The sequence below is a fragment of the Trichosurus vulpecula genome, chromosome 7 (assembly GCF_011100635.1).
Source record: "Trichosurus vulpecula isolate mTriVul1 chromosome 7, mTriVul1.pri, whole genome shotgun sequence".
Taxonomy (NCBI): Eukaryota; Metazoa; Chordata; class Mammalia; order Diprotodontia; family Phalangeridae; genus Trichosurus; species Trichosurus vulpecula.
Window position 1 is genome coordinate 270,506,559 of NC_050579.1, and position 286,923 is coordinate 270,793,481.

At 45.2% G+C, this 286,923-nt stretch overlaps 5 protein-coding genes across 7 annotated transcripts; 2 read left to right on the forward strand and 3 right to left on the reverse strand.

Moving 5' to 3' along the window:
- Positions 1-14,029: 14,029 nt before the first annotated feature.
- On the reverse strand, positions 14,030-23,912 carry BAK1 (BCL2 antagonist/killer 1). Its single transcript, XM_036767663.1, has 6 exons — positions 23,809-23,912; positions 19,466-19,535; positions 18,439-18,574; positions 16,924-17,067; positions 14,689-14,869; positions 14,030-14,473 (listed from the first exon to the last, which is right to left on the reverse strand). The coding sequence occupies exons 2-6, from the start codon at positions 19,512-19,514 to the stop codon at positions 14,369-14,371; spliced, it is 615 nt and encodes a 204-aa protein (XP_036623558.1). The 5' UTR covers positions 19,515-19,535; positions 23,809-23,912; the 3' UTR covers positions 14,030-14,368.
- A 5,620-nt stretch (positions 23,913-29,532) lies between these two features.
- LOC118856087 (gametogenetin-binding protein 1-like) lies at positions 29,533-49,069 on the forward strand. 3 transcript variants are annotated; one of them, XM_036766164.1, is made up of 7 exons: positions 29,533-30,072; positions 30,736-30,854; positions 31,312-31,406; positions 31,761-31,917; positions 45,557-45,696; positions 46,531-46,594; positions 48,729-49,069. In XM_036766164.1, the coding sequence occupies exons 1-6, from the start codon at positions 29,624-29,626 to the stop codon at positions 46,561-46,563; spliced, it is 993 nt and encodes a 330-aa protein (XP_036622059.1). In that variant the 5' UTR covers positions 29,533-29,623; the 3' UTR covers positions 46,564-46,594; positions 48,729-49,069. The 3 variants fall into 3 exon arrangements, with proteins under 3 accessions (XP_036622059.1, XP_036622058.1, XP_036622057.1); XM_036766163.1 differs by lacking the exon at positions 46,531-46,594 and having other exon boundaries at positions 29,539-30,072; positions 48,729-49,066; XM_036766162.1 differs by lacking the exon at positions 46,531-46,594 and having other exon boundaries at positions 29,547-30,072; positions 31,749-31,917; positions 48,729-49,065.
- A 36,327-nt stretch (positions 49,070-85,396) lies between these two features.
- ITPR3 (inositol 1,4,5-trisphosphate receptor type 3) lies at positions 85,397-208,458 on the forward strand. Its single transcript, XM_036767319.1, has 58 exons — positions 85,397-85,485; positions 107,311-107,381; positions 119,693-119,814; positions 127,311-127,397; positions 129,666-129,824; positions 130,317-130,415; positions 130,839-130,922; positions 139,299-139,445; positions 140,111-140,206; positions 141,179-141,229; positions 141,514-141,656; positions 142,319-142,418; positions 142,574-142,734; positions 145,253-145,394; positions 146,882-147,043; positions 147,960-148,132; positions 150,385-150,504; positions 151,605-151,787; positions 153,906-154,157; positions 154,359-154,503; positions 157,803-157,947; positions 160,896-161,092; positions 162,773-162,902; positions 164,612-164,669; positions 165,667-165,832; positions 167,304-167,465; positions 167,610-167,684; positions 168,696-168,821; positions 170,197-170,319; positions 171,446-171,646; positions 173,018-173,269; positions 174,391-174,516; positions 175,038-175,163; positions 176,642-176,762; positions 177,727-177,911; positions 179,629-179,777; positions 180,342-180,450; positions 182,946-183,036; positions 183,759-183,928; positions 185,870-186,044; positions 186,174-186,358; positions 187,703-187,903; positions 188,041-188,151; positions 191,028-191,123; positions 191,368-191,469; positions 191,597-191,683; positions 192,301-192,411; positions 193,019-193,211; positions 194,265-194,390; positions 195,220-195,392; positions 198,093-198,257; positions 198,892-199,084; positions 200,211-200,315; positions 200,965-201,092; positions 203,940-204,105; positions 204,529-204,689; positions 205,982-206,143; positions 207,212-208,458. The coding sequence occupies exons 1-58, from the start codon at positions 85,397-85,399 to the stop codon at positions 207,278-207,280; spliced, it is 8,007 nt and encodes a 2,668-aa protein (XP_036623214.1). The 3' UTR covers positions 207,281-208,458.
- A 793-nt stretch (positions 208,459-209,251) lies between these two features.
- LOC118855950 (ubiquinol-cytochrome-c reductase complex assembly factor 2) lies at positions 209,252-236,543 on the reverse strand. The gene is made up of 4 exons (XM_036765995.1): positions 236,320-236,543; positions 211,698-211,772; positions 210,943-211,012; positions 209,252-209,432 (listed from the first exon to the last, which is right to left on the reverse strand). Exons 1-4 carry the CDS (start codon positions 236,455-236,457, stop codon positions 209,335-209,337), a joined length of 381 nt encoding a protein of 126 aa, XP_036621890.1. The 5' UTR covers positions 236,458-236,543; the 3' UTR covers positions 209,252-209,334.
- A 15,860-nt stretch (positions 236,544-252,403) lies between these two features.
- IP6K3 (inositol hexakisphosphate kinase 3) lies at positions 252,404-285,488 on the reverse strand. The gene is made up of 6 exons (XM_036766149.1): positions 285,350-285,488; positions 273,116-273,383; positions 263,081-263,291; positions 259,399-259,565; positions 257,327-257,502; positions 252,404-254,209 (listed from the first exon to the last, which is right to left on the reverse strand). The coding sequence occupies exons 2-6, from the start codon at positions 273,312-273,314 to the stop codon at positions 253,745-253,747; spliced, it is 1,218 nt and encodes a 405-aa protein (XP_036622044.1). The 5' UTR covers positions 273,315-273,383; positions 285,350-285,488; the 3' UTR covers positions 252,404-253,744.
- Positions 285,489-286,923: the final 1,435 nt, after the last annotated feature.

Sequence of the window (286,923 nt, forward strand, 5' to 3'; positions counted from 1 at the left end):
ATATTTATCCAATGTGTTAAGAAGATGCTAGAGGTGAGAAACTAGGGAAATCCCCAGCATTTCCCTCCTCAAGCCTCTGGGAAGCTGTCCAGAGCTGGTAACTGACCCAGGCCTGACTTTGAATAACAAGCTAGCCCCTCCTATCTTCAAGAAAAAGGAAAGGCAGAAGTCTTGAAAAGAGCACAAATCCGAGCCAACAGTCAGAGCATGACAGAGCACCAGACCAGGTGGTACCCCGGGAAGCAGCCCCAATAAGCATCGGACCAGAAAGGAATGAGAAGGTAGAAACCATGAAAGTGGGAGGGGAGTTGCTACCACGAGGTCACCAGCACCAGATTCCAGGGACCAGAAGGAATATCTCTGCTTCGACTTCACCTGGAGGGCCAGACCCAGCGCTGATGATTTCTCATTCCCCACCTCCTTCTTCCCCTACCTCCCCCTTCTCAGAAGAACTTGGGTCTGTTTCCAAAATTAGTTCTATTTCCATAATATTTCCGTTTCTGCTCACCTTGCCTTTACCTGTGATTTTCTAAGATGAATGTAGTTAACTATTGCCTTCCTGATCTATGTTTTTCATTACCCAAATGCAGGAGAGAAAAAAGTAATGGAAGAGAGATGGTGACAGAGACAAAGAGAGAGTGTGATTGTACAGTTTCGATAAGATTCACCATGGCTGTCCCCTGGCTGGGGCTGAGAACTATGAAAAGAATTTATGATTCAATTTTACAGTTCTCCAGAATAAAGAGAAAAACCTAGTCCAAGAGCTTTCTAGGTAATGAGTCAGCAACTTCAGTTGAGTGAAGTTGTGATGAACTGGGACTGGTATGAGAACTAGGCCTTGGGGATTGCAGAAAAACCTGAAAAGACTTACATGAATTGATGCTGAGTGAAATGAGCAGAACCAGGAGAACATTGTACACAGTAACAGTAACACTGTGTGTTGGTCAACTACGATGAACTTAACTCTTCTCAGCAATGCAATGATCCAAGACAATTCCAAGGGACTCATGATGGAAAATGGTGACCACATCCAGAGAAAGAACTATTGAGTCTGAATGCAGATCTGAGCATACTATTTTCACTTTTGTTTTTGTTTTTTTTCTGTCTCGATTTTTCCCTTTTGTTCTGAGTCTTCTTTTATAACATGACTAAGGTGGAAATATGTTTACCATGATTGTACATGTTTCACTTATAGCAGATTGCTTGCTGTTTTGGGGAGGGGTAAGGGAGGGAGGGAGGAAGGGAGAAAAATTTGGAGCTCAAAATCTTGCAAAGTTGAATGTTAAAAACTATCTTTACATGTAATTGGAAAAAAAATAAAATACTATAAAGAAAAAAAAGAACTAGGCCTTGGTCACTTTCTCTTCCATCTTTATGAAGCTGGTTTGAAAGTGTGTGAGGTAGTGAGAAAATAAAATGTGAAGACTTCACAGGGAATATATGTGTATAAACATATATCTATATCTATTCATATCTATACTTAGAAATGTTTAAAAATCAAGAAATAGGGAAATAGGGAAGTGTAAAATTCAGCTGAGGTTGTGAGAGTCTGATTGCTCAGCCTTTGGGAAAGTTTACCCTGAAATTTTTTGTTCTTTCTTCTGGTTCTGGTTTAAAGATTTTCTCAGTAAGTATAGGGCCTCTGTGACCTGCTTTCCTTTACTGTAAAAGTACTATAGAAGAATGGAGAGGGTCTCCCCCTCCCCTTAGCCTATTCTCCTTCAGATTTATAGATATTACCTCAGTTGTAATCATTAACTAAGGGAATGGGAATTGGAGTTTCTGTGCCTTGATTTCCTGGTTCTTTGTCTAGTTTTTTTGTGCTCAGATTGTAAGCCTGCCTCCCAGACAATGGTGAGAAGGGTCAGAGGTGGGTGGGAATTCTCTTGCATTAGGTATAATTATTGATGCTTTGCCTCTTGTATGAGGCCTCCCTTGCTAGATCTGTCCTGGCAGAGGATGCCCTATTCTCACGAGAACTGAATAAAATTTTATTTCTGTCCCCACCTTGAGATGGCTCCTTATTAAAAATTAACTTTTTTTAATTGGTGAGGGTTTTTCATACCACACTGTTTGGGGGGCTCGTCCGGGATCTGCCCACTTTGTAAGAGAGACTCCTGCTTGGTTCCGAGACTGATGCGAACTCCAAGATTTCTCTGATAGTCTCTGGACCTGTTTGGGTGTTTTTGCTTTGGCTGGGCAAAGTCCTGAAGAAGGAGAGACTCAGGGGAACAGAAACCAAAGAGCTCTGATTCCAAAATTAAAATTCCCCAACTGAAATTCCAGCCACCTGGTGGAGAGAGAGCAATCACGTAAGATATACGTGTATAGCCCAGGGAAGGCAAAACTTGGGGGCCCTAGGGTCTTAATTAGAGAGTCATTTACTTGGAGGCTCTGGCAATGGAGCTCATCTAAATTATGGGCTGACCCTGATTGGGGTGCTGCCAAGTAGCCCTCGGGTGACTGGGAGAAGCAGGGTGACCCGTTTCTGTGGTTTTGAGAGTCATTGACTTGGAGGTTTTGTACATGGACCTCTTCTAAGTTGGAATGGGGAAAAATCAATCAAAGCCTGTTATTTTGGAGCGAAGATTTCCAGGTATACCAATAGATAGTCTTTTAGGGAAAAAGCTTTTGAATTTCTGTATCTACTTGTCTGTGTTTTTGTGTGTCTGTGTGAATGAGTGAGTGTAGCCTGTCAGAAGAAGCAGCAGTGGCAATGGTGGCAGAACAGTCAGTAAACTCCCCCTTGTCCCTCCCTATCCTACTGGCATTCCTGAGGACACAGGTTGGAGCAGCAGCAGAGGGAAAGAGTGGGGGAGGGTGGAGCAGAGCAGGCAATTCAGTTTTGTTTTGTGTGTTGTAGTCTGGCTAAAGTTTACCATTGTAAGGAGAAACACCTACAAGTTATTGTCAGTGAAAGCCCAGTTGTGGGGGTTGAGATTGATTTATGTTGAAAAGGGGGATCTTTTCCCTCAGATTAAAGGGAGGCAGGCTAGACAAGCATTTTAACCCTTTTCCTGCCAACCTGAAAGAGAAAAAGTTTTTGTGTAATGGGACCCAATCAGAAAGAAATTGAATTTATTGTAGTTATATTTAGAAATGTGAAAAGGGAAGATATGGCACTCTTAATTTAATGCTTAAGATAAATTAGAGTTCATTTTACTATTTGGCACTAAAGTTTATGGGAAAAGGCAAGGAGAGACTGTGATAAAAGTGGAAGATTAATAAATTAAAATCTTGAGTAGGCAGCTTAGAGTAAAAGGCTTGATAACCTGAGTTAAAAACTAATAGAAGAAGTTATGGAGAGATGGAAGGAATTATGTCCACTCACCTTTCGGGCTAGATCTGTGGGTGGGTTCTATTAAATTTAATATGAATATTGGTCCAGTATATCACTTTAAACTGACCTGGTTATAACAGGTGGTTCAAAATTGTTTGTAAAACTTTCACAAGAAAATATGGACATGAATGGGGAACTGAAAAAATTTAAGGAAATATATGAAATTGTGGATAATAATTTTTTTAAGGGGCAGGAGTATTAGAACATATTACTATTTGGCAATGAAAAATTTATTAATTACGTGGCCCCAAGAAAGTTAATTCACCATTCAGTGAGGGGATGAGGGTGGAATTCACTCCTAGAAATAATATGGGAATCACAGATTTGCAAAAGTATTTGGCATAATGATTGGCAAAAACAAACATTTAAGTTAAATATAATTGCTTCATATGTGGATTTTCTTAGGTGTGAAGTTTATGTCAATGGTGATGAGATGAAGGTGGAAACACATCCAGCCCAGATTGGTAATTAAGTGACTTTGGTTTTAAAAAGTTTAAATATATGACAACTGTTTATGGCATTGTTATATTTCTAAAAAATTTTTGTAATATTGTTTGATGAACAACTGTATCATCTGTGTTGTTAGAGAGGCAATTTCTCTACGTGTTGTTAGGTTGACAATTGTATTGTTAAAATAATGAAGGGACTAGGAAACTGCTAAGTCATTTTATTTGACCATGTCTTTTAAAGAAGTTTAATTTGAGAAATTATAAACTTCCAAGTTTTGTAGCAGCAATTACTGGGATCCCTATTTGTACAATAAGTTGGGAAAGCCTGGAAGTTTTACTGAAAGAGAGAGAACAGTGGGGTCAGAAACTAGCTGACCTTTGAACCTGGCTTTTAAAGTCAGTAGGATTAATTTTTAGTAATTGGCTTTTAGGAAGGATACGAATGTCATGCTGAATTATTATTTTATAGATTAAGGCTGGGATTTAACGTTACATTGTGTCTGTGCAGGATAAAGTTTAAATGTTTTAAAGTGATATAAGAGCCATTAGGTATTACTACAAATGGTAATTGATTACGAGTAATTATTTACCAGAACTAAATCAGAGACATTTTTAGTTTAGGGAAAAAAATTTTTAATGTAAGTCTCTTTAAGAGAGATAAGTTGTAGAATATTTTTGCTTTGGTGGGAAAAGCTAAATATGGCTGTTTGAATTGAATTATAGTTAGAGTAGGCTAGAATGTGAAGTGTACCCAACAAAATTGAAGTGTACCAAATTGGTAAATTTTTCTATATGGAGTTACCAAGGGAGGAACTTGATTAGCTGTGACTAGTGAGGCAAGCTGTTTAAGGCAAAAGGCATTCGGGACCATAACTAATTTTTTTTTTAATTTAAATTTGGGCACAGTTGTCTGCATTAAATCAGTATCTGAGAGAAATGCCACAAGCTACTTGGAGGGAATATGATCCTGTATTGTTAACAGGTGGAGGTCGCATTTAGGAAAAAGCTGAGGGGACAATTTTAGCCTCAATCTAGGATGGGATCCTCTTGGCTTAGTTCTTCCCCCTTGTGTTTCTTTGGGAAGGAATATTTTCCCACCTGACTATTCCTGAGTTCAGTTATGGGAACAGATACTGCATAATTGAAGAATCTAACTATATCTGAATTTGAACAAAGCCAAGGATGTTTCATTCTGTCATATGTGGCATGTCACATGAACCTGCTTTTTTTCCTTCTATAGTAAGTTTCTGTGATCAGAGCAAGTAGTTAGTAAAAGATACGAGCTCTTTTGTGTTATCTTATTGGGCAGTCTAATATTATATTTATCTAGAACTAGAACATGTGTAGAAATTAATGCAAACTGTTTAAGATTCACCCTAAGATGTTTCCTTTTGTTTAAAAGGATTCTAAGAGCAGAAGTATTTTTTTTAATATCATAGGCCTGGGACTAATATTCCTGTGTGTGGCCCTGTATAAGTGAGGCTAGTTTATATTTTTGGTAGTGGTATGGAGACAATTATTAGATCAAGGGATTGTGAGAATATTATTTTGTTATTTGATTAATATCAAGTTTGTCTAAGGTTTTATTACAAATAATAATATTAAAAGAACAATGGCTTGTGGCTTATTTTGTAATGCCATCAAAGAAGCATGGCATGACTAAAAGGTTAAGATTTATATGTACTATGTTAAAAATTGGCTATTTAATGTATTTATGTATGTACTGGAGTCTCATCCTCCTGGTGGGGAAATTAATAATGAGTCAATGTAAAGTATGAGAAGTTGGGTTCTGATGTAAATTTCTTAAACATGGCAATTGGCCAAGGTTTCAATTTTGAATTTGTAAAAATGATCAGGGTATAATTATCAGAAATGGTAACTCCAAATTGTGCTAAGGTAACTTTTGTAGGAGGATGGACAGAAAGCTAGTTCCTACGAGAAGAAGAAGCTGTGGAAGTGGCTGAAACAACCAAGGACCAGGAGACTTCATTGATGCTCTCTGCCAGACATCTGTATGGGAAGGGACCTTTGAAATTTAAAGGGATAATTGTATTATCATTTTCTTTTGGGTCTCTGTATTTGTACTTATAAAGGGGACTGCCCCCTTTGATTTGTCAATATGTTGATCAATCCTTCCCATATTTATTAAAAAGGGTAATGGGGATACTAGTATGATGGGAAAGAAAATGTGGTATAAAAGTGTGATGAATGAAGAAGATAGGTGGGTGAATAATTCATATCAGCAATGATGTGTGAAGTCTTCAAAATAGTGTCAAGGTAGAGGGGGATTGTGTGAGGTAGTGAGAAAATAAAATGTGAAGACTTCACAGGGAATATATATGTATAAATGTATATCTATGTCTATTCATATCCATACTTAGAAATGTTTAAAAATCAAGAAATAGGGAAATAGGGAAGTGGAAAATTCAGCTGAGGCTGTGAGAGTCTGATTGCTCAGCCTCTGGGAAAGTTTACCCCGAAATTTTTTGTTTTTTCTTCTGGTTCTGGTTTAAAGATTTTCTCAGTAAGAATAGGACCTCTGTGACCTGCTTTCCTTTACTGTAAAAGTACTATAGAAGAATGGAGAGGGTCTCCCCCCTCCCCTTATCCTATTCTCCTTCTTCAGATTTATAGATGTCACCTCAGTTGTAATCATTAACTAAGGGAATGGGAATTGGAGTTTCTGTGCCTTGATTTCCTGGTTCTTTGTCTAGTTTTTTCATGCTCAGATTGTAAGCCTGCCTCCCAGACAATGGTGAGAAGGGTCAGAGGTGGGTGGGAATTCTCTTGCATTAGGTATAATTGTTGATGCTTTGCCTCTTGTATGAGGCCTCCCTTGCTAGATCTGTCCTGGCAGAGGATGCCCTATTCTCACGAGAACTGAATAAAATTTTATTTCTGTTCCCACCCTGAGATGGCTCCTTATTAAAAATTAACCTTTTTTAATTGGTGAGGGTTTTTCATACTACACAAAAGGAAAACCATTCCTCCAGAGTTGAGGAGCTGAGGGAGTAGCTAGAAGAAACAGTCACCACCAACGGGAGGAGTTAATGGGGTAACTGGGAAAGAGTTGGTTTGACTGCACACAAGCAATAGTGACCAGTGAAAAGGAATGACAACTCTGCTCACCATCAGACTATAGCATCGCATTACCATTGCCACTGTTAAAAAGAAATGAGTCATTTTCTTCCTCTTTTCCTCTTGCAACAACAAATAGAATATCCTGTTACTGTCAGGCTCATATCTCCAAAGCAGATTTATTCATTATGGTCCTCATTCACAGTAATTCTGCCCTTGGGAATGCAGTTATGAAATGGTTCCCATTTTGATCCCCATACCCCATTCTTTTACATGTCAAAATTCTCTAATAGGCTTAAGAAAGATCTGTCTTTCTTAGACTTGTATGAACTGATTCAAAGTGACATGAGCAGAACCAGAAAAACATTGTACACAGTAATTACAACATTGTGTGATGACCAACTATGAATGACTTAGCTCTTCTCAGCAATACAATGATCCAACACAACTACAAAGGACTCCTGATGGAGAGAAAGAACAGATGAAGCCTGAATGCAGATCAAAGCATACTACTTTCATTTTATTTTTTCAGGTTTTTTTTCTTTTGGTCTGTTTCTTCTTTCATGACAGTGACTAATATGGAAATCTCTTTTACATGATGGCACATGTATAACCTATATCAAATTGCGGGGAGGGGAGGAAGGGAGAAAAATTTGGAACTCAAAATGAATGCTAAAAACTTATCTTTACATATAATTGGAAAAAATACAATTAAAAAAATCTGTCTTTCTTGTGTGGCTCCTATTGTACCCTTATGCCACAACTTCATGCTCCTCTCCTTTGACCCGATTGAGTTCCCACAGTCACAAACCCTCAAGTTTGTCTATTTAAAAGTCATCTCTCATGATCTTGGAGAAGGGAACTACAGATGGGACAAATAGTGGCTGCTGCCATGGGCTGATTCCATCTCTCCCGTCACCTCTCCTGTGGTAGCTCTTAAGTGAACAGTCACTGCCTTCCTCTTAGAGGGCTGATCTCACATTAGTTTTCTCTTTTTACTCTCTTTACTAGGAAGAACTGCAGGTCTCAGGGGGTTTGGCCACCCAACCCCTTCCTAGAGGCACTTGTACAAATAATTAATTGTAGAGCTAGAAGGCATACCATATATTCTCCTATTGATATTGTAAGCTCCAATGAGGACTGCCTTCTCTTTGTATCTCCCCAGCACCTAGCATAGATCTCTGAATACAGTAGATGCTTAACGAATGATTGCTGAATTGAAGCCAATTGAAAAAGACAGTGTGGTATAATGGAAAAAGTACTGGATTTAGAGTCGGGAGACCTGAGTTTGAATGCTGATTCTGACATTTACTAGCACTGTGAAATTGAACAAATCACTCCCCAGATTGAGCATCACTTAACCAACTTCTGAGTATCTTATAACTCCAATTCTTATGTGTTGGGCGTCAAAAAGAGGCAAAGTAAGGTGCTATGTGTGATCTAAAGGTATATCATTGATGAATGGAGGAGGTAGCATTTGAACTGGTCTTTGAAGGGAAGGGATTCAGGCACAGGAAAAACCTGGCAAAGACCCAGAGGTGCAGAGAACACAAGTCATATGTGGGGAACAGAATTTTTTTCTTTCAAGGCGAGGAAGGCCATTGGTGGCTGCTACCTCTACCACTTATTTCCCCCTGTCTTCTTGTGATCTCTCTCTCTGTCTCTAGGCACTAAAGAAGGATCTTTGGCTTCCTTCAAGTCTTAGCTAAAATCCCATCTTCTGTATCAAGCCTGACCCCAGCAGAATGACCCTGGGCAAATTGCTTAATTTTGATTGGCTTCTGAAGCATTCAAAAAGGGCTGTCGACACCAGATGCTCCTCTCACCCTTGAGGGGATCGAAGTGTGGTGAAGGGAGTACAGCTGCACAAGCCAATGCCTTTGAAAGGTCTGAAGGGGCTTCCAGAGTTCCAGTGCTCTGGCACCTGATGTTCCAGGCTGAGGCTTACGGCCAGCTCAGTAGTGATTCTCTGAGGATCGGAGGATGACTTTTTGGGCCCTGGCCAGTGGAAGCTGAGATAAGGATCCACCGGGCAGTAGCATCTAGATATGAACTTGGTGAGACCAGTGCTATGTAGGAACTGAACAAAGTTTGGTAGCAGTCCTGGCTCCCAGAGCATATACACATGCAATGCTCATATCTCCAGCCTTAGTCATTGGGACTTTGTGCCAGAGCCAGGCTCCGTTTCTTCCCCAACTCTTAGAGGGAGTGGGCAGGCTCTGCCTGCTCTTGTCAACTCTGAACTCTCCATACTCTTACTGCTGCTCTGCCACAATCTCTGACTTCTTCCTCCATCTCCTTTTGACCAGTACAGGTGCTGATCTCCCCCTGTCTCTGTCTCCTTTTCCTTGTGCAATCAGTCATCAACCAGGACTTGCCTCTGTCTCCTGCTGAGGCCCTGTCAGGCCTCACTTGGATATGAGATCGCACAGTTTTCAGGCCTCTTGAGAAGGGTCCAGGGTACCACCCTGCCTTGTCTGCTGGATCCCCAGGTGTAATGGCAAGCAGGGTGGGACTTTTTGTTGTTTTTTCTTTTGGAATGCTTCTCAGCACTAAGGCAATCAAGTGTCTTTGAATCTTGCCTTGGTTTCAGTCAAGAGTCTTTGATTGAATCAGGAGTCTTTGATGACCTTTTTAAGTCACGGGAAGGCCTAGGTCACATGGATTTGAGTCGCATGATTGTGATGCCCTCTGACCCTGAAGAAGTGTATATATACTCTGAGGTTAGCATTTTGCTTGGGGCTCACTCATTGGAAGAGTATTGGTGTGGAGACTCAGACTCTGGGTAGCCGTTAAGGAGCCCCCTGGTTTTGAAAACCCAGATGTTGGTGCTTCTCTCTCTGGTAACTATGTATGTATTGCTATGGTCAGATAGAAGCCTGCCTGTTGATTTGTGTTATCTGCTCTGTTTATATAATTTCTGCTTGTAATTTCTGTTTGTGTTTTCTCTGAAGTTCAGGGTGCTGACTTTCCCCCCTGAACTAAGTGAATGATATATGTATGTTTGATTAAAGTGAGATTGTAAACCCCTTAAGGTTACTTTCCTTAGGAAAGCAGATCAAAAAACCTGTGCTAGCAGCCCTCCTGTGTGCTGGAGTTATGGGCCTTACACAGCCACAGTAGCTGCAAGTAGCATTGTTGTTACACCAGGTGAAGCCAATGAATACTGGAATGCCATCCCAGGCCCTGTTGCCCTGGCACTAAACTTTTCCATTTCCTTGGGCACTTCCTTCCTAGGGGACTGGCTCTCTTTGAGGGCCCCAAGGCATGCACACATTGGCTAGGTTTAAGCTCTGTACAAGTCACCATGCATGCAAGTCTGCTTACGTAGTGACAATGGGAGCTCACTGGGGCCTTGGACAGTCAGAGGTGGAGCCTGCTAGCTTCAGGTTCAAAACACCTCAGAAGTGTTTACAGGTTTCTGGCAGTCTCCTTGTGCAATCCTGGACTGAACAGAGGAGCTTACTGGTGTTTTCCTTTGGTGTTACCTGACACTTCATCTCCACTTTACATCTGCTGCTCTGCCTGGTTTCAACTCCCCGGAACAAGATGCTCCTCCCAGGGGAGGCTTCACTTCTAAGCTTACTTCGGTGCTGCTGACTCAAGCTTTGACACCACCTCCTTCAGCCTCCTCTCCCCTCAGACTGGAGGGCTGGAAAGCAGAGTACCAAACTCCTCCCAATGCCTTCCTTTATTGTCATCGTTCTTTATTGTTCAATCCTGTCAGACTCTTCATGACCTCGTTTGGGTATTTTTGGCAAAGATACTGGAGCATTTAGTGCCTTTTCCTTCTCTAACTCATTTTACAGATAAGGAAACTGAGGCAAACAGGACTAAGTGACTTGCCCAGGGTCACACAGCTAGTAAGTGTCTGAGGCCAGATTTAAATGCAGGAAGATGAGTCTTCCTGACTTTAGGCCCAGCACTTTATCCACCAAACCACCTACCTTTATATAGGGCAGAAATTGGACTTGGCTTACATGGATCTGCTGCCCTACCTGGTTTCAGCTCCGTGGAACAAGATGTTTCTGTGCTGAGTCTCCCCTGGTCTCCCCTGGTTCCCCCCCACCCACTTTCCTGATTCCTTTTGTGTATAGTTTCCCCCTTTAGATTGTAAGCTCCCTGAGAGCAAGGATTGTCTTTATTATTATTATTAATTGTATCCCCAAATTTTAGCAAAGTTCCTGACACATATTAGGCACTTAATGTTTGTTTGATTGGATTTATTGGATTGAAATCCATTTAAGAATTTGTTCAGGAGTTTGGCATGGTTAAGATCTTTCACATCACCTTCTTAAAACAGAAGTCAACTACATGGTCAGGGACACATGTCCTTCAAAGAGAATGAGGACTCCAGGTAATTGTTTCTCTTTAAGTCACTCACTTCTACTTCCTCTTCTGAAAATGGGAACCATAATTGCAGTGTTTGCCTCTCACAGGTTGTTAGCAAAGTGTTATTGTAAATCTTGATGTGGATGCATAGCGGAATTACTGGGATAGAGCTGTCTGATCATTAGATGGTCATTGCTGAAGGGACAAGGCTAGGCTCTGTGAGGCAGCTGTTCTTGCAGTATGCTGTGTGCATCATGCCCTCTAGGGATCTGTGGCTTAACTTTCAGTGTTAGCTTTTCTTTGGGTTTGAATAATTGTGGTTCTGTCATGGTTGACTTTTCTCAAACCCATTTGGGGTTTTCTTGGTGAAGATACAGGAGTGGTTTGCCATTTCTTTCTCCTGCTCATTTTACAGATGAGAAAATAGGCAAACAGGGTGAAGTGACTTGCCCAGGGTCACACAGTGCCTGAGGCCAGATTTGAGCTCAGGAAGATCAGTCTTTCTGACTTCATACTTAGGACTCTATCCACTGTGCCACCCAGCTGCCCCACAAGAAGAATTAGTAGTGAGATAGAACAAAAAGAACCTTGAGCTGGGAGCCTGGACAATTGAGGTCCAGCCCTGGCCCTTAACCTGCCACCTTTTGTAAAATGAGTGGGTTGAGCTCGATGAGCTCTAAGGTCCCCCTCCTAGTTGAATTTCCTATGAGATGTGAGAGACCCTCCTGGTTTTTCATTTAGAGTAGGGCCATTCATTCAGATAAAAGGTAGTAGGCCGAATTGGTGGTCTAAGTCTTCCTAGTCTTGTTGAAATGAACAATTTGTGTGATTTCGTGTAAAAAGCCCTAGATTTGTAATCAGGATTTTTAGAATGAGAAAGAAACTTAGAGATCACATGGTCCACTCCCCTTATTTTACAGAGGTAAGAGCTGAGGGTCATACTGTGCCTCAGTTTCCCCCTCCATGAAAAGGTTTCACAGGTCCCAAGTGCAGAAATAAGATCTGGACCCAGGTCTTTCTTCTGACTATAAATCCTGGGCTCTTGCAGTTACATTACACTGCCCATCGCAAGACTTGAATTTGAATTTCACACCTGTTCCTTATGGTCTCCATGCTCCCAGACAAATCCTCTTTGGGTCTCATTTCTCTCTGTCAAATAGACTAGGGGATCTCTAATGCCCTCTTGAGCTCAAATACTTGTGTAATTGTGGTCAGAAGAGCTGTAGCCTCATCAACCTAGGGACATCCGCTCTTGGATCTTTGCCAGGAGGTCTTGATGGGGTGGTGGTGGTGGTGGTGAAGGGCAGTACAGGACCTGCGGGGGTGCTCAAATAGGTGTATAAAAATGGCAAGGCAGGGGCAGCTAGGTGGCGCAGGAAATAGAGCACCAGCCCTGGAGTCAGAAGGACCTGGGTTCAAATCTGGCCTCAGACACTTGACACTTACTAGCTGTGTGTCCTTGGGGCAGTCACTTAACCCTGATTGCCTTGCCTCCCCCACCCCAATAAAAAATGGCAAGGCAGGGGTTGTGGGATTGCACATTTATTATCAAAAACCATTAAGGTGCACCTCAAGGCTGTCCATATGGTAGGCAGCTCTGAAGCACCAGGGCTGAGTTTTCAGTATCCCCTATCCCCACCCCAGGTATTACACTGTGCCCTGGGCCAATCTGGCTCATCTCAGGGTTTAAGAGTACCCCACAAATTGCATATTAGTGTACAGTCCCCCTTCCCCAGGTATGTAGAGACAGGTTCAGGGCTGAGCTCCCTCCCCGTTCTTAGTCTTTGGCCTAAGTGGTTATTGTGGCCAGGATGGGGTTGGGGTTGGAAGGGAAGGACTGGGCAATCTAATGGATTACCATAGTAGGGTTTGGGTCAAAGTCAGCATTGGGGGATAGGGTAGAAAACATGCTGAGTAGAGGGCTGGAGCAAGCTAGGTGAAGGGTTAGCAAGTAAGCAAGCTGGACCCTGGGGGTCTCCTTTTTGGGAGGTAAGGAGAGGTAGAGTCCCCACAGGCCCAAGAAACCTGAGAGAATGGCTGGTTACAAGAGCAGCCTGATTGGAGCTGGGGGAAGCAGGTAAGGAGTATCTTCAGGTCTCCTTTCTCAACCTGAGTAAAATGAAGGGATTACACTAGATGGTCTCTAAGTCCTCGGCTCTGCTCCTTTGAGTCTATGGATCTAATCCTAGCTTGGACACTAAATGGACTATGGGAGTCAGTTACTTCCCTTCTCCTCCTCTGTAAAATGAGGTTGGGTTAAACTGACTCCCAGGTACCTTCCAATCTTAACGAGTCTATAAATCTAATCTGAGTGCTGCCACTAACTCTCTATGAGACTGTGACTAAATCAATTTCCTTCTCTGAGGCTCAGTTTCCCCACTTTTAAAAATGAGTGGCCTGGACTAGATGGCCATGAAGCTCCCTTCCAGCTCTAATGTCCTAATCTTGCTTTTCAGCCTTTGGTGGGAGGGGTATTTCCAATTTGTATCTGTCCTTGATAACTATTGGCTAACATGATGCCCCCACCATCAAGAGCCGTCTAGGTCTTGGGGAGGTGGAAAGGGAGGGGGAAAGAAAGGGAAGATAAGCAACCTAAGCAATTATAAAAAAACTAAAATATTAAAAAAAAACCTCTTTTCAGAAATGAGTAGTTTTAACCTGCCTACCTCCAGATGGATGAAGAAACTAAAAGCCCTATTTTGGAGGCTTCCCAGAGATCCATGTATATATATATATATATATATATATATATATATATATATATATATATATATATATATATATATATATATATGTGTGTGTGTGTGTGTGTGCGTGTGTGTGCATGTGTGTATGTGTGTGTGCGTGTGTGTGTGTGTGTGTGTGTGTGTGTGTGTGTGTGTGTCTGTTTTGGGAAGGGAATGGAGGCTGCACTCACACAACTGTGGCCCCCTCTCTGACCCAGTGAGATGGATCCCAAACACAAGGGCCTATAAGCACCATGAAGGGGTAGAGCAGGGTACGCAGTACCCCCTGGCTCCCAGGTAGGAAAGATGCCTGGCGTGACCATCCTCCTCCTGGCTGATCTGTCATGGTAGCACAGGGCTGTTCTTTTTGTCCGGGAGGAGGAAGGGGATGATGGGAGAGACTTAGGCCTCGTGTCTTCACGAAAGGCCTCCACCACCTGGAGTCAGGGTTGGAAGAATCTTCGGATAACGAATCTCCCCAAGAGCACCATAGCCAAGACTGTCATCACGTACAAAATGGAGTTGTTAGGGACGTCCAGGAACGCCACCTAGGGATGAGATGGGCATCACAGAGGATACTAGTGGAAGGATGGAGGGAGAATTCACCAGGCCCCCACCCCGGGCCTACCTCCTGAGTTCTACCCTGATTTCTGAAACACTTCATCCTGCCTAATCCCTTTCCCTCTTTCCCCCATTACTATGGTATATCCCCCCCCCCCCCCCCCCCCCCCGTGGCCTCCCTACCCCCAGGGCCCCTGCTCACCCAGCCCCCATTCTGGGCAATCCAGCGAGCAATGCAGTGTTGGAGCATGAAGTCGGCCACAAATCGAGCCACACGTCCCAGGAAGCCCGTCAGGCCCCTCTGATAAACATGTAGGGCCAACCGGTAGCCAAAGCCCAGCAATGCCACCACTCGGCCCCAGTTGATGCCGCTCTCAAATAGGCTGTTGGGGGTAAAAAGCCTCAAGTTAGTGACTTCTTTTTTCACCCCTTTCCCACTAGTCCTACCCCCTGACCCTGTGGGACTAGGAAGGAGGCCCAGGTGTATGCCGCAGCAGCCTGAAGGAAGGAGGTAGGGAACATACCTTTAACCACCCAGGCTTCTCCCTGGGGTTGGGGAGAGACTATTTGTCAATCCCTGGGGAGACTGCAAGCAGCGCACAGTGTGGTTCCCCAAAAGAATGCTATCTCAGTGCAGCAGCCCTTTACCATTTGGGAGTGCAGCCAGAGGTATCCCAGATCCCCCATTCATCCAAGCCCACTTAGTCTCAGGAAGAGTCCAACGCCTCAATGAAGCATTTATTAATCGCCCGTTATTCACCAGGCACCCTGGATTCAAATGCAAGGAAAGAGACAACGCTGCCTCTCAAGGAATTTACAGTTTCATTGAGAAAAACCCTGGGCCTGGATCTCCTGGAGGGATACCATCCGGGCTTGGTCCCCAAAGGGGCCAACAGCTGGGCACAGCTGGACCACCTCCCAGGCTGCTTGTCAGAGACAGTCTCTCCCCTCCACCCACTGTTCAACCTGTGTGTCATTTCCACTGCCACCACTCCTCCCAGCACACAGTGTCCGACAGAGAGAGCGAGAGAAAGGAGGAAGGGGAGCCTGAGGCATGGAGGGGGAAGGGGATTTACCTGCGAGAGGAGGAACCACTGCTAGCCTGACATCCGGCAGGGACAGCAGGGAGGAAGAGGACAGAAGAGGAGGTTAGGTCCTGGGAAGCTCAGGGGGGAGGGAGGGGGGACGCCTTGGGGAGTGGCTCACACTCAGTCCCCTGACCCTCACCTCCCTTGCCCACCCCTGGAGTCTAGACCAACACACATCTTCTGTTCCTAACATTCACCGCAAACTGAACCCTAATAGAAGAGCGAGGCAACCTTTTTGTTCCTGTTTGGCATTTCACCTGTGTCCAGCTCTTCGTTCACTCCATTTGGGTTTTTTTGGCAAAAATACTGGAATGGTTTGCTGTTTGACAGATGAGGAAACCAAGGCAACAAAGTGAAGTGACTTTCCCAGGGTCAATAATTGGTGAGTATCTGAGGCCAGATTTGAACTCGGGAAGATGAGCCTGGCCCTAACTCTAACTGTAAAGCTAACCCTGACCCAAGCGTCCGGCGTAACAGAAGCTCTCATGCCACATTCCTATTTCCAGGGAATTGAGGGGTTTTGGGGCCAGCTGCCTTTAGAGCTTAAACTCCCTTGCTGCTGTACTTCCAGTACATGCTGGGGAACAAGGGAGCCTGGGCTAAGAGCAATCCCTCCTACCCCACCCCTAGCCCACAAGTCCTGGAAAGAATTCTGTTCAGAGGATCATGGGATTTAGAGCCGAACGAATCCGATCATCCCACTGGAATCATCCAGTCCAGGGCTGTCCAAGGTGCGGCCAGCCCCCAGTGCCATTTTCTGCGGCCCACCCGTGTTTACTGTGGGCGTGGAAATTGACACGAATGCTTTAGCTAAAGCATTTCTGTGGGTTCAACCTTCTAATCTTACAAAGGAAGAAAGAAATGACTTCCCCAGTCACACAATTAGTCAGTGGCAGAGTCAGAATGAAAACTGAGGTCTCCTGCCATCAAACACTGTACTTTCTTTTGCACTACCCTGCTTTTCAGGGAAAACAGAAAACAAAAGCCACCCACAGGAAGTGACCACCTACCCTTCCCCTCCTAACAGTCCCTGCTCACATTCCTATAGGGCTTTTAAGGCTTACAAAAAGCTTTCCTCACCACAGTTCTATGAGGTTCAGATCTGCATTTCTTTATAGCCTCTCAGGAACACAGCCCTTCATATTCCCAGGTGAAAGGTGTACATTGGTATTCACAGCCTCGCCATCAGAAGACTGGGACTACAGAGAGGGGGTTGCTACACAGCAACAGAAGAGCACAGAAGCAACACAGGGAGCCAAGTTGCCACTGTCACTTGGACAGGGCACAGAAAGGGAAGGAAGGAGAGGTAACTTGAAAGTGACCTCGGAGCAATTGGGGGAGGTGGGTACCTGGAGGCGATCATGGTGAAGTACTCATAGGCAGTCTCTGAGGTGGGCTGCAAAGTCTGCAGCATGGCCTTGAATTCTGAGTCATACCTACGGCTGATGTCATCCCCAATGATGGCTAGCTGTCGGCCAACCTGTTCCGTGGTGCTGGGGCAGTGACAAAAAAAACAGGAGGGAAGAGGTCAGGATTGCCGCAAGAAGAGTCCTTACCTTGTTCCCCCATCTTTGGGGGATAATGCTACACCCAAACTGGAGGACTCGAATTTACAAATAAATATTTTGGAAGTTCAAACTCTGAGAACAAGGTTGTGGAGATTGGCAGTGGAGGGGACGGAGGTTGAAGGCAGAGCTGCTACAGTTTTGCATAGATGAGGAGGGCTAGAATGGAAAAGGGACAAGAGACGGAGAGGAATTCAAAGACGGGGTGCGTGTATATGTGACTGAATGTGTGCAAAGAAATATGTCAGACATGACCTGCAAAAGCCTTCCCGGTAGAGCCCTGGTCACCAGGGCTAAGGTTCTCCTCACCTTCTGATAGCCTAGCATTTCTACTTTACCTGAGCTAGTGGGCCTCAGAAACACCCCCCATTCTCCTCTATGGTTGCCACCAAGTCTGGGCAGTCTCTTCTTGATAAAAGGCCTTCTTCCCCCAGTTCTTAAAATCATAGTATTCAGGGGCAGCTGGGTGGTGCAGTGAGTGGAGCACCAGCCCTGGAGTCAGGAGGCCCTGACTTCGAATCCAGTTTCAGACACTTAACATACTTACTAGCTGTGTGACCTTGGGCAAGTCACTTAACCCCAATTGCCCTGCCTTTCCCCCTCCAAAAAAAAAAAATCACAGTATTCAGAGCCTTCAGAAAAAGGGATCTTAGGGATAGCCTGGGACCAGCTGCCATGATCCCTGGAGATGGCCATTCTTGGGACCACTTGTCTGCATGTATCCCAAATGAACTCCCTCCCTTTTCTGGCTGCACAGTTCATCTTCTCTATGCCACCCTACTCCCGCTCTGTACCTAGCTGGTGACTCTGGTCCCTGACTCAGCAGTTGGGACCAGGCAACGTTTATGCCTTTCCCAGTCTGTTCACCCTCAATCCCCCTTACGGATGAATAATGTTATTGAGTCATTTCGGTCGTGCCTGACTCTTCGTGACCCTTTCGGGGTTTTCTTGGCAATGATACTGCAGCGCTTTGCCATTTCCTTCTCTAGCTCGTTTTACAGATGAGGAAACTGAGGCAAAGAGTGATTTGCTCACAGAGCTAGTGTTTGAAATTGAATTTGAACTCAAGTATTCCTGACTCCAGGCCTGGTGCCACTATCCACTGTGCTACCTAGCTGACCTATACAATTTAATAATACATACCACAATTCCTTTTCATACAGTAAAAATTAACAATTAGGGAAGGGCCATTTCATCACTGAATGGGTGCGTGTGTATGTGTGTGCGTATGTGTATGCATGTATACGTATGTATGGAAGTATGTGTGGAAGCACTTTTCTGCGTTTCTCCTTCCCTCACCTGCTGAGCTCTTGGGGCAAGGTGTCCATCTCAGGGTCCTCGGGGGCAGCTGCTCCCTCTGTTTCCTGTTCTTGTTGATGGCGGTAGTAGACATAGCTCCGGAAAACATCTTCAGTCTGTCGGGCCACCTGTTCCTCTGTGAACCAAACCGTCAGTGTTAGGGCCAGATGGGAGGTGGGAGAGGGGGCATCCTCTCCCCCATGCCACCCTTCTTCTCTAGCCTACCTTTCTTCCACAAAGGTTAAAGCCGTCCCTTTATCTTTTAGAGTACGAGTCTGAAAATACAGACACAAAATGTCTGAGCGCCTGGCGCAAGCCTCTCACCATGCAGACAAGAAAAGCTCCGAGAGGGCAAGGAAGGGATTTGTCCAAGGTCACATAGGCAGCAAGTGGTGGAGCTGGGATTGAACTCTAAATCTTGAGAGAATTCTCACTGCATCTTGCTGCCTCTCAGTTCCTTGTTTCTTTGTCAGTTTGTTCTGTCTCATCTTCAGCCAGTCAATTCCTCTCTAGGGAAGTCAGACTGAAGAGGCAGGGTTACCTCCCTTTGACCCAGAACCAGCTCCATTGATTGTCCCCCCTTCCCACAGACCACAGAATGGCATGAGATAAGTGAAAGCACAGCAGCATGGTGTTTCCCCACAAAGAAGGGGCAAAAAGATAAACTGTGTAACAGTGCCACCTTCCCAACCCCACAACCCCAGCACAGGAGGGTAAGCTGAAGCTAAGGAATTAGCACTCAAAGCAGGTTAAAAAAAAGGCAAAAGTCAGCTTCCACCCCACCCCCCAATTTCTGTCTCAGTTCTCTTCCTGGGGCATGGAGGTAGCACGGCGAGCAGAGCACTGGCCCTGGAGTCAGGAGGACCTGAGTTCAAATTCAGTCTCAGACACCTGACACGAACTAGCTGTGTGGCCTTGGGCAAATCACTTAACCTCAATTGTCTGGCCCTCCCTCCTCAAAAAAAAATTCTCTTCCTTCCCAGAAGGTATCCCTTAGACCTAGAAGATGGGAGGGGAATACTCTTACCTGCAGTAGATGAGGGGGCTCGAACCCGGCTCACCTGCCTAGAAGCCATACTATGAATGATGGTGCCAGCCTGAGAAAGGGGGAGAGTGATATTGGGAGAGAAAAAAAATTAAGATGAGAGTGAGCAAGGGTGTCTGTCCCTAGTTCAGGGGTTTATGACTGTTTGCTGTCTGCAGCCTCTCTGTGCCCCATGGCAACACACTAAGTAAAGTGTTAGATGAGGCAGACATATCTGTGGCTCCTACACCCCCAGGCCTACTGGGGCTTGGCTCCTCTGTCTGAACCTCCTGATCAAGACCACCAGGAGTGGGGAGGGGGTGGCGATGCTAGCTGGGGGAAAAGCAGAGGATCAAAGCATCTGGGACTGAAAGGGACCACCTTAAGGGGTCGGCTAGTCCAAGCCCTGAAGCCCAGAGAAGTTAACTTCTTGGGACTTGCCCAAGGTCATGTGGGTGAAAAGTAGCAGAACCTGAATTTGAACTCAGTTCCTCTGATTCTAATTCCAGCCCTCGAGCTGTCCATGGCTTTGATCACACTCCAGCCCAGGTGAAATCTGGTAAACATTAAGTGTAGTGGGGAAGGAGGGGAGGCACAGAAGGAAGGGGGAAGAGAAGCTGCTGTCCCTTAATTGGGGTGGGAGAGGGGCGTGGCACTCGCCCACTGATAACCATGTACTAGTTGTGTGGTATTGCATTGTTGTGGCCTTCTCCACATCCTGCCTTAGGTCATGGGGAAGTTCCACCCTTCTCTCGGACCCCCTCCCCCAGGTTGGGGACCACTGTGAAAATCTATTGTCTCTCCCAGCACTTTCTCTCTCTGTGCTTTTTATTGACAGCTGGCAGCTTTAGAGTTTGCTAAAGAGCTTTCCGAACATCATCCCATTTTATCCCGCAATAACCCTGGGAGGCACGTCCCATCATCACTACTATTGTCAGTATTACTAATATTATATTTACTACCAGGTTTTATTTATAGTATGTAAATTTATAAGTTATTTACTGTATTGTGTTTAATACCACAGTTGTAAATATAATACTAATATTAATATAATTATTTTACAGATGGGGAAACTGAGGCAGACAGGGGTTAAGCCACTTGCTGGCATCCTGAGGCAGGATTTGAACTCAGCTTCGTGCTACTTAGCGGTCCTCATTAGCGCATAAATCTTTTATCCAATCATGTCGAACCGATTACAGGTTCCTTGAGAGCAGGGCCTCGGTCCTACCTATCTTTGTTACCAGCGGGGTAGCCAGTAGCAAGTACTGTTGTTACGTGTTTGCCAAATTACTGAATGAATGATGCTCCACGGATACAAAGACAGCCATACTTGTGGGTTGTGGTTGGGCCCTACCAAGGATGACTGTTTCAGGCCCTGATCTACTCGTATCAGGCCCCCTAAAAGCCGGCACCCTCAGAGCTGGAGATCTCATACCTAACCGGTTTATGGGACATTGGTTGGTGGATTGGGGAAATTGCAACCCCAACCCCAACCTCCTGCATATATCAATAACGAAGCCCTCTACATACAATACTTCCCTAGGTTCTCCCCAAAATTTGGTGAAGTGGACAGGGCAGATACTGTGATCTCCAATTTAAGGATGAAAAGCCCGAGGCCAGGAGAGGAGGATCACGTAGCTTGCTCAAGACCACAGAGCCAACAAGTAGACGGGAGGCTTCTTTCCTATAAAATCACCCAGAGATATCTTTGTAGTACTTCCCTGTAGGGGCCTGGATAGAGGATCCCAGGGTAAAGGTGAGGTGGAAAACAGATGCACACTTAGGGCAAAATGCACCCTATCACCTCCATCTGTATGCTCGGGACCAGCAGACTTACTCAGGTTCACGTTTTTATCCCATGTTTGTAATCAAAAAGGTTAATTATGAATAAGCAATAAATGATAGCTCATCTTTGGACTATAGGATCTATAAGGAACCTCAGAGACCATCTCTCCTCCATTTTGCAGCTAGGCGGTGCAGCGGGCACAGTGCCAGGCCCGGAGTCAGGAAGACCTGAGTTCAAATCTGACCTCAGACATTTGCTAGCTGTGTGATCCTGGGCAAGTCACTTAACCCTGTTTGCCTCAGTTTCCTCATCTGTAAAATGGACTGGAGAAGGAAATGGCAAACCACTCCAGTATCTTTGCCAAGAAAACCCCAAATGGAGTCACAAAGAGTCAGACACGACTGAAATGACTGAACAACAACAAACTGAGACCTGCAAAGGGCAAGTGACTTGTCCAAAGACACCTGTAGTAAATAGCAAGGCAGGATTTGAAGCCATTTCTGTTCTCCTGACTCCAAATTTAGTGATCTTCCCAGTCGGTCACTCTGCCTCATCTATGTCACTTTATGGTTCACAAATGCCTGTTTCCACAAACAACTCACGCGATAAGCAGAGCAAATGTTATAATCACCCATTTTTGGGTGAGGAAATCGGTCTCTGAGAGATGCCCTGGGTCACATGAGTACTAAGTGTCCTAACCAGACAGAGCTAGAAGCCAGGCCCTCTGATTCTAAGTTCAGTCATTTCCTTTAGGCTTAAGGACATAAGAAAAGCCACCTAGGGTAGGAGATCCTTGGGGTCTTAGCTTTAGCTAGCCCTCAGAGAATGCTCAGGGCACCTCTGCCAGGCCTAAATATCACCCCCACAAGCCTGGGTCACTTTGCCAGCCTGCTAATGAGTGGTTCGGGGTTTCTGCTCTACAGAGCAGCCCGTGGAGCCAGATCAGAGAACTTTTCTCTAGAGCCAGGAAGCCTTAGGTGGGGTAGAGGGAAGAACCCCTCTAAAATGCTTCTCTGTGCTGCCCCACCCTGCCTGGCCTGCTGGTGTCACCCACCATGCACCTGTGCTACCACCTTGTCAACTTCCTGCTTGCTATCTCCCGACTCATCCTGTGTTTCCTCTTCCCCCTCCCCCTGACTTTTAGCACCCTACTCTCTGGACCCCAAAGGGGGAAGGGACAGAATTTCCTGAAGTTGAGACAGTTTACTTTCAGTTTAGGTGTCTTCGTCTGTTCCTTGCTCTAAGCCCCAGCTTGTTCTATCCGTCCACAGCCTCCATCACCCCAAAGCTTCACCTCTCCCCTCCTCCTTGTGTAACCTCAGGGGCAAATCTACAGAGGGAAGCCCAGGCCCCATCCCAACAAAGTCCTAATTTGTGAAGGTCCTTATTTTATAGGATCTTAGATCCAGAGCTGGTTTTTTATTTATTCGTTTTCCAGACGAGGAAACCAAGGTCCACAGAATCTAAGGGATTTGTCCAAGGTCACCCAGGTAGTCATAGACTTGGGAACTGGATCCTGGTCCTCTCGCTCCATACCCAGGGCTCTGCTACTGCCTATGTTAGCCTCCTTCAGGCCAAGGGCCATTTTAGGAGCATATTTTACCCCATTAGCTACCCTAATTTAAGGGACCAGGAGCCTAGGGGTCTCAGTTCTCTCCCCTTCCAACGACCACTTTCCTCACCTACCCAAATCAAACATACACTTTATTTGTGAAGTACGTTGAGATCAGAGGAGTTATATCAGAGCCAGGCCTCATTAAAAGAGACCTTTGCCTGGCACGCCCGCCCCTATTCTGCTCCAAAGAAGTTTGTAACACTGTCTGCTCTCTCCTTCTCCCCAATACACTGGCCTCCAAATCTGACACCCCATGAGGAGCAGATCCTCTCCCCAGGATTCTGTGACATGCTTTCATTCCCAAGGCCCTAGGACTCAGGCCTCCATCAATGGGGCTGATTGGAAAGGAGCATTTTCAGATTCAGTGGCTGCCTAGAAATACCTCCCTTTTCCGTACTAGAGGCCTAGCTCTGATTTTTAAGTGTGTTTTGGGGGCCAGGGGAGGTCTTGGCCCCAGGGTCTCGGAATGTCCCTACTTAACAACAACCCTTCTTTTCCCTTGGATTCAGAGCAGCTTAGGAAGAAACAATAGGGGAGGGATGCCCGGCCAGGGGTACTCAGCCCTCAGTAACCTGGACTTTCTGTGGGTTCTGTGGAAAACTACCTCAAGTTTCTCCCCCTCCTTTTTCTTGGCTCCCCCATCTAACAGACCCAAGAGGCCTCAACTCTGAGAGTCCCACAAGTTTGAACCCAGAGGGTGTGAAAGTCAGGCAGATTGCCCAAAGAAAACCCCACTCAGCCCACAGCCCGGGCAGAGGATAGCTGGTGCGGGGCCCTAAAGGCACAACCGTGGGGTCAGCTGCACTGGCCCATCCTGGGCCCGGGAGGGGTGATCCCTATGTCCTGTGAAGGTCTTCCACTCCACCTCTCATGGGCAAGCGGATCTCCTGGACAGCGCCCAGATCCCGGGTCCCAAAGGATCGGAGGTGGTGGGATGGGACTCACCCTGGGCCCGCTGCCCCTGTGTCCCCAGGAACAGAAAGCCTAAGGCCCTGGCTTCCAGGAACCGGCAGCGGCAGCAGCGAGCGGTAGCGGCTCAGGCCATCCCCCTGCTCCCCGACGCTTCTCTTTCCTGCTCACCTCGGTCCAATCGTATAGAGTGGAGGCGGGGCTGAGCGGGAAGGGGCTGGGGAGCTCCCTCAATAGGCTCCTTTTGGGAGAGCATCTGGGCCCTGACGGCCATTGGCTCGCTTCCCCGTCGTAGGAGGGCCCCAGGACAGACTGCAGGCCCACCCGATCTCTATGAAACAGCATCCCTCCCTAGCCCAGGGCTGCAGGGCTGCTCAGAGGAAGAGGCGGGGGGAGTGCGTCATTCTCACTGACTTGGCCTTCTCACCCTGCCCTTTCTCCCAGTCCCGGCTTCAGTCCATCTCGAAGCCTGCCCACCCTCCAAGTCAACAGACCCAGGAGTATGTGGGGAGCTTCCTCCACGGGCAGGGGCTGTGCCCCACCTGTACAGGGACCAGGCCTGAGGCCTTGCCTCCCTCCTTGGGAGGGAAAATGAGCGTTTAAAAAAATGAGAGCTAACACATACGTTGCTTTAAGGTTCGTTTGAGACATACACGAAATGAATGAAACGTGACCTCATTATGCCTTATATAATGTGTGGTAGCATTTTGGAGGGGGAAATAAGAATAGAGCTTTATTTTATGTGTTTTACTTTAAGAGAGGCAGTGGGAGCAGCTAGGTGGCAAGGTGGATAGGGCACAGGCCCTGGAGTCAGGAGGACCTGAGTTCAAATCCAGCCTCCAGATGCTTACTAGCTGTGTGATCCTGTAACTTAACTCCAACTGCCTCTTTAAAAAGAGAGAGAGGGGCAGCCAGGTGGCACAGTGAATAGAGCACCGGCCTGGAAGTCAGGAGGACCTGAGTTCAAATCCAGCCTCAGACACTTGACACACTTACTAGCTGTGTGACCTTGGGCAAGTCACTTAACCCCCATTGCCCTGCCTTCCCCTCTCCAAAAAAAAAATAAATAAATAAAGAGAGAGAGAGAGGGAGAGAGAGAGACATTGAGAGAGTAGAGGTAACTAGATTGGAGAGCTGACCTCAAACCCATGAGGGACCTGGGTTTAAATTAAGTCCTATTTCCCACACATACTGACTGTATAACCCTGGTAACTACCACAGTAATAGCCTTCCTGAAGCTGAGGGGACCTTAGAGAACTCATCTTGTTCTTCTGCTTTCCTCTTGGTATCACTTTGCAAATGAGGAAAATGGGGAGAATTTTAAATGCTTTGCCCAAGATCATACGGATAATGTAAGGAGAAAGGGCCCCACATGTGTAGCAGGGCCCACCTGTGGTGAGGCCCATGACCTTGTGTGGCTCAGAAGGAGGAAGAAGAGCTTTCATTCCTGCCAGGAGAGAAAGCAGGAGGCTGGGGCCCAAGGCTACCACTCTGCTTTCCTCAGAGAAAGGGGGTACCAGGCTAGACACATCATCTGCTCCCTTAAATATTATTCATCTAGGAGATATAGTCAGGTCTGATATAACTTTTAATCACTTTGTCCTTTTTTGAGGAAAGGGAACCCCAAGTTCTATATCCAAGCCTTGACTTCTATTTCCACAATGAACTCATGTAGCAAATAGCAAACAAAAAAACCCCAAAACCCCAAAACCCATTTATCCAAATCATAGCAAAACAGAAATCAGAGAAGGTGTATTTAAGAGAATATATACCAGCTGATACAGAGTGAAGGCGCTCTTCCATTGGGAGAAGGGTAATTCAGCTCAACCAAGAGAGACAGTCCTAGATCTAATCCAAGGGGAGGCTCCTTGAAGCCTCTAGAGTAGCAAGCTCCTCTCATGCCTGCTGCTGTCATGTCTTCCCAGAATCTTTTCCTTCAGCAGCTTGAAGTGGGGTTGACCTCTTCCATCTTCTCTCAGAGCTGGAAGCCAGAAGCAATGGAGGCAACTCAACACTTCCAGTCTTAAGGCTTGATGAGTCCCCAAAGGGGGACTCAAAGAGACTGGTGAAAGCTTGAGCACTCTCATCTCTCACCAACTCCACCCCGTTTGCTTCTTATTCTGGGCAGGGCCATCATCTTCACAAATAAGGAGAGAGCCCCATAACAATGGGCTTCAGGACAGACATTATATTCATAAAGTAGAAGAGGGTCTGGACTTAACTGGTCCAGACGTAAATGGTCCCTCTACCATTGTATGTTAGCACCTACTCTGGAACATGGAGTCTTGGTGAGCTGCCTCAAGGCACTGAGAGTTTAATGAGTCATCCTTGGTCACACAGCCAGTATGTGTCAGAGACTGGACTCGAACTCAAATTTTCCTCAATTGGAGCCCAGCTCTCTCTGCACTACTCCACACTTTCTCTTTAGTTCAGTACATACCTGATCACCCTTTTCAGTACCAACTGAACGAACATTCATTCATGCTCCACATCCCCCCAACAACTGGCTGTGGTTGGAGAGTTGGGAAACTCCTTGCTCCTCACTGCCAATTCCGGACTCTTTCTCTACCACCACCGTCACTCAGTAACCTCTCCTTCTTTGACGTTTATTCAATCCAAATTTATCACCCATTGAAGATTCTGATAGCTGCTACCTACTCTCTCCCGGGACACTGGTTTAGCGTTCCCAGGACACTGGTTTAGTCTTTCTCTCTAGCCCAACTCCTGCCCTCATGTTAGGGGACTTCATCATAATATTCCCTCAAATACCCAACTTCCTATTTTCTCGTTTTACCCAATCCCCATTCCCATTCCACCTCCATGCCACACAGAGACTATCCCGTATCCTTGAACTTGCTTCAGATTCGTCCTCTTCCTTCAGTGCCTTTGACACTGCTGATCGTCCTCTTTTCTTCCTAGACTGATTTTCATGGCACAGCTCTCTCCTGACTCCTCTCCTCCAACCAGGTCATCCCCCAAGGCTCTGCTGTGTGATCTCTTCTTTCCTCCCTCAACTATCTCACTTGGTGGTCTCATCAGCTTCCATGGGCTCAGTGATCACCTCAGCTCTATGACTCTCACCTCTCTATATACAGCCTTAGCTTTTCTCTGAAGCTCCAATCTCGCACTGCTTATTACCTCCTCGACATCTAGAGTTAGATGTCCCATAGATATTTCAAACAAAATATGTACAAAATAGAACTCATCGTATTTCCCCCCAAGCCCTTCCTTTCTTCTTAACTTCCCTATTTTTGTTGAAAACAGCACCATTTTCCCAGTCATTCAACCATATGATCTTTGAGTTGCCCTCAACTCCTCGCACTCATGCCTCATACCCAATTTGTGGCCAAGCCTTGTTTCTACCTCCACTATATCTCCTGTATGTGTCCTCTTCTTTCCACTCACACAGCTGCCACCATGGTGCAGGCTTTGTCACCTCAATTCTGGATGCCCTCCCTGCTTCATGTCTCTTTTTACTCTAATCCAGGGGTGGGGGACCTGCAGCCTCAAGATCGCATGGGGCCCTCTAGGTTCTCAAGGGTGGCCTTTTGACTGAATCCAAACTTCACAAAACAAATCTCTTTAGTAAAAGCATCTGTTCTGTAAAAGTTGGACTCAGTCAAAAAGGCTGCAACCAAGGACCTAGAAGGCCACATGTTCCCCACCATTCCTTGATTCTATCCCCTACTCTTCTGCCAAAGTGACTTTCCTAAAGTACAGATCTGATGATGTCACCTCTCCTGCTCAATAAACTCCAGTGGCTACCCATTACCTTCAGTATCAAATACAAAGTTCTCTTGTTTGACTTTTAAAGAAAGCCCTTCACACACTAGCCCCCTTTGACCTTTCCAGTCTTCTTACACTTTACTGCCATCTCTATATTCTATGGGCGTATTCAGTGGCACAGTGGACCAGGCCTGTGGTCAGGAAGGCTCATCTTCCTGAGTTCAAATCCGGCTTCACATACTTAGTAGCTGTGTGACCCTGGGCAAGTTACTTAACCCTGTTGGCCTCAGTTTCCTCATCTGTAAAATGCCCTGGAGAAGGAGTGACCCATGGGGGTCACAAAGAGTCAGATACAACTGAAACGACTGAACAGTTGGAAGCACTTAGCAGGATGCCTGGTCCGTGGTAAGCATTTAAATGCTGGTTTCCTTTCCTACTCAGCGTATGTCTCGTATGTACAATTCTACACACGCGTCCGCCTCATTACAATGTGAGCTCTTTGAGGGCAGGGACTGTACTTTTGCTTCTTTGTTCTTAAAGTTTCTTAACCTCATCATGTAGCACAGTGACCGACGAATAGGAGGCACTTTGTAAATGCTCATTGACTGACTGGGAAGTAGGACAGGTGGCTTCAACCTTGAGTCCTCCAACTTCAAAGCCAGCATTTGTTTCTTGGATGGTGCTTTCTGTCCTCCATACTGCAAATGTTTTTCCTCCCCGTTTTATATATAAGGAACAAAGTTCTGAGGAGTCTGTGCTATAGCTAAAATCCTATGGCTAGATGGACAGACGGATCGATCCATTGATCAATAGATGATGGACAGAGTCATGTGGTGGAAAGAACACTGGATCTGGAATCAGGAGACCTAGATTGGAATCCTGTCTCCAATCCCTAATGACCTTGGAGAAAATCACCTTAAGTTTTCCTGTCTGTTAAATGGGAGGTATAGTAGAAACAAGACTATACATTTTTAAAAATCAAAATTAAAAAGTCAAAAATAAGTTCTAAAAAGAAAGAAGACTGAATTTGGAGTCAAAAGAATCTGAATTAAAATCCAGGCAATTACTTAGTGCCCATAGCATTTGGAAAAGTCACTCTTCTCTGGGTTTCAGTTTTCTCATGTGTAAAATAAGGAGATTGGACTAGATAATCTCTGAGTCCTTTCTAGCTCTAAATCTATGACCCTGTGAAAACTTTGTACTCATAACACCTATGTGATGCACTTAGTACTAACATTATAGTGGTACCTCCCACTTAACAGATAGGAAAACTGAGGTGCAAGGAAATGAAGTGATTTTATCCAAGACTACCAGGGATTGGGGACAGGATTCAAACCCAGGTCTCCCATTCCCAAATGCACTGTTCTCTCCATTAAGTGGCTCTGTCTGTCATCTATTGATCAACGGATCAGTCCCTCTATCTACCTATCAATCTATCATCTATCCATCCTTCCATCATCTTTCTGTCTGCATCCATCCCTCCATCTCTCCATCCATCATCTATCTGTCCCTCTACTCCTCTAATTATCATTTTTCTGTCTCTCTCTCCCTTCATCCTTCCAATCTCCTATCTATCTATCTATCTATATCTATCTACCTAACTCTCTCTATCTCTCTATCTATTGACATCTATCTATCTATATCTATCTATCTATATCTATCTACCTATCTCTATCTCTCTGTCTATTGACATCTATCTATATCTATCTATCTGTCTATATCTATCTATCTACATATCTCTCTATCTCTCTCTCTATTGACATCTATCTGTCTATATCTATCTCTATTAACATCTATCTCTATCTATCTATCTACCTACCTATCTCTGTCTATTGACATTTATCTATCTCTGTCTATCTATCTATCTATCCATCCATCCAAAACTCAGATGCTTCCCTAAATTTCAATTACTTTCCTCATGCTCCTCTGGCCTATCCTTAACCTCTGATCCCTCCCTGCTCCCTCCCATGCCCTGGAACTTCTAGAATCTCTGGAAGGTTCCAGTTAGAGGTTTAAATTTGAAAAATCCCTCCTGTTCTTAAGCAGTTGGATCTGTGTGGCAGCAGTCAGCCATCTCTCAGCTCCTTCTCTTTGATTTAGCCACTATCTCATCTTCCCACTAGGGATGGAGCTCCCAGCCCCAGCGACTCCCAGCTCCAGCCGCTCCTCAGTGCTCCGTTTCTTCCGGAGCCTAGTGGGAGGTAAAAGCAGTCACCAGGACCCTGACCAAGCCGTAGTCTTGGGCAGGGACCGGGAACAGGATGTCATCCCACTAATGGGCACAGACAATGCCTCAGGGCCTGGCAAAGAAGAGCTGGTCTGTCAGGCCAAGATGTCTCATGCCCTTCACCTGCCAGGACCCAAGGGATCTCATCACCAGATGGACATAGCAGGGCTGGGGATGGGGGACTCTGGCGTCCATGCCCCAGCTGAGCTCCAAGAGGATGGGGTCCAGGGCCCTGAGGGGAAGCTGGCACTGGCAGTTGCAGGACAGGACCTACCCACTGACCAATTGGAGAAAGAGGAAGAGGAAGAAGCTGGAGAAGCCTCAGGAGATATGAGGACTGTGGGCAGGTAAGGAAGGATGGAATATTTGGGGAATCTGAAGGAATCTGAGTGGTCTGAGAGGAGCAAAAGAGATATGAAGATCAGGGGGACTTGGGCAACTGGTTAACGATGGGATACCAGTATCTGACACTTAGCCTAAACCTCTCTATTTTCCTACCAGTTTCTCTTTGTTTCCTGAGTCTGCTGAAGCTTATCCAACTCTAACCCTCACAGTCCAGTTTCCCTGGCTTGTCATTGACAGTTTCTGAGGAGCCAAGGGTCCATCTTGGGTCTGGCTTGACTTAAACAACCATCCCTAATTTTCTTGACTGTTTCTTGGAGTGTAGCACTCTTTTCAGCAACCTGCTTACTGCCCCACCTCCGCGTCCTCCCCAAAAGACCAAAGAGACCTTTGAAGCAGATGTGGACAAAGTGGGAATCTGGATGTGGCCAGACTGTGTGGTTATGGACCTCACCAGGAGAATTTAAGCTTCTTTTGATCCCTGTACCAAAGGGTCCACAGACAGGAGGAGGACAACTGTGGGAGAAAGGAATGTTTTTTTAGAGGTTTCAGTGAACACAGTCTATGCCTTCTCTGCTCCCTCCTCTCAATCCATTCCACTCTGTCTTTTCATTACAATCCTCCATTCCCACTTACATCCCAGCTTGCTAATTGTGCTTTGGGATCAGGGGGCATTTTGCCCAGGCCATGTGTGGAGAAGATGAAAGCCTCCCCATGGCCATGGGGTCCTTGGAGATCAGCCCAGAAGCCTTCACAGCAGCAGAGGAGAAGGAGTGCCTACTCCAGAGTGAGTACGGGTAGTTGGTGGGGGAGGGGGGGAAGGGGAGAGATGAGAAGGGCTAGAGTTGTCTGCTTTGTCTTTTTTTCCATTTTTTTGGGAAGGGGTCATGGCTGTCCGCCTATTCCTAAGGAGGGGGTGAGATTTAATGCCAAATGGCAAAAGATGCCGAAACCCAGCAGTGGGGCAAATTATAGAAATAAATCTCCATTCGCATTTGCTAAGACTGCAAATAATAGGACTCCTGTCCTTTCAGGAGACTAGGGGAAGAGCACAGCTTGTGCAGAAAAACGAGGGGTAACTAAATGATTTTTAAAAAAGACAGGTAGTAGCTGAGTTTAAAGGACCCCTTCCTTTCCCAAGTAGGACTTAGAATAGGACTTCTGGTCCCCTATCCTCCCTGTCCCCTACTCCCTCCTTCAGCCCCTGGCTCGGGGGCTGGCCAGCTGGGCACTTCTCTCCACAGAAGACCTTAGGCTGGGCTCAGAAAAAGCTGAGGGAACCCCATGGAATCGACTCCTCAGCATGTACAAGCACCTTCGGAAGCCAGCGACAGCTAAGGTCTGAGGGGCCGCGGAAAGGCACAAGAGGGGAATGGTGATGACTGGGTCTCAAGCCCCCTTTATGACATCTCTTCCCCTCTGCTCACTCACACAGTTGGCTTGACCCCCTATACTGGCTTTGAGTCATAGGTCAAAGGTCACTTTCCCCGACACCTCAGGTTTTGACAGTCAAGTCAATGAGCATTTCTTAAACTCCTACTGCAAGCCTGGCACTTTCATTCCTTCCTGCATGTATGGGGACGTGCCCTATAAGCTGTCATATTTACTTGATGACTTCCCATCCTAGTACCTGACTTCTCCCACCTCTAGCTTAGGGCTCCTGGAACCCTATACCCCTCAGTTCCCCCCACAGGAAAGCCTGACCCATCAGGAAAACGAGGAAGATGTAGAAGTGGAGGAGGAAGAAGAAGGAGAGAAAGAAGAGGACAGTTCTTTCAGCCTCAGCGTCCACGGTTTTGCTACTGTTCAGTCTCCATTACACAGGACTTTCAAATCTACTGACACAGTGGGTAAGTATCCTCATCCTTTCCTGTCCCCTCAGAGATTCCCTCGTCCTACCAGCAGTGGTGCAGAGGGCAATCTCACCCTGGACTCTCCAGCCCGCCTCTTGATTTCCCACATTTTTGGTGATTCCCTCATCCTACTAGCAGTGACGCAGAGGGCAGTCCCACCCTGGACTCTCCAGCCCGCCTCTCAATTTCCCACTTTTCTGGCATGTCGTAACAGTATGACACGGTATGATGTGGCAGGACAGGATTGGGAGTCAAAGGACCTGGGTCAAATTCTGGCTTTGCCAGAATTTGTGACCTGTAGACTGCACAGCATACCACCAACCTTAAAACACTGTACAAATGCCAACCGCTCCTGTCACTTTCCCTGTCTGAGCCCCAGTTTCTTCATAGCTTAAACTTTGAGATTGGCCCAAGATCATAAACCGTCAGACCTGCAATGGCCACTCCTTTGCTTTATAGATAAGGAACCTGAGATCCAGGGAGCAGGTGGTGGAGCTGAGATTAGAGCCCAGGTCCTCTGATTCTAAATCCAATATTCTTTCCATTGTTCCTTTCTTGTTTCTGGAGGGGGGAAGGCAGGGCAATTGGGGTTAAGTGACTTACCCAAGGTCACACAGCTAGCAGGTGTCAAGCATCTGAGGCTAGATTTGAATTTAGGTCCTCCTGACTCCAGGGCCGGTGCTCTATTCACTTTGCCACCTAGCTGCTCCCCAATGCTCCTTGATACTTTATCTACCTTATTTCTTCAACTCTGGTGATGCCTGAAGAACAATCTAATTCTTCCCCAATTTCCTTCCTGACTTGTTGACTCTTTATGACCCCACTTGGGGTTTTCCTTAGTAAAGATACTAGAGTGGTTTGCCATTTCTTTAATCCAGCTTATTTTACAGATGAGGAAACTGAGGCAAACAGGGTTCAGCGACTTGCCCAGGGTCATACAGCTACTGAGTGTCCGAGGCCAGATTAGAATTTAGGAAAATGAATCTTCCTGACTCCAAGTCTGGTGCCCTTTCCACCTTGCTGCCTAGCCGGCCCTATTCGTGCCTCTCCCTCACCACCAGGATACTTACTCACAACTCCCCTCATTGGTGTCTTCCAGTCTGCTATCCCTTCCCTGTCTTAGGCACAGATAAGGAAAATCACAGACTTGGTGAGCTCCCTTTTAGCACTAGGCCTTTTTATATAGTGAGCATTTCCCCTCTCTTTGGATGAATGATGTTCAAGGGAACGTGTGCCTAACAAACCGGAGAATGCCCAGTTTCCTTCCATCTTACCCCATGTACTGCCCCATGCCTCTTCACCTTGGGTCATAGGTAGCAAGTGACAAGGTCCTCAACACTCCCCCCACAGTATTTAGCCATGCCCTCCAAACATTCCTGGGCTGTGAGTGCTGGGGTGGGGTGGTGGTGTTTCCATTCCTAACCTTTGCATCCCATCCAGTCCAGGCCCTCTGAGGGTCTCTGGCAAATGCCAGGCAGGGTTCAGATTTCTCTGGGGCAACACTGTGTAGAAATGACAACTTCCTCCTGGATCTTCAGAAGGCAGTTTTGATGCCTGTATCTATGACTCATGTGCCCATATTTCTGGAAGCCTGACCCCTCCAGAGGTCAAGAGGGAACTCTTTCATTGTAACGGCTTTGCAGATTTGATGAAGCTTGCCAGTCCTTGAGGAAGTGAGTCTCTCCAATTAATCCACCAACCAACCAAACAGTCAAGTATTTGCTGGGTGTTTACCATGAGCCAGACAACCAGGCTGTGTCCTGGCAATGCAAAAAAAAAAAGTCCTTGCTCTCTGGGAGCTCACATTCTAAATAAGTACAAAAGAGAGAAATACAAGATAGATGGAATGATGTTTCTTCAATTGAAATCTTATACCTGTCTGGCATGAATGTGACTGTAAGTCAAGACATTATGAAAGACAGGACAAGAAACTGCTAGGATTAGTGTAAAACCCAAGAACTTCAAGTCTTGAGACAAGGATTTTTGCAATCATTTTCCTTGGCTCCTCTTCCCCCCCAACCCCCATACCCCCCAAATTTGGAAGGCTCGAGAGCAGGGCTTCTGAATCTGTGTGTCATAGACCCCTTTGGCAATCTTGTGAAGCTTCTATGGACTCCTCAGAATTATGTTTTTTTCTCTTTTTTTTGAGGGGGGAAGGTGGGGCAATTGGGGTTAAGTGACTCGCCCAAGGTCACACAGCTAGTAGTGTCAAGCATCTGAGGCTGAATTTGAACTCAGGTCCTCTTGACTCCAGGGCTGGTGCTCTACTCACTGTGCCACCTAGCTGCCCTGGAATTACATTTTCAAATGCATAAAATAGAAGGATTACAAAGGAAAATGATTATATTGGAATACAATTATCAAAATATATTTTTAAAAAGTTTACAGACCCCACCTCCCAGACTAAGAATCTCTGTTCTAGCCTCAGAAGACTCCCAACAGGAGCACATTTGCATTCACCTCCCTCCTCAGCAGCACAGGATATACATCTTCCCAGGGGGTCTTGTTCAGTAGTGCCAACATGGTACAGTGGGGGAAAACACACGCTTGCGCGTGCGCGCGCACACACACACACTGGTTCTGCAGTCCTGAGGACCCTCTTTTCTAAGACTACCTGTGTGACTTTGGGCAAGTTATTTCACAGATCTTGGCCTCAGTTCCCTCATCCTTAAAATGAAGGCCTCTGAGGGCCGTTCCGGATCTAGGATCCTTTCAGCTCAGTACGGGCATCCTTCAAACCAGTGGCACTTTGTAAACATACACCTTCCAGTTCGCTTACAATGATGAAGCCGTTTCTGTAGCCGAACTTTATACACGATGTGTAACAGCATTAGGTTCAGAATTAGTTTTGAGACATTCCTTATTTCTCTGTCTTGGGAAGAAAAACCTGGAAAAATGCATGCGCGACCCCCCAACATACTGCACCTCACTTCCCTTTTTTGAATACGCAGTTCACAATAAAAGAAATTACTACGTAACCTTTGAGAAGTAAAAAAGGAGCCATTCTTTTTCTAAGATCTAAAGTCATTCCCAGTCACTCACAGGAAGCTCCTTCCTGGGGTACCTCACTCGTCCAAGGAATCCAAGAATGGTTTCCCGAAGTTCCGTGATGTTTCCAGCAGGCTTCTGCAAAAGAAGAAGGCAGGGAGTGGAGAGTGGGAAGGAAGCATCAGGCTCCTCCTGTCAACTGTTCTGCAAAACATGCCAAGGCTTATTCTGCTGTAGTTCCTCTCTTCCACCAGCACAGGCAGCATCAGGCTACTTGCTTACATTTCTAGAACCCTATTCATCTGTTTCTTGGCCGGGTGAAGGTAAGACCTGCAAAACCAGGAGTCAATATTTCTCAGGCTTTAGGTGCACAGGGGTAAAAACTCCAAAGTTTTACTCGTCTGGGGAGACACAGTTCTCTCCAGTGTCATCCCAGCTTCTATTTCCTGACAACCTCTGGCAGCACAGAAGTTTTTCCAAGTAATAGAAAAACCTCTAATTTCCCAGGAGACCTTATCAGAGGCACAGATATAGTGCCTTCAAATCTTGATGGCTTTTCTCCCATCACACCTCTCCTCCTGAGGGAACTTGTTGGAGAATTGAAAAACACCTTCTAATTTCTGCTCAATTATCTTTATTATAGAGGCATGGTGAATAGAGATCTAACCCAGAAGACCTGAGTTTGAATCTTGCCCTTGACACAGGGTAGCTATGTGACCCTGGGCAAGTCACTTAACTTCTCAGTGATCTAGGTAGTTTTCTTAAGGCTAAAGGTGCAGTAAAGGGGCCAACCTCCATTAGTGGAGGGGCTTTCCTCATGGCGGGGCATCCCCTATATCAATGCAATCCTAAGGCTCTCCCTTACCTTTCTTAAGCACATGGGTAGGATTATTCAAATCACCTAAGGCTTTCACCAATCCCCACCCAAAGTGGGTGGTAAACAAGAAACTGCACTTTATTTGTTAAAATTCTATTTTATTTTATGTCTGCATTCTCTCCTTCCCTCCTCCCCCCTGCCCCAAAATTCAGAAAGCAAGGGGAAAAAAAAAACCAACCCTGTTATGAACATAGTCAAGCAAATACAAAATCTTGAATTGGCCATTCCCCCCAAAATTTCCACCTGCACTCTTGAGTCTTTTGATTCTCTATCAAGAGTATAGTTTGACCTGTTTGATCATCAGTCCTTGGGAATCATGCTTGGTCACTATGTTGATCAGAGTTCTTAAATCTTTCAAAATTGTTTGTCTTTCTGAATCATTTCAAACAAGTAGGAAGCTATACTTTCCAAATTTTCTGGTATGTCTTCCTTTGGGGAATAGCATTTACCCTTGGAAGAGTGGGGAGATTCTCCAGAACCAAGCAAGCTAAGATACTGTTTTCCAGTTCATTTAATTCTATTCTTTGGCTGTTTGAGAGCAGAACAGGGGCAGGCAATACTGACCATTACCACAAGGTGTCACCAGATGACAAGATGAGGTGTGACATTTGTAGATGTGTGCCTTTCGGAGGTGGATTGGGGATGGAATCCAGGGAGAATCTTTAATAAGTAGCTGTGTTGGCTAGGGTTAGGTTAGACATGTGGTTTGGGGCTATTCCCCATCTAATCTTAACCCAGCCCTCTCTAGTTGAGGAGACAGGAGGTGGTCAGATGGGTATGAATTGTTGAGGTGAGAAAGTGCCGTTTTCCTTCTTCTGTAATAATGCCCCCTCCTTTAGCCCAACATATGATCTGCCAGGGAAAGGATGACACAGGGCTCTATATCATCCACTATGTATTGGACCCCATCCTCTGGTTTTCCTGCATGCTTTGCAGGCATCTAGGGAAACCTTGAGAACGATTGAGTTTGCTGGCTTATTCCTGGAGGGGTCGAAGGTCACAGACCAGGCAAGAACAACAGCTTTGTGTTCATGACAAGGTAATGCAGTCATAAGCCAGACCTGGAGGGCACAGTATGGCCCGAATGTCTGGGCCAAGATCCTAGAACGACAGTGTTTGCCTGGGGACCCTGGGTAGAACAACTTATTTGATGCCAAATTCCTGAGGCTCCTGGAGCACTTTGGTAGAGTGAAGCAGGATAGAGCATGGGAACAGAGTGTGTGCGTGTGTGCGCGTGTGTGAGGGGGGTGTCAGTTGCATGCACCCTGACTTTCCAGAGAGGGGAGAATGCTGCTGTCTGCATGCTTGTACAGCCTCTCAAGCTTCCTCGGTGGGTGTGGTCAATAGAAGACACAGGACCTTAGTTGGACATCTCAGTCCACCCTTTTTACAGTTGAGGAGACAGCCTCAGAGAAGGGAAGTGATAGACCTGAGTTCACAAAATGACTTTCCTTCTCTGATGACCACACAATGCACTCATAAATATTTGTGGATTGATTGAAGGGGGGAGGGGGGGCAGCAATGAGACCTTTAAGGAGATGTCGTTAGGGACTTGGGCAAGCTTACATAGCTTGGTGGCTTGTTCTAGGAGAAGTCAAAGGTCATGGGCAAGAACCGTGGCTCCATACCAGGGCTAGGCAGGAAGGGAGGAAGCGCTTGGCTGTCAATGGCATGGAGACAAATGGCCCAAACCCCTTGTGAAGAAAATCCCAGACTGCTTTGCCTTTCACTTTTATCCTATTCCTCCTCAGTTCTAGTCTTTTGTGACTAGAGGAAGCTCCCCTAGGACAGTTTGAATACAGAGTGGTATAAAAGCGGGGAGACCAGAGAGGGGTATTCAAGAGTGCTAGCTCTGTGGCTGGCTTGAAGAGAAGGGGTGAATGTGTCTTAATCTCAGGGTCATCACCGACTCTAGCTGCATTATCTCCCTCCAGCTCCAGGCTTCTAGGGGTAGAAGACCAAGGGATCTTGTGGGAGGAGTACCTGAGCCAGAGGAAGGCATCCCTGAACCCTGAGGGAGAGACTTAGGAGGGTGGGGGTGCCTGTCTGATCGTCTCTACCTTTTCTCTCCGTTGTTTTCCCTCTGTCTTTGTTGAGTCCCGGTCCCTCATACCCCATCCCCTTCCTACCAGCATCGTATAATGGAAAAAAAAGGTACAATCTGCCGTCTGGAAACCTGGGTTTGAACTCCAGTTCAAGCACCATCATTACTGAGGGTACATCATATCTTCTAAGTCTCAGATTCTCTAATCTATAAAATGGAGATGATATTTACACAATTTGTCTTAGGTAGTTGTTGTGAGGAAAGCACGAGAAATAGAAGTTTCTATGATTACTACTATTATGGTAGTCCCATCTTTCTCAATGGGATTCGGATAGAAATGATCTTGGTCATTCTGTCACTCTGATTATTAAATGTGTGTGCTTGTGTGTGTGTGTCTGTGTGTCTGTATCTATTTCTATGGACTACTGAATAGGTAGATAAATTAACTCCTTTTAGTAGCTGAACAAAACTGTGAGGATGTAAGCTGACTGTCAGGCTCTCACTGAAAGCATCCTTGATATGGTTCTATCAGCAGGCAGGATAACAGGGAAGATACGTGTACCCATCCTATTTACACATTATTTGGATTTCTTCTACAGCTCCCATACTTTGAAAAGTTTTCTTCCCACATAGCATGGAAATTAGGAGTCTTGGGGATGGTAACATCTATTTAAAACCTTTTTTGGGGGGGCAGGGCAATTGGGGTTCAGTGACTTGCCCAAGGTCACACAGCTAGTACATGTGTCAAGTGTCCGAGGCCGCATTTGAACTCAGGTCCTCTTGACTCTAGGGCCAGTGCTCTACTCACTGCACCACCTAGCTGCCCTTAAAACCTTCTTAAGCTTTTATGGAGCAAGGCTCAATCCAAGTGATTGCAGGAAGAAAAGTCAGTCTGTGATAATGGTCAAGTTCTGGTCTGTTTTATTGGTTGAGAACTACAGGTCATTTTGAGATTTGTATTTCTAACACAGGAATTTGTCGTGTTCCATGAAATACAGTGAACTTTTGAAGTATAACTCTAGCCACCAGGACATTTCTTGCTAGGGATTTGGCAGGTGTTAACCTTTTACAGCCTGCAGTGATATGTTGTGCAATCTCCACTGTTTCCTTCCTGTATTGTGTGCATTGATTGTAAAGTCTGGGCTCCTTAAAATAACCACTTTGTAGTTTCTGGTGGCAGTGACTGAGTCCTGAGTTGCCATTATACACTTCTCCTTTGCCATAATTAAATCCACCAAATGACTCAGTCATTTTTTCAATGCTTCTTTGTTAAAATATTGTTGGCCGAGTTCATGCCAATGTCATTGAAGGGGTCCTTTTGGATTCCACTCTTAGATCTTTTGCCATTTTGTTGGCTTCATCACTTCAAAGGTGAATCCCTTTTGATTACATTCAGCATGGCATTTTAATGGCATGGTTTTTGACCTGTAATCGCTATCAATCTTCTTCCTTCTTTTTAAAATTATTATCTCACTTTTCCCATCTTTCTCATCGGTGTTCTGGTAGAAACAGTTCTGATACAAGCAGCTAACTTACTCATTATTCTTTCAAATCCTTTATCCTACAGAAAGAACAATCCATTGTCCTTTCAAATGGAAAAATACACCATTTTGGTAGAGGTAGGATGGAGGATGGAGGGGACCTAAGAATCCACAGAAACATAGGCAGAATAATTGTGAAAGCTCAAGTTTAAAAAAAAAGCAGCCATTTTGCACAAGTGGGTAAAACAGCTGCTTTTTCTAGTTGCATAAAAGTATTAGACTAAATTCATTCTCTGTAGGCTCATTGAAAGAATCCTTGGTCTAGCTCCGCCAGCAGACAGGACAACAGGAATGATATGTAACGTCCTCCTGCTCCCATGTGATTTTGATCTCCTTGGCCAGGTGTCTGTGTATTAAGGGCTATTTGTTCTATGCAGCTTGGAATTTCTGAGCATGAGTTTGGTGATATCTATTATAAATGTTTTGCGAATCAATGTTATGTCCAAGTAATTGTGGGCAGGTCTGTAATAATAATCTGGTTTCAGTATAGTGAAGTTGGCCAAATTGGCCAAGATATCTTGATAACAGTATGTTGGGGTTTGTCCTTCATTTTTGAAGAGGACCAATGACATCATGGGGTTGGATTTAAGTGGGACAGTGTTGCACAAAGTCTTTCAGCCTCACTATCTCTTCCAAGAGTCATGTAAGTCCAGTGAACTGTATAACAAGCTTGTGATATATAATTCCAGCCACCAAGTCAAGTTTTGCTATGTATCTGGGAAGAGCTAGACATTTATAGTCCAAAAGGATGTGTTTCTCAGTCCCCACTGTTTCTTTGAATACTGTACATTGATTACTAAGTCTAGACTCCTGAAGGATGACCTTTTGTAGGTTCACATGGTAATGATCTGGTCCTGAATTGCCATCATGAAACCCTTGATTTCCAAAAGCCATTCAGCGTCATTATCTCCTTTATATTCCTTTGTTGACATATTGTTGACTGAGTTCATGTGCATATCACCCATGTAGGGCCTTTTGATTCCACCCTTAGATCTTAGCTGTTTCATGAACTCTATTTGACAAATCCAATGGCACATTCATATTATCAGCTTTTACTATTATGTGGTGAAGTGATATCCATATTTCTGTACGTTTTCGATCCATTCATTATGTACTAAGAATATCTATCGAGTTTATTTTTTGGCCTGAAAGTGCTAACTTTTCCAGCTGCCTTAGGGTGATGGGACCAATATTTCATCAATATCATATGGCTTTTTAAAAGGATGTTATTATTTTTATTTTTAAAATTGTTATTCTGAATTTAAACACCAAAAAAAGAAACATACATGAGAACACAGAAGATTCTACAGAAAACTATAAATCTCTTTCACGTATTTTAAAAAAGTATATAAAAGAAATTCTACACATTATTTTTTGAACTCTGTACTTTCTGAACTTCCTCCTATTTTTTCCTTTGAGTTAAAAAAAAAACTTACAATGGCTTTTTTTTTTGGCATAGCTACTGCTGATCTCCCTTCTCCCTCTGACCCTCCACCTTAATTAACTGAGACTAAGAAAGGAATGAAATAAACCTTTGTGACAAATAAGTATAGTCAAGTATAACAAATCTATACATCGCCATATCCAAAAATGTTTGGACACATTGTGCACATTGCATCCATCACCCCTCAGTCAGGAGGTAGGTATCATGCTGCTTCCCAGGTCCTTTGGAGACGTGCTCACTGCATTTAAGAGTTCTGGTCTCTACAAGCTGTTTTTCTTCACAGTGTGGTTTATCTCATATAAATAGTTCTGACTCTGTTCACTCTGCTCTGGGTCAATTCGCATCACCCAGGATTCTTATGGCACAATAATATTTCATTACATTCACATACAATTTGTTCAACCATTTCCTAACTGTTTAACTAGCGATGTAAGCTGCTTGCTTCGATTCTTTATTTTTTTTTAAATTTATTTAACATATTTAGTTTTCAGCATTGATTTTCACAAGAGTTTGGATTACAAATTTTCTCCCCATTTCTACCCTCCCCCCCACTCCAAGATGACGTATATTCTGGTTGCCCTGTTCCCCAGTCAGCCCTCCCCTCTGTCACCCCACTCCCCTCCCATCCGCTTTTCCCTTCCTTTCTTGTAGGGCAAGATAAATTTTTACGCCCCATTGCCTGTGTATCTTATTTTCTTGTTGCATGCAAAAACATTTTTGTTTGTTTTTGAACATCTGTTTTTAAAACTTTGAGTTCCAAATTCTCTCCCCTCTTCCCTTCCCACCCACCCTCCCTAAGAAGTCAAGCAATTCAACATAGGCCACATGTGTATCATTATGTATAACCCTTCCACAATACTCATGTTGTGAAAGACTAACTATATTTTGCTCCTTCCCAACCCATCCCCCTTTATTGAATTTTCTCCCTTGACCCTGTCCCCTTTCCAAAGTGTTTGTTTTGATTACCTCCACCCCCATCTGCCCTCCCCTCCATCATCCCCCCCCCTTTTATTTTTTTTTTATCTTCTTCCCTCCTCTTTCCTGTGGGGTAAGATTCCCAATCGGGTATGTATGGTATTCCCTCCTTTGGCCAAATCTGATGAGAGCAATGTTCACTCATTCCCCCCTCACCTGTCCTCTCCCCTCCTCCCACAGAACTGCTTCCTCTTGCCACTTTTATGGGAGATAATCCATCCCATTCTATCTCTCCTTATCTCCCTCTCTCAGTATGTTCCTCTCTCATCCCTTAATTTGATTTTATTTCTTTTAGATATCTTCCCTTCATCTTCAACTCACCCTGTGTCCGCTCTCTCCCTCTCTCCCTCTCCCTCTCTCCCTCTCTCTCTCTCTCTCTCTCTCTCTCTCTCTCTCTGTCTCTCTCTCTCTCTCTCTCTCTATATATATATATATATATATATATATATATATACACACATACACACATAGATATATACATACATACACATTCACCCATATATATACATAAACATATATGTATGCATATTCCCTTCAGCTACCCTAATACTGACGTCTCATGAATCATACACGACATCTTTCCATGTAGGAATGTCAACAAAACAGTTCACCTTTAGTAAGTCCCTTGCAATTTCTTTTTCTTGATTACCTTTTCATGCTTCTCTTGATTCTTGTGTTTGAAAGTCAAATTTTCTATTCAGTTCTGGTCTTTTCACTGAGAAAGCTTGAAAGTCCTCTATTTTATTGAAAATCCATATTTTGCCTTGGAGCATGATACTCAGTTTTGCTGGGTAGGTGATTCTAGGTTTTAATCCTAGCTCCATTGACCTCCGGAATATCGTATTCCAAGCCCTTCGATCTCTTAAGGTAGAGGCTGCCAGATCTTGGGTTATTCTGATTGGGTTGCTTGCTTCGATTCTAGTTCTTTTCCTTTTTTCTTTTTAATTCTTCAGAATTAGTAAATTTGATTTGCTTGCAGCTATTCCCTCTTGTGTATTGTCCGTCTTAATCATTCTCCCATCACTGCTTGTTTATGTGTTGGTTGGACGTATTTTTACATTCCTTTACCAGATCATTAGTGTGCATATCCAATTCTCCTTTGTTTCAGATAAGAATGAATGCTCCTTCCTCCATGATTACATACTCCTCTTCTCACATACCCCAAGAATCCAGTGCACAGTAGTTTTTATTCTTCCTTCTCTTTCCTCTCTTAAGCGCTCAGAATAGAATCAATCAATGTTCTCTCCCCAACCAGGACCTCTATTTTTCTTATTTATCTCCCTCTCTATCTTTTGGAGATATTAAAGCTCTAGATGGGACATTTATTTCTTCTCCTCTTATTAGAATGTTAGTATTATATTATCTTACAGCTTCTTTCTGTTGACCAAATACATCTATCATTCCAGGTTTTTCTGGATTCTTATGTCTGTATTTCAAAGTTTCTATTCAGCTCTGATCTTTTCATCAGAAATTCATGAACGTTCTCAATTCTATTAAAGATCCATTTTTGGTTTTGCCCCCTGTAGGATTATACTCAGCTTTGTAGGGCCAGCTATTTTTTGTTGTACAACTATCTCTTTTGACTTTTGAAATATTCTATATCAAGATCTCCTCTGGTGTTTGGTAGATGCTTTCAGGTTTTGTGTGATCTAGATCATGGTGCCTTGGTTCTTGAAGTGTTTCTTTCTGAATGCTTGCAGTACTTTTTTTTTCTTTGATGTGGGAGATCTGGATTTTGGCTATTATGTTCCTAAAAGTTTTCCTTTGGGTTTCCTTTCAGAAAGTGATTGGTGGATTCTGTCTTTATTTCACCCTCTGTCTCTAATAGATCTGGGCAGTTTTTATTTATGATTTCTTGAAATGTAGTATCCAAGCTTTTTTTTTAATCATAATTTTCAGGGGACCTAATTCTTAAATAAGCTCTCCTTGACCTATCTACTATAAAGCAATGGATTGAGTGCTGGGCCTGGATTCAGAAAGACTCATCTTCCTAAGTTCAAATCCAGCCTCAGACACTTACTAACTGCATGACCCTGGGTAAGTCACTTGACTTCTATTTGCCTTAGTTTCTTCAACTGTAAAAAGGGAGTTTCAACATGCAGGATTATTGTGAGGCTCAAATGAGATAATATTTGTAAAATGCTTATTAGCACAGTGCCTGGCACTTAGTAGATGGTATGTAAATGTTTATTTCCTCTCTTGTTTTCTAGGTCAGTTTTTTTGATAGCAAATATTTTACATTTTCTTCTGTTTCTCAGTCTTTTGATGTTGTCCTAAGACTTCTTGCTTGCTCATGGAGTCAATGATTTCTATCTGCTCCACCTAATTTTCAAGGAGTCCATTTCTTAGGTAAAATTAACTGTTTTTTCTTCTAAGTTATTTATTCTCCTTCCCGTTTTTTCCTTTAGAGCTTTTATTTAATTTATTTCATTTCCTGCTTCATTTCTTTTAGTTATTCAAGTAGTCTTTGTAGAAAATCCACTTTTTCCTTTGAATCGCTGCTTGCAGTTGGATTTGAAATAATTTTTGATACTGAATGATTTTTTTTTAATTTTTTATTCCTCTCTCCTGCTTTAGTTCCTAGAAGAGGATCAGGTTCCATCTGTTGCTACAGTCTTGGATATTGTGATCTGCCCTGCTTGGTCTTCCTGGATCCCTTGTATCTTTCTCTAACCTCTACCTACTCAGGGTTATATTGCCCAGATCTTTCTGGTTCAGAGTGATGGATCTCCTGGTTTCTCAGGACAGAGCATTAGGGAGCTCAGACCCTCTGGACCCATGCTGTCCATGTCTGAGTACGATGGCACTACACTTGTCAAGATAACATAGTACTGGTTCTGGCTGCTTCCTGTTGCAGTTCCCCTAGGGCTTTCAAGGTACTCATTCGGGGCTTTCTGGCCACCCAGTGATCATTCAGTGGGTGGAACACTGGGCCTGGAGTCAGGAAGAACCGAGTTCAAATTTGACCTCAGACACTTACTAGCTATGTGGGCAAGTAAGTTGCTTAAACCTGTCTGCCTCAGTTTCTTCAACTGTAAATGGGGGGAAATGATAGCACCTACCTCCCAGGGATGTTGTGACAATCAAATGAGATATTCATAAAGCAGTTAGAACAGTGTTTGTGCTTGGTACATAGTAGATACTTTGTTGTTGTTGTAGAACTGTTTCTGTCGTGTCCCACTCTTCATGAGAAGAGTCTTTGTAACTCCATTTGGGCTTTTCTTGGCAAAGATATTGGAGTGGTTTGCCACATCCTTCTCCAGCTCACTTTACAGATGAGAAACTGAGGCAAACAGGGTTAGATGACTTGCCCAGGATCATACAGCTAATAAGTACCTGAAGCCAGATTTGAACTTGTGAAGATGAGTCTTTCTGATTCCAAGCCCAGCGCTCTAACCACTGCACCATTTAGCTGCACTAGTAGATGCATCACAAATGCTTATTCCATCTATCTACCTTATGTACTGCAAGCTGCCATCTCTTCGGGAGGATTCCCTCCCCCCGTCTCCATTAGGTTAGCTCTGTGTGTTAACTCGTGCATTAGTGTGGGGCTGACTTTTTGGGGCCTTCTAATGTAAAGGGTAGTGTCTTAATGGATTTCTCGATCATTATTCCGTTTGGTATGAACTTTAAGGTTTTGCTGGAGTGGGTATGTGGAACATGATTGAACTGCCTTCTGTTGGCGTGACCATCCTGGCTAGAAATCCAAGATGATGTTGATGGTGGTGATGATGGTGGTGGTAATGACCATGATAGTTTTCCTCTAGGCTTTGTGGAGAATGAGCTGAAGAAACTGCTGGCAGTTCAGAGAGATTCTCGGCTCTGGAAGACAGGCGGTCAGGAGGGTCGAGAGCTTTTGATCCAGCCTGAGGTCACCTTGGAAGAGGCAGGCATTGTGGATGGGCAGGTATGGTCTTGTCCAATGAGCCTACAATATTAGAGCTGAAAGGAACCTTGGTGATCCTCTGGTTCAGCCTGATGATGTTCTAGCCAAGGCAGGGAAGATCCTTACCAAGAACCCATCCCAGCTCTCCCAGCCTAGCCCTTCCTACCTGAGGTCCATTCTCTCTCTGTTAGCCACTGGGACGAGAATTCTCTTTTTTGGCAGCAGCTGTTCTATCTCCAAAGGGCCCTACTCTAGCATGCGTTTGCATCATCTTATATCCTTGCCACCGCATTAAACACTTTACCATATAACCTGACAGCCCCTTTCCTTCCACCAGGGTTTGTGGAGACCAAGTTGTGGGTGGCCACAGATCTGTAGAGGGGCGGAGTACTGACTCCTTGAGCTGAGGGTGACCAAATTCACTTCACCTTATTACTGTTGAAGTCAGTAAGTCAATAAGTATTTATTAAGTGCCTACTATGTGCCAGGCACTGTGCTAAGCCCTGTGCCTTAGCAAACTCCCCACCTTCATGTATTCCCACACAAGAAACGTAGAAGCTGCCATGAGTTGGACTTGTCCCAAGGGAGTGGCTGTGGAAAAGCTTGGTTGTCCCCCCTGATATCAACCTTAAGGATTAGGTGGAGTCCAGTTTCTCTTAAAAGGTTATTTATAGTTTAAACTCATACATACACACGCACGTGTGTGTGTGGGTGTGTGTGTGTGTGTGTGTGTGTGTATATCTGTGTGTGTGTGTGTGTGTGTGTGTGTGTGTGTGTGTGTGTAGGATCATAGGATCCTATTTAGATGTGAAAGATACTTTAAAGGCCATGATGTCCAACCCCTTCATTTTACAGTTGAAGAAACCGAGACACAGAGCCATTCAGTGACTTGCTCAGGTTTATACAGTAAGCTTCTGAGGTAGGATTTTAACTCAGGTCTTGCTGACATTGACCAACCTACTGTGCCTTGCTGTTCAAACCTTTTTCAAGCTCATTAATACTGCGTTCAACAAACATCCATCCATCTATCCATCCATCCATCCATCCATCCATCCATCCATCCAACCATCCATCCATCGATCCAACAACGATCTATTTCTGTCTATAAACCCTTGACATAATTTAATAACAGATGTGTGAAGTGAAGGAGAATCTTCTTTCATTTGTCTTAAAATTACCTCTCCAAAATGTCAAAAGGGCCCTCCCCTTCCAGACCCCATTCACCTTGTTCACAATGTTGACGAGTTTTTAGATTTCAATCAGGCTGTCTCTGGAAGGCAGCTGCACTGTAATGGAAAGAGCTCTGGACTGAGAGACAGGGCCCAGGGTCTTCATCAGGCTTTTACTAGCTATGTGACTTTGGTAACACTCCTTTCTTCCCAGAGGCCTCAGTTTACTCATTTGTAAAATGTGTGGGTTGGACAAAATGAGGTTTTTTTTTCTACTAGGAGAAAGTTTTATGACTCTATTGTTTTCTAATAACAATTGACATTGAGTAGCAATAAGACTCTCTTTCACACATATTTACCTTGCACAAAAATTTCAAAATCACACACACACACACACACACACACACACACACACACACACACACGAGACTCTCATATTTACTCACAAAACATAAATCTCTCTACCTCCAAATGCCATTATCATTCATGGTGCTGGATTATGATTCAGAACTGAAACCAGGGGTAGGTAACAAAGGCTTTGTCTCCAGGTAGCAAAGTCTAAAGGGTGCAAAGTATGGTTATTATAATGCTAATTCACCCGCAACTGAATTTGTCTTAATTTTATTTTTGCTTTAAAAATTAATTACACAGTTGATTGACACTTTTTCCCCAGGGCCAAACATTTCTAGTTATGGCTCTGTTGTGGATCTTCCTCTGCGTGTCAATTCTCTTCTCAATTTTGGCCGTTACACTTTCAAAAATCATTCTTCCTCTTATTTATCTGAAGAAGAATCTGACTAGAGTCCTAAGGAGTTAGTACTTTCCTCTAACATTTTGGTACTGGCCAAGTGCATGTATTTGGGCAAATTGAGTCATTATGAGTGCCTCTCCCCCAACTCCCACCAGTTTAAGTATCAGTGATGTGGTCCAATGAATCATACTAAGCCTATGGGAGGTCAGGCTAAGGGTACTAGATGAATATAGAGGAAAAACCCAACTTCACATAGATACAGTAGTGGCTTTGGGTGATTGGGCCACCTCAGGGGCATCTTGGGAGGCCTTTTAGCCTTAGAGATACCAGGCAGTGGGGTGGGTAGGGTGGTCCTTAGCTTCAGGAACATACTGGGGACCTTGGACAGGAACTGGCTTCCCTTTGATTCCCTTTTAAAGGCAGGAAAAGCATTCTGGGTGTCAAGGGCAGGATAAACCTGCCCTCACTGTGCTTACTTTGGCTCCCCACCCCTAGTAATGAGGTAAGGATGAGAGTTAGGGCAATTAAGGTGGAGATATGGGGCATGGAGGAGGTAAGGAGTCAGCCACATGGTACCTCATATCCCATTGGCTATCTGCTGTGTGCTAGAGAATTCCGGGCTTGGAGTGGGGAATCTGATCCAGTATCTCTGATATTTACAAGTTATATTACCTTGAGTGAGTCACTTAATCTGGCAGATTAAGTTTTTTCATCTGTAAAAGGGCTAATGATAACTTAAGTATTTAGTTGTTTCTGTTTCTAACCTTAATTCTATTTCTAACCCTAACCCTAACTGAAATGAGAGCATGCATAAAGTGCTTTGCCAACTGTAAATTGACATATAAATGTCAGTTTTTATTATTACTATTCAGATTTCTACACAACTGGGAGAGGAGCCATTTCTCTCCATAAAATTGGGAGGTTTGGAATCAAAAGGCAGCAGGAAAATAGGGAGGTTGGGCTGGTAGTTAGGGTTGGGAGGGAGGAGAGTTGGGGAGACATAGCTTGGGGTGGACTAAGTTGGAAGAAGCAAGAAAGGGGAAGTGAGGAGTTGGTAGGAGGGGCACGTGGGAAGTGGGTAATGGGGAAGGTGAGAGTTTTGAATCTACCTGCCTCTTTCTCTCTGCCACCAGCACCTGCTCCTGGAAGAGATGGATGAAATGGGAAATTGGCCCCCAGACTGAGACCTGGTCATGGTTCCACTGAGTCTGCTCTCTCCCTCTGCAGACACCTCAGATGGGAGAGGAATGGAAAGGTGGAGAGGGTGTCCCTCTCCCCATCTAGCACTTCCATGAAGATGGTGTCGTGGGTTGGGCTGTTTCCCTATGTCCACGTGATGGGCTTGGGTGGCATGGTCCGTTTGTCTTCCCGTCTGGGGCACATGACTGATATATGCTAGTCCTCATGCCCAGAAGGTGCCCCTTACCAAGCAGACTCAGTCACTATTATTAAAAATCCAGATTGACTTTCCATATCATCTCCTCTCAATTTCTATCTTCTTCTCTTATTCTTGTCTCCTGAAACAGGACTGGGCCATGGGGAAATTCTTGCTTAGTTTATTGAGCTTGTCCCCTAATCTTGCCCTTAAGGGAGTAATCAAGTCTTCCAAATGCCTACAGAGCCTAGGTTGGGAATGTGAGAACTCAGGGAAGAAGCAGGAGATTTGGGGACTATGAGCAGGCATATGGGGGTAAGGGGGCCAAGAAGGCTGGGTATAATGGAAAGACTTAGATTCATATCCCAGCTTTACAATTTACTAGAGAAATGAGGTGGCTGCCATAGATGACCTCTGAGGGCCCTGCCAACTCCAGAATTTCATGATTCTGAGAATAAACAATGCCAAGTCAGGTGGCCCCCACCCACCATCCAAGGAGTGTGCCCTGGGAAGCCTGTCCCTAAGGTGTTGTGTCCCAGACCCTCCACAGGGGCCTCTGTTACAGTCCCAGCTTCTTCTGGTTGCAGTAGACAGGTGGGGCCAGGAGGATCCGGGAATTCTCCAGCAGGAAGTTCCTGCCCAGGCAGAGCTGAGACAAAGCCAGGAAAACCGCCCTGGGCCCCCGGAGACTAGGCTGGGGCTATTTTTCAGGACCCCTGCCCACTGTGAGGGGTTCCAAGTGGGGAGATTGAGAGGCCCCTGGATTACTGGGGTTGCAAGGGGAGGATGTGTCCCTGCAGGGTGGAAGTGGAGGCCTTTGCCTGATGTAGTGCTGGTCTGCTGAAGGTCCTGGCTACCACACCATGGATTGTCTCTCTCCAACCCATGTGAATGTGAATGGGACATCTAAGCCAGTGGCAAGGAGGAGGACCAGAGGGCCTCAGCCCCTTGGCCTCTCCTGGGATCTTTGTGGTAAGGAACCTGGTTGGCTGCTATGTGATTTCCCTGAACTCCAGTTTCTTCAAAAGAGAGGGATCTTCACCCTAAGCCAGGTAGGGGAAAGGTGAGAAGTCACTCCAGGGATTAGTAGATTCATAGAAATCAATGATAACCCCCTTGCTATACAGACAAGTAAATGAAGGCACAGAGGGGTTAAGTAAGTGTTTTAACCGGGATCTTGCCAAGTGCCTGAGATGGGGAAGGTGATGAACGTTTTATTTATTAAGAGCCTATTGTGTGCCAAGAACTATGCACTTGGCAAATACTTGATAAATATCTGAACCTAGGTCTTCCTCATTTCAAGTCCAGCTCCTTGTCTGGAGATGTTACGTCCAGCTTCCTTCTGTGAGTGATCCCAGGATGGGCAGCATTTCTTCTCCACAGCATTCCCACTCTGGACACCAGGAGTGTTGCAGTTTGTTCAATGAGTGACAATGATGCTACGAGGCTGGTTTGCTCCAGTCTGGACCACCTCTGAATACCAGCTCTTCCGCCATTTCCCTGACCTAGAATCCTAAGTCCCACTGAGACCTGACAGATTCATCGGTCCCCTGTTTTGGGGAGAGACTGTCCACTGAGCCAACAGAGATGGGACAAATGGGTTGATTAGGGCTTGGGGAGAGAGATTCTTAGTGGGAGAGTAGAATAGTCACACCCCTCTTTCCCACCCTCTTCCAACCCCACTTTCAAGAGCCCGGATGGTTTTTTTTTCCTGTTGGATGAGAACGGAAGAGGTTTGACAAGCTATGCCAACAACGTCTACCTGTAATGGTTCCCAGTTGTTCATACCTGCCAATGGAGAGGGCTGTATGACTGCATTGGAATGGATCTCCATTAGTCAATAAGACTACTCCCCTCCCTGCCCTACCCTAGCCAGCCTGGGATCTCTCAGCCCGTGACCAGATGACTCAGAGCTGCACCCTAATTGCCTGGCTGGCTAATTATTATTCTGTCTAACCTTGTTGGAAAGAGAAAGCTGGAGGTGGGGATAGTAAGAGCCTGGTAGAGGGGGATATAGGGATATAGGGACTCCTAAGGTTAGACTTTCCAGTCTCCCTTTTCCCACCCACTCTGCCTCATTTTCTACCCATGCCCCCAGAGGAAAGGAATTTCCCTATTGTCCTGGCTCAGTTCTGGCTTCGGGCTTCTCGTGCCTAGGCTGGTGCAGGGATTAGGTGGGGAAATACCCATGTCCAGAACCCTTGTCAGAATAGCTGGAAGATGGGTGGAATTGTGGTAAGGTCAGCTCTGCTGCTATCGCTCAGTTTCCTGGGCTTTCCTTTAGTACAAGACTGGCTCACGGCAGTGCCATTAAGGAAGGGCTGGGCCCTGGGCTGAGATAGCAAAGTCCTGGGGTGCCAGTGGTGCAGTGGATAGAGCACTGGGCCTAGAGTCAAGGAAACGAGTTCAAATCCAGCCTCAGATACTTAGTAGCTGCGTGACTCTAGGCAAGTCATTTAAACTCTGTTTGCCTCAATTTGCTCATCGGTAAAATGGAGATAATCTGAATGGTCTAATAAAATAATTATAAAGTACTTAGCACGGTGCCTGGCACATAGTAAGCACTACATAAGTATTAGCTATTATTATCATGGGGACGCCAGGCCTCACCTTGAGGCAAACAGTAAATTAGGTGGTTTCTCTGGGCTTTGCTTTCCCCCACCCACAATAAAGAGGGAACAAGAAGACAGAAGGAGACCTCCCAGGTGGAACTGGAACGGGTCAGGATGGGGCAGCGGGACCAGGACCGGCCTGGAAATCAGGATATTTAGGCTCTTGTCCTGATCCTGCCAGTGGCTAGCTGGGGGACTTAGGGAAAACTGCTTTCCCTCTCAGGGCCTAACTTCCCTCACCAACCAAATGACTGACAATGTTAATAACACCTGTCCTGCCTGCCTGACCAGATCAAGGTGAGGTAATGGAGATGAAAGTACTTTGGAAAACAGAAAATGTTGGTAGTGACGAAATGGAATAGAATACGCATAGTTTGCAGGAGCAGCTCTGGGGTCCTTTGGCTCTGTCCCCTCTTTGGGGCTGCCCAGGCCTGCTTTCTATAAGCTCTTTATATGGCTTTTTATATTCCTCCCTTTATTGTTTAAAGTCAGTTTTTAGTGATATCTTTTGTTTACATTGCCCAGATTTCCCTCATCTCTCTCTCTCTATATATATATATGCCCTTCCCTTTCTTCCTTCAAGAGAGCTGTCCCATATAATAAAGAATAATTTTTAAGGAAAAAAAAAGCAAAAGAGGTAGAATACAAAAAAATTCAGTCAAATCTATCCATCTATCTATCTGTATGTGTGAATGTACATATGCATGTATATATACATACATGTGCATATCCACATATACATACACACATAAATATAAAACTGTTGTTGTACAGTTGTGTCCAACTCTTCATGACTCCATGGACACCAATGTTATACATGGGGTTGGTGTCCATGGGATTTTCTTGGCAAAGATATTGGAGTGGCTTGTCATTTCTTTTTCCAACTGATTTTACTGATTAGGAAACTGAGGCAAAGAAGGTTAAATGACTTTCTTGGGGTCACACAGCTTAGTAAGTGTCTGAGGCCACATTTGAACTCAAGCTTTCCTGACTCCAGGCCCAGCACTCTATACACTGAGCCTCATATATTCCTGTATCCATATCTATATATCTGACATTATATACAATGCTCCACACCCATAGGCCTTTGACATCTAGCAGGGTCACTTTTACATAAAATGGAATAGACTTTGAAAGCTACCACCACCTCTCCCCACCCCCAACTAAAAATTATCTATCCATCTATCTATCTATCTGTCTGTCTGTCTATCTATCTATCTACCCATCCATCTATCCATCTATCCATCTATCTATCTATCTATCTATCTATCTATCTATCTATCTATCTATCTATCTACCTATCTATCTATCTTTCTATCCATCCATCTATCTTTGTAAACAGGTATTACCTTGGAGAGTTTAGCCAGTAAACCATTAGCAAGGATTAGTGTATCAGATTATCTTCTGGCACCTCAAAAGGATTTTGATTTCCAAGGGCTTTCTTTCCTCTGATTATTGAAAGGCACAGTGACCGCCCAGATAGAGCCGCCCCAAGGTGCTTCAACAGGGCAACGAATTCAATATCACCATTTGGTTTGGAGGGGAGGATATCTTTGTCTTTCATGAGAAGCTGGATAGCTCTTTGTTGGGGCAGGGGGTGTTTCCTGTTCAGGTACCGTGTAGATTAGTTGACTTCTGAGATCCCTTCCATTTCTGAGATCCATAAAATTCTATAATCCCTGAAGGAAGCTTCCTGTGAAAGGCAGCCTTTCCAAGGGCCAAACCAGGCAGTGGTCTTAAAGGAGCTGGGTGGAAGGCAGAGTGTCAACATGAAGGCCTTGGCCCCAAATGAAAGAGATTCAACTCCCCCTTTTTTTTTTTTGAGGGGAGAAGGCAGGGCAATTGGGGTTAAGTGACTTGCCCAAGGTCACACAACTAGTAAGTGTGTCTAGTGTCTGAGGCCGGATTTGAACTCAGGTCCTCCTGACTCCAGGGCCGGTGCTGTACTCACTGCGCCACCTAGCTGCCCCAACTCAACTCCTTTCTTCCCAGCTTCATATAGGTTTTGAGACCTGCCCTGTGGTTGTACACACTTGTACCCAGGTCTTATCACTACATGGCAGATGTTCTGTTAATATTGGTGTCATTCGGAATAAAAGGAGCAGTGGAGTTCCTTCTAGCCTAAGGGCTAGGATGAATTTATCACCTTGGAAGGTGCAGAGAGCCTGACCCTGATGGGCTGAGATATAGGACACGGACAATTTAGAAGGGCGAGTAGAACATTGTAGTGCCAGGCTCTGGGCCTGAAGGAAGACATTGGACTAAGGGAACAGTTAGGGTTGGTACCATACAAGACTGGCTGCCTGTAACATGAGAAGGTGATGAAGACATATTTCTCTGGCTTCACAATTTTATCTAGGGCTAGGTTGCCCCTCCAACTTCCTGTCTCCCTTCCCTGCCCTGAAGGCAATCGGAGTTAGGTGACTTGTCCTGGGTCACGCAGCAAATAAGTGTCTGAGGCCAGATTTAAACTCAGATTCTCTTGACTCCAGGGGCCGGTGTTCAATCCGCTGCCCCACCTAGCTGCCCCTCCATTATCTCTTACAAGGCACTACCTGACCTCCTAGATTTTTCCCTCTTTCTTCTTAGGGACATTAGAGGAGGCTCCATGCTTTTCCCAAGACAAACAGAACACCAAGTAACTAGGAAAAGCATCAGGATTTGTGGCTGGGAGAGACAGGGATCACTGAGGATGGGCATATCCCAGTTATCCAGTGCCTTACCCAGACTCCAACCATTTCGAGACCCTTTATATTTTATAGAAGCACCTCTCTGGCTCCCTGCTATTAATTTCTCTTGCCCTTCATTCCCATCTGCCCAAGGCCAGGATGATGGTGCTGTCTGCACTGGAACCTCTGGCTTGCCAACCATAGGCAGCACGCCCAGCTTACGTCCTGTTCATTTCCTCTGATAAAATGCTTGCTGCCTCCTCTTAAAGGCATGTGGGGCAGGATGTACTTGGTTAGGCTTAGGAACCATCGGTAGAGCTGGACAGGGCACTTCAAGGCAGGCAGAGGGTTAGGCGTTTGTATTCTTGGCAACAACCAAGTAGAAAGGAGAAGCTGAAACTTAACAAGGAAGGGACAGAGACCAGGCCCAAGCCTTGCCCACTCCTGCCAAACGTGCACACACACACACACACACGCACAAACACACACACACACACACACACACACACACACACACACACACACAATAATACATGATGTCCCACACCCCTCCCTCGCCCCAACCATTTGAGGAAATGAAAAGTCGGGTTTTGGGACATTTTCAATATATTGATCAGTTGTGTTGATTTTCTCTCCTCTCTTAAAAATGCTGTTTGTTATGTGGAGTGACTTTCTGGGAGGGCAGCTAGGTAGCCCAGTGGATAGAGTATGGGGCTTGATTCAGGAAGATTCATCTTCCTGAGCTCAAGTCTGGCCTCAGACACTTACTAGCTGTGTGACCCTGGGCAAGTCACTTAAACTTGTTTACCCCGGTATCTTCATCTGTAAAACGAGCTGGAGAAAGCAATGGCAAACCAGTCCAGTATCTTTGCCAAGAAAATCCCAAATGGGATCATGAAGGGCCACACAACAACAAATTCTGGAAGTTGGGGGGAAGGATACTTGGGATAACTATGAGGATATGACAGAAAATATCAATAAAAGCTATTTAAAGCAAATATATATGAATATATGCAGAAATATGTATATATGCACTATACCTATGTACTGGCACCGAAGTCATAAGGTAGCTTAAATCTGCCCTAAGACTTTTGGGTCACACTGCATCCTCATCTCCTCTGACGTTAGAGGATCTGGTGGGTGGGACACTGGGTTATCAATCAGGCTGGTCTTTGCCAATCTCTGAGTCACCACTAAGTCATTCCCTTTGGTTCCTGGGGAAGAGCCAGATCTGCTTTTTCTGTCTACATGGTGGCTGCTGCCAAGAGGGAAAGGCATTGACTTCTGGATCTTGGGGCCGCCCAGTCTTCCAGGCTCTTCCCCTTTTCTCCTGTGTCTTGCAAGGACAATACCATCTTACGTGACTATTGGAAAGATCCCTGAATCTAGAGTAGGAAGGATCCTGCCTCAGATCCTGGCTGTGCTAGTTGTGGGACTTTAGATTACTTTGCTTCTCTGATGCTGAGTTTTCTCCTCTGTAAATGGGTAGGGTTGAATTAGATGTCCTCTGAGGCAGAGGTATCAAACGTCACTCCCAAGTGAGGCTTGTGGGAAATATTCTGAAAAATAAATAAAAATACAATTGAACATAGATAATGTTAATATGTGGTTTTCTAAGTCAGAATTACAGTGGCTGGCAGGAATCCTTACGTACCCAGCCCCATTTCCATTTGAGTTTGATATCATTGCTCTAAGACCTCTTCCAATGTTAGGCCCTGCTATCTGTTTATAAACCCATGAAATCATGGGAAAATCAGAGTATGGGAGGGTAAAAGCACCAAGAGCTGCTCTTCCAGATATGGATTTAGAGCTAAGATTGATATTGTGTACTTCAGGGCTGAGCCCATAGGAAAGCAGAGGAGAGAAGTCTCCATGAATAAAGCCCACAGAACTTACCTCTATGACATCCTCCAAATCTGCCCCCACCTCCCAGCCATTCTGTAGAGCAATTTGGAACTATGCCAAAAGGACAATAAAACTGTGTATAACACCACTAGGTTCTGTATCCCACAGAGATTTAAGAAAAGGGAAAAGAACCTACTTATACAAAAGTATTTAGAGCAGCTCTTTGTGGTGGCAAAGACTTGGAAATTGAGGAGATGTCCCTCAATTAGGGAATGGCTGAACACATTGTGGCATATGATTGTGATGGAATATTATTGTACCATAAGAAATGATGAGCAGGATTCTTTTAAAAAAATCTGAGAAGATTTATATGAACTGATGCAAAGTGAAGTGAGAAGAACCACGAGAACATTGTACGTTATACAATGATCAACTGTGGATGACTTAGCTATTCTAATAAATACAATGATCTAAGACAATTCCAAAGGACTTAAGATGAAAAATGCTGTCCACCTCTAGAGAAAGTCCTGATGGAGTCTGAATGCAGATTAAAACATACTTTCAAAACTTTATTTTTCTTGGCTTTTTTTGGGGAGGGGGGAGTCTGTGTTTTCTTTTGCAATCTGGCTAATGTAGAAATGTATTTGCATGATTTTACTGGTATAATCTATGCCAAATTGCTTGCCTCCTCAAGGAGGAGGAAAGGAAGGAGAGTGGGACAAAATTTGGAAGTTGAAATTTTTAAAAAATGAATGTTAAAAATGTTTTACATGTAATTGAGAAAAAATAAAATTAAGTAAAAAAAATGTACCCCCTTCTGTTCACACTTGCACAGGCACCACCCTAGCTCAGGTTCTTATCACCTCTCACCTGGACTACTGAAATAGCCTCCTAATTGATCCAGCGCTTAGCACAGAACCTGGCACATAGCAGACATTTAATAAATGTTTAATGATTGACTCACTGATTGGTCTCTTAGCCTCAAATCTCTCCCCTTTCCAAACCACCTCCACACTTATTCCAAAATAATATTCCTAAAGTACAGGACTAACCATGTCTCATAGCTCACTAAAAGCGAGAGCTTGAAAAGGCCTTAGCCTTAAAGGGCCAGGGTCTCAAATTGCATCCTGGGCCATCTCCAGTCGTCCTGATGAATATCAGGCCACTGGATCCAGATGGCTGTGAAGGAGAAAGTGAGGCCGGTGACCTTACACAGCCCTCCCTCACTCAAATCAAAGTCAACTGCAAGTTGTGTCATCATTTTCCTGACATCATGGTCTTCTTTGAGAACGAAGGATGAACACAACCTGTGAGTAGTCCAAGCTGCCCGAATGGGGACCCAGCCAGCTGGGTAACTCAGCTTGACCTGCCTTTCTCCTTCTCCTCTCCAAAGGGAGGTAAATTTTGACTAACTGTGTCTCTACTCTTCTCAATGAACTAGTAGCCATTTAATAAATGCTTGTGGATTGATTCGAATTCCCAGTTTCCTCAAACCTCTGATCAAGCACTGCTTGATTGGCCCAACTGCTAGTGCCTTCCCCAGGCTCAATTACCTCTTTTCAAAGGTTTTTTTTCAATCAGCAAAAATCCACCTTCTTTCCCTCCCACCACCCTCAACTGAGAAAAAAAACTGAAAGAAAACCAAAAGCCCATGCTACAGACATCTATAGCGTTGGGGGATTATTTAACCCAGCAATCCTGAGAGCCTCCTGGAGAATAACTGCTGATATCTAGGTCCCCTAGACTGGAAGTCAAAAAATCAGAAAGCAGGGTTAGAAGATAGAAAATTTAATTTAATTTAACAATTAAATTATTTTATTAGTATTAAATTTTAAAATTAAACACATTTAATTAATTAATTTAATAAGAAAATTAATTGATGGGCAGGTGGCTATAGCCACTTCACAGAGCAGAGGGAGGGTTTGACATAGCTTTAGGGTAGGCAGCAAAGGGAGTCTATCAGGTGAGGCTGCTCAGCCTCAGGTGATTTGGAGGGTAGGGATGGGAGAAGGTCTTCACTTTGGAGTAACCTTGGCGCTCCCCAAATCAGATCACTTCCATAGGGATGTTTCCCCTGTCGTTCATCTCATCAGATCATCTTGGTGGGGTTGGAGGTCTCTTGTTGATTTAGAATGCCTACTTGGGACCTAAGTGGAGGCCTGCATCTGAGAAGGGATCAGCACCACTCTGCAGGCTTCATTTCTTTGACCTCTAAGGCTACTCTTTCTGGGGAGATGGACCCCAAACTCAAAGCACATGGGTTTTATCCATTTCCTTCACAATAGTCAAGCAAACCAGATTTCTGCATGTCCCTCCAAAAAATGTTTCAATATTCACTCACTTCTCTGGAGAGAATAGGTAGCATGTATTGATCCTCTGAAATCAATGCTGCTCAGAATTCCCAGGGCTTTCATTGTCTGTATTTACTACACTGTTGTCATTGTATAGGTTGTGCCCTGGTTCCTCTCACTTCACTCTACATCCATTCAAATAAGTCTTCCCGGTTTGCTTTTTGGGAACTGTCTCCTTCAGCATTTCTTATAGACCAACAGTATTCCATCACATCTATAAATCATAACTTCTTTAGCCATCCCCCAATTGATGGGCACCTTCCCAGTTTCTAATTCTTTGTCATTGCAAGAAGAGTTATAAATATTTTTATACATTCTTTGAATAAGTTTTGCTTAATCCTCTCAATCTCCCCTCCTTTCAATTCTCCCTGCTCCCCTTTCCCTCCTATTTCCTGGTTCAAGGAAATATATTTCTTTCTCTCCTTCTCCCTCTCCCTCTCCCTCTCCATTCCTCCTTCTCTCTCTCTCTCTCTCTCTCTCTCTCTCTCTCTCTCTCTCTCTCTCTCTTTCTCTCTCTGTCTCTCTCTGTCTCTCTCTCTCTCTCTCTCTCTCTCTCTCTCTCTCTCTCTCTCTCTCTCTCTCTCTCTCTCTCTCTCTCTCCCTCCCTCCTCTTCTCCTCTGACCAGTTAAGATCCTCCCCAAACTGCATCTTCCTTATCTTCCTTGTTTATATAGACTTCTACTTGTGCACCTTATGTTAAATAATTTCCCCTGGCCTTCCTCTCTCTTTCCTCCCCTAGTATATTCTTCTTCCCCTTCCTTTCCATTCTTCTTTTAAGATCATCAGGACATAACAGAACCACTCCTAGACCTTCTGTCTAATTAGATTCCCTCTGTGATTCTTAATGATGATAGGATTCAGAAGGGATACATGTAAGTGACTTATCCTTGTTTAGACCCTTCATGTTGATCCCTCAAATCACCTTTTATTAATTTTGTACGTTTGGGACAGCTTGGCTTAGTGATTCAAATTGATTCAAATTCGAATTCAAACCTGGATTCAAATCCTGCCTCTAACACAAACTGGCCATGTGACACTGGACAAATACCTTAACCTCTCAGTGCCTGAGGCAACTCTCTTCAGATTATAAATTGTAGAGGGGGTGCTGCTTTGGTGAAGGGAATTTCCTCTTTGGCAGCTTCCTATTATGATAAAATCACAGGTCTGGTAATTACACACACACACACACACACACACACACACACACACACACACACACAACATCATACTGAGAGGTAGAAGGGACCTTACAAGTCATCAAGTCCAACCACCTCTTTTCATAGACGAGGAAACTGAGGCTGGGACACACCACAGCTGTATAACTGAGGCAGGATCAATCCATCCATCCATCAGTAAACACTTATTAAGAGCCGGCTATATGCTAGGCACCATACTAAGTGTTGGGGATACAAAAAGAGCTCTCAGGGAGCTCACAATCTAATGGATTCAAACCCAGATCTATTTGACTTCACATCCAGTACTTCATCTACTACAGCATGGTGTCTCTCTATAGAGCAGGGGTTCTCAACCTCAAGTCCATGAACTTATTTTTAAAAAGCACTTTGGTAACTATATTTTAATAGAATTTGTTTCATTTTAAAACATTCTGAGGAGTCCGTAGGCTTTAGCAGATTGCCAAAGGGATCTGGCTATAGACAGGGAGGCATGTTATTTCCCCCTGTAGAATGTAAACTTTTGGAGGTCAGGCCTATTTCATTTTTGTCTCTGTATGTCCAGTGCCTAGCACAATGCCTGGCACCCAGTAGGTACTTGTTAGTAGATCGACTGTAGTCATCTAAGCTTGGGCCTCCTTCCAGGCTTTAACTCCCCTGAAGAGTTAAAGGACCAATAATACCAAGGCATTAGCAGTGCTTTCCACTGCCGAAGAGTGTGGCATGGGCCTGGTGTTCAGCTGAAGCCCTTCAGTCCCCTCTCCCTCCCCTTTCCCTCAGTATTGACCCTGTGACCTTGGCCCTCCACCCCAGCTGCTCCACACAGCTCCCAATTGTTCCTTTCTTCCTTAGCACACACTTGATCTCAGCTCCCTGCTCCTGTATTCTTTCCTCTTGACTCAATAGCTTGGCTTCCCCTGGGGGTGGGAGCTGGTGGCAGGCAAGTGATTCAGAACTGGATGGGCTCTTTCTAATTCACTGTTATAACCCTTTCGGTGCCAGCATGGCATGCTCATGTTCCAAATCAGATATCCGTGCATGCCCACAAATACATTCAAGTGAGATAAGCTGTGTAAAGCATTTTACAGACTGTAAAGCCTAGAAAATTCTAGTTCTCATTCTCCTTTTTCTCCTCCTCCTCCTCCTCCTCCTTCTCCTTCTTCTACATCTTCTTCTCCTCCTCCTCCTCCTCCTTCTATGCCTCCTCCTCCTCCTGCTCCTCTTCTTCTTGCTCTTCTCTTTCTTTTTCTCTGCCTCTTCCTCCTCCCCACCCCCACACACGTAGTCTCATCAACAAATTTAGTAAGCACCTCTTAGGTGTAAACCATGAGAGGTGAGACCTACTGGTAGCAAGGTGTATGGGCATGAATGTATCTGTAGTCAAAAGGCCTCCGTTCAAAGCCCAGCTTTACCACTCACTCTGGGGCTTTGGGCAAGTTACTTAACTTTTCTAGGCCTCTATTTTTCCATCCTAGAGAAGGTTGATCTATATGGGGGAAGGCAAAGAAAGAGCATTTATATAGGACCTACTATGCGCCAGGCACTGTGCTAAGTGCTTTACAAATATTATCTCATTTGATTCTCACAACAACCCTTTGAGGTAGGTGCTGATATTATCTTCATTTTACAGTTGAGGAGACTGAGGCAACCAGAGGTTAAGTGACTTGCCCAGGGTCAAATAGCCAGTAAGTGGCGGAGGCTGGATTTGAACTCAGGTCTTCCTGACTCTCAGCCTCTAAAGTCTATGCTCCGGTACCTTATATTTCTTCAGTGCATTAAGAATAGCAGAGAACAGTCTCACAGCAACCCTGTAAGTGTTCTCTTTTCTTCATTTAAAAAAACCTGTGAAATGACTCGCCTTGGTCATGTGTCTGGGAAATGTGTTCATTGCAACTAAAATCTCACCTTCTATAGGACGCCTTCCTTAATTCCTCTTAACACTAGAGCCTTCCTTCTGTTGATCATTCCCTATTTATCCTGCATATAGCCAGTTTGTACGCTGTTGATCGAATGGCAGCTCTCCATCAGATTGTGATCTCTTTGAGGGCAGGGACTGTCTTTTGCCTTTCTTGGCATGCCCCGTATGTACCACAGTGCCTGGCACATAGTAAGCACTTAATACTACATACTGATTGACAGCTGGGGCTCGAACTCAGCAAAGTCTCTTGACTCCAAGTTCCCTGTGCTCTTCCTACCATCCCGCACCCACCACGAAGATAGAGAGGATAGTCTCTCTTGTCAAAGACACCCCTAGGGGAGCAAAAGATGCATATACAAATAGGTATGATTCCAGGGAGAGGAAGATAACGACAAAGGAGAGAAAAAAGTATTAGGAGAAATCTGAGGAAGAAGAAATCACTTTCAACGGGAGGATCTAGGGAAGGTTCCGTGGGTGGGTATATCCGAGAAGGGCTTTAACAGACAGAGATGGGTTTGTGAGGAGATCATGGACGGAAGGGGCTGGAAAAGAGGGATGGGAAATCTAGACAACTTTGGTCAAGATGAAGAGGATTGTGGGGAGAGGGGAAGGAGAGGAAAACATCCTGGTCTTGGCATCAGGACACGCAGACTCAAATCCATGCTCTGATGCACTTATTAATTTTGTGTTCACAAAGGCGAGTCACTGCACCTCTCTGAGATTCCCTTTGTTTGTCTCAGGCAGTGAGCAAGCATTGTGAATCATTGTGGTTCAGTCATTTTCAGTCATATCCGACTCTTCGTGACTCCATCTGGGATTTTCTTGGCAAAGACACTGGGGTGGTTTGCCGTTTCCTTCTCCAGCTCATTTTACAGATGAGGAAACTGAGGCAAACAGGGTGAAGTGACTTGCCCAGGGTTACACAGCTAGTAAGTGTCTGAGGCCAGATTTGAACTGGGGAAGATGAATCTTCCTGCTTCCAGGCCCAGCACTGTGCTAAGTGACAGGGAAGCAAAGAAAGGCAAATGCCTGGGTCCCTGTCCTCAGGAAGCTCACATTCAAAGGAGGGAGGCAACAGGCAAACCACCCTGTTTGCCTAAGATATGTACAGAATAGATGAAAGGTGATCTCAGAAGTCCCTTGCAGTGAAGAGAGTAGGAAAGGACTCTTGCAGAAGGGGAAATTTGAGCTGAGTCTTGAAGGAAGCCAGAGAGGCCAGCAGGTGGAGGTGAGGAGAACTGTTCCGGATACGGGGTGCAGCATGAAAATGGGAGTGTGGGGGGAACCATTCTACATCTCTCAAAAATGCTCTGTGCTTTCCAACCTTCCTCTGCCTGAGTTGCCCTCCCTCCCCTTCTCTGCATGTTCTAAAGCCCAGCTCAAAGGCCACCATCTCCATGAAGCCTTCCCTGATCCCTGTTATTAGTAACAATCTCTGGCCCACACCCCGAATACCGCTCTCAGCACTTTGCTTTGTCTTTCTGTAACTCACTTATAATGGAATATTGTTTATTCCCCCTCCCCGACTCCCCTCAACTCCAGGAAGGGAGAAGCCTTGATTTATTTAAACTTTTTTATCAGTTCCCAGACTTGGCATTGCATTTTGAATACAGTAGGAAATTAATAAATGTTGGGTGAACTGAGCTGAACTGCACACTTGGCTCTCACCCCCTCCTGAAGGCTCAGCCTGTGGCTCCAGATTCTCCCACCAGTCCTCCAAATGGAACAGCTGGCTAGGCCCGGCCCTATGCCCTAGAGTGAACCTTAGAGGCCAGCCCATCAGGCAGAAAGAAACTCCTTCAAGTCTGTTTTCTCTCCTTCCCCTGTTTCTGGGGCAGATGTTTGCACTGAGGCCCAGGCCCAGCCTCTCCTCCCTTTGAGGCCTCCCATGGAAATGAAGAATTTCAGAACTCAGACGGATCTCAGAAGTCATCTCATCCAAACTGTACTGGATCAAAAATTCCTTCTACAACATAACTGATTGACAAGCAATCGTCCGGCACCTGCTTGAATAACGCCTCCTTCCCTCCTCCGTCTGAGAGGTTCAGGAATTGTCTTATCCAGCAGGTTCTAAACCATTTGTACAGGAGACAATTGGGGATTAAGGAATCCAGACGGGAAGAGAGGAGGGGGCTCTGAGCAGTGAGTGATAGCTTGTTTCTTCCATCTGCTGATATCTACTGAAGGACCCTCCTACCTTCCCTTCCCTTCCCTTTCCTCCTCCTTCCCCTCTCACTGGCCTCTCCAAAGTCATGGAACACTGCAGGGTCAAAGACAGGCTTCAATATTTGTTGAGTACCCATGAGGGCAGCTAGGTGGCACAGTGAATAGAGCAAAGAGCCTGGAATCAGGAGAACCTGGGTTCAAATCTGGCCTCAGATACTAGCTGTGTGACTTAATCTTTAACAAGTCATTTAACCCTGTTTGCCTCAGTTTCCTCATCGGTAAAATGAGCTGGAGAAGGAAATGGCAAACCACTCCAGTATCTTTGCCAAGAAAACCCCAGATGGGCCATGAAGAGTTGGACACAACTGAACAACAAAAATGGCAGAAATACAAGCAAAAAGAAAAACAGTCCCCAATCAAGAAGGAAGGAAGACAATTCCTGAAGGTGGGGAGGGGAAGAAAAGGTATTGGCTAGGGGCATGGTACAAAGTCCAGAGAGTCGAAGCACAGCTGGGGAGGGAATGGAGCATGCCGATCTGGACCCATTTCCCAGAATGGAGGGTCCCCTCCCCTGGGAGGGAACTCACCAATGAGAGAAAGGGGCCAGAGGGTGGAGAAAAGTTCCAGGGTGAGCATGGGTGCTAAAGTCTGGAAAGTCAGAAGCACAGGCAAGAGAGAAGCATGGCTGATTATCAAGCCCCTGTCATAGGCCAGCCACTGTGCTATAGGCTAAGGATACAGAGACAGAAATGAAAGCGTTCCTGCCCTCAAGGAGCATACATTCTAGCAGGTGTGAAAAGAGGTACACATATAAGAAGATGTGAGGATTCATCTCTAAGGAGGGAGCTCACTCTGTAAACTGGGAGACTAGACGTACACAAAAGAAAGGATAAGGGACTTATCAGGGGAGGCATCATGGAGGAGGTGGCACCTGCTGTGGGGTGGGGAGAACAGGTGAAAGGAGGCGAGGTCGTGAGTGTGGGCTACTGGGAAGGAAGAGAGTTTTCCAGTGTTTGGGAATCTGTCATTACAACCCCTTTGTTTTCTTCCCCAAGCCCTCATGCCGTGGACACTGAGTAACAGAAATGAGGTCAGAACCGGGCCTCCTGGGAACTTGGTGGACTGCTCAGCCATGATAATAGCATCGCTCACATTTATACAAAGCTCTGGGCTTTGCCAGAGCTCCGTACAGCCCAGGTTTCATCTGTTCATCTAAAAAATCTTATAAGAGAAGGCAAATACACTTACTTTACAGAGAGAGAAACTGAGGCTCAGAAGGGCAGTGACCTGCTAACTGGCTCACTAATAACTAAGTGGCAGTCACCTAAACTGGAACCTGGGTCTGCCAAGCTCTTTCCAAAGCATCACAGCTGTCTCTACACCCCAGAGCTCTCCTCCTTTAAAATAACTCCAAGCCCTCTGATGTTATCCCTCGCTCTCTGTCGGGTCCTTGGCAAGCTGAACTTTCTTCCCTTCCACTCCTCCTGCTGCATGCACCACACACAGCCCAAGATTCTGTTCAGCAGGCCCTTACTCAGTGCATGTGAAATGCAATGAAAAATGAATGAATTAGGGTTACCACAATTAGAGACCACTCTGGTATTCAGGGCAAGCACCCACAGGAGATGCATGAACAGATTCTCAGATCTGCCAATCAGATCCCTTCCCGGGGGAGGGGGAGGCAGGACAGGGCCCTATAATAGCTGCTTAGCAGCCAGACCCACCCTGTTTGGGTGGGAGGGGGACTGCTGAAAGGATGTCACCCCTAGCTCTCTCACCCTGAAAAAAAGGCTGATGGGGAGAGAGGGAAGAGGCTGGCGGCAGGGTGTGGGTTGAAGAGAAAGCCGGGTAGAATTCGGGGGAACATGAGGAGAGAAGGGAGGAGAGAGCGATGGGGCTTGAGGGAAGGAGAGAGACGAGGGAGGGCCAGGCCAGGGTGTGCTGGAATGAGGAGCTGGAGGAAAGATCATCACTGCAGTTGTGAGAATGGGTGGAGAGTAGAGACGGAGCCTGAAAAGGCCTCCAGAGAGACCCTGGCCCGTGTCAGGAGGGCCCGCCTCCCAGCTCTTTTAGTCTCTGATGGGCTCTCAGTTCATTCAAATTCACCCAGGTCGGAGAGGTATCCCAGGCTGCTTAGTGCCGTTTCTTATTCATTTTGGTCCCTGACTTCAAAGGCATAGTGACTTTTCCCCAAACCAATGAGGCACAACCTCAGGAGGGATCATATACCTCTCCCAGCCCATAGTGATTTCTCTCTCTTTTTAAAATAAGTTTTGTTTGTTTTTTGGAAGGGGGAAGGAAGGGAAATTGGGGTTGAGTGACTTGCCCAAGGTCACACAGCTAGTAAGTGTGTCAAGTGTCTGAGGCCAGATTTGAACTCAGGTCCTCCTGACTCCAGGGCCGGTGCTCTCCTCACTTCACCACCTAGCTGCCCCTTTCTGTTTGTTTGTTTGTTTTTGAGGCAATCAGGGTTAAGTGACTTCCCCAGGGTCACCTAACTAGTGTCTGAGGCTGAATTTGAACTCAGGTCCTCCTGATCTAGGGCCAGTGCTCTATTATGCCACTCAGCTGCTCCCCTCTCTCTTTTTCAACAGGAATGCATTAAATACGTCACCTCCTTACTAGAGGTACTTAGTACGTACTTAGTTATCTTTTCCTGTGTCTGTGTCTCCTGTTTCCTTGACAAAAAAGACCAGGTTCCCGATATCTTATGCTTTTTCCCACAGCACTTGGCCCCTAAACCAGGGCACATAGTAGGTGTGTAATGAGAAGCAGTGTGCTCCAGTGTAAGTGGCCTCAGGGTCAGGACACCTGAATGACTCTGTGACCTTGGGGTTAACAAATTAATTTAATCTCTGTTTCCTTGTCTGTAAAGTGGGCATGATTAAACCTGTACTGCTTGTCTTCTTCCAGGATTTTAAGCAAGGAAAGTACTCTTCAAACCTTAAAGTGCTAGAGACGTAAAAATGATCTTGGTGAATACTGACCAGTGAGTTCTGCCACCCATTTCTGTCACTCAATACCATTCTCCAAGACCCAAGGTGAGGAAATACCCAAATGAACTGCGAAGGATCTGTGAAGGAAGACATTATTTGCATCCAGAAAAAGAAATGATAAATAAAAGTCCATATAGAGTCATTTTACACACACACACACACATACACGCACACATACACGCACATGTATCTATATGCGTGTGTGTATTTGTGTCAAATGGTAGCCATCTCTAGGGATGGAAGAAAAAAAGGGAAAAGAGATATTTACATGACAGCTTTATCGTATATTTTAAAAGGAAGAGCAAGTTGTACATAAAAGATCTGCAGTTTTCATGGGCAATCTTTTTTTATTGTGTTATGTTATGGAAATACTTGTTTTATTTCATAAATTAAAAATAAAATATATTTTTAAAAAAAGGCTTAAGATAAGGGAAAAAAGGGTCTCCTAAATCTTTTGGGGTCATAGATAAAGTGCTGAAAAGGGCCTCAGAGGCCATCTAATTCAACCCTCTCATTTCACGTATGAGGAAGCTGAAGCCTAGTGAGGTAAAGGGCCTTGCTCTTCAAGGTCAGACAGGTAATGAGTTTCAGAAGCAGGATTTGAACCCAGGTCTTCTAATTCCACAGGCAGTGCTCTTTGCATGGTACCATGGTGCGCCAATCACTCTGGCTCCTTTTGGCAAGATTGGGAAGGAGGTGAAATCCTCGGTGTTTTGGTTTCCCATTTCTTTTCTCTCAGCGCCACCCCCCCCATTCCCTTCTCTCTACCTTCATCTTGTATCCCAGAAAGTCATCTGTAGTGTCTCTGAATCATTCAATGTCCAAGCCATGGGGGTCCTTAGATATCATTTAGTCACATCCTCTCTTTGAACAAAGAGAGAAACTGAGGCCCAGAGAAGGAAAGGGATTTGTTCAATACTTCAAAGTGAGGCTGGTGACCTAGCATAGCCCTGCCTCACTTAAATCCAATTCACTTAAGTGTCCTTAGATATCATTTAGTCACATCCTCTCTTTGAACAAAGAGAGAAACTGAGGCCCAGAGAAGGAAAGGGATTTGTTCAATACTTCAAAGTGAGGTTGGTGACCTAGCATAGCCCTGCCTCACTTAAATCCAATTCACTTAAGTGTCATGGGGTCACCTCCTTCATGTCATGGTCCTCTTCAAGAACAAAGGAGCAATAACCACCACCACCACACAGCTAGTGAGCAGTAGAGCTCAGATTTGAATTTGTTCTCTTATTACAACCCCTTCCTTCCATAGCAAAGGAAAATGAGGCCCACAGGAGAGATTTGCCCAAGGTCACCTACCCGCATCAGGATGAGTTGTTCCCTTTGACCACAGTGGCACTGGGAATGGTAGTGGTGCAGGGAACAGGGCAGATTTAGGGTGGTAGCTAGGTGGTGCCATAGTGCACAGAGCACCAGGCCGGGAGTCAGGAAGACTCATCTTCCTGAGTTCAAATTCAGCCTCAGACATCCACTAGCTGTGTGACCCTGGACAAGTCACTTACCCCTGTTTGCCTCAGTTTCCTCATCTGTAACATGAGCTGGACAAGGAAATGGCAAACCACTCCACTATCTTTGCCAAGAAAACCCCAATCAGGATCACAAAGAGTCAGACATGACTAAAAGAAGACTTAACAATAACCGCAACCACAGGGAGCCTTCATAAAAGAGCCTGAAAGGCCACTGGCCTCCTATAGAGGCTGGGAATTGTCTAAGCTAACCTCCTGAGGTCTGTTTCAGGAGGCTCTTGACCTTCCCCTCTGAGGTCCCGGGTCCTTGGCCTAGATGCAGGATCCCTGTCTAAGACAGCAAGAACTTGCTGGCTGTTGGAGACTCTGTGACTCTAGAACTGTTGATCCTGTTGGAGAACCCGCTGGGATGTTAATGAGTCAATGTGTTACCCCTTCCCGGAGTATTACAGACATAGTGTGAAAAGTCTCGATATCAAAAGACTTGAATTAAAGTGAGGCCTCCCATGATCACTAGCGGTTTGCCTCTAGGCAAATCTCTTAAACCTTCTGATTCTGAGTCTGTTTCCTCATTTGTAAAATGGGGTTAATGAGACATTATACATTATAGGATTGTTGTCTGAAAAGTATTTTTAAGTTTCAAAGTGGTATGTATGGGCAAGATATTATTATTAATTTAAAAGCAGGGGCAGCTGGAGAGGGTAATGTCCAACCCAAGGAACAAGTTGCTAATGGTGACATTTCAGGCAGCATCTGGGAAAATATTTGGGAGAGACCCTCCTAATGCTCTTCAAATCATTCAGACTATGGCCTACTCCATGGGGCCCTAACCAAGGCTCTCTCTACTTTCTCCTTTAATTCTTCTTCCTCTTTCCTTCTTCTCAAAAGCTCATCCTGCCATGCACCCACGATTCTATGACCTCTACCAGAAAATTATAATTTACAACTCTTCCTCTTGGCTAACTACACTCTGTCTTGGTCTCTCATCTCCTTCCTTTAGCTCCAGGTCAGGTCAGGAGAGAAACAAAGTTGAGGTGGGGAAACCCCCAGGCCATGTATTAACCACACAGTTTTTCTTAGTTAGAGAGCAAATGATTAATCTTTCTATCATACTATTCTCTTCTCCTACCTAGGAAGTTGGTGGAGAATATTGTGAGTCTTCCTTGGATTTCAGGGAAATCTTGAAAATTGTGGGAAAGTTCCACTTTTATCCTGATCCACGGTACCCTGGAAGAACAAATTAGTATTAAATTTCTTAGGGCTCAGGTCAGATTCAGGAAGTCCTGGGTCAGGGGAAACTGGAACGGTGAGGAAGAAGTAGGGGAATGACTGAGCCAAACTCTCAGTCCCACTGAACAATGTCCCCAAACCTACTTTTCCCCCTTCCCACTTAGATGAGTGCTTCCCATTCCTTCTTTTCCAGAGCCAGCTCAAATGGAATGTCTTCTATTAGGCTTTCCTATAATGATGAAACCAGGCCCCATCAAACATTTCTCTACCTTGAACCACTTCAACACTCCGGAACAATTCATATTTCTAGAGTGATTCGAGTTTTACAAGGTTTTTTTTTTTTTTTGCAATAACCCAGTGGGATTGATACTACAAGTATCTCCTTCCTCCTCCCTACCTTGACAAATGAGGAAACTGAGGATTAGGTAAGTAACTTGCCTAAGGTCATGAAAGTGTAGTACCACTGGGACTTGAATCCAAGACATCTGCAGGATAGGAAGAGAGACAGATAGGGGTCCCAGAAGTAACACCGGATTCCTACCAGAGGACCAGGCTTCAAATCCTTGCTCTAATTACTAACTCTTATTTTCACCAGTGACTCATCTGCCTTCTCACCCTGAAACTGCCCTCAGTGCTTTCTCACTTTGGAACCTCTCTCCACCATGCCCGTTCCCTTCTCCCATTGGCGGGTTCTCACCATGGCCTCCACTTTGGGGACAACCCCAGGCTGGCCACGCTTCTGCTTCCTCCTGACTCTGCTTCTGATTTTCCAGACTTCAATACCATTTTCCCTTAAGGGTCCTTCATGCCCTGCTCCCACTTTTCAGCTCCCCTTTGTGAGGTGTTTTCCCCATTAGACTGTAATCTCCTTAAGGACAGGGGCCCATAATAAGTATTTGATAAATCCTTTTAAGTTCTGGAGAGGCAGTTAAATGGCTCATGCATGGAGCACTGGGCCCGAGTCAGGAAGACTTATCTTTCTGAGTTCAAATCTGGCCTCAGATACTCACTAGCTATGTGACCTTGGGCAAATCACTTCACCTTCCTGTTGACCTCAGCTTTCTCATTTGCAGAATGGGTGTAATAGTAGCCCCTCCCTCCCAGGGGTTCTGTGAGGATCAGACGAAATCAGATTTGTAAAGAGCGCCTGACCCATTGTAGACACTCTACCAGTGCTAGCTATCACGATCTCAGCTGTGATTTCATTAGCTCAGGGAGCAGGAGCTAAGGAAGGAGCCCTGGTGATGAAGGGCCTCTGCAAGGCAGATCACCATCTGGTCCGAAACTGAGAATTGCTTAAGGGACCAAGAGGTTGTGCTCAGCACAGAGACCAGTGGATGTCGGAGAAGGCCTGGAACTGAAGTCTTCCTCACTCCCACACAGCTGCCTCTCTGGGGAGCACTGGCCAGTGTCCCATTACAACTGGGAATTATCCTTTTCTGTGTATCATGCGGTCCATAGTCCATAGGTGTGATCTGTAGCCAATGAAAAGAGTGTGGAGCTAAGGTGGGCACGGCAGAGAGGTAGGCTAAGCCAATGACAAAATTCAATGGATTAAGAAGTGGCTGAATTGACCATAACCAAAGAATGATGGGAAATGGAGGAACAACAACCTCCCCTGGAGGCAGGTCTCCTCTGGAAGGCCACAGGGCCCTCTTGTAGGCCCTGTACTAGTCAACATTTTTTTGCCAGTGATTTGGATAAAGGCCAAGATGGTTTGTTTATCAAATCTGGGGACAAGACTCCACTGTGAGGGAAGGTTAATCTGCTGAATGACAAACATGGAGGCCCAAAGTTATCTCCACAGACTGGAGTGATGAGCCAAATCTAATAAGAAGGGATTGAATAGAAATAAATGTAAAATGTTATATACAAGTTCCAAGATGTTCTTGTTAGGAATGTTGTAGAGAAGGTTCTTGCTCAGGTACAGGTTGGACTGGATGACTTCGTATGTCTTCTTGAGCTCTAAGATTCTCTGACATAAAGCTGGCAAAACTGAGGCAAGAAACAGTCATTAGTCACCTATTACATACCAGTCACTGCACTAAGTAAGGAAATTAAAAAAAAAAAAGGCAAAAAACACCCCTTACCCTCAAGGGGCTTACAGTCTAACTGGGAGACAACATCCAAACACGTTCAAACGAGATGATACAGGATAAATTGGAGACAATGTTGCTCATCCTTTGTTTCAAAGACGACCATCAATACCACAAGGTATTGTCTTGACTCATGCAGGAATTGAATTTAAGAGAGGCAGAGTCGCACAAAGCCGTCAGCCTCACTCTCTCTTCCAGCGTCCCCAAAGTCCAGTGGCAAGACAAGAGTCAGGACAACTGGCAATGGTCCAGGCTGCAGCGGACAACCTTGTCTTTGAAGTCTGATTAAGCTCTAAGCCCTCCACAGTGCCTGCTTTAGCCACTTTCGTGGCCCTTGGAACAAATCGTTCTCATCCACCCATTCTGCTGGAAAAGTCTTCACATGCTTGGGGTAGATCTCCCCTAAGTCACCAATGGGTTTGAGGCCTGTTGGTGACCCTCAATCTGGTTTAGGCCTTCTGCTGAGAAGGTTTACCCGAGTGTGGCTGCTGTGCATGCTACAGCTTATTGGAGGGACAATCAGTAGAGGGAGGACATTAAGGGGAATCAGGAAAGTGATCTTTGCAGAAGGTGGCATTTTTGTTGAAACTAGAAGGAAGGCAAGGAAACCAACCAGGAAGAGGAGATTTCAGGCGAAAGAACCCCTGTGATTTCCTGTAGGTCTCTCTCCAACCCAAGGAAAGGCTTCTTCCTTCCAAACCTTCTTCAGGAACCCCCCACCTGCTTCCAGAACTCCAACCCTAACCATGCCCGTTATCCCAGAACTCCAACCCTAATCATGCCCGCCATCCCAGAACTCCAACCCTAACCATGCCCGTTATCCCAGAACTCCAACCCTAATCATGCCCGCTATCCCAGAACTCCAACCCTAACCATGCCCGCTTATCCCAGAACTCCAACCCTAACCATGCCCGCTATCCCAGAACTCCAACCCTAACCATGCCCGTTATCCCAGAACTCCAACCCTAACCATGCCCGTTATCCCAGAACTCCAACCCTAACCATGCCCGTTATCCCAGAACTCCAACCCTAACCATGCCCGTATCCCAGAACTCCAACCCTAACCATGCCCGTTATCCCAGAACTCCAACCCTAACCATGCCCGCTATCCCAGAACTCCAACCCTAACCATGCCCGTTATCCCAGAACTCCAACCCTAATCATGCCCGCTATCCCAGAACTCCAACCCTAACCATGCCCGTTATCCCAGAACTCCAACCCTAATCATGCCCGCTATCCCAGAACTCCAACCCTAACCATGCCCGTTATCCCAGAACTCCAACCCTAATCATGCCCGTTATCCCAGAACTCCAACCTAACCATGCCCGCTTATCCCAGAACTCCAACCCTAACCATGCCCGTTATCCCAGAACTCCAACCCTAACCATGCCCGCTATCCCAGAACTCCAACCCTAACCATGCCCGTTATCCCAGAACTCCAACCCTAACCATGCCCGTTATCCCAGAACTCCAACCCTAACCATGCCCGTTATCCCAGAACTCCAACCCTAATCATGCCCGTTATCCCAGAACTCCAACCCTAACCATGCCCGTTATCCCAGAACTCCAACCCTAACCATGCCCGTTATCCCAGAACTCCAACCCTAATCATGCCCGTTATCCCAGAACTCCAACCCTAACCATGCCCGCTATCCCAGAACTCCAACCCTAACCATGCCCGTTATCCCAGAACTCCAACCCTAACCATGCCCGTTATCCCTCTACTATACTTTCAGTCAGCACTATGGGCCTTGGGAATTTATTTTTCGATTTCTTTGAAAATGTTCCCAAACTATTTCCTCTTCCCCCCTTTCCTTCATGTGTCTACAGCTTATCTCCCCCACCAGACTTGGAGCTGTCCCAGCCCAGGGCAGGCGCTGAACCTCCTCTCTCAGACCGGAATACTTGCTGGGGGTAAAGACTATGTCTCCTCTATCCGCCTACTGGGGGAGGGGGAGGGGAATTCCTCCGAGGCAGGGACTCTGTCTCCCTGTCATACAGAACAGCTTTCCCCTTGCTGAGAGCACCCTGGATCACTGTTTAATGACCCAAACCTCGCGGATTTGGGCCTTTGAAATGTAGCCTTCTACTCAGCCTTCGGGGACATTTTAGAGAATCATTGTGGATATACAGGTGAGGAATTTTCTTGGAGGGAAGGGGTACATGGGGAGAAGGAGTGGATCTGCTTAGGAACCCTTCCCCCTCTATCTAGAGCTGCTGCCTCCCCCTTATACTCTGCCCCAGGACAAGGGCCTCAGTGTCTCTTCTGATCCAAAGGGAACAGCAGCTCTTTCTCTCCTTCTCTGTCCCTGCAGAATTGCCTGTGCCCTGGCCAGCCTGCTGGGGGAGGGGTAGAGCCATGGTCTCCTAGGGCAGACACTGAGTCTGGCTCTTGGGGTAGCATCTCATATTCCTCCCCCTTCCACAACCCCCTCCCTTCACTTTGGAATAATGCAGGAAGAACAAGGTTGTGGGGGCCAGGGAGTAAGGGATTTTGCTTATTTCCTGCTAAATTATTCATAGATACCAGACTGACTTCAGTCCAGAAATCTCAGACCTGGGAGGTGAGATGGGTTTATTAGACCCCATCAAGCTCCCAGTTAACTCTTCAGAACAGACTGTGGAAGATGCGTGTGTGTGCGCACGTGCGTGTGCACATGAGCGTGCGCCAGATAATACAGACACAGACAGAGAGAGGGAGGATTAGGGCGCAGGCTAGAGGAAAAGCTTCAGCAATCTCATAATTTCGTTACTGTCGCCGGGACTTTGGAGCTCATCTAGTCCAACTCCCTTATTTTATGGATTAGGAAACCGAGGCCCAAAGAATGTTTGATGACGGCAGCCTCATCACTACTGTCAAACCAAGCATACGTCCTCTTTTCCTTTCCCCATTTCCACTGTGAACAAGTGCATGAATTTTTACCCTTAGATATTCATTCCTTTTCTATTTCACAGAGATGTTGTGAGGAAAGTACTGAGTATGCTTTAAAGTGGAATGTAAACCAGATATTATTACTACAGAAGGATTTTCCATATTCCTGGAAGAGAGAATACATATATACACACACACATATACATATACAAGTATATGTGTGTATGTGTGTCTATATGTGTATACATATGTATATCAGCTACCATTGATGGAGGAGAAATTCCGGTAATAAGCTGGCAGATAGTAAAGTTGGATGTGCTGAAGGGGAGGAAGGAAGGCAAAAGCTTTTACTAAGTGCCTACTATGTGCCAGACACTGTGTTAAGGGCTTTATGGACAGCTCATCTGATCCTCACAACAGTCCTGGGAGGTAGGTGCTATTATCACCCCTTTCCAGTTGAGGAAACAGAGGTTAAGTGACATGCCCAAGGTCACACAACTAGTAAGTGTCTGAGACTGGGCTTGTACTCAGATCTTCTTGACTCAAGGTCAGGTGCTCTATCTACTGTGTCTCATGAAGGGGAGGAAAAAAAAATTCCCCAGGCTTGGTTAGCTCTGGTTGGAGGAGTAGGCTGGTCCTTGGAAGCGCTAAAGGCATAGACCTCCAGCTGACGAAAGTATCTCGTTGGATTTAGAGCTGAAAGAGACTCTAATTCCAAGATCATGTGGTTCAGCTGCTTCATTTTACAGATGAGAAAATTAAGGCTCAGAGAGGAAGTGACTGTCTCAGTGTTATCCAAGTAATAAGCGGCAGAGCCAGGGATCTTTCCACAACACCGTACTGAGAAGAGGTGTCTATGGCCTTGGACATTTGCCTGCCTGCCTGCCAACTCTAGGTCTCTTATGGCATAAGGAAGGAATTCTCTGGGAGCCCAAGCCCAAGGTCTGGGCTGGAACCCCACCCACCAGCGCTGGCTGTTATTACACTGAGTCACTGGGGGCTCAGCCTGGACGATGCTGAGCCAGGGAAAGAGGGATGGAAAGCACTTATTAAGTGCCTACTATATGCCAGACACCGTGCTTTACAAATCTCTCACTTGGTCCTCCCAACAACCCCAGAAGGTGGGCGCTATTATTACCCCTCCTTTCCAGTTAAGGAAACTGAGGTAGGCAGAGGTTAAGTCACTTGCCCAGGATCAAACAGCTAGTAAGTGTCTGAGACTGGATTTGAACCCAGGTCTTTTTGACTCAAGATCCAGTGCTCTATCCACTGTGTCGTGAAGGGGAGGAAAAAGAGTTCTGCATCTATAGCTTGCCCCACGTAATGTCTGCTTCAAGCAACAGAAGTGCCTGGCTATTGGGGATAAAGGGAAGCGAGGCAGATCTAAGCCCACTAGCATCCCAAAGGGGAGTAGCAGGATAGCCCTGGGGTGGGGGGGAGGGGAGCAGAGGCAGCCTGGCCAATGAGGTGAAACTCAGAATGAGTTCGAGGAAGAATGCAGGCAGGATATGAGGAAGGAACGGGAAGATGACCACTTTTTCCCTTTGGTTGTGACTCTTCTTTCACAACATGACTCATGTGGAAATATGTTTAATATGATTGTGCACGTATGGCCTCTGGCAGATTGCTTGCTGTCTTGGGGAGGGGGGAAGAAAAAACTTGGAACTCCAAATCTTATCAAAGTGAATGTTGAAAACTATCTTTACATGTAACTGGAAAAAAATACTATTAAGTAGGAAAAAAAGAGAAGAGTACCACTTTAGAACTGCCACTTCCCACAACCCACTCTCCGCCCTCACAGCCTCCCCACACCAACGATGCTACCCACCTGAGCCACAGGCCGGGGACTGGCTTTCTAAGCCAGCCTTGCCTTCTCTTGGTGCTACGGGAACAGTGCTAGACTTGATGTCCACAAGATCTGGGTTCAGCTAGCTGGGTGATCCTGGATCTCCTTGCGCTTCAGTTCCTCCATCTGTAAAATGGGGTAATAATAACCTCAGCTACCTCATAGGATTATTTTGGGGATACTGAAATGGATCTTCAATCTCATCCGTTTGGGTGATTCCTCCAATGAGGAATCTGGTGGGGCTTTGGTTCATGTCCTCCCCTGAGCTGGCTATGGGGAGGGAGCTCACCCAACTGGGGTGGGGTGCTGGGGGCCACCATGAAGATGCCAGGGGAGCATTTTGGCTGGCCACTTTTCTCTCTTTCTTGCTATGCCACCCGCCCCTCTTTCGTCACCCATCCATTTCCTTTATGACATCTTTTGCTTATAAATTCCTTGTTTTCTATTGCTGCAACCTGCTCACACCATGCACCTTTTCACTGTCTAAATTAATTTTTAATGGCTTGGACACTGGTTCCTCCCTGGTCATTTGAACTTTCGCCTCTAAGGCTATCTTCCTTCTATTCTTTATATGCCTGTCTTCACTGTACCCATTTATTTATAGGTTTATTATTGCTAACTCATTGAGGCTGGAGGCTCTTCTTGCTTTTATTTTTTTTTTGTCATCCCCAGCACAGTGCCTGGCACACAGTAAGTGCTTAATAAGTGCTTATGAATCACTGTGTTCCATGACCTGCCACCACATACCTCACTAGTAGAACACTGGGATTAAAAAGAGCGGGCCTTAGGTTTTCAGTGAAGTTTGGGGTCATAAAAGGGACTTTGCAATTTCCTGAAGGTAACTGAACCTCCCAGTTCTCCAGTTATTTATTTTTATTTATTTGTTTTTTTTCTCTCTCCTCCAGTTATAATCACAGTACATTGCAAACTTTAAGGTCATTGTATTATCATTCCCTCAGGGAGTAGGCATAAAGCTACTTGTCTTCAGGACCTTTTGGTCTTCTGGGGAAGGGGGAGGAAGAAAATCATTATTTGTTATAAGTCCTTTAAAGATGAATCTGAAACATATGTAACTGAAGAAGGTGGTGAAGTTACATGCCAGAAAGGAAGGAAAGCCCACGGACAGGGAAGAGAATAAGGGAATAAGCATTTAGATAACATTATGTGCCAGACACAGTGCTAAGTTCTTTACAAATATTATTTCATTTGATCCTCACAACAACTCTGGGAGGTAGGGGCTATTATTATCTCCACCTCACACTTGAGGAAACTGAGGCAGACTGTGGTTAAGTGACTTGTCCAGGGTCACACAGCTCATAGGCGTCTAAAGCTAGATTTGAACTCAGGTCTTCCTGACTCTGAGTCTAGCATTCTTTCTACTACAGCATCTAGCTGACACTGACCCCATTAAGTGCTCCACTGGAGTCCATGTAATGTCAAGAGATGCAAAGGAGTGGGGCAGCTAGGTGGCGCAGTGAATAGAGCACTGGCCCTGGAGTCAGGAAGACCTGAGTTCAAATCCAGCCTCAGATGCTTGACATAGTTACTAGCTGTGTGACCTTGGGCAAGTCACTTAACCCCAATTGACTTGCCTTCCCCCCTCAAAAAAATAAAAAAGAAAAGAAAAAGTGATGCAAAGGATGGTCTCCAGCTTGTTGGGTAGGATTTCTTGGAGAGCATGGACCAGGGGATGAGTGCTGCAATCCCCCACATTTAATAGACACCATCTCATTTAATCTTCCCAATAATCCTGTGAATGATTTATATCATCTCCATTTGAGGAACTTGAAGGTCACTGAAGCCAAGCGGCTTGCTCAGTGTCACACAATCTTTCCTGTGGTGGGAATTCAAACCCGGCTCTTTCCTAAGCCCAAGTCCACAGTCTGGGCCAACACATGATATTTGGGGAGGCATTTGGATTTTCTGGATACCTCTATGAATTGCCCCCTCCAACCTCCCAGAGCGGCAAGGAGAACGATGAGTATGCAAAGTAAGTGACCCGAGGAAATGGGTGTAAGATGTTTGACACTGTGAACCTTGAAGGAGGAAGGGTTTCTGAATGAAAGCAGTAAGGAAGAAGTCTCGAAGAGTTCTCCAGATCCTGCCCCGTTTGCTTACTTCAGGTCAAGGGACAGTCCTGGATCCTGGTGTGGTCCCTTCCTCATGAGTGGGGAGTTAGGGCTGGTGAGCAGGGGTGCCCTCTAACTCAAAGAGTCACAGAGCCAAAAGAACTTCAGAGCTGATAGGGACCTCAGAGACCAACTGGTTCAACCCCTACCTTAGTAGGAATTCCCCCGACATTCCTAACAAGCATCTGTTTGGATATTTTCAGTGTTAGATTTTTCCTTGTAACCAGCTCCTGCTTCTGAGGGGAGGTAGAAGCTAGTCCTCTTACCCACCCTTCCAACTTAGAAACTCCTGAGTGACTAGACCACTAATCAACATGCGGTACATACCTGGTACGTAACTTTGTTTCCTTATGCTTGATCTACATTTCTCCATCCCTGCTATTTCTCCTTGTTACAATTTATATAAATAAGATTTTTTTTTTGGAGGGGGAAGGCAGGGCAATTGGGCTTAAGTGACTTGCCCAAGGTCATATAGCTAGTAAGTTTATCAGGTGTCTGAGGTTAGATTTGAACTCAGATCCTCTTGACTCCAGGGCCGGTGCTCTGCTCCCTGCGCCATCTAGCTGCCCCTAAATAAAATATTATTAAGTGGCAGCGATGTATGTTATACCATGTAGATGCTGGGGGAGATGCAAAGTTCAAAAGCGATATTATGTCTGCCCTCAAGTTCTTGTTGTTCAGTTGTGTCTGACTCTTTGTGACCCCGTTTGGGGTTTCCTTGGCAAAGACAGTGAGTGGTTTGCCATTTCTTTCTCCAGCTCATTTTATACATGAAGACACTGAAGTAAATAGGATTAAATGACTGGCCCAGGGTCACACAGTGTCTGAGGCCAGATTTGAATTCAGGAAGAGGAATCTTCCAGAATCCAGGTCCAGCATTCTATCCACGGTGCCACCTAGCTGCCCTCAAGTTGTTAAGTCCCAATCTGTAGATGAGATAGATCTGTGAATAGCTAAAACATAAGTTAGAATGGGATAAACAATCCTGACCTCCGACCTCCTGTTCTCTCCTCCCTCTCTTCCTTAAACTTACTGGTGTCCTACTGCAACCCTGCTCACCCCTTCCACCTCGACTGCAGGAATTCCCATTCCATCATGAACAAACTTCCCTTCATCCTAGTCCTCTTTCTCTTACTAACCTTCCACCTACTAGCCCTTACTGAGACCTGGCTGGCTCCTTTCCTGTCTCTCATGACACTATATTTCCATCTCTCCATCATCAGTTGTACCTTCACTCACAACCCCCAACACACTGGTCCTGGAGCAGGATCTGGAGAACTCTTTACTCCCCACAGCTTCTTGCAGACTTCCTCCTTACTGTTTTCACTCAGAAACCTGTCCTTCTTCGATGTTCACAGAAATGTCAAACATTTTTAATTTTTTTTTTGGAGGGGGAAGGCAGGGCAATTGGGGTTAAGTGACTTGCCCAAGGTCACACAGCTAGTAAGTGTGTCAAGTGTTTGAGACCAAATTTGAACTCAGGTCCTCCTGACTCCAGGGTCGGTGCTCTACTCACTGTGCCACCTAGCTGCCCCAGTGTCAAACATTTTACACCCAATTCGTGAGAGCCATTGTATATAAGCTCCCCCAGGTCAGTCTCCCTCCTTTCTCAAAGAGTTCATCTCCTGGCTCACCATCTTTCTCTCCTCCTCAACTCTAGCTTTTATACGAAGTGTCTTCAACAGCTATGTTGATGCTCCCTAAAATGCCCTTATCTCTCAATTCCAGATTGCAACTGTAATTATCCCCTCTCTAATCCTCACCGTTTCTCTGTCTACTGATTCTTTTCCTACTGTCTTCAAAAATGTCTTAAGTCTCCCTCATCCTAAAAACAACAAAAACCTTAACTAGACCCTGCTATTGTCCCATATCCTCCTCCCTTTCACAGTCAAAGTTCTAGAAAAGGCTGCTTCTACTCACAGCCTCCACTTCCTCTCCTCTCACTCACTTATCAAACCTTTGAAATCTGGCTTCCTACTTCATCACTTGACTGAAACTGCTCTCTCCCAAGTTACCAAGTCTCTCTTCATGTCAAATCAGGTTTGTTTGGTTTTTTTTTTTCCACTTCAGTCCTCATCCTTCTCAGTCTATCTAGTGTTTTTGACACTGTGGACCACCTTTTCCTCCTGGATACTCTCTCCTCTCTGGGCTTCTGTGACACTACTCTCTCCTGGTTTTCCTCTTACCTCGTTAACTGCTCCTTTTCAGTCCCTTTTGCTGGTTCATGGTCCATATCATGCCCTCTAACTATAAGTGTTCTTCAAAGCTCTATCTAAGCCTGCTTCTCTTCTCCTTCTATATCTCTCAGTAACCACATCTACTCTCTTAGGTGTAACTAACATCTCTGTGCTGCTGATGCCCAGATCTATATCTCTAGTCTCAGTCTATTCTGAACTTTAATTTGGCATCACCAACCGCCTATTGGATATTTGAAACTGGGTGTCTAGTGATCAACTGTGAAAGACATAGCTACTCTGATCACGATGATGCCCCAAGACAACTCCAGAGGACCCAGGCTGAAAAATTCTATCTACCTCCAGAGAAAAAACAGATGAACTCTGAGTGCAGATTGAAGCATACTTAAAAAAAAGTTCGTTTGTCTGTGTGTGTGTGTGTGTGTTTTCTTTTGCAACATGGCTAATATGGAAATATGTTTTGCACAAATTTGCATGCATAATCATTATCCTATTGCTTGCCTTCTCAAGGGGTGGGGAAGGATTTGGAATGCAACATTTTAAAAAATGAATGTTAATTTTTTTACATGTAGTCAGGAATATTTAATGAAGTAAATAAAAATATATTTAAAATAGCTTTAAAAAGAAACTGGATGTCCAGAAGACATCATGAACTCAACATGTCCAAAACAGAACTTGTTATCTTTTCCCCCAGTCACTCTTCTTACCAACTTCCCTATTTCTGTCAAAGGTGCCACCACCCTCGCAGTCTTCCAGGTTTGCAATCTTGGTGTGTTCCTTATCCCCATATATTCAGCCAGCTGCTAAATCTTGCAGTTCCTATCCTTACAGCATCCCTCACATCCAAACCCTTCTTTCTCCTCCTACAAATACGTTAGTTCAGGCCCTTATCATGTTATTACCTAAATTATTATAATGGCTTCCTAACTGGACTCCGTGCCTCGAATCTGTCCCCCATTCTAGTCTAACCTTCACACAAAGGCCAAAGTGATTTTCCTTCAGCACAGATATGACCATGTGTCCCCCCTACTCTCTGAATTCTGCTGGTTCTCTCTTGGTTCCAGGATGAAATACAAACTCCTCTGTTTAGCTTTTAATGTTCTTTACAACCTAGTTCCAAACTATCTTTCCAGCATCACTGTGCATTACTCTCCCTCCCACACTGCCATCCAGAAGAACTGGCCTTCTCTTTGTTCCTACTTCACACTGCAGCATCTTGTACTAGCTATGCCTAGAATGCACCCCTTCCTCACTTCTGCCTCATAGAATCTCTCTCTTCAAAGCTTTAAGGTGTAGCTTAAGCATCATCTTTTTTTTCTAATCTCCTAATGCTCTCCCTCCCTGTTTCAACAATCCGGCTAGCAGCTGCTGTGGGGGTGTAAAACCAACAACAATCAGCTCACAGAATGCTCAAGTTCTTTTGATCTGCTTTACTAAGGAAAGCAATGTTAAGGGGTTAACAATCTTACTTTAATCCAGCATACAAATATCATTCACTTAATTCAGGGGAAAATGCCAGCACCCTGAACTTCAGAGCAAATACAAACAAATTACAAACATACATTTATAAACAGCCAAATACAATTCACAATTACCAACATCTGAGTTCAGCCGGGAAATCGACAATGGCTGGCTCAGAGTCACGCTGCTGCAGCTCAGAGCTCTGAAAAAAGAAAGCCAACCCCTGGTTTTTTATATCTTGTTCAGGGTCAAAGGTGAGTCACACATGCGACTCACCCACGGGACCTAAAATTGTCACAAAAATGTGACTTAAACCCACGTGGTCTAAAAACCTCTGATATCGCAAACATTTCACTCAAACCCATGTAAACTAGGCTTTTCCTTGAGGCAAGGAGGCCATCAAAGACTCCTAATTTAATCAAGGAAACAAAGGCCAAACTCTTCAAGGGCACTTGGTTGAATAACTGCTAAGAGCCCACCTTGATTCCCAATACACTCCCAAACTACCTTGTATTGAATGACTTTGTATTTATTCTGCATAGTTATATATGTAGTTGTGGTTTACCCCATTAGAATATAAGCTTCTTTTGACTAGGGGTTGTTTTATTCTTTGTATTGACAAAGCCTAGTATGGGCCTGGCATATAGAAAGTTCTTAAGAAATACTTGTTGATCGATTGGAGGAGGATGATCGATTGGGGGAGGAAAGGAATTAATTCTAGCTGCAATGGTGGAGGGGGGAATCAGAAAAATTTTCATGGAGGAAGTGATTGTTTCAGGGTGATACAATTAGTGTCGGACCCAGGATTCAAGTTCAGATTTCCTGACTCCAACATCAACACTCTTTCTGGTCTATTACATTGCCTTAAAAAAAAAAAGCCAAAATGATTTTAAAATTTCTCCCACAAGGCTCTCGTTTCTCCCCCTTTCCCTCCCTACTCAACTACTTCTAGTGCCCAGAATCAAGAAGTCCTACCTATAGCCCCCCCCCCCCCTTTTAGGCCCCACCCAATCTGAGAAGTCACCTCCTGTGGCATTTCTACAGGATCTTGCTCTTAGGTTGGCTGCCAGACCTGAAGTTGTTCTCTTAAGGCTGACTGACATTTGGAAAGAGGATTCAGATACAATGACAACCTATGAGGGAGATATTTTTTGGAAGAGGCTTCCCAGTCTCTGATATAGCATCAGTTAAGGCCAAGTGGCCACATTACTGCCTACTTTAGTAAAGCTGAACCTGTGGGTACCCATACTCCCAAGTGCCGAGAATCTCAAATCTAGAACAAGAAGGCCCTGGGAGCAACTTGGCAGAGTGGAAAGACATTGAACTGGGAGCTGGGCTCTAGTCCCAATATCTCTGGGACCAAAGGCAATGGAAAATCATTTCTCACTTCTCAACCTCAGTTTCTCCATCTGTAAAATGAGGAGGTGGGACTAGATGGTATCTAAAGTCCCTTCCAGTATTGAGTCTTTGTCCAGCAGGGCACTCCTCTAAAGGCCTCCCTCCTCCAGTTCAGCCTCCTGCCTTCATCTTCTCTCCTTTGGAAGTGGGCTTCCCTCCAGGCTGTCCAGTAACTCTAGGGTGGCCCCTCTTGCTATCCTTGTCCTCTTGCAGAATCCTCTTCCTTCTGTGAGCCCCCTTTCTCTGTAGGTAAGCCTCCCCGAGGCCAGGAAGAGGTGAATTTGGAGAAAGTCGGCCCATCTAGCAGTTACCTCACCTCAGGAGGTCAAATGAGAGCGGAAAATAAACAATGAAGCACAGAAAACAAAGCAAAGTGCTAGTAAGCTCTCCCTACGGAGCGACGGGTACTCGTGCGTGGTGCACCAACTTGTGAGAGTGTGTGTGTGCGTATATGTTCGAGAATATGTGTGCTCTCTCTCGCACAGCAGCTCTGCCTCCTATCCCGGAGGGCAGGAACCGTGCAGTGCATGGGTTTGGTACAACACCCATTTCATTGTCTGCAGCACATCAATACAAAGTAGTTTTGTGAGAGAGAGAGAGAGAGAGAGAGAGAGAGAGAGAGAGAGAGAGAGAGAGAGAGTGTGTGTGTGTGTGTGTGTGTGTGTGTGTGTGTGTGTGTGTGTGTGAGTGGGGGCGGGGTGCAGGGGCGGAGGGAGGAGCTGGGGAATTCGGTGCGATCGAGAGTTTTCAGCCCGCTCCAAGGAGAGGGAGAAACTGAACAGATTCGCAAGTTGGGTCCTTTGGCTTTGTGCAGAGGAATCCGGAGCGGAAAACAAAACCCACCCTGTTGCTCTTCCCAAATCCCAAGTCGGGGACTTTCTATTTTGCAATGAAAGGCCTTTTCAGACTTTTACCCAATGAAGTGATTTACAGGGGGCCTGGCCAGCGCGCCCTACCCACCCGGGCGGTGCAGGACAGTGCTGGGTGCTGGGCTGGGAGCGGGAGAAGCAGTCCTGGGGCTGGCCTGAAATAGGAACATCCTGCATCCACTTGGGCGCGAGACACAAAATGAGAAGGAAAGAGTAGAAACTGGGAGGTGGGGTGTGCTGACTTCTTTCTGCCTCTGGAGTTCTGTGGCTCCCCCGGCCCGATACTAGGGCAAGAGAAAGTAAAGTGCCTCCTGCCCCCACCCCTGTTACTCAGTACAGCGCAATTCTTCCAACCTTCCACCCCCGCCGCGAGATTGTGGACTTAGGGAGTGGAACTGTGTCCTTCACAGCTGGAAATCTGAACCAGCGCTAGGGGTTGGGAGAAGGTTCGCACCAACAAAGCTGCGCAACCGGCTGGGTGCGCCCTGGGAAGGGGTCCTCGGGTGGATTCGGCATGGCTTCGGCTGCGCGTCCAGCCCAGGAATTCTCAGCTCCCTTCTACCCCTTCCCTCCCTCCCCCAGCACCTTGTCTGCAGCCCCCGGGCTGTGGTCTCGGATCTGGGCCAGAGGGAAGGACAGGGCCCCGGGGTAACTGGGAGCGGGAACGTGCCACGTCTCGGTCCCTTCCCCACTCGGGTGATTGGGAAGCCGGGTCTCCTGTCTCTCCACCTTCCTCCGCCTTGACTTGGGCGCAGCTTGGCGGGCCCCAGCCCGGGAGAGGGGGGTGTGGGGTGAGCCGGGGTGTGGCCTCCCCGCCTCCCGGGGCTGGATTTGCATGTGTGTGGCGGCCCCAGACTTCCTGCTCTCCCTCGTTCGCAGGTAGTACCCGGGCGGGCAGCAGCCGGGCTCGGCTGACGTGCGGGAGGGCGCGCGGAGACCTCGGGGAAGCCTTCCCAGCACAGACGCGACCCTCCCCGCCGCCCGCGCTGCTCTCTGGCAGAAGAGCCGGCCGAGCAGCTTCGAGGCTGGGGGCGCCCTCCTCCCCGCCCCCCGAAAGGCTCTTCCCTCCTCGCCCTCTCTGAGCGCGCCCCCTCGGGTGCCCGGGCTGCACACCCGTCTGCAGCCATGAACGAAATGTCCAGTTTCCTCCACATCGGGGACATCGTCTCCCTGTACGCCGAGGGCTCGGTCAATGGCTTCATCAGTACCCTAGGGTGAGTGAGAAGAGGGGGCCTGGGCTAACGAGCCCCCCTTGCCCTAGTTGTGGGCAGTGCCCCTCCTTCCCCACGCCCACCGACGGAGAGTCCTAGGCAGTTCCGAACTCGGAGACGGCTGCCCCGGGTTTGGTAGGAGGGGGTGGGGGGAGGTGGAAATACTTGCATATTTTTCTTTGAGAAAGGAAGTGAATGTTTGCTCAGGTAGTAGGCGAGGGCCTTGATGGGGCTGGCTGGTTGTCCCCCGCCCCTGTTACCGCTCCCCTCTTTTTGCTCCCCTGCGGAGTATCAGCTCTTCTTGGCTCTCCTTTCTCCTGCAGGAGGGAGTGAAGGAGAAGAGACTGAGCCCTTCTCCCTGAGCCCCACCTCCACTCCCTCTCCAGGTATGAAAGAAACGGAAGGCTTGAGCTGCAGCTGGGTGAAGGGAGGGTGGGTCGGGGGTCCCAGCGAAGAGGGTATTATGGTGGTAGATTGTAGTAAGGATGTGAGTAAGGGCTCCCTCAGTGGGTTCTTGAAACTCAGACCCTGTGGGCAGCTGCAGGGCAGCACAGACCAGCGTATCCACCACTCTCGGGATCTTTTTCCTCGAATTCCTTCCTTTTGGACCAAACGTTCTCTAAGGTACTTGCCAGCTGTGTAACCCTATTATTCTATGCCCGATAATGGGGCAACCGAGTGGGTGCAAAGTTTTAACCTTCCACTTCCACTTTCCTAGACTTTTTTTTTTAATACTGAGACTATGGTACACCTCCCCCCTCCCCTTTCCATTATTGAGAGCAAGCCAATCCTATTCCCTCTCTTCTCCCCAAAGCCCCTCCTCTCGGGCAGAGTCTGTCAACAAGTCTGGCACTCACCTGGCGCCTCAGGGTTCCCACCCCCTGGGTCTCCCTGAGCATTTTGCAAACATTAATTAATTCTATACTGCAATCCCCTAGGTATGGAGATGGGTAAACAGCTGTATCTGTTTATTATCTAGGAAGAGAGAGAAAGAGAGAGGGAGAACTGGAACCCAGAATTTAGAATTAAGGAGAGCTGGTTGCAGAGGCATTGCCGACTGGGCATAGGATGGGAGGCTTTTGAGGGAGCACAACTCCTTGGAATAGTGACAAAACTCATTGGATTTGCCGGCATCTGAGCTAGCTTTGAATCATGGCTCTGAAATTTTCTCACCCTGTAAATGTGGGCAAGTCACTGAACTTCTCTTCTATAAGAAAAGGAATTTGGACTAAATGGTCTCTACATCTCTTCTAGTGTGAAATCTTATTACCCCTTGTGTCCCCCCAACCCTCCCCTAGGAGCATGAGCCACAAATTCACACTTGCACAGAATCTCTGTGCAGTCCTATCTTATCTCATCTGCCAAATGAGGTGGTTGGACTAGATGACCTCTAAGGTCCTTTCCAGCTTTGAGCCTATGATGCTGTGAGCTGATACCCAGTCTCGTACCTACTCCTCCTGTTGGCGGTCCCCATTTCCCTTATCCAAATTCCATTTTCAATCCTTTCTGTAAGAGAAGCACTTTCCATTCAGAAACCTATCCCTTCGTATAAACACCTGCCTCGCTTCCCCTGTTCCCCCTCCCCCAAGACCAGGATTTGTTGGTATTGGAATCTCTCCTATGGTCTTATTTGTTAGGCAAAGACACTTCCTATCCTCCCCTCTCCCTGATTTACCTCTGTAGTTCCACCTGTACCCATAATGGAGAGAATAGAGAATGGTGGGGATTATTCAATCAAACAACAAACATTTATTAAGTGAAAGTTAAGTACCAGTCCCTGTGAGTTATTGACCCCTCTCTGCTTTCCTCCCCCACTCCTCCTCTTTGGAAAGTTCCTTTCTGAGGAATCTTTTAAACCCAACGAAACACCTGAAAGGAGGCCCTGGGGCAAATGTTGATCTGGAGAGAACAGGTGACCATCTGACTGCCCACTCGAACATGAGCATGAAAACAAGTGAGAGAGGGTGTATTCTAGGCTCAGGGTCACATCTAAGACCAATTGCTTTAGGGAGGTGGGCGGGTGGGGGCAGACAGTAGAAAAAACTGCTGGATTTGGAATCTGGGCATGGGTTCAAATCCCAACTCTACCATTTGTATGATCTCAGACAAGTCATTGAACTTCGTAAGTTCCTTGTTTCTACATCTGTAAGATGAGGGGGTTAGACTAGATTAGAAGATTAGATGTTTCAAACATGAGATCCTGGGATGAATGTAGCCCACGATACTCCCCAGTAATGCCTGAAACCAAATTAAAATGTTATTGGGAAATATTTAACAAATAAAATGCAATAAGACATCGATAGTGTTAGTATGTGGTTTTCTAAGTGAATATATGTAGCCCAAAAGGATCCTTATGATTGATTTAATGGCCAACTGTTTCTATTTGAGTTTGACACCAGCTGACTAAATGGCCTCCAAGGTCTTTCTAAGTCAAAATCTGTGATGCTAGGATCCTTGAGAGAGATCGTTTTCCCTAGCTTCACAGTCATATCTCATGTAGCTGCTGGGCCCTGGGCCTGTCCTAGAACAGTATTCATATTAGATGCTTAGTAAGTATTTATTGATGATAAGAGTTCACAGCAATATAACGGTTTATTTTAAAAAAATTTCAACTACTAGGCACTTCTCTTCTTTTTTTCTCACTTCCCTTGATTGGGAAAAAGCAAAAAGCAAAATCTGATAATGAATACGGATAGTCAAGCCAAAGCCTTCTCTTTAATATATCCCCGAATGTGTGTCTTACTCTGTGTCGTGAGTCCGTCTGTCAGCTGGGGGTGGGTGGCATGCTTCGCCTACGGTCCCCTCTGAATTGGGGCTGGCTATTGCGCCGACCAAAGTTCTTGTCTTCAAAGCTGTTTGTCTTTACAACGTCGTTACGAGAGTTTACAAGAGGCTTTTTTCCCCAACAGCTCTATGAGGTGAATAGTACAAGTATTTTTTACCCCCGTTTCATAGTTGAGGAAACTGAGTTCCAGAAAATTGATCTGCCTGAGGCCATGTGATGTCAGAGCAGACTCCAGGCTCGGGCTTCTGACCTTAAGATCAGAGCTTTTCCTACCAGACCAAGCATTCTTAATCTGTCTGCTCTGTGGGCCCCTTGGAGAGCCTGGTGAAGCCCTTCTCACAGTGTTGCTTTTAAACACAGCAGGATTGGGCAGCTAGGTGGCACAGCGAATAGAACACTGGTCCTGGAGTCAGGAGGACCCGAGTTCAGATGTGGCCTTGGATGCTGCTATGTGATACTGGGCGAGTCACTTAATCCTGACTGCCTAAAAAAAGTATTAGGAATACAAAGGAAACCAGTCATGTCAAAATAAAGGTGTAACTTTTTCACCATCCAGGGTCACTGGCCCCCTGGAACCTAGCTGTAGACCCTAAGTTAGGAACCTCTGCCACACAGACCATTGAGCCTCAGGAGGAAGAGGATGGGAAACCACGAATACCATACGAGGCAAGATGAAATGGAGACAGAGAGATGCAGAGGAGGAGAGAGGAGACACACAGTGACAGAAAGATATCAGGGCAAGGTGGGCGGGGAGAGAGAGAGTGGGGAAGGAGAGGGAGGGAGAGACAGAGACAGAGACAGAGAGAGAGAGAGAGAGATAGAGTGAGAAAGTGAGAGACAGAGAGAGAGTCCCTGAGAGAGAGAGTCAGAGAGAGTTAGCTATCCTATACCTCTGGGTAGAGGTAGGAGATGGTTTGTAAGTACCTGTCATTTTTATTACCCTGTGCCTAGCATTGTGCCAAGTAATTGAACATTTCAGCTGAGAATGAGCTGGAGGGCACCTTAGAGCTCACTGAGTCTGACCTCCTCCTTTTACAGATGAGACAGCCCAAGAGAGTAAGCTCTGGGAACAGGATTTGAACCCAGCTCCTGACTCCAAGTCCAGTGCCTTTTCCATTGTACTTGAGGTCATGGGTAGCACAGTGGGTTGGTCAGAAGTCTCTAAATAGACCCTGGAAACCTCCAGTGCTCTTTCTTAGCCAGGCCTTGTTTTCCTCCCACTTCCTCACCCCACCCCCCACCCCCCAACTGAAGGGGTCAGTTGGACTTCTTTGGTTAATTAGAGTACCCGTCAAAGATTGTACATTAACTCAGTGAAGGGCAGGGAGGGGAGGAGGGGGGGAGAATGGGGAGTCATGGGAGGGGGTGGACTAGGAGGAACAGGATCCTGCTGCTATGTAGCAGGGAGCTTCAGGGGAGGTAAGACTGCCTCCTCTTGGAAAGGGAGAGGTTAGAAGTTGGGTGGGGCGAAAGCACCTCCCCCCCACTCCCCCTTTGGGAGGCTAGAAAATGCAGTCCTGATCTTGGTAGCAACAGCAGACAAAAGCAGCCCTGGAGGTCGAAGCTATCAGAAAGATAGATCTGAGAGGGCTGCCTGTGCTGGCTAAGTGTAAGAAGGAATTCTGACCTCTGGGAGCGGGGGAAACTCTAACCCTGGAGGTCTGAAAGTCCAGAGGAGCAGCGCCTTGTCCCTGATTCCATGGAGGAAAGTGCGAGGGAGGCTGTCTTTGGAGGGAGGTAGCCTGGTACATAGAAAGAACACTAGATTTGAAGTCAGAGGACTTGGGTTCAAATCTTGGCTCTGTCACTCACTGTGTGAGTGACTCACTCACCTCAACCTCTCACCTCACCTCACAACTCAACCTCTCTGGGCTTCACTTTCCTCACCTGTAGAATGAAGGGGCTTGGAATAGATAACCATCTGTCTGTGGTCCCTTCCAACTCTAAATCTACGAACTATTATTTCTGGGTCCTAGAGAGGAGCTTCCTTTATAAGTTGGGCTTCAGGTCCCTTGTGCTGTTCTTCAAGCTTTCCATCACCTGTTCCTCTTCATCTCCTGGGTTGTTTTGGCCCTTTGGGCATGACACTGGCCCGTTTCACTGCCTCCTTATGCTGAGGAGCAATCGTTCTGTTTGACTGTCTTAGGGAATAGATTTAAAGGGGGCCCGTCCAGAAAGCCAGCCCTCGCCTGTCCCAGCTGGACTGGAGAAAGAGAGGAGAGCCAGAAATCTCTTCCTCTTGGCTCTGGACTCAGGGGCTCAGATTTCCACGGTCTGGCCTAGGCTGGTCCTACAGCTAGTGAACTGCATCTATAGGACTGGGCAAAGGAAAGGGGGTGGTGGGGCTGGGATCATGGCGGCGATGAGGGCAGGTGCCTCCAGAAGGGGTTGGCCACATGCGATGGCTGCACAAGAGGCAAACCGGCTGAGTCTTGCCATTGGATTTGAATGGATGGCAGCGACTGTTGACAGTTTAGACTTTAGGCAGAGAGGGCCCAAGGAAAGACCCTTTCTATCCTTCCTATGGAGAATGTATGCGCGAGGAGGATTCTTGCCTACCATGCCTACTGCCCCAGCAGCCTCATTCTAATGACTATACATGTCTCCATTAGATTGTAAGCAGAGACTGTCTTTTGCTTCTATTTGTATCCCCAGTGCCTGGCACAGTGTCTGCCACATAGTAGGACTGATTCCTTGCACCCTTAAGGAAATAAGGCCCGTTCTCGTGGGCCACTCCAGACTTAACTCTTCGTATCTATTGAGTACCTAATATGTGCTAAAGGCCTACAATAACACCTTCTTGTGGTGTGGTAGCTTCTCAAATACTTAGACCAGCAGAGGGCAAGTTCTGGTAGTTGTTACCAGGCCAGAAAGTCCTTAAGGAGAAATTCAGAGACAGCAAGGAACAACCTAGATAAATGTTCACTCCAGGAGTGCAAAGATGTGTTAGGTAACTCCACATTTATCAAATGCTTGCTATGTGTAAGTCACTGCGATACAAGCTGGGGATGGAATGACAAAAATGAAAAAGCAATCCCTGCCCTCGGGGTGTTTATATTCTATTGGGGCATATGACATACAGGTTGATAAGTAAACGAAAGAGAATTTGAGGAGGAGAGAACGCTTAGCAATTAGGAGGATCAGGAAAGATTTCTCATATGTGGTGGCAACAGAGCTGAGTCTTGAAGGAAAATTGGGATTCCAAGATGGGAAGGGAAATCATGGGAAGTAAATTTGGACAAGAAGGTTGGGCCTCACTGTAGAGGCCTCTAAATGGCAGGCTAACGAGTTTATTTAGCGAGAGGCAATAGGTTTTTCAGTAGGGGAAGACACAAGCAAACCTGTGCCTTAGGAAAGTTATTTTGATAGGCCTATGGAGAAAGGATTGGAGAGGGGGGCGGGGGGCCAAGGCTGGAAACAGAGGCCTTGTAAGAGAAAGGCAGGTGGTTATAGTCGATATCGCAGTGGATCTAGAGTCAGGAAGACCTGAGTTCAAATTCTGACTCAGACACTTAACATGGTAGCTGCATGTTCTGTCTAGCCTCAGTCTCCTCTGTAAAAGGAGAAGGCTGGACTTGACGGCTTCTCAGGCCCCTTTTAGCTCTGACTGTGATCCCGCGGTCTTAGGGGGCGAGGCTTGAGCCGTGGGGGGGGCTGTGGGAGGCAGACTCAAGTGTTAGTCTTGAAGTGTGATCAGTAAAGGAAGAGACAGTCGCTTCTGTTGTGGCAAATTCTGGGAGTGGCCGGACGCTGAAGTGTTGGGTATGCAGGGACAGAAGCTGAAGTGTGCTTGCCCTCCAGGCGGGCGCGCACGCGCACACACACGCACACGCGCACACACACGCGCACACACACACACCTGGGTGACGCCGTCAGGTGGTAAATACACATGGAGTATTCAGTAGGGGAGCTCAGATGAGAGAGAGATCATGGGTGGGGGTAGCCAAGGAAGGCTTCCTGGAGGTGGCAGACCTTGAAGGATTGATAGGATTAAGCCTCTATCCCCAGATGGGGCGCCATCTTTGCTCCCATTCATATCTCATCGGCTTAATCTGTGGTTGCCCCTTAACTTTGTGACTGTGGGCACATCCTCTCATCTCCTTGGGCCTCAGATCCCTTCTATCTCCGACAGTCTGTGAAGTTCTGTGAATCAGGAAGATGATTTTGGCAACAGTATGAAAGATGGGTTGGAAGAGGGGAGAGAGTGGAGGCAGGAAGGCCTGTGAGAAGGCTGTACTAGGCTGGTGGGAGTGGGAGCAGAGAGGAGGGAAGATGATGGCTAACTGATTGGATATGAGAGCTAAGGAAGGCCTCTCCAGGTCCAGCCAGTTTCTAGCGTTGTTCTTCCTTGGAGTTCCAGCTTGACTGTATGCCCACACCTACCGTTGGTGACACCTCTCATTGCCCTTAGTGTGAGACTAATTTTTAATTCTTTAGAGACAGTCGTATTCTATGTCTCACTGCTAGTATGGAAATAAATGTTTACAAATGAAGGACCAGTATATTAATGATAGCTTGCTTATGTTCCCTGGACCTGAGTCCATAGGTTTTTTGTGACCCCCTCTTCAGATGCTGGGAACCCTGTAGGGTTGGGGTAGCCTGGGCTGGCTCTCTCTGGGGAAGCCCCTAGGGTAGGCAGTGCTCTTGGAGAGGAGAATAAATGAGGGGAGGCAGACTTGGTTGTGTCTGTCCCAGCTCCCACTCTTCTTCTTTCTCTGCTCCCCTCCATTCCTATCCCCACTTCCCCTCCAGCTAGACTCCCTGGAAACTCCTAGAGTGAGTGTGGGACTGGGTTAGATCAGCCAAGGGCTTTGGGGGAATCTCCTCCAAATGCTCCTTGTGAATATCATCTCACCATCACCATTATTATTAATGACATTCCTATTGGTTTTTTAATTGTTTTATTTTCCCAAACAAGTCCCTAGGCTTCCTTTCTAACACATTTACAGTTTGACATTTTCCTTGCCACTGCTAAGAGGCCACAGTAGTGCATCAGAAAGACCACTAGATTTGGAGCCAGAACATATGGGTTCAAATCCTGACTCTGCTGCTTTCTGTCCCTGTGATCTTGGGTAACTCATTTAACCTGTCAGGACCTTGATTCTCTCAGCAGTAAAACAAGGGGTGATGGTGGGCTAAATGACCTCCATGGCCCCTTCCAGCTCTCAATCTATGACCGTTTGATCAGGGGAGAGGATGCGGGGTTCCTCCCTCCCTCCCACAGCTTCAAAAATTGTCTGTGGATTTCATTTCATGTGTAAATTGGGGGTAGGGGTATCCGCATTCTGTATGGAGAAGCAGCGACATTCTGTTGGGGTATTAAAGGAAAATGGAGGAAGTGCTAGGCCTCTGGAATGACTGCAGCACACTGAAGGTTAACTATCAGGTTGAGAAACACTGAATAGGGGTGGGGCAGGTGTGGAGGAGCCATTGGTAGAGATCAGGAAGAAGAAACCCTGTGGGGGGCTGCCCTCTGCGCCTTGGCTCCCAGGCTTGGTTCTTCTTGTAGCTGTTACAGTCTGAGCTGTCTGGAGCCCTTGACCTTGTCCTGGGTCCAGCTGCCTTCAGCAAAACTGAGTTGATGGATTTGCCCGGCCTGTGGATTTTAATTGGCAGTACCTAGTACCAAGTTTGCAGGCCAAACTTGTGGCTGGTTGAAATTTGGGCCCCCCTTCTCCTTTGCCTGGAATAAGGAATTCCAAGGGTCCTTCTTCCCAGACCCTTAGGGCCTCTTAGATAATGACTGACTGGCTGGGGGGGCAATTTTCATTTTCACTTCATCAAGCTTTGAGTCTCTACTGTACCCAACACTATGCTAGGCTTATTGGGAAGACAAGACTAATACTTGGGAACAATCAGAGAACGATTGTCTAATTAATAACTCACTTACAAAAGGCTTTTATGGGCAGCCGTGCTAAGAGCACCTGGGGTCAGGAAGACTCTCCTTCCTGAGTTCAAATCTGACCTCAGACACTTACTAGCTGTGTGTCACTTCATCCTGTTTGCCTCAGTTTCCTCATCTGTAAACTGAGCTGGAGAAGGAATGGCAAATCACTCCAGTATCTCTGCCAAGAAAACTCCAAGTGGGGTCATAGAGTCAGACCTGACTGAATAGCCACCCCCCCCCCCACCACAACATAGGACTTTAAAGTTTACAAAGGACTTTCGTCACAAACATCCTATAAAAAAGTTGATATAAGTCTTCTTACTCCCATTTTGCTGGTGATGTTCCGAGAGGCTGAGTCTGTGGTCACACAAAGAACAAGTGTAGGAGCTATGACTCATCTGGGTTTATTACTGCAAGTGTTCTTAAGCCAGACTGTTATGCAGTTCAGACTGTAGGTAAGGTCTGTAGGGCCATCAATTAAGAACTAGAATAATTAGGAAAGGCTTCATGGAGTAGATGGAGCTCTAGATGGACCATGGAGTCATGGGATTTAGAAGGACAGAAGGAAGGGAAAGGCTTCCCAGGCAGGATTTTTTTTTTTGAGTCAGATATCACAAACGAGGCAGGAGTGAGCATATCCTGGTTCATAAGGCAGACCAGGACCTGAGTGTATCCAATATGTATCATGCTGAGGCTAAGGTCACTCCCATAGCCAGAGGCACGGCTATGGAACCAAGGTCCTCTGATTCCAAACTTTGTGTTGCTGCGTCCTCTATGGAGTGGATGTTGGGGAGTAGTAGTTCTCCAGGTGGGGTTGTGTCAGATGGTGGACAGGCTTTGAAAGCCAGACAGAAGGGTGTAGTCCTGCGGTATTGGGCAGCAGAGAGTCACCAGAGGATTTCTGTGCTAGGGCGTGCTGCGTTGAAAGTAGTGTTTTAGGGAGATTAATGGTGTATAGGAGGCAGTCACCTGGGGCAAACAAATACAAACCAAGGGCCAAGTCAGCACAGCAGTTGTCTGCCCCTGACTACGGCATCCGCTTATTTGGTTAGCAAATTCCTTTCTCTAACCATTCATCCATTCTCCGTCTCTCCCCCAATCCATCCCTCTCTCCTCCGTGGAATGGGAGTCTAGAGTCAGAGCCTGCATTGAGAGAGCATAAAGGGACAAAGACGAGAGAAAATGCACAGTACCAGGGAGAGGGTAAAGACAAGCTCAGGACCCTGTGTCCATGTCCAAGAGGGGCAAATGGAATCTTCCGGGAGGAGTCCAAGCGCTGGCCTGAGGGGGATGGTCAAGGCTGCACTGATCTAAGCCTCTGGCCATGTTTCCTGCCTCTTTGGGCGTTGGGTTTCATATCTATAGAATGGAAACAGCAGTTAGGCCCTCATCCTAGGGTTATGGAGGAACTGGAAAGAGTGGAAGGCTTATGGGTAAAGTCAAGGTCAGAGTTGTTGTTAAGGTTAAGGTTAGGGTGGTGGGGCTCAAATTGAGGGGGACCGAGGTTGGGGTTAGGTTTAGGGGAAACAGAAAAAACAATAATCCTGTTCTCGAGGAAGAGAACAAGTATTTATGAAGCACCTACTGTGTGCTAGGAACTGTTATCTCATTTAATCTTCACAACAACCCTGGGAGGTAGGTACTATTAATTATCCTCATTTTACAGTTGCCAAAACTGAAGCAATCAGGGGTTAAGGGACTTGACCAGGGTCAAATTAGCAAGTGTCAGGCTGAATTTGAACTCAGGTCTTCCTGAATTCAGGGCTACCTAGCCACCTCCCTAATTGGGGGGAGTCATATGTATGTAGGTAGCTTTGATACAAGGTAGTATGTGTTAAGTCCATTAAATCCAAGAGAAGTCCACAGAAAGGCCTGGAAGGCATCGCGTGTCAGGAAAAGTTGCATAGAGGAGGTGGAACCTGAGCTGCGGCCTTGAAGGAAAAGAGGGATTTCTATAGGGTATGGAAATCTTACCTGGAGCTCATAGTGTGGCCAGTCTAACTACAATCATTTGGTCTGGCACAGCCTTAATAGGGTACCTGCTCCACCAGGTCTAGGGTTGGGGTGGTGGGGAGGGGGAGGGAAGGAAAAAAAAGAAAAAAAGAAATTTACACGATAACTTTATATATTTAAAAGGAATAGCAAGGTGTACGTGATAGAGTGATAGTTTCCCATGCAATCATTTTAAGATTACACTGTGTTATGAAATGCTTGTTTTATCCCATAAACTAAAAATTAAAAAAAAGGAAGAAATAAAGGGTACCTGCTCCTCTTCGTGCTGAAGATCATATTAGTACTAATACTTATGTGACAGTAATGACTTTCATTTATATAGAGTCTTAATGTTTATAAGATTTTGGCCTCCCTAAAGATCCCTGCCCCCACTAAATGCTTCTGGGCCTTGATTTTGCCGATACCCTCCTATGCTGCAATGCCAAGGCCGCCAGACCCAGAAGGCCTGCCCTCATTTGCAATCCGTTTCTGTGTCTAAGACAATCCCCTCAAGCCTTCTCCCTTGCCTGTTGCGAAGGCTGATTTTGCCTCGCCTTGTGCCTCAGTTTCATCTGTAAAAATAGGGGGTTTGAGTAGATGGTTTCTAGGTTTGCTTCCATCGAGTTTTTTTTTTTTTAATTTTAACCTGATCTACGTCTGATCTTTGCTAAGCCAAATGTTTGATTTCAGCTGCCTCCTGTATCCTTCAGAAAACCTCAGGAATGACTGTGTTTGGCTCCAACCACTGTTTCCTCCCATTCCCCTCAGTGCAGGCTGGCCTTTTTCCCCCTTTACTAAGACCCAAGCCCCTTTTGAGGACTTCCTCAAGACTGGGGGAATTTATAGTTCTTGTCATTTTTATCACTTCTTCCAATTTTTTTCCTTTCCTTAATTTCAAATTTTATTAATGATTTTTGTTTATGTGTCCCTCCTCGGGGGTCCTTTCTTTTAAAAAATAAAGGCGAAGAAATTGACATAGCCGTCACATCTGAAAATGTGCACAATATTCCGCATCCATAGTCTCCCTCATCTCTGAGGAAAGGAGGGAGGTTCGTTACCTAATCTCTTCTCCCAGACCGAGATTGCTGATTATGGTTATGCAATGCTTGGCTTACCTTTCTGGGTTCTTTTGGTTTACGTTATTGTAGTCAGTTTGCATATTGTAAGATCATAGATTGAATATCTGTCTGTGATCATACATCTGTGGTTTAGAGCGAGAAGGGACTTTAGTGGCCATCAAGTCTTTCTTCTTCCCTTTCATTTTGCAGATGGGAAAACTGAGGCCCAGAGAGCAGAAGCAATTAACTCAGGGTCGAAGACTGTGGGAGACAGCATTCCTTTTCAGTCCAAGTCCAGTGAACTATCCACTGGTCCACCCAATACTTCACTTATCTGCCAGCTTTCCATGTTCTTCACTCCATATTAATCCACTCACACGAGTCTTCCTGTGTTTCTCTGAATTCTTTGTTTTTTCATTGTTTTTCATGGCACAATAATGTTCCATTACAAATACCAAAATTTGTTTGGCTGTTTACCCATTTAAGTTTCCATTCTTTGCTACCACAACAAGTGGAGCTATGAGTATTTTGTCATATGGGGCCTTTCTTATGTCTTTCCCATATTTTCTACCTCTGTCACTAGACTCCTCAGTGAGTGGTTGGGGGTCCTTAGCATAAGAGCTTTAAAGACAGGAATCCCACAGCCTCCCTCTATATTGTTAAAAATTTAGCTTTATTTTTTTCAATTAACAAAAATCTATTTTCTCCCCTTCCCATGTTCTTCCTGTTGAAAAAAAAGAGAAAAGAAAAAGATGACTCTTGTAACAAATATGCATAGCTAAGCAAAACAAATTTCTTCATTGACTATGAGAAAAAAAAAATCTCATTTTGGACCCCTGAGTCCTTCACCTCCTTGTCAGGAAGTGGGTAGTTTGCTTTATCATCAATCATGTGGAATTGTGGTTGGTCATTACGTTGAAAAGAGTTCTTAAGGCTTTCAAAGTTGCTTTTCTCTATAATATTATTATATAAACTGCTCTCTTGGTTCTACTTACTTCACCCTGCATTAATTCATTCAGGTCTTCGCAGGTTTCTCAGGAGTAGTCTCTTAGTTGTTTTTTTTTTTGTTGTTGTTTTTGTTTTTACAGCACAATAGTATTCTCTTGCATTCATACACCATATTTTGTTCAACCATTTCTCAGATGATAGATATTCTCTTAGTTTCCAATTTCTCGCTGCCATTAAAAAAGGCATTATGAATATTTGTGTCCATATGGGTCCTTTTCTCCTTTCTTTGATTCTCCATTCCCATTTATATTGTCTTGATATCTCCTACAACCAAGAGTACTCTTCATTGTGTCTAGCCTACATCAATCCTTCCTATGGAAGCTATTCTGTTTCTGATGGAGATGAGGAAAACAATGAAGCCCCCAGTGCTGCCCCTTATGGGAATTCCCAGCCATGATTTTCAACATTCAGCCCCCAGAGTACTTCCTTTCTTGGGAATCTTTTTCCTTATCTAATCTCCCCACAGCCCAACCCTGACTTCTTTGCCTTGCTTAGGCTAAATCTCAAAGTCCAAGTTGGGCAGAGCAGGTCTAACTTCTTTGAGATGGTGATTGCTGGGAACCATTCAAGGATTTGGGAATATAAATGCTACCTTCTTTTTTTTCTCCCGAGTTGAGGTCTTGGGATCCCAGTATAGGACCCTTCCACAGGACAGAATAAGGCAAAAGCAGCTTTCACTGTTTAGCCCCACCTTATCCTATCTCTGACCACAGCTTCAACCCCTCTCAAGAGGGCTAGAATCAGGAAGAACTGAGTTCAAATCTAGGCACAGACATTTACTGGCTATGTGACCGTGGGCAAGTCACTTAAACTCTGTCTGCCTCAGTTTCCTCAACTGTAAATGGGGTTAATAATAGCACCTTCCTCCCAGAGTTGTTGCAAGGATCAAATGAGATTATATTTGTAAGGGGCTTAGCATAGTGCCTGGCACATAATAGAGGCTTAATAAATGATTGTTCCCTCCTTCACCTTCTGTCTTCCTGTCTGCCAATTCATCAAACATTTATTAAGAGCCTATTGTGTTCAGAGCACTCTGATAGGCATACAGGGATATTAAAAAAAGATTGGTCGAGAAAGAGACTTTGCCCTCCAGAGTCTCCTCCAGAGTCTTATAGTCTGGTAGGACATAAATAGCTGTAACATAACATAGAACACAAGTGTGTAAGTCACATACATGCAAGTCATGTGCTTTCTAAGGTCTGAGGAGCCATTTTCTGTTGGGGGAGAAGGGGATCAGGGAAGGCTTCATGGCAGAGGTAGCATTTGAGTCGGGTTTTGATTTCAGGAGCCCATGATAGAGGTGGAACATTCAGGGCATAGTGAGGCTGTGAGAGGTAGGAGACTTCAGGTGTGGTCTAGGGCACCATAAGTAGTCCAGTTTAGTGGAACATAGGTTCTGTAGGGGCTGCAGTGGGGGATAAGGCTGGACAGGGAGAGTGATTTCATGGCCTTGGGTGCCAGGTTGAAGATTCTGGAAGTGATGAAGAATCCCTGAAGCTAATATAAATGAAATAACAGTGGGTCTGGAGGCAGAAGACCCGTTTTCAAAGCCTGGCTCTGCTGTTACCTGAGACATATTGGGCAAAATTAACCTCTCTGGATCTCAGTTTCTTTCCCTATAAAATGGGTGAGATGAATTAGTCAATCTTCAAGGTGCTGTCCAGCTTCAAATCCTCTGATGCTGTGGCTCGGTACCATGGGAGATCAGAGGAGAGGAAGATTACTGTGGGCTAGAGCAGTCAGTGAAGAAGGAGAAAGGGCTTAAGCTGGATTTTGGGTGGGGGATAGAATTTAGAGAAGAGGGAAGAACAGGAGCCACAGTGAAGAACTGGAAATAAACCTTGTGTATGGACTGGACAGAAAAGAGACCAGGCCGGCTGGAGCAGAGGATTTGTCCAGGAGAGTTACGAGAGATGGAGAGGTAGGTTGGGGCCCCTTGTTATGAATAGTTGCATAAACCAAAGTGGGCAAGAAATAGGAGGAGTAGAAAGATCTATGCGTGATGTGGCATTGTGGGGAAAGCCCTGGATTTGGAATCAGAGGACCTGGATTCAAATGTTGACTCCACTGTGGTACCTTCTCTCTCGGTGATGTATCAGTCCTTTCCCCTAGGTTTAACCAGAGCCTACGGGGAGGGCCATTAGGTGGGCCGTGGTGTTGCCCTAAACTCTTATGAGGTTTACATGAGGAGATGCTGAATTTTTTTTAGGGGGTGGCCAGCATCAGTAGAGAATTCTGATCACAGGGCCAGGTGTGTGGACACTTATGGACACCTGCAGCCTATGTTAGTTTAATAAACACAGATGCTTTTCCTCTCTCTCCCAAGGGTGATGGCTGCGGTGAATTCCTACCAAAGACATAAATTCGGTATTTAGAAGGGTGGTGAAATTGCTTAGAGGAGGGGAGTAGAGACAACTCCTGTTAGTCCCCTAAAGTTCTATTATGATTTTAGGTGGGGCTGTGATTGTTAACTGTCTTCACTTGTTGAATACTTACGTATCTTTTAAAAACTAATTCAGATTCACTTCACCAAGGAGCCTAAGTTCCTTCGTGTTAGTAATGACCTTCCCCCTTGAACCTCACATAGCCCTTTATTTTGGCCTCTCTGAGATACTTGTCATATATCATTTTGCATTCTAATTTAATTGTGGGTATGTTTTGAAATTTAGAGTCCTTAAAGGTCATCTTGTCTGACCCCCTCATTTTACAGTAGAGGGAACTGAGACCCAGGGAGGCTAAGCTATCAGAGACTGGATTTGAACCCAGGTCCTCTGACTCCAGGTGGAGTAGTGGTGCAGTGTGTAGAGTGCTAGCCCTGGAGTCAGGAAGACCCCAGTTCAAATTTGGCCTCAGACAGTTACTAGCTGTGTGACCCTGGGCAAGTCACTTCACTCTGTTTGCCTCAGTTTCCTCATCTTTAAAATGATCTGGAGAAGGAAATGGCAAATCACTCCAGTATCTTTGCCAAGAGAATCCTCAAATGGGGTCACAAAGAGTCAGGCATGGCTTAAAAAACCCCTCTTCCTCCAGAGCCAGTGTGCTTTCCACATTACACCATGATGACAGTGGGGGAAAGTCTGTATTTTTGTTTAATTAGTTAATTCATCAGTGAGAGATTTGAGGCATTAAAGGAGTATAGAATCAAAACAGACCTCAGAAGCCATCAGACCCACTTGTTTCATTTTACAGGTGGGGATACTGAGGCCTAGAGCGATGTAGTCATTTGCTCAAAAGTAACACAGGTAGTAAGTGATGAAGTGGGGTTTTCCCACCATACCGCACTCCTCCCAAGGAGGAGACTTGTCTTGGGAATGACTTCTCCATCTTGGGTAGCCTTTAGGTCAAGAGGACTTTGCTGAGTCTGATAAACCTCTTTGTAGGAGAGGAGAGGGGGTGTATCATGGTGGTACTCAAAAGGAAAGGAGCTTGAGAAACATCTCGCTCCTTCTTCTACACTTGCCATCTGCCTCCAGGGCCTCTCTGGAACCCTGTATCTGTTCTGGAACTAGGAGGGACACCAAGATTGGCAGCTGGGCAGGCCAGGGCTATCTTTGCTTTCCTCCCTGGGCGGTGTAGCAGTATCATACCTGTGTGACCCTGAATGAGTCACTTAACCTTGTTTTCCTCAGTTTTCTCATGTTTCTCATTATTGGTATGGGGTCATGGGAGGATAGAGAAAGTTTGGTGATAAGTGGCTCTTGGGTGTGTGCATGTGGTGGTGATAGAGGGGAGGTGGGAGAATTTCTTGGGAGGATTTCATGACTGCTGCTACCTGGGGAGAAAAAGGACAATTTCTAAGACTTCTAGTCTGACCTCTCACTCCTGGGGCGTCCGGGGATCCCAAGCCATTCTTACTTTGTGCCTCTACTCCTTAGGATCTGACCTCTCCTCCCTCTTCTAGATTTACCGTCTTGTGTCCCATCCCCTCTGGGCCTGATCTGATGAAGTGATTTCTGATAAAGTAATTCCTGCTAATCTCTTAGTGACTGATAATGGTTTAATGGGTTACTCCTCCCTGATGGTAAATGTTGGGCTCTGGCCCCGAGAAAGGAGCCAGTATGTAGAAATTCCAGGAGCTATGGCTGGCTGGGTGTGAAGATATTTTTAGAAAAGGGGCATTTTCAGGGAAGCCTCTTAAATCATGCATGAAGATGGCTGTTATGGTCGGCTGACCTTGCCTACAGCTGCTGTAGATTATGTTTTTAAATCCAGATACAGCTTGGTCTTCAGGCGTCTGTTGGACCTCCTGCCCTCCTCTGTTCCCCCTCTCCCTCAATATTCGCCCTATATCTCATCGGTTCCTTTCCTCCCTTGTCCCTCACAGGCAGCTGCCTAGTCGATTTCTCTCATCCATTGTTCACAGTGGGAAGAATACTGGATATAAACTTAGAGGATTTGGGTTTGAATCCTGGCTCTTTTACTTACCAGCTCTGTGACCTTGGGCAAGTCATGGGCTCTCTCTGGGCCTTAGTTTCCTCATCCGTAAATTGGGAAGATTAGATTAGATCCGGAGTTCTTCACTTTTTGTTTGTGTCAGGGATCCCTCCCACAGTCTAGTCAAGCCTACCTTTGTTGTTGTTCAGTTATTTTCAGTTGTGTCCTGCTCTTTGTGACCCCATTTGGGGTTTTCTTGGCAAAGATACTGGAGCAGTTTGACATTTCCTTCTCCAGCTCATTTTACAGATGAAGAAACTGAGGCAAACAGGGTTAAGTGACTTGCCCAGGGTCACACAGCTAGTAAGTGTCTGAAAGCCAGATTTGAACTCAGGAAGATGAGTTTTCCTGACTCTAGGCCCAGCACTCTATCCACTGTGCCACCCAGCTGCCCCCCTGAAACCTTTTTAAACCCCTTCCCCTTTTTAAAGGCATAAAATAAAAAAGGAATCTAATTATGTTGAAATGCAAATTTGTGTGTGTGTGTGTGTGTGCGCGTGCGCGCCCGCACATGTGCATAAAGCTCATGAACCCTAGGTTAAAAACCCCTGGATTCAATGATCTTTAAAAATCTCTTCTGACTCTAGCTCCAGTGACCCCTCCCATCTTGGTCATTCTGTATCATCCTCTTTCTAAATCCCACTCGAAACTGGCCTTCCAGAGGCCTCCTCCTTCCTTGAGATAGCAGCCTGAGCCCATCTCCTCTCTTCTGCACATTACATCTTAAGGCTTGTAAGCCCTTTTCACATCTGTGTGTCTCCAAGTTGGGAGCAGGTAGGTCCCCCTGTCTCTTGGCTTAGACTGGGAACTCCTTAAAGATCCCAGCGCACAGGATATGCTCAAGACAAAGAGGTAACAACTTTACATCATTGTCTATCATTTCTTCTACTCTTTTATTTATCCTGTGTCACCTTGGGCAAACCACCTCTTTGTGTCACCTCAGTTTAGACTCTAAACACCTTTCAGTTCTAAATCTCTGATGCTGGAATCCTAACTGAGAGGCTCTGAGCCATCTAAATTTTACTTGGACAGCGGCACAGTGGGAAGGCTTAGCAAAACAGACTGGTTCTAGGGCTTCTGAACTGATGAGGTCTCCTTGGGGTCAACTTTAGGGACCAGGGGCTCTTCTAGGGCTTCTGGTACTACTTGGAGATATGAACAAAGGACAGCAGCAGGTCAAGATTCTTCCCACTCCTTTCCTATCTGTTCAGTGAACCCTGTGAGCCAGATAGTGGATGACTGTGGGATAATAGACTTCCCTCCTCTGCTTCTGCCCTTCTAAATCCTACCCATCTTTTAAGGTCTGGAAAGGTTAAGCCCCAACCCTTGCATGATGCCTTCTGTCCACAGTTCAATCCCTCTGAAACTGAAGATGTATGTTTTTATTTGGGGAGAAAGGAGAGAATGGAAGAAAGAAAAAAAAAGAGTAGAGAGAGCAGGTCTACTGCTTCTTATTTTCAATAATAACTGTGCTAAGCACTTACTGTCACATATTGGATTCAGAACCTGGAAAGAACCTTAGAGACCACCTAGTCCAGAGGTGGAGAATCTGCGACCTTGAGGCCACACATGGCCCTCTAGGTCCTCAAGTGTACCCCTTTGACTGAGTCCAAACTTCACAGAACAAATCTCCTTAATAAAAGGCTTTGTTCTGTAAAACTTGGACTCCGTTAAAAGGCTGCACCCAAGGACCTAGAAGGCCGCATGTGGCCACAAGTCACAGGTTCCTGTAGCAGCAAGCACCCTAGCACACCCGGGATGGCCAGCTAGCACAGGTTCTTTGATTTGCTTTACTAGGAAAGATAACTTTTGAAGGGGTCAACAATCTTCTTTAATTTCATTCACTAGTTCAGGGGAAAAGTCAGCTCCCTGAGTGTCAGAGAAAACACAAGCAGAGAAATTAGCAGGAAGACCAACAGACAGGGCTCTTCACTACCTGATCAAAGCAATATTGCTATACACTTTACATCCATCACTGGATCGAGAGAGCCTTTAAGTCTGAGCAGTCAGGGAGCTCTGAACATACTGCTCCTCAGAGCCTCGACCAGGAAATCAAAAGATCATTCTCATAAGTGAACCCCCAAAGCAAAACCTCACCTTAGAGTGTGTGTACACTTCTGGCTGATAGGCTCACGACCCTCCCTCATTAGCTGACTACCAGAAGGTGTGAAAACCTTCCTAGAGCAAGCTCCTCCTTAGGCAAGTCCCTCCTCCACCTGGCTCTGTGTGACCCAGGGTGTATCACGGCTGGGTACATAGGCCTATTAATGGGCGGGGAAGATCTTATACCCCATTAACCTGACAGTTTCCCATCCCTGATTCTAGTCCAACCTCGCTGTTTTAAAGATGCGGAAACTGAGGCCCAAAGGGTTTAAGCAACTTATCCAACATCATGCTGGTCAGTGACAGAGGTGTGATTTGAACCCAGATCCTCTTGGTCCAGAAGGCAATGACCTTCCCAGTGTACCACGGTGCTTTAGTAAGTGTTCATAAGACTATATAATGTCGGATCTGGAAGGGACTTTGGGAATCCTTCAGTCCAATCTCCTTATTCTGCAGGTGGAGGAGTGAGGTCCAGAGAGGAAGATCTTAGTTGTCTCTTGGGGGTTGTGAGACAGCCAGCCATACAACCAGACAGCTGGATGAACAGAAGGATAGGGAGACACTCAGACAGATCTTGATCCTGGACCCCTCCTCACTCTGTCCCCAGAACAGATACATCCATCAGTAGGTAGCCATTACCCCAGTCCCCCAAATAGCAATAGTCCCTCTTCCTGAGGGCTTCTTGTAGCCATGCCCAACCTGGGGGCAAAAATAAATTTATCATGCATATTTTATTTATGTATAATCCATCACGCATAGGTCTGGTATGTGCTGGGGCTCTTTCTTTCCAAGGGTCTCTCTGTCCTCCTCATGGATTGAGGAATCTTACCCTTTTCAGTGTTAGGAGCTATTCAGGAAGCCCATGAAGGCTTAGGGTTCAGGGCATGAATGCTGCTCTGAGTGTTAGAGGGAGTAATTCACTTCTGTGAAGTCACCCAAGGAAAACTGGATTTCCTCCATTTTGTTTTCACTTAGCACTCCAACCCCCCTGCCCCTGCCCTGTCCTGGACCCTAATCCTCAGTTTTAATTGTCTCCTGCTATAGTAGCTCCTTCTCTCTGGTTGGGAAATGACCTGATAAACTCAGTCCTGTGCATAGGTTCCCAAAGGGGGTAATACTTCCCCCTGGGGGGGGGTGCTGGAACAATGGGGGGGCAGTGGGGGGAAGGTGGGAGTGGGGGTGTGTGGTAGTACTTTGAAATGACACACATTTTTAAAAAAACCATTAAAGAGTTAAAGAAAGTAGATTTCCAGGGGGAGTGCTGAGCAATTTTTTTTGAAGGGGGTGGTAGGCCAAATAAGTTTGGGAACCTCTGCTAAGATATTAGGGACCTAAGAAGTGACTCTTCCCCTGGGGTATTTACATTTTAAAAGAAGAATCTGGAGAAAGCAGAACTTAACTGGAATTGACCAAAGCCTAATGGAGATAGATACTCCAGGCATCCTTCTGTGTTTGTGTCTGAGTATGTTGGGGGGAATTTTATGGTACCTCTCATGTACTACACCTACACTAAGGGTTGGAGCAGGTGGTCTATGGTGGGACAAGAAATGGTGGGGGCTTTCTCTTTGCTGACATAGGACCATAGATTTTGAGCTGGAAGGGGCCTTAAAAAGGCCATTTAAGTTGAACTTCTTCATTAATTTCTTAATGAGGCTTACTCAGTGCCATAGCCAGGACGCAGACCTATATCCTCAGTCTAAATCTATCTGTAATAATGGTGCTTCGTTCTTCATGAAGTCTTTCCTGATCTCTCTACCTCATCCTGAGCCAGAAGGAATTTGAAGACGTCTTGAGAAGTAGTGTAGTTGGAAATTGAGAAGGTGCTCATCAGCTGGCATGGCTGAATAAGTCATGGCGTATAATTGTGGTGGAATACGGCTATACTGTAAGAAATGATGAGCAGGTTGGTTTTAGAAAAACATAGAAAGACTCATGAAATAATGCAGAGTGAAATGAGCAGAACTAAGAGAAAGTTGTATACAGTGACAGCAATGTTGTTCAAAGAGTGACTGTGAATGACTAAGCTATTCTGAGTCATATGAATATTCAAATCAACTACAAAGGATTTAGGAAGGAAAATTCTAGCTCTCTCCAGAGAACGAATTGATATGTAGAAATATGTATTGTATGGTTACACACATTCACACACAAACACACACACACACAATGTTGGCCTTCTCTAATGCATGGCTGGGAGGAAGGGAGGGAGGGAAAGAGACCACTAGAATTCAAAAAGTAACAATAAAAGAAAAAAAGAAACTGTATAGTACAGTAGAAACTAGTGGTTTTGGAGTCAGAGAGCTCTGTATCTGACAGACTGCCTCTGTCACTGCCTATGTGACCTTGGGCAAGTCACAACCTCTCTGGGCTTCAGTTTTTTCATCTGTAAATGAAGGGGTCAGATCACACACAGTCTCTGAGGCCCCTTCCAACTCTCAATCTGTTCTGTGATCTCAGTCAAAGTTGAGCCCCACACAATGCCATGTACATACATCTGGAGGCACTCAGTAAAGCGTTAAGTGGGTTGATTTTGTCGTTGATGGGGCTGCTCTGTTTTACAGGCTGGTGGATGACCGCTGTGTGGTGGAGCCAGCGGCTGGTGATCTGGAAAACCCACCGAAGAAGTTCCGAGGTAAGCCTTTCAACCAGCCTGCCCTGAACAGCAAGCATTCAGATGAGCTGTAGGGAGAAGGGGTGGGGGCTCTGTGGGGCATCTGTCTCTTCTCTGCTTCCAGCTTACCATCATACAATCAAAGAAGCTTATCACTAGAGTTTCCTTCCCACCTCTTAGAAGTGGTGGTGGGTGGTGGAGGGGTGTCACATCCTTCCATTGGCCCAGACTGGGTTCCTGGTTAGGACTCTTCTTGAACCTTTCATTACTCTGAATCCGGAAGACTCATCTTCATGAGTTCAAATCTGGCCTCAGATACTTCCTACTTGTGTAAACCTGGGCAAGTTGCTTAACCCTGTTTGCCTCAGTTTCCTCATCTGTGAAATGAGCTTGAGAGGGAAGTAGAAAAGCATTCAGGTATCTTTGCCAAGAAAAGCCCCCATGGGATCTGGAAGAATTGGACACAAATGAAAATGACCGAACAACCACAACAGCAAGGGTGGGGAGGGGCTCTCTGTAATCTGGGAGAGGAGACAGTGGGGTGGCAGGGAGTGTAGCAGATCAGCCAGCCTTATAAATCAGGAGCCCTGGGTTTGTGTCATGACCCAGCCACAGTGTGGAGAAGATTCTCTCACCCTTTTCTAGTACAGTACGAAAGACCCTTTCTTAACATCAAAAAATTTCAGACCATTCCCCTCCCTCAGAATACCCAGGACTGTGGTTATACTGGAAGTGTCCTTTGGGAAAATGTGACTGCATATGGATCCCTTAATTATTAAGGGCTAGGGAGGCCACATGTGGGTCTAGGTCTAGGAGCTAGAGGGCCACATGTGGCCTTAAGGTGGCAGGTTCCCCCACTCCTGCCTTAATACTGAGACTCAAAAAGCCTATTTTCCTGATTGGGGAGCCCCAGGACCAGAACTTATCATGTAGGACCAGACTACGCTTACTTCACTCCCGACTTTTCTCCCTCTCCCAACCCTCCTTCCACTTCCTTCCCTGTAGCCTTGTCCTCTGAGCTGGAACCTCATCCCTCTGGGCCTCACTGCCCCCTCCAAAGCTTCTCTTTAGGTATTTGTTGTCTTCTCAGTTAGAATGTAAGCTCTTTGGGGCCATCTAGCTTGTTTATATTTGTATCTCCAGTGCCTAGCACTGTGCCTAGCACATAATAAGAGCTTACTATATGCAGTTCTTTTTTTCTGTATTCATCTCACTGTCTCTCTGTCTCTGTCTTTCTGTTTCTATCTCTGTCTCTGTCTCACTGTCTATCTCTGTCTCTATCTTTCTGTTTCTATTTGTCTCTGTCTCACTGTCTCTCTATCTCTGTCTTTCTGTTTCTATCTCTGTCTCTGTCTCATTGTCTCTCTGTCTCTGTCTTTCTGTTTCTATCTCTGTCTCTATCTTTCTGTTTCTATTTGTCTCTGTCTCACTGTCTCTCTATCTCTGTCTTTCTGTTTCTATCTCTGTCTCTGTCTCACTGCCTCTCTAGCAGCTAACATTTATATAGACTTAAAGGTTTTCAGGGCACTTTTACTCATCTTATCTCATTTGATCCCTTGAAGCAATTCCATAGCCCCTTCTGGCCCCCTCCCCCACCGCAGGGTCCTAATTTACTGTTGGGGAATTTCTGATTTAGAGTATGACCTCAGGCCTCATTTCCCCTCTCCGGGCCTCAGTTCTACCCTTAGTGAAGCCCTGCCCGGCTCACCTCACTGGGATGTTGTGACATGCAGAGAAGATCATGTGCCTGAAAATGCTTTACACGTTCAAGGTGTCATCCTTATTATTCTTTTCTGTGTCTGGGGATGGAACCGAGAGACAGACAGACAGATCCGTGGCGTGATGGGTGAGGCCATGTGGGGTGGGGTAGGGTGCAGGCAGGAACACGCCAGTCTTGCTTGCCACCATGCTATTCCTGCCCACGCTGGCTGCTCAGGGAGAGATTAGCCTAGAATTGTTCTCCCAAGGGATTCTGGGAGATATGCAGATTTGAAGGAAATCCTGATCCCATTCCCATCTATTTTTCCCCCCTGACAAGTTGGAAGGTAGGATATGGTATTAGCAGGGATAATGCCTCCTGGATTTTGCTGTCAAATGGCCTAGGACTCAAAGGGTCAGCAGGGAAAGAAAGATAGAGGTCCTCCCTTTCCTTACCCCACACCTGCTTCCTTGGTCCCTGTGCCTGCTCTCCCAGATGCTCCCCCCACTGCCATACAGTTATGGGGTGATGGAAGGAGCACTTAGGTGTATAGGCCTGACACCCTGGGTGTTTCCTCTGGGGACCTTATTCTGTTGAGAATTATTGTCTAGACAGCCTTTGTTGAGAAGGACCCAGAGAGGTGAGTGGCCCCAGTCCCCTCATGTCCTGGCTGGCAGGTCTAAATAACTCAACCTAGGAAAACTCTCTGTTAGGCTCAAAATTAAAGGGAATTTGTGTTCAGGCTTTACTGTGTTTGCAGATCCAATTGACCCTTCTGCCATGATGGACCCCAAAGGTACAAGAAGAGAAGAGACATAAAGATGCCTTTCCAGGACGTATTCTTGCCATGGCTTGGACCCCCAGATAGTTGGCAGATCTAAGGCTATGGGTTTCATTTAGAGCTAGAGGGAGTTAGGTTAGACAGTGCTAGCAAGGACTTGCAACAAAATTCCAGAAGAATGTCTTGGGATTTCCTTCCCTAGAGTTCTGGCAGGATCATGAGAAGGCCCTTCCTCTCTACAGGGAGGAGTCCCCTTGGGAATTTGGGATTCCTTCTAGGATTTTCCTCTCTGGGCCCTGCTGAGAGGGTGGAATATAGGAATTTTGAACTCTGTGTGTGTGTGTGTGTGTGTGTGTGTGTGAGAAAGAGAGAGAGACAGACAGACAGACAGACAGACAGACACAAAGCCAGAGAGAGACCCAGAAAGTGGGGTAGGAGGGAGACACATAGAGAGGAGATAGGTGAGGTGGGTGGTACAGAAAGACAGATAGAAAATGACTAAGAGAAAGAAAAAGACAATGAGTAAGAGTGAAGAGAGAAAGGATGAGTAAGTCAGAGAGAGGCATATGGAGACCCAGAGAGAGAGACAGACAAGGAGAGAGACTGAAAGAGAGAAAGGGGACAGGAGAAAGTAACAGTACAAATGAACATGTGAGGAGAGGAGAAGGAGGAAGAAAGAAAGGAAGAAAGAAAGAAAAGAAAGAAAGGAAAGAAAGAAAGAAAAGAAGAAAAGAAAGAAAGAAAAAGAAAGAAAGAAAGGAAGGAAAGAAAGAAAGGAAGGAAAGAAAGAAAGAAAGAAAGAGGAAGGAAGAAAGAAAGGAAAGAAAGAAAGAAAGAAAGAGGTATTTGTCTTTCTGGAGGAGGACTGTATTGCAGAAAGGGTCTATATGTCAGGAAGGTGGGTGTGGCAGAAGATTTGCCCGGGGGCTGGAGTTGAGAGAGTTTGAGGCCAATTTCCAACAACAAAAAAACTACTTTGCTGAACAAATGCTGCATTGACTCCCCCACTCTTCCCTCCCCCCTCCTCCCCATTTCCCCAAAGCTAGGGAGTGGCACCATCCAGATCTGAGGCCAGACTAAGGACTCTCCTGCTCCTTGCTTCCAATATGTCCATACCAGGGGCCTATGTGCCCCCATTCGAACTCTGAATAGTGCCAGCTTCTGCCTTCACCTTGGCAATAGCCTGCCCTACTATGCTTTGAGATGGTGGTGATGGGGAGGGAACTGACTTCCTACCCAGGGCCTATCTAGCCCTTGGGAGAAAGCGCCCTCCCTCCTCCTTAGTCTGGTCTCTACAGTTTCTGGTCCTGCCTGGGGTGGGGCTGCCAAAGCTAGAGGCAGTGCCAAGCAGAACTGGCATGGTAGGGCGGGCAGAGGTGTCTCTGGACTCCTCTTCAACCCTTATTTGGAGCCAGGGGAATTGTCCGCTTGGCACAAAAAGAAGCCATTGTTCCCTGGGTGAGGGGAAACTGCTTACCTGGCACCCTTGCCAGCCTGTGCCCACCTATCTCCTGGTTCTGACTGCTCAGCAGAGCTCTGCTCTTATTTAGGAGTGGGATAGAGAAAGGGGTGATAAATACCAGGAGAAATCACTGTATTTATTGGCTGGTCCTAGTTTAGGGACATCCCATCTGTTCCTAGGAATTGTTTAGCACCACCACAGGGGCCTTCCCAGAGGCCTGAGGCCTGAGTAAGGGCATGGTTGGACAATCAGGCAGATGGACAGTAGATGAATAATGTCTAAATACTGTTATACACATGCCAATTTAGCTCCTCTGGCGTTTTACTCCTCCTTCCCTCCCCCAGGGCCAACCCACAGAAGCTGGCTCCACTTTGCCATCGCCTGGCCATTGGCCATTGGTGTCTGGCTACCCCTGTGGCCAGTGGTGAAGTCATAGAGCACAGACTGTTGAAGTTGGGAGGAACCTTTGAGACCAGAGGATAACCCCATCATTATCTAGTTTCATATGAAATTGAGACCCAGAGCAAGTTCCACCTTGTAAATGAGATCTTTCCTGATCTTCTCAATTTCAAGTTCTGCTCTCCTCCCCCAAATTAGTTTATACTTACTGTGTCTTTTTGTACCTTCTTACATGTGTGCGTTTTCTCCCCTGTTCCCTGAGGACAGGAACTCTTTTATTTCTCTCTGTGTCCTTGTGCTTAGCACATAGTAGGAGCTTAATAAACGCTTGTTAAGTGAATTAGTGGTAGAGCCAGGCTCTTGGAGAGGAGGTTCTAACAGCTGCCAGGGTTAGGATGATCCCAGAGCACTAGAAGGCACATGGATTAGGGCCATGACCTTAATGTTCAGTAACCGGGATGACTCAAGCTTCAGGGAAACTGCCCACAGTGCTGGCAGTGCAACCCACCTTTCGATAGCATTTTTAAGACTTTCACAATGTGTTCACTTGCCAAGTAGTTAGCGGAAGGATTATTTATCCGTACTCTGCATGGGAGGAAACTGAGGGTTGGAGAAGAGGTGCATGTCCAAGATTACACAGCTAGTTAGGGTCAGGGCTGGGATTTGAATCCAGGTCTCCTGACTCTTTCCCTACATCAAATAAGTATCAAAGGGATGTGCTTAGGGATGGGTAGAGACCTGGGGTGGGGGGGGCACAGAAAAGAAGGAGGTGTTTTCTAGGCCTTCCATTTTGCCCAGTTCCATTTCACGATCTTTTCTCAGATGTTCTCTTCTCTTTCTCCCTTACTTCCCTCCCCCTTATCCTGGCCCAGAACTCTATCACACACACACACACACACACACACACACACACACACCCCTCTGGGTTTGTCAGGAGCTGTAATAAGTCCCATGTTGGATCTCCAAGCCTCAGGGGTTATTAGCTCCCGCTTGGCTCTCTTTCCCGTTACAACCTCCTCCAAGACCTAGCCCCAAGTCCTGACATGCTCAGAGAGTGGAGCTGAGATGCCAGAGCTCAGCGGGCCTCCAGAATCAGGGCAGACTGAGGTTCTGGCTTGCTTCCTTTGGTTATACATGGGTGGTATGTCTGTGCGCACATATGTGTGTGTGTGTTTGAGCGGGCAGTAAGATGTGCCCCGACTGGCTTCTTTACTCCATCATTTGCACTCTCTCCCTCCTTCTCCCTCATCTTAACACTCTTATATCCCTCCTTGTTTCAGGGTTTCTCGAGCCCTGATTCTTCAGGTATGGCTGCCCAGAGCTGCCCTGGTGTTGCAGAGCCCTCCCAAAGTGGTCCCCTTCTGGGGCCCTCCTTATGAGGGGACTACAGTGATTGGCACTCAAACTTAACCCTTTCCCTTGTTTCAGTAATCCAGCAAACATTTACCAAGCACTTACTATGAGCAAGGTATTGTGCAAAGGGCTGGGGACATAAAGACAGACGTGAACCAGTCTGCCACCCAGGAGCTGGGGGGCTAGAACCCCAACACAAGGAACTAAGTAGAAAGTCTACGTCAAGTCATACAAAATAATTTCCAAGAAGGAGAGCGTGCTAACAATAGTAGAGTGAGGAAAAGACTGCTGTACGCTAGAAGGTAGCACCCTGAACTGTGTTTTAAAGGAAGTTAGGGATTATATGAGGAAGAAATAAAGGATGAATGCATTTCAAAAATGTTGGGCAGCTCGGACAAAGACATGGAGGCAGGGGATGGTGCATTATGTACTGGAAACAGCTAGCAGGTCACTCTTAAGGCTATCACAAGGAGAATGATATGAAATGGGTCTTGAAGAGGAGCCATATGGTAGAGGGCTATAAATACCAGGTTGAGGCATTTTATCCTAGACACAACAGGGAGCTATTGAAGATTTTTGAGGGAGGTTCAGCATGACATGGTCATAAGTGTTTTTTAGGAATATCAGTTAGGACGAGAGGATGGATGGGAGAAGGGAAGGACTGGAGACATCAAGACCAATTAGGAGGCAATTGCGATAGTTTAGGCGAGGTGAAACAAAGGCCTGAATTAATTAGATGGTGGCTCTGTGAGTATAGGGAATAGGTCAGATGCAAGAAATGTTTTGCAGGTTGACAGAACATGGAAGCTGATTGGATATAGGGGGCGAGAGAGAAGAATCAAGGATGACTGCGATTGTAAACCTGAGGGTCTTCAAGAATGGTGGTGATTTTGATAGAAATCGGGAAGTTTGGAGGAGGATTCTTTTTAGGAAAATGCAGTGAGATCCCTTTTGGATATGTTGAGTTTGAGATGTTTGCAGACTATCCAGAGGAAGCTGCCCTGCACGTGGTTAGTAACGTGAGACTAAAGGTCAGTGGAAGGATTGGGAGTGGATGTGTAGATTTGGTTGTTAACCACATAGAGATGATGATTGAACCAATGAGAGCAGATGAGGGCACCCAGGGAGAGTGTATGTAGGAACTGTAGAAAAGAGGGCCTAGGACAGGGCCTTGGGGGTGTCCTCATTTAGTGGGTTGAAGGAAGAAGATCGACTAGCAAAGGAGACTGAAAATGACTAGCTAGACAGAAAGGTAGAAACAAGTTAAAGATGGCATTGTGACAGAAATTAAGGGAGGAGCAATCATCTGAGAGGAGGGGGTGATTCACTGTGTCAGAAGCTACAGAGGGTCAAACTGAGGACTGAGAAAAGGCCATTATATTTAGGACTTAGGAGAACATTATTTACCCTGGAGAAGCAATTTCAATTGAGTGGTATGACAGGAGCCAAACTACAAGGGACTGAGGAGAGGAATGGAAATATAGAAACAATGGTGTCCCTTTCTAGGAATTCATCTGTGCAAGGGAGAAGGAGTATAGGGTATAGCTCGAAGGAATGGTAAGGATGATTGAAGGTTTTTCAACATCAGGGAGACCTGGGCATGTGTGTAGCCCTTGGGAGAGGAGCCAATGTATAGGAGAGATTGAAGATGAGAGAAGGAGCCAAGTCTCTGGGAAGAATGGATGGGATTAAGAACACAAGAGATAGGGTTAGCTCTGACAGGGAGAAGGTTCATGTCGTCATCAGAAGCAAAGGCAGAGAGAATGGGGGATTTTGAGCAAGGTTTTCAGGTGTGGAGTCAAGGAGAATAGGGACCTCGTGATAGAGAGCAAAAGAGGAGAGAGTCTTCTGAGAGGAAGGGTAAAAGGAGTGGTGGAAGGGGTCTGAGGAGAGGGTTCAGAGAAGCCATTGTTGGAGAATATGATAGAGAAGAATAAAAGCATAGCTGTATGATAGTGAGGGCCCAATTAAGATTAGATGGTGTAAATTCCTGCTCAATACAGTTGCTGTTTAGTCTGTAGGACCATTCAGCAGATTGGGAGTAGGAGGATAGAAGGTGGGTGGTGAGATTCCCAAGGTTGGGATTTGTCTAGTGATAGGACAAGGAGATGAGGAATTAAAGGGTAGATGGGAGGGTATGATTGAACTGGCCAATCAAAGGGTCAAAATTTGAAGGAAGATAAATGAAGTTTGTAGAAGAAGTGATGGACTGTGGTACAAGAAAGAAGGAAGTGGGTGGGGGAGAGAGAGAGAGAGAGAGAGACAGAGAGAGAGAGAGAGAGAGAGAGAGAGAGAGAGAGAGAGAGAGAAAGAGGAGAGAGAGAAACAGAGGAGAGAGAGAGAAAGAGAAAGAGAGAGAGAGACAGAGAGACAGAGAGATACAGAGACAGAGAGAGACAGAGACAGAGAGAGAGAGAGGGAGAAAGAGAAACATTGAGAGATTGGAAGGTGGGGTTCTCTGAGAACCAAGACTTTGCCTCTTCTGTTAAACCTGATTGGTCTCCATTGGTCTTCTCTGGTTTCTGAAAGGCAGAGCTAATCTCCCACCGCATTTCATCATATTGGAAGTACTCTGAAGGCAGTCTCTGTCTTCCCCAAGAGATTGAAGTGTCCTGACTTCAGGGACTGTGTCCCACATCAGTGATACCTATCAGTTGTCTTCAGGATCGTGTAAGCCCTGGGAAAGGAAGTCCCAGGAAAATGAGAGTTTAGGTAACCCTGAAGACAACTGAGGCTCTCTGGAGCCTCCTGTCCTTCCAGGTGACCTTGGGGCTACCTTTGCTTGGGTTTTGCCCCTCCAAGAGCATTTTGGAACATTGTTGAAAGGCGGCATGGTATAACAGGGAGGACACTGGACCTGGAGTCAGGAAGACCTGTGTTCAAACCTCATTCCACACATTTCCTGACAGTATGACCCTGGATAAGTCACAGAACCCATGACTCAGTTTCCTCATGTGTCAAATGAAGGAGCTGGATGCTAAATTCTCTTTCGCTCTGAATCTATGACCCTGTGATTTCCTGTAGGCCATTAGGTTTGATTTGTCTTAAGGCCCTTTGTCTCCTTCTCCCTCTTCCTTATCTTCTAGCTTCAGACCTCCTTAGACTCATGACAGATGGGATGCCTGGTCCTATTTGATCGCCTCCGTCATGAAAACTCCTGAACTGCTTGGAAAGACCTTCTCTAGCCTTATTGCACATTGATTCTTCTCCACCAGCTAGGCTGGTCTCCTAGCTACAACCCCTCTTCCTCATAAGTCATGACCCTTCTTGCCTCCGCACTTTTGCTCATGCTGTGACTTTATTGGACAGCCTTTCATCCTCAATGACTGTGAAAAAACTGCTCGTGTGCCAAGGCCCAGCTCTAGTCTTGCTTCCTCACGGAACCTTCCCTAGCCACCCCAGGGATCTCTCCTTGCTCTGAGCTCCTGGCATCTCAGACGCCATCATGTCCAGACTTTACCTGACCAAGAATCTCCATTACCATTCCATGAAATGGTTATCTAGCTTTAGTTTGAAGAGCTCCAGTGAGAGGACACTTATTGCATCTTAGGGCAGTTCCACCATTCTCTGCTTCATTTCATACCTAGCCTTAAGCACTGAATGGGTGTTTCCTCAGTCAAACTGAGACCTGTTACAAAGCCATATCCAGTCGTCCTGATCTACATTTCACCACTGGACTAAGATGGCTTTGGAGGAGAAAGTGAGGCTGGTGACTTTGCACGGCCCTCCCTTACTTAAATTCAATTCACTTGCAAGTCATGACATCACTTCCCTGATGTCATGTTCCTCTGAGAACGAAGGACAAATAAACAACGGCCACTTTTGGACAGTCCTAATTGTTAGGCAGCTTTTTTCACCTTGGCATCAGCCTAATTTTGTTTTTCTGAAACTTCCCCCCATTGCTCCCTCATTTAGTTGTACCCTGTTGGAATAAGCTGAACAAGTCTCATCCCTCTTTCACGTGCCAGTCCTCCCTGAGTCTTTTCTTCTCCAGACTAAATGTCCGTCTTCATACAGAATTCATATAGCATGACCCTAAAGCATTTCACCACCTGGTTGCCATCTTCTGATCACTCTCTGAATTACTGACGTCTGTTCTCAAATGTGGAACCTATAAAGGAGCACAGTATTCCAGATACGAGCTTACAATGGCTAAGTAAAGTAGGATTAACGGCTTCGCCCAGGTCTGCGCGCCGTGTCTCTCCGATTGCAGCCCAAGATTGCATTGGCTTTTTTTTGGCTGCCATATTACCCTGTTGACTCATTTTGAACTCGCGGTCTACTAAGACCCTCCGATCTTATACGTCTCTTTCTGCAGACTGAGTGCATCTCTTTCTGCCAGGAAGCCTGTAGCGTGCTTCACCATTGCTCCTCTGGAATTACAGTTTGTCATCTCATTGGTCAGTTCTTAAGTCTTTTAAAGTTTTTTGTCTTTATGATCTTGTTTTTGTATGAATGGTCCTCCCAGCTCTGCTGTCTTCACTCTGTATCAGTTCATGCAAATCTTCCTAGGTTTCTCTGAAACCATCTCCTTCATCATTTCTTACAGCACAATTTGTTCTTCAGTCGTTTCAGCCTCGTCTGACTCTCTGTGACCCCATTTGGGGTTTTCTTGGCAAAGATACTGGAGTGGTTTACCATTTCCTTCTCCAGCTCATTTCACAGATGAGGAACTGAGGCCAACAGGGTTAACTGACTTTCTCAGGGTCACGCAACCAGTAAGTGTCTGAGTCCAGATTTGAATTCAGGAAGATGAGTCTTCCTGACTCTATGCCCTGCCCTCTATCCACTGCACCACCTAGCTGTCCCTACAGCACAATACTATTTAGTTATATTTATATATCATAATTTACTCATCTGTTCCGCAGTTGATAGACATCCCTCTAGTTTCCAGTCTTTTTCCACCATAAAAGGAACTGCTAAAATATTTTTGTACATGTGAGTCATTTTCCTTTTTTTTTTTTTTTAACCTTTTGGGGTTTAAACCTAGTGGCGTTAGTGCTGGGTCAGAGGGTCTGCATAGTTTGTTGACTTTTGGGTCGTAACACCAAATTGCTTTCCAGAAAGGCTAGACCAATCCGCAGCTCCACTGACAGTGCATGACAGGCACTCAATGTGCCTGTTTAGTCCTCCAGATTTGTCATTTGGCTTTTGTGTCAGCTTTGCCGGTCTGATGGAGGGTTGGGAAGGGTGGGGGGGGGGAAGCTCAGGGTTGATTTACTTTGTATTTCTTTAATTATTAGGGATTAGATAATTTCTCATAGGCCAACTGATATTTTGGATATCTTCTCTTGAGAGGACGCTCTCTTTTTAAACGCCTTTTTGTGGTTGCTAGTCTTGTCTTTTCCACTGGACTGTGAGCTTCCCAAGGGGAAGCTATGGGTTTGACACATCCTTGTCTGCTCTAGAGGGCTGTTCCCAAAGCAGGCTAATACATATTCAATAGAGTGAAATAAGCAATCCATTAGAGACAGATCAGGCACGTAGTTCCTGAAGAGAATGGAGAAGCAGAGGACGAATGGAAGATGAGGAGGAAGAATAAGAAAGTAGGAGAAGAAAAGGCAGCGTGCTTGTGTCTGAGGCCTGGGGGTAAGACTCTAGCAAGAAGCATCCTGAAAGCCCAGTTGCCTCTGATCCTGCTGGGATCTGCCTGCTTCACCGGCAAAGTGCCAGCAAGCCATGAGCTGCTGTCCAGCCCTGAGTCATACACCCAGCCCAGTAGTCTCTAATCAGAGGGTAAAGGCAGCTCCCACCCTACCCCACCCCACCCTGCTGTAATCCTGTACCCTACCCATCTGCGAAACGAGGGGGTTACACTGTAGGATCTCTGAGGTCCCTTCCAACTCTAAATCTGTGGTCACTCGGGCCTAATCAGTCTCCTAGTGTTTGTGCTTTTGCTTCTGAAATTCTGTTTACCTGGAATGTCCTCCCTCCCCAGCTCTCCCTTTGTCTACTTCCTATGTGGCTTGGATGCCACCTCCTCCGTGGAACCTTCCTTGACTGCCTCAGCTGAAAGGGAGCTCTCTCTTCTTTCCTCGAACCCCTCCTCCACCTCCCCCAGAGCACTATCATTGGCCACAGTCTGGTCTAGGTGATAATTATCTGTATAAATGTCTGATTCTTCCTGCTCGTGTGCATCTTCTTGAAGGCAAGGGCTAAGGTCTCTTTGTTTGTCTTTCCTTCTCAGAGTTGAGCACAAAAACATTCATTGATTAATGAGCTCTTAGCACCATGGATTCAAATGTTTGGCCCACTGAACTGAACTGAACTTTGTTGGGACCCTACGATAACCTTCCCTTGGTGATCCATTGCCCTGAGGTGTTATGTTGAGTTCCACTTGGACTGCTTTCCCAGTCTCAAGCATTTCATTGTAATTTAGTCACCCAGTGTCAGAAATGGAAGGGACCATAGGCCAATCACCTTTGATGGAAGTGATAGGACACAACAGTCCACAACAGGCAGGACTCGAGCCCAATCCTTCAAACTCCAAGTCAAGAACTCTTTCACTAAACATGGCCTTCTAAGATAATAGCTGTGGCCCTAAAAATGTGAAGTATTCCTCTTAGTAGCCTCTCCTCTTTCCCTCCCTGAAATGCCTCCCAATTTAAAGCACCATTTCCCTTTGTCCTACCTCTCAGACTGCCTCTTCAAGGTATGCCCCATGAACCGATATTCAGCCCAGAAGCAGTACTGGAAAGCCAAGCAGACCAAACAGGATAAAGAGAAGATCTCTGACGTTGTCCTACTGCAGAAGCTCCAGGTAAGGGGGAGTAGGACCTTGGGGAAGGGCTGGAAGGGGTCTCAGGACGTAGAACTTTGGAGCATTGAATGTCAGAGCCAGAAGCTATCCTAGCATATAGAATGGTGGATTATAAAAACTCAACACTGGAAGGAAACTTGGAGACAAGATAGTCCGGTCCTCTTAATGAGAAGTGACTTGTACAAGGTCACATGATGAACCAGTGCTAGAATCTATAGATCTTGGCTCCTAGTCCAGATGTTGCCTCCAATTTTTACCTTTGACTAAAAGTGAATGCTGTTAATCTTCATTGTCAGCCACTCATTTTGTCTTCATTGTGCAGAAATGCCCTGCTCCCTATCCTCCTTTGCTCATATAGTCCATTTTCCCCTTCTCTGACCCTGCCCTCAGCTGAGTCTTGACCCTACACTTGTTGCTCATTGTTCTGTCTGGACAAATAAGTGGTTGGACTTGACCTTGGCATGAAGCTCTGGCCTTGAAGCTGTCTCCAACCTCACTTCCCAAGACTCTGTCTAGCCTACTTAATCCCCTCCCTTGCTGCGTGGTTGTTCCAGCCTGAGCTAAGAGGATGGCCTTATGGGGGCCAAGGGCAGAGAGGATCACCCTCCCACTCCCACCCCCTGCAGCTGCCTGGCAGATGTGAGCAGTGCAGGAAGTGGGGGCGGGTGGTGGACTGATTGCCTGACGCAGAGTTATAAATAACTTCTAGTGTGTCTCTTCCTGGCCAGGAGCGGGGAACAGTGTGGCCTGTCTGTCACAAGGTTCTTTCCTACTCTGTGACAGGCAGAGGCTGTTCTATACTGACTCAAACCTAGGTGTGTAAGAATACACTATCACACACACGTGCACACGCTAAGATGAATATTTCTCATTCACAGGCTCATACTTAATACATTTAGAAGTTAGTCCAGTGCCTGATACACAGCAGGCACTTAATAAATGCTTGTCAATATTTTGTGCACTTGAACTAGGGTTCATAATCAGGGATTCAAACATATTAACAGAGCTGGGGTCTATAAATGTATCTATTTTTTTTTAATAAATATTTCAATATAATTGGTTTCTTTGGTCATTCTATGCATTCCATCTTGTGCATTTAAAACTATTACTCTGAAAAGGGATCCATAGGTTTCACTAGATTGTCAAAAGAGTCTATAACCCTGAAAAGTTAAGAACCCTTAACTTAGACTCACTGCTTAGATACATAGACACACAAATTCACATCCTTGGTGTGTTATTTTGCATAAAACATAGTCATGATATAGGAAGCAGGATAGCATGGCACAAAAAGCACTGGATGTGAAGTCAGAGGATCTGAGTTTGAATCCTCTCTTTCCTGCTTATGAGCTGTGTAGTCTTGGGTGAGTTGCTTCACCTCTCTGGGCCTTAGTGTCCTCATATATGAAATGAATGTTGGACTATGTGGTTTCTAGTGTGCCTTCCAATTCTGACAGTCTATGATCGGTGACCTATATGTTCACATGCACCTACTTACAAAAGCTCCTTCTCTGATGCCTCATTATGGCAATGGAGATGACTCTGGGTTCTTGAGGGCTTTGCCAGCTGAGCTCAAGCTCTGGCAGGTTCTGCCATGTGGGAAAGGCTTTGAATAGGGTCCTGGCAACAAACCAAGTCTGCTTTCAGAAGACCAGCCCAATTAAGTGCAGAGAGTCTCATTAACAGGAAGCTAAACGCGTGATGATTCTTTGGCTATGGCGACCTATGAAACCAACAACAAAATGGCCCTCTTGGTCCTGCGTGGGCCTCTTTCTACTTCTGCAATGACAAGGGCAAAGTATCAGAAAAGGGGCAGAGGGTGCTAAGAATCACATCTTTTATGGTACCCATAGATATCAGCCTAGCTGGTTTTACTCTGAATGTGAGGTCCAGTGACCAAGTAGTGATATGGATGCCAGGAACTGAATCGTATCAATCTTGATATTCCAGCTATAAACCAAGGAAGGTAAATAGTACGATGGTCTTAGGTTCTCCTTGAAGAGGCCAATAAGGGAATGTATGGAGATGGTTTTATCATGCACTCAGAGGCAACTAAATACACCATTTTATGGGGTATTTGGTCATCTTGTACTTCAGGGCTCATGATATGTGCTTGCAAAAAGATCACTGTGGCGGTGATTACAATCTATGCACCCACATTTGTTGTAGGGGATAAAGAACTCAAATCAAACCTTCCAAATTAAATCAATATATACTTTAATACTCAGTGACTTTAATTCGAAGGTAGAATGGGTGAGATAGGTGAAGAGGGTGAAAATTATGCTGGGAAATATGGTTCAGGAGTAAGGAATGAGAGAAGACAAAAACATAGAAGCCTCACAACTATATATCATGAATCTTTTCTTTGAGAAAAGAGTCAGGTAGGTTCTGAACTGGACAAGTGCTGAGTAACATCACAAAAAAATCAAGTTGATTATCTATTAACAGAGAAGAAATTCCTCAGGACTGATGCGGGATCCATTCCTGAATCTATCTCTGTTTAGAGAGACCATTGGCTTTTTAGAGCGAGTATGAAAATGAGTATAAAGCTAGGAGAAATAATAAAAACAAAGAAAAAAACCACGATTTGTAATTACCATGACTCCAACCCGATTTACTTAAGGTGTTGATCTTTTAAAAATTTGAATATAGACAGAAAAAAAGGAACTTTGGCATTGATGACAGCAGTTTGATTCAGAGGTCTAATTGACATCAGTCTTCTAAGAAGCACTTTAGTCAGCAGATATTTATTTGACTTACATGCCAAGCAAAGATTTATGGCAGCCAAAGGCAACACTAATTTAACATGTCGACTCATTTGTAAAAATCTTCCAGAGAAGGATGATGGAAGACAATGAGCAATATCATAAAACAGAGAGAAGCTGTGGAGGGTAATCAATTTAAAGAAAGCTTGACAAGGCACCCAACCAAGCAAAGCCATGCTGAGGATGTTTAAGGATGAAACTGGAAGGAGCACAACAAGCACAAGAAAGAGGGAAAAGATCAGCAAAGTTTTTTTTTTCTTTAAATAACTGTTTTCTCCATTGAGGAAAGTAGAGCTGCACACTCTAACACTCTAGTCCTGGACATTCCTCTAGAAGATTATTGTAGAATGGACTCTAACATTATAGTCCTGGATATTCTTATAGAAGCAGATATGGCATTAAAGAGATGGAGGAGGGTGACAGTGTTGATGGCAACAGTGACAGTGGGGGAAATGAAAATGGAGGAGGGGGAGAAATGAGAGTCAAGACAGAAGGAATGAGAAGAGTGAGAGTGGAGACAGGGAAGGGATCAGCAGGCTTTGACCTCCATGTCAGCAAGCTTTGGTGACTCCTTTCTGGCTCACTGTCTCATCTCCCTGCTCTCTCCCCTATGGAATGGGATTGTTTAGAACTGGAAAATGGAGCAGTTTCCTTTCACCCTTGGAATGAGGTTTGGGTGGAGCCCATGCCAACGCAATGTGGTATGAAGTCTAGTCTCAGTCACCAGAGCCCTTCCTAATCCCAAATATACGCCAAACTCTGATTTCACATTCATTTTCAAATCATGCCCTCTTCTCACACACTGCAGTGGAGATCTGCTCTCTGGTCACTGAGGCTTAGGTGGGTGGTCATGGTCTCTGGGTTTTCATTTCATTAAACTTAGTGACACCCTAGCTCGGAGGACAGAGATCCTGTAGTACATGATCTCAGCCTGTTTTGTCCTTGGTGAGCTCAGTGATAGGTTCATTGCCACTATTCCCCTTTCAGAGACTCAGATGCAAAGACACAGAGACTTGTGTAATGAGCAAAAGGAGCACTGGCCGGGCAATCAGCAAACTTGGCTTCTTGTGTCAACTCGGCCACTTACTCACTGTGTGCCTTTGGGAAAATTGCTTCTGCTCTCAGGGTCTCGGTTTCTCTTTCTGTAAAGTAGAGGGTTTGGACCACACGGTAGCTCTTACATTCACTTCTGGCTTCAGCAGTCTGTGAGCACACGTTCTGTGGTTTGGAAATAGGAAACTCTTGGCTCTCTCCGCACTTGGGATCACAGTATTCAGAAGAAACCTTATAGATCGATGGTCATGAGAGGATCATAGATTTATATCTGGAAGGGCCCTTAGGAGAGCAGCAATATTGGCAAAGAAGGCTTGCTGGGTTTGGGGTCAGAACTCTTGGACTCACATCCTGGCTCTGCCACTTATAACTGGTGACTTACTCTGGGCCTTGGTTTCCTTATTTGTGAAATAAGAGGGTTGGATTTGGTAACTTCTAAGAGCCTTTCCAAATTTTTTATTGATCCTATGATCTGGTCTTAATGTTTAGTTTAGTTGGTGCTTAAATGCTAATTGACTGACTGCTGGGTCTACTTCCCCTCCCCATTTTATAAGATGAAGAAAGTGAGATCCAGATTAGATAAGTCATACAGATACTAAGTAGCAGAACTGGGTCTAACGCCTAGGCCCTGACTCCAAATCATGCTCTTTCTACAGCATCGTAGGTCTCAGCTCTCTGTTCTCAGCCTGCACTTGGCCACCTACCCAGTGCCTGCCTGCCCCAGCTGGGCTGGTTTTGAGCTTGGGAGTCACTGACTCATTTCAGATACTCTCAGGGATAAGGGCATCTGGGAATCCCCTCAAGGGTGGCACCAACTCCCACCCCCAGACTTTAGGGAGCTGGGACATCTCTGGCCCCTCCCTGCCTGCCTACCCTCCACCTCTTCTCTCTTCTCTTGACTCAGTCTAAGAGAGTAGCTTTGTTGGGCTTTAGAGGGCCAGTGGGAGGAGGGGGTGGGAGCAGAAGGAACTGAAATTAGTAGAAAGGAATTCCTGACTAAGAGGTGTGAAGGAACGCCTAGGGGAGACTTTCTTCGAGTGAAAAAGGAAAACCAACTGTAGGAGAATCCCCACTAAGTTTGAACTTTCCTCTGTGGTATAAATAATCATAGGTTATATTTATAGAGCGCTTGCTTTGTGGTGAACAAAGTGCCTTCCTTGCAATAGCCCCATGGATGGGGAGTAAAGTGTTTTTATCTTCGTTGTACAGATAAGGGGATGCTGGTGTCAGAAGTGGGGTCATAGGAGCTGGTGAGGAATCTGAGGTTCAGGAAAATAGAGTAAACTACCCAAGGTCACACAGGGAGTAAGTATCAAAACTGAGGTGGCAGAGTCAGGTAGGATCCAAATTCAGTGCCTTTCCTACTGGGTCGTCTCTTTGCTTTGAGTCCACTGGGTACTCTGTGCCCCACTGAGGAGAAAAGCCCCTGTCAGAGGCAACAAGATAAATCATTGGAAAGGTCATGCAGTCCATATGGGAATAAAGAGAGGGTGATGTGTAACGTGGCCTAGGATGGAGAAGTGTCCCTACGGGGGCAGGGGAGAGGGTTAATACTGGCAGAAGGTCCTGTGCTCTAATAAGGGTTGTGAGAGACACCCAGTCCAGCTGGGAAATCTCCTTCCCTTGGAGGGTTTTAAGAGTAGGCAGACTGTAATAAATGTTGGATTCTATTCAGAGCCTTGGGCCTCTCTCACCTGTAGTCAGCTTCCTAGGATATGGGCTCCTCTCAGAGCTGGCTCAGGGCAATCTGCCTTCTTTCGGCTAAGGGTTTTCCCCTTTTGCCTCTATCTAAACATCCCCAACTTGAATCTTTGGCCTGAGATTGGAGGATCTTGGCCCTTCCTGGCCCTTGAGGTCAGAAATCTGCTGCACTTGATATAGGTAATTACCTGTCCTTCTTTGTCCACTGCTGTCATCATCTCTGGTGGCTTGGGTTTAGCACTTACTTCCCTTTTTCCCTTCTACCTGCCATTTGCCCATACTTGAGCCCACAAGACTACGGTTTTCTAGGTGTTTATTCATAAGGGTATGTAAGTTAAGAAATAATATTCCATACTTACTGAACAGAGAGGTTCAGTGGTTAGAGAGAGAGCTGGCCTCAAAGTCAGTAAGACCTGGATTCAAATCCCAATTCTAACACATACTGGCTGTGAGACCCTGGGCAAGTCACTTTCTCAGTGTTTCCCAAGCATCGATAGAGGGAGTTGGCTCACTTTGAGTTCCCTAGTCTAATGAAATCACAGGTCCAATACAGAAAAATAGTTAGAAGAGAAGTCTGCCTGGTTCCAGACTAGATGAGACCTAAGTTTTCTAACTCAATCAGTAACTATAGTTCCCCAGGCCTAACCTGGCCTAGGGGACCTGGGGGATGGATGTTGGTGTATCCTCTGCTCTCACCGTGGCTCTGGAAGACAATGGCTTTGTCTGTTTAGACCATGCCCTGGCTAGCTTTGTAATTTATTCACCTGGGCTTTGTGGAGAGCTGCCATTGGTCCATTCTTCCACTCCAAGGCTCATCCTTAGCCAATCAGGAAGCCTCCAGATGGGATGGTGAGTTTGTGGCCTTTCACCCCTAATATTTTCAAAGTCTTTCACGATCTGCTGCCTTCCTCTCTAACCTCATCTTGCAGTAATCCACCCAGAGAGGTAATGTGGCTTAGTGGTTAGGAAGCCTATGTCAGAGTCTGGAAGACCTGGCTTTGAGTCCTACCTTTAACTCATATTGACTGTGTGGCCCTGGACAGGTTACTTAACCTCTCAGTGCTGAAGAGAATTCTCTAAGACAAGGGTAGGGACCCTGTGGCCTCGAGGCCATATGTGGCCCCCTGGGTCCTCAGGTTCAGGCCTTTGACTGAATCCAAACTTTGAACACTGAACATTGTTCAGTCAAAGGGCAGCAGTTGAGGACCTAGAGGGCCACGTGTGGCCTCAAGGCTGCAGGTTCCCCACCGCTGCTCTAAGACTAAGCAGAGCATCAAGATCTCTCCTGGTAGAGGGAGCTTTCTCACTGGGAGTTCCCTGCACTAATGAAATCGTGTGTCTGGCAAAAACAAACAAGTAATTTATTGAGCCAGTTCCCCACCTCCACCCCCTCCCTCACCAACTACTAAAAGAAAACCAAGGAAATACAAAGCGGTTTCTATAACCTCAAACAGAGTAACACCCAAACTGACATATGGGTCACTCCAAAAAAATTCCCAAACCAGGAGCTATTTTTTTTAAAATTTTCACATTAGTCATGTTTAAAGTAGGATTGGAACCAATGGGAGGAAGCATGAGAAAGAAGAAACAAACAAACCAAAAGGGGGCAAATGGTCTGCTTCCATCTGCATTCAGACCCCATAGTTCTTCCTCTGGGTGTGGAGAGCGTTTTCCATCATGAGTCTTTTGGAGCTGCCTTAGACGGGATCTACTTCTTTATAGAGAGGTCTCTCCACTTCTCTGCTTTCCTCAGTTTCCTCCGTCTTTCCTTCGCACTGTCTCACTGGACTGGAAGAGACCGACTTTGCTCCCGGAACAGGCAATAAAGCGTTCCTGGCCTAAGGTGTCGGTGATGTTCCCAGGATTGCTTATTTAGGAAAGATGGCGCATGTTTTGGCACAGGGGCAAGACCAGGGAGGGACCCGTTTTGAGTCCTTGCCTCACCCTTCACTTTTCTCCTGGATTTGTTTCTCTTTGTAGCATGCAGCCCAAATGGAACAGAAGCAGAACGAGACGGAAAACAAGAAAGTTCATGGGGATGTGGTGAAGTATGGCAGTGTCATACAGGTAGAGACTCACCTCCTATGTATTTCCCACCCTCATTGCTTCAGTGCTCCCTTCTTCCTCCATCCCCAGCCTCAGCCCCCATCTATTCTTCATGTCTCCCCTCGTGTACATCTGTTTGGAAATTGGTGCCCTATGAAGAAGAGGTGAACTTATCATTTCTCCTTTCTTCTCCTTCTCTTTCCTCTTTCATCTGGAGAAAATTGGGAGGAAGGATGATATCGGAAGAAAACTTAGGGAATGGGCTGGGGAAGGTGACCTTAGGCCACCATCTTCTGGATGGGCCGGGGAAGGTGACCTTAGGCCACCATCTTCTGGATGGGCCGGGGAAGGGGACCTTAGGCCACCATCTTCTGGATGGGCCAGGGAAGGTGACCTTAGGCCACCATCTTCTGGATGGGCCGGGGAAGGGGACCTTAGGCCACCATCTTCTGGATGGGCCGGGGAAGGGGACCTTAGGCCACCATCTTCTGGATGGGCCGGGGAAGGTGACCTTAGGCCACCATCTTCTGGATGGGCTGGGGAAGGGGACCTTAGGCCACCATCTTCTGGATGGGCCAGGGAAGGTGACCTTAGGCCACCATCTTCTGGATGGGCCGGGGAAGGGGACCTTAGGCCACCATCTTCTGGATGGGCCAGGGAAGGTGACCTTAAGCCACCATCTTCTGGATGGGCCAGGGAAGGTGACCTTAGGCCACCATCTTCTGGATGGGCCAGGCAAGGTGACCTTAGGCTACCAACTTCTGGATGGTAAACTGACACCTCTGGTCATAAGGATGTGTGTAGGTGTGTGACGAGGTAAATTTGTCTCTTTGTGTTGTGATTTTATGTGTGTTTTGGTATAAGACACAGTGACTCTGAATGTGACTGTGAGACCTGGTATGATTGCGAATGTGTGAATTTGTAACTGTTTGGGTAAGACGATGTGTTTGGTATGACCGTAACACTTGGGTGTTATTTTATAAGTGTGTATTTGTGACTTTATGGGGCTAAGGTGTGATTTTGTGTGGCTACAGGGAAGGATTGTATTTGTGTGGTTTTGTGACCAAGTCACAGATGCATGACATGGTGACTGAGGCTTGGTGGTGAGCTTTGCTTTAGTAGTAGCTGTTGCTTTTTTTCACTTCATGTACGGCTTAGTGGTTCTCACAGGATATAGTGAGGAAACAGAAAGACGCTTTGAAACTTCGGGCCATACAACCTTGAATGCATCAGCAGAGACCTGGAGGAACTGAACGTTTTCCCAACAAGTTAATTATAGGTTATGAGATTAGGCATTAATTCATTTTCACCATTTGGAGCAGCAGTCCAAGATGCTTTCTCCCAGATGAGCATAATGGTATCCTGAGGGACTGGCTGAAAAGCCAGAAGCTTTTAGAGGGTAGCTCATGAGCCCTGATTGTGTGTGTAGGATTGTGAGTGTGTGTTTTTTGGTCATTGATTCCATCTGTGATTGATTACGAAATGTCAATGTTTTGGTGGCTGTGTGACTCATGGTGTGATTGTGTATTTTTTTGGTCACTATGTTTGTGATTGTGTGTGACTGTTGGGTGTGATTGTGAATATGGGTTTTTGGGGGCAGCTAGCTGGCGTAAGGGATAGAGTGCCAGGCCTGGGGTCAGGAAGACACATCTTTCTGTTTTTAAATCTGGCCTCGGATACTTTCTAGCTGTGTGACCCTGGGCAAGTCATTTAACCCTATTTGCCTCAGTTTCCTCATCTGTAAAATGAGTCGGAGAAGGAAATGGTGAGCCACTCTAGTATTTTTGCCAAAAAAAACCTCAGATAGGGTCACAACGAGTCAGACACAACTGAAAAATGACTGAACTCACATTTTTTGTAGCTGTACAGTTTTTGGTGATTGTGATTCTGTGTATGACCAGTGCTGGGATTGTGACTGTGTAGTTTTTGGCGACTGTATTTATGACTGTGCTTGTGTGTGACTGACGGATGTAATCGTGAATGTGTAGTTTTTTGGTAACTGCATTTATAACCGATTCTCTGTATGACTGACAGGTGTGACTGTAAATATATATGTGTGTTTGTGACTGTGAGACTGCATGAATGCATTTGAGTAACTGTATAGTCAGGTGTATGACAGACTGTATTTGTGACTCTCTGTGTATGTCTGACCACCCATGACACAGTGTATTTGTGGGTCCTGAGGTCACTGCTGGCTCAGCACCTTTTGCTGGTACCTAGCCCAGGGTTCCAGCCCTTGGAGTTGCCCATGACAGCCTTCTGTCCCCACCTCCCTTTCCTTCCTTCCAGCTCCTTCACATGAAGAGCAACAAGTACTTGACTGTGAACAAGAGATTACCAGCTCTGCTGGAGAAGAACGCCATGAGGGTGACTCTGGATGCCACTGGCAACGAGGGCTCCTGGCTCTTTATTCAGCCTTTCTGGAAGCTTCGGAGCAATGGGGACAACGTGAGTCCCAGGCTGGGAACTGAGGAGGGTCGGGAAGGATGGCACTTCCTCAAACACCAAATGTCGAAAGGACTCATTAGAGGCTGAGGCAATTACATTTGGTATTTTCCCCACATCTTTGCTTCTGCTCCTTTTGGAGGATGGGCTGGTGTGAACATAGTCTCTCCAGTTTTACATAGGAGGAAACTGAGGCCTAGGGAGAAGGCTAGAAAGTCTGGAAAGAAAAGGACAGATTTCTGGTCCTAAAGAAAGCCAAGTGGCTAAAGGGAGGGATTTCAACCTTTTCTCCTTGCTCCTCTTACTCTAAATTTTTTTTTATTTGGAGGGGGGAAGGCAGGGCAATGGGAGTTTAAGTGACTTGCCCAGGGTCACATAGCTAGTAAGTGTGTCAGGTGTCTGAGGCTGGATTGGAACTCAGGTCCTCTTGACTCCAGGGCCGGTGCTCTACTCACTGCACCGCCCAGCTGCCCCACTCTTCTTATTCTCACCCAGGTGGTTGTGGGGGACAAAGTGATCTTGAATCCTGTCAATGCTGGACAGCCCCTGCATGCCAGTAACTACGAGCTGAGTGACAATGCCGGCTGCAAAGAGGTGAGGCCCAGAGGGGCTGGTAGAGCTGTCTGTCACCTTTGTTCTGTCCTGTGCTTGACTCGCTGGGTTACCTGGGCTGGTGAAGGATGCATGCACAGTTTCTCCCATATCTCACTATGTTCCTTACATGGGCCACTCTTGGTGGGGAGGAGAGGTAGCAGTGAAGTGGGTGCCCCTAGGAGTGTGGTGTTCAGGGCCCAGTCTAGGATTTAACAGTTGGGTAGAGAAGGGTGAATATTTCCATAAAACTGAGTGTTTTCTCTCTTGTACTCTGAGTGGGAGCAAAGGGGAGGCCACTGGGGCGGAGGAGGTGCCTGCAGTTGTCCCCCTCCCAGCTTTTCGGCAGATGGGTCCTCAAGGCTCTCCCAACTGCTACCCCCTCAGTCACTTGGGACCTCATGGGATTCACTTCCCTTCACCCAGGTCAACTCTGTCAACTGCAACACCAGCTGGAAAATCAACCTGTTCATGAAGTTCCGAGACCACTTGGAGGAGGTTTTGAAAGGGGTAAGAACCCTAGAGAGAGGCTCTTCAAGATACTGTACTTTGGTACAAGTTTACAATCCCTGCTACTTTGGAGTCTGAGGCCAGTGGATCTCTGGAGCTCAGGAGTTCTGAGCCTCAGTTGGCTAAGCCAATCAGGTATCTGTACTAATTTTAGCATCAAAATGATGAATGTCCAGGAGTAGGGAACCACCAGGTTGCCTAAGGAGGGGCAAACCAATCCAGATAGGAAATGGAACAGGTCAAAGCTCTTGTGCTGATCACCGGTGAGTTTGGACTTGTCAGCATCCCCTGTGCTGTAGCCTGAGAGAGTAGGGAGACCCAGGCTTCAAAGAAAAAAAAATTATACTTTTCAACTGCTCAGAGGTTTCCCCAGGAGCACATTTTGTTCACTATTTGTATCCTCCCCCATGCTTACCCTCCCAGTTTTTCCTTCCATGCATTGCTCACCCCTCTCCACTTCAGTCCCCCTAGCCCTGATCCTTCTAGCTCTGCTCTCTCTCTCTCTCAGCCCTCCCTTTTCCCATCACTCCAGCTCCACCCTCCCTACCTGGCCTGATTCTCCTTTGCACCTTTCAGCCTTTGCCTGAACTTTACTCTTCTCCCACCCACAGCTCTGCCTTCCCCTCCTCTTCCTGGTGCCTGAACCTCATTTCCACTTCCCAAACATTTCCCTTTAGTCTTGCAGCCCTCTCTGAAACTCCTTCCATTACCCCAGTTTTGTCCTCCAATTGTGTGTCTTTATACCCTCTCCTAGTCCTGCTTCCTTTTCCTCTCCAATCTTTCCTCCTTTATTTTTCTTGTTGTTCCTCAATTCAGTTGTGTTCAGTTGGGGACCTTACTGTGCATGGGGTGTTCTTGGCAGAGATGCTGGAGTGGTTTGCCATTTCCTTCTCCAGTGGATTAAGGCAAAGAGAGTTTAAGTGACTTGCCCAGGGTCACACAGCTAGTAAGTGTTTGAGGCTGGATTCGAACTCAGGTCTTCCTGATTCTAGGCGTGGCACTCAATTCACTGAGCCACTTAGCTGCCTTTCTTTTTCTTAGTCTTCTTTCTATGCAAGTTTTCTGCCGTTTCGGGTCTCTGTCCTTTTTCCCGTGATTGTCTTTCTGGTGGTTACTGTTATTGCTTTCCCTCTTCCCCCTCCCCCAGTCATGATCTTATGTCACCATCTTGTGCCTTTTGCCCAGTTCCTTCTGTGGCAGGAAGCACCCTCTCCCAAATGTACATGAATTTGATGGCAACCCTGCCCAGCTGGGGAAGGAGCAATCACAATGGAAACTGGGCTTCAGATATGCTTATATTTGAACTAAGAGAGTTTTATTTGACAAGTGGGTGAGGTGACAATCCTTCCAGAAGAGTCTCAGAAGCATAAACTCTTCAGAAAGGGGAGCGGTCATGAATAAAGGTGGAAAAAATAGAAACTTTTAAAAGAAGTGATATCATACTGCGGAGTGAGCTGATTGAAATGTAAATAAAGAAGAATACAGAAAGGAAGCCAGATGCTTAGTGATTGTAATGCACAGTCTTGGCCCCTGAAAAGAGATGAGGAACCACTTTCCCTCTTTTGGTAGAGAGGTAGAGGACTATGGGTGCATAATAGTGTATACGCTGCCAGACAAGGTCATTGCGTCTGCTGGTTTTGCTTCATTGCTTGCTCCAAGAGAAGGCTCTGTTGACTAAGAAGTCCACAAAATGCTAAAGTAGTGGAATGAGCTGCCAGAGGCTTTTGGGAGCTCCCATTAGAAAAAGGTTCAAGGAGCAGGAAGAAAAGAGAGAGCCCAATTCGGGGGAATTAAGGGGATTTTTCATGGGAGGAAGGCACCACTCAGTGTGGATTCAGGGTGGCTGTGAAGAGAGCTGATTTAAAGTGGAACTGAAGAGTAGGCCCAAGTAACCCAAGAATTCAGGCTGAAGGAGGAAACCAGCATCTGTGAAACCTACTTAACGGTCTGGAAAAAGAGCCTGATGGATGAGCTGAATTCCAACAAGCCAGTGTCAGTAATTAACACATTCTAGCCAGATCACACTTTCATCACTTCTCCCGCCCCTTGTGGGTACCCATTCTTGTCCTGATCTCTCTGCTCTGCTTTGCAGAGTCCTCCCTATCCAGCCTTATCTTGCTGTATTCCCCAACACTAAGAGGTCAGGGATGGTTCCTCATCTGCACATACCCTTAAAAATAATCATGATAGGGGCAGCTAGGTGGCACACTGGCCCTGGAGTCAGAAGGACCTGAGTTCAAATCTGGCCTCAGACACTTGACACATGTACTAGCTGTGTGACCTTGGGCAAGTCACTTAACACCAATTGCCCTGCCCCAAAACAAAAACCAAACAGTAATAATCATGATGATGATAAAATGCCTGGCATTTATATAGCATTTCCCGAGTGCTTTACAATAATGATTACCTCATTTGATCCTCACGACAACTCTGGGAGATAGTGGATATTATTAACTCCGTCTTACAGATGAGGAAACTGAGGCAAACAGACATTATATGACTTGCCCTGGGTCAAATCCAGCTAGTGAAGCACACTAACTCCAGGCTCAGCCCTCTGTGCACTGCCCCCCTTAGCTTCTAAATGCTGCTGCTTCTTCTTCTTCTTGGAATCCCCAGCTGCTTCAATTATTCCTAGCCTTCAAGACCCAGCACAGACTCCACCTCCTCCATGAAGACTTCCCTGACCACTCATTTCTTTCTCCGAACATATATTGGACTGGACAAAGTAATTCAGCCGAGTTACATGCTGTTCTCTTGATTTGATTCAGCTGTGTGTGTTTCACACTCTGACCCCGTCTTCCATTAGATTCTGAGCTCCTTAAAGGCAGGGGCTTCTATTTCTCTGTATCTCCCACTATCCCTAGCCCAGGAATGGATGTGTGGGTGCATACTTATTGATTACTCATTCTGTGCACCTTTCCCGGTATTGAGTATAATCCCTGTGACCTCAGGAGTGGGAAGACCAATCAGACCTCTCTTCTTTTGCTCCTAAAGAGTGTATGTTATGATTTGGTGCTGCACTTGGGAATCAGAAAGTCCTAGATTCAAATGCTGCCTCACACATTTACTAGCCGTGTGACTGACCCTGGGAAAATCATCTAAACCCTTCAGGCTTTAGTTTCCTCATGTGTAAAATGAAAGAGTTAGACTCGATAACAACTTCCAAGGTCCCATCCATCTCTAAATTTATAATCTTTATATTTTTTAAGTGGGACAGCTAAGTGGTACAGTGCACAAAGTGCTGGGCCCAGAGTCAGGAAGACTGCTCTTCCTGAGTTCAAATTTGGTCTCACATACTTGCTTGCTGTGTGACCCTGAGCAAATCACTTAACTTGTTTGCCTCGGTTTCTTCATCCGTAAAATGGGCTGGAGAAGGAAATGGCAAACCACTCCAGTATCTCTGCCAAGAAAACCTCAAATGGGGTCATAAAGAGTTGGACATGACTGAAATGACTGAACATGAACTCCAAAGCAGGATTGGCAAGGGATACGACCAGAGATGTTGCCTGGGGTCCTCAGGTAGAATGGTCTCCAGACAATGGGAGGAAAAAGGAGAGCTCAGCGGTCCAGATCTCCTGTCCCAAGACAGCTTGTTCAACTCATGCTCTGGGGTCAGAGCAGCTTGGGTATTTTATAGGGAGGAAAGGGGTCCTTTGCTCAGGCCAGTCTGGTTTATTTCCTACAAGGTCACAGGCAGAGAAGCATCAGTCACTTAGGAAATTGAAAGTTTTGACCCTGGAATAGAAGATTTCCAGAAATGGGAGGTGCCAGGGAAAGGGCTGGGTAGAATGGAAGGGGTCCCATGCAGTAGGAGGGAACATGGTTAGGTAACCAACAGCCTGTTGGACAGAGACCAAGAAAAACACAGGCCCTGTGAGGAACACACAAGTGACTAATTAATGGTCTTTATTCTCAAGAAACTGACAGTCCACTGTTGGGAATAAAGCATGCTCACAAATACCCACAATACATTGGGCAGAAAGTGATTAGAAGTACAAACACAATGCCGTGTGAACTCTGACAACAGCAAGATCACTTCTGGCAAGGAAGGCTTTGTGAGAAATGTGCCATTTGAGCTAGGCCTTGAATGATGGTTAGGATTTCTGCAGACAGAAAGATGTGGGGGTAGGTGCTCCCCATGAAGGAAACAACAGGGACAGCATTGAAGAGATTGTAAAATGTTCAGCATATTTGAGAAATGGTGACTAGTCCAGCATGGCTGGAGTCTAAGGTGCATAAAGGGAATTAGCACTAGGCGGGCATTTATTTAGTTTTATTTGGAAAATATTTTATTCATGTTGAACTTAACTACAGAAGACAAAAAAAATTTCCATGTACACAGCACAACACAAAAAGACGATTCAATATGAAACTATGAATCAATACTGTACATCGTTTTCAAAGCTACCTCGCTTTTCTGTGCTTACTTCTGTGCTTCCTTCTGTGCTTCTTTGTTCTCTGATGTGCCCTTTTTTTCTCCTTTCCTTCCCACACCACACTAGAGAAGGCCACACACACACACACACACACACACACACACACACAAAACCATACTATACATACTTCTATTTATCAGTCCTTTCTCTGGAGGTGGATAGCATTTTCTTTCCTAGGTCCTTGGTCGTTGATTTGATAAGTTATTCAAAATAACTTAGTTGTTCACAGTTAATCTTGGAACAATATTGCTCTTACTGTATACAGTGTTCTCTGGCTCTGCTCATTTCACTCTTCGTTATGTCATATAAATCCTTCTGTGTTTCTCTAAAGTCACCCAGCTCCTCATTTCTTACAGCACAATAGAATTCCATTACATTCATATTCCACATCTTGTTCGGTCATTCCCCGATTGATGGACATCCCCACAATTTCCAGTTCTTTGCCAACACAAAGAGAGCTGCTGTAAATATTTTAGAACATACAGGTTCTTTTCCTTTTTCCCTGATCACCTTGGAGAACAGACTTAATAATGGTATTTCTGGGTCAAAAGTTATGCACGGTTTCCTAAGTCTTTGAGCATAATTCCAGATTGCTCAGCAGAACAGATGAATTGGTTCATAGACTTTTATTAAGTGCCTACTACGTGCATAGTGTTGTCCTAGCCCTAGAGACTAGGAAGATATAAAGTTTAGATAAGACAGTTCTTGCCCTTGTGGAATTCCAAAGGGATACAAAAAGATAACTGTAACAATACACAATAGTACATGACAAGTATGTTAGAAAGTTATAAAATGAAGCATGTTGATGTTGCAAAATCAATTTCGGCTGCAGACTCATAGCTACAAACTTGAAAAAATATAAATTGTATGTAACAGACACATGGGAGATATTTTATAACAATAAATTACAGACACAAGTGAATGACAAACTACAATTTCATAAAGATTTGTAAACATTTCATGCATTCGTGAGACAGCTGAAGTCCAAGGAGAAATGTTATTCTAGTCCGTGTGTTTGGACCTTTGTGCAGGCTTCCCCCATGATCAGAGTGTAATCCTCACTGCTCTTCTCAAAATCTGTGGAAATCTCTTCCCTAAGTCCTTTCTTGCTTGATTCCCCCAGGTGCTGGGGCCTCCCTTACCAAATTACCTTGTATTTTTTTGTGTATTCTTATATATTGTCTTACCTGGTAGAATGTAAACTCATTGAGGGTAGGGACTCTTATTTTATCTTTGTATCCCAAGTGCCTAGCACTGTGCCTGGCACATAGTAGGTGGTTAATAAATGTTTACTGGATTGGATATCAGGAAAGGCTTCTTAGAGGGGTGGCTTGAGCTGGCCTTTGCCAGGCAGAGATAGGGAGGGAGAACATTCCAGGCACAGGTAAAAGTATGAACAAAGGCACTGAGGCTGGGGAGCATAGGACCTGTTTGGAGGCCAGAAAGTCCTTCAGTTTGGCTGGAAGATAGGATATGAATGGGGCTGTAATAAGAGATGTGGCTAGAAAGACAGAGTGGTGCTTGGTCGTAAAGAGCCTAGAGTGCCACCCTTTACTTGTTAGGGATCCACTGAAGTTTATTAAACAGAGGAGTGACTTTTTAAAAAAAAATTAATTTGATTTTTATTTTCAGTTCCAAATTCTCTCTCTTTCCACCCTTCCCCCATCCATCGAGAAGGCAAGAAATACAATGCCCTTTATATATGTGAAGTCATGCAGAACATATTTACCCGTTAGCTATGTTCCAAAAAAAAAAGAAAGAAAAGAAAAACAAAGAATGAGAAAAAATATGCATCAATGAACACTCTGAGTCCATCAGTTCTCTCTCTGGAGGTGAATAGATTTTTCATTATGAGTCCTTTGGAGTCTGGTGGATCATTGTATTCCTGAGTTACTAAGTCTTTCACAGTTGATTATGTTTGCAATATTGCTGTCACTGTGTAGATTGTTCTCCTGGTTCTGCTCACCTCACTTTGCATCAGTTTATATGACTCTTCCCAGGTTTTTTTTTTGAATTACTGAGTTACTAAGTCTTTCACAGTTGATTATGTTTGCAATATTGCTGTCACTGTGTAGATTGTTCTCCTGGTTCTGCTCACCTCACTTTGCATCAGTTTATATGAGTCTTCCCATGTTTTTTTGAAATCATCCTCTTCATTATTTCTTATGCACAATGGCATTCCGTCACATTCATATACCATAACTCAGGGGTGGGGAACCTGCATCCTCCTCAAGGCCACATATGGACCCCTAGGTCCTCAAATGTGGCCCTTTGACTGAATCTGAAGGACTACACTTGAGAACCTAGAGGGCCACATGTGGCCTCAAGGCCTCAGATTCTCCACTCCTGCCATAACTTATCCAGCCATTCCCCAATTGATGAACATCTCCTCAGCTTCCAATTCTTTGCCACCACCGAAAGAGCTGCTACAGATGCTTTTGTGTATAATGGGTCATTTTCCTTTTTCTTTGATCTTCTTGGAGCACACAGTGCTGATACTGCTGGGTCAAAAGGTATGCACAGTTTTATAGTTCTTTGGGCATAGTTCCAAACTGCTCTGTGAAAGGTTTGAACCTATTCACTACTCTACTAACAGTGCATCCCCTCCAGTGTTTGTCATTTTCCTTTTCTGTCCCCAATTTGATGGGTGTGAGGTAGTACCTCAGACTTGTTTTAACTTAGATTTCTGGAATTATTTTTTATTTAGAGCATTTTTCATATGACTTGACAGCTTTGCTTTTTTCCTAGCAGAGGAGTGACTTAACCAGATCTCTTTCTTAGGAAGATTGGTCTAGCATTAGCATGAAAAGATATAGAGAATTTAAAGATACATAGGAGAAAGCAAAAAATACAGAGCAACTTTAGCACTCCTTTATTAAATAATGGATATGTTCTGTCTATCTCTACTGTATCTGTATATCACAGTGTATAGAAACTGAGAGAGAATGGAAATAGGAAGATTCCTAGAAAACTCTAGAAAACTCTAATCTGAGGAGGTAGCAATCAAGGCCAGGGCCATCGTGGTAGCAGTAGGAATAGAGAAGAGGGGGCAAATGTGAATGATGTTGCTGGGGTGAATTCAATAGACAACCAGTTGGATGTGAGGAATGAGGAAGAAAGATCTGTCAACTGATCAAAGATAATACCAAAATTACAAATGTGGGAGTCAGAGTAAATGTAGGAAGGTGGGTTAGGATCAAAGCATGAAAGCCTCAAATACTGGGCTGAGAAGTTTGTGCCCCCAAGATTTTCTCATGCTGTGGTAGCATAATTTTGCTTTGTAAATGGCTGGGTGAGTGGGTGTTGTTTGGAAGAAGCTCATTGTGTTCAATTCTGGTCCCCATGGTGTGAGAACGTTAATAAACTGAAGAGTGTTCAGAGGAAGGCAACAAGGATATATAAGGGCCTTGAGTCTTTGACATATGAAGCTGAGTGGAAGGAGCTGGGGATGTATTTGACCAGGAGGAGAAAAGACTGGGAGGGGGCATGATAGCAGCTTTCAAGTATTTGAAGGGCTGATGTGTGAGAGAGAGAGTAGCCTGGTTCTGTTTGGTCCCAGAAGGCAGAACTGAGAGCAACCAATGAAGGCTGTAGAGGAGCCACATTAGGTCTGGTGTTGGGAAAAGCTTCTTAATAAGTAGAAGGCGTCCCCCTCTTCGGAGGTCTTCAAGCAGAGGCTTAGTGACCGCTTGTTTAGTAGGCCATAGTGGGGATTCTTTTCTGACAAGATGGTCACTGAGGTTGTTTCCAATTCTGTGATTCTATTAAGTATAGGGAGAAAGATTTCTAGATCGTGGATTAAAGTATAGAAAGCACTGGCTTTTCCTTGGGGAGTTACTTGAAGCAAGAAGCCTTTGCAGTTGGGGGATACCTTGGGCCTGTCTCATCCCCTACCTCACCCTCACCCCTTCCCTGAGCCTTTCTTCTTTCCTCTTTGCAGGGAGATGTGGTACGCTTGTTCCACGCAGAGCAAGAGAAGTTTCTGACGTGTGATGAGTACAAGGGCAAGCTACAAGTGTTCCTTCGTACTACTCTGCGTCAGTCTGCCACATCAGCCACCAGCTCCAATGCACTCTGGGAAGTGGAGGTGAGACCCTGGGCTTGGAGCTCCTCAGAGGCCCCAGGTCCTGACATCCATCTCCGCTAATCTGATTCCCATGTTGTTTGTACAAATTTCCTTTAGCGTTAAGCATTATATATTGGGGTGTGTGTGTGTGTGTGTGTGTGTGTGTGTGTACACACACACATGCACATATATACATACCAGAAATTATTATCATTGCTTTGACCGTAGGGCCCCAGATCTACCTGGAACCCCTAACTCCTGGGGCCAGACCCACACTCAGCCTTTTCTAGCTCCAGCCCTCGAATCATTGCTCCCTCCATACAGCCCTCTCCAGCCCCTTTTTTCTTCCTTTTTTAGCCCCTTGCACCCCATCTCCCTACTTCCTACCCTGCAACTCCTCTTATTTCCCAAACTCTAGGTCCCTGACCCCTAATACTCCCATCTCTTCTATAATCCCACGGTAGAAAAGCTAGTATCTCCCAAATTACTAGGCCTGGCCCTTCCAGGAGCCCCGGGGATGGGAGGTGGAGTGTCCTGAGTTATTTGAGCTCACCCTCCCCTGCCTGTGCCAATTTTTACTAGGACCTTGCTCCTCTTGGGCTTAGCTTCATGTTTTCCCATGCCTGTTGATTCTGAGGATACTCTGACACCTTTCAACTCACCTGTTCTCTATGGTTCTCTCTTAGGTTGTCCACCATGACCCCTGCCGTGGAGGGGCTGGCCACTGGAATGGCTTATACCGCTTTAAACATCTGGCCACGGGCAATTACCTGGCAGCAGAGGTGAGGACAGGAGACAGGGATGAGTTGAAGTTGTGTGTGTGCACGTGTATTTGTATAAACACATAGATACATTTGGGAGCACATAGGTTTGAATAGACGGTGTGTGTACTTATGCATAAATTTACACGTGCACCCAAGTATTCTGGCGTGTGAACATACGTACATACATCCACATGTGTATGTAGCATAGTGGAGTTGTGTATGTATGCACATGCATCTGTATCTGTATATATATGTAAGGATATATGCATACATGTGTGTGTTTTGAGGGAGTTTCGGAGGAAGGACCTGGGAGGAGACCTCTGTAGTTATTGAGTTCTCTCTCACTGCTCTGCCTTGTTACAGGGCGGGAGTGGACGAGGATTGGGAGGAAGCTGGGGGAACAATCTTGTCTTAGTACCTGTGTGAGCATAGGCAGGTCTATTAACCTCTTTGGGCCCATTGTTCCCTCATCTCCAATACTGGGGCTTAGACTGAATGATCCCTAAGGTTCCTCCTAAAACTCTGACCCCTTCTGGAAGCTGGAGGCACCCACAGCCAGTGCCTGTGCTGACAGCTATGGCTTAAAATATAGGAGGGTGAAGAAACACTGCCTAACCCCCTGGGGGCCTGTAGATGTTTTCTCATCTTCCATTCCAGGGTGGTATGAGTATGGTTGGGTACTTAAAAAAATACTACAGGGCCTAGCTGGAGGTGGTACAGTACATAGAGTGTTGGACTGGGATCCAGAGCAGAGTCCTGACTTCAAATTTGGCCTTAGACTCAGCTCTAGGACTTAACGCCTCTCAGCCTCAGTTTCGTCACCTATAAAACGCGGATAATAACAGTGTCTGCCTCCCAGGGTTGTTGCGAGGATCAAGTGTGCGGCACATGTAAAGTGCCTTGCAGGCCTGAAAATGCTCTATAAATGTGAGCTATTGTTTCCCAAGGTTGATGGAGCAGGCCAGCTAATATCCTTTGTTCCTTTTCTAGGAAAACCCCAGCTACAAGGGTGATTCAGGAGAACCAAAAGCTACAGGAACCGTAAGTGGCTGTTGGAGGACAGGGCCTGTCTTACTATTCTGTTGTGGGTCTTGTGCCTGACATAGTTCCTGGCATATAGTAGGTGCTTAATAAATATTGTTGAGTGATTGGAGTGGAGAGGGCTTCCATAGACAGGACTTTGGACCAAGCAGCGAGGGAGCTAGCAGGGAGCTCTGGGCCCCTTGAGGTTGCAGGGTACAGAAGGGAGGCTAGAAGGTTCTGAAGCTGATGCTGCTGAAGGGCATGTGAAGGGCTGAGGTCTTAGGAGGTCATATTTCCCTTAGGCATCCCAGGGAAGAACTGGCCGAAGAAATGCTGGTGAGAAGATCAAATACCGACTTGTGGCCGTCCCCCATGGGAATGACATCGCTTCTCTCTTTGAGCTTGATCCCACCACACTGCAGAAGACTGACTCTTTTGTGCCTAGGTTTGCATCCCCCCTCACTCTGTCCCTCGCAATCCTGACCCTGAAAGGAGGATCGTAGGATCATCATAAGATTAGAGATTTAGAGCTGGAAGGGACCTAGAATCATTTTACTGATGAGGAAACTGAGTCACCGAGGTGGCATGACTTGCCCAAGCCCACACAGCTAGTATATCCTAGATATCCCATAACTGAGGCAGTTTACACCACAATCTTCTTGACTCCAAGTCCAGAACCCTATGCTGGAGAATCAGGGCAGGGGAGATGTGTATGGATAATGGTGGCAGGACCTAGCTTCTCCACGGGACTATATGGGTGCTCTGTATTCTCTGCTTTGTCTGTAGTATGTGGCAGTTATTAAGGCCTGAGGTTCTTGTATTATCTCTGTCACCAAGTGGTTGTGTAACCTTGGGCATGTCATTTGCCTTCTGTGAAATAGGGCTTATGATACCTGTCCTCTCTACCTCATAGTTCGCAGGGCTTTCTGGAAAACTGCTAGACAAGAGGGAGATTTTATCACGGTCTACTGCTTCTGTGCCACCTTGCAGCTCCCCTCTCACCCCGTCAGCTTCTGCCCATTTCCCAGCTGTACTCTGACCTTTATATGACCCCAGACCTCTCTGTGATTCATGACCTTTATATGACCCCTGACCTCTCTGTGCCAGAAACTCCTATGTTCGACTGCGTCATCTCTGCACCAACACCTGGATCCAGAGTACGAATGTTCCCATTGACATCGAGGAGGAGCGGCCCATCCGACTTATGGTATCTCCTAGCCCTTTGGGATAGGAGAGACAGGGAGGAAGGGAGGGAAGGAGAAAGAGAACGTGAGATTGGCCGCTGAAGGGAGGCCGTGGAGGAGGGGATGAGAAGGAGTCATTCCCTGGTGGGAGAATGAGGCTAACTCCAGGTTGTTGCAGCTGGGCACCTGCCCCACCAAGGAAGACAAAGAAGCCTTTGCCATTGTCTCCGTGCCCGTGTCTGAGATCCGAGACCTTGACTTTGCCAATGATGCCAGTTCTATGTTGGCCAGTGCTGTGGAGAAGCTCAATGAGGGTTTCATCAGCCAGAATGACCGCAGGTAGCCCTCTTGGGCACGTGGGGCATCAACTGATTTGTTTCTTATTTAATCCACAAGTTGGATGTCCTCATCCCTACAGTCAATCTTAATGGATTCATGGAGATTATGAAGTTGGAGATGCATTGATCCATTGAAGAGAGAGGAATATTTAGTCTGGGGAAGAGAAGACTTTTCAGAGGGATATAATAGTTGTCTTCAAGTATTTCAAGGCCAGCCCCATGGAAGATAATGATTAGCTGTGTTCTGCTTGGCTCTAAAAGGCAAAACCAGGAAGTCTGGGGTGGAGGGCAGGTGCAGAGAGTCCTATTTAGGCTGGATATAAGTGTAGCAAGGGTGATGGAGAAATCCCCTTGAGCAGGAGTATGCTGGAACCAGCTCTTAGCTGTTCAAGGGAGCCAATTGTTAAATGCTCAGCGTGAGGATTTACACCTCAGTAATCAGCAAGTGCTGCACATCAGGGCTTGGTTTGTTGTTTTTAGGAAAGTTGTGGAAAAACTTTTATTAATGCAAATTAAACTTAAAAGTGTACTGTTGTTTTGGAAAGCCACTTGTTAGATATTTACCAGCACACCTCTATCCTAGAACCATCTTCGGTTCGAATTTCTCCCCTACCTCCCATATCCAGTCACCTGCCTCTGTTGTGAGAATTATAGATTTATGAGTCATTCATTATCACCACTTAAATGGTAGGTTCAGTAATTTTAGGTGTATCTGACTCTTTGTGACCCCATTTGGAGTTTTCTTGCTAAAGACACCAGAGTGGTTTGCCATTTCCTTATCCAGGTCATTTTACGGATGAGGAAACTGAGACAAACAGGGTTAAGTGACTTGCTCAGGGTCACACAGCTAGTATGTGTCTGTGGTTGGATCTGAATTTGTCTTCCTGTCTCCAGGCCCCATGCTCTATCCACTGTACCACCTAGCTGCCCTACTCAAGTGGTAGCAGTGGTTAGAAAGTTGACCATGGAGCCAGGAAACTTGGGTTCAAGTCCTACTTGATACATACTGACTGTGTGACCCTGGGTAAGTGACTTAACTCCTCCATACTCTAATAAGAGCGTAAATTGCAGAGAAGGTGCCAATCTGCACTGGTAGAAGGAGTGTCCTCAGCCAGGAGTCCCCTGGGCCAGTGAAATCCTAGTACTGGCTCCTGCTCCCTTTCATCCCCGGCAAAGTATTGTCAGCTTCTTTGCCTCTGTCTCTTCCTCTCCATCACCATCGCCAATATGCTAGTTTAGGCTTTGTTGTCTCTTGCATGAATGTTTTTTAATATTTTATTTTCTAAGTAAGCACAATTTTTAACATTCATTTTTAAAAATTTTAAAAAAATTTTAAATTCCAAATCCTCTTCCCCCCCTTGCCTGGATTATTCTAAGCCTCCTAACTGGTCTCCAGGTTGCCCCTTGAGCTGCTGCCCCGCCCCCTTCCCCTGCAAATAACAGTAGTAACTCACACTTCCCTAGCATTGCACAGTTTGCAGAGGACTTTACTTAGGGTACAGGGTCACCAGATTAAGGAATTTAGAAGTAATCTTATCCAAACACCACCTTTATTTGGAGACCTTTCTCTGATTTTTGAGGCGGCACGGCATAATAGATAAGCATCTGGCCTCAGAGTCAGAAAGACCTGAGTTCTAATCCAGCCTTCGAAACATGCTGGCTGTGTGCTTAGAGGGCCACCTCTCTGTGCTCTGAGCAGCTTTAAGTTTCTAAGTTGTAGAGAAGATACCAGTCTATATTGGGATGGGGTGGGTGGGGATATCCTCATTCTGGAGTTCCCTAGCCAATGAAATCACAGGTCCAGTTCTAACCCTATCCCCTATTTGATATGAACATTTCGTTGTTGTTCAGTTGTGGCCAACTCTTCATGACCCCATTTGGGGTTTCCTTGGAGTAGTTTGCCATTTCCTTTACCAGCTCATTTTACAGACAACTGAGGCAAACAAGGTTAAGTGACTTGCCCAGGGTCACGCAGTTAGTAATTGAGGGCAGATTTGAGCTCAGGAAAATGAGTCTTCCTGACTCCAGACCCTGCACTCTATCTACTACACCACCAAGCCACCTGATGTGAACATAGAAGGTACTTACTAATTGATTTGAAGGGGGACTTGAGCTGGACCCTGAAGGATGACCAAGATTGTTTAGGTACAAAAGGAGAAGGAACTTGTTCTAGGGAGGGAGAACAGCATAAGCAAAAGTGTGGAGGAAAATCACATACAGAATGAGAAAACCCATTTGGTTGTATAGGAAGGTATGTAGAGGGCCAATGGGAGCTAGAGCTGGAAAGGTAGATTAGCCTTAAATTGTGGAGAGCCTTGAATGCCAGGATTAAGGATTTAAACCTACTTCTGTGAGAAATTAAAGCTGTCATGCTGCTGGATATTTTTCAGCAGGATTGACCCCGTAGCGATTTATTTTACTGTTGTGGACAGATCTTGAGCTACCCCCAATAGATTGATTCCGGGGTTGGGGGGAAGCACCAGGTATTTCTTAAGCACTGTTCTTTAACCTGCTCCCAGGTTTGTCATCCAGTTGTTGGAGGACCTGGTATTCTTTGTCAGTGATGTCCCCAACAATGGGCAGAATGTTCTGGACATCATGGTGACAAAGCCCAACCGAGAGCGGCAGAAACTGATGAGGGAGCAGAACATACTCAAGCAGGTGTGTATCTGTGTTTGCATTTAGCCTCCTTGCCAGTCTTCCCCTTCTTGACCCCAAATCTCCCTACAGCAGGTAATCCCCAACCTTGAGCCTAGAGCTAGAGTAGAATGTCACATTTTAGCCTCTCTCTGGTGCCTAGGATGAGCTCTTTCTCCTTCTTCAAATGCCCCTCTCCTCCTGGGAGAGTGAGCAAGACTTAGGGATGGGTTTGGTTGGAGCAGCGTCGGAAGGGTCATGGAACTATAGATCTAAAGCTGGGAAGGATCTCAGAAAACATCTAGTCCAGTCCCTTCAATTCACAGATGGGGGAGCTGAGACCCATGGATGTAATGTGACTTCAGTGTCAGGAGCCTGATTTGAAGCTAAAGCCTCTGAGTCCCAAACCAAGAGGTTTTCCATTGTGAGAGTTAAGGTTTAAATGTAAGATCAATGTTAGAATCAAGGGTTAGAATTAGGATTGAGGTGAGGAATAGGATTAAAGTTAGGATCGGAAGAACAATTAGGTGATGTTAGGGTTAGGACCAGCTAGATCGAGAGCTGGGCATCTGGTCTGACTGCCTCAATTTACAGATGAGAAAATTGAGGCTCCAGGAGGTTAAGTTCATTGTTCAAAGTCGCAGAGGTAATAAGAACCAGGTGGAAGGTTTGAAACCAGCTTCTCTGATTCCATAGTCTATGCTCTGTCCATTGTAACAGGCTTTGGGGCACGAGAAAGAATTTGTGTCAAAATGGTGAATTAGGTAAGAACTCTGATCAATGTAATGTGAGAGAGGTGGCAAATTCAGGATGAAGAATAAGATATATATTTTTCAGACATGGCCAAGGGGGAATTTACTTTCTTTGACTATGCATATTTATTACAAGGGCTATTCTTTTCTCTTCCTACTTTCTTTCCTTCCTATCTTCTTTTCTTCCTCTTTCTCTCTTTCTCTTCTTTGTTCCTTCCTTCCTCCTTCCATCCCTCCCTCCTTTCCTCTCTCTGTCTTTCTTTCTTTCTTTTTCTTCCTTCCTCCCTTCCTCCCTCCCTTCTTCCCTCCTTCCCTTCCTTCCTTCCTTCCTTCCTTCCGTCCTTCCTTCCTTCTTTTCTTCCTCTCTCTTTTTCTTATGGTGGTAGGTGGAAGGGGGAATAGGGTGTGGGTAATAAAGAAAAAAAAAGGAAGAAAAAGGATCATTAAGGCATTTTATTTAAATGCAGAGAAGACAAGTCTGGAAAGAAGCACAAACAGGACGGCTTTGAAAACTACAATTTAAATTTATTATGTCTTTTTAAAAAATCAAGCTGTGGTTTCATGTACAATCCTCTTTTTCATTTCTAATATGCATATGGAAATGCCTGTCTAATTTGGTGTTTATTAAGTTCAGAAAAAACAAGGCAAAAATTCAGGGTAGGCCAAAGAGTGGGGTGAGGGCGGGGCCTAGAGTTGCATAAGGTTAAGATTAGGATTTGGGGCTTCATCTTTTTCTCTTCCTGTCATCTGGGCCCCTAGATCTTTGGAATCCTGAAGGCCCCGTTCCGGGACAAGGGTGGTGAGGGTCCACTGGTAAGGCTGGAGGAGTTATCTGACCAGAAGAATGCCCCCTATCAACACATGTTCCGCCTCTGCTATCGTGTCCTGAGGCATTCCCAGGAGGACTACCGCAAGAACCAGGTGGGCTTGCTCTTCCTGTTTTGACTAGCTTTACCTGTCCACTCTCCGCATCTGCTGCTCCCTGGGAATGGCCATGAGGGATTGGGACACTTTGGGCCAACAGGAAAGCTTGCTGGCTCCCTGGCTGAGCTTGTAATCTTTCCTTCTAAACAGATCCTATCATTGGGACTGCAGTTCACTGGATCTCCCATATTTGCTTTCAATCCTTCCCTCTCCCTTCACCTCTTATATCCCAAGTCTAATCAGTCCCGCCTTTATAGTCCCTCCTTCATCTCTCATTTCCCCTCTATCACCACTAGCCCTACCCTAGTTTAGACTTTTGTTGCTGTTTGTCTACATTATTGCTTCTTTCAGGTTTTCCATCTTCTTTCCTCTTGTGTCCAGTTTTCATGAACTGCTGGGATAATCTTCCTCTTGTGTCCTTCTGATCCTATCATCCTTCTGCTCAGAAATCTTACGGGATTGTAGATCTAGACAAGTTGGAAGGGACCTCAAAAGCCCTTTGGTCCAACCTCCTCATTTTACAGATAAGGAAATTGAGACCCATTGAAGTTGTGATTTGCTCAGGGTTCCAAAGGTAGTAATTGTCAGAAGCGGTATTTGAACCTGGGTTCTCTCTAACTCAGGAGCCAATGTTCTTTCCACTATCACTCCAGTTCATCAATAGCTGTCTTCAACTGCCTCCCTAGTGAAATTCAAGCTCTTCTGTTTGACTTTCAAGGCTAGGGTCTGGGGAGGCTGGCTCTTTCCCATAGATTAAGCCCTGTTAAGTCTTTGGTCTCTCTTCTGTCCCTTTCCCATCTCTCTGCCCATCCAGGCAAACTTGAGAGTTTGGGGAGAAGGGAGGATTGGGGGGCAAAACCAGAGAACATGGTATTGGGCTCTTGTGATCTGTCCCCAAACCCATCCTTTCCAGGAACACATAGCTAAGCAGTTTGGGATGATGCAGTCGCAGATCGGCTACGACATCCTTGCGGAGGACACCATCACTGCCTTGTTGCACAACAACCGGAAACTCTTGGAGAAGCACATTACTAAGACAGAAGTGGAGACATTTGTGAGCCTTGTGCGCAAGAATCGAGAGCCCAGGTCAGGGGCCCGCTCCTTTCCCCCATATGTCCCTCACTTGGATTTCCAATATCCCCCTATCACACTGCAGTCATCCCTTTACTTTTCCATTCACTCCATCTCATTCCCATATTGCTTCATTCTTAACTTACCCTTTTATGTTCTACTCATCCCTACTTATCCTCCTTTCCCTACTCTCCCTTTTCATCATCTGTTCTCCATTCACACTTAAGTTAACTCACCCCTATTCATCCTCCATCTACGTACTTCCCATTCACTCTCTACTCCCTTCTCCTTATTCCCCTACCTTTTGTTAATTCCTGCCTTATCTGCTTACCCTGCAGTTTATATCTATCCCTTCATTCTATCTCAAACTCCCCTGTACTCTCCTCCCCTATCTATTCTCACTTACCTTCATCTTATTCCTCTTACTCTTCATTTGCTCCCTTTACCTTCCATTCACTTTCCTTCTCCATTCACCTCCTTATCTTACCATCTTTCTAATTCATCACTCACTCACCACCTTCAATATAACCTCCATTTATCATCTCAATTTCCTTGTACTCATTCATCTCCCACTCCCTATACTATTCACTCCATCCCTCATTTTTCTACTCCCTCATTTGACTTCTGTCAAATGATCACGATCATGTGACTCTCCACTCATTCTCAGTCCTTCTCCTCTCCCACTCACTTGCCTCATTTCCTACCCCTTTCTTGTTGGTGACTCTCACTAAAATTACTTGAAGAAAGGGTGAAGTCATGGCTAAATGAATTCTTGAGTCAAACCCAGTGGATCGGTTAGGCAGCAAGTTCTGGGGGAGATTATATGATAACCGAAGAGTCCCACCTCTGACCCCTGATTATAGCTGTCAAAGTGTGGAATAGGCATCTGTGAGTGAGAACAATTTGGCTGTAGCTAGAAGTCTTTGACAACAGAACTAATGGCTACTGGTTGGGGATATTGTAGAGAGGACTCATGATTTGGTTAGGAGTCAGACTCCATTACTTCTGAGGCCCCTTCCAGCTCAGAATCCATCAACTCTGGTCTCTCTCCACCATCCATCAGTGAAGCATTTATTAGGTGCTTATTGCGTAACTAATTAATTAGCCTATTAGGTAGCTAGGTGCTGCAGTAGATGCAGCACAACACTTGGAATTGAGAAGACTTGGGTTCACATTCTGCCTTAGACACTTAGTTGTGTGACCCTGGACAAGTCACTTAACCTGTCTCCCTCAGTTTCCTTATCTGTCAAAAGGGGATAATGAAATACACCTGCTTCCCAGTATTTAATATTTGTAAGGTGCTTGTTAAACCATAGCATGCTAAATAAATGCTAGCTATTATTATTAACAGTCCCTGCCCTCAAGGAGTTTATATTTTATACACACACACACACACGCATATGAGTAAATATTTAATATATACAAAGTAAAACAAAGTAAATTGGGGATGAGACTATTAGTTGGAGTTATCAGGAAAGGATTCAAGGTGGTGACGGTGGAGGAATGTGGGAGATTGTCTGGGGAAGAATTAATATGGCCTGTTGAGAAAGAACAACTTGGTGGCTTTAAATTTAATTTTTTTCCAATGAATAAAACATTTTCTTTCCCTCCCAGTGGGGGGAACATTAAAAAAGAAAACTCAAACACTTGTAATAATAATTGCTAATATTTATATAGCACCTACTATGTGCCAGGCACTATGTAGGCACTTTAAAAATATTATCTCATTTGATCCTCATGATAACTCTGGGAGGCAGATGCTATTATTGTGTATAAATGAGGAAACCGAAGCATTTAGAGGTTAAGTGACTTGACCAAGGTCACATAGTTAGTAAGTGTCTGAGGTTGGATATGAACTCAGGTCTTCCTAACTCCAGGCTTCCCAGCTATCTGCTGCACCACCTAGTTGCCCTAAGATAAATATGCATAGTTAAGCAAAATGAATTCCTGCATTGGTCCATGTCCAAAAATACATGTTTTATTCCGCACCTTGAGTCCACTACTTCTCTGGCAGGAGGTGAGTAGCCTGCTTCGTCAATCCTCTGGAATTATGGTTGATTCTTGCATTGACCAGAGTTCTTCAAGTTTCAGAACAATTGTCTTTCTAAAGTTGTTATATACTGTGTAAGTTGTTTCCTCGGTTCCGCTCCCTTTCCTCTTCATCAGTTCACAGACCATGATTTGTAGAGGCATTCCCCACTCGATGGGCACCCTAACCAGCTCAGGTAATCACCACAAACTGACTCCTTCTTCACTCATTTCTTCAGGTTCCTGGACTATCTCTCTGACTTGTGTGTGTCCAACCACATCGCCATCCCCGTCACCCAGGAGCTCATCTGCAAATGTGTCCTGGACCCCAAGAACAGCGACATTCTCATCAAGACAGAGTGAGGGCTGGGTCTTCTCCCCATTGACTTCTCTTTCCTCCTTGATCATCAAGGCCCTGCCTGGTCCTCTCCCACTTCTTGGGTCTAAACCACGATTGTCTCTCTCGTAGGATACTAAGATCAGTCATCTTGGTCCCAATCACCCCTCACTCCCCCAACCAGAGAACCAGGGGCTATGTCTAGGAGTTCATGTTGAAGCTCTTGAATATCTTCTCTCCCCCCATCCCCTTAAATGTATTTCTTGAACATCTATAGCATGTAATAAACACAGGGTGAGGTACTGTGGGAAATATAAAGGAAGAATAAGATATGTAGCACTCTTTTTGGCAAGAGTTAGATGGGTTGCCTTATGAGGGGACCCACATCGATAGAGGCATAACTCTTAGGGTCTTTATTGACTCAGATCCCCTTGCAAGGCAACCTGTCCAAACTTTGCCAGAAGGGATGTTACCAATAGTATAGGAGAAAAAACACTGGATTTAGAGTTAAAGGACCTAGGTTCAAATCCTGCTTGGGACACTTAATAGCTGTGTGACCCTGGCAAGCCACTTAAACCTCTATGGGCCTCAGTTTCCTTGTCTATAAAATATTGGAGTTGAACTCAATAGCCTCTAAAGTCCTTTCTAGCTCTGTGATTGTAATGATATACAAAAACGAAGAGGTTAGACAGAATGTCTTCTAGGGAGCTTTTTGACTTCAGGGGTATGCTGGTAAATGTTTAAAAACAAATTTCCCTCCCCCTAAAAAAGGAATGCTCAGATACACTTTTAAATTTAATCTACATTATTAACACATTTTCCCAGCACTCTGTTACTTGTAGGCAATGAACAGAACAGTAAATCAATTTGTAATGTTTGGTTTCTGAGGTGTAAACGCTCACTCTGAAAATTAAAACTATCGGTTCTCTCAAAGCCATCTGAGCTGGCTCCAGCATGCTCCTATGGAGACTGTGTGATCTCCAGGGGTTCTCCCAGTTCTCAGAGTCTCTGATTTCCTCAGGATGGGAGTAAGTTGGATTAGGGTTCTAGAAGAATTCTGGGGTTCTAGAAGAAAGAAGCTCTCAAGCTGGGGCTCAAGCCGACTGGGTGTTTTCCTCACAGGCTGCGGCCGGTGAAGGAAATGTCTCAGTCCCACGAGTACTTGAGCATTGAATACTCAGAGGAGGAAGTGTGGCTAACTTGGAGCGACAAGAACAACGAACACCATGAGAAGAGCATTCGGCAGCTGGCCCAGGAGGCCCGGGCAGGCAACGCCCACGACGAGAACGTGCTCAGCTACTACAGGTAGGCAGCTCCATGGATCCCATCCAACCCAACCATCTCAGTGCCTTTCTGTTGGCTTCCCGGCCCCTCCTCCCACTGGAATGCCCTCCCTCCTTACTTCTCCCTCTTAAAATCAGTAGCTTCTTTCACGTCTCAGCTAACACTCCATCCCCTACGGGGGGAGCCGAGCAAGCTCCTTACCTTTTTGTTTAAATGACTCTTTTTAATAAAAGATCCTCAGAATGGATCTCTCGCCCTTATAGGTGGAAGTACCATAACTGTATTTTTTTTATCACTATCGTCATCACTAGTGGTGGTGATAATAGTATTGTCCCTTAGGGTTTGCAAAGTACGTTAACGTGCATTTCTTATTTGATTCTCACAACAGCCATGGAAGGAGAAAAGCTATTATTATAATTATTTCCCATTGTATAGATGAGGAACCTGGGGTAGATAGAGGTTAAGTGACTTGCCCAGGGTCACACAGTAAAGGTCTGAGGCAGGATTCCAACTCTGGCATTCCTGTCTCTAAGTCCAGTACTCTACCCATGCCACCACCAAGCTGTCTAGACCAGGGGTTGGCGACTCCTGCAACAATGCCAAAGGTGTTTTGCGGGTTTGGAGTGGGCCAGGCTGGGCCAGCCCCCAGCAGAATTGTGGAGATGGTGAAGCTTGGATGCTGTCTCCTGCAATCTCTGCCTCTTTGCTCCCTCCTTCTCTCTCCCTAATGCCATTGCTCTGTGCCCAGTCCTTTCACTAGGCTGATAGCCAGTGAATGCCTGCTGAAATGTTATCTGATCTGGCCTTGGGGTGTAACTGTCTTTTGGGCGGGCTGCTTCCCCTCCCCCCACCTGGCTCACCTTCCCTCTGCTTGAGAGAGCGAATACAGGAAGACTTGGGATGCAAGCCCTGTAAGCGGCTGATTCCTGGTCTAGATCCCTCCCACTGCAGTTTAAATAGCATGCTTTGACTCATCCTGGGCAGACACAGCCGTAGTTTCCTTCTTCCTCCCCCTCCTACCTTTCCCCTGTCCCTGCCCCCACCCACTTGTTGCCCCTTCTTAAACTGTATTCAAGCATCTGAAGGGCTTCTATGTGGAGGAGTACCCCATGAGACAGGAGCAATGCGTAGAAGCTTCAGAGAGGCAGGTTTTGGCCTGAAAAGGGGGGGAAAACCAATAATTAGAGATGTCCAAAAGAAGCATGTATTTTCCATGGGAGTTAGTGGGTTTCCCTTACCTGGAAGTCTTTGGACAGAGTCTGGATGACCACTTGCCAGAGATATTGTAAAGCCTCAAGTCTCCTCTTATTCCAAGCCATCATCTACCAGCTGTCAATGACCTTCCTACATATATATAGATATAGATATGTACATACATACATATATAGAGACATAGATATATAGATAGAGAGGCAGGTAGACATAAATATAGATATAGATAGATAGAGAGACAGAGAGATAGATAGATAGATATGTCACTCATCAGCTCAATAACCTCTAGTGGCTTACTTCCTATCGCCTTCAGGATCAGATATATAAGCTGCCACAACCTAACCCCAATCCACTGTTCTGGCCTTATTAATAATATTACATCACTCTCCTTTCCACACCTATCTCGGTAAGCTGGTCTTCTCACTGTTCCTTATGCTCACAGCACACTACCTCCCAACGGTGCCTTTCCATGGTCTGTCTCCCATGCTGGGAATGTACTCGCTTCTCACCTCCATCTTGCAGAATCCTTTGTTTCCTTCACATCTCAGCTCAAATAACCAGCTTTTATATGAAGCCTTTCCTGATCCCCTTAACTGCTAATGCCTTCTCCCCTACATTACCTTCTATTTATTTTGTATATGCTCATATGTACATCTTGCCTCCTTAGATCGAATGTAGGCTCCTTGAAGGCAAGAACTATTTGATTTTTGCCTTTGTATCACCAGCCTCTAGCACAGTGCCTGGCATATAGTAGGTGCTTAATAAATGTTTGTTACTGATCCACAGAGAAGATCTCTTCTCGAGGACAGACCAGAGGACCTGTGAGGTCCATTCCAGCTCTGAGGTTTTGTGATTCCTCACTCCCATTTCATTTTCTTCCCACCCCCAATGCCCCTTCAATCCTCCCCACTACCATTCTTCCCACAGATACCAGCTGAAGCTGTTTGCCCGCATGTGTCTGGACCGCCAGTATCTGGCCATCCATGAGATCTCTCAACAGCTGGGTGTGGATCTGATCTTCTTGTGCATGGCGGACGAGATGCTGCCCTTCGATCTACGAGCTTCCTTTTGTCATCTCATGCTGCATGTGCATGTGGACCGAGACCCCCAGGAACTCGTCACCCCAGTCAAGTTTGCCCGCCTCTGGACAGAGATCCCCACAGCCATCACCATCAAGGAGTGAGGCTTGGGCCCATGAGAGCCAAAGGGACCATAATGAAGGGGAGCAGGAAATAAGGAAGTGGGCCAGAGGTTGAAGGATGGGTGCCCTTCTAGATTGGGGGGCGGGGACACTGAGGGAGTAGGCAGGGGCTTGATTCCCCTACCTTCCTTCCTTTTTCTCTTCCCAACCCGTCCCATCTCCCCACCCTGTTCTTCTAGCTACGACTCCAACCTCAATGACTCTCGGGATGATAAGAAGAATAAATTTGCCAATACCATGGAGTTTGTAGAAGACTATCTCAACAATGTGGTCAGTGAGGCTGTGCCCTTTGCCAACGAGGAGAAGAACAAACTCACCTTTGAGGTAGGACCTTGGTGGCCAGGCAGCTAAGTGACACAAAGGATAGAACATTTGGCCTGGAGTCGGGGGAAGACCTGAGTTCAAATCTGGCTTCTGATACGTCCTAGCAGTTTGACCCTGGGCAAGTCACTTCATTTCTAATTGCCTCAGGAATGAGGCAACTCGTCTGTAAGATGGGGATAATAGTGGCACCTACCTCCCGGGGTTGTTGTGAGATCAGATGAGATAATAATTATAAAAGTGTTTAAGTGCCCGGCATACTACATACATGTTATATATGTTTGTGTGTGTGTGTATGTAGATATATGTATATGTACATATAAATGTTTATATATGTACATATATGTATATACAAATGTTAGCTATTATTATTATTAAAGAGAAATGGGGGCACAGAGCTATATGAAGGAAGGCTCAAGGAATGGGAGGACAAATCACTCGACAAACATTTCTGAAGCTCCTGTTAGATGCTAGGTGGGACAGGGTGCTGGTTTCTAGACTACAGAGAAGCTGGATGACTGCTTGTCAGGGATGTTAAGGCAAGGGATGGAGTCGACTTGATGACCAATGAGGTCCTTTCTCAAAATGAACTCACACATGTTGGGATCCTCTGGTTCTAGATTCAGCCCCTAACGTAGGTCAAGCAGAGCCCCATGGTGCCTTCATGGCATTGATGGAGGGAACACTGGACTTGGGTTTGAATCCTGGTCTTGTCACTTACTGCGTGACCTTGGACAAGTCACTCCTTCTCTTTGTGCCTAGTGTCCTCATTTGTCAAATGGAGATGATAACCTTTTGGCATAATCGATCAATAGGCATAATCAATCAACATTGATTCAGCCTTTACTATGTGCCAGGCACCCTGCTAAGTTCTGGAGATACAAAGACATACAAAAAAGGCCCTTCCTTCCAGGAGCTTACATTCTAATAGAAGACAACGTTTGAAGATGTTTTTGTAGAAGACAACAATTTATGTAAATAAATAGGTACATACAAGGCACACACAGAGTTGATGGAAGATAACTTTAGAAAAGAAAATACAAATGTTTGGGGATACCAGGAAAGGTCTACTGTAGAACGTGGCATGTTAGCTAAATCTTCAAGGAAGCCAGGACTTTTAGGAGGGAGAACATTCCAGGCACAGGGCATAGCCAGTGTAAAGATGTGGAGATGGGAGATGGAATGCAGAGATTAGGCATCCTGGGAGACCTGGGTTCTAGTCCCACCCCTGACACATACTGCACGATGCTCACCACTCAGAGCCTCAGGTAGCTTTCTAAAACCCTAAATTACAGAATGGTTGCTGGCCTGCATTGGTAGAGGGGATATCTTCATTTAGGAATGCCACTAAATCTCAAGTCTGTTCAAAAAACAAAGAAAAAACCAGCTGAAACCCAGAACCCCCAAATGTAACCCTACTCACCTAAAAGGACCAGTGTGAGAAAAGCTCTTTGCAAATCTGAAAGTGTTATGGAAATGTGAGTTGTTAGTTCTGGCTTTTCTGGAAATAACTCAACATGTGAGTCATTTCCCCCTCTGAACACCAGTTTCCTTATCAGCAAAAGAAGGGGGTTGGACTGTGATCTCTGAGGTCCCTTCCAGCTGAGATCCTGTGATTCTTCTGTGATTTCTGTGAACACCCTTGTCTAAATCTCTTTCTGGGTAGCAAAGGGGAAGCCTGGTGTGCAGGGGGATACTGAAAACCTGAAGGGTACTGCCTGGAGGTGGGCTTTTCTCTACTACCTGATGTTAGTCGGGGAAAGAGCCTCCTCCGGATTTGCAGCAAGGTCCTTCCACTTAATCCTTATCCCACATGACCTCTAACAATTCAGCCACATCTCCTCTTCCCCCATACTCATCTTCTCCCCTTGCAGCCTCGGTTCCTGGGCTAAGAAAGTCCTCTTAGCTAGCATACGCCCTTGTTCCAAGCTTATTATGTCAGCCTGTTGTTACAGACACAAAAATACAAGAGGCAGAATCCAGTCACTCTTGGATGACTGTTGCCCGATTTCTTTCCAGCCTACCTCCAACCTGCCCCTTGTTTAATAATAAAGTCATCATAATAGCTAGCCTTTACATGCTGCTTTAAGGTTTGCGAAGCTATGTACAAATATCATTTCATTTTATCCTGACTACTACCCTGGGAGGTGTGTGCAATTATTATCCCTGTTTTACAGCTAAAGTAACTGAGGTTGAGGGAGGTTAACTGATTTGCCCCGTCTCGACTCCTAAAGGGCCTAGCGCTGGATTTGAACTCAGGTCTTCTTGCCTCCAGATTTGTTGGCTCTGACCACTGGAAATTTGGCTTCCTAGGGTCCCAAGCCCATGGCCGTTTCCACCCCGGGATAACTCTGTAGTGTCCCCTAGCCTAGGGTCCCGCAGGATGGGGTACAGAAGGGCACAGCCCTCCTCAAAGACCCTGTTACTGTTCAGTGGTTTCAGTCATGTCCAACTCTCCCTGACCACGTTGGCAAAGATGCTGGAGCGGTTTGCCATTTCCTTCTCCAGCTCGTTTTACAGATGAGGAAACTGAGGCAAACAGGGTGAAGTGACCTACCCAGGGTCACATGGTTTGCACTCAGGTATTCCTGACTCGAGGTCTGGTATTCTATCCACCGAGCTATCTCAGAGACTGAGTTTCTCCTAATAACTCACACTGGGAAATTTGTTTAAACTTTTCATATCGTAATAATAGCTAATGTTTATATGAGTCTTAGATATACAAGTGACACATTTGATCCTCATAGCAATCCTGAGATGGGTACTGTTATTATTGTTTACAGGTGAGGAAACCGAGGCTGAGAGAGGTTAAATGACTTGGGCAGGGTCACACAGGACATTTGCGTCTGAGGCTGGTTTTAAACTCAGGTCTTCCTGACTCCAAGTCCGGCGCTCTAGCCCTGTGCCTCCCAGCTGTCTCTTGAAGCTTTTCCCCTTTCACGCCTCTTGTGGTAATGAATGGTGCAATGGGGGAAAATATTCAAACAAACAACAGCAGCAAAACCCTCAACAAACCCCCTGCTTCTCATCCTAGCTAGGCTTTCATCGTGCTTCGTGACTTTGGGCAAGTCACTTTTCTGAATGTTAATCTCCTCCTCTGTAAAAAGATTACTACATTGCCTACCTCACAGGCTTATATTGTAAGAAAACAGTTTTAAAACCTTAAAGCTCCAAGGAGCTATGGAATCATTTTTCTTCCCATGATGATCTCCAATCCCGTATGCTTTCAGCCTGTGCATCGCCAGTCTGGAGCCTTCTTCTTGCCCACACCTCTTTTCTTTCTCCCCAACAATGTGCTGCAGGTCGTCAGCTTGGCCCACAACCTCATCTACTTTGGCTTCTACAGCTTCAGCGAGCTGCTGCGCCTTACCCGGACACTGCTGGGCATCATCGACTGCGTGCAGGGTCCCCCAGTCTTGTTGCAGGCCTACAATGAAGATCCTGGGGGTGAGGCTGAGGCCCTGGCTAGGACCCTCCTGGCTAGACAGGCAAAGGCAGTCAGGATGGTGGGGGTGGGGTAATGTGTCTCAAACCCTGTTAAGCAAAACTCAGGTAAAGGAACTTGGGTTGTTTAGCCTAATTGAGAGAAGACTTGGAGGTGAGGGTTAGGGGGCTGTGATAACTGCCTTCGAGTCACCTGCAAGGACTAGATTTGGGCTGTCTGGTCCTAAAAGGGCCAGCCAGGAACAAGAGTGGCAGGGTAAAGAGGCATATTTGAGTTCTTATCTAAGCAAAACCTGTGTTATTAGAATTATTCTGTGGAGGTAATGAGTTCTCTGTCACCAGAGGGCTTTCATCCAAGACTCGGATGTTCGCTTGTCAAGGAAAACAGGTGTTCTTAACCATTGTCTGTGTCATGGACCTCATTGGCAGTCTCTGGGCCTCATGTGATATCTTTAATGATATCTTTAAAGGCATAAAATAAAAGGCATGGGATTAGAAAGGAAAGCAGTAATATTGAAAACACAAGTTCATGGACCTCCCGGTTTAAGAACTCCTATTGTTGATGGAAATTCTGTTGTTTGCCTCTGAAATTATTTCCAGATCCGAGATCCTGAGATTTTATCAATGCAGGTGTCTTGACTCCCTCTGTTAGAAATGGGATAATGATGCATTCTGAATTCGATAAGGGCTGGCTCTCAGATTCTCCCAGGCATACTTGTCCTGTGACAAATTACAATTCACCCTGCCACCAGATAAATCCATTTTCCCTCATTCTGGCCCTTGCTTACCTCCCTCCCCTTCCCCTTGCTTGACTGGGCTAGGCTGGGTACCCCCTTGAGGTCTCCTAGAGACCAAGGAGTCTGTGTCAGCCCTTAGCACAGGGCCTAGCCCTTAATATTTATTGACGGATTGTCGGCTACCTTTAGTAGCCACTTCCTGAATTCTAGTTAACTGATTGACTCAATCCCATGGAGGTGAGCTTCCAGTCTAAGGACGGAGACAAAGTTGTTTCCCTTAGGAAACTCCCAGCCTGACCAGGGAAACACTCCTCATTCTTAGGGAGCTCCAAGTCTGGTATGAGGGATACAAGTCTGCCCTCAGAGATCTTCCAGTCTGACGGAAGAGACACAATCCCAGAGCCTAGCCAGCTCTTTATGTGTGTGTGTATAATATATATGTATATGTATTTTTATATGTATCTATTACATATATTTTCAAAATAGTATTTTAATTTTTCCCCAATTACATATAAAACCAATTTTAACATTCTTTTAAAAAATTTTGAATTCCCAATTATATCACTCCTTCCCTCCCTTCCCCCCTCCCTTAGATGGTAAGCAATTTGGTATAGGCTATACATGTGCAAACATATTTCCGTATCAGTCATCTTGTAAAAGAAAACGTGAACCAAAAAAAAGAAAAGAAATAAGTGAAAAATAGTGTGCTTCAGCCTGTATTCAGACTCTTTGTCTGGGGGCGGATAGCAGTTCTCATCATGAGCGCTTTGTTGTTGTCTTGGGTCACTGTATTGCTGAGAATAGCTAAGTCACTCCCAGCTGTTCATCGTGCACATTGCTGTTACCGGGTGCAGTGTTCTCCTGGTTCTGCTCGCTTCACTCTCCATCCGTTCATGGGAGTCTTCCCAGGTTTTTCTGAGATCATCGTGCTCGTGATTTCTTACAGCACCATAGCGCTCCATCACAATCGCGTGCCACGACTCGCTCAGCCGTTCCCCAGCTGATGGGCATCCCCTCAATTCCCAGTTCTTTGCCACCATAGAAGTAACTGACGACTCTTTATGTACAGTAATGTCAAATCTAATCTCAGATTGGCCTGCGAGATGCCATCCACCAAGGCCCGTGTTCATTCCATCCCTAGTCTTATTTCTCATTGGGCCCCAGGCTGACCTGTTTACTACCCTGTCAACATCCTCTTCATTTGTATAGGGCCTACTATGTGCCAGGTACTTTGCTAAGCACTGTACGAATATTATCTCGTTTGATCTGCTCAACAACCGTGAGAGGCAGGTGCTATTATCATCCCTATTTTCCAGATCAAGAAACTGAGGCAAAGAGAGGTTGAGTGACCTTGCCCAGGGTCACATAGCTCATAAGTATATGAGGTTAGATTTGAACTCGGGTCTTCCTCCAGGCCCAGGGCTGTGTCTACTAGCTGCCTTCACATAACTGCCTCCTGCAGGCCTTTCTCCTCCCCCTCCTGACTCATCTTGTCGTTTATCCAAATGCCTGGCCTCCCAAACTTAAATCAGGACTCATTAATGGGTAGGTTAGCCTTCCCTGATTAATCCTGCCCTTTTCTTACTTCTCCTTTATGCTCTGCTTCCTTACTTCATGTGTATACCCAAATTATGCAATTAATTAATTTAATCAATTTTTTAGGAAGTGCTTACTACGTGCCAGGCAATAGCGAGGTATAAAGAATGAAACAGTGCCTGTTTTCAAGTAGTTATATTCTAGTGGGGGAGATAGGCACACATATAAATATATGCAGCATAAACATGAAGTGAATAAATAAATAAAGCTGCCAAATATAAGCTAGTTTGGGAGTAAGGGCAGCAGCAGTTGGTGTCTTCATGTGTCTGCTGAATTGTGTCTGATTTCTGCATCAGAGAGTAGCTATGTGTGTGTATGATGTGGCCTGTCTCCTTGGTTAGGATAGGACAAGATTGGGAGCTCTCTGAGGGCCCCACTCATTCCCTCCCAGCTCCTAGTGCAGGCTCTAACACAGAGAAAACCCTCAGAATAGGATGGGGCTTGGAGACAAGGGCGGGATGGACTCAGGCTTTTCTATACTTATGAAGTGTAGAAGAGGTGGCTGATGCCCATGAGCAGGGGTGGGGGGGGTGACAGAGCATCCTCTCCCTAGCTTACCTTATCCCTCCAGTTCCAATGTCACCTAACACATCTGGCATTTACCCCAATCTCCTCCAGGGAAAAATGTTCGTCGGTCCATCCAGGGGGTGGGGCAGATGATGTCCACCATGGTGCTGAGCCGTAAGCAGTCCATCTTCAACGCTCCCAGCCTCCCCACTGCCGGGACCCAGGAGTCAATGGACCGGGGAAAGTTCGTGGAGAATGAAGACATTGTGGTGATGGAGACCAAACTCAAAATCCTAGAAATCCTGCAGGTAGTTGGGATGGCAGGAGAGGGAGAGAAAGGGAATAGTCATTTACACACGCACACACACACATACACACACATGCTTATTCTCTTTCCCGTGTGTATGTGTATGTGTGTGCATGTGTATATATATATATATATATATATATATATATATATATATATACACACACATATATATGCACATACACACACGCTTATTCTCTTTCCTGTGTGTGTGTATACATATACACACACACACACACACATATATATATATATATATATATATATATATATATATATATATATATCTCACCTACTATGCTGAGCACTGTGCTGAGCAATTTTTTATATATATTAATTCATCCTCACAACAACCCTGTGAAATAGGTGCTATCATTATCTCCATCTTACAGTTGAGGAAACTGAGGCAAACAGGTTAAATGATTTACTTAGGTCACACAGCTAGTAAGGCTGGATTTGAACTGAGGTCTTCCTGACTCCAGGCCCCGTGCTCTATCTGTTGGACCATGTAGCCATCATCCTCTTTGCTTCAGGCTGTCGAGCGTAACTGCTAGGTTGGCATCTGCCCAACAACTGCCCCCTGTAGTTCGGGTAGTGAGCAGGTACAGTACTGGGATAGGAAGGATATAATAATAGCCCTGTATTTCAGGGTTTTCAAAACCCTTTCCTTCCCCCTGCCTCTAGAGGAGTATTGGGAGCACAGAATTCTGATGGAGGAAAATTTGAGATGGAAAGTTGGAGTGAGGTAAAGCTGTGGTGCTTTGCATCCGTCTGAATGGTGATGTAGTTGTAACAGCAACGCTGCTTGCAGCTGTAAGACCAATAACACCAGCACACAGGAGGGCTGCTAGCAGAGGCTCTTTGATCTGCTTTTCTAAGGAAAGCAACTTTAAGGGGTTTATAATCTCACTTTAATTAAACATATATACCATTCACTTAGTTCAGGGGAAAAGTCAGCACCCTGAACTTCAGAGAAAATACAAACAGAAATTACAAGCAGAGAAATAAAAGCCAACAGACAGGGCTTCTAACTGTCTGACCAATGAAGTACATACATACATAGTTACCAGACAGAGAAGCACTAACATCTGGGTTTTCAAAGCCTGGGGTGGGGGAGATCCTTAATGGCTACCCAGAGTCTCATCTGGCCAAATCACATGGACACTCTTCCAATGAATGAGCCCCAAAGCAAAATGCTAACCTCAGAATATATATATGCACTTCTTCAGGGTCAGAGGGCATCACAACCCTCTGTGACCCAGTGCCTAAGTAGAAATTAGCAAAAAGTGTGGGCCTTCCTGAAAAAGGTGCCTCCCCTAATCAAGCTTCCCTTAATGGGCTCCATATGAGGCCTATTAATGGGCAGGGAAGATCTTCAGTTCCATTATCATTACAGTGGTACAAATGCATATAGTGGGTGCAGAAAGAAATGAAACAGAAGCCTATGATCAAGGCTCCATTTGGTTTATATATCTTGAATTTCTGCAATATCAGACACATTCACATCTAGTAGTGTCAAAATGCATCCAAAATACAAATGGAAGTTGGTTTAAAAAAATCAGAGTTTGGGGCTATCCATACTTCTTTGTTACTATCAATTACTGAAAGGAATTTGCCCCTCCATGATGGGGGTGAAGATGGGGGCAGAGTGGAGACCTCACCTTCTCCATTTTGCCAACAGTTTATTCTCAATGTGCGACTGGATTATCGCATCTCCTACCTGCTCTCAGTCTTCAAGAAGGAGTTTGTAGAAGTTTTCCCCATGCAAGACAGTGGGGCTGATGGGACAGCTCCAGCTTTTGACTCCACAAGTAAGCGTCCCTGGGCTCTTCTCTGTCCAGAGTCTTCCTTCCTTTCTGCTAGGGAGGGTGGGCTGGGGAAGGCTGTCTTTCTTGCCTTCCCTGGAATGGGGGATGGGCTCATAGACATTGAGTGGCTTGTGCAGGGTCACGTGGGGAAGTCATGGTAGACCCAGGATAAGCTCCTTGTGGTTCTTATTACCACCTTGTCTTTTCTCTGCCTCTCTCCACAGCCGTTCTCCTGCCTTGAGGCAGCCAGCTCTTGCTTCTCCTTACAGGGCTTGCCCTCTGCTCTGATAAGCTTTCCTTTACTTATTTTGTTAAATTTTATTTTTCTCACTCTCTCTGGGGTAAAAAAAGGAAAACAAAATCCTTGTAATGGATACACATAGTCAAGCAAGATAAATTCCCACGTCGGGCATGTCTAAAAAATGTGTCTTATTCTGCATATGTGGTCCATCATCTTTTTGTCAGGAGGTGGGTACTCCCACTTCCAATATCTGTTATGTTCTTTACTGTAACCTTGTGAGGTAGGCAGGTCAGATATTATTATTAATAACCCTGCTTAACTGGGGAGAAAACAGATGCCTAAAGATATGAAGTCACATGCTTAAACAAATCACAGTACCCAAAAATATGTTGTAACTGGAAGGGAAACCCTTAGTGAGACCATCTATTCAATTCCCCTCCATCCTACTTTACAGAGAAGCAAACCAAGACACACAGAGGGTAAATGACTAGGCTTGAAGTCATTGGCAGAGCAGGGATCAGACCTCGGGTTTCTTGGTACCCTCCCCAGCATTTTACACAGCATCACATCACCCTGATGTAAAGTGGATTCATTTTGGCTGCTGCATTTGGTGGTTCCCAAAAGAGACTGGGAGCCTGTTGGTGGGTCTGCTTGCCTCGGGTCTTCTCCCTTCTGCAATCCACCCTCCATTCAATCATCAAAATGATTTTCCTAAACTGCGGGTCTGACCTCTACCCAGTAAACTCCAGTGGCTCCGCATCACCTCCATGATCAAATACAAAATACTCTGGCATCCAAAGCCCTTCACAACCTAGCCTCCCATCTTTCCAGCCTAATTGCCCAACACACTCTATTAGATCTAGTGACACTGGCCTTCTGGCTGTTCACGAACAAGGCACTCCTTCACTAAGCTTGGAGCATTTTCTGTGGCTGTGCCCCATGCCTATAATGCTCTCCCTCATCATCTCTGCCCACTGACTTTCTAGGCTTCCTTTAAGTCACAACTAAAAGCCTATCTCTTACTGGAAACCTTCCTCAGGCCTTCTTAATTCTATTGCCTTCCCTCTGTTAATTATTTCGTTTTTATCCTATATATATAACTTGTTTATATATATATATATATATATACATATATATATATGTATGTGTATATGCATGTGTATATGTATATGTATGTATTTGTTTGCATATTGTCTCCCCAATTAGATTGGGGGCTCTTGGAGGGCAGGACTGTCTTGTATCCCCAGCGATTAGCTCAGTGTCTGGCATGTAGGAAGCCCTTAATAAATGTTTATTGATTGATTCATTGAGCCTGAATACCCCTGATGGGCCATGTGCTTTGGTGGGGGTAGAGAAAGACAGGGGGGATAGAGGTCTGCAGATAGGCAAAGGAGATCAGCTAGCTTGATCCCTTGATCTGTCGAAAAAATATCCCCCTTCTCCCCTCCCTTCTGTGTTTCATCCCTAAAAGCTGCTAACATGAACCTGGATCGCATTGGGGAGCAAGCAGAAGCTATGTTTGGAATGGGGTGAGTAAGATCAGGTCTCTGCACTGGAGGCCCTGTTTAGTGGGGGAAGAGGAGCTCACCCTTATGGCAGGTGGCAGACCAGAAGCCCATGGCCAGAAGCTTTCTCAGAACGAATACAGATAAAAATCCACATTCCTACTGCTTTCCCCCTTTCCTGCCCCAGATTCTCTGAGACACACCCACCTCTCACTGGTTGATGCTCCCCCCTGCCCCGTCCCCCCACCCCCAAGCCCAGGAAGGTCTACTTGAGTGCCCCTGTGCTCAGAGGTCACCTTGCTTGTTCTACTTTCCACCTGGATCCATTATCCATCTATCCAGGACAGGAGGGCCTTTGGTTAAATGGGCAGAGGTAACTTCCTATCAGACACAGGTTGGAGTAAAAGGAGGGGCAGTTCTTCTTTTAAGGTTTCCTTGAAGTATGTTTACCCTTGTCTAGGAATTTTGCTGTTCACCCTCCTCTTTGAAACTCAACTTCTTAGAAAGCAGCAAGGACATTCCTTCTCTTTATAGTCATTCTCTCTGCTTTGCCCATTCCCTCCCTTCCTCCCTCCCTTCCTTCCCTCTTTCCTTTCTTCTCTATTTCTTTTTCTCCCTCCCTCATTTCCTTCCTTCCTTTCTCCTTCCCTCCCTCCTTTTCTTCTCTCCTTCCTTTCTTCTTCCCCATTTCCTTATTTCTTTTCTCTCTTCCTCATTTCCTTCCTTCCTTCCTCCCTCCCTCTCCCTCCCTTGCTTTTTCTCCCCTCCCTTCCTCCCTCTCCCCCTTCTCTCCTCCCTTTCTCTTTCTCTCTTCTTCCTTTCTTCTTCCCCCATTTCCTTATTTCCTTTCTCTCTCCCTCATTTCCTTCCTACTTTCCTTCCTTCCTCCCTTCCTTCCTCCCTCCCTCCCTCCCCCTCCCTTGCTTTTTCTTCCCTCCCTTCCTCCCTCTCTCCCTTCTCTCCTCCCTTTCTCTTCCTCTCTCCTTCCTTCTCTCCCTCCCTTCTTTCCCTGACTGAGCAGGAAGACCAGCAGCATGCTAGAAGTGGATGACGAAGGTGGGCGCATGTTCCTAAGGGTGTTGATCCATCTCACCATGCATGACTATGCCCCTCTGGTCTCCGGCTCTCTGCAGCTGCTTTTCAAACACTTCAGCCAGCGCCAGGAGGTCATACACACCTTCAAACAGGTGAGGCCCCTTTATGCCCTGCCTGCCTCCCTCTCCCAGCCCAGACTCCAGGCTGTAAATCCTCCTGGAAGAGCCATCAACACCATGAGGGCCAGTTCCACCAGAATTAAAATAATATCTGCCAGGGGAGTGGTGTCTCTCACACTTCTTCCCACTGGTTTTTCCCAACAGCTTTGTGGGGGTGGGGGGAGCAGAGATTAAGCAGCCACTATGTGCTAAGCTTTGGGTATGCAATTAGAAAAATTAAAATAGTCTTTGCTATCAAAGAGCTCACACTCTAATCGGAGGAAATGACACGTAAAAAGAAAGTTTAGCTGGAGGACAGATGGGAAGGCCTAGAAGTCTTATGGATTCAGCAGAGGGTCATGTGGCAGGACCCAGCCGTCTGATGACTGTCCTGGGAGACCAGGGCATAGGAGCAGAGGAGATGGTCATGTGGTCCTCTATCTGACTCATCCCATCCAAGCGAAGGAGGAAGGCAGAGATGAAGGGTGACACCAATAGTGGCAAGGAGTCCCATAGCTGGACTGAGCGGGGAGAGGGGAAGGCAAATGGAGGAAGGGGGCCTCTGTAGTGGTGGGTTTTCCAGCAGCCTGGGGAGTGAGGAGGGAAAGCCTAGAGCAGGGGTGGGGAACCTGTGGCCTTGAGGCCACATGAGGCCTTCTAGGTCCTTGGGTGCAGCCTTCTGACGGAGTCCAAGTTTTACAGAACAAATCCTTTTATGAAGGGGATTTGTTCTGTGAAGTTTGGATTCAGTCGGAGGGCCACACGTGGCCTGAAGGCCACAGGTTCCCTACCCCTGGCTTGGAGAGTTTAAGCAACTCGCCCAATGTCATCACACAGGTAGTGGTAATGATAACAGCAAAAATTTATGGAATGCTTTTAAGATTTATAAAGGACCATGTCGTCCTTTGTGTGTGCGTACGTATGTATATGCATTTATATACACACAACACACATGTATACACACCTACATACATACAGATAGAGAGAGAGAAAGGATTAAACATAGACATAGCCATGTAGGCACATACATATGCGTAACGCACACATACATACAAACACACAAATACATATATTGATATTCTTACTTGATTCTCCCAATAGTCTTTGGAGGTAGGTGCTATCACCACCCCCATTTTACAGGTAAGGACAAAGAGGCTTGAATGAATTTAAGTGACTTATTTGCTTGGAGTCACACAGCTAGTAAATGTGTCTGAATCAAGATTTGAATTCAGGTCTTCCTGATTCCTCGTCCAGTGCTACATCTGCCGTACCCCAGAGCTGCCTCCGGGAAGTGACAGACAGAGCAGGGGTTTGAATTCAGGTTCCATGACTTCAAGTTTAGCTCTCTTTGTGTTGCATTAGAGAGCTAATGAATAACACGGTTGAAGTGGGAAGCGGTAGGGCCAGAGTGTAGGGAATTCGAGGCACTTCTTCTAGCTCTGTCCTCACCCGTCCTCTCCCTTAGGTGCAGCTACTGATCTCGGCCCAGGACGTGGAGAACTACAAGGTGATCAAGTCTGAGCTGGACCGGCTTCGGACCATGGTGGAGAAGTCAGAACTGTGGGTGGATAAGAAGGGCAGCAACAAAGGAGAGGAAGTAGTAGATGAGAAGAAGGAGAAGAAAGAGGTGAGGAGGGCGGGAGTGGGGAGCAAGGGTCAAGAGCAGGAGCAGAAACCAGCGAGGGCCTTGGTGGAAGAAGGTGTGGGCTTGAGTTTGGACAATCACCTGACCCTGGTCCTTAACTTTGGCCTTTTCTTCCCATGCTCCTAGCACCCCACAGATGAGGAGGGCTTCACCCAACCACCTGGGGAGAAAAGCAGCGAAAACTATCAGATCGTCAAGGGGGTGAGTGGTGGGACTGGAGAAGGTCGGATGGTGTTGAGAGACTGGGATGGGGGGTGGGGTTGAAGGCCTGGTTCTAGGGAGGAAGTCCCCGAAGAGGAGCTACACTGTAGAGAATATCTCTATGTACCTCCTCCAAGGGTCACCTGAATTAGCTATGATCTTTGGTTACCAGTGGGCACAGTGTGGTGTGTGTGTGACTAGATTCTCTAATTTCCCTTGTCTTCTAGCCAACCAGCTTTTTAATAGACAGACATATATCTAGCTAGCTAGATGAAGCATTTAAATGCTTACTATATGCCAGAGCCAAACACTGTGCTAAGCCCCGGAAATACAAATAGAACCAATAAACGCTAGCTGGAAGGGGAGAGAAAGGGAGGGCATCTGTACAATGACAGGGCTTCTGGTGAGGAGCAGCAAAAGACCAGACAATCAGGAGGGAAGCTGGGAGAGAAGTGAGCGGGGATGACCCTGGCCTCCTTTTGAAATGGCGGTCCTGGTAGTAGACCTAGGAGAAAATGTAATAAAACATAAAAGGTGATATCATTTGGCTTTTTATTAGGATTTTTTTAAAATGTTGAAACTTTGGATTGAATTCTATTAAATTTAATGGAACTCAGTTTCACAATTAGGTAATTCCTTTATTCAGTCCTTCATCTATCTATCCACCCATTTATTTATCTATTCATTTCTCTATCTATTAATTTATTTGATGAGTAGGATCAAGACATTTTGACAATTTTTAGTTTTTCTCAATGATTCATTTAGTCTTCCTGTAAACTCTTTTTCACTCTCAGATTCTGTTTTTTTCTTTAAAAAAAAATATTCTGGAGCCTAGCATCCACACCCAGGAGGGCACAGTTTCACCCCTCCTAGGGTGTCCTGCCCCTGCTTCATGACCAGAGGCTTGGTTAAGGGGCAGAGGTGAGGCACACATAATAGCAATGTGTTTTCTGAATTCCTGTTTCCTCTAATTCGTTCCCCCACCCTATTCCTCCACTATTTCTCCCCCAGATCCTCGAACGGCTAAACAAGATGTGTGGTGTTGGGGAGCAGATGCGGAAGAAACAGCAGAGGTTGCTCAAGAACATGGATGCCCATAAGGTCATGCTGGACCTGCTACAGATCCCATATGAAAAGGTGGGGATCAATCCCTAAACCCAGTTCCTTACCCTGACTCTGATCCAACCTTCAACCCTCACTTTCTCTGATTCTGCCCCGTGTTCTAATTCTCACCCAGTCATCACTCTGACCCCAGACCTTAACCCTCACTTCGAATCCCTCCCTCTTTACCCTGACAATGACTCTTGGTGTTTCACCATGACTCCAGCTCTGAGGCTTGACCTCGACTCTGATTCCTGACTTCCCACCTTCACACCACCTCCCGATAATAACAATACAGTTATCTCTCCTACACCTCAACTTTCCCTATTGTGGCTTTCATATGTCGCGGGTCAGCAAAAGAAATTAAAATGGGAATTTGGGGGGAGTTTTGTGAAGCCGCAGATGACACAGAAAAAGCTTAGAAACTCAGAAATGCATAAAATGTATAGAATTGCGAAATGTCAACATGTTTTTTTCTTTTATAATTCAAATGCCTTCCCTTGTATGAAGGGAGGGGCAAAAAATTTTACATGGATTGTCCAGACTGCCGGGGCACCATGCTCCTGATCCGTGTAATATAGAAGAGATAACTGTAGTGATAATTACTTACATTCATAGGCAGCTGGGTGGCACAGTGGATAGAGTGCCAGGCCTAGAGTCAGGAAGACTCATCTTCCTGAGTTCAAATCTGGCCTCAGACACTTACTAGCTGTGTGACCCCAACCCTTTTTGCCTCAGTTTCCTCATTTGTAAAATGAGCTGGAAATGGAAATGGCAAACCATTCCAGTGTCTTTGCCAAGAAAACCCCGAACGGGGTCACAAAGAGTAGGACAACAACTGAAAAACTACTGAATGACCACAACATAAAGCTTTGGCACTTACAAAGTACTTCATGTGATTTTGCTTGGCCTTCAGAATAGCTCTTTGAGAAGTGGGTAGTGTAAGCAGTATTATCTCGGTTTTACAGATGAGGAAACCGAGGCTCAGAGAAATCCAAAGTCACTCAGCTTAGAAGTGGCAGAGCCAGGGCTCAAACCCAGGTCTCCTAATGCCAAATCCTGTGGGGTTTTTTTTTTTCTGTTGCACCAGAGTGATCTCCCTTCAGAAAATGCATCTCTCATCCTAGCTCTTATCCCCAACCCTTTACCTGGATTCTGACCTTACCTTCACATCCAACCTCTTAGATTTTAGTCTAACCCCAACCCTGACTCTGACCCCAGCACTCAGCCCCATTCCTCACTTAGACCCCTGACCTTTGTCCCAACAGGGGCTACCTTAACTCCGACCCCGACCTAATCCCATTCTTGACCCTTTTCCTGATCCAGATCTCAGCTCTAGTCTTTACCCTTGTCCATCACTGGGGATCGTTCCTTGGGACCCAGCATCCCTCCCTTCTTCCCCCTCCTGCAGGGTGATGCAAAGATGATGGAAATCCTTCGTTACACTCACCAGTTCCTGCAGAAGTTTTGTGCTGGAAACCCTGGAAACCAGGCCTTGCTCCACAAGCACCTCAATCTCTTCCTCACCCCTGGGGTAAGAGGTGGACAGGGGCCCTGGAGTGGGAAAATAGAGGGTCCTGGTGGGGAGAGGGGACCCTGAGGCTACCCAGGGAAGAGGGGTTCTAAGGACTCAAGGGGACAGAAAGAGGAAAGAGGCAAGGAAGCACAGTGGAATACTGGGGGCTCTAGAGGCAGGAAGGCAGAGGATAAGCATTTATGAAGTGCCTACTATGTTCCAGGCACTGTGTTAGGCTCTGGTTATACAAAGAAAAGGAAAAGAGAACCTGAATTCAAATCTTACCTTTGCCACTTACCTGTGTGACCTTGGAGAAATCACTCAGCCAGCTTAAGTCTTGTTTGCTTCACCTTTAAAATGGACAAGTTGGAATAGATACCTTTTTGTTCATTAAATCATATTTTAAAAAAATTTCAAGCATATTTTGTTTCCTTCTTCCTACCCACCAAAAGAGAGACAAAACACTTGAAATAAATAAGCGCATTCAACCAAAACAAATTCCCACATTGTCCAAATCTAAAAATGCGCGTCTCATTCTACAGGTTAAGCTCCAGATGACTCTCAGGTCCCTCCCATTTCTTGATCTTTGATCCTTTGACTTTGGGGCCAGGGGCGGGGGGCACTGCTGGGACAGAGGCCTGTGAGGGAGGGGGAGGGTACCTGGTTTGGCCATTGTGACTTGAACAAATCACTTCATAAAACCTTAGATAGAGACTTGGAAAGGGTCTTAATCCGGCCCTTTCATTTTGTAGATGACAAAGGTACTCAAGTGACTTGTCTGAGATTACACAGACTGTAAATAGCAGTCAGGATTCAAACCCAGGTCTTCTGTGACTCCAGATTCAATCCTCTATCTTGTTTCTTTGGCCTCAGTTTCCCTCATTTCAAAATGAGGGTTAGTTGACCCAGATGGTCCCTTAGTCCCACCCCACGGCTCTGACATTATGAGTCTAGGTCCCCAAATTAAGGGGGACTCTGTGGGAAGACTTGGGGGTCCCCAGTCTTGGAAGCCCCAGTTGAAATAGTGGGGATTCGTGGTGGGTGCTGGGTTCCTGTCGATGCCCCTGGGTGAATGGCCAGAGAGCTGGGAGGAGGTAGGGTTCGCCATTCCTGAGGCCGCCTCTCGTTTGCCGGACCTTGGCAGCTCCTTGAGGCTGAGACCATGCAGCACATCTTCCTGAACAACCATCAGCTCTGCTCGGAGATCAGTGAGCCTGTCTTGCAACACTTTGTGCACCTGCTGGCCACTCACGGACGGCACGTGCAATATCTGGACTTTTTACACACTGTCATCAAGGCCGAGGGCAAGTACGTTAAGAAGTGTCAGGACATGATCATGACCGAGGTGAGTGCAAGTGGCGGGGGGGGAGCAGAGGGGGAGGGAGAAGAAAGCAGGGCCAAGCCTGGACCGGAGCTAACAGCTCAAGGGATAGGTGAAGGCTCAGCCACACACTTGGGGAGCTCAGGCAGGGAATACACACCAGGGGAGCTCAGGCTGGGAACCTGAAAAGATTCAGGGAGTGGAACGAAAAAGAACTCGGCCAGCAACACTTAGAGAACCCAGGCAGCTGAAAGACCTCAGGCAGGGAGATTTCTCTTTGTGCAAAGCCAAGGAATGCACTTGTGGAATAAAGAGACTGACTCATAGACCTGGATTTTATTCTTCATTTTTGCACTTAACAAGCATTTGTTTTCTCTCCCTCCCACCTCTCTCCATAGGGGGAAAAAAAGAAAAAAAGTCATTGTACCAAATCTGCATAGTCGAGCAAAACAAATTGCCTTCATTGGCTGTGTCTAAAAATGTCTCCTTCTCCTTTCTCCCCTCTGTCAGGAGGTGGGCAGCGTGCTTCATCATTGGTCCCCCCACATTGTGGTTTGACCTTGGATTTCAAGCCAACTCAGAAAGACCAAGTGTCTCAGTCTCTGATAAAGCCTAGACCATGTCAAAATAAAAGATAAATAATAAATAAACGTAATGACCTGCGGGGGTGGGAGAATTCCGGCAACAAGCCTAACAGGACCCAGACAGCGAGGACTAAGACGGTGCATCTAACACACAGTGAGACTGAAAAGATTCAGGCAGAAAGATTACTGTAATTCAGAGGGGAAGTGTGAAGGAACTCAGCTTGTGAGCCTGAGGAGAGTGTGGGCAGCGAGCCTTCTTGGGGGCCCCAAAGGACTCGGGCAGGAGGCCCAATAGAACTCAGTGGGAAAGCACAAAGAGGGGCGCAGATCTCCAAAACCCAGGCAGGGAAGGGACCTCTTTAGAAACGTTACCAATTCTTGTGCCTCTCCTTGAACTTGTTGCATGGGGTTTCTTTGTTTGAGAAAAGTTCAGGGTCCAGAGGGGGCAGATCTGGAGGTGGAGGAATGTGGCTGAGATTGGTGCCCAGCTAAGTTAGTTGCAGGAGGGCAGGGAAGCAGGGCTGTTGTGGTTGGGGAAAGTCAAGGTCCTGCACTTCCTTCACCCCAGTCATGCTGTATTTGGGTTCAAATCCTAGTTGTGCCACTTACTTGCCTATATGATCTTAGGTAAGTCGACCTCTGGGGGTCTCAGTTTTCTCATCTATAATAGGAGGGTTTGGACTTGATAGGCTCTGAGGTCCCTGCCACATCAAGCCCTGTGATCCTCTTCTTGCAGAGGAGTCCAGTCTTAGGCACCAGAGTGTGAGGGACCTCTGGTAACAAACCCTTCATCTTTCCCTCTGTTCCATAGCTGACCAATGCAGGGGATGATGTGGTGGTGTTTTACAATGACAAGGCCTCTATGGCCCACATGTTGGATATGATGAAGGCAGCGAGGGATGGCGTGGAGGACAATAGCCCCCTCATGTACCACATATCCCTGGTGGATCTCCTGGCTGCCTGTGCTGAAGGCAAGAATGTCTACACTGAAATCAAGTGTACGTCCCTGCTGCCCCTGGAGGACGTGGTCTCTGTGGTTACTCATGAGGACTGTATCACTGAGGTACCCTGTCTATCTTCCTGAGGGAGACTGAAGAGAGGAAGGGGGGAAGAGGGAGAGGCTAAAGAGAGAGGGGGAGAGAGAGATTGAGGACACAGGAGAGGGATAGAGACAAGGGAGAAATTAAAAAGTGAAAAGAGTTGGAGAGAAGTGGGGAAAAGGAGAAGGGGAGAGAAAGATGGAGAGAGAGGAAGCAGGAGAAAGGGAGGATTCAGGAAACTGGGAAAAGAAGAGGATGGAGAGGAGGAGGTACAGGAAGGAGATGGAGACAGGAAAGGGGGAAATGTAGAGAAAGAGGGAGAGAGAGATGGGAGGAAAAGGGAGAAAGAAGGGAGGCTGGAAAGGGAAAAGGAGAGAAAACTAGAGAGGCAGAGTAGAGGAGGGGAGGAGAGGTGAAAATAGGGCAGAGAGATGGAGACAAGGACAGGGTAAAGAGGAGTTTAACCAGGGAATACAGGAGAGGGAGAGAATTGGAGAGAAGGGAGGAGAGAGGGATAGAAAGAACGAATGGAAGAAAGAGAAAAGGAGAGAAAGGAAAAATGGAGATGGAGGAGGGGGAGAGAGATGAAAATAAAGCAGAGCCATAGAGACAAGGGAGGGGTAGAGAGGAGTCTATCCAGGGAAGAGAGGAGAGAGGAGAGGAGAGAGGGTGAGATAGGAAATCAGAAGAGTGGAGAGATAGGGGAATGGGAGAGAGATGAAGATAGGGGAGAAGGCAGAGAGGAGGGACAGAAAAGGAGAAAGAAGGGGAGAAAGACTGAGACAAAGAGGGATAGAAGGAAAGAGGGATGGGAAGGAAGAGGAGAAATGAGAGAAAGAGGAGAAAAGAGAGAGGGAAAGAATAAGGGAGAAAGTGAGTGAAGGGAAAAGAGAGAAAGGCAGTGGAAGGAAGAGAACAAGTTAGAAGAAAGGGGAGACTGTGAGGCTGTAAGGAGAGGTAGACGGGACGAAAGAGGGACCCAAGGGAAAGGAGACAGGGAGGCTGACATTTAAAGGGAGGGAAGGGGATAAGGGAGAAGAGAAGGAGAGGCTTAGAGGGAAAAAGCAAAATGTTGACTGCACCTGCCCTGCCTTCTAAACTCCCCTGTTCCTTCTTCCACGTCCCCCTCCCTGCGACCCCCTAGGTGAAAATGGCCTATGTGAACTTTGTCAACCACTGCTATGTAGACACCGAGGTGGAGATGAAGGAGATTTATACCAGTAATCATATTTGGACTCTCTTCGAGAATTTCACCCTGGACATGGCTCGGGTCAGTGTATTATGGAAAAAGCAGCCAGGGCATAGGCAGGGAAGCCCTCCTTCCCCCCAAATAAACACCCCCCCCCCACACCCACACCCACTCTCCCAGGCTTCTGCCTCTCCCCAGCTGTTATTGGGTCCCTCTGGAGATTCCTCAGTAGGACAGACCACCCTGCTCTGTTTCTTAAGGAGGCCCACCCTTGTACTTGCCTGGGATAGATTAAGGAAATCGGGCCTCAAGGAGAGTGGGCTTTGGATGGATTCTCTCTTTCCTCTCTGTTCCCTCTGTGGTAGGATGGTGTGTCTGGGTTGAGTTGGGAGAGGTTGGCTCTGAGGAAGGTGGTTGGCACAGGCATCTCTGAGCCCTTTGATTTGGGGAGCAAGAAAGGATGGGGTGGAGCACTGGGAAATGGAGAGGGCTAATCCTGGGGCAGCATGGATTCTGGGACTCTCCCTGCCCACTTCCTCTGGTGTCCCTGCGGCCCAAGGACACCCCCTTGTATCCATTCTCACCTTCCCTTCCAACCCCAGGTCTGTAAGAAACGAGAGAAGCGCATGTCTGATCCGACCCTGGAGAAGTATGTTCTGACAGTGGTCCTAGACACCATCAATGCCTTCTTCAGCTCTCCCTTCTCTGAGAACAGCACCTCCCTACAGGTCAGCGTCATTCCTAGAAAGCAGCCTCTGACCTTCCTCTGGTCTACTCGGACCTTGCAAAGTCATTTTCAGATTCTTCATTTGTAAAACAGACGGTTTGGACAGGAGGTCCTCAGGGCTCGTGCTTCTCCCCATCTGCTCCGTCTTCTCTCTCTTACCTCTCCTTTCTCCTGCCTTCTCCTTTTCCCCTCTCTCCTCTCCTTCTCTCTCCTCTCCTCTCCCTCTCTCTCCTCTCCTCTCCCTCTCTCTCCTCTCCTCTCCCTCTCTCTCCTCTCCTCTTCCCACCTCTCTTTCCTTGCTATTCCGTCTCCACCTCTTCTTCCCCTCTTCCCTCTTTCCAAAAGCTGAAGAGAGAGACACCTGGAAGCCAACTGCTGGATTTGAGGTGCTGTGTTGCCTGGAGGACATTGCCGTCCTTCTGTGGGCTGTAGTTTTCATCCCTCCATAGCTGGGGAGGTAGGGGGTGGAGAGCAGAGGGAGGTTGGGCAGGAAGCAACAGCATTTGTTTGTTGTTCAGTCATTTCAGTCGTGTCTGACTCTGTGACCCCCATTGAGGGTTTTCTTGGCAAAAATGTGGTCTGTAGTTCGTTTTACAGATGAGGAAACTGAGGCAAGCAGGGTGAAGTGACTCACCCAGGGTCTCCCAGCTAGTAAATGTCTGAGGCTGAATTTGAACTTAGGAAGGAGGAGTCCAGGCCCAGCACTGTATCCACTGCACCACCTTAGTTGCCCTTAGCAACAGTGTTGGCTTTGCGAAGTTAGTTCCTGCTCTTACTTTTCTTATCTGTGTTGGGCTGGGCCCTAAGTGGAGGGTTAGAGGAGGTAGACGGAGAGGTGGAGACACACCCTCTGATGGGGAGAACTCTCCAGGAGCTAGCTTAATGGACACACTACAGAGCCTGCCCTCTGATGGGGAGACAGGACATGCTCCTATGTACAACAATACAAACAAGTATAGGCTGAATGCAAGGGGTTGGATGGAGGTGATCCTGGGTGAGTGAGGTCAATCAGGGAAGACTTCCTGGAGGAATTTAGTTTTGAGAATGAATTTGAAGAATGAGAGGGACATAGATTTGTTGAGAGGAAGAGCAGCATGGTAGATAGAGCACTAGAATTGAAGTACGGAAGACCTAGGTTTGAATCTCGACCCAGAAACTTGCATGCTGGGTGACCCTGGGCAAATCACTTAACTTCTCTGGGCTCTCCATAATGAATGAATGAATGAAATGAAGGGGTTGCCTTATTGTCTTTGATGTCATCTAAGGGCCCTCCTAGCTCTAATTCTGTGGTCCTTTTAGAGGATTTGGGAGGACATTTTAGCCTGGAAGAGATTGAGACTGGGGTTGGGAGACGGAGGTATCCCAGTGATGGAGTGCAGCGCTTCCCAAGGCTGGGAGCTAGGAAGGTACCTATGTACTCGGTAGGGGCAATGGCCAGAGGCCCATCCCCTCCTCTGATGGTTCCCTTCCCCTTTCCAGACGCACCAGACGATTGTAGTGCAGCTTCTTCAATCCTGCATGCGGCTACTGGAGTGTCCCTGGCTGCAGCAGCATCACAAGGGCTCAGTGGAGGCCTGCATCCGGACCCTGGCCATGGTTGGTAAGGTCATCTCAACCAATTCCCTGTCCCAGACAGATAAGAAAAAGAGAGGAGAAAAGAGAGAGGAGGAAAGGGAAATCTCTATAATACAGGGGAGAGGGGGAGAGGCTTCCTTTGGTCCTCCTTAGATCCAAGCCAACTTGGATCTAGACTAGACCGTCAGATGCAACCTTGGTTTGGATTCTCCTCTTTCACCCCAGCCCCCTTTTGCCATACCATGTCTAGGCAATTGTAACAGCACTTTGGCCAGCAGGTACTGTCGCTGGGTAAAACCAACAGCCACCAGCACACAGGAGGCCGCTAACACAGGTGCTCTGATCTGCTTTACTAAGGAAAGTAACTTTAAGGGGTTAACAATCTCACTTTAATCCGACAGACAAATATCATTCACTTAGTTTAGGAGGAAAAGCCAACAACCTGAACTTCAGAGCAAATACAAACAAATTACAAACATACATTATAAACAGACCAAATACAAACCAACATCTGGGTTAGCAAAGCCGGGGGGGGGGGCAGTTACAACGGCTTGCCCAGAGTCACATGTCACTCTTCCAGTGAATGAGAACCCCAAACAAAACATCAGGGTTTCTTCAAAGCTGGGGGGCTCTTAACAATGGCTTGCCCAGAGTCTCCACATCAACACTCCTCCATGAGTGAGAGCCCCCAGACAAAATGCTAACCTTTGAGTTTTTATACCCTGTTCAGGACTTGAAGGATTCACACCTAATCAGCAAAAGGGTGTGAGCCTGGGGCTTAGCACCTAATAAGACTTAATCAAAGGCACTTGATTACTTTAGCATTCTAAAAGAGGAAACAGTAAAAAAGTCCCACCTTAATTACCAATACAGCAGTCCAGCCCTAGACTCCCCCACATCCAGGAGTCAGGGCAAGGGGCATGAGAAGTCAAACCAGCTACATGTACTCTTCCACCAATTGGATCTTTCTGCCTTCCACCGTCTTACAGCCAAGAGCAGAGCCATTTCCCTGCCCATGGACCTGGACTCCCACATCAGCTCCCTCCTCAACAGCAGCGCCAGTTGCACGGTGCAGCGTAACACCTCAAGCTACAAGTCGGCCACTCGGGCCTTCCCTCGTGTTACCACCACTGCCAACCAGTGGGACTACAAGAACATCATTGAGAAGCTGCAGGTAGGCGGGTGAAGGCCAGCCTCATCCCCAGGCTGTTTATCCTGCGGCTGCCTACATGACATGATTCTGTAGAATGAGGGACGAGAGAATTATAGATTTAGACCTGGAGGTGACCGTGGCGATCTTCGGCTTCAACCTTCTTACTTTACAGTAGGTGGCAGAGCTGGGCTTTGAACCCCTCATCCTCTGGCTCTTTCCTTCTCTAGATCGATGGCTCTGTCACCATTAGCAATACCTTCTCTTGTGGTTACTGCTTCAGTCCTGTCTGACTCTCGGTGACCCCACTTGGGGTTTTCTTGGCAAAGATACTGGAGCGGTTTGCCATTTCCTTCTCCAGCTCACTTGATAGATGAGGAAACGGAGGCAAACAGGGTGAAATGACTTGCCCAAGGTCACACAACTAGTAAGTGACTGAAACCGAATTTGAACTCAGGTCCGGTGCTCTATCCACTGAACCACCTAGCGGCCTTCAAGGCAGAGGTTAAGTGACTTGCCCAGGGTCACACAGCTAGTAAGTGTCTGAGGCCAGATTTGAACTCAGGTCCTCCCGACTCCAGGGCGATGGCTTTATTCACCGTGCTACCTAGCTGCCTCTAACTATAAGCATCTTCTTTTTAAAATGTAGATATCCCTGGGAGGGTTAATATGTTAATATTTTCATTATTTGTTAATATTTTCATGTCAATAGGTTGCTCCCCTCTATAAATTGGGCTCCCAGTGTGAGTAGCCTTTTGGCCAAATATGGTCCGCCTGAGGGTTTGTTTTTTTGTTTTGTTTTTAGCAAAAATACTTTTTACTTGATTGGCCATTACCCACGATCTGGCAGACTTGTAGGCCTAACCACCTGTGCACTAGCATTCTGATGCTAACAGGCTTGGTGGTATCAGTGATTGCAATTGTAAAACAAATTCACATGGCCCCTGCACACATATGGGTTTCTGATTACTTGGCACATTGTGGAAAAATTCATTTTCCCTTACTCTGTATGTAGCAGAGAGTGGGCCACTGAGGGAATGGAGGTTTTGATGGGGGTGGGGGAGAAGGATCATTTTGGGGTGCTCCTCTCCTCTCAAATCAATCAATGAACAAGCTTTTATTAAGCACCTTTATTAAGCTCCTAATATATACCGCCCACTGTGGTGCCAGGGGTGGGGAATACAAAGACAAGGAGTCTATAGTCTATCCTCCCCAATCCTTGGAGTCATGTGTTGCCAGAGTGAGGACAAGGTATTTGTACACTGTGGGCAAGGTTTGAAAATGGTGTCCCCTCTGCGTTTTCTGTCTATGGGAGGCTTTGAGCCTTCATTGTAATGCAGTGGCGTCTAACTCAAATAGGAACTGATACCTGTGGATCACATATTGACCTAGAAGACCACAAATCGACATTATCTATATTGTATGGTATTTTATTTAGTTTGTTAAACAATTTCCAATTACATTTTAATCTGGTTGTGTCTACATTTTTGGGAGTTTTGCCTCTACTATAATGCATATAACTTGACAGCAGAACCAATGCCTCCAGGTCACAGGAAGCAGAATTCATGGTGTTAAACGCTTGGTGCTTTTATAAGAAGGAATATGAAAAGGCATTCCTTGTTGTGCCCCCTTCTGAGTGTTGTGCCCTGGGTAGATGCCTACCTTGCCTATCCCTAGTCCTGGCTCAGGCTCTGGTCTCAGTCTTCTGCTCACTGATTGGCTTGACCCTGGGGCTCCCTAGGACATCATCACCACGCTTGAGGAGCGGCTGAAGCCACTGGTGGAGGCAGAGTTGTCGGTGTTGGTAGATGTGCTACACTGGCCTGAGTTACTGTTCCTGGAGGGGAGCGATGCCTACCAGCGCTGTGAGAGCGGAGGCTTTCTGTCCAAGTGAGAGGAGACCCAGCATTGTTGGGGAGAGGGCCCTCTGTAGCAATGGAAGACACCCAAGAGGGAAAAGATGTGAAGGGTGGGAGAACCATCATGAGGGCCACATCGGGGCTAGGACTTAGCCATCTAGGCTCAATTAGGGGTGGGTAAAGTGGAGGGAAATTGGGAAGGGAGAGATCTGGGGAGAATCACCAGGTATTCCAGCCCAGGGGGGAGTCAGGGGCAGTTGTCAGAAGACACTGGGCATTCCTACCAGGGGGCAGGAAACCCAGAGGACATTGTGTCTTCTCCAAGGTACCTGAGCTACGTGTTAGGGGTGGGGGAAGGGACTGGGCATCTAGGTCTAGTGTTCAGAGCACTTGAGCAGCAATACCCCTGGAGAGTGAGGAAGGAATTAGGGGTATTTGGGGTGCTCTATGGTCTCCTATCCATATGGGATTGGAAAATCAGGGGTGGGGAAGGGACTCTGAGGGACCCAGGAAAGACAAGGGCTGGGAGGCATGTGGATGCTCTGGGGATGCAGTGGGTGGGGGCTGAGCCCCCTTTCCCTGGTCTGGTGCTCAGGCTGATCCAGCACACAAAGGACCTAATGGAGTCCGAGGAAAAGTTATGTATTAAGGTGCTGAGGACCCTACAGCAGATGCTACTCAAGAAAAGGAAGTATGGGGATCGGGTGAGTATGGGACCTGGCCACACTCCCCACCTCTTCCCTCCCCTCGTCTCCCCTCCCTTCCTTTCCTTTCCTTCTCCTCCCCTCCCTTTGGGCTGTTTCTACCACATTTACCCGGTATTCACATATTCACAGAAAATAAGACATCTGAGTTGGAAGGGACTTCGATGACCATCTAACCCAGTGCTTCTTAACCTTTTTCTTTGGTTTCATGGACCCCTTTGGCAATCTGGGGAAGCCTATGGGCCCATTTTCATAATACTTTTTTTAGATAAGCATTTACTTTTTATTTTTCTATGTAAATAGTAGTATTTTGTTTTTCCCAGTTACATGGGAAAGATACTTTCCAACATCCATTTTATAAAATATTTTGAATTTCAATTTTTTCTCCCTACCTCCTCCCCAAGACAGCAGGCAGTCTGATATAGGTTATATATTTCTACACAAAATACTGTTTTTAAATGTATGAAATAATATATATAGGATTGTAAAGGAACCCAGTTATATTGAAATGCAGTTATTGAAACATTAAAAATCAAATTCACAATTTCCAGGGTAGAAAATCTCTGTTCTAGCAAACAGATGTGATGTAGCAAACAAAAGATGACCCCAGGGTAGAGAAGTGACTTTCCCAAGGTCACCAGACAGCCCGGGTCTCTTGTCTCCCAGCTCTGTCCTCTTTCCCCTATACTCAGCAGTACCCCTAAGCTATTGAGTGGAAGTTCTCTCTTTATCTCTAAGGCCACTAGCCTGTGCCTAGCCTGGGCGCCCCTTTTTTTTTCCCCTTGATACACAACTTGACAGAGGTTAGGTCCTTGTTATCGTTCAGTCGTTTCTGACTCTTCATGACCCCACTTGGGGTTTTCTTGGCAAAGATACTGGAGTGGTTTGCCATTTCCTTCACCAACTCATTTAAAGATGAGGAAACTTGAGGCAAACAGGGTGAAGTGACTTGCCCAGGGACACACAGCCAATAAGTGTCTGAGGCTGGATTTGAACTCGGGAAGATGAGCCTTCCTGCCTTGAGGTTGTGCACTCTATCTGCTGTGCCAAGGCAACTAGAGCAAGCTTATAGAGTATAGGATTGTTCAGCCATCCTGCTGGGAACCATCCAGCTGTTTCAAACCTAGCTGTCAATGCTGGCACAAATTTCTGGGCTAAATAGCTCCCTCTTTTGTTTTAAATAGCATATGATTTGGCTGGCATGTGGCCCTGCCATCCCCCCTTAAGGGAAAAAAAAACCACCAAAAAACCCTGATTTCCCTTACAAGTGCAACAACCTGACCTCCTATTCTTCCCATCCAAAGCATTTACCCTTAGCTCCTCACCCCTCTGATCCCTCCTCCTCACCACCCTCTAGCTTTCATTATCGAACTTCATTAGCCTGGCTTCCTCCACATGGAACACGCCTCCCTGCTCCCCAACAAGGAAATCTTCCTAAGTGTGTAATGTGCACACAGGGAGAAGGCCTGGTACAGTGGATGTTATACCACTATATATTTTGTGTGACCCTGGGGGAGGCATTGAACCTCCCGGTGCCTCAAACAATTCCCTAAGAGAAGAACATAGAGAAAAGTTGCCTATTGGTATTAGTGCAGGGAGTTTTCACACTGGAGGTTCCTTAAAGGGAACTCAGAAATCCCCCTACACACACACACACACACACACACACACACACACACCCCTGTTTTCTGAGGCTCAGTTTCCTCACCCATAAATTGAGTCTAATAATACTTTTACAGGGCTGTTTTGAGGAAAGATCTGTAAATCTTAGAACATTACAGAAATACAAGCTCCTGTTATATATTGTAATTCTTACCAGGGGTAAAGGAAGGGCTGCACACAGTGGGTCTCGGAGAAACCAAATGTTCATCAGGGCTTTGAAATGTACAAAATACTTTCTTTTTTTATTTAAAAATACTTAATTTTCTCCAATTACCAATTTTAACATTTATTTTAAAAATTTTTTGAGTTCCATATTCTCTCCCACACTCCCCTGCCTTCTCTGAGACAGTAAACAGTTTGATATAGGCTATACATGTGTAACCATGCAAAACATAGTTCCATATTAGTCATGTTGTGAGAGAAAACACAGACCAAAAAGAAAGACACCAAAAAATAAAGTGAAAACTAGTCTGCTTCGATCTGCCTTCAGATTCCATTCAGTTCTTTGTCTAGAGGTGGAGAGCATTTGGAAACAGCCCTTGAGACAAAGAATAAAAGTGTGAGGAACTGAGTCTCTGCCCACTCCGAGAGATTAAAGGGTCTTGCTCACAGCTTTTCAGTATCCTGGCTCCAAGGCTGCTGGTCTTAATGTCATACGGCACAGGCTTCCAAAGCTACCAAGAGGAAGCTTTGGGCTTGGGGTTAGGAGGCTGAGGTTGGCCCTGGAGGAGCGGTGTGGGTGGGTAAGTGGAACCATGGGGGCTGGTGGAGAGCGGGTGGGCCTCCTGTGGTCTGTGGCCAGTGCTACCCGGGGCTCACTGACTGCCTTTCAGGGAAACAACCTGCGGAAGATGCTCCTCCACAATTATCTGCAGAATCGGAAACTGAACTCCAAGGGGGACATCCCGGATTCCATGGGCACAGGTACAGCTTGGGGCCTTGACTTCCCTCCTCTCTTCTCCCTGTGGGGCCTCAGTACCACACTGGGGCAGAGGGGTATAGCAGAGAGAGAATTGGATTGGATGTCATAGGACCTGGGTTTGAATCTCTTAACCTTCCTGGGCTTCCGTATCCTCAACTTTCAAATGAGGGATGGAGGGCTAGACCAGGTGGTCCAAATCTAGGGTCCTGTGATCTTCATCCTGAGTCCCCCTGCCCTCTCTCAGAATCCTCCTTACCAACCTCTGGCTCCGTCTGGGGAGAGGACATGACTTCCCCAGACCCAGAACTCAGATAGTCTCATCCCCAGGGTGGCTTTCACCCCACTTTCACCATCCCTAACCTCACCTGCCTTGACAGCCCTGGGATTCCCCCTGTAATATCCCCTTATTTCCCAGCCTGGAAATCTTTTCCAACTTCATGTGGTCTCCCAGTTCTGAGGCTCCCCACTCCCCTCCCCTCCCCCGGAGATCATCATCCAACTCCCCTACTCCCCCAGGCTCCATCCCTTCCCAAATCTTCCTTCTTCTCCTAGGCTTCATCCCTTCCCCAACCCTCCCTGTTCTCCAGGCCCAAAGACCCCCAAATCCAGTTCAAGGGGTGCTGGGTTCCCCTGGACTGCTTTTTTTACTCCCTACCTCCTCCAACGCGCTGAGTTCTTGAGGGGGCCTTTTTCTCTGTCCCTGGTCCGGCTCTCCTCTCCCCAGGCCAGGACCAGGACTGGTCACACATCGCAGCAATCCAGTGCCGGCTGGACAAAGAAGGAGCCACCAAGCTGGTGTCTGATCTCATCATGAGCACAAAAAATGAGAAGATATTCCAAGAGAGCATTGGCCTGGCCATCCGCCTGCTGGATGGAGGGAACACGGAGATCCAGGTCTGCTGCTGAAGAGGGGCTGTTGGCGTGGGGGGAGCGGGGGCTGGAGGCCTTTATTCACATAGGACCCTGAAGAGGCTTTTGGGTCCTGGCTGGCCTTCTGGCACTTCCGGTCTTGTCTTCTGATGCCTCTGGGGACTGAGTCATGTGTTTCCTTTTCCCCTGCACCTCCTGCAGTTTACTCACATCCAGGGTTTATTTCTTCCCTGCCTTGCTGTAGAATGGAGTTTTGCCCCTATCCTGTCCCTGGAGTGAGCAAAAAAGTGACAAATAGAGGAGTATAGACATCTTAAGTTGCTCCTACAAAGGGTCTCATAGTACCTAGTCATCCCTGATAAGGGCGTAAGCTCCTTCAGGGCGTATCTATCCCATTTTGGGCTCTGTTCACCCAGTAACTGGCACATGGTAGGCACTTAATTCAGTGTTTATTGATTGACTTGAGTGTAAAGGGGACCAAGATAGGCCTCTCTTACTCTAATTTAAGCTCATCATCTCTCTCTTTTATCTTTCTTATTCTTACATGGCATAGAGGAAAGTGGGCTGGTCCTGGCGTCAGAAGGCCTAGGTGCTCTCCTCATGCTTAGACTTGTGGGATGTTTACTTTTCCCAAGTACCTGATGCCATTTGAAGTTCACAGTAACCCTCCGATGGGGCTCAGCAGGTGTCAGCACTCCCAGTTAGTGCTCTGGCTGACCCAGGCCGGAGAAGTAAAGCAGTTTGCCCAGGGTCACACAGCTAGTAAGGATCTGTGCAGAGGTTTGACCCCAGGGGTTCTGGTTCTGAGGCCGGTGTTCTTTCTGCTACTTGGCACTGACTGTCCTGATGGAACTGAGGCCGGGTAGTTGTCTGGCAGGAGGGGTCACTTTGGAGGGGCCTTGAAGACTGGACTGAGAAATTTGGATATTTGGTGTGGTAAGATTAGAGAAACCACCATAGATTCTGGCTCATCCAGTATTATAGTGAGCCGGACCCAGGACACCATCCCTCCCTGCCCCTGTTTGTAAATTAGGACTGAGGCTTGGAGTTAGGTGGAGAGACAGAGTCCTAAAGACCGCAGCAGTGGCCCAGGAAGGCCCGAGCTGAGGACAGCACACAGAGGCACTTCAGAGGCACCAGCCCGGGCGATTCAATAGATGTGCTGGGCCTGGGGTCAGAAAGACCCGAGTTCAAATGTGGCCTCAGACGCTTACTAGCTGCGTGACCCTGGGCAAGTCACTTAACCGCTGCTTGCCTCAGTTTCCCTGACTGTAAAATGGAGATAATAGCGCTTCCCTCTCAGGGTTGTTGTGTGGGCTGACAGTGCCTGGTGTATAGTAAGCACTATAGAGATGTTTGCTGCTGTCATTATTATTGCTAAAGAACTTAGCATGATGCTTGGCACACAGTAGGCAGCATAAAGTGCTAGATGACGACGATGACGACGATGATTACTGCACTTGGCACAGTGCCTGGCGCATAGTAGGTGCTATAAGATTCTTGCTGCTTCTCCTTTGTCTCCTCCTTTCCTCCCTCCCTGTCTAACCTGCTAATAATCCCTTAAGGTCCCTTCTCCAGGTAACCTTACTTGTCCACAGCAGTTGGTCTCAATTGGTCTTTGCCTCTTCTGAACTCTGACCCCATAGTCATGTCTTGGTTTTGTCTGATGTCCTGTAGAATTCCCAGCAAGGAGGAAGAAGCGTTTATTAAGTGCCTACTATGTGCCAGGCACTTTGCGCAGGGCACAGCACACAGTAGGAACTCAGTGATTTGAGTTACTTGTTTTACTTGTTCTGGATAGAACTGCCTTGTGGGGGTGGGGACGGTGGGTGTTGGGGAGGGTCAGTGAAGGTATAGGGAGGTGCGAGAGAGGGGGAGGGGGGCAGGGGAGGGAGGGAAGGGTGATGCTCCCTGAATGTCTGAGACTCCTGAATCTTTCCTCAATTTCTTTTCCTGACCCTGCAGAAATCCTTTTACAATCTGATGATGAGTGACAAGAAGTCAGAGAAGTTCTTTAAGGTGCTTCATGACCGAATGAAAAGGGCCCAGCAAGAGACCAAGTCCACAGTGACCGTGAACATGAACGACCTGGGCAGCCAGCCCCGGGAGGACAGGGAGGCCGGGGATGCTGGAGGCAAAGGTTAGGGCTTGGGGATACAATGGCAGAGTCAGGGAGAGAGGGACAGGGTTTGGGGGGGCATGGAAGGAAAGAGTTTCTGTAGCAGGTGGGCTGCCCTGCCCTCACTTTCACCACGCCCTTTCACCGTAGGCCGCATGGCATCCTTTGCGCTCCCAAGCCCCACCTCCCGTTACTCCCTGAGTGCCAGCTTCCGCAGGGGGCACGAGGTGGTTGATCGAGGGCAGAGCAACGAGATGGGAAGCTCAGTGCTGATCATGCAGCCCATCCTTCGCTTCCTGCAGTTGCTGTGTGAGAACCACAACCGGGACCTTCAGGTGAGCGCCTGCCCTCCCCCGGCCTTGAACTTCTGGGTCCGTCAGGAGGCAGGGCAGGGCTGCCGGAGAGGAGCCGGGAGCAAGCGTTGCTCAATCCTGGGTGTTTGCTATGGAAAATGAAATCTCACTTCCCGTTCCCATACACTGGCATTGGGGAAAATGTACATACAATGTGCCTTCAGGCTGTGCTGGTGCACAATAGAAGGGAAGGGAACAGGCATCCATTAGGCACTTACTCATTGGATCCCCGTACCAGCTCTATGAGGTAGGGGCTATTATCCCCATTTACAGTTGAGGCAAACAAGGCTAAGTGACTTGCCCAGGGTCACACAGCTCGTAAGTATCTGAGGCTGGATTTGAACTCAGAGGTTTCTGACTCCAGCCCAGCGCTCTATCTATTGTGCTAAGGGCTATGTCAGTGAAACACTCATGCTTGTTCCTTGTACTTTTGCTCCCTCTAGGGTCAGAGAGACTTTATGTTACCTTGGAAAAAACCACTGGACTTGCAGTAGAGGATGGGGATTTGAGCCCCAGCTCTGACACTGACTAGCTGTATGACCCTGGGCAGGTCACTTAATTCTGTCAGTCTCAGTTCCCTCATCTATAAAATGAGGTGGTTGGATGACATCAGGGGTTCTTAATTTTTTTGTGACATAAATCCCGTTGGCAGCCTGGTGAAACCTACAGAACCCTTTGAGGAATAATGTTTTTAAGCGCCTAAAATAAAATACATAGGTTAAAAAGGAGACTGATTATATTGGCATACAGTTATCAAAAAACTTTATTTAAAAAAAGTTCATGGATCTCAGAACTAGATAACCTTTGAGGTCTCTCTTTCAGCTCTGTCTATGAGCCTATACTCCTCAGTTTTCCCATCTCTGTAATGGGTGTCCTAATACTCCCCCCGCTTAGAGTTATTCCGCAGAAAACATGTTGTACGTTGTAAAATACTGCATGTGAAGCCAAAACAGTTAATATCCTCATTGCTAAGTCCTTTCTGGTATAGGCATGTGTCTACTATTCGTGTCACATGACCTCAAAGACCATCTGGTTCAGGGGTTCATAATCTGTATTCCAATATAATCGGTATCCTTTGTTACCCTATGTATTGTATTTTATTCACTTAAAACCGTGATTCTTCAAAGGCTTCTGTTGGTCCATGACTCTGTGCACCTTGCTCCCCATGCCCTACCCAGCCCATGCTCGGATGTCTCCCCCGAGTCTGTGTCTACCGGGGCCCCTCCCTCTCCCCTCTGTCTGGGTCCCTTCTGCAGTACATGTTTGTGGCCCTGGGGAATGGCACATCTGCTTTTCCTCTGCACATCCCGTATCTGTCTCCTTCAGAACTTCCTTCGCTGTCAGAACAACAAGACCAACTACAACCTGGTGTGTGAAACGCTGCAGTTCCTAGACATCATGTGCGGCAGCACCACGGGAGGCCTGGGGCTGCTGGGCCTCTACATCAATGAGGACAACGTGGGGCTTGTCATCCAGACCCTGGAGACGCTCACGGAGTACTGCCAAGGGCCCTGCCATGAGAACCAGGTAGGGGCCCCGGCCCCCTAAGAGAAGGCTGTAGGACTCTGAGTGTGGCAGGGAGAGGGGCTGGGGGCCAGGGAAGACATGGACTGGCTGTGGCTCCATCCCGAGGCACTCTCTCTTGTCTCGCCACTCATGCACAGACCTGCATCGTGACGCATGAATCTAATGGTATTGATATCATCACCGCCCTGATCCTCAATGACATCAGCCCCTTGTGCAAGTATCGCATGGATCTGGTGCTACAGCTCAAGGTACCAGGGTGTGTGTGTGTGTGTGTGTGACTGACAATGTGGGTGAGGGTGTCAGTGGGGAGTGGGGACCTGAGGGATAATGCCTTGTGGGGCAAGAAAATATAAAGGCCAGTGGGTGCTGGTAGGTCGTGGGGTGCCAGGGGGCCTGGGTTTCTGTTCAGCTGCTATTGGGGCTCAGCGTGGACACTATTTTTCACTTTCTTCGTGCTCCCAACATACACCATTGGGTTTTTAAAATTTCAATTTCTTAAAGATATTTATGTTTTTTCCTCTTTTAAATTTATTTATTTAGTTTTAGTTTACAACATTCAGCTCCTCAAGTTTTTGAGTTCCAGATTTTCTCCCCTTCCTTCTCCTCCCCCCTCCCCACCCAAGATGGCGCGCAATCTGACATAGGTTCTACATACACCTTCACACTAAACTTATTTACACAATGGTCAAGTTGTAAAGAAGAGTTATGACCGATGGAATGAACCACGAGAAAGAAGAAACAGAACAGAAACGAAAGCAAAACCAAAACACAACCACAGAAAAAGAGAGCAAACCGTGCGCCTCCATCTGCATTCAGACTCCGTAATCCTTTCTCTGGCTGTGCATGGCTTTTTCCATCATGAGCCTTTTGGAGTTGTCTTAGATCATTGCACTGCTGAGAAGAGCCAAGTGTATCAAAGTCAGTCATCACAGATACAATATGTTTGTAATTGTGTACAATATTCTCCTGGTTTTGCTCCCATCGCTCATCGTTGCATCGTGTAGGTGTTTCCAGGTTATTATGAAGTCCATATCATCCCCATTTCTGATAGCATAGTAGTGTTCCATTACATTCATATACCACAACTTGTTCAGCCATTCCCCAATTGATGGGCATTCCCTTGATTTCCAATTCTTTGCCACCACAAAAAGAGCTGCTATAAATATTTTTGAACATGCGGGGCCTTTTCCCACTTGAATGATCTCTTGGGGATACATTCCTAGAAGTGGCGTTGCTGGGTCAAAGGGTATGCACTTTTTTATAGCCCTTTGGGCATAGTTCCAAATTGCTTCACAGAATGGTTGGATCAGTTCACAACTCCACCAACAATGCATTAGTGTTCCAATTTTCCCACATCTTCTCCAGCATTTATAATTTTCCTGTTTTGTCATGTTAGCCAATCTGACAGGTGAGATATGGTACCTAACAGTTGTTTTGATTTGCATTTCTCTAATCAGTTGTGATTTAGAGCATTTTTTCATATGCCTATAGATATCTTCCATTTCTTTCTCTGAAAACTGCCTGTTCATATCCTTTGACCATTTATCAACTGAGGAATGACTTGTATTCTTATAAATTTGACTCAATTCTCTGTGTATTTTAGAAATGAGGCCTTTATCAGAGACATTGGGTATAAAACTTCTTTCCCACCTTTCTGCTTCCCTCCTAATCTTGGTTGCATTGGCTTTGTTTGTACAAAAACTTTTTAATTTGATGTAATCAAAATTATCCATTTTGCAAAAAATATTTATTTTTAACATTCTTTTAAAAAAATTCGAATTTCAAATTCTTTCCCTTTTGCCTGCCCCTTCCCCACTCATTGCCATTGAGTTTTTCAAAAGAATTTTCCTGGTAAGTGAGGGAAAGAAGTGTTATGGTCAAAATAAGGTAAACTGAGGCACAAAGTGCTGAGCATGATCAATTTAATAGTAAAGTGCAAATTTACCAATAAATAGGATATCAGCTTCCTCGGCAAAGATAACACCCAGAGTGAGGGGGAGAGCTTTCCTTTATAGTTTTGGGGAGTACAGAACAAAGAACAGGACTTCACAGGTGGGGAACAAGTTATGACTGGTTACAAGAGCTTATGTCATGAATGGTGAAATCAGTACGATTGGTCACAGAGCTGAGGTGTGGGGGACAGTATGATTGGGATCGAGAATGAGGGGCTAGCACCAACCCACCCTCACCACCTTCCCTCCTGTGACTAGGAAATGTTCATCGTTTGGGTCTGCTTGCAAGGTCAGAAATAGTGGGCCAGACTTCTTTGGATAACAAACATCCTGGACAGCAGAACAGAACGGGGATTAACAACTTCTAGAACTGGGTTTCTAAACTTAACTCAATACAGACCAGCAGAATTCTGAACTAAGCTCAGAGACAAAGAACCATGACTTGGGCAGTTATAGGACAAAAATCAATTAAATAGAATTCAATAAATAGAATTTATTGAGTAAAAAGAATCAATTAAAAATGATACAGACTCAATCTGTTTCAGAAGATAGTAAGAGTCACTCATATTTACGGAGTTCTTTAAGGTCTACAGAGAACTTTCCTCACAAAATCTCTGTGAGGTAGGTGAACAGATAACCTTATCTCCATTTTGCACAAGAGGAAACTGAGGCCAAAAGACATTATATGTCTTGGCTTGGGTCACATAGCTAGTTAAATGCCAGAGTTGGGATTTTTTTTAAATTAAAAAATATTTTCAATTAACATTGATTTTCTCTCCCTCCTTGCTCCTCCTGTCACCAATGGAAAAAAAAGGGAATCTTTGTTATAAATATACATAGTCAAGCAAAACTGCTATGTTGGCCATGCTCAAAAATATGTGTCAGAACTGGGATTCGAACCCAGGTTTTCCCACCTCCAAGTTCAGCACGTTATACTATAAGAATGGCAGAATAGTTAAATGGAAGTTAACGAGCTTGGGAATTCCCCCCTTAGATCTCCCTCATGTGGTCTAAGAGGTCAGTATAATTTCTTCAACTGTAGCCTTTGTCCCATTTTCCCAGCCTCTGTGTGAGTGTGGGGTGATTTTGTCCCAAGGCAGAGGGAGGTAGGCAGGCTTGAGTCCTGGGAAACCACTCCTAGCAGCTTCTTCAGTCTCCTGTCTGCCCCGCAGGACAATGCCTCCAAGCTCCTTCTGGCCCTGATGGAGAGCCGGCATGACAGCGAGAATGCAGAAAGGATTCTCATCAGCCTGCGGCCCCAGGAACTGGTGAGGCAGACCGCCAGGTAGTGGGAACAGGGGAGGTGGGGAGGTCCGGCTGGCCAGGGGTTAGTGGAGCTGCTCCGGTGGGAGTCCTCCAGACTCCCTCCCTTCAAGCCCTCCTCCCTCTGCTACCATTCCCTTATCAGGGAAAGGCTGAAGACTGAGGATGTGGGGGTGGAGGAGAAGGGTTTGGAGAATGTGGGGAACAGATGGGGTTGGGAGGAGGCTAAGAGCAGGTGCTGGCTTCCAGGTGGATGTCATCAAGAAAGCCTACCTTCAGGAGGAGGAGCGTGAGAACTCCGAGGTCTCTCCGAGAGAGGTTGGCCACAACATCTATATACTGGCCTTGCAGGTATTGTCATCAACTGTCCCTTTTCTCTCTCCCGTGGACCATGGACCCCAGGGGAAAGAGAAAGGCTGGAGATCCTGGGGTTGGATGATCCTGACTCTGGCTCTGACCTCAGACCCTCTGCCCTTAGCTCTCTAGACACAACAAGCAACTACAGCACCTGCTGAAGCCGGTGAAACGCATCCAGGAGGAGGAGGAAGAAGGCATCTCTTCCATGGTAGGACCTCAACCCCAGCACTGCCAGAGGGAGGAGGAACCAACTTTGCCCCTCCCCCTGCCCTGATCCTGTCTCCATGGGCTCCCCTTGGGACTCACCCACTACTCACTTTAACTTCCTCTCTCTTTGTCACCTGTCTTCCCCTTGTCCATTTGTCTGCCCCATTTCTTCATCACCTTTTCCCTTCCTTGTCTTTCTCTTTTCTTCTATTCCTTATCTTTTCCCTATCTCTCCCTTTCTCTCCTCTCCCACTCTTTACTTCTCCTTTTGCCTCTTTCTCTCCCCGCCCCTTCTTTCCTTCTCCTCCCTCCCACTCTCCTCTGTCTCCTTCTTTCTTCTTCTTCTGTTTCTCATTTCCGTTATCGCCCTCTCCTTTCTCTCCCTTATCCTTTCTTTTCTCTCCCATCCTTTCTCTTTTCTCTGCTTTCTCCTCTTGAGGGACTCTTTATACTGTAAACTCCAAGGGCTGGAGCCTAGGTTAGGATCTGGGCTGGGCTTTGAGGCCTTAGGATTAGGACGCTGGTCCAGACAAGCTTGGCTCAGGGTCCGAGGTGGGGTTGTAATCCATATAGGTTAGGGGTCCTTCCCTTTGGCTAACCCCTGGCATCACTCCACAGCTCAGCCTCAACAACAAACAGTTGTCCCAAATGCTGAAGTCGTCAGTGCCCGTGCAGGCAGAGGAAGAGGACCCTCTGGCCTACTACGAGAACCACACATCCCAGATTGAGGTGGGAGACCTTCCTTGGGAAGGGGAAAGGGCCTGGAGTGTGTGTGGGGGGGAGAATCACAGAGATAGAAAGATGACAGTAGAGCTGAAGGGCCCTCAGAGGCCTTCCAGCCCAACTGCCTCATTTTACAGATGAGGAAACCGAGGTCCCAAGGAAGTTCAGTGACTTACCCAAGGTCACACAGGTAATAAGCATCAGAGATGGGATTTGAACTCAGGTTCCCTGACTCCAGAGCCAGGTCTCGCTGCCCCCCCAACACCATCACCCTCTGGTCAGTGGCATTGGTGCAGGGCAGCAGAGCCATCAAACCTGGCTTCTTGGGAGTCATGTGAAAGCAAAAGGACGTGAAGGGTTGTGTGATTCATCGTGCCCGCACACGTGTGTCACTCTCTGATTCAGCATGTGTAGATGAGCACAGGTGTATGATTCAGCATCCAACAAGCGTGTCTCTCCGAGTCAGTGTGTGATTCAGCAGGTGTATGACTCAGTGTTTGTGGCTGTGGTGTGTGTGTGTCTCCCTGGGGTGCAGTCTTTGCTTCTCTCTCCCCACCCTCCCATGCCCCTCTCGGTCCCCCCACCTCCAGCACGGCCCTGTTTTCCTGCCCAGATTGTTCGACAGGACAGGAGCATGGAGCAGATCGTGTTTCCGGTGCCTAGCATCTGCGAATTTCTGACCGAGGAGACCAAGCATCGGCTCTTCACCACCACGGAGCAGGATGAACAGGGCAGCAAAGTCAGCGACTTTTTTGACCAGTCTTCCTTCTTGCACAACGAGATGGAGTGGCAGAGGAAACTTCGAAGTGAGGGCTGGGGAGGAAATGGGCATGAGGGGTCAGGGCTTGCCTTAGAGAGAGCTAGAATAGCTGACAGCCCAAATGGTGCACCTGATGCCTTAAAAAAAAAAAAAGAAAAAGAAAAATCGTCCACTATCTGTTGGCCATGGCTGGAAAGTTCGCCTTTGGAATTGTCTTCCTCCTTTGGAACCTGAAAGGGCAAAGCTGATGTAGGAGTACTCTTAAGCTGTTATCAGCCATTTATACTGCAGTGTGAATGAAGGCTTGGAAAGGGGGTTTTTGTGGAGGGGGAGTAGAAATACTGAGGCTGGCAATGGGTGAAGGGCGTATATTAAATGGGAGATCAGGCACACTTAACCTGGGGCTGGCAATGTAATTGTCTCTTTTCTTCTGGAGGTAATCGGGGTTAAGTGACTTACCCAGGGTCACACAGCTAGTAAGTGTCTGAGGCTGGATTTGAACTCAGGTCAGCCTGATTCCAGGGGCAGCACTTTCTCCACTGCACTACCTAGCTGCCCCCATTCTTTTTAAAGAAAACAAAATTTTTATACCTTGTTGACCATGTATAACCACCCAAGCATAGACCCCCCCATACCATTTATGCAGAAACAAGGCGGCTTCCCCGAAGGAGTTAAGACTGATGTCCCTTCAACCTTTGATGGGGCCTGAGCTGTTAGACTTCCCCAGACCAAGCAGGTGCTCGCTTGTTCAAGCTGGCTTCTCTGCGTCCCTGCTCGGTTGTTTAGTCATGTCTGACTCCGCCTGATCCCGTGGACCAGAGCATGCCAGGCTCTTCTGTCCATGGGGTTATCTTGGCAAAGATCCTAGAGTGGTTCACCATTTCCTTCTCCACTGGATCGCCTTGTGTCAGAACCGTCCATCGCCCTGCATGGCGTAGCTCATCCATCTTGGGTAACCCTGCACGGCGTAGCTCATCGTTTTGTTGTGCTAAGCAAGTCCCTCTGCCCCAACAAGGCAGTGATCCAGGAGGGGCTTCCCTTCTCCACTCCCATCCTAATACTCAAGGCTGCTCTTTGTCCTCTCATCTATCACTGCCAGGCATGCCTCTGATCTACTGGTTTTCTCGACGAATGACCCTGTGGGGCACCATATCCTTCAACCTTGCCGTTTTCATCAACATCATTATAGCCTTCTTCTACCCGTATGTGGAGGGTGCCTCCACAGGTGAGGACAGCCTCGGGAGGGAGGCTGAGGCCTGGGGCTTCTCGGGCCTCTAAACAGAGACTTATGGGAGAGGAGGATATTGCTACCCTCCTGCCCTCCCAGAGAGGGTGATGGGGACAGCATCACTTGTAACGCATTCCTTGGACCCCTGGTACTGAGCATACCCTCTGAGCAGAGTTCTGCTGGGCACGGGGGTGCAGTCAGTCATAGGACCCTAGATTTAGAGTAGGAAGGCACCTCAGAGGCCGTGGAATCCAGCTCTCTTGTTTTACAGCTGAGGAAACTGAGGCATGACTTGCCTAGGGTCACACTGAAAGTATCTGAGGTAGATTGGAAGCGAGATCTCCTTGACTCTAAGTCACAATTAAAACAGAGGGAGCAGGAGATACTGTAGGTTCCTGTCCTCAGGAAGCTCCCATTCTGATTGGGGACATTAACATTGAGACTCCATGGTGACATGTGAGTAGGGGAGGCAGGAGAAAGGGAGAGGTGGGGATGGTTTTGGTTTTACAGGTGGAGAAACTGATCCTGAGAGTGAAGGCAGAAGTAGAATATAGGCCTGTTATGGGGGGTTCCTGGGAGGGCCCCAGTGTCAGGGATGTTGTCCAAGGGATTTGTGTCCAGGTAGATATCAGACCAGATCTAGGCCTCCAAGGTCTCTTCACCTCTGAGACTGGGATTCTGTGACTCTCAGTCCAGTTCAAGATACCCCAGGGGGATGCTGCTGCCTTCAAGACCTTCTAAATCGGGATGAGCTGGAAGGTCCTGAGTTGGGCAGCGAAGCTTGGGGAGGGATCCCATTCACCTTCTGCCTTTCCCTTCCCTCTAGGTGTGCTGGGCTCTCCACTCATCTCTTTGCTCTTCTGGCTTCTGGTGTGCTTCTCCATCGTGGCTCTGTTCACCAGGCGCTACAGCATCCGGCCGGTCATCGTGGCCCTCATCCTACGCTCCATCTATTACCTGGGCATCGGGCCTACCCTCAACATCTTGGGGGCCCTCAATGTGAGTCACGGGGCACAGTGCCAGCTGCTGTCCCGTAGCCACCTCAGGGGCGGTGCGGGAGATAGGGAGTGGAGTGCCAGAATGTTAGCAGTACTACTGCTGCTAATGCTAGTGTTTACACAGGGTCTTCCCTGAGTCAGTGCAGTTGTAAACTCTCCAAGCTATCAAAGCCTAAAAATGTCCCAGAACACCCTGCAAAAAGATAGCCTGGAAAGTCTTTTTATAAATCACTATTCATTATATATAATAGAATAATATAACGCTAATATTCCATATTATATTATAATTACAATAAAGATTAAATGATATAATATATTAATAAATATTGACATATAATAAAGTATATATAATATATGCAATATATTTGTATTTGTATAAAGATGCATAATATATAACCATAAGCTATAATACATAAAACAGAATGTAATATATCATATAAAATATTACATATGATTATATAGAATTGCATTTTTACATGTGTATGTATCTCTGTGTACACATGTATCCCTATGTGTGTGTGTATGCGTATGTGTATAACACACACACACACATATTTAATCGGATCCTCACAATAACCCTTTCAGGTAGGTGCTATGATTATCCTATTTCACAGATGAGGAAACTGAGGCAGAATGAGGTTAAGCTTCCTTCAAGTCTCAGCTACAATTCTACCTTGTACAGGAAGCCTTTCCCCTTAATTCTCCTTTGCTGATCATCTCTAATTGATCCTGTATCTGTCTTATTTGTACATAGCTGTTGGTCGTTTTCTCTGCCATCAGATTGTGAGCTCCTCAAGAAGAGGGGCCATCTTTTACCTTTCCTTTTCATCCCTAGCACTTAAAACAGTGCTTGGTGCATAGTAGGGGCATAAAAAAGTGTTTCTCGACCGACTGACTGGCGAGTGACTCGCCCAGGATCACACAGTCACTAGGTTTCCCAACTCTGAGCCCAGCACTGAATCCACTGAGCCAGCCAGCCGCCTCCCAAGCCATAACTCTGAAGGGGCGCAGTGGGTGGGGGTGAGGGATCTTACTATCACGGATCGCATCGCCACCTTTGCTTTCCAAGCCATCTGACCTACAGCCAGCTTACTTCTTTTTTTCTTTGAAGATTTTCGTTGATGTTTTTTGATGTGGCTTTCTAATAATGATAACAAGGGCACCATGATGTCACTCCCTCGCAAGAAGAACCCTCGGTCCCCTTCCATTATGTCTCTTGCTTTATCGAAGCTGGAGTTTCAAAGCTTAGCTTACAGTACAATGGTAAAACCACTGAACGTGGAATAAGGAGACCTGCGTTTGAGTTAAGGTTTCGCCATTTACTGGCTACATGATCTCGGGCAAGAAATATCCTTTTCTATCAGTATTAATTTGGTGGTGGGGGGGGGCAGCTCAGTGGTGCAGTGAATAGAGCACCAGCCCTTTAGTCAGGAGGAGGACCTGAGTTCAAATGCGGCCTCAGACACTTGACACTTACTAGCTGTGTGACCTTGGGCAAGTCACTTAACCCCAATTGCCTTGCCTTCCCCCCACCAAAAAAAATGTATTAATTTTTTTCACCTGTAATATGGTGCGGTCCAGACCTGATGGCCCCTGAAGTTCCTGTCAACTCTAACATTACATGACAGTGTCTCTCCTGCCTGTTTTCATCCCTTGTCTCCAAGCCCCTCCTTATCTACACGGACAGGCCCTGGGATAGGGATCATGGCTGAATCTAGAAGGCAGGAGCAGATTTTGGGAATGTTGACTTTCTCCTTTTTCTGTTCCCTGTACTTGCTTGTCCACATTCTGATTTTTTCCATAGAGGATAAAACTAGTTGACTAGGGATTTTTCAGGCTTGACACTCATGAGGGGGCACACTTCAGTACTTGGGGCCATAGATAATGATTCCTTGTCCTGACTAGCCCATGCTTACTGCTCAGGAGTCCAAGGCGGAAACCCTTTTGGAGATCGTTATGAGAGAAATCCCTGCCTGGACTCTTCAAATTCTTCCTGGCTGAGTTGTGCTTGTGTCAATACTGGGTCATTTAGGCCCAATCCTCTAACCTAGACAGGGAAATATGGTACTGAGGGAAAGCAAACTCTGCTTTTATGAAAAAAAGATCCCAGGAATGGTTCACGTAGAAAGGAGTTCTTTCACCCATCCTGCTGCCCTCTCAAAAAAAAATGATACCTTTTGTTTTATGTTATCTTCATTTCCAAATATATCCCTCATCTACCCAAAGATCAATCCCTTTGTATAAAATGATAGGATAGAATACAAGAGAAAACAGTTCATTAGCTAATACAGTAACAGAGTCTGACATGTATGTAATGTTTTGTACCCACAGTCTCACAAAGAAGGGACCAAGAGATACATTTTCTCATCTCTCATTTGGGGCCAACCTTGGCCATTATAATTACATGATGTTCAGTTTTTAAAATTGTTGGTTTTTTGTTTACATTATATTACATTATATTAATGAACCAAAACTTGTTTAGCATTTCCTTAGTTTTTGGGTATCTATTTTGTTTTCCATGTTTTTCCTACCACAAAAAGTGCTGCTATAAATATTTCGTTGCATATGGGGCCTTTCTATCTTTGACCTCTTTGGGGTTATATTCCCAACACCCACTATCCTCTTCTATCCCTTCCCTACTCTTGCTACGCTGCTCCTGGTGCCTCGTCCATCACTCGTCTTTCTTTTGCTTTTTTCCCAGTTGACCAACAAGATCGTATTTGTGGTGAGCTTTGTGGGCAACCGAGGCACCTTCATCAGGGGCTATAAAGCCATGGTGATGGACATGGAGTTCCTGTACCACGTCGGCTATATCCTCACAAGCGTGCTCGGCATCTTTGCCCATGAGCTCTTCTACAGCATCCTGGTATGAGCGATGGTGGATGGGCCAATGGGCGGGGCAGGGGGGAGACAAGGGGACAGTGCAAAGATGGGTTCTGGAGAGGGAATTTTGAGAAAGGGTAGAGCTGTGAATTGAGAAGTCTCTAGGGGTCCCATTATAGACACTGGTTTTCTGTGCCGGGCATCCTCAGGACTTAGGACTGAATTTCTCAAGGTCACAATTAACAAGGCACAGCATATCTGACTGTCTATTTCTGCTGTCCCAGTGTTCCTGAAAAGGGAACAACATAGAAAAAAAGAGCCCTTGGACTAGGGTCAAGAAGCTGGTTCTAGGCCAACCTTTGCTGCCCGTTAGGTTCTACTGGTTTTTTTGGGGGGGGGGGAAGGCAGGGCAATTGGGGTTAAGTGACTTGCCCAAGGTCACACAGCTAGTAAGTGTGTCGAGTGTGTGAGGCCGGATTTGAATTCAGGTCTTCCTGACTCCAGGGCCGGTGTTCTGCTCACTGCGCCGCCCAGCTGTCCCTAGGTTCTACTTTAACCAAATGGAATGTCTTTTGAAGTGACTCCAGACTTATTCCAGAGGGTTGGTCCTAGGTGGGGAGAGTGTGTATCTCCAGGCTGAAACAGCTGTCCCAGTCCGATGCTTCTGCCCCTTCCAGCTCTTCGACCTAATCTATCGCGAAGAGACCTTGTTCAACGTTATCAAGAGCGTGACCCGAAATGGGCGCTCCATCCTGCTCACTGCCCTGCTCGCCCTCATCCTGGTCTACCTCTTCTCCATCGTCGGCTTCCTCTTCCTCAAGGACGACTTCATCCTCGAGGTGGACCGGCTGCCCGATAACAAGTCCAAAGGTCTCTGCGCGTTCCCACGGGCTGTCCTGTCCTGGGCTCTTCCTCACAGGCCGCTCCGTCCTCAGTGGAGTAGTGTCTGCTGATAGCTAACGTTTATATAATACTCTAAAGTTGGCAAAGCGTGGCCATGGAGCGGGTCACTTGGCGGCAGCCAGAGACGTAACTGACAGTTCCTCCCCCAGTGGGTGGGGTGAGTGGTACAAGCTCACCTGCGGTGTTTTAGAGGAGGAGGAAGTTCTCCTGGTATGATGAAGACATGCTTTGGCTACCACAGGGGCAGGGGAAGCAGGGGGAAAAGACCCTTTGGGACTGTGTTGTCAGTACCCTCCAAATTCCTTGACTCGGGACAAGGCCCCAGTCACTCCACCCTAGGTACAGTGCTCATGGTTGCAAATCCAAGTGTAGCAGAGAGCACAGGACTAGGGCAAGGGGTCTTAACCTGGGGTCCATGAACTTTTTTCAAAGATTATTTTGAAAACCATATTTCAATATAATTGGTTTCTTTTACAATCCTATGTTTTTATTCTGTGAGCATTATTCTGAGAAGGGGTCCATAGGTTACACCAGACTGCCAAAGGGGTCCATGACAGAAAAAAGGCTGAGGGTCTTTGCCCTAGAGACTGATGCTCCTGCTTCTGCCCTCTCCTCACTGTCTAATTTTGGTCACATCACTGTAGCTCTCTAGGTTTATTTCTCTCCCTGTTGGTCCCATGGGAAAAATGATACCCTTGCCCCAGGCAGCCTGTCCCCTGGAATGGGATGGGAGTTCTCAGATCTCCCTGATCCTTAAACAGAGCCAACTTTCTTGTGGTGCTCAGTTCTCTGACATCTGAAAAGGCTATCTGAGGTCTCCAGCCCTTGGGCCAGTCCTCCTTCAGTTTGGGGAAGGACAGGAGGAGGTCAGAAGTACCCTATCCCTACCAATTATCATGGACCAGCAGATGGAGTCTTCATGTTCTGCCCTTTTGAAGCTTTTCCTACCCCGCCTCCACAACTCCACTTTCCACCAAGGTGTCAGAAGTCCAATTCATAGCAGTGAGTCCCCGCTAACAGCAGGGCCATAGAGTGACTTTCAGAATGTCTCCATGCTGCATCCATGAGCCTCCATTGTCTCTCTCCTCTCCAGCCAGCCCCCTGGGAATGCCCCACAGCGCTGCGGCATTCATGGACACTTGTAGTGGAGACAAGATCGGCTGTTCCTCTGACATCACAGTGCCTGAAATTCGGGAAGGTAAAGGAAGTGCGACTGTAATGGAAACCAAATATAACTGGCACAGGGTGGTATGGAGTTTGGGGATGGGTTGGGATTGGGGGTTGGTGCTTGGGAACACTGGGGTAGTGGGTGGGGGGGAGGAAGGAAAAGGAATAAGCATTTATTAAGCACCTGCAGTATGCCAGGCACTATGTGCTAAATGCTTTACAGATATCTCCTTCGCTCTTCACAACCACCCCAGGAAATGGATGCTGTTCTTATCCTCACCTTATGGGTGAAGGAAATAAGGCCGATGTTAAGTTAAGCCCAGGGTCACATAACTAGGCAAGTGTCTGAATCTGGATTTGAACTCAAGTCTTTCTGACTCCAGGCCCAGCACTCTACAGAGCCAAACTGAGTTAGAATTTGGCTTTACAAGCTGTGTGACCCTGGGCTAACCACTTAGCCTGTCTGAGTTCCAGTTTCCTCCTCTGTAAAATGGGTGTGATCCTAATTCATAGGGTTTTTGTGAGGCTCCAAAGAGATAAGAGATATAAAGCATTTTGTAAACTGTAAGTGTTGTATTCACGTGACCTCCCCCCTCCACTCCCCAGTAAACTCGGAACCATGAGGGATCAGGGAGGCCCCCACTTCCATTCATGGGCATACAATTTAACTGTGATTCCAGAGGATGACGATGAAGACAGCACAGAGCGAGCCTGTGACACACTGCTGATGTGCATAGTTACTGTCATGAACCACGGACTTCGAAATGGCGGGGGCGTGGGGGACATTCTGCGAAAGCCATCCAAAGATGTGAGCCATTTTCCTTCTTCCCCTCCCCTCCAGGCTCCACCAGGGTATTCCCACTGTCTCCTGACCTAATCCCTCTCCAGATTCCCATCCTTAGAAAGAAGATGCTGCACCCATGGGCTCCCCACTAGTTCCCCAACCTTCCTTCCAATGGGATCACTCTTGCTTTCTGATTCTTTAAAACAAATTTTTTTAATCAATACCTTTTGTTCTTACAACATCTTACGTTTCCTAGTGCATCCCTCTCCTCACTTCCAGAGAGCCGTCCCTTATAATAAAGAATTTTTAAAAGGAAAAGATGGATCAAACATAAAAAGAAACAAAGAAGGAAAGAAAGAAAGAAAAAAGAGAGAGAGAAAGAAAACATTTCCAATATACTAACAAATATAACCAATATCTTGTAGCAGCAAGGAACTGGAAACAAAGTAGATGCCCAAAGTCTGAGGAGTGGCTAGACAAATTTGGTCCATGAATGGACCAAATGGAATGGAGTTATTTTCTAGGCCTGAGGAATTAACTGATACAGAACTAACTAGCCAATATAAAAAACATTCTGAGGTCAGATGCATTATTCCACACCGGTGGTCCCCCATTTCTGCAGAGAACCAGGGGGACGTGCTTTCCCGTGTGTCTTCTTTGGGACCAAGCTTGGTCATTATAATTTTGCAGCCTTCTGTTCCTTCCAATTACATCGGTGTGGTCCTCTTGTGTTTGTTTTCCTGCCTCTGTTTACCCCACCTTGCATCAGTTCATATAAACCTTTCCTTGCTCCTCTGTATTTATCATATGCATCTTTCCTTCAGGCCCAGTAAATAACTCCATTCCATTCATGGACCACAATTTGTTCAGCCATTCCTCAGACTTTGGGCATCTGCTTTGTTTCCAGTTCTTTGCTACCACAAAAAGTGCTGCAATGAATATTTTGGTGCTTTTGGGGCCTCTTTTCCTTTTTTTGTCTTCGACTTCCCTGTTGGATTGATTTAATGTCCCCAGGGAAGGACCCATTGGCATCATCACAACTCATCTCTACCTTTGTCCTGCAAGGGCCGAAAGAGAAGGCTTTTAATAAGCCGAACTTAATGGGGAGGGTCTGAAAGAGGGATCTTTCTGTAGAAGGAGAACAGATAACTTTGCTTAGGCAGATTTGGCTGAGAACTAAGACTGACCCTGTCAGACATAAAGCATTGGGACAGGCAGGGTAGGATAGGAAAGTCGAGTCAAATCTTCATTATATAATCTGACATGTAGTGAATTCCAAGGATATTAGAAGTAACCAACTTTATGTGTAAGTAGAAAAACCACACCAAACCAAAATGGAAATGATTCTTTGGATAACCTGCTGTTTTAAAGTACCCAAAACCTAATCTCTTATATTAATGAAGAGAAATTAAGAGTTGGTTGGCCATTACCGCCCCCCGGGATATGTCCCTCAGCATTTATCACAATCCTTGGAGCCCCAGCAACATGGATTACAACCTGGCTGGCTTCTGATGGCTAGAGCAGCAGGCCTCAGGAGACCAAGCCTGAATTCTAATTGCTTTGGGACTCTGGGGCCTAGTGGCTGACACCTGGTGCAAGTCCTCATTACTTCTTGCCTAGACTATTGCAATAACCTTCTGACTGATCTTCCTACCTCCAGGTTTCTCCCAATCCATCCTCCACTTAGCTACCACAGAGATCTTCCTAGAGTGCTGGTCTGACCATGTTACCACACCACCCCACACATCCCTTCAATACGTTCCAGTGGCTTCCTATTACTTTCCAAGATCAAATACAAAATCCTGTTTGGTTTTTAAAGCCCTCGCCCCATCTTACCTTTCCAGGCTTCTTAATCTTTACTTCTTTCCACATATGTTGCATCAACACTGTCCGTGCTGTTCCTCGCATTAGATACTCCCATCTCCTGATTCCAGGCCTATAACTCTGTAGAACAAAACTGAGTTTGAATCCAGCCTCATACAACGAGCAGTTGTGTGACCTTAGGCAAATCACCTCACCTCTCTGGGCTCCAGTTTCTCATCTGTAAAAGGGGGATGATCATAATTCACTGGGATTTTTTTTTTTTGGTAAGGATCCAGAGAGATGATGTATGTAAAGCATTTGTAAACTCTCAGCGCTATAGACACGTGAGCCATTGTCAGCACCTCTCTTCCCCCAGTCAAGTCGTTGGCTATTTCCCATGCCTGAAATGCTCTCCCTCCTCACCTTCACTTGCTGCCTCGCTTTCAAGACTTAGCTCAAATCCTCCCTCCTGTGGGAGTTCTTTTCTGGTCCCTTTTGCTGCTAGCACCTTCTCTCTGAGGTTGCTTCCCTGTATCTAGTATGCACATGGCTGTGTGTAGGTTGTCTTCCCTACCCGAATGTGAGCTCCTTGAGGGCAGGGAGGGTTTCGCCTTTCTGTGTATCCCTAGTCCTCAGCACGTAGCAAGAGCTTAATAAATGCTAGTCCACTGACTGACAGACAAACTGCTTGGGAGGGAGCGGTTCTTGACCTTTTAGAAATGAGGAGGAAACTGGGGCAGCGTTGAAAGTTAGAGGCTAGCCCGGACTAGAAGTCCCAGCCCCTTGTCTTGAACCGCTGTTTATATTCTGCTGCTACTCCGAAACTTACCCTCCCCCCTCCCCCGCCCCAATCTTCAGATCCCCCAAATCTTATGCCTGCTGGACGTTTGCCACCATTTTGAATTCAAAACTCTCTAGGTCTCCGGTCTTTGATGCCCTGTCCCATTGTATCAGTTTAGAACCTAACTGCTTAGCTTCTGGTGTTGGGGGGGAGGGTCCTGATGGTGGTGATGGGGCTCCTGGCCTTTGTCTCTCTTCTGCCACCCACCATCATCTTCCTGCCAACAGGAGTCCCTATTTCCTGCCCGAGTGGTCTATGACCTCTTGTTCTTTTTCATCGTCATCATCATTGTGCTGAACCTCATCTTTGGGGTGATCATCGATACCTTTGCTGACCTGAGGAGTGAGAAGCAGAAGAAGGAGGAAATCCTTAAGACCACATGCTTCATCTGTGGTGAGAAGGTGTTTTCTTTTCTGGAGTGCCTCTAGGCCTGCTGGGATGGAAGGAACCGTATCATTCTGGCTCAGAATATTAACTAGTTCTTTTCCTAGTTCCTGGGGGGAAGGGTGGGCTAGGAATCCTGTATGGTGTTTTGGCTTGCCCATGCAAGAATTAAGGGAATATACTTGACAGTTTCTTGGGGGGGGGGCGGTGCGGAGGGGGACAGACATGCAAAAGCCTAAGAACCAGAGATTTCAAGCTAGAAAAGACTCTAGCGGCCATCTAGGCTCTCATTTTACACATGAAGAAACTGAAGACTAGAAAAGTCAAGTGACTTGCCCAAGGTCACACAGGTGGTTCAGAATTTGAACTCGGGTCCTCTCATTCCAAAGTCAGTGCTCTTTCCTATGTGACCCTCTTCTGGCTGTTTTGTAGGTCTGGAGAGGGACAAGTTTGACAACAAGACTGTGTCCTTTGAAGAACACATCAAGTACGAGCACAACATGTGGAACTACTTGTATTTCATCGTGCTGGTGCGAGTGAAGAACAAAACAGACTACACTGGCCCAGAGAGCTATGTGGCTCAGATGATTAAGGTGTGGAGGAGGGCACGGTGGGATGGGGCGGGGTGGGGGTGGGGAGTTGGCTTGAAGTGAGGGCATCAGTGGCTGCCATGCTCCATCTGCCCGCTCCTTTCTGCTGTGTGTACATCTGTTTCTGAGCCTTGTCTCTATTTCTGGGCCAGGACAAGGAGGGCCCCAGCCCATTCAGATGTCTTTGGAATCCCAGGTGTTTTTGCTACAGGGTTCCTGGTTGGTCTGGAGGTCTGCTTCATTCATTTACTAGAGGGAAATTTCACATCTGTCTGAACTGGTGGGTTGGAAAGGAAGTCATCCCCCGCCACCATCCCCTTGCAGAATGTTAGTGAAGGGGGATGAGGGAGGGGCTATAGTCTCTGACATCTGCAGATACTGTATAAAGGGCTAGCAGGGGAGCTGGAGTAGCATCTGGAGAAATCCTTTTCGTAGATGAAAATGCTACCAACTGTTGACTCCTGGCTCCTGCTGCTGGAGCTGGGCTCAGACTCTGGAATCAGGTTTCGAAAGTTATCCTAAGTTAAACTCTCCAACTGGAGAGAGAACATACGGGGCCCTGGGACTGAGCTGACCTGCTGGATTTCAGATCCTATAAGTCTGATTGGTTTCCTTCCCTAAAATTATTCTGGAAAGACCAAGGCTTGTGTAGTGGCAGGAGCTGTGTCTGTCTGTCTCACAAAAGAGATTTTATCTTGAGGAAGGGGATCTGAAACTTGGTGGCGGGGAGGACAATTTCCTCTGATAGCCCAGGTGGTTGCTGAGCCTATAAATGGACAAGAGAGCCAGAATGTTAAATTTTTAATCCTCAGGGGAAAGGTGTTTAACAGGCAGTTGGCAAGGTTAGAGAAAGGGTGGTTGTGCACAGTCTGAAATTTTACGTGTGTCTGAAAGGTGATGTTCTCCCTATCTATCCTCTCCTTCTCTTAAGGCTAGTCCATCTTCTGAGTCATGATTTTTCTGGAGGAAAGACCTCCAACGTTTTTGTTGAAGAAGCCTTTCCTTCCAGCTTTTGCAAGGCTTCAGGCTGCATGACATGAGTGAGGGTAGAAGTGCTGTCAACAAAGGTCAGTTTAAGAGTAAGCTTTGCCAGAGATACAGCGCTGTGGCCCCTAATGACAAAACCAGCCCTGCCAGGAAGGACCCGAGTTGATAGCAACAATTACTTGGCCTATTCACCCTGGCCAGTGGCTCTGCAGGGCTAGAGTAGCAAGTTCCTTTTTTAGGATCCTTTCCAACTTAGTTTCCCCCTTCCCCAATCTTACTGACCCTATACTGCATGTTCTTTATTTCAGAACAAGAATTTGGACTGGTTCCCTCGAATGAGAGCCATGTCGCTGGTCAGCAATGAAGGTGAAGGAGAACAGAATGAGATACGGAGCCTTCAGGACAAACTCAACTCCACCATGAAACTGGTGTCTCATCTCACCTCCCAGCTCAATGAGCTCAAGGAGCAGGTAAGAAATTTCCCTTGTCTCGATCTCCCCTTTTCACCATCACCCGACCTCGGGAAGCCTTAGACCAGAGCTCTGAAGTCAGCCTTGTGGAGTCGTCTCAATTCTACGCTGCCTCAGCCCCAATCCATGCGTGTAACACTCCTTGTCCATCTTCCTAGTCACTGAACTGATCCCCCTTTAATTCTAGAGACTTCCTTCTGTTTATTTCCAAATTATCCTGTATAGAAAGCTTGTTTGTAGTTTACATGCTGTCTCCTCCATTAGACCGAGTTTCTTGAGAGTAGGGGTTGTAATTTTTTGCCCTTCTTTGTATCCCCAGTTCTTAATGCAGTGCCTAACATTTAATAGGCAATTATATTTATTGTTGATGTTTATTGGCTGACTGATATGGTAAGCACAGACTCTCCTCCACCACATAACCTTACTTCAAAGGTTATTCATTACCTTTCATTATTCATTATTTGGCCAGGTCTGGTCCCTGGCAAAAACGTAAGTCAGCCAGGGACAATGTTGGGATCTAGGCCTTCTTCCTGTTAATGTCTATCCTGCAGTCCGTGTGATACCTTGGGGGTGTGTTGTGTGTGTATGTAGGGGTGGTTTGGCAGGTAGGGATTAATCTGGCAAGGAGTATTTGCATTTTAAAAAAGGACTCTAAAAATAGAGAGCTGCTCTTTCCAAAGTAGGGCCACTCTGTCCCTTTCTCCGGGAAGATATAAATCAAAAACTTCAAAGATTGCCTAACCTAGAGCAGGGGCACTTAGCTGATGGCATCTTTTCATATACCTGGGTGCCTTTAGGTACTGGGCACAAGCTGATGTACCTAGCTGCACAAAAGTTGTGGTTTGTGACCAACTGGCTTAAAGGAAAGAGAGTGACCCTCCCTGGGGGAGGTGGGGTTTAGTAACCTCTGAAGCTTTCTGAAAGTCCAAGGGGGAGGGGCAGGAGGCACCACTTGTCCAGTAGTAACAAAGAGACAGACATCAAAGAGCTAGTTCTTTGAGCAGAGGCTCACAGAGCACAGAGGGCACAGGGGAGCATCCTGATGGAAACTGTCTTATCTAATTCCAGATGACAGAGCAAAGGAAACGCAGACAGCGTATGGGCTTTGTGGATGTCCAGAACTGCATGAGTCGCTGAGACTGCCCTTCTCCAGAAGAGGGGGAGTATTTGTACTGAGAGGGTCGTTACTGCAAAGAAATGCCCTGGCTCTCTCTCTGCTTCCTAGTGGTGGGATGGCCCCAGCTGAGTCAACCACTTAGGCCAGGATTCATACTCAACAGGGGCTCCCTCACTGTCAGGGATCCCAGATGGCAGAAGCTTTGACCAGCAACAGGGGGAGGGAGACTCCTAGCTGACAGTCCAGTGGACAGTTCTGGAAGTGAAGCTGTGGAAATCCGCCAGGAGTCATTTTACCTTACTGCCTTAGAGGAAGATAAAGCACTTGGGAGCTTTATTCCTTAATACAGTAACTTTTTAAAATTCATTTTTATTCCTCAACGTGGGTGATTAGGAGTGGGTCATTCTCTTTATCTCCAGGCACTACATTTTGGTAGCTACATGCCTCAGGGGGAGGTAGCATGAATACTGTTACTAGTCATTTTAGGGCTTCATTATTTAACTTCTTCCAAGTACGCCATCCTGACTCAGACCTGCCCACGCGGTTGTCTCATCCACCGTAGACCTCATCATTTTTCTCTGGGATGCTGCCTTCGAATCCTGGGGCAGTCACAAGCAGGCAGTTCCCCCCACCCCAAATATTCACAATGTGGGTGGGTGACCTATGGATGACAAATTATTGCTCTTATAATCTAGTCCTTCTTGAGTCCTTTGGAAGAGATTTTCTCCTGGTCTACAGTAGAAATGGCAGATCTCGGAGGTTTTCTGGGAAGGGCTGGTTTGGACTGAGTGGCTTCCCCCTCCCCCCACCCTCCTGCCCTCCTGGTGTGATGTTTTACGGAATTCTTGAGAACTAATTTGTTAATTGCCTTAAATAAATTAACAGAAATTTTAAAATTAGGATTCTTATACTTGTCAAAGGTTAGCTGATAGAGGAAAGGCAAGTTCAAACATTTTTCTAACTGGTCCAACACTTGCACTTAAGGGATTGTTAAAGAGGTCCACTTAAAACCAACCATCATCTTTGACAAAGACCTCTTGGTCATTTCCAATTCCTATTCAGATTTAGAATGGGAAGGGACTTTAGCGATCATCTAACTTAGACAACTAACTGTTATGGAGAAGAAACTAAAGCCCAGAGAGGTTACGACTTCCCTAAGTAATACTAGTAATAAATAGCAAAGCTGGTATTCAAAGCCAATCCCTGACTCCCAAGTTGCTTCCTCTTTCCTTATCCTACATTCCTGCCTATACAAAGCTATGTGCTTCCTGACTTCCATTTTGTTCTTGACAGATGGCAAAAGTAGAGAACTTTGGGAATCTCTCTCTCTCTATCTAAAAACAATATTAGTTAATACTGTGTATTAACAATGGCTATGTTGCACTGGACAACAAAGGGTCTTTACATATGTCCACCTCCCACTCTGGTCTGTTTGGTTTTCCCCAGGGCTCACATATAATTATGAAACACACAGTAACTGGAATCTGACTAAAGCAATGGTAAAGTTTTACTTTTTCACCTATGTCAAGTTGGTCTTGCTGAGGAATGAACCTTTCGTCTTTACTTGGGCTAAAGCATTCCCAAAGATGCTGAGAAACAGGCTTAAGTTCCGCTGTAGCCAGCCCATCATCACATTATATGTTGCTGTCCCCCAGGATGGTTTGTTGTTGCCTCTTCCGTTATCAGTCTATTCTCAGCTTCTTCACTTTAGCCTCCACAGCAAAACAAAATGTGGAAGTCTTGCCAGGGGACAGAAAACCAAATATTTATGAGGTGGGGACTCCCAGGGCAGTACAGGAAGCACACTTTTCCAAGTCTCCCTTATCCTCACCAACATGCCCGGAAAAAGGTCAGCTTACTTGAGATTGGGGTTTCCTCCTGAGATGTTTCTCTGATACAGACAGTAGACCCTGACAGCACTTAAACATGGCCTCTGCATTCCCCTTTCGGATTAAGACTGTGTCAGCCCACAAAGAGGACACAAACCCACATTTAGCTGGAAGGAGGGACAGTTTTATTCTTGGCAACATACAAGGCTTCACACTTATGTACACGGGGAAGACAAAGGCACAGGCTATTCCTTAGCCTTCTCATCTGGACTCTTGGTGGCGAACTTATCCTGAAGTTTTTTCCATAAGCCTTTATTCAGTTCCTTAAACTCTTCCAAGGTATCTGCAAAAGAGGAAGAAAGAAAGGTAGAAAAGAGCCTAGAAGGATAAATCTCATTAAATATTTCATTAAAACACTATGATTGTAACAGGTTTTGTACATTCAGATTTTCATCTCCTAGGTTTGTTCAAAGAGGCACGAATGCACTTTTTGAAAAAGGCCTACTGATAGGCTACAGCTACCCTTCAGAAACCTGTCTGTCCACTAGATGGACTGTGAGACTTCTCTTCATTCTGAATAGACTTCTTGTGTGCGTGTGTGTGCGCGCGTGCGCCACCTTCATCCAGCAAACAGGAACGGTGTGAAGCTTGGTGTGACCATAACTTTTCAGAAAATTTTCTGAAACTTAAAATCCTAGTGAGAGCTAGTGGCAGTGTAGGCAGATGGTGGGTAATCTTCTCCCACATGGTCTTACCCTTCATTCTTTCCCATCACTTGCAAAAACTGCCAAGAATGTTAACAAAGAGTGGGCGGCAAGGGTGAGCCTTTAGAGCTCCTTTCCTTTCTAATTTTAAGTTCAAACTTGGCTCGAACTGTCCAGGGTCTCAATGACACAATGACGCCCATGTAATAACGCTGATAACCAGCTGTGCCCAGTGGTATTTGGATAAACTTACAGATTCTAAAAGAAGATAGTTCCAATAATGCAGTGCTGGCTGGCTAAAAGATCCCAATACCCAGGGTCCAGAGCACTGTTATCAAGAGAGTAGGTGTTGAGAAAAACACAGGGAACATAAGAACCAGCAAACTTTGGCACTGTGTGTTTCCAAGTCAGGGCAGACCCATGAACTGAGTTAGCATTTACTTGGTGGAACCCCAATTCCTCATCCTTCCAAGTTCTGGAGGCTGACAGTGCATAAGAAAGATTATTGTCTCCAATGCACTATCTCTACCTGTGAGCAAATACAGGCAACTCCGAGGCCCTGATTTCCAGAAAAGGTTAGCTTATTTTTGTATACAGTGTCACTAGCAATAAAAACAGTAATTTTCCAGAATCTCTTTACCTCATTCCTTAGGGCACATAGCGACAAAAGAAAGAAGGCAGCAACGAGAGCAGGGCTTTGTTCGCTGGGAACGTCCTCTAAAACACACCTAATCAAACCTCCATCCCACAGCAGGTGTCCCCTGGGTCCGATAACTTTAGAAGGATATCTGTGGCTACTTTTCTTTAATGGCTTTAGATTCTTTTTTCCCTTAACCCTCACTGTTTATAAAACCCTCTTAGGACCACAAAAAAAAAATTATTTTCTTTTCACTCCAATTTCAACTACTTCCATGTGGCACAACATATTCTTCTGTTCCCTGTTGCCAGGCTTCTAATTGAATGGGACTAAAGATGAATTTTGTTTCTAAAAATAGAATCTTTGACCTTATCTATATTCTGGAGCCAAAAAGTGTTATCCAGGGGAAATTTCCTCTGGGCCATGCCACAGGACTTGACATCAAAGTGAAGCTGTCTCATTATCAGAGTCATTTCCAAAGTGACCAGAAAGGGCATTTTTGGTTTCATTACCTGTAGCTAGTACAACCCTGCACTCTTCCACTGTCAGTCCACTGAAGCTGGTGTCTCTAGGGCGTGGATACTTCCCAAAAACAACGGAAAGAAGAGTTAATTAATCAATATTGCTGCATTTTATCAACCCCCTGCGAGGCTTTGCCCTTTTAACCATGTTCTACTACGGCTGCTGAGAGGCTCAGGGAATATTCGCTCTTGGAAGAACAGCGACACCGTAAGGTCAAAGGCTCTCCTCCAACAGAACGCTCACGTTGATTGGCCCTACTTGATTTCTCACGCCACTGGAATCTTGATTCCAGTGGAATAAAATAAGAAAATTATTCAAGTATCAATTTGAAATTAAATTCCACAATTTTCTCACTATTTTGGAAATCGTCAGTGATCGTGGATGGGGAAGTTCAGCTTAGCAAACTTATTTTTTCCTACACAGTGACAGAAACAGTTCCCATAATAGTAAAGGGCAAATAAGAGTTAAGTGCCTTTTTCAAGTACCCTCAAACTTCAGAAATATATTAGCATACAAATAACTGATTCTTAGAAATAATTACAAATCATTCTTATTTCAAAGGTATAATAATGTATTAGACAACACTGTTAGCTTCATTTGAATTAATGAATGTATTTAGTTTCAACAAAACTGATTTATCTCTAAAAATTTTCCATAATTACTATTAGTTTCCACTTCATATAACCCCCACCTGCTTTTCCCCACCAGGCAATGAGATTCCAACTGCTAATCCATGGACACTCACTTTGTGTTTGTAATAGTTTGAATGAAGTCGTGCTAAGCTCTCGTACATCTGGTCACAGGTCTCAGGCTCAGCAATCTGAAAAGTAAAATATCCAAGGGGATGAGCGCAAGAGCTCCATGTGCCACCCTAGATTTCATGACATGAAGCAGGAAGACAACCTGCATAAGGTAAAGAAGGTGTTTATCAATAGCCAAGCTCACTGCCAGAGAACAAACAGGAAGAGCACATATGGTCCTTGTTAGGGATAATCTCTTCAGAGATGTTTCCACTTCTTCACCCCTACCCCCACATGTTATTTCGAAATTCAATCAAGTAACAAATATTTATTAAAAATCTAGATGCTGTAGGGAAATTTAAATAAATATAATATATAAATATATAATAAATATAAATAGTATAAATATAAATAAATACTATCTAAAGGGGAAACAAAATACATCTGTTGATAGAGAAAACAGGATATGAGCAAAGTGTCCACTGAATAGCATGGATAATAAGCATTAGAGAGCTCAGAGGAGGGAGGGATAATAGTGGCCTGGGACTGGAAGGCACCTCATAGGTTGCTTAATACAATCCCTTCGATTTGCAGGCAATGGGCTCTGAGACCTGTGACTTGCCCAAATACAACACATGAATCTAGGTCTTGGGATTCCAAATCTAGTCTTTCCATGGTAGTGGGCTTCTATTAACTGGTGTAGAGCAAAGTAAGCAAAACCAAGACAATATACATAATTATACACAATTACCACAAGAACGCAAAGGAAAGCAAGAATAAAAGACATCGGAATCCAGATCAATGCGGTGGGCAATTTTGATTCCCAAGGACTTATGGTGAGGCATAATACTTCCCTCCCCTTGGTAGAGAGGTAGTAGATTACAAGTACAGACTAAGGCATGTTCTCTACAGGTGGTCAATGTGTCTGTTTTGCTTATCTATTTCTGTATTACCAGAAAAGGCTCTGGCAGAGAAGGGGGAAGGGGGAGCACTGTATTGGGACAGCACTGTTTATCAACAACAAAAACAATGAAACAATAAAACATTCCACTCCAATGCGCCTCCTCATGGTACCAAAGTGACTGTGGAGTTTTAAAGGTCATGCCAGTTGGAAATGAGTTCTAGGAGGCCCTACCTAAGCTGGAAAGGCTTCAAGAGACTCACCATTAGAAGGTTTACCACCACATAATGAATTTTTTCAGGTCAAATAAATCCAAGATTCTCTATTTATATAATTAATGACAGGAAAGCCACCATGTTTGGACTTAACACCTCAGTACCTGATGTACTGTGTGAAGAAGTAGAAATGACACTTAAGAAAAGGAAGTCCAGAAGCATTTGGACCCAAGTACATTCAAAACAAATCCATTCTGGGGGAATGTAATTTTGAAAACGGTTAGGGAGGGATTTTCAAGATAACTCAAAGAAGGAAAGATACCACACTATTGGGGGGAAAAGTAATTATTACCAAAAAAATGCAACCAAGGAAGTTTCAAACTACTGATTCATATTCCTACTTTCATCTCTATAAAATACTTATGAGAATCACATACACAAATATGGAAATATCTCCGATGAAATGAGAAGGGAGCATGCAGGTTTTCACAGACAACATCTTCAAAGTCATACAACTGATGGAGTTATTACATGAATCCCTCTATATTGTTTCTTAACAACAAAGCAAAGCTGACTTAAAAATTATCCTCTAATAAGGTTTCATCCACGTACATGTTAAAATCATATAAAAATTAAAGAGACTGCCTCAGAGACAGCGTTTATTTGATTAAAAATAGCAAGTAAGTTAAAACACAAGCTGTATGTATGCTCACCCAAAGTACTTGCCACTTCTATGGAGTACGTCCTAAACAAAGTTCAAATGGAAGAGGGATTCCTTATATGTATGGTAAGATCCTCCAGATGCTCCTGTAGGTGACATTATGCAGTTGTATCTAAAACCACTGGGTCTCCTTAATGAAAACCGCGACCCTTTAAAACACACCAACTTAACAATCTACAGAGAAAAAATTAAATAGATCAAGACCTCCCACTGCTAAAGCTATGACATCCAGCTGAGCAGGCAGTCCACTGAGCTACGCAGACCTCTATCCTGAAGTGACACTGTAGACGGACAAGCAAGTTAGATCTGGAACTGAGTAAGGAGGACAAGTGGGTTGTACTGAAGCCATTCGAATAATAACAATAACCACTCATTTCTATAGCGCTTGAAGGTTTACAAAGCACTCTCCATAACTGCGATGGGGCTAGGGCAAATGTTACTGTCTTATTCTACATACGAGAAAACTCAGGCTCTGGGAAGTCCAATTCTGCCTCCTTGTCCTGTCATAGATGTCACAAATGACAGTTTAATGCCACTTCTATGCAAGTAACCATTGATGACTGTATTGGCAACCAAAAATGGGCTCCTTAGCACTTAGTCAACAAGTGCCCTTGACTAGTTTGGCTTTTTCCCCTGAACTGAATGCTGTTTGTATCTTGGACTGGAGTAAGCTTGTCGGCCCCTTCACCTTGCTTCCCTTGCTTAAGCTGATGGAAAGAACCTGTGCTTTCCCGGTCAACCCCTTCACCTTGCTTAAGCAGATTGAAAGAACCTGTGCTTTCCCCGGCGTACCTTACACCCCCGCAGAAGCTGGATGGTTAAAAGCAGCTCCTGTTGGAGCCAGAGGCTGCCACAGCCACAGCCACAGCTATGACATGCTGCTCAAGTGTAAAACGGCGATAAGTACAGTACCTGCCTCGCAGAGTTATGGGGTTCAGATGAAATAGTGTCTGTAAACTGCTGACACGTAAAAACACAATGCTGGGCACACGGGAGACACTGCAGCCCAATATCACATGAGCATTTCTGGCTGTCAGATTATCCTGATGACTTATCTTGAACTTGCAGTCCACTAAAACTCCCGAATCTTTTTCATAACAAACGCTAACAATGCGTCCCCATCTTGTATTTTTGAAGTTGATTATTTTGGACCCAAGTGCCAGACTTACTGAATTTCATCATATTAGATTCAGTCAGATGCTCTAGCCCATCAAGATCCTTCTGGATCCTGACTCTCTCCATTCAGTGTGTTAGATGTCTGACCCACTTTTGTGTCATCTGCAAGTGTGATGAACACACCATCTATGCCCTTTTATCCAAGTCACTTACAAAAGCTTTAAAGACCACGCGGTCAAGTAGAGATTCCTGGGACACTCCACTGGACACCTACCGCGATGCAAACTGTAACTACTCTTTGAGTCTGGCCACCGGTCCAGGTCTGATACATCTGATTATTTCACCTAACACCTTTCCATCTCCTCCACGACGGTTTAAGATTCTTTATCAAAAGCTTTGCTAAAATTCTAGGTAAGCTATCCACAGCATTCTCCTCACCTATGAGTTCAGTAATTCTGTCAATAAAGGAAATTAGTTTAGTTTGGGATGAGGCTGTGCTGGTTATCTGTCATGACCAGCTTCCCTTTCTAGACATTTACAAATCATCTATTTAATTTCATTCCCCCATTTAAACATTTCCTCAAGTAAAGCTCACTGCCTATAGTTTGCAGATTCTGTTCTCTTCATTTTTTTGAAAATCAGGACATTTGCCTTTCTCCAATCTTGTTGTACACCTCCACTGTTTTCCATGGTCTTTCAAACATCACTGATAGTGACTCAGCAATCACATCTACCACTTCTTTCAGATTCCAGTTCTTTTTGGTCAAGTGACTAGACTTCATCATGGCTGCTTAATGCTCCCTTACTATCTCCCTACTTGAGTATCAACTCTCTTTGGGTTATTTCTAGCATAACGGTCATTTTCCTTGGCAGAGAAAATAGAAACATGCTCTGACTTCTTGGTTGTCATCTACTATCTTCTTGTCTGCCCTGAGCAAAGATCTCCTTTCTTTGCTTCTTTTTCTCCTGACATAAGCTAAAAATCCTTTTCTGCTGTCTTTAGCAACCCCCCCCCCCCGCCCCACACCTTAGCTCACTCTGAGCTTTAGCATGCTTGAAATTGTCTTTACAGGACTGTGCCATACTCATATTCATCCCCTACAATGTGCCTTGATGAGTTCTCTGTGTACCCACATCAGTTTCTTCAGACAAACCCCATCTTTTTTCCTCAATGGAACTGTTTTCCTTTGTGTCTCCAGAATTACATTCTTGAGCATCTTCTATCACACTCCTGGGCAGCCATTCCCTGAAACATCTTAGTCCATGAGATCCTACTCATTTCTTCTCTGAACTCTTTGGAAATCTGCTTGCAAGTCAAAAAGTTATCAGCCATTCCGGATGGGGGAAAGGGGGGAGAGAGAGAGAGAGAGAGAGAGAGACACAGAGAGGGGAGGGGAGGGAAGAGGAGAGGATGAACTGGTTCTGGAATAAGAGGATCTGAGTACAAAATCCACCACTGATACTACCTGTGTGACCTGAGACAAGTCACTGAATCTCTTTGGAGCTTGGCTTTCTTATCTGCACAATGAGGGAACTGGAATAACTGGCCTCTAAGGTTCTTTCCTTCATTTTCTAGATCCATTATCTTTAAACGGTTTAGCATTTCAAACAAAGGAAAAAAGTAAATACCAAATAAGAAGAAAGTAAAGCAGTGAGGAGACAGTGTATATGATTGTGGCTGCATCCTGAATAAGTTTAAACAAGCTGTCAGCTATGAGAAAGGGACAAAAATAAAGACTTTTACTTTGTATGCTACCATCAATTCTTAGAAAAGTTTAACCAATACAAAACAGCTGCTACAAGGAGACCAAAAGAGCAGAGAAAATGCCTCAGCCATCAAACATTGGCTCTCCTTGTTAAGTGGAAAGACAAGTTAGCCAACCAAGGGCAACGCTAACTTAGAATACAAGCTCATTTGGAAAACATTGAAGAAGATGACAGAAAATGATGAATAGTGTTGCTTCACAATCACAGAAACCACTGAGCAGAAAACAGACAGATAATTTTGTGTGAGAGCCTCCTAGACCAGGTCATGCAGGTAGCATTTTTAAACGAAACTGCGAGGACAAAAAATAGATGTGAAATGGAAGGAATCTATACCAGCAGCATTTCTATAGTGACCCAGTCTCATCAGCGACAATAACGGAATTGCCACATTTGTACCCTAACAACTAGTGATGCAACAGAAATGGATTTGGAGTCAGATGCTGTTTTGAGATAAATTTTAATTCTGAACTTAACACCCCCTTGCCCACCAAAGCACTTCCATTTTCACGCACAGCAGAACACAAAAAGAGGACTGGATTTGAAACTACAACTTCCATTTAAAACATTAAACAAAAAATTCATTACATTACATTACTCTCTCTCTCTGGCCCTACCCTCACTTCTGCTATCAGTAGGTGGATAACATGTCTCATCATAGAGAGACATGGCTGATTACACTGGTTGGAGTTTGTAAGTCTTTCTAAGTTGTTTTCTTTACAGTGTTGTTGTCCTAGTACCAGCTGTTCCCCTAGTTTTGTTCACTTTATCCTGCATCACTTCATTCTACCCAATACTCTCTGATCTCTTTTGTTAATTCTTACAGTGCAATAATATTCTATTATATTCATATGGCACAATTTGTTCAGCCAATCCAACAGGTTTCAATTCTAGTTCTTTTCTTTTCATCCAATCTACTCCCTTCTCTCCCCTTTCAAGATTAAAAAATTGGAGAAGCCCTTGTTCTCAATTTGGTTTGACAGCCCTAGCTCATTCTGAGAGTTACTGCTTTGGTGACCTTGGGCAAATCACTAACTCTTTGGGCCTTAGCGTCTGTCTTTGAAGAATGAAAGAGGTAGACAAGATCAAGAGTTCTTAACCTTTTTTTGGGAAGCCTATGCTTCCCCTTTTCATAATAATGCTTTTAAATGTGTAAAACAGAAAAATGCCAAAGGAAACTAATGATACTGAAATATAGTTATCAAACTCTGATCCTTGAGAGCCCCTCTAGCTCTAACTCCTATGACTCTATAGCCTGAAGTACTAAGTGACGAAGTGTTTATGGCATTTAAAAGATGAAGTCAGGAAGAATATTTGCACCCATCAAATATATTTTTAAAATTTGGACCAGACTGGCATAGGGGATTCTAAGTAAGGAAAGTTCCTTTAACAAGGCAACTTACAGCCTTAAAGAGTTGCCTAGTGCAGTGAAACACAACTTTAAAAACACTCAGGGATCAATTTGCAAGCGATCTCAAAATGGGGTAGGTACGGGGGTGGGGAAGATATGCCCAAAGAATTCGGATAATTATAGGTAGTAGCTTACCGGCCCCTTATCCCCTAAATGGCAACCATGAAGACCTCATTAACCACCAACCCCTATGTTTTCTCATCTTTAGAAAATATCAAATAAGTCCTTTTTATTTTAGAATGTTTTCCCACAAAATAAAGAATGGCTTATGCATGCAAGGACTATATCTTTGATGAGAAGAGAAGCAAAGTGGGTAGGCCTTCAAAGAAAACAAGATACCTGCAATAACAGAGAACTGAGAAGTACTAGGAATATTCTACTTACCCATGGTCACTAAAAATTTGGCTTGATAGAACAAAGAGCCAATTAAAAAGCTCTCTTCAGATAAGTCATCGCCCATGAGTGTTGAAATAACACATAATTTTATTACAGATATAAGTGAGATGAGTTTGTTCTACAACCCACTGAGTACCAAGATACACCAAAAAGGCATTAGAGTGAAGATATGCTCATGTAAGGTGTTCGCTAGGGTCGTAGAGGATATCCCTTTCCTTTTCTCTCTCATTTGGTGACCTTATCAGTTCCCACGGGTTTAATATATCATGCCTGTGCAGGTAACTGCCAGATCTATATAACGAGTCCCACTTTCTTTCCTGAGCACCTCCAAGTGTCCATTGGGCATTTCAAACTGAAAGAGCTAGTAGCCATGTCAAACTCAACATGTCCAAAACAGAACTCATTATCTTTTCCCTCTTCTGATCTTGCCTATTTTTGTAGAAGGTACCGTCTTCCTTTTAGTCATCCAGATTCTAAATCTTGGCCTTATTCTCTCCTCACTTTCCCTCACCCTATATCACACCCAATCAGCTGACAAAACCTGTCCTTTCTACTCCTCAACATCTCTTGCATCCATCCCCTTCTCTCTACTCACACAGCCGCCATCCTGGTTAGGGTCCTTTTCACCTCTCACCTGATCTACTGTAATAGGCTCCTACATAGTTTTCTTGACTCAAGCCTCTCTACTTCAACTCATCTTCCACACAGATGATAAAGTGGCTTTCCTAAGGCACAGGTCTGACCTTATCATTCCCTAAATCACTAAACTTCAATGGCTCCTTATTGCTTTCCAACCGTATCACTCCCCTTCCTGCATTCTACAAAGCAGCCAAACTGATCTTGCTGTGCCTCACATATGACACTCCCTCCTCACTTCTGCCTTCTCAAACGTCAGCTTGTACACGGAGCCTTTCCAGACCCCCCTGGCAGCGGGCCCCTTTAATTATACTGTACTTATTTTGTATATATTTTCTGCCTACTCATATATACGTGTACATGTTGCCTTTCCCTCTAGAATGTGAGCTTCCTGAGGGTAAGGACTAGTTCACTTTTACCTTTGTGCTCTCACTGACTGACACACATGAAGCTGTTAATGAATCTGTGATCACTGATTGATCCTAACCTGAAGGCCTCCCTACTACTGATGGTGAAGTTTTCTTAAGGTCCCTATCTACGCACCTGCTCATGGCATAGTATTAATTCCATAAAGCTGTAGACCGATCTAGAATCTCCTCAATGAAATAAATAATTGATTATTCACATGAAGTTAGTCTTGCTGTGTATACTAGAAATGCACAGTGGTAGAAAAGCAGATATTTCCATTATGGAGCATCATCTATTACTTCTCTTCCACGTAGCCAATCTGGCGTTCTGATGCTCGTGAGGCGCAGGCTATGTTCTGCACTGGCTGTCTCTCATGCCTGTAAGGTGCTCGAGGCTCCCCAAGGTGCTCACGTCTCTCCTCATAAATTATCTGCATATACTTGTATGTCCTCTGTATGTACGTGTTGTAGATCCTGGCTTAATGGAAACTACTGACATGCCAGGATTAGCAGCAGCACTTAGGCCTGAAGTTCCTTGGGAGCAGGGACGGCTTCACTTTTGTCTTCCTATCCCGAGCACTGTGCTGACACATAACAGGCACTTAATAAATGCTGAATGAACAGCCCACTGAATTCACACATCAAATCTATATCCTGAAGAGGCACTACAGATGAACAATGACCAAGACCCAGAGCAGACAAGACTTGGTTGGAGACAATTCTATGCTCACGTGGAGGTCATAGAGAAGCAACGTAATGACATTCTCAAGGTCTCCCTGAAGAACTCTGGAAATGACTGCATGACATGGGAGACACTGGCAAAGGACTGCCCAGCATGGTGTGTTTGCATCAAAGAAGGCCCTGAGCTATGTGAGCACAGCGAAACTGGGGTAGCTCAAAAGCACCGTGAGATGCACAAACTTAGAAATATCTCCACTCCAAAGGTTGGTGCTAAAGTCTCTTCTAACTTTGAAATCCTGTGATTTTGGGACTAACTTAGGCCTCTGGAGAGTTTCTTAGATATGTGAAAATAACTAAAATCAGCAGAATTTAGTCAGGGCAATAAGATGAACTCTCCCTAGGGCAAAGAGAAAGACTGCTTAAACAACTTATATGGTACCTAATACTCAATGAAAATATTTAGGAAAAGTTAGTTACCTAGCTATTATTCTCTAGTCACACATTTCAATCCCCAATGGCAGGGTAGGAGGCGACATTATCAACAGGAACAGAGGTGAGGGAAGGAGGAGTCAGTTTCTCAAAGAACGACAAGTACTACCAACTGCTCAAAAGGAATGGAGGAATGGCCAAGTCTGCGTTCCCCTTTCAAAGGCCAACTCTGCAAACATCCAAAATCATCTGGTTTACTCTGAGAGAACTCCACTACAGGCAGCGAGCTAATTCCACGTGCTTTTCATTTACTGATGGTCTACACTCTGCTCGTGGATACGGTGCAAATATTTCTGGGTTTTTCTGACGATATATATTGTTAACATTTATAAATATCATTTGTGCGCTTTAGATGTTCTGATTTTGTATTCACACCTAAGGAGTGCTGAAATTTTGGGACTAATAGACGTACTAGGCCTGAAAAAAGACAGCAGTAGTGGCATGATGGAAAATTCAGCACTGCTCTCTAAATGGGAATAAAATACATGTTAGACTGACAAAATATCCTTTGCAGCTCTGCTTTTGCTCCTTCTGCACTTCCCCTGCTCAGCCGTCAGTAAATTTCTCTTTACCACATTAAACTTTCACACATACAAATCTACGCTGGTGCTGCAGGCGCTGATTTTGATTTTCAAAACTGAATTCTGGATAGGGATAGCAACTGGTACAGCAGAGAACCCATTCTAGACATAAAAAAAGGGAGACGTACTTTTGGAAAAGTGTTACAGCAAATTGCTTTGCTAATTAAGGTAGGTCAGGGTTCAGTCCAGGAGAATCTAGGAAGGAAAGACTTTCATTACTTGGTAATGAGTTTCTGGAATTAGTTCATTCCTTTATGAGATCTTTATTCCTTTCTATCAAAATATTTATTGAGCATCTCTTATGTGCACAACACTCTGCTAGGCACTGCGAATGACATAAAGAAGTATAAAACAAGTCACCTTCCTAGAAACTTATGAGCTAGTGGAGAAGACAATTTAAGCAATTAAATAATATAAGGCAGTACATGCTAAATGTTAAAGGAATAACAGAGATAGTGGTATAGGAACTTAAGAGGCTATGATCACTGCAGAAGAAAAGGAAGAAAAAGGTTCCATAGATGAAGTAAGACTTGAGTTTGGCCTTCAAAACAATTCAACAAACAGTAATCACCTGCCATATAAAAAACACCACACTAAGTACTGAGATCTAAAAAAACACGCTAGGTGTTGAGGATATACAGACAAGGTATTTTCAGGAGGGAGTAAGAATAATTGGGGGAGATCGGCAAAGGTTGGTAGAAAGTAGCTTGAAGGAAGCTCAGGAGTTTTAAAGGCCAAGGTGATGTCTAGGCACAGAGGGCACCTGGTGCACAGGAAGGTAAGGAAGTGGGATATGTTATGTCAAGTTCAGCTAGAAGGCAGTATAACTAGAACACCAAGTACATGAAGGCAAGTAATACAAAATAAATCTGAAAAGGTTAAGGGGAGCCAGCTTGCAGAAGGCTTAAAATTCCAGGCTGAAGAGTTTGCATTTTAATCTCAAATCAGGAGAGTGCAACTTCTAAGCGAGGGGAGGCCCCGACAAGGTCAGACTCAGGCTTAACATCCATTTGGGGAAGCAGAGAGACTAGAGACAGGGAGACCATAGAGTAGGTGCAGGAAATGGGTGATGAGAGCCTGGATTAGGTTGGGTGCAGAGGAGAGGGAAAATATGAGAGATGCTTAGAGATTAAACCCAAAAGACTTAGTAGATGACTGGCCATGGGGCTGGGGGGAAGAGAGTCTAGAATGGCTAAGGTTGTGTTCATGGAAAGGATAATTAATAGAGCCCTGCAAAGAAAGAGAGATGTGTGGAGGGTCTTGAAGGACAGGCAAAGATTTGGACAGGCAGAGTTAGGTCAGGGAAAGGAGGGTTATAACATGGGAAAAAGTGCTGGTAGTAAATATGTACAACACATATTGGGAGGGTGGGGAGCTACAAGGGTTGTCCAGCCTGGGTTATACAAGATTTGCCACTGGCAGGGAACTTGGAGATTACCTATTCTAGTCCAAACCTAATTACACTGGCTGTATTCACTCTGTAGGGTTGGAGAGGTAAACTGGGGTCTGTGAGACCTGAGTTTGTAATTTATACTCTAGGCAATGGAGCACCATTGAAGGCAGCTGGGGCACAATGAAAAGAACAATGGATTTAGAGTCAAGAGACCTGGACTGGAATCTAGACCTTGGGCAAGTCATTTGACCCCCGTTTCTCATCTGCAAATGGAACTAAGAATATCTCATGGTATTACCATAAAGATCAGAATAGATAATTTTGTAAAACATTTTTTAAACCATAAAACCTTGTCATTTATAATTACTACTTCTTACCAAGCCCTCATCCCTATCCACCTCAAACATTCCCCTCCCCAATCTCTATCCTCTCTTGTCCATCTCTTCTACTTTGAACCCTTGGAACGCTATATTGTTGATAATGGGTATATGGAGTGTTCAGGGAGGACTTGCACCTCTAGTATGGGGGCCTGCTGAGGCCCTTTCAGGGCTGCTCATCCACCTTCACCCAAAGTTTACCTGTGGCTCCGAGAAGCTGTAGAATGTGCGGTGGCCACATCGGGTAAAACCATCTCGCAGATAGGCTAAACCAGGCTGGGGGGAAGCAATGGGCCTCAAACCTGTCAGTGAATTAGGCGGATGTCTACCCCAGGCATAAGAAGACTTCCCCCAGCAGAATGGGTGGATGGGTTCATCACCAGTTGTCCTGACTTTTGTCTTGCCACTGGACTTCAATAACTCTGGAAGAGTGAGGCTGACGACTCTGCGCAACTCTGCCTCACTTAAATCTAATTCATGCCCGAGTCGAGACATCACTCATTTGTGAGGTCATTGGTCCTCTTGGAAAACAAAGGGTGAACAGCCACAACACTGTTATTAATAAATTCTCCATCCTAGAGATCTTAACTACTTCCATTATCTGATGCTAAGTGGAACATCTCATCCCGAAGAAGCCACATCATGCCCAATCCTTGGACCAGAACAAGGAGGATGAGATTCTTGTCACTGTCATACACAGACTTCCAAATCTCTCCCTCCTTCCTCCTTGACTTAAGCACTTAGCTTGATCTTCTTCAGCCCAATCCCTTCAATATTCGGGATGATGAGCCTTCTAACATTTGGACCTCCTAATTACTTGTCTTCCTCAATTTCTATGACCTTCTTCAATCATCCATACATAGATGTCGTTTAAGCTCATCATCCCAAACTTTTTCATCTCCTAAGAACTCTACGAGGCGGCTGGAAAGCAGGGACTAGCGTGAGCTCCCTGCCGAGTCCCTCCAAAAACCTATAAAAAATGGCTCTGAACCAATTCTAGAACGGCAGAACCCACAAAACAGCAGAGGGAAGCAGGGCTCCAGCCCAGGACAGCCTGGATGGTCTCTGGGTGAGGTCTATCCCACATGGAGCTGGAAGCTGGGAGCTGGAAGTGGAGCAGAGCAGAGCCCAGCGTGAGCGACTTGGACCAACCAGACCAGGAGCCGGGCGGAGTGGGCCCCAGTGCCCTGCATCAGTGAGCTGTGGCATTTATCAGACTTCTCAACCCACAAACACCAAAGACAGCGGAGAAGGTTAGTGGGAAAAGCTGCGGGAGTGGAAGGAGTTCAAGGTTCGGCCACCGCCCCCAGGGCAGCAGAGGTGGGGCAGCTACAGCTGCTGTTGCTTCTGGCCCCAGGCCCACCTGGTGGGAGGAATTAAGTGGCGGATCACAGCAGGAGTGCACAGCCTGCTGAAGATCTAAGCCCAGTCCGGGCTGGGGGTTCTTGGGCAAGGAGGAGTGCTGGTGTGGCAGAGCTGGCGCATCGCCCCCCAAATGTGGAACATAGAACTCTTTAGTCTACAAGCAGTCATACCCCGTAAAAAACTCAAGGGTCAAGTTAGTTGGTTGGGAATATGGCCAGGCAGCGAAAACGCACCCAGATTCAGTCTCAGACTTTGGATTCTTTCTTTGGTGACAAAGAAGACCAAAACATACAGCCTAAAGAAGTCAACAAAGTCATAGAGCCTACAACAAAAGCCTCCAAGAAAAACATGAACTGGTCCCAGGCCATGGAAGAGCTCAAAAAAGATTTGGAAAAGCAAGTTAGAGAAGTAGAGGAAAAATTGGGAAGAGAAATGAGAAGGATGTGAGGAAACCATGAAAAACAAGTCAATGACTTGCTAAAGGAGACCCAAAAAAATACTGAAAAATACACTGAAGAAAATAACACCTTAAAAAATACACTAACTCAAATGGCAAAAGAGCTCCAAAAAGCCAATGAGGAGACGAATGCCTTGAAAGGCAGAATTAGCCAAATGGAAAAGGAGGTCCAAAAGACCACTGAAGAAAATGTTACCTTAAAAATTAGATTGGAGCAAGTGGAAGCTAGTGACTTTATGAGAAATCAGGATATTATAAAACAGAACCAAAGGAATGAAAAAATGGAAGACAATGTGAAATATCTCATTGGAAAAACCACTGACCTGCAAATTAGATCCAGGAGAGATAATTTAAAAATTATTGGACTACCTGAAAGCCATCATCAAAAAAAGAGCCTAGATATCATCTTTCAAGAAATTGTCAAGGAGAAGTGCCCTGATATTCTAGAGCCACAGGGCAAAATAGAAATTGAAAGAATCCACCGATCGCCTCCTCAAATAGATCTCAAAAAGAAATCTCCTAGGAATATTGTTGCCAAATTCCAGAGCTCCCAGATCAAGGAGAAAATACTGCAAGCAACCAGAAAGAAACAATTTGAGTATTGTGGAAACACAATCAGAATAACCCAAGATCTGGCAGCTTCTACATTGAGATAGAAGGGCTTGGAATACAATATTCCGGAGGTCAATGGAGCTAGGATTAAAACCTAGAATCACCTACCCAGCAAAACTGAGTACCATGCTCCAAGGCAAAATATGGACTTTCAATAAAATAGAGGACTTTCAAGCTTTCTCAGTGAAAAGACCAGAGCTGAATAGAAAATTTGACTTTCAAACACAAGAATCAAGAGAAGCATGAAAAGGTAAACGAGAGAAATCATAAGGGACTTACTAAAGTTGAACTGTTTTGTTTACATTCCTACATAGAAAGATGATGTGTATGATTCATGAGACCTCAATATCATAGCAGCTGAAAGGAATATGCATATATATATATATATATGTTTGTGTGTGTATATATATATATATGTATCAGGGAATGTACATGTATCTATATATGTATGTGTATATATATATATCTATAGAGAGAGAGAGCGTGGACACAGGGTGAGTTGAAGATGAAGGGAAGATATCTAAAAGAAATAAAATCAAATTAAGGGATGAGAGAGGAATATATTGAGAGAAGGAGATAGGGAGAGATAGAATGGGGTGGATTATCTCCCATAAAGGTGGCAAGAGGAAGAAGTTCTGTGGGAGGAGGGGAGAGGACAGGTGAGGGGGGAATGAGTGAATCTTGCTCTCATCAAATTTGGCCTGAGGAGGGAATACCATACATACCTATTTGGGTATCTTACCCCACAGGAAAGAAGAGGGAAGAAGATAAAAAAAGGCGGGGATGATGGAGGGGAGGGTAGATGGGGGTGGAGGTAATCAAAAACAAACACTTTGGAAAGGGGACAGGGTCAAGGGAGAAAATTCAATAAAGGGGGATGGGCTGGGAAGGAGCAAAATGTAGTTAGCCTTTCACAACATGAGTATTGTGGAAGGGTTATACATAATGATACACATGTGGCCTAGGTTGAATTGCTCGACTTCTTAGGGAGGGTGGGTGGGAAGGGAAGAGGGGAGAGAATTTGGAACTCAAAGTTTTAAAAACAGATGTTCAAAACAAACAAAAAAAAAGTTTTTGCATGCAACTAGAAAATAAGATACACAGACAATGGGGCGTAGAAATTTATCTTGCCCTACAAGAAAGGAAGGGAAAAGGGGATGGGAGGGGAGTGGGGTGACAGAAGGGAGGGCTGAATGGGGAACAGGGCAACCAGAATATACGTCATCTTGGAGTGGGGGGGAGGGTAGAAATGGGGAGAAAATTTGTAATTCAAACTCTTGTGAAAATCAATGCTGAAAACTAATGGGGAGAAAATTTGTAATTCAAACTCTTGTGAAAATCAATGCTGAAAACTAAATATGTTAAATAAATAAATTTTAAAAAAAAGAACTGTACGAAATTCCCTTCTCTGATCACAATTTTCCATCCTTTCACCTCTTCCAAATGCCTCTCCATTACTCACCCTGCTTTGTCCTTCCCTGTTCTCCCATTCCTGTCACCTCTGTTCTGGCCTCCCGTCCCTTCCTTTGAAGTCTTGCCTCTACAATTAGGCAGCTGAATAAGGGGAATCCTTGATTATCCTTGAATCACTGCTACTGTGTGCCATTGTTCCCACCCTGAAAATCCTTTCCCTGAAGTCATTCGTACCCCTGGCCTTCTCTATTATTCCTGAACTAAGCCACCAGGCACTGCTAGAGAAATTTATGAAATAGTCCTGACTAGATTCACTAATTCACATGAGCTAGCATTTTTCAACTGACTCCCTATACCAACAGTTGTCCCAAACTCCTTTGAAGCCGTCAACTCCACATTCAGATGACTGCCTCCAAATTTACTGAGAAAACTGATGTCATGCACTGTGAACTCCCCCTTCTCCCATCATTCACATTTCAAAACCTCTCTTCTTTATCTATTCCTTTTTCCTTTGTTCCATTCTTAGAAAACAAAGCCTTTCTTGCCAAGATCAACCCTTGGATCCATTTTTTCTGAAATCTTTCTTTTTTAATCATCCTCTCTTTTATCTTCACTTTCCACCACTCTTTTAGATTCCTTCCGTCTGCCTACAAATATGCTCCACTTCTCTATCCTTACTATTTTTTTAAAAGAAGGCTTTAAACTGCTGTCTTTCCTGTCTTCTCATTTACAGCAAAATTTCTAGAGACCATCTTCTAACTTGTTGTACAGTGGAAAGAATACTGGAGCTCTGCAGGAGACCTGACTTCAAATCTCATGTCACTTACTAGCTGGGAGACTTTGGGGTAAAGTCACTTATCTGAGTTTGTTTCCTCATCTGTAAAATGAAGGAGTTGATCAAGATGACTTCTAGGGTCCTTTCCAGACTCTACTTCCAGAAAACTCATTCATTCTTCAACCTTTTGTGATGTGGTTGCTGACCCTCTACCACTTTACCAAAGCTACTCTATCCAAGGTCACCAACAACCTCTTAATCGAATCACCTTTTCTCAGTCTTCATCCTTCTTGAACTTTCTTGGCTTCTGTGACATGGCTTTCTCATTTTTCCTCCTACCTGTCTGCTCTTTTTTGGTCTCTTTTTTTGGTTTCCTGACCCTAGCTTGGGCCTTTGTCCTCTCTTCTCTCTAATCATTCCCTCAATGATTACAATTGTTCCCATAGGTTTAGTTATTATCTCTTTCCAGGTCACTCCTGTGTCTGTGTACTCTGCCCTGCCCGCCCCACCCCCATCTGTCTTGGGCTCCAGAGATACATATCAAATTACCTGCTAGATATTCCCACCTTAATCTCCCACTGGACCCTCAAACTCAGTATGTCCAAAACAACTCATCATCTTCTCCAAATCGGTCTCTCTTCCCAACATTGCTGTTTGTTATTTGAATCCTCCCAGTCATCAGCTAGAAATTTGAGTCATCTTTCACTCTTCTCTCTCCCTCATCCTCCACAGTCAATCAAATGTCACATCCTAAAGATGCTACCCAGATACCAGATGTTGATATCTTAGTTCAGATCCTCTTCATCACTGGCCAAGATTACTGTAATAACCTCCTATACCGATTACTCAGCTCTCAGTCTCTTTATCTTTCACAGTTGTCAAAATAACCTTCCCAGTTACATGTTTGGTCATTCTCTTGCTCAAAAGCCTTTAGTAGTCCCTTGCTGATTATAAGGTGAAATATAAATACCTTACCTGGCATTCAGACTTTTTAAATTTGGCCACAATCTTCTCTTCTGGTTTTATTTCATGTTATTCTCCATGAACATTCTTTCTGTGTCTCTCTCAGTAAAATATATATACACACATGTATTCTAGACAAACTAGAAACTAGACTACCAGTTTTTTTATATCATCCTGCTGTTTCCTGCCTCTATTCATTTACGAAAGCTCTCTGCTGTGCTTGCAATGCTTTTTTCTCTTTATCAATTCCTGTTAAAACGTTTCCCTTTCTTCAAGGCTCAGCTCATCTTCTCCATGAAGCCTTCTTTGATTATCTAGCTAAAAGTACTCTCTTCCCTTCTTATATTTTCCTAGACTATGTTGCCTGGCTCTCTTCTTTGCCTCATCACCCTCTTTCTTACCTTATATATGTGTATATATTGTATTTTCCCTAGTAAGCCCCTTGAGGACAGGCCTTAGGCCTTTTCATCCTTGTCTCCCTAGTTCCTAGCAGCTAGTAGGAGTTTAATAAATTTTTGTTCAAGGGAAATGAACTGAATGGAAGGTTTTGAACAGAAAAATGACAAGATATAAATTGTTCCAATCATTCTCCCAGGAAAAGGCTTTCCATATTCATACATACATGCAGGGCAGGTCAAGGTCACTCCATGCTTGTCCTTCACTCCAGCTACATTAAGAAACAGAAGTGTCCCTTACGTAACCTCAAGACTATAGAGGGCAATGTTTGAATCCCCTTTGCCTAAAGGAGGCTGTGACTGTCATCCTCACTTCTAATAATAGAGGGCACCATGCTGTAGTGGAAAGATAAATGGACTTGGGAATGAGGACATGTGACTTCTGGCCCAGGCTCTGTCACTCACCAGTTCTGTAACCTCTTTGCAGCTTACTTTCTTCATGTCTAAAAAGGGTACAATGATATTTGGTACTGCTTAATTCAAAGGATCAAGGTGATTAAATTCCATAATTTATGGGAAAGCGTTCTGTGATGGCACAGTATTACATACATGTGAACAGCTGTTATTATAACTGACGAAACATCATAATTGAAAAAATCACAGTCTGTTGCTAGGCAGATTTCTTTCATAAATCTGTTTTTGCCAGGAAAAGGAGGGAAGAGAAGAAAGAGGATACGTGAAGTGCTTTATTGTTGCTCCGACTCAGAACCATCCCTTTCGCGTGGACAGTTCTAGAAGCCCCCTTCCCCTCAGCCTCCAATGTCTCCCTTTCTTTAATCCATCCTTCACATAGCTGCAGAAAGGGCAGGGCTGACCATGCCACCCTACCATTCATGAAGCTCCAGGGGTTCCCTCTTGTCTCTAGGATGAAACATAAAGTCTTCTGTTTGACATTTAAAGCCTTTCACAAACTGGCTCCAGCCCACCTTTCCATGACTACTGTAGATTACTCTCCTTCATACATCCTATATTCCAGCCAAAATGACCTACTTGCTATTCCCCATAAGGGACATTCCATCACCCATCTATGTTTCTTTGCACAGGCTTGTTTTATGCCTTGAGTCCTCACCTCCAATTTGTAGAATTCCTCCATTCCTTCAAAGTTCACATCAAGTGCCCCCTTCCTATAGATTCAGATACTGACTCCCTAGGCCCAGTCTAAAATATCTATATTTTATATTTACTTATCTGGGATCATGTTTCCTCCCCCCAGACATCTACCAACCTAAGAATGTCAGTTCCTTGAGGACACTCATGCCTAGCACATAGTAGGTGCTTAATAAATGCCTTCTGAATAAATGAATTTGGTGTGTACCTACATGCTGGTTACTGATATCCCTGTCAAAACTGTTTGTGTATGAAACATGAATTTAGTGATAGTTAGGACAAACATATGTAAAATCTTTGAACCCTCATCAGAGATATCCAGAAAATCATTAACAATTATTTTAAATTTGGAGTGGTTTAACTCCTTCTATACTGAGTCATGTGTATTGATTTTAAAGGCATACACAGTATCACTTACAGTTTTCTAGAAAGATTTCTTAGCCAGTAATAGACTTTATAGTTCTTCTATTCAGGTTTACGTAAGTGGGAGTTGGTTTGTAGTTACAGATCTTTTGGAAATCAGTTTCAGTACCCAATAAACTCATTAAAAGAATTTGCTCATTTTCTAGCAGTTAAGCCAACAATTACAGTAGTTCTGCCACCGCCCTCCACATTGTTATTCACACTTATTAAGCTCTAAGCATGGCAGAGAACAGGTACCCTTAAGGAGCTTGCATGTTAAAAAGGCAAAGATGTGAAAGGCCCCTTCCGGCTCAAAAAGTACGTGACATATTCATTTTCTTCTCTTGTGTTTTTTTAAAGCCTGTGGAGTGAGTGTTTGGAATGCAACAGGAGGTCTCCAGCTTCCTACCACTTGGTCCCCCATTGGCTGATTTAAGGGGGCACATCGGCTGTTCAGAAGTACATTTTGAAATATGATGTAAATTGGGACAATGATTCTCAAAGGGTATTCTGGAAAACACTGCCGAATCTAAGAGCTGGTTTTTTATAATATTCATAATATCATAGCATTTATACTTTGGTTTCTGATAAGAATTAACAACTTATGGAGGTCATTTAACAAAAATGACTGCATTGATGAAGCCAAGCCCGCATCACATTCTTCCTATTAATTTCGGCAAAGCTTTTGAAAAAGTAGCCTCCCCACCTCGGCCCCCTGCCAAGCCTGTCAAAATGACTGGATCCAAAGTTTCTTCAGTGTTCAAGAAAGTGCCTTGGATTATGTGGAAAAGAGAAGGGAAAGGGATGCCTTAGAAATGTTAAAGCAGAAGGAGTTGCCTAATTGTTCAACTTAAACTGAGCAATAAATATTTAACAGTACAAAAAAAACCACAACCCTGAATTTCTCACATTATATTCTTTCTTAGCAACTTGTAAAGCCAGGACAAGATGGGCACTGCAGACATATAAAAAATCCCAGTCACTTGATGCTAGTTGATTTTAATACACCTATTTAGCGTTGCGAGTCTCCGTCTGAAGTTTTTTAAGTGTTTGAGGCATCTCTGACACTGAGCTCTTCAGCAAATCAATGAACTCGACTTTGTCCATTTGAACACTGGTCCTGGGCATTGCCACTGATTGCCATCCCAAGGCGCTACTAGGCTTTTGCACTTAACAACTATTGCTGAAGCCCAAACTGAACTATTATTTGCATCTATCTATCTATCCAGCCAAGTACCAAAGAAATAGTAAAGTAAGAAGATTCCAAAAGCTCTGCCTATTTCTAGCCTTTCCTTCGCTAGCATCCAAAGTGGTCATCAATGAATCTTAGTCTCGTAACTCTATCAGAAAACGCGTTTTCAGGTCTAGGATTTAATGTTTTGTCCTTATCGTCTGCTAGGTTTCATCTCAACATTTCAAGGGAGAAGATCAACCACCATCAGCTTACGCTGCCGCCGGTCTTCACAACATTTCATGTCTCCCCAACTAAACTAAACTGAAAGTTCCATGAAGGCAAGACTATGTATTTCTTTCTTTTGCATTTCCCATAGTGCTTAGCACATTGCTTTGTACATAAAAGGCATTAAAATGCTTAAATGATTCACTTTGCTGCTTCTTATTTCTCTTAATTTGTCACAAAAGCTATTTTAGGTGTCCTGATGTCTTGACAGCAATTATCAAAAAAATTTATTAGGTACTTATTGTGTCCATTTATTTCCTATTGGATATTTCCAGGTAGAGGTCCTGTAGGCACCTCAAATTCAGCATGTCCAAAAGAGAACTCATTATTCCCTCCAAATTCACCCTTCTTTCTTACTATTTCTGTTGACGGCATCACCATCCTTCTTGTTCCCTGGGTTCACAATCCCAAGAACTCCCCTTGACCCTTCCTTCCCTATGCTACCCCACATAGACACATGCCAAGTCTTGTCAATTCTATATCTACAAAACCTTACATCAATCCACTTCTCTCCACCCGTGTGCCCTGATCACCTCTCACCTGGACTACAAATTGCTTTCTGTTGGTCCCCCAGTTGCCAGATTCTCCATACAATTATCAAAGCACACATCTGCCCATGCCGTTCTCCTCCTCAAATTGCTTCAGGGGATTCCTTTTGACTCTAAGATAAAATACAGATTTCTTAATTTGGTTTTAAAGTCTTTCACAGTCTGTTCCCACCCTTCCTTTGTGAGATAACTGTTTCTCTCCTTCACACATATTACATATTAGCCAAATAGGTCTACCTGCCAGGTCTAGAACTCAGCATCTCATCTCCTGACTATCTCTGCACAGGTTGTCTCCCATGCCTGGAGTGGGCTCCCTTCACCTCTGCCTCACAGAATCCCTAGCTTTCTTCAAAGCTCAGCTCACATGCCACCTCCTAGCGATGGCCTCACCTGATCTTCAGTGAATGACAGACAGAATGCTAGGTGTGAGGGCAGCTAGGGGGCGCAGTGAGTAGAGCACCCGCCCTGGAGTCAGGAGGACTTGAGTTTAAATCCAGCCTCAGACACGTGACACACTTACTAGCTGTGTGATCTTGGGCAAGCCACTTACCCCAACTGCCATGTCTTCCCCGCTCCAAAAAACAAGAACAGAATGCTAGGTGTAGCGTCAGGAAGACCTGAATTTAAATCCTGCCTCAAACATTTAGAGCTGCACTGGTTGAATAGCCGCACCCAAAGGGCAGTTATGATGTGGTTCAATGTCAAATGGGAAAAGTCACTAGTGGCACACCAGAGGGATCTCGGCTTGATTTTGTGCTATTTTTTATCAGTGACTTGGAAAAACTGACAGATATCATCTTTATCCAATCTTCAGATGCCACAAAGTTGGGAAGGATAAGCACTACCCCGAATAACAGAAGAACCAGGATCCAAATGGATCTTGACATAGGCTAGAGCACTGGGCTGGATGTTTACCATGATGAAATTGAATAAGGATAGTGTAAAGTCTCACCTTTATATCCAAAAACTTGGCTTGCCAAATAATAGTTGAGAAGGCAGGGCTAGCAGGTGCTCTGAGAAAGATCTGGGGATCTTAGAATACCAATGCGACAACACTGTGGTATAGCGGACCAAAAAACTAATATCATCTACCTTGGGCTTCATTAAAGGAGGCACACTTATAGAAACTTACAGAAAGCAAGGGATAGTGTCTCTGTGCTCTGACATGGTCAGAACTGAATCTAATGCTATATATTTGGAGTATTATTTTCACTTACGCATTTTTCATTGCAAACTGAAGTTGAATTTTAAAATCTGTCAGAGCCTATGGTTGCTCCCAGGTCTGCAAAAGGGACTATTCAAACAGTCAATCGACAAGCATTTATTAAGTGCCTACTATGTGTCAGGAACTGAAGTAGGATACTAGATGAGGAACGTTATGTTTAGTTCTAGTCATCGTAGTTTACGAAGGACATTATTAAGCTGGAGAGCATCCAGAGGAGGGCAAACAAAATGGTGAGGGGCCTTGAGTCCACATGATAATTGGAGTAAGGAACTGCTGAACAGACGAAGACACTGATATTCAGGCTGAAAAGGAGAGTGGGGAGGAAAGGAGAGACCATAATTATCTTTAAGCATTTGAGAGTTATCATACATGAGAACTGTTATGTATTCACAAAGTTACATAATTTAGGAGTTGTAAGGGACATCATTAGCCATCTATCACAACCCACATCCAAAGGAAATCCGTGCTATAACCTACCAGACAAGTGGTTATCCAGGCTCTGCTCCTCCTGTTTGGAGCCAAGTGTCAGAACTAGAAGCAATAAGTGGAAATTACAAAGAAGCCAATTTGGACGATACCAGGAACAACTACTTCATAATCAGAGCCGCCTCAAATGGAGGAGGCTGCCTAAGGAGGGGAGGTTTTTAAGTAAATGCTTGCTGAGTATGTAGGACTAGAGATTTTTTGACTATAGATTTTACTAGATGGCTGCTGAGATCCTTTCTGACTGAAATTCTGAGAATTCATAATAACAATAACAACAACTTTCTATAGTGCTTACTACGTGTTGGACTCTGTGCTAAGTACTTTGTAAGTGTTATCTCACTTGATTCTCACAACCCTGGGAAGCAGGTGTTATTACCCTCATTTTACAGACGAAGACACTGTTAAGAGATCTGCCCAGGGTCCCACGGTTGGGCTGCCTGTCTGAGGCCCACCTTCCTGACTTCACTGAGTCACCCGGCTGCCCCCGTCAGTGTGGAGCTACCCCTTCTTATCCTAATTTCAGAGATAAGTCTGAACTTTACTAGATACGTGCTTATGTCTCAGATACGCAAATGACCGGCCCAGGTTCATATCAGCTTGGGAATCTGAACCTTCCTAATTCCAAGTCCAGTTTTTTATCTACTAAACCACAGTGCCTCTATTAAGTTAGACTGGTTAAAATAACCAAACACATGCAGAGACTAATTTAAGATGGAAACAAGTACAATAACACAGCAGGATGCACAATAAATTTATCACAGAAGCAGAAGGGCTGCAGCCGCCACCCAGTATGAGATGCTCTGGGGTTTGGGTTGCAGCATAAAGCGGCACCGACACATTGTCCACCTCTGATATTTCTTGACTAAGTCATCTGGCCCCAGAAGGGACACAATGTCTCTCATTTATCGTTTATCAACAAATATTTATTAAACATCTACTATATACTGGTACTGCACTAGGGGGTGGGCACACAAAGACAAACCCCTCCCCCCGACACCCCCCCCCCCCCACCTTAAGCAAGTTACACGCTATCAGGAAGAAAACAGGTAAGCAGAGGAACAAATATAAAATATATAGGAAGTGATTGGGGCGGGGCGCGCTAACCCCTGGGTGCCATTTTATCGGTTTCTGTAGAAGAGACATTGCAAGCCAACTCAACCTGGGAGACGTTGGGGGAAGAAAAATTCTCCTAATAATATTAGTTAGAACTTGTGTAGCGCTTTAAGGTTTACGCAGCACTGTACCCGTCGCCTCGCTTGAGCCTCACGATAACTATGAGTTAGATGCTTTTATTACCCCACTTTACAGATACAGAAATTGGGGCAGCGGCGCGCTGTCAATCACTGCCCCAACGCCTGACTTGGTGCGCGCGCGCCTGTGTTTTAAGATTCACGAAGTGCTTTATGTACATCATCTCATACAACTTCTGCCACACCGGCAGGGGTCCGCTGCGCTTCACGGTGCAGAAGCAGCGGAGGTAACGACACCACGCAATCTAGGATCGATACCACCACAAACCCAGGCGGAAACCGTGCCCCCGAAGAGCAGCATCTGGGAAGATCTGAGTCGTTAGCGCCGCGGGAGACCCTATTCTCAAGGCTTTCCTATGGCCACTGAAGAGCCTGGGGTCTAGAGATTAAGGGACTCGCCCCAGACCACATTAGTACGGAGATGCAGAGCTACAACCCGGGGCTATGTCCCGGGCTCGAGGGGGTGGGAGTGGGGCGAGCCCGGCGCTTTCCAGTCTCCCCAGCAGCACCCGTATGGAGTGAGATGGCCACGGTAACTACTTGAAAGGCTCTTATGACCACGTGTTTTTCGAGGGCCCACCGGGTGAAAATTGCAAGGGCTGATTTGGGCTCAACGTAAAGGAAAACTGAGACGTCGCAAAATGGGGCGGGCTGCTTGGGCAGGGAGGGCATGGACATTCGCGACTTTCTTCTTGGGTGTGTGGCCACCTGGACGACGATGCCCTCTAAACTCCCTTCCAACTCCGAGAGTCCCAGGGGCCCCGGCGCCAGGACACATCGGGATGGTAAAGGAAAAGAACCTGGAGGACGGCCCGCTCCGCACAAGTGCGGGGTCGAGTTCCATACCCACGTGTTATAACCCTTCGCCCCGCCCCCCGGCAGTGAGGGGAAAAGCGTGCGCAGGCGCCAGGCTCGCCACCCGCACGGCCCCGCCCCCTCCCGCTCTGCCCTCCGCTCGCGTTTGTCCCTTCGTTCCCCCCAACCGCCTTTCCGCTTTGGGCGGGGCCCCACAGTCCGGTCACCTGGGTGTTCTCTCCCTCCCGAAAGGCCTGCGCCACCCGCTGCCGCAGGTAAGCGCCCAAGTCTCGGCCCCGTTTGGTCTCGTCCAAAGGCCATTCCTCACAGAGCTTGAGGAAACGCCGGTAACGGCTGGCCGCCATCTTGGGCCCCTGCGCTCGCCGCCCCTCTGAAGGAGGAGCTGGGTAGAGGCAGGGTGGCGCATGCGCGCTAAGGCTCCCTCGCCTAGAGAAGTAGTGTAGTCCGGAGCGGGGAGGGAGAGGAGCGCGCGTGCGCACTTGCCACCCCTTCATGTTGCTGCCCCAATAAGGGGCGCTACACGCCCGTGTTTGTTATGTCCTTTCCTTGCCCACGTTATGTGCAATAAAAAAGTGTTAAATCGAGCCGAATCCAGTCTAATTCCCTCCCGTTTGTCCTTCCATGTTGTTGTCCTCGGCAAAGATACTGGAGCGGTTTGCCATTTCTGCTCATTTTACAGGTGCGGAAACTGAGGCACACAGGGTTAAGGGACTTGCCCAGGGTCACAAAGCTAGGCAAGACTCCTGACTCCGGGCCCTGCACGCTACCCACTTGGCCACCTAGCCTCCGCTTTTTGCTTTCCTAGGAACCTTTTCATTCCCAAGGGCAAGTCAAAAGTAGCGCCCTCTTTGTGGGAAGAGAACGAGGTGGGTAGTCGGCCCCGCACCCGGATCCTCCCTCGGCTCTCCCAACGTCATTTCCCAGACCTCCCCCCACCGCGCCTTGGCACCAACGAGTCTAAAAGCTCAGTCGTCGGCCGCCCTGCGGAGCCGCGAAGGTGATGGACCCCTGAGACCGAAGACCGGGCCACGTGGCCTGGGTTTCCTGCTCTGTGTGATGACGACAGATAACGTTGGTGCTGTTTATCGCGCAGGGTGGCGAGACCGGCCCTTTGCAGGCCTTAGAACTCCGTGGTGTGGTGTTACAATGAACGCGTTTCGTCTTAATGACCAGAGAGTGGGGAGCGCTTCCTGCTTATCCACTCTGTGCTCTCAGCCTGCCTTCCCAGGTGTTTGCTCCTCAGTCTTCATTCCTGCGCCTTTGGGGTCTCCTGGCCCCCCTCCCCACCCCCACCCCCAGTGTTTCCCAGGCTCGCTCTCCCTCCCTCCGTCTCTCTCTCTTTCTCCCCAGCCCAACTTCTTTCCGTGATTACTGACTTCTACGGTGTCAAATTGGACTGAGTCTGGAATTCTTTTTCTTGCTAGTTCTAAGAAGTGTCTAAGTGCGCAGGATCTTCCATACAGCTCCATTCAAAGCTCTTTGCACATCCTGGGGTGTGGCAGGAAGAGCGGTGAAGTCTTGGGTTTGAGTTATAGCTCAGACCTTTACCGCCTTTGAGACCCTGGTCGATCACTCAGGATCATAGGATCATTGATTTAGAATCAGAGGGAACGTGGAAGTCATCAGACCCAACCCTCTTACCTTACGGAGGAGGAAACTGAGTCTGAGAGGGGTTACCTGACTTTCCCAGGATCGCACAGCTAGCAGATAGATGTCGGAGGCATCCCTCAAACCCAGGTCCTGCCTCTGTCTAGCACTGTCCATCATACAGTACTATGTTGTCGTTGTTCAGCCGTGTCGGTTGTATTAGATTCTGTGTGGCCCCCTTTGGGGTTTTCTTGGCAGAGATAATGGAATGGTTTGCGCTCTCCTTCTCCAGCTCATTTTACACATGAGGAAACTGAGGCAAACAGGGTTAAGTGGCTTGCCCAGGGTCACCCTGGTAGTATCTGAAACTAGATTTGCACTTAAGAAAATGTGTCTTCCTGACTCCAGGCCCTGTGCTCTATGCATTTCGCCACCTAAGCCCACCTGTTTTCCAGACCAACACTACCTGACCTCTCCTGCCTGATTTCCTAATGATGAGGCGTTTATTTCCCTTGAGAGCGAGGATAATGTGTTTCATGTCTAGCTCAGAGTGTGGAGTGTTGTTTATCCTGTGGGTTCTGGAAGCCGATTGTTGACTGACAACAGCTGCTACTGTGGAAAGTACTTGGCTGGGCCTGATAACTGCCCCTAGGGGGGTGGAAGGATGTCCCCGAAGTCTCTGTGCACTGACCTTGGTATCCATTGGTATGCCCTTACTCAGCACCACAAGCAGCTGGCAAGTATGGTCTGTTGAGTCAGTGAATGGCTTTGGCTAGCAAGACAGAAGTATGTGGGTGGGCCAGGAAGAGAAGCCCTGACTACTGACCTGCCTTCTCCCTTCCTTTCCCTCTTTCCTTCTAGTTAGGTTTTGTTTCCTAGGCTGGATTCAGATTAACTTCGTTTACACCCTAAGGGCTTCTCTATGGGAACACAGGGGCATGGTGCAGTTGCCAGGGGACAGGGGGGTGGGGAGAACTCCCTTGCTATGTTTTACCTGGTGCTCATTTTTTTCTCAGTTGATGCCCTCTCGTGGTTTGTTCCCAACTATCAATAGTCAGGGCTCTCTCAGCTTGTCAATTAACCGGCCCCCTTGGAGACACATTAAAAAGCCCTCCCTGGCATTTGACTTGTTGGTGGCAGCCTCCAGAGGAGTTCATGACCATTTTAACACCCACCTGCTGACAGTCACTCAGCCCTCATTGAATGTGCTTTTCCCCTAGTTTATTGAAAAAAAAAAAATCCCACTACAGCAACACCTCCTGAGCAATTTAGAAACTGTATTTGGGCTTTATAGAACCCAGAGCTCTCTTTATAGAAAAGAGACACCATAAGGAGGAGGGAAGGGGAGGGAGGGTATACTGCATCCGTTTTTTCATGTTATAATGATCACAGTAATTGAGACCCAGAATCGCACATTTAAAATGCGTGAAAGTGAAGATACAGTTTTTGTAATGCTTTGATGTTAATAATGTAAACATTAGAAAAGAGTTTGATACTTAACCAGATTGGGGCCTTCCTTCAGCCTGCCCGCTGGAAAAAAAAGATTGGATGTAGTGTGCCCTGTTCTACCATGTTTAAAGCAGTGGGTTGGTGAAACTGAATAATATCCGAGTACTAGGGTTTAGAGCTGGAAGGAATCTGAGAAGTCATCTAGTTCAGTCTCCCTCATTATACAGATGAGGAAACCGAGGCTCAGAGAGCTTTAGTGACTTGCCCAAAACTATGTGGGTGATGATAAGTGACAGAGTCAGCATTTGAACGCAGATCCTCAGAATTCCGGTTTCTTTTGCTTGATCTGGCTACCTCCCTTGTGTAACCCCTCTTAAAAAAAAGTTCAGGCTACATATCTCCACTTCTTTCAGTAGGTTGGTTTAATTACTTTTGTATGACAGTAGCTTGACACTTGAATCTTTCTAGAGACTAACATGGATACTGCCTCGTAGAGGGTGGCTGCTCTTTGATTGTTTTGAACTCTGGTGTTCGGGGTGCTCTGAGATAGGTTGAAGTGACATAATAAAGTAACCTAACAAACAATCTCCTGTTGTACTATTGATGTGTCTCAGGCATCTGAAGGGAACAGGTACAATGGCATAACACTCACATACTCCAGAGAACAGTCTTCAAATGTCTGAAAAAGAGAGGTCAAGAATAGCTCTGTGGCAGTCGGAGATTTAAAGATAGGCTGTTTTGTTCTTGGACTAGCCCTCACACTTTTTGTCTCATTTCAGGGCAGCTCAGTGACAGCATGGAGAAGTTTTAAGAAATTTCTAATAAAATAGGCCCCAAATCTGGCTGCAAGTCAGCATGCTTGGCTCTTGTTCAGCTCAAAATTTGTCCCAGTGGCTCTTTTTTCTTCTCTCCCTCCTCCTTAGTTCTTGGCACCCACGCTTTCATTTTAGTTTCTTGCTTCATCTTCTGTTTTATGTTTTGGCTACAGAGGATGCTGATTTAAATCAAAAGTCAGAAGTTTAGATCATTTTGAAGAGCTGCTGATGAGTGGTCTTGCTTTGCCATTTGTTTTATTAGTCTGCTTCCTGCCCTTTCCAGCACAGTCTGAAAAGGTTCTTGCAGCTGCTAAGAGTGATGGAGCTGCCAATGATGCTGCCCAAAGGCCCCAAGCTTCCTGATGACTAGGCATTATGGAAGAGCTGTAATAACATGCTAGTGTTTAGCCTTCTCTTTAATCACCCAGGGACAGCGTGAATGACTAGTCTCATAGGTCTTCCTCTTTGGTTTGGTAATTGTGGGGCAAATCGCTTGTTATCTGGAGAATCTGTTTTGGCCTTACTTGTATTATTTCTTACATATGCTGACATCACCATCCACTGTGCCATCTCCACTTTTTAACAGATAAGGAAACAGGCATACTGAAACCCTAAAAATAATAATAATTTACATTTTATATAGAACTTTAAGATTTGCAAACATAATAACATGTAATATCTGAAGATGAAGCTAGAGGTAGTATCTGAGTTGATTGACCCTTCCTTGCCATTCTCCTACTTAACCTACATAAAATCAAATGCTTTTCTTGATTGTTTCAATTTCTTCCACCTTTAAAAGAGAGCATGATGACTTTTCACTGTGCAAATTAGTGTTTATTAATTCAGAGTTAAAAGTAAGGTTTTGGGAAGGTTTGGATAGTTAAGAAAAGACCATCATGGTATCATTTGGTGCTGATAAAGTCAGACTTTGAGATGGTTTGGCGCTAGAACACCATTTATTCAATCTCTCATTTCCTAGGTTCAGTTTTGAGAGGGGAGGGTATTCAGTCTTGTCATACGTGTTAGGTTGCAATTTAATGTATCTTTGTGGACTATGGGCTTACTTGGGTTTATGGTTTATTAATAACATCCTTCTCAAATATTGAATTGATACAAGGTGAAATGAGCAGAACCAATAGAACAATTTAATGTGAGGATCACAATAATAATGCAAGGGGTGACAATTTTGAAAAACCTCAAAATCTTGACTAAAGCAGCGACCAATCAGAATTCCAAAGACTCCTTACTGCCCCTCGGCAGAGAGACAATGGACTAGAAGTAGAGAATTGGGTGTATTCTCAGACGTGTCCAATCTTTTTATGTTTATTTTTTGCTTGATTGTGCATATTTGTTATAGGGGAAAGCTTCTCCTTTGGGGAATGGGGAGGGCTAGAGGATAGTAATAGATATAAAAAAAAATCAGTATTAAATACATGGAAGAAAAGAAGTGTCAAAGGGGTCACAAGTAGAGCAATTTTGTTACTATTTCATTAAAAATGCATATTAAGAAACTGTACATAAAAGAAGTTCACAATTTCTTACGTAAGCTCTACCCTGTTCTTTGTATCTTTAAATGTTTGTGTTTAATGATTGTTCACAATAAAAAAGAAAATTAAAAAAAATTCCTCCTACACTGTACTTGACTAAATAGATCTTTCAAACCTATATAAAAATAATACTAAAGAAAGACTGATACTTTAAGCAGTTTGTTATAAGTCAATATGGAGGTATTTTATAATGCTAGATTGGGAGATACAAAGATTCCACTGTTCCTTTCCTGTGTGACCTTGATGGTTATTTCACCTTTCTCTAAATGAGGGCATGAACCAGATGATCTTTAAGACTTTCCAGTTTTAACATATTCTGATTCAATAAATTCTGATCTTTCTCCCACCTTCCTCCACTATGGTAGCTTATCACCGATTGTATATAACTGTTTAACCACGGGCACATCCAGGCATTGCAGCGAATATGTCCTGCATGCCACAGTCAGGGTAATTTCCCTTAAACCATTACTTTCATCCTGACTCTTCCGCGCTCAGAAAGTTTCGATGATTTCCCACCTCATTAAACCTTAACAGATTAATTTGTTGTTGAGTTGTTTCAGTAGTGTCCAACTCCTCCTGACCCTTTTTGAGGTTTTCTTTACAAAGACACTGGAGTGCTTTGCCATTTCCTTCTCCAGCTCATTTTACAGATGAGGAACTGAGGTAGGCAGGGTTAAGTGACTTGCCCAGGGTCACACAGCTGTATTTGAACTCATAAGGATGAGTCTTCCTGATTCTAAGCCTAGTGCCCTATCCGCTGTACCACCTAGCTGTCCCAACAGATGAAGAGGATGGTAGAATTAATATGATAACCGGTAGAAGGTAAGCGTCTTGAGGACAGGAGCTATTTCATTTTGGTCCATTCGCAGCACCTTAACAAAGTACAGACACGTATAACTCCTCGTTGCTTGACTGGTGTTGGTGTTCGTTCTTGAAGAGGACCATGACACCGGGAAGATGATGCCAGTGAATTGGATTTAAGTGAGAGAGGGCTGTGCACGGTCACCAGCTTTAGTTTTTCCTCTGGAGCCATCTGGATCCAGTGGCAAGATATAGAACAGGATGACCGGAGATGCCTCCCCCCACCCCATCAATTGATTAATCTATTAAAAGCACTGATTTGATTCTCCCCTAGCTCAGAAGCCTGCAGTGGCTTCACACTGATCCTCCAGATTTTTAGTCTGGTTTTCCAGATTCAACCTGTCTCATCTCCCATTATTCCCCTATACGATTCCTACATTCTGGAATGACTTGTTTATTTCCCAGTCTTGCATTGTGATTTCCTACATGTTTGCCTTTTGCTCATGCTGCTCAAGAAACTGTCTTTCCACATCTCCCAATCCTAGCTCAGTTTTATGGCCCGGCTGAAATGCCTCTCTCTGTGGTGCTACTTTACTCCAAATGGAAGCAATCCCTTCTCCTTCTCCTTCTCCCTGCTCTTCCTTTGTCTTGATTTGTTTCGTTTTTTCCCTTTTATGTTTGCATTGTAGTCGCTCCCTCCTCCCCAACTGAGCTGTCTGTCCTAACAAAGGAAAACAACTGATGCAGGAACTGTGTGTGACTGCACTTACTGCGTCCCATGGCCATGGTGCCTGTCTCTTTATTGACAGGGGAAGGCGTGTTGCTTCCTCAGTTCTCCAAGAACAAGATTATTTGCTACCACTCACCACAGTACAACCGCTACATGGTGCTGTTGGTATCTACATTATCACGGTCATTGGATGTATTTGTTGTTCCCTTGTGTCTGCTTCCCTCATCACTGCATACAAGTCTTCCCAACTTTTGCTGAATTTCTCATATTTTCTGTTTCTTTATTTTATAATAATATTTTGTTACATTCATATGCCACTGTTTAAACCATTTTCTAATTGATGGACACCCATTTTGGTTCTAGTTTCATTTTATCTGGAGGATATTTCTTTCTGTCCTTGACTTCCTTGGGGCATATGGCCAAGTAGTAGGATCACTGGGCCAAAAGGTACATACAGTTGAATTATTTTTCTTAAGTAATTTCAAAACAGTTTTCCTGAATAGACCAATTCACATCTTCTCCAAGAATATATGTGTGCCTATTTTCCCACAACCTTTTCAACTTTGCTTCTATTTTTTTGTCATCTTTGTCAATTTGAGGGTGGTGAGGTGAAACCTCAGTTTTCTTCTGCAATCTTATTATTGCACTTAATTAGTATCATTCATAATTCACTTTTTCAACTACCACACATTTCATTATTGTAACTGTTTGTATAACTCTTCAAGTCAAAGATCCATGTCTTGTACATTTTAAATCATCCTTATCAACTCTCTGAAGGGAGAGGGCAACTTGTATGTTAACACTTACCAGCGTAGCTCCTTCCCGTAAAACACTGGTTATTCCATAATCTGCTGCAAATAGTGAATAGTCAGCAAACCCATTATCCAATCAAAATAGCAAACAGAAAGTAGAGTTGTAACAGGTTAGAGTATACCAGAAAATACATTCACAAGAGTGAAAGAGCTACTGGGAACAAGATAAGATCTCAGCTGCAATCGAGAGAGAGGTTTCAGTCTCTTATCTGAGGGAAAATTCTTCTTCTGAAGCCTTTAGTGGGGCAAACTGGAAATCAAGTATGTGTTGAAGAGCCCCTTTCCCTTATATGCTTGCACATTCCAAAGTCTTTCTTTTGGCCTTGACGTGTCCTTTGTCTACCTGAATCTCCCTCAAGAAGCTCTGGAAACCAACCATGGTCCTCATGTGGGCATGAAATGTTGTTCTCTGTCAGTCTGGAGTCATTGCATACAAAATGGCTCAGTTGGAAGCCAACTCCAGTAGTATGTAAGCTCCTTGAGGCAGGAACTCTTTTGGTTTATCCCTTGTGTTACTAGCACAGTTCTTTGTACATCGTAAGTGTTTAATAAATGCTTGTTGAATTGAATTGGGTAGGAATGGGGCAAGATACCTGGGTTGTCTCTCCAAAATTCATAACGCCATCACAGATTGAAAAAGGTCAGAAACAATATTCTGTATGTTGTGAACTACCTCCCAGATTATGACACAAAGACTAAGCTCTCCTAGAGTAAGGAAGGGAGAGGATAGCCACTATGAATTTAGGGGCATAGTTTTGTGGTCTCCATTGATCACTCGTACCATTGGTGGGATGCATCGGTGGTTGGGAAGGTTGAGGGAAAGGGCATGTGCTTCCTAAATGCCCCATCCCATGAATCAGTAAGTATAACTCCGTGTGGCCTATCTCCGTTTCCCAACTAAGCCCTTCAGTAATCTTAGGTTGGTAGACCCCTCTCTAAGAACTGAGTAGGAAAGACCATTCTTCTCTACTGTGGATAGTAGAAATTCTCTCTCCCAAATAACTCCTGCTGTCTAGGGCTACACAGATTTGTAGCTTGTAGAAGAAAATCATGGCTTATTGTGCTTATTTTCCCATTGTTTCTTACCTCCCCGAGGAGAAATGCTTGAATACAATGTGCTGAGGCTTTAGTTACATCTTTTGTGAAATGGAGATAAAGCTAGAATAACTCATGACTTTTCCCCTTGCCCATTTGGGGCATGATTCCCTGGTCTCTTGCACATTTTTCTTTTTCCTACCATGGTATGGCCATTCTAGCCCAGGTGGCTCCCCACTTACTTCTGCACTCGTTGTTGGCCCCACCACTCTCTCTCCCTGCTTTGTTGTTTTTGTTCAGTAGCATCCTCCTCTTTGTGACCCCATTTGGGGTTTTCTTGGCAAAGACAGCTAGTAAGTGTCTGAGGCCAGATTTGAACTCAGGAAGATGAATCTTCCTGACTCCAAGCCCAGCAATCTATTCACTATGTCACCTAGCTGCCCATCCATCCCCCCTTGTTCCTTGCTAATTATCACAGCTGCTCATGTGCTGTCCAAGGAAACTTTGGGTTAAACCAGAAGTGGGGAACCTGCCACCTCGAGGCCACATGTGGCCTTTTAGGTCCTTGGGTGTGGCCTTTTGACTGAGTCCAAGTTTTATAGAACAAATCCTGAAGGCAACTAATGCCTTCTAATTGCCATATTGGGCCCTGGTATATATCTTTATAGGCCTGTAGGCTAACAAAATACAATGGAGATGGGAGACAGATGGATCTTAGAAGAGGAGATTGGCTTGCTGGTATTAACGGCAGTCTGCCCTTTCCCTTCTACAATCACTCCCATAGAAACCAGCAGTAACAACTTACCCCGTGAAAGGTTTCTTTGCTTTATAAATGCTCCTCGAATGTTTTTGAGGTAGAATGTGGAGAAAAGACAAGGAATGGGGGAAGTAGTACTGTTGTGGGATTCTAAATCTGGGAACATTGAGGTCCTGAGGGGTTTAGATTCGCTCAGGTAGTTTGTGGTGGAGTCAGATTGAGAGACTGTGTAGAAATATCTCCTAACTCCCAATGTAGTCCACTTATAAACAATAACCCTGCTTTTTTTCCTTTCCAGCAGACAGCTTGGAAGGCAAGGTCTGGATGAGAGCGCACAAGTGGTTTATTTGACTTCCAAGCTCACTGACGTTTTTTCTCCCTTGATTGTATCTCTTCTCAGTTGACACCTTTGTCTACGTTGCTCCAAAAATCATTATCCTTTCTGCATGTCTTCTTCCCATCATGAAAACCCCATACACCATTGGAAACTCTTGGACTGAAAGATGTGATTTCATGGCAGGGAAGTGCTGTGTTTGAATAAAGTCAGAAAATGTTTTATTGGATCTGCGTCCAGTCAACAGTGCTTAGAAGGAAGAATGCATTCATTCAGAAAAGGCAAACATTTGAGCAGATGGTAGATGGCATCTTGACATTCCTAGGGCCACAGCAAATATGTAGGACTGTGAATGACTTCTGGCAAATAGCTGTCCCTGTGCCCAGTTGTGTTACACTCACTAGGCATGAAATATAAGGTGACTGAATAGGTCAGAATTCTCAATATAGGATATTTTAAATCATCCATATGAGGCTTACTCAAACATCAGTCGGTAAGTATTTATCAAAGCCCTCTTTATGTTGTGTGTGTGTGTGTGTATGTATGTATGTGTGTGTGTGTGTGTGTGTGTCTGTGTTAGCATGAGGCTATTCCCCAAAGCTTGATTATCCTGAATGAACTGAGAAAATTAAGTATCTAAACCTGCAAAGCTGAGAACTGAACTGGGACTATGATGATTTCATGAAGGGTAAACAAATCCCATGTGCCTCAGCCTGAAATGGCCAGCCATGCTATTTATATACACAAACAATGGTAAGCTATTTCCCTTGTCCTAAGAAACTGGGAGAACTAGACTTAATTAGATTCAATTAGAAAACAATTTGGCAACGTGAAACTGACCACACATGCACCAGAACTTCAGAGAAGGGAAAGATCAGTATAGACTGCCATAGCGCAGGAGTTCTTAACCTGGGGTTTGTGAACTAACTTTGCTGCTCATTCAATTTTTTTGAATATTTAATTTTGCTAATTAAATGTAAACATTTTTAACATTTTTAAAAATTTTGAGTTCCAAATTCCCTCTGTCCCAGTCATAAAAAATATTTCTGCATTAGTCACGTTGTGAAAGAAAACATAGGACAAAAAAAAAAACCTCATGAAAAATAAAATTAAAAACGTTTTAATCTGCGTTCAGACTCCATCAGTTCTTTTTCTGGAGGCAGATAGCCTTTTTCATCATAAGTTCTTTGGAATTGTCCTAGGTCATTGCATTGCTGCAAATAGCTAAGTCATTCCCAGTTGTTCATCATACAGTATTGCTCTATGTACAGTATTCTCCTGGTTATGCTCAGTTCACTTTGCATCAATCCATGTAAGTTTTTCAAGTGTTTTCTGAAAGCATCCTGCTTATCATTTTGTATAGCACAATAGTATTCCATCAATCATATGCCACACCTTGTTCAGCCATTCCCCAACTGATGGGCATCTTCTCAGTTTCTATTTCTTTTCTGCCACAAAAAGAAATGCTATAAATATTTTTGCATGCATAGGTCCTTTTTCTTTTTTTTAAAAAAAAAAACTCTTTGGGATACAGATCTAGTAGTGGTATTGCTGGGTCAAAGAGCATGCACAATTTTATAGCCTTTTGAGCATAATTCCAGATTGCTCTCCAGAATGATTAGATCAGTTCACAACTCCACCAACAGCGCATTAGTGTGTTGATTTACCACGTCGCCTCCAACATTTGTCATTTTCCTTTTCTGTCATGTTAGCCTATCTGATAGGTGTGAGGTGCTACCTCCAAATTGTTTTAATTTAAATTTCTGTAATCAATTGTGAGTTAGAGTTCTTTTTCATATACGTAGCTTTGATTTCTTCATCAGAAAACTGCCTGTTCATATCTTTTGGCCAATTATCGATTGGGGAATGACTTGTATTCTTATAAATTTGACTTAGTTCTCTATATATTTGAGAAATGCCTTTTTCAGAGAAAATTGCTATAAAGTTTTTTTCTCTCAGTTTTCTTCTTTCCTTCTGATCTTGGTTGCATTTGGTTTTGTTTGTGCAAAACCTTTTAAATTTAATTTTTAATTTTTTAAAATTTAATTTTTAATTTCAATCAGAATTATGCATTTTACGTCTAGTAGTGTTTGCTTTCTCTTATTTGGTCATAAATTCCTCCCTTATCCATAGATCTGACAGGTAAACTGTCCGTGGTCCCCTAATTTGCTTATGGTATATCACCCTTTATGCCTAAATCCCATTCCCATGTTGACCTTTTCTTGATATATGGTGTGAGCTATTGGTCTATACCTAGTTTTTGCCAAACTGCTTTCCAGTTTTCCCAAATAGTGAGTTCTTGTCACAAAAAGCTTGGATCTTTACATTTATCAAACACTAGATTACTGTTGTCATTTATTACTATGTGTTGTCCGTGTTTATCATTACTATGTCTGCCTGGTCTATTCCACTGATCCACCACTATATTTCTTAGCCAGTACCGGATTCTTTTGATGATTACCACTTTGTAATACAGTTTGAGGTCTGGTATGGGTAGGCCACCTGAACTTGTTTTTTAAAAGTCTATTTTGATTACTGTGTTTCAATATAATCAGTTTCTTTCGTGTTTTATCTTACTCACTTAAAAATATTACTCTGGGAAGGGGTCTTTAAACTTTGCTAGGCTGACAAAGGGGTCCCTGACACACAAAAAGAACTCTTGGCACAGACTGTTATGGGGCCCAAGATAAGTTGGATTTTAAAATCTAAGGATAAGGTGAATGAACAGATCTGTGACAGAAGCTTACAACAACCCACATAGCATGGCAGGGACCCTATTTAGGAATAACCTATCCTTGACTGATTTGGAGTTAGCTAACTAATAAAATGTGCAAACCACCATCCACCTCATCTTGAAGCAGTCTCAAATGTAATCAATGAAAAGTAAGCTGTAGTTTGGGGGATATTAGGGATGATGATGGCGGCAATGAGAACGGTGGTGGTGGTGGTGGTGGTTCTGATTGGTGGATGACTGATGATGAAAGAACATAGAAATGCAGGATGCTGGCTTATTGACCAATGTAAACAACTGAATGGTGGTTAACAGGAGAAGCTAGAGAATAACATTTTGTCCCTATTTATTCAGTACTGTCCAAGGAGCAGACAGGGTATTCCAGTCTGTAGGAAAGTATACCGTGGAATGGTGCTCATGTTTTGTCACATTTTGGATCAGGGATCTCTAATCTATAGATCAGATTCTATTAGAAGATTTCCAAACAGCTGTAGCCCCCACACTCTTCTTTCTGCCATGCCCTGCCCTACAGTTTGCTATGATTCCTAGCAGGGAAGTGTTCAGCCAGCTGTGGTACTTATCCCCATGGTGCTTCCCCCAGGGACTTCACATTCAACACCACTTTCAACTCTCAAGCCCTGGTGATTTCAAGACTTGGATGATGAGTGGTATCCCCTTACAAAGAGGAACATGAAAAATAATCCCTCTTCTAAGGTAGGTGGGGAATCTCGGGCTTAGATGACATCGATGTTTTTGTTGTGGTCCATTCTTCATTCTCAAAGGGGACCAATGACATCATGAGGGCGATGTCTTGGCTTGTGTGTGTGAATTGAATTGAAGTGAGGCAGAGCTTCACAAAGTCATCCGTCTTGTGCTCTTCTCCAAAGTCCTAGATGAAGTATGAGGTATCCCCCAAGATGTTTCGATTCTCTTTGCTCTGACTCTGGGCTCAACACACAACACAAACCTGGCTAGTTTGTTTTTCTTCTAAGGTACCATGGAGACAGACAGCATGGTGTAGTGGGACGAACACTGGGCTTACGATCAGAAGATCTGGATTCAATTCACTTTCCTTATGTGACCTTGGGCGAGTCATATAACTTTTCTGGCCCTTAAGTTTCTTCTCTTGTGAAATAAGGGAGTTGGATTAAAGAGTATCTAAGGTTTCTTCCAACTCTGAAAGGCCGTGATGCTAGTGGAGTTTCCAAGATATTAAGCACAAGTATAATGGTCAGTAGAAAGATGTATGCCTCAAATGTAAATTAATAAATTGTCTTGATGGTTTATAAAGCAGCTGCTTTTGTAAAGTTTGGTTAGCATCAGTTGTCACCAGGCAATCATAACGTCACAAGACTTATGTGAAAACCAGGTTTATTACAAGAGAAATGAACATGCGTGTGGAAACAAAAGGGTTCACAGTCCTTACTAATGTTTGTGTATATGTGACAGTATAACAAAAGGAGGAGAAGAAAACAGGAAGAAGCATGGCATGGGAGAGGAAAGATGCAGTAAAAGTAGGAAAAAGGGACAAAAACTCTTGAAGGGGAGGGGCGAAGGGATGGCAAAAGCCGTGTTCTTTTCCCTTGGAAACCTCTAGATTATGAAGGTAGGTAAGTACGGTTATCTGCAAAGAACTCCAGCTGCATAAGCATTCCCTCTGCCTCCCAAGAACACCCAGGCAGTCCAGTTTGGGCTGCAAACAACAGATTGTGTCAGCTGGGGGGCTTCATCCTTGACACATTCAGGGCCTCCTGCATGCTCTGGGTCCAGTGTTTCAAGGACAATAAGGCAACTCAAAAATACAAGTTCAGGGGACCCCTGTGTTAAGGGGAGCCCTTAACACAGTCTGCTCCCTACTGTAGCTTGTTCATCTTGGGTGAAGTTGATAAAATTGAATTTCTGAACCTGCAAAGCTGAGAATCATGCCCTGAGACTATAGCAGTTCCACCAAGGTTCAGTGAACCCCATGAGGCCCAGCCCACCTGCCTTATCTTATTCTTTAATATAGGATGCCCTTGGAGTTGAGGTAGATGTCATGAAAGAGGCCGGATTATAGGCTTTGAAGAATAAATAGGATTTGAACAGGTAGATGGGAGGATGAAGGAGAAGACAAGGGCATGGATGCAGGAATGTGCATCATGTATTAGAGGGATAGTGAGGTGACCAGGCTCACTAGAATGGACAGTTTATAATACAAGAAATAGAAGGAAATAGGTTGAATATTAAATTTGGAGCCAAATTGTAGAGGAGATTGAAAGCCAGTTGGAAGAATCTCTATTTAATATGGCAGGTGAGATTTGCCTTATGAAAATCACGTTTTAGTAATTTGCTTAACAGAGGATCCATAATAATATAACACCTGACAAGCACAGATAGTACTTTGAGCTTTGCATCCTGCTGTTGTCTGCATTCTCTCATCCTGCATTCTCTCCTTTGATCTTTACGACAACCCTATGAGAAAGCTCTTACACGTAATGGTATCCTCATTTTTTAGATGAAAGAGTAGAGGCACAGAGATGTTAGGTGACTTGCCTTGGGCTGCCAGTAGTAGAAGTCTGAGGTAGAGTTAAAACCTAGGTTTCTCCTGACTCCAAATCCGTCACCAGATGCTTCTCTGCCGCACAGCTTCTTCAGTGAAATTTGAATTATAGATGGGCTTCCAGTGTGAACCATGTGCTCAGGGAATGCAGACTAATTGTAATATTAAGGTTTGTATGGTATAGTTGGAAAGAGCAGCAGATCTGGAGTCAGGAGGCCTGGTCTCCAGTCCTCAGCCTGCTCCTTACTACTCAGGTGACCTCTTTGGGCCCAGTTTCTTCCTGAATAAAAGGAGGGCATTTTAATAAATGACATCTAATGTCCCTTTCAGCTATAAGTCCCATGAATGTATAATTAGGGAGGCAAATGGGATTTGCCTGTGAGAAAAAAAAAACCAATGCATTTGACTACAAAATCAAAACTTTTTTGGAGTGGGGGCTTACCAACCTCATCCTCATTCCATAGAATGATGCAATTCAAGATCTGGGAGGGGTCTTGGAGATGTAGAGCTTAAAGGAAGCTTAGCAATATCTAGTCTGAACCTTTTATCTTGAAGATAAAGATAAAGAAATTGAAGGAGGCACCGAGGAGGGGGAGAGACTTATTCAAAGTGGCTGTACTAGAACTTAAACAGGGTCCTTCAGCAGAACCATTGACTGCATGAGTGAAAGTTCAGAGGTTTTTATTTAATTTTTCTTGAATAAGGTTCAAATGAAAGGCCTACTTGTCAGATCTGGTAGCCAGCCTTGCAAATCAGTACAAGCATTTTGTAGTCAACGAGAACTTTTAACCAACTTAGCTTCCTCTAGAAGGAATGCAAGTTAGGAAATATGGGAAATTGATGTGTTATACTTTTCCAGCTTAGAGTAGTGGTTTTCAGCTTAAATAAAGCACTTTTCCCTCAATAATCTTGTGAGATGGATAGTACAAGTAATAACTATATTATACAGATGAGGGAGGGAAACTACTTTCCAAGGATCACACAGCTAGTAAATGGAAGAACTGGGACTTGAATCTTGGCCCTGTAAAGCCCAAGCCTAGCACTCCCCTCTGCTTTCCACTAACTCTTAAGTCATTTATGAAATGGAATCACTTATTTCATGATGATTAGAATAAATAAACAGAAAGGGCAATCAGACACACCAAATAAGCACTAGTGACCCAAACAATTTTATTAACAAATTTATTTTCTTAATTGAGTTCTATATCTTTGTAATAGGGTATTATAATAGGTTTTCACCCTGCACAGAAAGGAATTAATTAGAACTTTTTGCAGCTTGCTCCATATTTACATTTATCTACTAATCTTGTAAACATTTTCCCAGTGCCCCTTCAGGCCTCTTGTTCCTCCCTGCTCCTTACCCCCAGACTCCCTCCCAAAATAAATAAAAATTTTACATATATAAATGATAGCTGATCATAAGTGGGTTAACCTTGACTAATTCTTACCCTATTTGAAGCTACATGTCATAGTGTGAATCTCAACATGGTCAATGCATACCAGAATCATTCTAACGGTCATTTATGATTCTATATAGTTAGCCTCAGTGAGACACACAGATGTTGATTCCTGGCAATGGAGAATTTAGTCTGTTGGTTTTGCCATTGCTCATGTAGAGTGTACTTGTTGGCCAACCATTATGAGCCTGAGTGAAAAAGAAAAAAAGCTAAGACCTGTAAACTCATCCTACTGGATTCTCTACTTTGGAAAATGTCTCTTGGAAAGGATAAAACCCCTTACCGAGTGAAGAGCCCATGTAATCAGAGAGACGTTGAGGTTATCCAAATTGTGTCTTTAAGACTTTTTCAAGTAGCGTTTTCAGTTGCCTCACAGTTTCTGTAGGATTGTAGCAAAACAAATGGGAGAGATTCTTGGATGCAAATAGACAGGTGCCTTGCTATAACATTGTCCTTGAAGTCCATGCTATGGGACCAGTTGATAGGTAAATTTACACATTAATGAAGTTATTTTGTCCCTTCAATAGCATCCAAAATGCACCCATCTTATGTTGAATTCTTTGTGTTCAGTAGTTGTGTCCAACTCTTGGTGACCCCATTTGAAGTTTTCTTGGCAAAGATACTGGATCGGTTTGCCATTTCCTTCTCCTGCTCATTTTACAGATGAGGAAACCGAGGCAAGCAGGGTGAAGTGACTTGCCCAAGGTCACACATTTGAACTTGGGAAGATGAGTCTTCCTGATTCCAGGCCTAGCACTCTATCCACTGCGCCACCTAGCTGCTCAGTTGAATTCTACTTGGGTGCTAGTAGCCTTGTGTTGTGATTCAAGAGTATGTGGAATTAATTAAACGAGGGTTTTCCGTGCAGCTGCCTTCTTTAGTGTTATTTCCCATAAAAGTCTCCTGCCTTGTACAGGAAGCTTCCTGGGCTCTTGTAAGCAGATACGGTAGTTAACAAGCTGTGGGGATGCATAGTCCACCCTTGCTAACAGTGGGTCCCTTTTGAGAACTGTACCCCAGCAAAGTCTCATTAAGTGTCATTCAACCTCTGAGATATCCTGAAGGATCTGGATAAGATTTTCTAGGCCAAAAATATAGCCATGATCTGGTCCATCATAGATGGTGTGGTTGTACCGAGAGCCCTTGTAGGTTGTATGTGCAAAGTCTATCATACGGATATCAACTTTGGAGAGCCCTTCTGGAGAGGAGCAGTTTGTCTTCTGCAAGCATCCCTGACGGTGACTGCCTGTGGTTCTTTCTGGGGGCATTTGTCCATCATAGATGATGAGGAGAGAACTGGAGTAGAACCTATAGGAACTCTGGTTCTTAATGACTGAGAGGAGAGCCTTGAGTTGGAAGAGGATGGGTTCCAGGAGGTCCGTTCGAAGGTGTAAGCCATTGTGCAGGAACTGATAGAGAGTTTGCCTGAACCCATCAGTTGAAAGTTTTCTTCCATAATATTTATCTTTGCAGAGAAAGTGATTTGAATCAGCTTGATAAACCTTGGGTTCAGAAAGGAGAACAAGAATAAAATGTGGGTGAAAACTTTCCTGAAAATTGTTCTTTATTATATTGCAGCATTATGAACTTATATAAAGCATAGCCAAGCTTCCAGGAAACACAGCTTAGAAATGGTTGACATTTCTGATAACCACCATTAAGTGCAAATGTGGCTCCTAGGTTTTAAAATACTTTCTGTTTGGGACTTTAATTTCATGTCATTAGAAGCAAATTTATGAAGTGTCTACTGTGTGTTAGGCTCTGGGGATACAAAGATAGATGCAACACAGACACTGCTCTTGAGCAGTGTACTTTATAGTAGGGGAAGGAAAGTGCAAAGGAACGGTTCAGACAAAATGCAAGGAGAGATTTGAGGAAGGAGAGATCATTTTCAGCTGAAGAGTCAGGAAAAACTTCATAGAAAAAGATGCATTTGACTTAAAGGAAAGAAAGAGAGGAAGGAAGGAAAGAAGGAAGGTAGAACTTCAGTAGATGGAGGTGTGAAGACAGTGGTCTTCCCTGGCTTAGTGGGAAGAGGGGCTCTCAGGAGAACGGCAAGGGAACAGATGGCAAGGGCTCTTGGGAAAGTCCCAGAGACCAAGAACATCCCTCCCTGTTGCATACCTTTTTCCTTATTCTCCACTCCCTCATGCCCATCTTTCCCCCTTCCCCTCCCCCTCTTTCTCTCTACCTGCCCTTCCCACCCTTCTCTAGAACATAATCCCTCCTCACCACTATGTTTTAGAATTCCTTTCCTCCTCTGAGTCTCAACATAGTTGCCGATTCCTCTGTAAAGCCTTCCCTGGTTGCTCCTGCTTTGGAATGTTCTCTCCCTCCTTCATGTTCGTCCTTTGGCCCCATCCTTTTCTATCTAGTATTCTGGTGATCATGGGCATGTCACACTCACTGCCACCTTCCCCCCAATGGCTGGGACTGTTTTGTTTTAGTCTTTGTATCCCCAGAGCTTTACACCCCTAAACTGCTCCATCAGTGTTTGTCGAAGTGCATCGGACGCCTGCGGGAAGCAATCTATTCATAAGATCATAGTCCTTAGGCTTAGAGGGGACCTTAGAGATCACCTAGTCCCACTTTATGGAAGTTGGGCAGGTGAGAAAATGGAGTTAAGTGGTTTACTCAGGCTCATCACGGTAGTGTCAAGAGCAGGGCTGGAATTCTGGTTCTGTACACAGCGAGTCTATCATACCGAAGCCTAACGGTAACAATAATTCACATTTCTGTAGTGCTTTAAAGCTTACAGAGAGCTCTTCTCATGTCCTTGTGTAGTGTGAACATTGCTATTCCTATTCACAGATGTAGAAACTGAAGTTTATTGAGGTTAACTGACTGTCCTGTTGTCACACAAATGATTAGCGTCCTTCCCACTGTGCTGTGCTGCCCCTTTTGGTGAGTGAGGTCTCAGGGACAGTCAAAAGCAGAAGAACAACCATGAGTAGTCAAGAGTGTAGTTTGGTACAACATGCTGTGTGTGAAGGGGCATAAAGTCAGGTAAGCCTGGCAAGGTCCATCAGAGAGTCTTGAAAGCTAGGATCATCCTTTATCAGAAGCCAATGGGAAGATCCTGAAGGCGGCTTTTCAAGAAGAGGACTAATGTGGCCACACCTTTGCATAAGAAGATTATCCTGGCAGGTGTCTAAAGGATGGTTTGGAGAGGGGTTAGAATAGGGATGGGAAGAAAAGTTAGGCTTTCTTACTCAATAACCTTACTGTAACAGTGAGCAAGTAAATACATCTTATATCTTGTGGAATTCCAGTGTCATCCTCTAAATGATGATTTAAGCCCAGAGGCTAGATGAATGTTTTTATCAATGAGTTTTACAGAAATATGAGCAAGGTGGACAGGGTATGGTGGCTCTGCAGTACTGATGGTTCCAGCTCCTAGTGACTTAGTCACCTGAAGAAAGCAGACAGGAGAGAAATCCTACCCTTGTGGGTGTGGGTAGCAGCAGCTAAGCTATGAGGTCTGGGCTGAGGTTCAAGGGCCCTGGATTACAACCCTAGTTCTGTCCTCATCTGGGTGAACATAAGGAAGTCACAAGTCAGCGAGTGGACGAGGTGATATCTTAGGTCACAATAGTTCTAAGAGTCTGATTCCATATTCAAAGAAACCTCCAAGAAAGAGCTGATAGCCTCCCTACTTTCTTTTCAGTGGTCCATGTGCCAAATTAGCTTGTGTATAGTATGTGGCTGGTGTTGTTTACTAAATAAATCAGATCCGTTTGAGAAAGTTGGGGTCCTGAGAAAGATGTAGTTGATGCTACAAATCATCATGCTTCACTCATGTGAGGGTAGTATTCCGCATTTTCTAGGGGATGTATGTGAAGCAAATTTATAGATTTAGTGCCTCGCTTTACGGGGTGGCAGTTTCAATTAAGGAAAGCTATAATGTTTACCGCCAAATCGTCGTCTAGTTTTGCTCTGACTAGACAGACCATAAGAATGAATGAGCATGAAAAGCTTAATTTCCTCCTATTTTTCTGTAGCTTCTTGTGTAAGCCGTAGCAGAGCCATAAAAATGAACTGTTATATCAGGAAAATGAAATTAAACACCCTTTTGCCTTAACTTAGTCCTTATACATTCTTAATCAAAACCAATGGCATCAGTAAGAAAAAATGGTAGATTAAGAAGAGTAAATTACTCATGGGAACATAGACGTTATACTCTCCTTTCAACATCAGAGAATTGAGGGATTCGATTCTGTCATTACAAACGATTGGAAATGAAGAAGTCATAGTCTTACAATGAAATTGGTTTTTTTCAGTTCTTCCCCAAAATCTTGGCACCTGCTAATGTTAAGAGTCCGAATCCTTCTGTAGGCAAAAGTCACAGACATCATTGAAAGTTTTAGCTGAGCCAAGACTGTAAGATCACGTTCCAAAATGGTACATTTTGAATACTACAATAGTAACAGGTGAGCTGAAGAAGCACAGATCCGGATTATAACAAGGTTTACATTTCATTGTTCCCTGTCAGTGCTCACTTTTAAAAGGTGGGCCGGAAAAAGGTGTCTGGAGAACTTTCTAGGTGGGTCACTTGGTATTGTTGCATGTGAAGGGCGAATATGGGACACCTGTACTGTTAGGCTATTTACACATCCTACCTGCATGCCACAGATGCGAACCCCGAGGGAAGCGGAGGTACTTTGTTCACACTTCTTTATGTGGCGGGCTTTCTTCTCCTCTGAGGCATCATCTCCATGTTGCCTGGTGCCCATCTTCAGGTCAAGAATGCAAGGATGCTTGTACTTTGACACTACATTTTCAAGCAGCAAAAACCCTAGTCATGCTAAGTTAAGGAAAACACCATGGATTGAAGAGATATTGCCCCCATAGGAGATGGACAATTTGGGGAATTAAATTTCATGCTTCGATTAGGTTTCTTTTACTCCAATTTTTCATAACTGACAAGGATACCAGTGTTATTAACAATTCAAGATATTAGCGGTGTTATTAATGTACCAGTGTTATTAACAATTCAAGACAGTGACTCCTTAACAAGCCCATTTATTTAGGGGAAATGTTAAAGGTAGTTCCTTCTTTCTCAGATTTAAATTTAGATGCAGGCACTAGATCCCTGGCAGGCTGTACACAATTTACATTTTATAGCCTAAAATCATAGGGATAAAATCACAAGTAAATGAATGGACCAATATCTTTTCAGGGAAGTGGGTTGATAGGAGATAGGTTGAAGGAATATTAATTTCACTGGAGTAATTTTCCTGTAAAACTCTTAGGGAGTAGAGTTACAAATGTGACTGTGTAACAAACCACCAGTTTGCAGGAATATAGCAGTGACTAGGGGGCAAACCCAAATTGCCCTACTAGGGGATCCTGAACTGCTTAACCCTGTGTGCTACTTACTGTCTTGTTGCCTGAATTCAGCCTTCCTTCCCCATTGCTGCCTCTGAGAAATATGCTAGCTCAGTCTTACGTTCACAACAGTTTAATGAGGTCTTTGTGGAGAACGTAGAGGAATAGAAGGGGAACTATGGTGAGACTTTGCTGGTCCCTCCAAGCCCCGCCCCATACAGCATGACTCATACTGACATGATCCCTAGTGACGTCAGCAACCAGGGAGGGAAGCAAATCATTCCCAACATGAAAAATGATTTTCTCACAGAATACTAACTGTATTTCTGCGGTTTTTGCAAAGAACAGTCAGCAAAAATTTCCATCCCAGCCCAGTTTGTTTTTCCAAGCGTTACAGCAGGAATGCAGATATTGGTTATTCTGGGGGGTGATGGTTTTACTTCAAATTTTTACCTCCACACACCCTAATTTCTCTTTTGTTTGGCCTAATGTTTTAGGTCTCAGGCTCGTGAATTTCTACTAATGTGTATGGCTGTATTTCTGTGAGATAATTTGCATGTAGGCCTCTGGTGGAAGACTGTGTTTATAAAAGCTCTGTAAACATGAATCACCGAATGACTGGGACTTGGAGGTCCCAGAGCTGTGTCCCTATGTGTCCCTTTCCCCTCCCCCCTTTCCATTCTTGCCCACCACTGTCTATAATATTCATATCAGGTGTATAGTGGTAATTCTCTTTGCAAGGGGACCCTGCAGTTGAGAGTCGAAGCTGCCCGTGTTTGGGTAGAAGTCTGTGCTGCCACTTCTATTTATAATCTGCCTTATAATAAGAGCTGGCATTTCCATGGTGCTTTAAATTTCACAAAGTACTTTATCTCTATTATCATTTGAGCCTTACAACAGCCCTGTGAAGTAGATATTACAAGCACTCTTATATCTACCTTATGAGAAAACTGAGGTGCCTTTGTCAGTGATTCCACAGCCAGGGAGTGTCAGGGGCTCCATTCAAACCAAGGCTTCCTAACTCCAAGGCTAGTTAGTACTCTGTCCATGATGCCACAGTGCTGATTTTCTCTGACAGCTAGAGAAGTTTAATCTTTACAGCAGCCAACCTGCTATTCAACTATTTCCAACTGGGAAAAAAAAGTTTAACCAGTGAGTATTGTTTAGCTACCAAGAATTTTCCAGGCATTAAGACTTTCAATACAAAGGCATTGTCCCTCATTTTTCTGGATATGTTTGTCTCTCTGAAGTGTCCTCTGGACTTTGTTCCTGCTTTGAGCCATTGGTTCCCTGATAGTTTTGTTCTACACTAGCTTTTCCCACTGACTTTGGGTGTCCTGGGAGGAAATCCAAGCAAGGATACGATGCATTTTGTTCTCTTGGTACTCAGAGTACATCCGAGTCAGGTGTTCCTTATGGCAGTGCAGTCTCCACGGGTTGCAGCTCTTTCTCTCGGCCTGGTTACCATTTGTGTCTTCCATGAAGGAGGAGACGTGGAATTCGGTCCTCAGGTGCGTTTTGCCTGGACAGCTTGGGTGAATTAAGCACATGGGAAGAAGTGTGATGGGCTGCTAGCTTCGGAAAAAAGACAAATTACTTGGATTTGTTAAGCACCTGGACAAAGTTTGATGTTCCGCACCACCCCCCCCCAGCTCTTTTCCAGCTCTATAACCATTGTATTGCCCAAAACAAAGCCTCTGAGAACTTGGGTTCAAATTCTACCTTGGATACTTACTACCTCTCTGACTTTAGGCAAGTCATTCCCCACCCTGGGCCTCAGTTTCCTCACTTATAACTAGGTGGTTTCTGAGGCTCCTGGATGCAGCTCTAGATCTTTGATCTTACTCTTTCTAGCTAGACTGTCAGCCTTTGTGCAGTAAATATGCAACATGGACACTGCAAACATTTATTAAAGGCCCTTTGTGTTTGTATCACCATGCATCATTAGAGGAAGAGAGCAAAGTTTGGTGAGACTTATACATTGTTGGAGATAGAAGAGATCTTGGCCCAACCCCTTAATTTTATAGGTGAGGAAATTGAATCCTAGAGATACTTAGTGACCCACCCAAGGTAATACAATTAGATCCTGGCAGAACTGGGACACTGTCCTCATCCTTATGGAGCTTGCTGTCTAGTGGGGGCAATGTGTGTGTGATGCTTATACAGGTAATGCTAATATATATTATTCCATGATAAGTACATTTCAAAACAAAATGCTGTGTGAGGCCCAAGAGAGAAGGCTTATCACAGGCCAGTGGATATCAGAGAAGTTGGAGTTAGATTTTAAAAGATGATTAGGGATCCACCAATTGAAGAGGGGGAGAGAGGGCTTTCTAAGGCATAGGAAACAGTATAAGGAAAGGTGTGGAAGTGGGAAACTGGATGAGGAGAAGGAAGACAGCATCATTCCAGTGGCATAATTGATATTTTCTTATACCCTCCTCTAGATCTAGGGAACAGGGAAACCCCTGTTCTTGCTAAAATTTCTCCTTTTCCTATCTGTACTAGTCTTATGCATGTATGATATTCTCATTTATATTAAGTATATATATAGCTTATATTCCCTACTAGACCAAAAGCTCCTTAAGTATAGGGACTGTGTCTTATTTAATATTTCTATTTCTCCTAGCATTGAATAGTGTCTTGTTGCTTCAGTATTTCAAGGATTTATAAAGATTGAAATCCATCCACATCTCAGTAGTTAGTTTCATGAGTTGCGGTGGCTGAAAAAATGTATCACCTGATGACGGCCAGCACTATGGTGATGTGCCTCTCTGAACTTAACAGATTCAAGTGGAAAACTTGGGATTTTCCAGACTTACTAGCGCTGGAAGGCTTGTCAGCTTGGGTAAGATGTAGCAGGGCTTTCGCTCTCTTGGCATAAACTTTGAGAATCTAGGGCTACCTTCAGACCTCAGTGAAGCATTAGCTCTAGTAAGACTTCAGTGGAAGGCCTTGAAATACATGATAGTCACTTAATAAATGTTTATTGGATTTATTAGTTAGCTAATTAAATAGAATTGTATTTTTAAGGCGTTTGTTAAGCACTTACTGTGTGCTAGGCACTGTGTTAGGTGCTTTACAAATAAATATTATGTAACTAATTTGGTTCTGACCCTAGGAGGTAGGTCCTGTTATTATCCCATTTTACAGATGAAGAAACTGGGGCAGAAAGAGATTAAGTGATTTGGTCAGGGTCACACAGCTAGGGAACAACTGAGTCTGTATTTGAACTCAGGTCTTCCTGACTTCAGGCCCAACACTCTCTCCATTGTGTTATGTACTGTCTCTTGTTAGAAATATCTGTATGGTAGCGGTCTTTTTTTTTTTTTTAGTGCAGTTGTAAATCTAAGTTTAATTGGTTTTGTTGACTAAAGTTAATTTCATAAAATACTTGCTAAAAACAAAATTAATAATGAAACATTACCTTATTGTAGTTTTCTAAAGCACGTTTACGCAGATACTTAAGTGAATCTGTGATCTCATCACTGTGTGATGTAGATTAAAACCCATGCCCATCCTGTACTATTCTTATTCATTTCTTTCCATGTATTTGCCACAGTGGCCCTACCCCTTATGCTGGGGATCTTCCTTGATTTCTCTGGACATCACAAGGATACCAATGGAGCCCCTAGGCTGACCCCCAGACATTTTTTTTGCCAGGGACTAGGCTAGCTAAGTACCGAGAGGCTCATTACCACTAAGCTAGTCATTAGATAATGAATTCTTTGGCCATGACAACCCATGGAATGAAGTTATTTATGATTATTAGAATAATTCAACAGAAGGTTAGCCCAATGCAGAATTTTGGAATTATTTAAATTCATTTCCAAGTGACCTAGAGTAGTAATAGTGTTATTTTCCCAGTATAGACTTGCATCAAAGGAGGCCTTCTGTCCTGATTAGTGGATAGGAGCTCAGTGGTCATGGGACCTCTTTCCAACTCTGTGACTTCTGCCTACTTTCTTTTGCCTTGGTTACCCTCTCTGTAAAATGGAGATTGTTCTAGGCTCATATAGTCAACAGGCTTACTTAATTAGATACTGGGACTACTTTGGGAAGGGTAGTATTTACATTGAATTAGGTCAGTTTTGTTCTAAATAAGTTTTTAAAAACCCCAGGGATCCTCTTCATCTGAGAAAGGTCAGTTGACATTTTCCAAATGTCTGACAGTCTCTCTAAGGACATGAGTCCCTTGAAACCTCTCATGTTCTTGCATAATAAACAGCAAATTAACCCAGTCAACACCACATCCATTTCTCTCCTTTTCCCACCACAACCGTATCAGAAAATAAAACGCTGCAGGTATAATTTACTTCACTTTTTCCTTTCTATTCACTAAATGAAAAAAAATCATACTTGCATTTCCCACTGCACAGGGGCGGACAAGGAAAGCCCTTTAGAAGCGCTCCTGTGGTTTCTGCTATTACTGTTGTCTTTGTGACTGGTGTTGCTATTGGCTTTCTTTGGGGTAGATATCAGACACCAGATCGCAGCGTTTATTAAGTGCAGGCAGAAGTTAATTTTTATCTTCTTTTCTAGAAATGTTGTGTAAAATACCTTCATTTATTAGTGGAGCTTGGAAAATTAGAGAGAGAGAGATTATTTCTTTTGTTGGTTGCCATGTTGGTTATTCTAGATATAACTCTGTTTATATAGTGTTTTAAGGTGCATGGAGTGTTTTCCTCACAATGACCCCGGAAAGTAAATAGGAAAAATATTTTTATCCTTGTTTTACAGATCGGGAAATTGATGCTTAGGTTAAGTGACTTCCTTTGGTAACATAACCAGTAAGTATCAGAGCCAGGATTAAAACCCAGGTTCTTCCCACTGGTACTATTCTCTCTATCCGTCTGTCTGTCTGTCTCTCTCTCAGTCTCTCTCTCTCTCTCTCTCTCTCTCTCTCTCTCTCTCGAATTCAGCCTGGACTTCATCTTTGAGCCCTCGGGGTGTAATACACAGTCTGTTCAGGCAGAAGGTGAGTAGTTGGTGTCTGTTTTGAAACCCCTCTGTTCCTTGTGTTCTGGCTCATAGGTGCTGCTCACCTCTCCTTAAGAGACTGTGTCAGCTGAGTGTGCTTCCACTGAACAAGAGGGCAATCATTGCCGTGTTCACTGCTGTTCTTCTGCAGCTTCTGCCATAGCATCACTGATGACTCGGATGATACGTCGTAGGGCCCACGGTTGTCTGTCAGTGGATTGGCAACCAGATTGAGATGGCCCCGGCTGTCTTTCAGGAGATGCACAGTGATGGTGCCTAAAAAGAGAAAAGAAAAGAAGAGAAAGGTTTAGACTTGGGGGTGACCTTAGAGGTCATCTAGTTCAACCCCTTCATTTGGCAGAAGAAAATACTGATAGCCAGAGAAGTGAAATGTCTTGCCCAAAGTCAAACAGGAAGTTAAGTAGCAGAGCCAGGATTCAAACCCATGTCCTCTGGTACCAACACTAGGGTTCTTTATAGCCTCTCTACTGGGTATGGGAGGGAGGGGAGAAAAAAAACAGTCTGAGGGTAGATGATTTTAGAATAGATGATGGCAGTTTCGATGGCTAGAGCTACTTGCCCCATAAACAGTCTGTCCTCAAGTGTCATCATCTTAAGGAAGAGCTTTGGAGACTGGCCTAACTTAATCTGAAATAGATCCTATCCCAGAATGAGACCAGAGCTATCAGAGCCTACAAAAAATAGCCTCAGGCTGTTTCTAGTTTGCCCTCTCCCTTTTTTCTTACTCTTCCTTCTTTCCTTGCCCCTTCATGCTTCTGATGAAGCCTGCTCTGTACATTATATTCTTATATTTGCAGACTTCTTTTCATAGTTGTATTTTCTAGTCATACAACTGCTGAACCAACAAGGGCACACTTCAGAATGTCAGGGCAACTGATTCTGTGAGAAATGGGTTTCACATCAGCCCAAGGTTTTAGTCTCAGGGAGAAGCAAGGCCAATGTGTTTCTGCTGTGGAAGAGTAAAGGAGATTGGGGCACACGCCAATCCTTCTACTTGGTTTTCTCAGCTAAACAAAGTTCTCTTCTTCAGAACTCCTTTTGATTCACTTTTTGGGGGAGGAACCTTCAGAATAGCCCTGTGTTCAACCCATCATTCATCCTTTCCCCAAAAAGCTATTTAGCATTTATATGTGGCCTTGTATTTTGATTAGAGGTAGACATGAAAATATTATGAACCTGCTTACTCTTCATAAAATTTCCTAATGCCCACTGCTGACTATAATCAAAGCAGAAAGGCTTTCTGACTAATTTGCTTTAGGAGCAGGAGAATATACAGAAACCCAATCAATTAATTTGCTAGATGGTCTTGTCTACTAGTACGTTAGATAGGTTCAGCAAATTTCTGAACATTTATTAAGAATTTAATGACCAGGGGGGATAAGGAAAGTTTGTGCTAGATTTTAATAGAAGAAAAGGAGCATCTGTGTATATTTATAAGGTGCCAAGGATACAAAGATAAGACCCAATTCCCACTCTTGAGGAACTACAGTCTAGTAGAGGATGTAAGATATATACTTAAGTAGCTATAATATGGATTAGAATATAAGTGCAATGAAGAAGCCCAAAATGCTGTGAGTGTCTCAGGGAGGGAGAGATCAGTATCCATTGGGGGTGGGGGTGGGGGTGGGGATAGAGGGTAGGAAGGTGAGGAGAGAATCAGGGAAGGCTTTGTGGAGACGCTGACATCAGAGCAGCACCTTGAAAGAAGGGAAGGATAATTGGGGAGTGAGGTGGAATGGGCCAGAAGAATCCATGTGAGCGAAATCAAGGAGATGAATCAGGGTAGGGAAGGGTGGGGGCAGAGGGCTTGGAAAATTCCACTTTGATTGGAATGCCTAAAGGAGAGTAATATGAAATCATTTTTGAAAGGTAGGCCCGGTTGTAGAGGGGTGTGAATACTAGACTAAGGAATTTGTACTATTTCCTTAAAATATTTTATTGACATATTTTAGTTTTTGTATCTCTTGTACTTCTCTTTCTCCTTTTTTCTAACAACTGAATTTTTTCAGCAGGGAATGAAGGGCAGGGGGGGTAGTCTCTGAAGGCTTTTGAACAGGGCAGTACGCTGTAATCAGACCTCATCATTAGCAAGATTACTTTGGAAGAAGAGAGAATGGTTGTAGCATGAGAAAGTTGGATGTAGGGAGATCACTTAGGAGATTGTGCTTGAGACAACAGGAGCTTGATTTGAAGCTATAGCTTCCCTATAACCTGCAGATGAAGAATTGATAAAACTTGGTTATTTTGGATGTGGGGATAATGAAAAGGGAAAAACAGATGACACTGAGATTTCGGTAATGAACGACTGGGAAGATCCTTCATGAAGGTCCTCTTCCAGATTCTATGATCTTAGTGCCCTGAGGTGACCCTGAGCTGTTGAAGGCTACGCCAGCCCACACAGGCTCTGGCCGCCCTCACCAAGATAGAAAGGCTCAAATTATGGGTCCAGGTGGACTGTATATCTGTTTTCTGAGAACCAGCTTAGTTAGGTTTAGGGAGATTCATGATCAGATTAGGGCAGGGTGATGAATTTTTCTGCCATAGCAACCCTCAAATAGCATGTAGCCAGTAATACTGGAAATGAAATTACAGAATTTTCCTTGAAGTAATGGTGTCATAATTGTCCTGTTGTTTTGGGGAAAGATAACGAGTTCAGTTTTAGATAGTAAATTCATTCTGGGTATACATAGAATTAACACTTACATTGATGTCCACCTATAACTAACTGTTCTGTGCTTCCTGTTAAAGAATAAGTTCCTCTCAGGCCAGGTCCTTTGTTGGTCTTTACTGTTAGCATAGGACTCTGCACAGAAGTGTATGCTTGGTGTTCTTCAATGACCAATAAAGAAGAAAAACTTTTAATAATAATAGTAATTGCTCACATTAATATAGCATTTTTACTGTGTGCCAGGCACCGTGCCAAGTGCTTTAAAATCATCATCTCGTTTGATCCTCATGACAGTCCTGGGAGGTAGGTGCTAATAGGTCCGTTTTACAGATGAGGAGACCGAGACAGAGTTTGAGTGACATGCCCAGGATCGCACAAACTAGTAACCATCTGAAACTGGATGTGAAATCCGGTCTGCCTGATTCCAGGCCTAGCTCTCTATCCACTTCACCCTTTAACAATAGTAATACTAGTAACAGCTCTCTTTTCTAAAGCTCTTTAAGTTTTGTAACTTCATAACAACAACTCAGACACATCAGGGATGTGAAATTTCCTTTATTTGTGAATCCCCCCTATCTCTACAGTCTGTAACTTTATAGATGAGCCTTAGAGAGTTGCCTCAGGCAGAAAGAGTTAGTTAAATGATTTGCCCAAGGTCACACAAGTAGTAAGTAATAGAAGTGAGATTTGGGTCTCCATCTTCCCAACTCCCAAGAACACTGTGGCATTCAACAGACCACTCTTTTTCTCACAGCATATATGTGTGCATAAGTATTATTACCCCATTTTACAGATATGGAAATTGATGCTCAGAGAGAGAAAGCGACTTTTCCATGGTCTCTTAGCTAATAACTATCATGCTAAATTCAAACCCAGATCACCTCGTTCATTGCTCTTTTCACTATGCCTGGAAGCCTTTCTGTTTAAGTGAAAGCAGCGAGCATAAAAAGATTGCCAAACTGAAGATATGAGAATGCAGTTAACAAATAGTGGATTCCTGCTGAGATTTTCTTCTTTTTTTTTGCAAGTGTTGTCATGGTTTAGGACACCACTGTTATCCTTGCTTTATGTAGCTAGCTTTATCACATTGTCATTAAGGTGTCTTGCTGCCCTCCCCAAAGAGCTGAAGCCTGGAATGCAGCTGCTGCCACATTTTACAGTGAAACTTCAAAAAACATCCTCTTTGCTCAGGACAAGCTGTGATTTTTTCCAAATAAGGAGTGAAGGGGACTGACATGATTCTTTTTTATTACGTGCATCCTCCCTGGCTTGAGGGAAAGCACAGATACTGGCCGATCCTTCTTTGAGGGCTAATTTTCAAGGCTGTTCTTTAATGTAGTAGACACCTCTCCAGAATACCTGGCTTAGCTTATGCCTCTCATCTAAGATTCACTATATCCTAATTATGGAGCTCCAGGATAGCCCTGGGTGACCTCTTGGTCCCAAAAAGAACCCTCTAATCTTTGGAGTCCTGAGAAATGTCCTAAAAGCTTGGCACCAGAGAATTCAACCCCGTTCTATTCCCTCTTTGGTCATGCTGCTAATGTTTGTAACAGCTGATGTGTATGTAGTATTTTGCAATCATTTTCTATGGCGTTCTCAGTTGGTTCTCACAAAACTCCTAAAGGGATGTAATGTAAATATCATGTTTTCTTTTTTACAGATGAGGGAACTGAGGCTTGGACAGAAGTAACTTGCCCAACTTGCCAGGAATAAGCTCAGACTTGCAGCTAGCAAATGGCAGACCTGGATCTAGAATCCACGTCTTTTAGTTCCAGGGATTTTTCCATTATTCACATGACCTCTCGAGTATAGCTAGGTTAAGGTGCCAACTGGTTATCATGAGCGGGCAGGGATCTGATCTGACTTTTGGTAGTGGGTGAAACCTCTATTCCACAGACCCAACCAGGGGGGAAAGTTTGTTTAAAGTCACTGGCTTGAGGTTGCCCCTTAGGCATCAGTGGATGCCTAAGATCTGACCTGAGTTTACTACTTGGAGAACTTGAAGGTCACCTTTAGTCACATGTTCTGCTGCTAATGCCCAAATCCAGCCAGGTGCTGTGAGTGCTGGGAGGAACTCTCCGACTGTGTACACAGTCACATTTGTTCTGGGCATATTCATTCCACAGGAAAGGACAGTCAAGCTGTGACTCCTGGAGATTGGTGAAGGAGAAACAAGGAGGGGCCAGATCCAGGGATTTGTAGCATGACAGGAGGACAAGGATGTTGAGGGACTTTGGGGAAGTTAGTGTCCGAATGTTTGCCTCAGGGCCTGTCTGTCCTCCCTAGGCACTTTGTCTAAACCTTTGAAGACAAAACAGTCTTTAGAATAGTTTACCCTAATGCAAGAAAAGGGAAAAAACTCAGTGGCCATGGTACTTGTTCTTCTGTCACCAAAAAAAAAAAAGTTCTTGTGATTCCGGTGGTTGAGTATAATAAGAGAGCTCTCAGGTCAAATCGGGACTAAGAGGAGCCTTGGAGGTGAACGGAACTCTTGGTGGGGCCAGTTTGGATCTGCCCAAACTAGAAGCCACATTATAGTAGTCCCTATCAATTTCACCTCAACGATGATTGTCAAAAGCATATGGACCCATGAAGATCCGTAGTGTGAAGGAAAGGTATAATCAGAAGGTCCCAAAGAAAGACCCAAATGCTACCTTGGACTTCTCCAAGTCTAATTTATTGCCTAATATTGTCAACTCTCAATTTTGGGCACTATGCTGGGGATTGGAAATACAGAGAATCCCAAATAGTGGATTATCCAAAAATCATATCTGTTTGCTTTGGGATGCAGTCAAAGCTATTTTTCAACCATTCAGCTTCTGTCTGTCGGTCTGTCTCTTTCTCTCTCTTTTCCCTCGCTCCCTCTCTCCTTCTCCTTCTCTCTCTCTCTCCCTCTCTCCCTCTCCCCCCCTCTTCCCTTCCCCCCCATCCTTCTCTCCCACACCCATACAACCCTTCCCTCTGTACTCACACCCAACCCCTACCTTTTCTAGCCTTATCCGATGGCACTTCCCTTGCCTATGGCCAAATGGAGACATCCATGCCCTTCTTGACACCCTACACTTTCCAACTTCCTTGCCTTCATGTAGTTCCTTATGCCTGGACCTCCCTCTAAGCTCCTTTTGTACTTTAAAGCCCAGCTGTTTCTTTCCTGGGGACCGATCTGGAGTTTGAGGACCTGCCTCTGACCCAGTCTGTGGGAATTTGGTCAGATTAGTCTACCTCCCTGGGCTCCAGTTTCTTCATTTTTAAAATGAGATGAATCTACAGTCTTACAAATTTTTCCTGATTCCTCCTTTTGTTGACCTTCCACTTTGGCCTCCTGTAGCATTTTTGTTTTGCACTCCTCTAAAGCACTGTCGTGTTATTATGTATATGTATGTACATATATATGTATATATAATGTCTATCTGTCTAATATGTATCCCTTTGTATCTATTAGAGTTTCATGGGGGATTGGAATGTGCTTCCTCTGAACTTGATATTTCTTCCACTTTCTTGCACTGTGCTCTGCACAAAATAGGTTTTAATAAATGTTTATTGAACTGAATAGATTTGAATTGAGCTTGATAGCTCGATCTCACTGGCTTCAGACAGAGACCTAGCTGGGTAGTAGAAGGGAGGCCAGGCCACAAAGCATATAAGCCACTTGTAGTTCATTTAGTCTGCTGTATTATAAAGCAACATGTCAACTGGATTCAGACTGCTTCATCGAATTTGATTCATTCAGTCCCACACCACTGCTATTGACACCCCTTTCTCCGTCTCAGTGAACTACCATGTGGGACTGCCAACATTTGTCCTGTTGCCTATGTAAATTAGGTCTTCTGAGCCTAGGGGCAGTAAAGTCTATGGGCCCTGGGAAGAACATACTCTAGTAGAAAGTAAAGCGCTTCCCAGCACCAGCCTTCTGAAAACATCTTGACCCTGTAGACAATGCCAGCTGGGCAGACTGTGAATAGTTAGAGAGATGATTGACATTCCCAAAGCATCCTAGCAATTTTTGTTTGGCTGCATAGCAGGCTGAGTCTCACTGAGTATTCTGTCATGTGTTTATTTTTAAATTTATGAGTGCATTTGCTTGCTGCCTTCTGCAATATGAGTCCAGTTAAGCTGTTAACCAACTGGGACTGGGAGTGTGTCCTTAATATCCTGGTCGGTTCAGAATCAGACAGTATATAGAGACTGCTGGTCCCTCAAGGACATTGGGCCTGCCTGACAGGATGTAGCTAAGTCAAGTAAGGATAGCTCCTTTTCTTCTCTCCTCCTCACTTCTCTCCCTTCTTTCCTCCCTGCCCCCACATTCCATCCCCCTTCACTACATCTTTGGGAATGTTTTTGCAATACCCTCTTCACTGACAAGCCCTTACGTTTTAAGACTGCCCAGTGGAATCTCTTCTCTGCCTAAAATTCTTTCTGTTTTGATTCAGCTTGCAGGGTGATGAAAATAGAGGGAGTGCATTCTCTGACATTGTGACTGGTCAGCTCAGGAACCTCTCTTCCTTAGCCCTCCCACTGTAGGGAAAATGCGCATACAGCTTTATGATGTGGTGGGGAGTGCCCCAGATCAGGAGTTGGGAGCCTGGGGTTCTAGTACTGGCATTGTCTCTAACATGCTGTCGGGGTACAGTGGAGGGAGCATTGGATTTGAAGTGAGGGGACCTGGGTTTAAAGTCCAGATTTAGTGTTACTTTGGGCAGACCATTTTCCCTCTCATCCTCAATTACCTACATGAAACAAGGGGTTTGGACTAAATGGTCTCCAGGGTCCTTTTTAGCTCTGATTTTTTTTTTCAATCTCCTTTGTTGACTTTTGGGGGTGGGGTAAGGGATGAGACTAAGTAGAAAATTGTATCTTTGGTGATACTTTCCCATATAAGAAGCACCTCTCAGACCACACTTGTCTCCCCCTCTGCCATCCCAGAGCATCTGTGATCTTGTAGGTCTTGGGATAGATGATAAAAACTTTAGGAACCTAATTTTTCTAGCATAATATTCTTGTCACTTTGCTTGGACAGTGGCACTGAACAGATCACTTCCTGGTCAGCAAGTCATTATTAAAACTGGGGTTTGTGTCAGTGGTTCATTGTTTTTTTTTTTTTTTTAGGAATGGCTTGAGGGTTGAAAAGAGAGGGTCATTTGTGTGGTGTGGTTTTGGGGTTTCAAAAGGCACCCCTAGTTCCCCAAATCTCATCTCTATCGGCCTTGGATACAAGCGCCTGCCATTCTCATATCACTCGCTGTCTTCGTTTGTGGAGTTCTAAGCAGCTCATAAGACAGGATATCATTGGGGATGGTGATGCATTGAGCTATCAACCTCTTAGCTTAGACCAGATTGTTAGATTGACTTGTTCTCATTAGCAGCGCCTTGAGGGATCAAGATATAAGGATAGGTATGCTTTGATGTAGGGGAGAACAGGGTGTGCTTCGTGGAGGGAGGAAGGGGTTGCAAGAGGCAGATATGGGGGCAAAGGAGGATGAGGAGCAGTAGAGCAGAAGGGAATGTGGGACAGCAGCTTTGGCCTCTGGTACTATTGTCCCTGGGGCTGGCAGGCTGTGTCGGTGATAGTTGAGGCTCTGAATAGAGCCTGAAATGATCTTGGCCTAGTTGCTCTCCTGAAAGCTGTTCCTGTACAGCCTTTCTGACTAGATTCGTACTAAATAATCAATGACCCTCAATTTGTTTTATGAATACAGGAAGGTCCCCCCAACCCAGAACATATCAGAGGAGACCAAAGTTTAGGGGCCTGCCTGATCCCCAGCCACTTCTTCCAGCTTCTTTCAAGAAAGGGAAGAAATTATTGATTGTATGTGTACATTGGTTTTGCCTAACTCATTAGAACCAAGATTTAAGGGAGGAGGAAGGGAATAAACATTTATTCAGAGCCGCAACAACCCTGAGAGGTAGGTGAGGAAATTGAGGCAGAGATTAAGTGATTTGCCCAGGGTCACACAGCTAGTAAATGTCTGAGAAAGGTTTTGAAGGCAGATCTTCCTGACTCTAGGCTCTCATGCTCTATCTACTGCATCACCAGCTCTCTCAACATAAGACTACTCCTTTTTGTGTATTTTATACAGTGCTTGACATTCAGTGATTATGTGGCTGAATAAATATCTAGGCCAGATTATGTAACTGATTCAGACCTAGACCTGCTGTTTTCTCAGTTAACTGGAATAACTGAAGCCAGGGTAGGTTTTTGTCTAAATTATCCAGATATCATACTTGTCTTTATTGACTCCTTTGCTTTGCCATTTGGCGTGGTAATGAAACCCAAGAATTTTTCTTAAGTTCTTTAACACACACACACACACACGCGCACGCGCGTGCATGCACATACCCCAAACGCTTCTCTTTACACAAATCTGGTTGGGTTTTACTACACCTGTCACTTCATCTCAACTCTGAGGACGTTTGCAGAGGCATGCACTGAAACCCTTTGAGCCTAATTAAACAAAAGTCAGGGATGAAAACAGCCCTGATGAATTCCCAGCTGAACCTCAGTCATGCCCAGAAGAGGGATCCTGACACATTGCCTACAATTGAGTATAAGGACACTGAACCCAACCTAGAGAGGAGCTGATGGCAACTGTTCTTGACCAGCTCTCCTCAAAGCTGAGAATTCACTAAAACACTCAGATTCTTGACAGCTTTTGCTTCAAACTTAAGTTTCCAGGCTGTATGATCCAGCCTTCAAACAACACGTGTTTCCCTTACTTTTATGGGTTCCCAAAGGAGGGCAGGAAGCTGAGTGTTCTCTCATGTTCCCTTTTCCTGAACAGTGTGTTTCTCAACTTTTTTTACAACTCATTTTAGCCTTGAGCTCCTGTCTTGAAACTACAAGGAGTTTTAGCCCTCAAATTAGGCTTATTAAAGTGATGTTAAGACAATAAAGAAACCTGTCAAAAAGTTTAGTAGGCCACAGTCGTGAGTGACCTACCAATTATGGTCTAAGATAGAGCTGGTGTTATAGGGTAGATTTTCCATTATAATTTGAATTTTAATTTCCTTGGACTGATTTATAGGATTATAAGATTTGGAACCAACTAGAAGGAACCTGAGTGATTTCCTATTCCAACTAGCTCTTTTTACAGGTGAGGAAACCAGCTCAGAGAGCCTAAGTGGTGTAAGGTGACAGATTTAATAAATAGCAGAGCCAGGATTCAAATCCAGGCCTCCTGATGCCAAGTCCAGCACTCATTCCCTTGTATCAAATTCTTCCAGACTTTGGGTTGGGGGTTCAAAGGAAGCTAAATAGTCTGAAAAATTAAGGACATTGAAAGTCATTCTGACTTCGACTTCATCTAAGAGAGGCATCTCAGAGCAACGGGCCCAGTGGGCATGAGAGAATGAGCCAGGAATGCCTGTCAGGAACTTCCCTCCACATTGCCCACCTCTCCCCCCATCTTACCTTTGTACTGAGGTGTGAACTGCTTCATCGCCAAAGGTAGGGACTCATAGAATCTCTGTTCCTGAGAGATGAGGGGCTTGCAGATTGTATGTTCATCATATTTCATCATGCTTACGTGCCCCCCGACCTGGTGGATGAAGGGCTCCAGGAGCACCCCAACCCGAGTGTCCCCAGTATCCCTACTGTCTTTAACAACCATGGTACCAGCGTCCAATTTTTTCTTGGGTGGAAATTAAATCTCTAGGAGGGCAGATTCTTCCCTTAGAAGCTGTAATGGAGGAGAAGAGAGCAGATTATCAGCAGAGCTCCAAAGTAGATGTCTGGTTATTCTTCCTATTAATCCTTAGCTGTTGTCATAGCAGGGGCTTCTTCAGGCATGGAGATTCCTACCAATGGCTTTTGAGGAGCAAAGAAGAAATGTAGCAATAGTTAAAGGGATAGAGTATTTTGGGTATTTTGGGGGGTATAGAGGTTATAGTAGAGATCAGAGGTAATAGTGATTTGTGACTAGAGAATATTAGATAAAGATAGGAGAAGAGGAAAGAGAGCTATGCTAGACTGTGATCTCCTTGAGAAGAAAGGCTGCTTTCCATACTTCTCCTTTAGCTGCCATGGGGCCCACCATAGTGCTGGACACATAGCAGGCCCTCTTCTCTTAGACTTGCTTCCCCCAGAAGGCCCCAAATATGTTTTGTATAGGGGGACCAGAAGGGGTAGAAAAAATATTTTAGGCAATGTAGTTTGTAAGTGTTTAGGATGACCGTTTCTAAGATTCACCTGGAGTTTCAGGATTGAAATGGCGGTAGTGTCTGGGTGTCATGTATTGGGAGAGAGAGAAAGGGGAAAGTCACATTAACTGGCTAGCATAGTTGTGCTGTAGAAAGTTCTCTGGAAGCATTTTTACCAGTGCCATAGAGGGATGTAAAAAAAACCACTGGTTAAACATGTGCCTTTAGGTTCCACTCAGAGAGACAGTAAAGTTTGTGGGCAGTTTCAGAGATGCGAAGGGCAGTGATTTGAAGATGACTATGTCTATAATTAAGTTGAAGTTTCAAGGCTTTATGTATCAGATACATTCCAGTTGTCTGAAGAGCTCACATCCTAACATAATCAATTTACAAACATTTATTAGGTACTTACTATGTGTCAGACACAACATACAAAACTATACCAAATTTTTGTGTTTCTAGCAAGACAACTTAAAACCTCCTTAAAAAAAACCACAACAACACACAATTCTACTTAAAGTTTCTAGCTCTCACCAGCTGACTTTCTCCTGGGAAAGGGCTGAAAGAAAGACAATCCAAGGGTGTCTCAGAAACTGGAGGATGAACCCAACAATTAAAGTCCTTTATAACCACTTCTGGATGAAATGCAGGCCTCTCTATGGATGACACAGCTATCTGTTTCACGAGGAACCAGCTTCTGAATGCAGAGTAGATCCAGAACACATGCATGATGCAAGCTTGAATCTGACAGATATGTTTCAGGTGCTGTCGCAATGTAAGGCACAGCTGGGTGCTGTTAACATTTGTGTTTCTAGCACAACATGTACAGAGTGTAACTTACTGCTGTAAAAATATGGAACAGCATATAAAATGTTGTAACCCTGTAGGGTTCAGAGCACCTTATTTTCTCTTCTCATTTTTATCTGAAGAGCTTAAAGTATGTGTTACATCGCCACGAGGTAGGAATGGTCAGGTTGTTGCCATTAAGTAAGCTGACAGGCAGAGAGGATCTGTATGTTTTGTGACTCCTGGCTCTTTCCCAGTCCCTCTGGTTTTTCAGAGGCAAGCCAAGCTGGAGAATAGAGGAGTGTTTTTCTACTAATACACTATCACTACAGGAATAATGGTCAGAAACATTAGAGGGAGACAGTTTTGCTTAGAGCTTTGTTGGGGATGGGGTGGGGTGAAGGGAGTGGTAGCGTTTATCCTCCTTCGTTTTGTTTTATGGTTGATATGTTAGCCTGACAAAGGAATTACTTCAAGAACCTAAACCGCTTCTGTTGCTTATTTGTGAGCCAGAGCCCCAGTGTGTTCTACCCAATGTCGTAATCACTGAGGTAGCAGCCAGTTGCAGCATCTCCAGTAGCATATTGGTATGTGCTCTCAGAGGGAGAGGAAGGCAAGACAACCTCATAAGACCTAGAGATTCAGTTTACACACAGAAATAAGGACTCTCACAGCCACCCCAGAAGTCAAATGTTGCTCAAAAGGAAGATCAGAAACAAGCAAGGAATCCATCAACAAGTCCTTGTTCTGTGCCAGGCAGTACACAGAGCTTTGGGAATACAGATATAAGGAATGAAACAATCTGCACACCCAAGGAGCTTACTTTCTAAGAGGAGAGAGCACGAGGACATATATGAATATGTGCAGAATACACAAAATAAAGAGAAGGAAGGGCCTTGAATCTGGGTCTTTGTTCCCTGTTTTACTTCTCAGAGATTTCAGTGCATGTTGTACTCTAGGTTTGGGGAAAGAATAGACTAGGAGTGACTCAGAAGGCTGTTGGGCATCTGCTTGGTAACCTACTTGGAGCTCTCAAACTTCTGTCTCATGGCTAGGGAAACAGGGATTTTTATTGCTTGGTTAGCTTTTTTTTCTTCCCCGAAGTTTTATATATTCCTTTTGTTATTTGTACTTCAGTCATATCCCCAAATCCCCTCCTCTTTCCATTAAATTCTCCCATGTGTGTAAACAGCTGACAAAAGGTCTGTCTGACAGCACATGCAACGTTATGCACCTTACCTCTCTATTTGAAGGAGGAAGGTAGGTTTCATAATCTGTTTTACAGGCCTAAGATTGGTCATTGTTATTAACCTGAGTTCAGACTTGGCCATCTTATTCCCATGAGCTGTATCTGTGAGCTGAGCTTGGCCAAGGTAAGCTCTGTGAGCTTGCCTTAGTCAGGAGCTTCTCACTCAGGACCTGAAAGGCTATCCCAGATAGCCTTCAATCTGTAGTATTAATGTTATCTCTGACTTTCAGGAGATGAACTATTTGGTTTTACTAGGGAAAAAGCTCTTCTTCAGAAGATTCCAAAGAGATAATAGTAAACATTTATTAAGCGCCTACTACGTGCCAGGCACATGGGGGCAGCGAGGTGGCACAGTAGATAGAGTGCTGGGCCAGGAGTCAGGAAAGCTTATTTTGCTGAGTTCAAATCTGGCCTCAGACACTTCCCAACTGTGTGACCCTGGGCAAGTCACTTAACCCTGCTTGCCTCAGTTTCCTCATATGTAAAATGAGCTGGAGAAGGAAATGACAAACCACTCTAGTATCTTTGCCAAGAAAATGTCAAATGGGGTCACAAAAAGTTGAACATGACTGGAAGATGTGTCTCATCATCATCCACCACAACATGTGCCAGGCACTGCCAAGTGCTGGGGATAACACAAGTTGATGGGTCCTTTCTCAGTTTAGAGCTTCTTTCCATATGCACATCAACATTTGTGCCCACTGCCATTGGCACAACTGATTAGAGACCCACCACTCTACCTGTCTGTACCTTGCTTTCTTAAGAGCAGTAGGAGTTAGAAGGTTCTTATTTTGCCTCTAATACTAACCAGGAGACAGTGGTGTCCCAAAGACCTAGAGTAGAGGAGAGAGTGTCTAGTGCAGGGGGAGACGGCTTGGGAAAGAATTAGAGGTCAGTGTGGCAGAAGAGTAGGGTTATGTAAGAGAATGTAGAGGGAGAGGTTAAAAGCCAATAGATTATGATCAGACAAGGGAATTTTAGAATTCTCAAACATGGAAGTGGTGCATTTGCGGGTGATGACAAGATCACGGGTATGACTATCTTTGTGTGTAGCTGAAGTGGGGTGGAGGAGTAGCTCATGGGAGGTGAATAGGTTGAGGAAATGAGTGGTTAGGTATTTGAAGGAGAATCAATATGTGTTGAAGTCCCCTAGTATGAGCACAGGAGTTGGGGAGGAGAGTGTAGTAGCAATTTAGATTTGAAGATCTTTCCCACCCATTAATAAGCCTTGTTACCAGCTTACATCACAGGAAGCCTAAGTTACATGTGGTGGGAGGAGCTTCCTGACAGGAAAAGGAAGTTATGTCACAGAAAATGCTGAGAGAGAGAGAGAGAGAGAGAGAGAAAGAGAGAGAGGTTATGGCTGCTGATGGCCGCCCTTGTGATTGTTAGAACTGCACAGGCTGACGTGGCTGTACTGTGAGTTTGTTTTTGGGAACACCCCAGCCAGGGGTCGGAGAGGTTTTGGGATGGCGAGGGTCCAGGTTGTGATATTGTGTATTGAATGTTTTGGGTTCCTTGCTGTTGTGATGAAGTGGACTGACTGGCAAAATGGCCTGTGGGATTTGGTTCTCTGGTGTCTGAATAAATGGTTTACTTCTTTTACCTTCTATGTGGAGAGCCTCATATACTTTGTGATACAGAACCACACAGGCATTTTGACAGTTATCATCTACATTGTTAGTATTGCCTTACTGTTTCAGAGAGAAAAACTGTGAGTCACAGCTCCTTGAGCAAAGAAAGGAAATGACTTGGGGATTCTATAGACAACAGTTACCAAGATTTTGCTTGGGTGGTAGATATGAATAACATGAAGAGTAGTTACTGAATGATAGAAGTAGGGGGAGAACCTGGAAGTGGCAGTGGGGAGCAAGGAGTGTTCCGTCTCCCCCTGCCTCAACCAGTAAGCCAAGGAGAATGAGTGATGATGCAGTCAGTACCGGAAAGGGTGACTAGGGAAGCTGAGTTATCAGGGGCAAACCAAGATTCAATAGTGGCTAATAAATGGAAGGAGTGGGAAAGGAATAAATTTAAGATGGAGGGAAGTTTGTTGCCCATGGAACAGGCCTTCCAGAGGGCACAGTGGAAAGGCTGGGAGGAGTTAGGCTAAAACTTTGGGATGGAAGGCTGGATGGAAGGAAATGGAATATTTCCTGCAGTTAATCCTCCTGTGGCACCTCATTTCTCTTAGGTTTGGTTTTTTTCATCTTTAAAAGGAAGATATCACTCCATTCCCTTCCACAGGATTTTTATGATGATCAAAATGAGATCATATATGTCAAGTGCTTTGGAAAGTATAAGAAAATAATACCAAAGTGAGGTATTCATTATTATTCTTAATACAAATCAATCCAAGCATTAGTCTGTTATGTTCAGTTCCAGTGACACTGACCAAGAATTGTTCCTCATTCCTCTGTCCTGACATGCTTGACTTGTTCCTGGGCTCTGCTCCATGTTTCTGAGGAAGACAGCAATCTAATGGCTGAGAAGGAACTGTAGCAGCTTTGTGGAAAGACCATGGGATTTGCAGTTAGAGGACTTGGGTCCTAATTTGACTCTGTGTGACCTTGGGCAAGCCATTGAAACCCTGAGCCTCAATAGTTCTTCTGTAAGATTAGGGGGTTGAAAATGAGATGGTCTCTAAATCCCCTTCAGTGCTTGTAGAAGTCAATCCACTCATCTTTGGAACTCATCTTGGGACTATTATGTCCTGATTGGTGAGTGGTACAAATTCATCTAATATTGACTCTGGATATGCTGCTATGGGACTATCTGCTCTACCATCTCCTGGATGTCTCCTCCTCCCCCACATTCCAACAGCCACTTTCTATATTTACTCTGGAAATAGTAATCAAATGATTACTGCTATTTCTTCTGGAAAGTAGTGTCTATGACTGCTCCCCAGACCAAAATTCCCTTCCTTAGTCACCACTCTCTTATATGTGTTTTACTACATTGGAATTTAAGTTCCTGAAGCCAGGGAATGTCTCATTTCTGTATTTATATCCTCAGTACACAGCACGTAGTAGGCACTTAATAAATGCTTTTTATTTCATTTATCCAACCATATATCCATTCATTCCAGTTTTAAATCTGTTATTGTTTGATCTTTTATGCTTTCCTTCTCCCTATTCTCCATCCCACAGACATAGCAAAACAAATTTAGAGTCAGCCCCTGCTAATGACTCTCTCAGTTCTAGACCTCACTCAGGAAAAATGGTCACATATACATAAGATTTAGATCTAGAAGAGACCCTGTCATCCCCTTCTATTTCAACCCCTTCACAAATCAAACTAGATAAGGGCATGGTCCATTGTTATGTATTTTGTTACAAAGGAAGGTCCTCTTGGGTGGGTGAATGGGTCGAAGAGTCATTAGGAAATGACAGTGATCATATTTGATGATGATTTTGAATTGAGAAGATAGAGCTAGAAGGGAACATAGAGGACAACTGAACCAATCTCTTAATTTTATAGATGAGGAAACTGAGGCACAGGGAAGTTCACTGACCGGTTCAAAGTTAAATCTGTTAAGTGTCAGAGGTGGGATTTGAAAAGCTTTAACAAAATAAGTGTATAAAAATTAATATTATAGACATTATGATCATTTTAAACTGGCAGACAGCCATCCTTTTGCATGTATGACTATAATCTGTATCAGTTATCAAATTTCATTCAAGTCCATTAAAGATCACAAAAGGTGAAAACTTATCACTCTTTTGTTTCAAGAGGGCAGCCCAAAGTACCATTTGGCTTCCCTTTATATGTTTAAGCAATGTATTGAGTTCTGTCAAAATTGGTTACTTCCCCCAAAACTACCCAACAGATTGGTAGAATGCTGAGCCCTCAAGTTGCAGTAAAGACTTTATTCATCAGTTCATAAAACTGAATTCCACTGACAGGTCCTGTCTAAACTGAGAGCTCCAAACAGCAATTTTACGAGTTTGGACTTCTGACATGTGACTAGCATCATTGAAACATTGTGGAGGAATGCAAAGTCTGGGCAGTGAAGCATTGGGGAGGGGACGCAGGATCTGGAGACAAAGGGTATGCATTTGATTTCTAGCTTTGTAGCTTCTCTGTGTGGCCTCAGGCAAATCACAACTTCTGTTGGGAGGAGTTAACTTAACAAAATGAGTAAATTGGACGAGGTGATCTCTAAGGCTCCTTCCAATTTGGGTTCTTGTGAATACTGTCCACATACAAGGCAAGAAGATGTTATCTGTAAGGGACCAAACTGAATATAATCAAATGCCGAAGTATGGGACAAGTGCTCTGGGTGGTCAGGAATGCTAGAATTTGCAAGAGACCTCAGAGGTTAAGTCCAACCCTTGCAGGAAGCAAAAATGTGTATAGAAGCAGAAGATAGGCCAGGGCTTCTCAGGTGGAGGGGATTAGTGAGAATGAAGGAGCAAAGGCAAGAATTAGCATCATGGAGGAAAGCCCAGTGAAAGGACTATCTTGCCTGGGGAAGTTGGTTCTCCTTGGGGAATAGATGAAAAGTTGATTGGCCAGGAAGGATAGGGCCCATTCCCAAATATTGGTTGCCTGGGCCCGCTGCAAGGATGACCTGTAAAGGAACCAGCGTTTGAGGCTAGGAAGAAAATGGAAACCAAGGTAATTGAGTTCAGGTGCTGGGCAGGATTACCAACACAGTTGTGGAGTGGAGGCTCCTCAGTGCGGTGAGGCTCTAAACCCTCTCTATGTGCTGAAGAATGTTAAGCTGTGAGCAAATGTGTGTGTGTGTGTGGGGGGTGGGGGTGGGAAGGGGAAGGGTGAAGAAGGAAAATTATCAAGAAACAGCTTGTAGCAGAAAAAGGAGTGTAATATAAAAGTGTGTCAAGTTGCAAAATTCAAAGGCTGGATGCTTTATGGCCTGCCCTCTCGCCACGGAGCCTCTAATGTACATTTCACAGGCTTCTCTGGGTTTAGAGGTTTTGTACAAATACCATTCAATGTCTTCGTGATGCCCAAGGGAGCATTTTTTTAATCTATTGGAGATGAGAGGACCTGAAAACCATTTAAAGTCGCTTAGGTCGTAATGGGCAGGAGAGTTTAGAAGTGTCTTATGAGGTGGAGAGTCATGTATCATGCTGGGTCATCTGGACTGGGAAGACAAGACAATTTTCCAGGAAAAAAGAATTTTTTAAGACAGGAATTTTTTTAAATGCTCTAAAGATTCTCCAAGGTCCAAAGGCACTGCCACCCTTGCATTTCACAGGGGTGGGTAAAATCAGGATATCTCTACTGAATGAATGAGAAAGATGAAAGAGGCCTCAGAGACCATCTTTTATTTTATAGTAGGGAGGGAGATTGGAGTACAGAGACAATAACTGGCTTGCCAAAAGTCACACAAAGGTAGAGAAAGGACTCGAATCCAGGTCTCCTGTCAATTCATGTTTGATTATTTTGAACAAACATTCTTAAAAGCCTCCTTTGTGCAAAGTATTATTCTAGTCACAGGAGATAGAATGATGGAAAAACAAAATTACAATGATGAAAAATTATATAATTTCTGACCTCAGGGAACTTACACTTGAGTAGGGATTGAGACATTTACACAAATAGCTGTAATACAAGTCCAATGTACTTTCCAGTAGTGGTGACACATGGCCTCCAGCCATGCTCTAAAATATATACCTTTTGAATGCATTCATTTCCCTGGGAAGGTCTGGTCTCCACAAAGTGGTACTTAATATCTTCCCGTGTCAGAAACTCATTCCGGGGTTTGTTTTATCCTTTGGAAGGTAAAATTTTCTTTTGTTTTCCTCCCCTTTCTCTTAACATTTAAAGTCTCCAAACATTTCCTAGGCATGAAGACCAAATGTGATTTTAATACAGGCGTTATTAGTTTAGAGGCCCTTCAGCCACTGACAAATGTACTTAACGACTCTAGCAGTGTTCTGATCGGGCTGTCAGGGTGGAAGAAACATGGGGAAAAGATGACTGGAGAGTCTGAACGCCACTTGAACAATAGCTGTTCTGAGTGGAGGAGGGAGATTTTATTATTGTTTCTGTCTTCCTCCTCCTCCCTCTCCTCCCCCTCCTCCGCCTCCTCCCTTTCCTCCTCCCCCTCCTCCCCCTTCTTCCTCTTCCTCCTCCTCACATCCAGCTCTCATAAACAAGTATGGGGCTGGACCACAGGAACCCAACAGACTGATGGTTCCAAAGGATGTGCTCTTAGGTAGATTTCCTGGCTTGGACCTATCTCACAGGATTTAGAGCTGGATGGAATCTTACAGATCAACCAACCCCATCTCATTATTTCTTGAGAGATCAAGGCCCAGAGAGGGGAATCATAGTTATCTAGTAAGTAAGCAGTAAGAACCTGAAATTTGGAACAAGATTTTCTGACTGCAAATCCTTAACAACAACATACAACAAACACTGCGCCATGCAGCCTTTCAGCCCTTAAGAAATGTCTCAGGGTCTCTTATATGGCAGAATGCTAGGTTGTGAGTTCCAGTGTCCACTTTCCCCTCGAGTGTCTCCAAGTAATGTGATCCTCAATCTCTTTTGCAAAAGGGGCCTATTGAGAGATGTGACATTTGAGTTTTGCTGGTGGTTAGGATGGTAATTTCATGAAAGCATCAGCTGCAGGGGGAAATGACTTTTTAATGTTGGAACAAAAGCATCAGTGAGGTGGTGAATGTAGGGGTGTGGGTGTGTGGGTGTGTGGGTGTGGGTTTGGGTGTGGGTGTGGGTGTGGGTTTGGGTTTGTGTGCTCAGGCACCAGTCACTGCCTTCAGTGTCCCTGGGGAGGCCAGAGGGAAAGATTTTGGTCCAGCAGAGAGCAGCCCAGACACGATCCTCTCCAGAAACCTCTTAGAGGCATTTATTTAGTAGCCCCTTAGCTCAATACCCCACATAATAAAGGCAGGTGGGCTGCCCGCTTAGGAGTGAGTGATCCACCCAAAAGGATCCAGAGGGAACAGGAGATAGCCTAGCTATAGGTACAGAAATCAGAACATCTGAAAGAAAAAGTGCATCCCAAACAAAAAGACAGTTTTTAAAGCTGAGCTACATAGTGGCCCTCTTAAATCTCACGGAACTCTCTCAGAAGAAGAAATCTCTTCCCTCTACCCATCCCCATTCCGAAGCTGCACATGACTAGGATAAAATCAAGCTTATCTGGGGCTGGATGGGTTGGCCCTTTTGGGAGTTTTCCAACCCAAGAAAGATTCATACAGTGGGCTTGGGAAAGTGAGTCACAGAATCTCAGAGCTGAAGGGCCTTTAGAGGCCTTGTAGGCACCCCCACACTACCCCCGACAGCAGCATCACTGGCATTTTTTAGGCTTTAAAGTTTGCAAAGCACTTTATCAGTGGTTGTTCAGCCACCACTGGAAGACCTCTGGTAAGGGGAACCTGTTACTTCTGGAGACAGCCCATAGCACCTCTTAGATCATTGAGCTCAATCCTTCATTGTATAGATGGAGAAACTGAGGTCTGGAGAAGGACAGTGGCATGTGTGAGGTCATCTAACAAGGCAGTGGAAGCTCATTCTTACTCCTTGACCATTCCCAAGCTTCTCAGCCCGGCTGGCAAGGGGCAGGCCAGGATCCCTTTTCCGAGAGCCAGCCATTGCCTTTCCCCCAATTTTTCACTTCCTTCTGCTTCCTGCTCTGTTAGCTATTGCTGCATTACTTCTCCGTGAATTTTAAAGTGTGCCTTTTCTGTGTCTCCCTCAGCTTCTGGCTTGATGGGGAAAGAATAATAGTGCCGCGTGGCAAAGCACCGCAAAATGAAACACTCGGCGTAGTCCACACAGCCTCCCATCAATCCTGGGAGCTTCGATCCTTCCCCCGCACCTCCCCCTCCTCCAAGCCTCTCTTGGCCTCTCTTTGGATTTTCTTTCCTGAAAGAATATGATCATAAAGTTTATTGTTGTTCCCTTGCAGCCCCCAGCGAACAAGATGCCGGCGATACAGATTTCTGCATGTGAAGGATTTATTTTGCTACCTTGCTTCATAGGAGGACCAAAAAAAAAAATGGAGAAATTGGGGATTCTATTAAGTGAGATGGGTTGAGCAGGCAGAATCTGTGTTTCCACCAAGGCTCATATATGCCATTCAACAAAGGGATTGGCCTGTGATGAGGATCCTAATCTTTCCCCAAGGAGTTACTTTTTAAGTGGGAGGTAGTGACATTTTAGAGTCAGGGACCTGCTTTTATTCTGCTGCCTCCTAGCTGTGTGATCTTAGAAGAATCACTTCCCGTCTCTCAGCCTCAATTTTCTCATCTGTAAAATGAGAGTGTTGGGTCCTTAAAGTTCTATATGAAACAGATATGTCTCTGAACAGAGTAGGGAGGCTGGCTGTTTGTTACGGGCTCGCCTGGGAATTCCATAAAGTTGAGGGGAGGGCCTGGGTGCTTGTGGCCACTTTCAGACCATGTAAGACTTCAAGAGTGAAATCAACCATTTTGGGAGCCTTGCTTTCATAGGGAATAGAGGGGGAACCAGTCCCCAAAGGCTCTCTCGTTCCCAGGTAGTCAGTGGCTACTGTTTGGGCTTTTTGTTAGCAGAGAGCTCTCACTGATCCCAAATTGTAGTTCGCTGTATCCACAGGGCCTAACTGGTTTAATAATACCAAGCTTGTCAAAACATTTAGGAATCTGTCTTCCCTTTCTCTATGAACAAATTTACAGAAAATCTGGAGTCCTCTAGAGGGGACCTGAAGCCTTCACCCAGACCCAGCCATGGATATCATCTGGACTAGCAGGAGGGCTGCTAGGGACAGGACATGCTGTTCTTTTAGCCTCTCCTCTCTGGACCCATTCCCTGGGGTAGCTCCTGCTTCCCCTGGCATGGAGCTAGTCCATGGAGCAGTATCTTGAACATGCCATTTTAGTCAGCACCACTGCCTTTCCTGGCTGAGCCTGGGCTATTGGTGGCTACTCTTTATTAAGTGATAAATACAGACCAACAGTGAATAATTTAGAATTAGCCTTAGTCTAAGGTTTTTTCCCACTCTATCTTCCTTTTTTCCCATCCCAAGTACTCCTGTAGTAGTTAACTGGGAAAGGATTCTTCACTTCCTCTTCTTTCTCAAATTCTCATTATTCCTCTCCCCTCATCCATTTCATCACCTCTGCTCTCCTCTCTTATCCTTACTCACGTTTCCCTACCCATCACAGCTATAATACCCTAGCCATCATAGTGGGTTGGGGTCATAGTTGAAGGGGACAGGGAGAGTTTGAACACAGACTTCTTTTTCTCTGACCTTCCTTAACATGTTACAAATGCCATACTCCCTTCCACCCAGTGCTGAATTATCAGCAGCTGAGAAGGACACAGGCCTCTCCTCTTGTAGACGGCAGCAGTGGGCATGGAGTGTGATAGGCCCAGCTCCTAGAAGTATGGTATCTCCTTCCTATTGTCTTGGGTAACCCCAATAGACTTAGCGCCTCCTGTACTATCTCCCACCCTGTCTACCTGCTAGAGATACCCAGTTTCCTGGGCAGCACTCACCAGGTGCAGATCTGAGAATGGGAAGAGAAGTCTCTGGACTCCTTGAAGAAGCTCTCTTTCTTGGTGCCCTGCTTTAGCAGGATTTTGTGCTCTGTGCAGCCTAGCTTGTACTCTGCAATGTTGCTGGAGTGGAAAATCCTGGTGGGTCAGGCAGTCAGTGGGGTTGGGGGAAGGGAGTGTCACCTGACCTTCAGCAGAATAGTTGGCAAGACTGGGGTATGCTCAGCTGTCAGCTGTGGGGCCACCACAGGGTGGGGGTGGATGGGTGGAGAGGATTGGGTAAAGATGAAGGATACAAGAGGAGGAAGGGAAAGGAGTAAGAGGGGGGAAAGGAAGAATAGGTTGAGGTAAAGGAAGAAGATTAAAAGGGGGAAAATGAAGAAGCTAAGAGGAAGAGTGAGAAAGAGAAAAGAAAGATGAAGGTGAAGATGAGAAGGGAGGAGGAAAAAGAGCTGGGGGAGGAAGGGAAATAGTGGGGAAGGTCAGAGAGAAGAGAGACACATACATGGCAAATTGGAGGAGGCTCAGCATTGCCATTTGCTATGGAAAGTTGGACCAGCCTAGCCATGGCAGCAGAAAGCATGATATTTCTTGGTTTCCCATTCCTTGAGGGTCTAGTGTGCTTCTTTAGGAAAGCTTGACAATTCTGTACCCTTAGAAACAAGGATGGGTTTCCTTTCTTTGTAAAAATTTAAAATATATTTGTATTTATTTCATTAAAATTTTCCCAGTTACATGTAAAACATTTTAACAATCATTTAAAAAATTTTGATTTCCAAATTCTCTCTTTCCCTTTTGCCCCTCACCCCTCCTTAAGAAGGCAAGCAATTTGATATCGATCATACATGTAAAGTCATACAAAAACATTTCCATATTAGCCATGTTGCAAGAGAAAACAGATTTAAAAAGAAAACAAAAAAAAAAGTAAAAAAAGTGTACTTCAGTGTGCATTCCAAGTTCATCACTTCTCTGGAGGTGGATAGCAATTTTTATCATGGGTCCTTTGGAATTATCTTAAATCTTTCACAGCTGGTCACATTCACAGTATTGCTTTTTACCATGTACAATGTCCTCCTGGTTCTGCTCACTTCACTTTTCCTGAAACCAGCCTCATCATTTCTTAAAGCATACCTATTCCATAACAATCATATATCACAACTTCTTCAGCCATTTCTCCAATTGGTGGTCAGCCCTTCAATTTCCAATTCTTTGCTACCACAAAAATAGCTGCTATAAATATTTTTGTACAAATAGATTTTTACTTTTCCTTTGATCTCTTTGGGTTACAGACCTAGTATGGTTATGCACAGTTTTATAGACCTTTGAGCAAAGTTCCAAATTATTCTTCAGAATGATTGGACCAGTTCACAACTCCACCAACAGTGCATTAGTGTCCCAATTTTTTCATATCCTCTCCAGCATTTGTCATTTTCTTTTTCTGTCATGTTAGCCAATCTGAAAGGTGTGAGTTGGTATCCCAGAGTTGTTTTAATGTGCAATTCTCTAATCATTGGTGATTTAGGGCATTTTTTTCATGTGACTATTGATAGCTTTGATTTCTTCTTCTGAAAACT

What these genes read in the sequence shown, in the direction of transcription:
- BAK1 (XM_036767663.1), bottom strand. Translation starts at nt 19,514, where the DNA reads ATGGCTTCTAGGCAGGTGAGCCGGGTTCGAGCCCCCTCATCTACTGCA. An exon ending in AGCCCCCTCATCTACTGCAG is followed by an intron (nt 18,575 to 19,465) that starts GTAAGAGTATTC and finishes TTTGGTTCACAG; the next exon opens with AGGAACAGGTGGCCCGACAG. An exon ending in TTGCCCCAAGAGCTCAGCAG is followed by an intron (nt 17,068 to 18,438) that starts GTGAGGGAAGGA and finishes TCACTGCCCCAG; the next exon opens with CACCACGGAACAGGTTGGCC.
- IP6K3 (XM_036766149.1), bottom strand. Translation starts at nt 273,314, where the DNA reads ATGGTTGTTAAAGACAGTAGGGATACTGGGGACACTCGGGTTGGGGTG. An exon ending in GTTCACACCTCAGTACAAAG is followed by an intron (nt 263,292 to 273,115) that starts GTAAGATGGGGG and finishes TTCTCTTTTTAG; the next exon opens with GCACCATCACTGTGCATCTC. An exon ending in ACACAGTCTCTTAAGGAGAG is followed by an intron (nt 259,566 to 263,080) that starts GTGAGCAGCACC and finishes AATTCACCCAAG; the next exon opens with CTGTCCAGGCAAAACGCACC.
- LOC118855950 (XM_036765995.1), bottom strand. Translation starts at nt 236,457, where the DNA reads ATGGCGGCCAGCCGTTACCGGCGTTTCCTCAAGCTCTGTGAGGAATGG. An exon ending in GGGAGGGAGAGAACACCCAG is followed by an intron (nt 211,773 to 236,319) that starts GTGACCGGACTG and finishes TTTACTTTTCAG; the next exon opens with ATTGCTGAGCCTGAGACCTG. An exon ending in CAAACTATTACAAACACAAA is followed by an intron (nt 211,013 to 211,697) that starts GTGAGTGTCCAT and finishes GTTTTTGGGAAG; the next exon opens with TATCCACGCCCTAGAGACAC.
- ITPR3 (XM_036767319.1), top strand. Translation starts at nt 85,397, where the DNA reads ATGAACGAAATGTCCAGTTTCCTCCACATCGGGGACATCGTCTCCCTG. An exon ending in AACGTGCTCAGCTACTACAG is followed by an intron (nt 151,788 to 153,905) that starts GTAGGCAGCTCC and finishes TTCTTCCCACAG; the next exon opens with ATACCAGCTGAAGCTGTTTG. An exon ending in GAAGCTATGTTTGGAATGGG is followed by an intron (nt 164,670 to 165,666) that starts GTGAGTAAGATC and finishes CTGACTGAGCAG; the next exon opens with GAAGACCAGCAGCATGCTAG.
- LOC118856087 (XM_036766162.1), top strand. Translation starts at nt 29,624, where the DNA reads ATGGAGCTCCCAGCCCCAGCGACTCCCAGCTCCAGCCGCTCCTCAGTG. An exon ending in GATATGAGGACTGTGGGCAG is followed by an intron (nt 30,073 to 30,735) that starts GTAAGGAAGGAT and finishes CTTTGGGATCAG; the next exon opens with GGGGCATTTTGCCCAGGCCA. An exon ending in GGAAGCCAGCGACAGCTAAG is followed by an intron (nt 31,407 to 31,748) that starts GTCTGAGGGGCC and finishes TATACCCCTCAG; the next exon opens with TTCCCCCCACAGGAAAGCCT.